Below are 288358 nucleotides of genomic sequence, written 5' to 3'. Positions count from 1 at the left end.
GCACTGGACATCACTGAATGGCCAAGACTGGCAACACTGGACAGACATGGAATGGCCAAGACTGGTGGCACTGGACATAACTAAATGGCCAGGACTGGCGGCACTGGACATCACTGAATGGCCAAGACTGGTGGCACTGGACATAACTGAATGGCCAAGACTGGCGGCACTGGACATCACTGAATGGCCAAGACTGGCGGCACTGGACAACACTGAATGGCCAAGACTGGCGGCACTGGACATAACCGAATGGCCAAGACTGGCGGCACTGGACATCACTGAATGGCCAAGACTGACAACACTGGACAGACACTGAATGGCCAAGACTGGCGGCACTGGACATCACTGAATGGCCAAGACTGACAACACTGGACAGACACTGAATGGCCAAGACTGACAACACTTGACAGACACTGAATGGCCAAGACTGGCAGCACTGGACATCACTGAATGGCCAAGACTGACAACACTGGACTACACTGAATGGCCAAGACTGGCGGCACTGGACATCACTTAATGGCCAAGACTGGCAACACTGGACAGACATGGAATGGCCAAGACTGGTGGCACTGGACATAACTAAATGGCCAGGACTGGCGGCACTGGACATCACTGAATGGCCAAGACTGGTGGCACTGGACATAACTGAATGGCCAAGACTGGCGGCACTGGACATCACTGAATGGCCAAGACTGGCGGCACTGGACAACACTGAATGGCCAAGACTGGCGGCACTGGACATCACTGAATGGCCAAGACTGGCGGCACTGGACAACACTGAATAGCCAAGACTGACAACACTGGACAGACAATGAATGGCCAAGACTGGCGGCACTGGACATAACTGAATGGCCAAGACTGGCGGCACTGGACATCACTGAATGGCCAAGACTGCCGGCACTGGACAACACTGAATAGGCAAGACTGGTGTCACTGGACATCACTGAATGGCCAAGACTGCTGGCACTGGACAACACTGAATGGCCAAGACTGACAGCACTGGACAGACACTGAATGGCCAAAACTAGTGGCACTGGACAACACTGAATAGCCAAGACTGACAACACTGGACAGACAATGAATGGCCAAGACTGGCGGCACTGGACATCTGGACATCACTGAATGGCCAAGACTGGCGGCACTGGACATCTGGACATCACTGAATGGCTAAGACTGGCGGCACTGGACATCACTGAATGGCCAAGACTGGCGGCACTGGACAACACTGAATAGCCAAGACTGACAACACTGGACAGACAATGAATGGCCAAGACTGGCGGCACTGGACATAACTGAATGGCCAAGACTGGCGGCACTGGACATCACTGAATGGCCAAGACTGCCGGCACTGGACAACACTGAATGGCCAAGACTGGCGGCACTGGACATCACTGAATGGCTAAGACTGCTGGCACTGGACAACACTGAATGGCCAAGACTGACAGCACTGGACAGACACTGAATGGCCAAAACTAGTGGCACTGGACAACACTGAATAGCCAAGACTGACAACACTGGACAGACAATGAATGGCCAAGACTGGCGGCACTGGACATCTGGACATCACTGAATGGCCAAGACTGGCGGCACTGGACATCTGGACATCACTGAATGGCTAAGACTGGCGGCACTGGACATCACTGAATGGCCAAGACTGGCGGCACTGGACAACACTGAATAGCCAAGACTGACAACACTGGACAGACAATGAATGGCCAAGACTGGCGGCACTGGACATAACTGAATGGCCAAGACTGGCGGCACTGGACATCACTGAATGGCCAAGACTGCCGGCACTGGACAACACTGAATGGCCAAGACTGGCGGCACTGGACATCACTGAATGGCTAAGACTGGTGTCACTGGACATCACTGAATAGCCAAGACTGGTATCACTGTACAGACACTGAATGACCAAGACTGGTGTCACTGGACATCACGGAATGGCCAAGACTGCTGGCACTGGACAACACTGAATGGCCAAGACTGACAGCACTGGACAGACACAGAATGGTCAAGACTGACAACACTGGACAGACACTGAATGGCCAAGACTAGTGGCACTGGACAACACTGGCCAAGGTTGCCGGAACTGGACAAAACTGAATGGCCAAGACTGCCGGCACTTGACAACACAGAATGGCCAAGACTGGGAGCACTGGACATCACAGAATGGCCAAGACTGGCGGCACTGGACATAACTGAAAGGCCAAGACTGGCGGCACTGGACATCACTGAATGGCCAAGACTGGCGGCACTGGACAGACACTGAATGGCCAAGACTGGCGGCAGTGGACATAACTGAATGACCAAGACTGGTGTCACTGGACATCACTGAATGACCAAGACTGCTGGCACTGGACAACACTGAATGGCCAAGACTGACAGAACTGGACAGACACAGAATGGTCAAGACTGACAAGACTGGACAGACACTGAATGGCTAAGACTAGTGGCACTGGACAACACTGAATGGCCAAGACTGCCGGCACTTGACAACACAGAATGGCCAAGACTGGGAGCACTGGACATCACAGAATGGCCAAGACTGTTGGCACTGGACAACACTGAATGGCCAAGACTGGTGGCACTGGACAACACTGAATGACCAAGACTGGTAGCAATGGGAAGCACTGAATGGCCAATGGCAGCACTGAATGGCGAATGACAGCACTTGACTAGCTTTGGTGAATGCCCAGGACAGATACAGCTATAAACATTTTGAAGATTGGCCAAGATTGGCAGTGTTTTATGACTTTTAGTGAACACTCAAATTGGCAGCTCGTGTTTGGCTGTGGTGGCTGCCTAAGAAAAGAGATATAGTATCAATAAGACAAATGAAGCTAGCCAGAAATTAGAAAATCTATGATTATTATTATTATTATTATTACTGGTATTAATATGGCGCCAGCATATTCAGTAGCGCTTTACAATATTATCAAAGGGGGAGATTTAACAATAAATGAGACAATTACAAAAGCTTACAATAGGTTGAAGAGGACCCTGCTCAAACTAGCTTACAGTCTATAGGAGGTGGGGTGAAAAACACAATAGGACAGAAAGTAGCAATCAAATAAGGTGAGAGTGAAACAGAGCTGGAGGAGAGAGTAAAGTGCTGCCCTTTAGAAGAGAGCAAGAGACAGGTATGTGAGGTAGAGGTTAGTCTGGGAGGCCATAAGCTTGCCTAAAGAGATGGGTTTTGAGGCACTTCCTAAATGATTGAAGATTAGAGGAGAGCTTGATGGTTGTAGGCAGGCTATTCCAAAGGAAAGGAGCTACCAGCGAGAAGTCCTGCAAGCATGAGTTGGCCATATGGGTGCGAGCAGCGGACAGGAGAAGGTCATGGGCAGAGCGGAGAGACCGAGAAAGGGCATACCTGTGGATAAGTGAAGAAATATAGGAGGGGCTAGAATTGGTCAGTGCTTTATAGGTGTGGATTAGTACCTTGAATTGACTCCTATAGGATACAGGAAGCCACTGTAAGGACTGACAGAGGGGTGAGGTGTGAGAGAACCGACTAGAGAGGAAAATTAGTCTGGCAGCAGCATTCATTACAGACTGTAGCAAGGCAATATGACTTGTGGGAAGACCTATTAGGAGAGAGTTACAATAATCCATGCAAGAGATTACTAGAGAATGGACAAGCTCCTTAGTAGCATCTTGCTTAAGAAAGGGGCAGATGCAGGCTATGTTTTTAAGCTGGAATCTACAGGATTTGGTAAAAAAAACTGTACGCAAGGCTCAAATGTGAGACCAGAATCAAGTGTAACGCCAAGACCGCGTGCTTGCAAGGATGGACTGATGTGGGTACCACTAACTTGAAGAGAGAACGAAAGAGGAGGATCAGTATTAAGAGAAGGAAAGACAAGGAATTCAGTTTCAGAGAGATTGAGTTTCAAAAAGTGGGAGGACATCCAATGAGAGATGGAAGAAAGGCAAGCAGTGACACGTTGCAGGACGGCAAGGGAGATCAGCGTACAGGTGGTATTGGAATCCAAATGAGGTAATACGTTTGCCAAGAGAGGCAGTACAAAGAGAAAATAGAAAGGGACCAATTACAGAGCCTTGGGGGACTCCAACAAAGACAGGACGAAGGGAGGAGGTATCATTAGAAAAGGAGACGCTGAATGAGTATTGGGAGAGATAGGAGGAAAACCAAGAGAGAACAGTGTCACAGAGATCGAGTGATTGAAGAGTTTGCAGGAGGAGAACATGGTCAACAGTGTCAAAGGCAGCAGAAAAGTCAAGAAGAATTAGTATGGAGTAGTGACCTTTTGATTTAGCTGTGATTAGGTCGTTGGTGACTTTAATAAGAGCAGTCTCAGTAGAGTGGAGAGGGCGGAAGCCATTCTGAGAAGAGGGTCAAGGAGATAGTTGGAATTGAGGAAACAAGTCAGATGAGTTAAGACAAGTCTTTCTAGAAGCTTTGAGGAAAAAGGGAGCAGGGATGTGGGATGATACTTAGAAGGGGAGGTCGGGTCAAGAGATTTTTTTAAAGATGGGTACTACAGTAGCATGTTTATGGGTGATGCTTAGAATAAGTTATCTCGTAGTTTGTTCTGAAACTATAGTAAAAAAAAAAAAAAGTCTGCTGATTTTTTTTTTTCCTATAAATAATTTGTCAATAATTTGTTCACTACTTGTAGGTCTTGTTGCAAGTTGTGACCAGTTGGCACTGACATTCGTACCTGATTCCCACAAACAGAACGGTGACAGAACGGTGACCTCGACTGACCTAAAGAAACATAATTCCAAACATGCCGATCACAACGGATGACCTATTGTTTCCGTTGCCAATCAGGTGGTCGGTAAGATCGTAATGGAATTAGCAGCTGCCAATCTGCCGTGTTTGTACACTTTCTGGCAAGGCTGTTTGTGCCATTTAATGCTGCCTGACCAATGAAGGAAACACATTTTGGGCTCAAATTACATGGTTTTACAAGAGGTGGAAATACATCAGGCAGAGCGTGCACATCACAGCACGATGCACTCAGCTGTATTTTTTTTTTTTTATTTCATGTGAAATTTGAAATCCACAGCAGTAGCGAGGCACAGGCTGCTCATTGTCTATTGAAGTAACAGATGTCAGCATCTGCGACCCTCATTCCTTGCTCTCAGGACCAACTTGCTTTCACAAAATGTAAACTTTCTGTCATAACGTCACGCCCTTCACATCTGTTCTGTGATAAGGACCCAGGATGCATGAAGCAGTCAAACTAAGAACAGGGTCATCTACCTCTGGGGATCCACAGTTAGGACCAGTGATGGTGCAAAGGAGGAACTACTGCCGGTGCAGACGGTGTGGCTGCACTGGGGCCCGCATGCTGGAGGCCACCCGATGGGAATTATTGTTGAACATGGTCTCGGTCAAATGCCGCGGCCCTTTAAGACTGTGACCAGTCCCCTGTAGTGTTGGCCAGCTTGGAGGAAATGACAGATGGTCATTTCCTCTCATCTTCTATATAGAGAGCAGCAGCAGGGCCCGTTGACTGTCCCTGCCAGGGGCCCTGACAGGTTCACTAATTTCGTCTCTGCCCATACTCCTCCGTGGCAGCACTAGGAGGAAAGTGAAATTAAAAGCTGTCACATCCTGTCACTATTTCCTAGCATTCTATGGAAGCCGCGCAAGAGGGAGCCATGGGAATATGCAGAACCTGGGACCTGTTTCTGCAGAGCAGCCTGTACCATGCTCTATTACCCTCACACCTGTATTAACCCCGTACCATGCTCTATTACCCGCACACCTGTATTAACCCTGTACCATGCACTATTACCCTCACACCTGTATTAACCCTGTACCATGCTGTATTAGGCCCACACCTGTATTAACCCTGTACCATGCACTTTTACCCTCACACCTGTATTAACCCAGTACCATGCTATATTAGACCCACACCTGTATTAACCCTGTACCATGCTCTATTACACTCAGACCTGTGTTAACCCTGTACCATGCACTATTACCCTCACACCTGTATTAACCCAGTACCATGCTATATTAGACCCACACCTGTATTAACCCTGTACCATGCACTATTACCCTCACACCTGTATTAACCCTGTACCATGCTCTATTACACTCACACCTGTTTAACCCTGTACCATGCTCTATTACCCTCACACCTAAATTAACCCTGTACCATGCTTTATTACCCTCACACCTGTATTAACCCTGTACCATGCACTATTACCCTCACACCTGTATTAACCCTGTACCATGTTGTATTAGGCCCACACCTGTATTAACCCTGTACCATGCTGTATTAACCTCATACCTGTATTAACCCTGTACCATGCTGTATTAACCTCACACCTGTATTAACCCCGTACCATGCTCTATTACCCTCACACCTGTATTAACCCTGTACCATGCTCTATTACACTCACACCTGTATTAGCCCTGTACCATGCTCTATTGCCCTCACACCTGAATTAGCCCTGTACCATGCTTTATTACCCTCACACCTGTATTAACTCTGTACCATGCTCTATTACCCTCACACCTGTATTAACCCTGTAACATGCTGTATTACCCTCACACCTCTATTAACCCTGTACCATGCTGTATTACCCGCACACCTGAATTAACCCTGTACCATGCTCTATTACACTCACACCTGTATTAACCCTGTACCATGCTCTATTACCCTCACACCTGAATTAACCCTGTACCATGCTTTATTACCCTCACACCTGTATTAACCCTGTACCATGCTCTATTACCCTAACACCTGTATTAACCCTGTACCATGCTCTATTACCCTCACACCTGTATTAACCCTGTACCATGCTCTATTACCCTCACACCTGTATTAACCCTGTACCATGCTGTATTACCCTCACACCTGTATTAACCCTATACCATGCTGTATTAACCCCACACCTGTATTAACCCTGTACCATGCTGTATTACCCTCACACCTGTATTAACCCTGTACCATGCTGTATTAACCCCACACCTGTATTAACCCTGTAGCATGCTGTATTACCCTCACACCTGTATTAACCCTGTACCATGCTTTATTAACCTCACACCTGTATTAACCCTGTACCATGCTGTATTACCCTCACACCTGTATTAACCCTGTACCATGCTGTATTAACCTCACACCTGTATTAACCCTGTACCATGCTGTATTACCCTCACACCTGTATTAACCCTGTACCATGCTCTATTACCCTCACACCTGTATTAACCCTGTACCATGCTTTATTACCCTCACACCTGTATTAACCGTGAACCATGCTGTATTTACCTCACACCTGTATTAACCCTGTACCATGCTGTATTAGGCCCACACCTGTATTAACCCTGTACCATGCTGTATTAGGCCCACACCTGTATTAACCCTGTACCATGCTGTATTAGGCCCACACCTGTATTAACCTTGTACCATGCTTTATTACCCTCACACCTGTATTAACCCTGTACCATGCTCTATTACCCTCACACCTGTATTAACCCTGTACCATGCTGTATTAACCTCACACCTGTATTAACCCTGTACCATGCTTTATTACCCTCACACCTGTATTAACCCTGTACCATGCTGTATTAACCTCGCACCTGTATTAACCCTGTACCATGCTGTATTAACCTCACACCTGTATTAACCCTGTACCATGCTCTATTACCCTCACACCTGTATTAACCCTGTACCATGCTCTATTACCCTCACACCTGAATTAACCCTGTACCATGCTTTATTACCCTCACACCTCTATTAACCCTGTACCATGCTGTATTACCCTCACACCTGTATTAACCCTGTACCATGCACTATTACCCTAACACCTGTATTAACCCTGTACGATGCTCTATTTCCCTCACACCTGTATTAACCCTGTACCATGCTGTATTAACCTCACACCTGTATTAACCCTGTACCATGCTCTATTACCCTCACACCTGTATTAACCCTGAACCATGCTGTATTAACCTCACACCTGTATTAACCCTGTACCATGCTGTATTACACTCACACCTGTATTAACCCTGTACCATGCTTTATTACCCTAACACCTGTATTAACCCTGTACGATGCTCTATTTCCCTCACACCTGTATTAACCCTGTACCATGCTGTATTAACCTCACATCTGTATTAACCCTGTACCATGCTGTATTAGGCCCACACCTGTATTAACCCTGTACCATGCTTTATTACCCTCACACCTGTATTAACCCTGTACGATGCTCTATTTCCCTCACACCTGTATTAACCCTGTACCATGCTTTATTACCCTCACACCTGTATTAACCCTGTACCATGCTCTATTACCCTCACACCTGTATTAACCATGTGCCATGCTGTATTACCTTCACACCTGTATTAACCCTGTACCATGCTTTATTACCCTCACACCTGTATTAACCCTGCACCATGCTGTATTACCCCCACACCTGTATTAACCCTGTACCATGCACTATTACCCTCACACCTGTATTAACCCCGTACCATGCTCTATTACCCTCACACCTGTATTAACCATGTGCCATGCTGTATTACCTTCACACCTGTATTAACCCTGTACCATGTTTTATTACCCTCACACCTGTATTAACCCTGTACCATGCACTATTACCCTCACACCTGTATTAACCCTGTACCATGCTATATTACCCTCACACCTGTATTAACCCTGAACCATGCTGTATTAACCTCACACCTGTATTAACCCTGTACCATGCTGTATTACACTCACACCTGTATTAACCCTGTACCATGCTTTATTACCCTCACACCTGTATTAACCCTGTACCATGCTGTATTAACCTCACACCTGTATTAACCCTGTACCATGCTGTATTAGGCCCACACCTGTATTAACCCTGTACCATGCTTTAATACCCTCACACCTGTATTAACCCTGTACCATGCTCTATTACCCTCACACCTGTATTAACCCTGTACCATGCTGTATTACCCTCACACCTGTATTAACCCTGTACCATGCTTTATTACCCTCACACCTGTATTAACCCTGTACCATGCTTTATTACCCTCACACCTGTATTAACCCTGAACCATGCTGTATTAACCTCACACCTGTATTAACCCTGTACCATGCTGTATTAACCTCACACCTGTATTAACCCTGTACCATGCTCTATTACCCTCACACCTGTATTAACCCTGTGCCATGCTCTATTACCCTCACACCTGTATTAACCATGTGCCATGCTGTATTACCTTCACACCTGTATTAACCCTGTACCATGCTCTATTACCCTCACACCTGTATTGACCCTGTACCATGCTTTATTACCCTCACACCTGTATTAACCCTGTACCATGCACTATTACCCTCACACCTGTATTAACCCTGTACCATGCTCTATTACCCTCACACCTGTATTAACCCTGAACCATGCTGTATTAACCTCACACCTGTATTAACCCTGTACCATGCTGTATTACACTCACACCTGTATTAACCCTGTACCATGCTTTATTACCCTCACACCTGTATTAACCCTGTACGATGCTCTATTTCCCTCACACCTGTATTAACCCTGTACCATGCTTTATTACCCTCACACCTGTATTAACCCTGTACCATGCTGTATTAACCTCACACCTGTATTAACCCTGTACCATGCTCTATTACCCTCACACCTGTATTAACCGTGTACCATGCTATATTACCCTCACACCTGTATTAACCCTGTACCATGCTGTATTAACCTCACACCTGTATTAACCTCACACCTGTATTAACCCTGTACCATGCTGTATTACCCTCACACCTGTATTAACCCTGTACCATGCTTTATTACCCTCACACCTGTATTAACCCTGTACCATGCTCTATTACACTCACACCTGTATTAACCCTGTACCATGCTCTATTACCCTCACACCTGAATTAACCCTGTACCATGCTGTATTAACCGTACATCTGTATTAACCCTGTACCATGCTGTATTACACTTACATGATGATGTGTTAACCCCACACGTGCTGTATTAATTCCACACCTGCAGAATGAACCCTACATCTGCTGTATTAACCTCACACCATGCTGTATTTACCCCACATCTGCTGTATATCCCTGTACCATGTTGTATCAAGCTCACACTGTGCTTTATAAACCCTATGATAGTCTTTGTCAACCAGTGGCGTACATACTGCAGGTCCAAGGGTTGCAGCTGCGACCTGGCCCGTCACTCCAGGGGGTCCGGCCGCCCTGCGGACCCCTGTGCCTGGGTGCCCACCGCCATGTGTTGCGGCCCTGGCCGTGCAGTATAATTGCTGGGGCCCATCGGGTGGCCCTAACAGCAATGAATATCATCATCATTGTGGGCCCGGTAACAGCGTGACCGGTCCCCCTCTGACAATGTCAGATGCTAGGAGGAAGTGACTGCCCTGGTCACTCCTCCCAGCAACCACCAGGAGCCGCGCGGGAGGAAGGAGAGGGAGTCAGAGTGGGAACTCTGACTCCCATCAACCTGAATCATTGGACCGCAGGGAAGTCAAACTCCTACACCTAAAAGGTAGGTAATAGGAGGGTGACTAAAATATTTTGCATGTGCGTATGTGTGTGTCTGTATGTATGTGCCTGTGTGTGTGTCTGTATGTATGTGTCTATTTATGTGTGTCTGTATGTATGTGTGTCTGTCTGTGTGTGTGTGTGTGTCTATGTATGTATCTGTATGTATGTGTGTCTATTTCTGTGTGTCTATTTATTTGTGTCTGTATGTATTTGTGTCTGTCTGTATGTGTATGTGTGTGTGTCTGTCTGTCTGTATGTGTGTCTGTGTGTGTCTGTCTGTATGTATGTGTGTCTGTGTGTATCTCTGTGTGTGTCTGTGTGTGTATGTTATGAGGGGCCCCATGGATCAGTTTTGCACCAGTGCCCCATGGATTGTGTGTATGACACTGGTGTCAACCCTACAGCAAACATATTCTATTATCCCCATACCTGCTGTATTCACCCACAGCAATCCCCCTACACTGGGGCTTCAGCCCGGGACAGCCTGACCCTTATCAACACCTCTGCGTTTATCTTCTGAGAAATTGTCACAATTTGCCTGCATAAAAATTTTTAAATTTTGTTAATGCAAATAAGCCTGAAATGTCTCCAATTGTTTGGGAGTTTGCTTGTTTTGAGATCACACTAGCATCCAAATGGTTAACAAACCTTAATCCTGTTGGGTAACAGCAGGTAATGGGCCTGGAACTTGACAAAAAAAACCCTCTTTGGAATGCGATTCTTCTGAACATAGCCTTTAATATCACACGCCACCCCAACACTTTAAAGCAATAAAGAATGCTAAAAGAGCTTTCTAGATCTGCGTTTTATGGATGAAATGTGTTTTTTAAACTGTTATTATTAGCATTCCTTCCAGAAAATTGATGAAACATCGTGTGTTCTGAGTTGACGAGATAAATGGTTTTATAAAAGATCCAGGCATTGCCCTCCATTATCAGAGCAGAGTTTGTTCAGGCGAGGACATTGCGTGCCCTAAATTTCTGCCTCTGTGTGTACCCACTACAATGATCATTTTGTGCCTCTTTCTGACACGCTGACACCAATGACATCTCTCGGTCTGACTCTTTAATGTGTATTACCATCTCGAACCGTTACCCGCTGGCAAATTCTTCTTAAACGTTGAAATGAGGTTCTAACCTTATCTTCTACTCCCTGTTACCTATAATCTTGATTTGGACCCACACAAAAGCCTCACAGCTGGAAACCCACTCAAGAAGACTTTCACAGAGAACAATTGAAAAAGGCTTACCTACATGAGAGCTAAAAGGTAGCGTTTTGAGTCAGGGAAAAAAAAGTCTATTAAAATGTAAAGATGCCACTGATGTGACAGATAAGATGTTGGGTTTTTATGTGGCCACACAATGAAGATACACCGTGGAGTTATATTTGTTAAGTTGGAAAGGTAAAATAAAGTCCTTTTATCAGCTCACCAGCTGCAATACAAAATGCCCTGTTCCTCTGTGTTTGGAAATACTAGGGGGGGAGGATAATTCTGTGTTACTTCCATACACTATGTTCTTTGTGTGGAACAATAACTCCCAATGAAGTACAGTCACCTCGAAGCAGAAATGGAACAGAAATATACAGGGGGGGGGGAAATAACCCTTTCCTGCATTCATCATGTCTCGTACATTCATTTTCACTCTACCTATCTGTACCAGTTTACCTCTCTGTCTATTTCCCTTCAAGTCTGTCTCTCTGTCTGAACTCTCTTTTTTCCTCTTGATAGTGTCTCTTTCCCTGTCTATTCTAGTATGCCCCTCTCTTTCCTTCTCTCCCAATCTGTGTCTCTGCCAGTCTATTACTTATGCCTCTCTCTCTTTATTTATCTTCCAATCTCGTTGTCTGTCTATCTCTATCGTTTTATCTGTCTCTGTCTCTCTCTATCCTTTTATCTATCTCTGTAACTCCTTGTATTTCTGTGTCTGTCTCTGTGACTCTGTATTGTTCTGTCTCTCGATCTATGTACACCATTGGAGATCGTTATTTATATCTTTTCTATTTAATAATTATTGATCCATAAAATAATCATTGCTGTTACACGTGTAATAAAAATTAAACCTGTAATGGGAAAAAAAGGTGTGTCAGATACAACGACAATCCAGAATAATCCCTTACAGTTTCAGAGAAAATATTTGCAGTATTTAATGTTTAATTGACCAAAATACATAAAATATAGCGATTCATTTGTATTTCAAGACATATAAAACAAAGCATCGCTTTATTAAATATTTACAGTTCCGATCAAAATGATTCGACTCCCATTGAAAATCAGGTTTATTGGCAACATTTACAGACTTTCCGATGTTTGCAAATAACAAATCTAATAAAAACAATTGAACTAGCTCAACACAAAGAATGCTTTAAGTGAGTTTCCCAAATTCTACAGAAAATGACTTGTCCAGTCTCAAAACTATTCAACCCCGTTATGGCAAGCATCTCTAGTACTTAGTAGAGAACCCTTTTCTGCAAATAAGATGCATAGCCAGACACCAGCTTCAGGCAGCCTTGGTGGAATTTGAGGTATGCTTGGGGTCATTGTCTTGTTGGAAGGGTGAATGACACCCAAGTTTCAGCTTCCTCATAGACAGAATGGTGTTTTCTTCTAGGATTTCCTGATACGTTAATGAATCCATCTTGCCTTCCACAAGCTGCAGGTTTCCAGTGCCACAGGATGCAAAGCATTCTCAGAGCATCATAAAGCCACCATAATGCAACTGTAGGCTTTCCAGCATATGCTTCATTTTTCATTCTCCAGACATACCGCTGATCCATTGGGCCAAAAAGTTTCAGTTTTGTTTCATCACTCCAACGAACAGAATCCAAAAACGTCTGTGGCTTATTTATATGATATTGAGCATATTGGAACCAAATCTTTTTGTGCTTTTGGGTCAATAGTGGTACGTCTTGGAGCTATGGCATGTTTAGTACGTGCCTTAATGTGCTCACCACAGTGTCTTTTGCCACCAAGTAATGCTGCAGGTCTTTTGCAGTTACTCAAGTGTTTTTCACAACCTGCCTTCTCAGAAATCTGGTTGCCGCCATTCGTCGCTTCCTTTTTCTGCCACGTCCAGGTAGTGTGACCACTGTTCCTTCCACTTTTAACATGCGAACTATGCTTCCAACAGTGTCTCTAGGAACATTCAGTACCTTTACTATCTTTTAGTATCCTGTTCCTTGTTTGTGAAGGGTGATGCTCTCTTCTCTTAACTTTGTCGACCATTTTAGACTTAGCCATATTTCTAACATGTAGTCAAATGTGACACTCAACAAACCCATAGCCAGTTTAGGTATTTCAATTGTTCCAGCTCAAAGCACACCTGATGCAACTAATGAAACCCTTAATTAGTTGCATCAGATGTGCTTGAGACAACACCTGTTTTGTATATTGCTGTGCTGTTGTGAGGAACTATTTGCAGGAGGTTGAATAATTTTGAGGCTGGAGAAGTCATTAGCTGCATTTTTAGTTGAATTTGAGGTAACCACTGAAGCATTAATTGTGTTGAGCAATTTCTATTGCTTTTGCTTGATTTGTTCATTGCAAACAGCTGAACGCCTGTAAATTTTGACAATAAACCTGATTTTCAATAGAGGTTGAATCATTGTTATTACAATTGTATAGCTCTCATATAAGTGATCACACAATTCCCTGGTAAGTTAACATATTTAACCTGGACCTGTAGGTGTGCTGATTCCTGTGTGATAGGATTTGTACGTATCAATCACCTAGAGCAGGGGTTCCCAAACCAGTCCTCAAGTACCCTCTACCAGTCCAGGATTTAGGGATTACCCTGTTGTGTTTTAAGTTATTTGTTTCCCCCCCCCCCCCCACCTGCAAGACCCTACCTCTGACATAACGATCCCTCCACCAGCAAGACCTCTACCCTAAACATCCCTTCACCTGCAATCAAGCAATTACTCTACCTTCAAAACCAAACTCTTTCCTAATATCCCTCCACCTGCAAGACCCTACCCCTTCATAATCATCCCATTATCTGCAAGACTCTATCCCTCCCTAACCATCCCTGCACCTGCAACACCCTATGTAACCATCTGTCCAGCTTCAAGACTTAACTCCACCCTAACCATCCCTCCACCTGCAAGACTTTACTCCCCCTAGCCATCTCTCCACCTGCTATAAGTTACCCCTTCCTAACAACACTCCATCTGCAAGATCCTATGATTTCCTAATATCCCTCCACCTGCAAGACACTATGCAGATCAAGCTATCCCTTCACCTTCAAGACCCAACCTTTCCCTAACATGCCTCCACATGCAAGACCCTACTCCTTCCTAGCCATCCCTCCGCCTGCAAAACCTTCCCCTGCTAACCATCCCTCCATCTGCAAGAACTTACCCCTTCATATTCATCAGTCTTCCTGGAAGACTCATCCCTACCCTAACCATGCCTCCACCTGCAAAACCATATCCCTCCCTAACCATCCCTCCACTTGCAAGACTCTTCCCCACCATAACCATCTCTCCACCTACAAAACCCTATCCCTTTATAACAATCCTCCACCTGCAAGACCTTACCTATACACTAACCATCCCTCTAGCTTGAAGACTGTACCCCTTCTTAACCATCCCTCCACCTTCAAGACCCTACCCATCTTAACCATCCCTCCACCTTCAAGACCCTACCCATCTCTAGCCATCCCTCCATCAGCAAGACGCTATACATTCCTAACAATTCCTCCACCTGCAAGACTCAGGCCCACCCTGACCATTCCTCCACCTACAAGACTCAGCCCCACCCTAACCATGCATCCATCTGCATCCTTCTTAACCATCCCTCCACCTGCAAAATGCTACCCCACTCTAACATCCCTCCACCTGCAAGACTTCACCCCACTTTAACCATTCCTCAACCTGCAAGATCGTATCTCTCCCTAACCATTCCTTCCCCTCCAAGACCCTACCACTTCTTAACCATGCCTCCACCTGGGTAGAAAGATGCTACCCAAATCAAGCCATCACTCCATCTGCAAGACCCAACCCCTTCTTAAAATCCCTCTACCTGCAAAACTCAACCCCACCCTAACTATTCCTCCACCTGTAAAACCCATGCTTAACCATCCCTTCCCCTGCAAGACCCTACCCCTTCCTAACATTCCTTCACCTTCAAGACCCTACTGTCAGGGTACCTGTAGTCTCTACCTCTGATAAGAGGAGAGACTTCGACGTTTTCCCGTTCAGAAGGGCTGTTTCCTCCGTTCCTCGCGGTTCCTCCGGTCGGTTACACGCCGGCCGCGAGGGATCCACGCCCTTTTATGACGTGACGCTCAGTAGCCGACGTCATGACGCCAAGCCTGCTCGACCTGTCACTCAAACCCTGAACACGAACCAGGACTCGTCGGGGGTGTGATTACCTCCTAGAACCGGGGTATTTAATAGAGCTTCCCGCATTTGCTCATTGCCCTGTCGTGGTTCTAGCCAGTCTAGTCACTCAGTGCTCTTGTGTCAGGATCGGGACAGGGATCCAACACGCAGAGTACAAACAGTAGCCAGATACGTATACCGGACCTTAGAATGGCCGGACTAACGTAAGTAGTACAGTATAGAATGGTCAAAGACAAGCCGAGGTCGAGGGTAACAGAAGACAGGAAAGCGAGAGACAAGCCGAATCAAGGGTAACAGAGATAAGCAGAGTAAGGTAAACAAGCCGGGTCAAAACCAAAAGGGATAATAGAATACACAAGCACTGAGTGACTAGAACAAGCTAGAACCACGACAGGGCAATGAGCTAATGAAAGAAGCTCAGTTAAATACCCTGTTCAGAGCAGTAACCCCGCCTCCGAGGCGTCCTGATTGGTCCTGCAGCAATTGAGTGACAGGTCGTTCCGGAGGAGTGTCCTGATGACAACTTCCTGCCTAGATGCTGTAAAAGGCAGTCACTCCCTCGCGGCCGGCCTTGCATGACCGGATAGACCGTGGGAAAGGGAGCCATCAGGCCGTCTGGATGGAGGAACAGCTAAGTCTCTACCTCTTTCGGAGGTAGAGACCACAGGTACCCTGACAGTACCCCCCCTCTCAGATACGCCCACTGGGCGGAATACACCAGGGCGAGAAGGAAATCGAGAGTGAAACGCCCTGCGGAGACGGGGAGCATGCACCTCCTCCTGAGGTACCCAACTTCTCTCCTCAGGACCATAACCCTTCCAATCGACCAGATATTGCAGTTTCCCCCGGGAGATTCGAGAATCAACGATGGAATTGACCTCATACTCCTCCTGACCCTCCACCTGAACTGAGCGGGGAGGGGCGATCGTGGAGGAGAACCTGTTACATATTAATGGTTTTAGCAAGGAAACATGAAATGAATTAGGAATGCGTAAGGCATTAGGCAACGCTAAACGATACGCAACTGGGTTGATTTGAGACAGTACCCTGTAAGGTCCAATATATCGAGGAGCAAACTTCATGGACGGCACTTTTAACCGAATGTTTCTAGTACTTAACCATACTCTATCGCCTGGAACAAACACCGGTGCTGCCCTTCTACGTTTGTCAGCGTGTTTTTTAACCAGCGTAGAATTGTGCAGAAGGATTTGTCGAGTTTGATCCCACAACTTTCTTAAATTGGCAACATGAACATCCACCGACGGTATCCCTTGAGAAGAAGACTCCGAAGGAAGGATGGAAGGATGAAAGCCATAATTCAAGAAAAAAGGGCTAGAATGCGTAGAATCACAAATGAGATTGTTATGTGCAAACTCCGCCCAAGGAATCAAACCGACCCAATCGTCCTGGTGTTCTGAAACGAAACAACGTAAATATTGTTCAACTTTTTGGTTAGTGCGTTCAGCAGCTCCATTGGACTGAGGATGATAGGCAGAGGAGAAATTCAATTTGATGCCTAGTTGGGAGCAGAATGATCTCCAAAAACGGGAAACAAATTGGGAGCCTCTGTCAGAGACAATCTGGGAAGGTATCCCATGCAAACGGAAAATCTCCCTGGCGAATATCTCCGCTAATTCGGGCGAAGATGGGAGTTTAGGTAAGGGAATGAAGTGAGCCATTTTAGTAAATCTGTCTACCACAGTGAGGATGACAGTCTGCTTTTTAGAGATAGGCAAATCAACAATGAAGTCCATTGCCAGGCAGGACCAAGGCTTTTCAGGAACCTCTAAAGGGTGCAGAAATCCGCATGGAAGCGAATGGGGTGGCTTGGTCTTGGTACAAACTTCACATGCCCCGATGAATTCTTTAATATCCTTGCGTAAGTCAGGCCACCAAAAATCTTTAGAGACCAGCGCATAAGTCTTGCGGATGCCAGGATGCCCAGCCACCTTGCTGTTATGGAGACAGCGTAGCACCTCCAGTTGGAGAGCGGCAGGAACGAAGTGTCGATCCCCAGGGGTCTGTTTGGGTGCCAAATGCTGAAACTTCATGATCTCAGAAAGCAATGGAGAGTGAATCCTGAGATTCGTGTTCGCGATGATTTTCCCCTTAGGAACTATGGAGGACAGAAGTGGTTCAGTTATAGTGGATGGTTCATATTGACGAGACAATGCATCGGCTTTCGAGTTCTTAGAACCAGGTCTATACGTAAGGACATAATTAAAGTGAGTGAGGAACAAGGCCCAGCGAGCCTGCCTGGCGGACAAGCGCTTCGCCTCCCCAATATAAGACAAGTTCTTATGATCCGTTAGAATAGTAACAGGGTGTAGTGTCCCTTCCAGTAAATGTCTCCACTCCTTTAAAGCCTTAATGACCGCTAACAGTTCCCTCTCCCCGATGTCATATCTGCTCTCAGGCCCAGAAATTTTTTTAGAGAAGAAACCACAAGGGTGTAACGGTTTATCCACCCCTAACCTTTGAGACAGAACAGCCCCAACTCCTGTCTCAGAGGCATCGACCTCGAGCAAGAAAGGCAGAGTCGTATCAGGATGAACTAGAATGGGAGCTGAGGCAAAAAGTTCCTTGAGAGTCTTAAAAGCACCAAGAGCTTCCTCAGACCAGAACTTAGTATCAGCCCCTTGTTTGGTCATATTGGTAATAGGCGCAATGATAGAGGAGTAACCCTTAATGAAGCGCCTATAGTAGTTGGAAAAACCAATAAACCTTTGGATAGCCTTGAGTCCTTTGGGCAAAGGCCAGTCTAAAATAGATTGGAGTTTACCAGGATCCATTTTAAAACCTTCCCCAGAAATCACGTACCCAAGAAAGTATACCTGAGACTGATCAAAACTGCACTTCTCCAATTTGCAGTATAGACCATGTTGCAGAAGTTTGTGTAACACCCTTCTGACCTGTCTATGGTGAGTCTCAATCTCCTTAGAGTGTATTAGTATGTCGTCCAGGTAAACAATAACACAATCATGCTGAAACTCCCTAAGTACCTCATTAATCAAATCTTGAAATACTGCAGGAGCATTGCATAGTCCAAATGGCATAACAGTGTATTCGTAATGGCCATACCGGGTATTGAATGCCGTCATCCACTCGTGACCCTGCTGGATTCTCACCAAATTGTAAGCCCCTCTGAGATCTAACTTGGTGAAGATTTTGGAGCCCTTAAGACGATCAAATAACTCGGTAATCAGTGGGATAGGATAGGCATTTCTGACAGTTATTTTATTCAAGCCTCGGTAATCGATACAAGGTCTCAGCGTGCCATCCTTCTTCTTAATGAAAAAGAACCCCGCACCGGCCGGGGAAGAAGACCTCCTGATAAATCCCTTTTCTAAATTCTCCTGAATATACTCCTCTAGAACCGAGTTTTCCTGAACAGACAAAGGATATACATGGCCCCTCGGAGGCATAGTCCCGGGTAGAAGCTTAATTTTACAGTCAAATGACCTGTGTGGCGGCAAAGAATCGGCATTCTTCTTGTCAAACACTGCCCTTAAGTCTAGGTAAAGGTCTGGTATTTGTCTCTCTGTGGACTGAGTAGGATTCTCCTGTATGTTAATATTAGCTAATGGAGAAACCTTGCACAAACACCGATCCTGGCAGCCCTGGCCCCACAAGAGTATCTCCCCTAACTCCCAATCGATAATAGGGTTATGTTCTTTCAACCATGGGTACCCCAGAACTATGGGAACGGAAGGAGACGAAATGAGCAGAAGAGATAAATTCTCCACGTGTAGGATACCAACATTTAACTCAATGGGTATGGTCTCACGAAAGATAACAGGGTCTAGTAGTGGTCTACCATCTATGGCCTCAACGGCCAAGGGTGTCTCCCTTAGCTGGGATGGGAAATTGTTTTTACTAGCAAAGGCTTGGTCGATAAAATTCTCAGCAGCACCGGAATCTATCAAAGCCATAGCCCTTACTACTTCCCTCCCGCAAGTTAAGGAAACTGGTAGCAGAAGCCTGTGATCTTTATAATTAGGAGTAGAGGACAAAATAGAAACACCCAAGGCCTGTCCTCTAGAGAGACTTAGGTGCGAGCGTTTCCCGGGCGGTTAGAACAGTTCGAGAGTAAATGACCCTTAGCTCCACAATACATACACAAACCCTCTCTTCTCCTGTACTGTCTTTCCTCCTCAGAGAGGCGGGTATACCCTATCTGCATAGGTTCAGGAAGCAAAGATACCGTGGAGTCAGGACTTGGAAAAGCGGGGGCTAACCTAAAAGAAGGTCTCCGGTTCCTCTCCCGAGTGTTCTGTCTCTCTCTTAAACGTTCATCTATACGAGAGATGAACGAAATTAAATCCTCTAAATTTCTTAGGGAGTTCTCTGGTAGCAACTTCATCAAGGATTACTTCAGATAAGCCATTAAAAAATACATCCATTTACGCCTGCTCATTCCACTTGACCTCTGACGCCAGAGACCTGAACTCTAGTGCATAATCCACCAGTGTTTGGTTCTCCTGTTTCAGACGCAACAGTAATCTGGCTGCATTAACCTTTCTACCTGGAGGGTCAAATGTTCTTCTAAAAGCAGTTACAAAGGTGTTATAGTTATAAACTAATGGGTTATCGTTCTCCCATAATGGGTTGGCCCATCTCAGAGCTTTCTCAATAAGTAGGGTGATAATAAATCCTACCTTTGCCCTATCTGTAGGATAAGAGCGAGGTTGCAATTCAAAGTGGATACTAATTTGGTTTAAGAAACCACGACACTTCTCAGGAGCCCCACCATAGCGTACTGGGGGGGTAATGCGAGAAGAAGCACCCACTGTGGCTACCTCTAGACCTGAACCGACAGGAGAAACAGGGGTATTACGTATCTCCTCTGGTGGGTTATTGGCACGAGATAATAGAGCCTGTAGCGCAAGCGCCATCTGATCCATTCTGTGATCCATGGCTTCAAACCTAGAATCAGGAGAAGCCAGCTGACTGTTTGTACTTGCAGGATCCATTGGCCCTGTCGTAATGTCAGGATCGGGACAGGGATCCAACACGCAGAGTACAAACAGTAGCCAGATACGTATACCGGACCTTAGAATGGCCGGACTAACGTAAGTAGTACAGTATAGAATGGTCAAAGACAAGCCGAGGTCGAGGGTAACAGAAGACAGGAAAGCGAGAGACAAGCCGAATCAAGGGTAACAGAGATAAGCAGAGTAAGGTAAACAAGCCGGGTCAAAACCAAAAGGGATAATAGAATACACAAGCACTGAGTGACTAGAACAAGCTAGAACCACGACAGGGCAATGAGCTAATGAAAGAAGCTCAGTTAAATACCCTGTTCAGAGCAGTAACCCCGCCTCCGAGGCGTCCTGATTGGTCCTGCAGCAATTGAGTGACAGGTCGTTCCGGAGGAGTGTCCTGATGACAACTTCCTGCCTAGATGCTGTAAAAGGCAGTCACTCCCTCGCGGCCGGCCTTGCATGACCGGATAGACCGTGGGGAAGGGAGCCATCAGGCCGTCTGGATGGAGGAACAGCTAAGTCTCTACCTCTTTCGGAGGTAGAGACCACAGGTACCCTGACATCTTGTATGTCTATTGTCTCTTTGGTTCTGACCCGGCTTGTTTGTATTACTCTGCTTATCTCTGTTATCCTTTGACCCGGCTTGTCTCTCGCTTACCTGTCTTCTCGTTCCCTCGACCTCGGCTTGTCTCTGACCATTCTCTACTTACTCCTTACGTTAAGTCCGGCCATTCTAAGGTCCGGTATACGTACCTACTACACTTTGTACTCTGCGTGTTGGATCCCTGTCCCGATCCTGACACCTACCCACTTCTAACCAACCCTCCATCTGCAAGATGCTATGCCTTCCTAACCAACCCTCCACCTTAATAAACCGATCTTATCCCACCTTAACCGTCCCATCACCATTTCATAGAGATTTCTCCACCTGCACATATTTACCTGTTTAAGCATTCCTTGCAATATCTTTCTCTAACCATTACCCAGATTGTCTGCAAGCACCGTGAGCCTCTAAACACATGACATACCCTGTAACATGTTGTTTTGAGGAGCTAAACATGCCAAAAAATGAAAAGACACTGGGTGCAAGGTGTCACAGTTTAATGTCACTTTTACTATTTGTGGCACAGAGAGATTTTCAGGTGTTGGACAAGGTGACACAAGGCTACATCCACCCGGACCTGGCATTGCACAGAAACGGTGCACATACTCGGTAGCTAAATCCCATGCATTTTGGTTACTGATCACAGCTTTTATTAGTTCATGTTGTTGCCCTACTTTCTAATGTTTTCTTTATGCAATAAAAAATATTTGATAAAAAGGCTTATTTTACTTTCTACTCAATTACCTGCTAATGGAAAAAGACCTGGACACAGCTATAACGAAGGCGGCATGAGATCACCGATCTTGAGGTTTCGCTTGTCAGAGAATCCTGCAACAAGAAGAACATTTATTGAGTTTTCTATAAGTCTATTCAGGCAGCCCGAGCAGAGCAGCAGGCATCGCAGTAACTTGGAACTTCATTCAGCCTTCCGATGCTCTCCAGGGAACGAGGAAAATTATTATTGGCAAGCATGATCGACTGCAGGACCTGCTTCCCTGACATACCAATTGAGCAGCCAAGCTAAGAATGTGGCGATAACTAAATATCAGAATGACTGATCAGGGTGGACTTGCCAACCTCTGTCCAGAGAAAGAAAAACCCAAACAAACCAATAAAGAACAGGTATTGCCCCCGAGTGAAAGGGTCGGTCTGATTGCTTAGTGTATCAATATTAGTGCACAGACACACATTGTGGTGTAACTGAAACAATTTGCAAAACTCATTACAGCTATAATAGTGACCCCTGATCTACAACATCAAACGCTGCCATCCTTCTTGCCATCCAATGGGTTCATTGAATATGCACACACTGCGAAGACACACACTGCATAAGTCACTACCTGCCCCTGGATCATGGCTCCATGTGCTGTGGTTGCTATGGAAATAAAGGAACCAGTGACGTGATGTCACTCCGTTCCGACGCCGGGAATGCTTTATTCAATGAGGAGGTGCTGATTGGCGCAGCAGGGCAATTGCAGTCAGGCCGGACTGGCCATCGGACATACCGGGCAAATCCCCGGTGGGCCACGATGGCCATGAGCAGAGGCCGACAGGGGATTCAACAAATTTCCCCTGCCAGCTCATGCAGAGCCGGCACTATCCGAGCGCCCTGCTGTGTGCCTTCATGGGCCGGTGGAGAGATCAAAGATCTCCCTCACCGGCCCATAGGCACTGACATGCGGCCGCCGGCTGGGGAGGGAGGACCCGGGGAGCTCTAGCCAGCAGCTCTGCCAGGTTCTTCTCGTGAGGTTGGAGCATTGCCACGAGTTACCATGCCAGGCTAGAGTTCACTCACCACTAGGACCACCAGTGATGGCAGCATGGTCCCCCCCTCCTAGGCATAAGGCAAGAAGGGAGGGGGAGATATAAAGGTTTGTGTGTTTTTTATTAAAAAATAATACATTTATGATATATTTAAATTAATCTGTCTCCCCCACACACACAGATTGTACACACACACACACACTAGATCTCCTATACACACTCTGGGTCCTTCACACCCTAGATCCTCTACAAACACACACTGCACCACCTACACACACTACATTCCTAACATGCAAACTCTGGATCCCCTATGCGCACACTACATTCATTGTATGCAAACACAAACACACATACTCTACAACCCCTACACACACTACATCACCTATATACACACACACTACAGCCCGTATGCACACTATGCCCCCTATACCCACACTCTCTTCAGTCCCTAGCCACACATATTACACCACAAACACGAATAAAATTGACCTATTTACACAATACCACACCGCAATCAGCTCACTCTACACACACGCAATCTCACAAGCAGGCTCCAAACACATGCACCATACGCTTTCCTGACCCTTTTGTCCTCTGGTATCCCACTTATGGAGACACCAGAGACAAGTTAAAAGCAAACACAGCACAAGCATGTTATTAAATCTGCTTGCACTGTGCAGAACCCACTGTGCAGGGCCTTTTTGTCACGCTAGAGCTCTTCAGCGGGGCACCGCGCATTGAACCAACATGCTCACTTTGAGAGGGGGCGTGCTTGTCATTAGTGATGACAAAACACACCCTCTCTGACCCTGCCCCCTGCGCTGTGACTGAAAAATGCCCTGCCAAATGTTTTTCCTCTCTTGCAGAATCTGGCAGTGGAAACCGCTGATTGGCTGAGAGTGGTCAGCTGACTCCCCATTCATAAAACTGGCTTGAAAAGAAACATACCTTTCAAGCCACTTTAAGCTATCACAAAGGTTGGAATATTTCACATGGTTTGCAGTTTGAGCAACAGTGCTCTGATTGGTTGGCTAGTAAACCAACCAATTGGATCGCTCTTACAGCCAAGTCTCAAGACGTGAGACTAGCCACTCAGAGGGGTGGGCAAGATTGTAATTATTTGGAGGGTTGGACAATGGCATGTACACTCCCCATTTTATAAGTAACTATGGACCCTATGGGTGTGAGCTGGTGGGGGCGCTATGTCATCCCCCATGAATATTTACGATAGTAGGCTAGCAAGCACTGGCTAATTGCCACATAATTAATGCCCACTGGCTGCCAGTGGTTGGGATTTTTTTTTTATATCTGGACGGATTTGTTGCCTTTGCGGCGAAATGAAACAATGTTTCTATTTCTCCTCCTCATTTACATTGTGTGCCCTGACTGTGCCTTGTCTGAACTGGATTGTGATGTAATTTGCTTAACCTTTAATATAAATTTAAGGGGAAAAAAAGCATAGCAAGAAAATAAATTGGTGATGTTTAATGAAGTGGTGTAAATTCCTGAGAAGTGACAGTTTCACGTTAAGTACATTTCCTAAGCGATGTTCTCTTGAAATGACAGGTGCTCCTATTAGCATTGTACTATTCGGAGTATTCATTAGGAACAGAAAATAGGAACGCCATATGGAGGTCTTGTTTTTTTTAATTCTTTTGAATACTGAAAGTTAGCAAGATGTGAGTAACATGGGGGGAAGAGGGCGCATTGTGGATTCTGGGACAAGGGGAGAGAAAAAAGTTTTGTAGATCAGAGCAATACTGTCAAACCCAGAGGGAAGAGGAAACACATCATTCCATCTGCTCAGTTCCATCAGAAGTGATGGTTACAAATAGTGTGGGGAATCAAACATCTATCACAGGCACACATCTCCCCGGACACCGAGAGCATTATGGGAAATGTAATCCACAACGGACCTCCTATACTCTGAGTATCTCCACCTAATATTCCCTTTATCTGCAGTAAATAAGCTAGCGTAATTATAGCAAAGATCCCAAACATCAGCAGAGACTTGATGAAGGATAAAGCTTATAACACACACTCCCAACAAAGGGTAATCAAGGCACACAGTGTAATTCCACCCTGGCGCTTTGGTGTCTGGGACATAACTTAATAAATTTCACGGTGTAATACCCCAACACGCAGAGTTTAGGGTATCAAGGGACAAGACTAGGATATAACATATTACCAGGCATTAGAATGGCCGACACGTCAGACAGAGATAAAGCATATTCAGAGACGAGACGAGGTCAGGGTAATGGAAAAACAGCGAAAACGAGAACTAGCCAGAGTTGCGTACTTAGTCAGACAGGCAAACAAGACAGGAAAGGGTTAAAGATAAACTCAGAGTCAGGGAAAAAGCCAAAATCAATACCAAAATAAACACAAAAGATCAAGGAACGCACTAAAGGATACTGAAACAGAAACCACGATAGGGCAAAGTGAATAGGGCTAGGGAAGTTTAAATATCCTTTATCTAACATTTGAATGGCCCAGGTCATGCCTACGCCTAAAAAAAATGTGTGTGTGCCGGAATGACGTGGGCCAATGGGAGCCTGAATCTACTTTTGGCTCCCACTGCCCCTTTACGAGCACGCTCGTGACGCGAGCCACGCTCATTGCGGTTCGTGCATGCGGCCCACTCAGAAGGGAAGATTGAGCCACGCGCGGCTCGTGTGGAAGCAGGACCACTCGAGCCGTGCGGCTGGCCCCCGGATAAGGTAAGTACTGCCAAAATAAACAGCCAGATAATTTAAATTACTTCCAGACAACAGGTTGTTTGCACAAAAATACCCCTCAAACAAGTGTTATACATCCCCAGAGAGTGCTGGTTCCATGGGGCAAACTGTCCAAAAAGCGCCAAAATCAGAGGGGTCTAGCCTAAGCAATCACTGGATGAACAATATGGGGGATAGATACTGTAGCGGAGAGCTGATTTCTCGCAGCTATTCTCCACTTTAGATCCAAGGAAGGCTCAGGAACAAGTCATTAGTAAATCCACAGCAGAGTTTCCAGCAGGTAAAAGGTACAGAAATATCCCCACAGCACTCCCAATAACTGGACGACACACAGTTTCAGGAGTAGAACTGACAATCGTTTATTCCAGGGTTTCTTATAAAGCCTGCTCCCATGCAAGGGAGGGAACTACAGTAATTATGACAGTAACCAATGCAGTGCTTGTTACCTCCCACACATCTCCTCCCCTCAGAGAGCGTCATAATCCCCTTAACTGGTACAGTACTTTACCCCCAACTTGGATGTACCCCTAAACCATCACATATCTTTAATATTAGGGTACCGCTAGGTAGCCCTGATCTGGGTGAATATAATATCCAAAATTCACCCAGATCGGACCAGTGGTTCGGCAGTTACAGGAAGGTGAAGTTTGACCGACCGCACACGAGTTGGTATCCGAAAAGGGTTCCATGAGAATGGGCCCTGCGGTCGGTCTCCGTTCGGCAGTTAAAACAGACATTTATAACTGCCATCCATACTTTAATTCCCCTAGATAGTGATTCCCTCATTCGGTACTTTGTAACTACCGAATGGGGATTCGTTAACTCTCTCCGTTCGGCAGTTACGGAGCTCTGGAGGTCTCAGCGGTGTTTGGTTGTTTGAGTGTCCGATTTGAGTTCCAGACACTCGACGACAAAACACCGCTGAGATTTTCATGCGTAAGATGGCCGCCGCCACGTGTACGCATGCCGAATGGCGGCCACCCAGACACACTGTTAATGAGCCTGTTAACTTGCGGTTTGGAGAGAATGTGAACCTTAATTGCTGGCACACTTCTCTCCGGGGTGGTCTCTCCGTTCGGTAGTTTCCAGAAGTATATAGTACGGATGGAAACTACCGAATAACATACAATTCACATATTACATAGGCGAATAGCAATTTCAACATAGGTAAAAATATAACAATTACAGTCACACAGGCATTTTGCAGGACAGGCTTACTGCGTTCCGCTACACTGCTCCCCCTTGCCCACAAGCCGGCATACACAGTCTGATCCCACACGGATCGGCTTGGGGATGACCGGGGTGCTCACGGATTATTTCTCCAGATCAGTTTGTCGTGACAACCCGTCGGTGTTCCCATTTTGCTTACCCGGGCGGTATTGAATGTTAAAGTCAAAGGGCTGTAGCGCCAAACTCCAGCGCAGCAGCCTGGCATTGTCCCCAGCCACCCGGTTCAGCCAGACCAACGGGTTGTGATCCGTGAGCAAAGAAAAAGCCTGTCCATACAAATAGGGTTGTAATTTCTTCAAGGCCCACACCACAGCCAGGCATTCCTTCTCGATGGCGGCGTAGCTTACTTCCCGAGGTAAAAGTTTGCGACTGATGTAAGCCACGGGGTGTTCTCCGCCATCGGCCCCGACTTGGCTCAGTACTGCCCCCAATCCAAACATAGAAGCGTCTGTGTGAACAAGAAAACGTTTAGTTGGATTGGGAGCGGCCAAGACAGGGGCATTAACAAGTGCATCTTTCAAGTGTTGGAATGCCTGCTCACACTCCGGGGTCCAGGTTACTTGGCGGGGAAGGTTTTTACGGGTCAGGTCAGTGAGGGGTTTTGCCAGGGCACTATAATTGGGCACAAACTTCCGGTAATACCCTGCTGTCCCTAGGAAGGCTAATACCTGGGTTTTAGTTTTCGGGGTAGGCCACTGTGCTACTGCCTCTACTTTGGCTGGTTCCGGCTTTTGTTTACCACAGCCCACTCTGTGGCCCAGGTACTGTACCTCGGCCATCCCAATGCTACATTTCGCTGGTTTTAAGGTCAAGCCAGCCTCCCTGATCCTGTCTAGAACCGCTCCTATATGGGCCAAGTGTTCCTGCCAGGTATCGCTAAATATGGCAATATCATCGAGATACGCGCATGTATAGTCTTGGAACCCATCTAGGAGGCGGTCCACCATCCGTTGGAAGGTAGCCGGCGCGTTTTTCATCCCAAACGGCATGACCTTAAATTGGTACAAGCCGAATGGGGTGACAAAGGCGGACTTAGGGATGGCGTCCGGGGCCAAGGGAATCTGCCAATACCCTTTACACAAATCAATAGTGGTAAGGTATTGACCCCTGGCCATCCGGTCCAGCAACTCATCTATCCTAGGCATCGGGTATGCGTCGGATACGGTTTTCTCATTCAATCTCCTGTAGTCCACGCAAAAGCGGGTCGTGCCGTCCCGCTTTGGTACGAGGACTACTGGAGAGGCCCAGGGGCTATCGGAGGGCTCAATGACTCCTAACTGAATCATCTCTTCAATTTCCTTGCGCATATTCTCCCGTACCGCTTCAGGGATGCGGTACGGAGTCTGGCGCATGGGAAGTTGGCCAGGGGTTTCTACTCGGTGGGTAGCCAGAGGGGTGTATCCAGGTACATTAGAAAAGGTCTCCTGCTTTTCTTGCAGTAGTTGTTGTACCTCGATACGCTCCTGTGGGCTTAACCGATCCCCCAGTACAACTGCTCCTAAATCCCCAGCCATCTGTCCGTCCTCTAACAGATCGGGGAGGGGTAGGCTGTCGCCTTCTTCAGAGGTGGGGGCGCAGATAGCTGTCACCTCCTCTGATCGCTCTTGGTAAGGCTTTAGCATGTTCACATGGATCATGCGTCGCCCCCCATTCCCTGCGCAGTGGCCAATTATATAAGTGGTGTCACACCGTTGCTCTACCACCTTATAAGGGCCTTGCCAGGCGGCCTGTAGCTTATCGTGTCGGACAGGTTTTAAAATTAAAACTTTCTGTCCGACCTGAAAGCTACGGTCCCTGGCGCCTCTATCGTACCAGGTGCGCTGACGCGTCTGAGCTGCCTGTAGGTTTTCCTTTACCGTCTTTGTGAGAGCTTCCAGGCGATCTCGGAGGGCCAACACATATGGTACAATAGGGGTGCCGTCAGCGCTACGGTCTCCCTCCCAGTGTTCTCTAATCAAGTCTAGGGGTCCCCTTACTCTCCTCCCGAATAGCAGTTCAAAGGGAGAAAATCCCGTAGATTCCTGCGGCACCTCCCTGTAAGCAAACAGTAAGTGCGGCAGGAATTTTTCCCAGTCTCGGTGGGTCTCTGCGAAGGTTCGGAGCATCTGTTTTAAGGTGCCATTGAACCGTTCGCAGAGCCCATTAGTCTGGGGGTGGTACGGGGCACTAATGATGGGCTTAATCTTACAGAACTTCCAGAGCTGTTGGGTGACCTCTGCCGTGAACTGAGTGCCCTGATCCGAGATGATCTCCCTGGGTAACCCCATCCGGGAGAAAATCTGCATCAGCGCCTCAGCCACCGTCTCTGCATGGATATTAGTTAAGGCTACCGCCTCGGGGTAGCGAGTGGCGTAGTCCACTACGGTCAAAATGTACCGTTTGCCTGATGGGCTAGGCTTCCGGAAGGGGCCTACAATGTCTACTGCGACCCTATGAAAGGGTTCCTCAATTATGGGCAGGGGGTGCAGCTTTGCCTTACGCTTATCCCCCCTCTTTCCTACCCTCTGGCACGTATCGCAGGTGTTACAATACCTGCGCACCTCCTGGCTAATCCCTGGCCAGAAGAAACTTTGGGTCAGCCGATATCTGGTACGGCTGACCCCCAAATGTCCGGATAGCGGGATATCGTGCGCTATCCGGAGTAATTCGGTTCGGTACCTCTGCGGTACCACGAGCTGTCTTGCGGTTATGGGTTCTGACCCAGCTACCTCTTTACTTGTTTCCCGATATAATAACTGCCTGTCCCATACAAATCTTTCCCCCTCCGCCCCAGGTTGGATAGAGGTGACCTTGTCTCGATATACTTGTAAGGTAGGGTCAGTGATCACCTCGGCTACAAACTCGTCAGGAGGGGCCCACGGCATACAGTCTAGGGAAGGGGAGGAATCTCTTACCTGGACCTCCGGCAGTGCGTTGTTGTTGTGCTGGGTGCGGGCCTGTTGCCTGGTGACTACTGGGTGTGCTTCCTCAGTAGTTTGTGGTTCAAAGGCGGAGGTGAGTTTGCCCAGATCATTCCCTAGAACCACCTCAGCAGGTAATTGCGGCATTAGTCCCACTTCCACATTCCCAAACCCCGCACCCCAATGCAAGTGTACCCGGGCTGTGTCTAGCCGATACACGGCTCCCCCTGCAACCCTGACAGCCACAGTCTTATTCAGTTTGGCTTTGTCCGAAACCAAATGACTTTGCACCAGGGTGATGGTGGCTCCCGAGTCTCTGAGCCCCTGCATAGGCTTCCCTTCGAGATATACGGTCTGCCTATGGTGCTGTCGATTATCCGCCTGTGCTTGTAAGGGATTGGCCTCATGCAGCACTTCCCACTGTTCCACAGTCGTGACTGGAACGGCAGAGCTGTAGGTAAGGGGTATCTCATCTTGGTAGTGATGTGCGGCTGCTCTCGGTGGTGGTGGTGGAGGCCCTGGTCGGATCCAGGTGTTGCGGTCTCTAGACTGTGGACACTCTCGTTGAAAATGTCCCCACTTCTGGCATCGGTGACATTGCACAGAAGCAGGTGTGCGGTATCGCTGCTGTGCTGCTGCTGGTGCTGGTGGAGGGAGTTGTCTTGGTGGGGGTTGAGGGTTAGGAGAGAAGGAATTCACCCCTGGTGGCCGCATGGCAGGTTTGGTACTCACTGCCTTGGTTTGTCTGCGAGCGTCCATAAAATCATCTGCCTTTTTGGCAGCCTCGGTGAGGGTGATGGGGTTACGATCCCTCACCCATTCCTGTAGTTCTGAGGATATCCCCTCATAAAACTGCTCCAACAGCAGCATTTGTAACAAGTCCTCCATGGACCGTGCTTTACTGGACTGCATCCACCCAAGAGCTGCCCTTTCTAGTCGACAAGCCCACTCTGCGTGCGAATCTTTGTCCGCCTTTTTCAATTCCCTGAAGCGCCTCCGGTATGCCTCTGCTGTTATTGCATACCGGGCCAGGATAATTTCTTTTACCCGATTATAGTTCCTAATTTCAATATCAGGCACAGTGCGGTAAGCTTCAGCTGCCCTTCCTGACAGCCGTCCGGCTAATATGGGTACCCACTCTTCCCTTGGTATGTTATGCAGCGTACACAGTCTCTCAAAGTCTTGGAGGAAGGCATCTATATCCTCCTCTGCTTCCACATACGTTTTAAAAGCTTGATAGGGGATTTTGGGCTTACCCTCTTGTGTCACAGCTCCTGCTGCACTTCTTTCTGGTGTTTGTGGTCTCCTGTTTCTCATCACAAACTCCTGTACCTCTGTCATCGTTTTAGAGATGATCTCTGTTGGTGGGTTTTCTCCATAAAAGGCCAGTCTGAATTGTAAGTGCCTTTGGAACTCCTCCTGTTCTGTTTCAGGTCTTTGTTCCGTGGCCTGGACCTCTTCTGCTCTGTACTCTGCCATTACTTCGGTGATAAGCGTTGCTTTGGATTTGCTGCTGGCAGAACCACCTTTCGCTTCCAGAAGGTCTTTCAATGTGGTTCTCTTTAGCGTAGAAAGGTCAATCTCCATTAATCCTTGTTCCTCTGTGAGTCTGGATCCCAGCGCTGCCAACCAATGTAGCGGAGAGCTGATTTCTCGCAGCTATTCTCCACTTTAGATCCAAGGAAGGCTCAGGAACAAGTCATTAGTAAATCCACAGCAGAGTTTCCAGCAGGTAAAAGGTACAGAAATATCCCCACAGCACTCCCAATAACTGGACGACACACAGTTTCAGGAGTAGAACTGACAATCGTTTATTCCAGGGTTTCTTATAAAGCCTGCTCCCATGCAAGGGAGGGAACTACAGTAATTATGACAGTAACCAATGCAGTGCTTGTTACCTCCCACACATCTCCTCCCCTCAGAGAGCGTCATAATCCCCTTAACTGGTACAGTACTTTACCCCCAACTTGGATGTACCCCTAAACCATCACATATCTTTAATATTAGGGTACCGCTAGGTAGCCCTGATCTGGGTGAATATAATATCCAAAATTCACCCAGATCGGACCAGTGGTTCGGCAGTTACAGGAAGGTGAAGTTTGACCGACCGCACACGAGTTGGTATCCGAAAAGGGTTCCATGAGAATGGGCCCTGCGGTCGGTCTCCGTTCGGCAGTTAAAACAGACATTTATAACTGCCATCCATACTTTAATTCCCCTAGATAGTGATTCCCTCATTCGGTACTTTGTAACTACCGAATGGGGATTCGTTAACTCTCTCCGTTCGGCAGTTACGGAGCTCTGGAGGTCTCAGCGGTGTTTGGTTGTTTGAGTGTCCGATTTGAGTTCCAGACACTCGACGACAAAACACCGCTGAGATTTTCATGCGTAAGATGGCCGCCGCCACGTGTACGCATGCCGAATGGCGGCCACCCAGACACACTGTTAATGAGCCTGTTAACTTGCGGTTTGGAGAGAATGTGAACCTTAATTGCTGGCACACTTCTCTCCGGGGTGGTCTCTCCGTTCGGTAGTTTCCAGAAGTATATAGTACGGATGGAAACTACCGAATAACATACAATTCACATATTACATAGGCGAATAGCAATTTCAACATAGGTAAAAATATAACAATTACAGTCACACAGGCATTTTGCAGGACAGGCTTACTGCGTTCCGCTACAGATACAGCGCTGACTCTGGTGGGCAGCAAACACTGAAACTGAAAGAGAAACATGTTGCACCAAATACAGTGAGGGTAGTCCTTGATAATAACTTGCAAAATTAATCACATTTAATACAAATACCAAGAGTCCCAAAGTCTATTGAAGTTGAGCAGCAGGGGTCTTCGTAAGGTAAGTAAATTCAGCTAGTAATCTAATATTTTCACCAACTCAAACCAGATGAAATAAAAAATAGGAAAAACAAGATAGTATAATATTGTATGCGACAAAGGAGAAACTGAAAGATGATTCAAAATACACTCACAAAAATGGAGCTAGCTATTAGTTCTCTGATGTTAGTATTTGACAATACAATCCTTGTCACGGGATATGGAGTGGATGATCAATCACGGCTTTGCAGTACTCAGAGAGTGCACATCTCACATGGAATATATAAATGTGGAGACAAAAAGAGCCAATAGTACAATCCAGTAACAGGATCCCAAAATATATACTAAAATAAAGTAAAATACACTTATAAGTAAAGAGCTTCAAATCCAGCTCTTAGTATAGACATGAAGTTGTATAACCCCCGCTCACGGATGTTTCTTGGGGTGAGTATTCTTATGTATTCAACAATAGGCATATAATAAAAACAGAAACCAAAAATAGTGCTGTCTGTATATAAGAATGTTCTATTTGTAAGTAGGAGGAAATGTACTTACATTTAATGGAGCACACATATGCTCATTAGAAACAGCGTGGGTGGTACAATCCCCACCTGGGATATGTAAGGACAAATAGGAAAGAGTACACCTGTGCCAGTTGGAGAATTACAGACGATAAGTAAAAACAGAACTAAATAATAAAAATGTGAACAGTAAATGTAATTTAAAGTTACCACACACACACACCAAAAAAATAAATAAATAATAATAAAAAATAAACATATATATTTTTATATATACAGTGAGGGAAAAAAGTATTTTATCCCCCTGCTGATTTCTTTTATTGTATAATTCTTTATTTTTGTAGTGCTTTGCAGATTTCACATAAAAACATAGACATTGCAAAAGGTGATAACATCCAGTACAGAGCATCACACGTCTGATTCACAGCACTATTTTTAAAGTAATGTGGTTTCATCAAGGGTTAAACTTCTGTTTCAGTGACAGGTTACGACATATGAGGTACGGATACAGAGAAACATACTGACATTTTTTGTGGGTTATTGGGTCGCAAGCTTAGCCAAGATAGGTATGAAGGCAGGTTACCACCAGGTAGAGTGTAGCATACTGGGCAGACATCAGCAGAAGGCATGAAAAAAAAAAAAGTAACATTTACTTTAACATTAACTGAGGAGATACACACTATCAGTAAATGCAGCCTAAGTGACCTCTGATGTGGCTAACAGTGGTACAATACACGTTGTGTGTCTTGATTCGTATATGTTATCTGAAACGGGTCGCTGCTGGCTCTGGCAATGCGGAAGATAGGAAAAAGCAGCCTGTTCCTAGACATGAGGTGAGTCCCTGTAATGCACCTAAGAGGCCCGCTGAGTCCCAAAGTCCCGCCATAGGCCACAGTGTGTACAGACCGTTGTTGACGGGCTTCCCGGCTGTTGGATGGTTATGGTCGCAGTACTTTCCAAGCCACAGTGTACAGGTGCGTGCTGCAGTATAGTGGAGTTGGTGCATGGGGATGACTTCCCTGAGTGCACTTCCAGTGTTTGTCTCTGGTGTCGGTTTGAGGACCGGTGGTCAGGCACACTCAGTCGGAGTAGGCACTGAGCCAGCGTCTAGGGATTGCCACTGCAGTGTGAGTAGGTGTAATAAATGCAGGCTGTTGTGGTTCTTGCCTGTGGTTCTTGCCTGTCGTGGCTCTCGTCATTTTTTCACTTTGAATGACGAGAGCCATCTGAGAATCCAAACGATGTCAGCTCGGATTGTGAAGTGTACGAGCACTGCTGCAGCGTGCCACAGAGGGTTCATCCTTGGTGGCCAGTGGGATCGCTGCGCCGCCGTCAGCCATTTTAGTGAGGTTGTGTGGGAGCCTTTTGCTTTCGGCGTTGAGCCGCCCAGGTTGGTTGCTGAGGTGGTAGTTTGCCTGGTGGGGACCGGGATAACCCCCGCCGATCCGAAGGGGGGGGGGGGTGAACGGGTCCAGGAGGGCCTCAGGTACGTTGTAGTTTAGTAGCAGCCGGGGCAGAAAGCGAGGCAGCGGCTGTCTGTCCCACTCTCCTCCCGGGTAGGCCTCAGTCCTCAAGCCCCAGAGCATCTCTCCAGGACCCAGAGTCACCCTATATCAGGTGCTCCAGCTGCACCGGGACACTCCAGGACCTTTTACTAAGGGCTTCCAGTGTGTTGCAAGCAGAGTAAGGCAAGTATTTAACCGATATTTGCTGGATTTCTCAGGAGCCACAGTGACTTGCAGCCTGCTAGCATGGCCGCCCGGCCCCGCCCCACCTCCCCCCCCCCCCCCTCTGCTGATTTTAAACGTATGCCAACTGACAAAGAAATGATCAGTCTATAATTTTAATGGTAGGTGTATTTTAACAGTGAGAGACAGAATAACAACAACAAAAAAAACACGTCAAAAAAGTTATAAATTGATTTGCATGTCAATGAGTGAAATAAGTATTTGACCCCTTCAACTTAGTACTTGGTGGCAAAACCCATGTTGGCAATCACAGAGGTCAGATGTTCTTGTAGTTGGCCACTAGGTTTGCACACATCTCAGGAGGAATTTTGTCCCACTCGTCTTTGCAGATCCTCTCCAAGTCATTAAGGTTTTGAGGCTGACATTTGGCAACTCAAACCTTTAGCTCCCTCCACAGATTTGCTATGGGATTAAGGTCTGGAGACGTGCTTCTTCTTAAGTCACTCCTTTGTTGCCTTGGCTAAGTGTTTTGGGTCATTGTCATGCTGGAATACCCATCCACGACCAATTTTCAATGCCTTGGCTGAGGGAAAGAGGTTCTCACCCAAGATTTGAGGGTACATGGCCCTGTCCATTGTCCCTTTGATGTGGTGCAGTTGTCCTGTCCCCTTAGCAGAAATACACCCCCAAAGCATAATGTTTCCACCTCCATGTTTGATCTTTGCTCTTTTTGTTTGTGTTCAGTTCCTGTGTTCCAGTCTCTTACTCCATATTGACCATGGCTTCTGTCTTCGTTTATCCTGATCTCTGGCATCCCTTGACTGCTGTTTGTGTCCTTATCGGTACAGCATTGGAATCACCTTTCCTGCACAGCCCCCATGCACAGGTGGCTTCTTATTTGGTCACCTTGGACTGTGTCTATCTGCAAGGGTGAGCAAACATATCTGCACTACAGACTCCCATCTCAGGTAAGAATCCTGACAGATGCACAGCGGTCCGGGGCTTGAAGCTGCCTCCCCGCCTAGGGACTTGAGTTCACTGGGCGGGGGGGGGCTTGCACCCCCAGGTTGCTCTGGCAAGGTGTAAGACCAGACTGTTTTTTATTAACTGCTTTGAACATGTTCAGCTTCATGTTACTTGCATTATATTGTTTGTGTTTGTTATACGTTGCTATCAGGTGTCCGCAGCGCTAGGGAGATACACAAAACACACATCGGGGGGCCACCTGTAGTCTCCTTTTGCCCACATGCCTTAGTAACCTCAACTGCGGCAGCAGACCATATGGTAGCGTCGGTATATCCCCACGGTAATGGCTCTAAATGTAGTGTCCCTTTATGTTAAAGACCTCAATGCGCCTAATAAACGTCTATTAATTCTGCAAGAATTAAAGAATAAGAAAGCAGATATAGCACTCATCAAAGAAATGCACCTCCCCAAGTCGGCTCCGGTTCGACTGTTGGACAGGACATACACTAGAATATACGAGGCACGCACTATGTGAAAAAGAGCAGGCATAGCAATCCTAATTGATAAGCATTGCCTGATACATGTCACAGGTACGCAGACAGACCCAGAAGGTAGATATGTCTCTATATTAGGCACCTTATACACCAACAAACCACTGTCTATGTGCCAAACGAACCCGACCCACGATATTGGGAAACCCTCACCACCTTGGCCTAAAACGCAGGACGAGGGGTGATCATAGTGGGGGGGACTTCAACGCTGTGCCGTGTCCGGCGGCTGATAGGAGTTCTAAAAGGGGGGTCCCCAGATCCCAGGTCAGAGGGGCGCAAGATAAACAAATGCATTTGTTCTTAACAAACACAGGACTCCTGGATGCATGGCGACTCCAACGCCCAGATACCCAAGATTATACGTTCTACTCCACATCACACGACACATACTCTAGAATAGATGTACTGCCAATGTACTGCCAAATGGACAAGGAATGGCCAAAGTCATAAAGTGGGAAATAAATAGCATAAATAGCATAACATCCGATCACGCAGACATCTCGGTCACCCTCGGCGAACTCAAATACTCAACCAACTGGGCATGGAAACTTAACACTAACCTACTTAACGATAAGGATATTTGCCACAAGACCACCACAGTCCTCAAGGAATACTTCACACACAACAATACACCAGATATGAATCAGACAGCTTTTAGACCGAATTTACATACGGCCCTACGAAGAGCTGAACAACAACACAAAACTGACCCCACACCCACCAAACTCACAGCAATTAAGGCCATTAGACACTCCATAAATTAACTATCGTTGGAGGGAGTGGCTCGCTCCCTACTATGGTCCAGGCGTTTGATCTACGAAAAATCAACCAAAATGGACATCCTCTTAGCTAGAAACCTCTACACTAAAGTGTTAAACACATCACAAAAATCTGCAATGGCAACGGTGAAATGGCCAGCATGCCAGAACACATTAACAATGTTTTCACCAAATTTTACAAAGGGCTATACAACCACTCTCCCCACCTCAACAGTGACAACACTAATTACCTCACGGAATCACAGTCCTATCTCAACAACTTGGCTTTGCCGGGGGTGACAGAGGGAGATCAGGAGTACCTGAAAACACCCATAAATCAAATCGATATACACTCAGCAATCATGGCACTAAGAGGGAACAAAGCTCCAGGACCGGATGGGTATGACGTCAGATACTATAAATTTTTTAGAAAGGAACTTACGCTCCACCTCACTAAACTATTCAACCACTTTATGCAGGGCAGCACATCAGACATGGACATTGCATTGGTCATTCTCATACCAAAGCCAGGGAAAGACGACACACACGCATCTAACTACAGATCCATCTCCCTTATTAACACAGACATGAAGATATTCATCAAGGTCTTGGCTACTAGACTGACACCGCTTCTAACCAGGTTGATACATCCAGACCAGGTGGGATTCATACTAGGCAGACAACTGTATGAGAACGTGGGGGTGCTGTTTTAACTTGGCAGATGTCAGAGTCAGAGAGGCGTACGCTGGAGATCTCTTTAGACGCAGAGAAGGCCTTTGACCGGGACAGTGTCCATATTGATCTGCAGTGCTCCAAACACTGGGCTTCCCAGAACCGTATACCACAGCAATCAGGGCTTTATACACAAGCATACTGGTGAAAACCATCATCACGGGAGCACGCCCGGCTACGTTCCCACAGGGAAATGGCACAAGATAAGGGTGTCCGTTGTTCCCGCTGTTACTCGCCCTCACATTAGAAACCATCCACACATACAGGGAGTAACGATTGCAGACAAACAGTACAAGGTCACAGCATATACGGACGATGTCCTGCTCACACTGACGCAACCCATGCGCTTAATGGAACCCCTTACCACTCTACTAACAAATTACGGCAACCTCTCAGGATATGGGGTTAACTTGCAGAGATCAATGGCCATGCCCTTCCACCTTTCAGCCTTGGATGTGGCACCGCTCCGAAATACCTACCAACTCCAAACATCCGACACAGCTGTTACCTATCTGGGCATACGCCTGACGGTGGATCATGCCTAACTATTCAAACAAAACTACCCCCCACTTATCCGTACACTAATGCATGATATAGACCACTGGATGGACAAGCGCATCTCATGGATGGGAAGGCTCCATTCCATAAAGATGAATGTCCTTCCGAGACTATTTTTCCTGTTCCAGACACTACCGTTAAAGTTCACACAGGCAGACTTGACAGGTCTCCAACACACATTTGACACATTTATCTGGCAAAAGAAATGCCCCAGGATACACACTAACGCACTACATAGACCAAAGAATAGGGGAGGGTTAGGCCTACCACACCTATACAATTTCTATCTGGTGGCACAGCTGGCCCAGATTGCACACCGTCACTCCCCGCTGGACACTATGTGGTGGATATTGAATCACTCCTGACTGGAACAGATTTACCCCAATTCCTGAAGTGGGTCCCCAGGGAACACAGAGACTTTCTGAGGAACAGTTGTCTGGCAATCCTAAACTCCCTCCGGATCTGGGACTTGACAGCCACAAAATACACTCTCCAATGACTGCAATACTCTGAAATAGGGCTTTCCCGCCGGGAATGAGAGCACGGGACTTTAGGGGCATAGATCATGCAGGTGCAGGGCTACCGAGATATATACACTTATACGTAGAAAAAGACATAGTTACCGATGAACACTTAACCCCTTAAGGATAGCGGGCGTACTAGGTACGTCCGACAAAAACGGTCCATAAGGACCGCAGTCCACAAAATAGATTACTTACCCGATCACCGCCGTTCCTCCGCCGGCAATCGGTGTTGCTCGTGGTCTGGGGGGACAGCCTGACAGCCCAGGCAGCACCCCCTCTGCAAATTAGCCCCCTGTGAGCTTAACTTCTGTGGATGGGAAAATATTTGAAGGGTTATTAAGGCATAATATTCAAGAATTCCTTGAGTAGAACATGGATATCAGCAAAAATTAGCATGGTTTTATGAAGCACAGGTCTTGTCAAACTAACTTGATTGCGTTCTACCGAAGAAGTAAGTAGAAGTATAGATAAGGGTGTTGCAGTGGATGTGATCTATTTGGATTTTGCCAAGGCGTTTGGTACAGTTCCACACAAGAGATTAGTGTTCAAACTCAAGGAAATCGGTCTAGATGAAAATGCTTGTTCTTGGGTAGAACATTGGCTTAAAAATAGAGTACAAAAAGTTGTTATTAATGGTAAATTTTCAAGCCGGGCAGAGGTGGCAAGTGGTGTCCCTTGGGGTTCTGTTTTGGGACCCCTTCTATTTAACATAAAGGATCTTGAAAAAAGCACTGAAAGTCATGTTTCAGTGTTTGCAGATGACACAAAACTCTGTAAAATAATACAATGTGGGCAAGATATTACTTTGCTGCAGAGGGATTTAGATAGACTGGAGGACTGGGCACTCAAATGGCAGATGAAATTTAATGTTGAAAATTGCAAAGTTATGCACTTTGGCGTAAAGAATGCACAAGCAACGTATACCCTTAATGGAAGCGAATTAGGGATAACAACACACGAAAAGGACTTGGGAATTGTTATAGACAACTAACTATGCAACAATATGCAATGCCAATCAGCAGTGGCTAAGGCCAGTAAGGTATTGTCATGCATGAAAAAGGGCATTCATTCTAGGAATGAGAATATCATTTTGCCTCTTTATAAATCACTGGTAAGACCACATATTGAATATGCTGTGCAATTTTGGGCACCTGTTCTAAAAAAGGATATTATGGCACTAGAAAAAGTGCAGAGACTGGCCACAAAATGAATAAAAGGAATGGAACATATCAGCTATGAAGAAAGGTTAACAAATTTAAACCTCTTTAGTTTAGAAAAACGTTGCCTGAGAGGGGATATGATAACATTATACAAATATATTTGGGGCCAATACAAACCATTGTTTGGAAATCTATTTACAAACCGGACTTTACATAGGACACGAGGTCAGGCGTTTAGACTGGAAGAAAGAAGATTTAATCTAAGGCAAAGGAAAGGTTTTTTTGCTGTAAGAACAATAAGGATGTGGAATTCTCTGCCTGAAGAAGTGGTTTTATCAGAGTCCATACAGATGTATGCAACAGCTACTAGATGCATACTTGCAAACACAGAATATTCAAGGATATAATCTTTCAATGTAGTGTAATAACTGCTTGATCCAAGGATAAATCTGACTGCCATTCTGGGGTCAAGAAGGAATTTTTTCCTAGCTTGTTGCAAAATTGGAGGTGCTTCAAACTGAGCTTTTTTTTGCATTCTTTTGGATCAACAGCTAAAAACAAATGTGAGGAAGGCTGAACTTGATGGACGCAAGTCTCTTTTCAGCTATGTAACTGTGTTACTATGTAACTATGAAATAAATTAGATTTAAGATTCGTTCAATGAAATAGCGATGTAATTGAATAGCCTTTAAATATGAAAAGATGTCAGTCAGTCCACATCCACTGAAAAAGCCGCCGTAGCTGAGAAACGCGTTTGGAGAGGAGCTGACTCCCATCACCAGCATCCAGTGAACGTAAAGATCCTGATTAATTTAGTGCAGGAGGGACACGCTGCTTACTCGGGACGCCGAGCAACTTTCTTGAGGTCTGCAGTTTAGTTAGTAATATATTAGACAACCAGTACGGATAAACCTATGGATTGTCTATATTTTATGGAAAGTTTTTAATATCAATATTTTTATGAGCATTGTCTCAAATAAAGTAATTATAAAAGTATTTCATCTCTGTCTCCATTAAGTGGAATGATTTTATAATGTACTTTTTTCTTTTTTTATATACCGGGATCTGTACCACCAAATCTGTTGCTGATTGGGACTACGTGAAGAAAGGAATCTTAAGATTGATTATATATCTCTTATCACCTGTGTTTTTACCACAATTTTTGTACTTTATAACATATACCAAACTTGTTTTTTTTTCTTATGATAATATTGAAAGGATACTAAATTTGCAAGGAGTATACCTAGAGAATAAGGGTAAGTGTTTGTGTTTCTATATATATAGATATTGTATACAATAGGTTGCTAGGTTTCCTATTCTTTGAACCCTTTTCTCATTTCTTTGCATACTTTTGAATTTCACTTTTTGTCGCTCCACTAAAACTAAGTATAAATCTAATAGTGCTACCTAAATAGAAGGTAATAGAAAGAGATTACTGAAGTAGAGGTGTAAACAAAATAATGTCAGTGGTAAAAAATAATGATAAACACTGTGCGTTCAAGGGCACTGTGACGAGAGCAATCTCGCCACATTGCATTGGAGAAGCCTGGCTGCCCGCCTGCTGCCTTTGGACTATGGCCCTGGGAGATTGGGCCCTTTAAAAACAGTATGCGGCCATACCAGAGTATATGTCACTCATTCTGGCCCTTTAAATACAGTGGGGTCATTTGGTACTTGCCCTGTGTGAGCTGTGGTAACCCAGATAGCTATGCCATGGAGCCTATTCGTGTGATTAAAGACTTTGGCTCTATGGCGATTAAACTGTATTCGGTTGGTCTGAGTGCCATTCACCTAATAATGTGCACTCAGACCTGAGCTATCTGGGGATATGTGAAATGTCTGTGTGTTATGTGTTAAATGTGACTTTATGTATTTTAAAGTGTTTTATGTCGTTTTGCAACCATGTGGTTAATGGAGTCTGCCTCTAGTCCTGGATAATTGGATTACTTCTCCAATTATCTCCAGGGCAGAAGGGAGGAAACCGGGATGCATTGTGGGGATGTTTTTCTTCTGTTTGAGCCAGATTTTGCCATGCTGCAAGCCAGGGCCCAAAAGATACTTTTACTAACTTTTGAACCCCTGGTCTGATTCATGCAATTTTTGAGTATGTTGTTCCCCCGAATGGATTGATTGTGAATATGTATTTTTATGTGAATGTGATGTATGGTTTTAAAGTTATGAAAGTTGTGTAAAAGTATATTTTGAACTGTATGCATAATGGGATTATGTGTCACACTAAGGGGAGGGGATGTGTGGGATGTAACATCTATGTCATTGGTTATTTTATGCCTCCCCCTGGGTGTGGCCTGTATGTGTACTCATGTAATAAAAACCAGGCTGGGTGCCCCAGCACCTCAGACCACTGCTTGACCCTCAACACGGAGCCTTGTCTCGTTCTTGGGGGGATTCACTGTATGCTGTTGGAGATCGATTGCTAGGAGTGTAAGCTGATGTCTGCTTTTCCTGTTCGTCTGCTAGCAGCTATTCGTGAGGTTCCAGTTTGAAGTGCTATTTTGTATCCAGTTCTGGAGTTTGGTGTTCTGCAGTAGCTGTGCCTGTCTCTCAGAAAGGGGCATATCGCCTAAACGGATTTTAACCCCTTGTCTGCTGAAACGGTCCGTTACAATTGGTGTCAAGCGGCGGGATCGTTCCTACAGCCAGAAGGACAGCTACAGGAAACACCATTTCTTTGGATATAGAAGTGGGGGCAACGCATGTCCAGTACAGCGACTCTAAAAGCAACAGAATGGAACCAGCAGTGTTATACGAGGAGGAGGACCTGGATCGTCGGGATGCATTAAGGAAAAGCATCTGGTACCAGGCCCTGGATGTACAATACCAGCGGGGTGAGAGTCTCCCCAGTGAAGAGCAGCGGTTGCAGAAGCAAGTGGCCCTGCGGATGCCCTTCCTGGGAGAGCAGCCCCTGGAGGAATGGGTGAAGGAATTGGAGCTCCGAGTATGGCAGGAGATTTGGCTGGAAGATGCCTACCAGGCACTCTGGTGGTATATGGCACAGTATATACCCTGGACAGCCGAGCATGACAAGCCAGAGGGAGAGGAGTTTGATGGTCCTGGCTTGTTATGGGAGTCCTTTGCAGAGACGGACTTCGGGAGCCCTGCGCAGACCAGACTTCAGGATATTTTCTACACAAGGGAGGCTAGGCATGACTGGGATGACCCCCATGAGGTAGGGCAAGACCTGCTTCACCTAGCAACCATGGAGTGGGAACTGGAGCAGGACTACCGAGATCTCTTCCACTCCATTGGGAAGGCTCAGCAGGACAGTAAAGTGACAGACCCAGATCCAGACCCATTCCGCTGGGAAGATATTGTGGAGATTTACTGGGAAGAACCCCAGGTGGCCGGTAGAGATGGGACCGAGGTCTCTCCACCGGTCCTGCAGGGAATTGGGAGCCCAGTCTCCATTCCCCAGCGGCAGGCTGAGTTACAGGGGGCAGAGGTAGTTGGTCCTACCCCCCAACAGCAGAGTGATATGCCGGGAAGGCAGTGTGAAGTGCAGGGAGAGGAGAGCAGCGTCCTCCCTCCCCAGCGGCAGGCTGAGTTACAGGGGGCAGAGGTAGTTGGTCCTACCCCCCAGCAGCAGCGTGATTTTTTGGGAATAGAGAGCCCAGTCTCCTTTCCCCAGCGGCAGAGTGTCCAGCAGGGAATAGAGAGCCCAGTCTCCTTTCCCCAGCAGCAGGACACTGTATTGGGAGAAGAGACAGTCGGTCTCCCTCCACAGAGGATGGAAGTATGTATGGGAGAGGAGCTTGCTACCACCTCTCCCCAGCGGCGGATCATTGATGAGCAGGGAATAGAGAGCCCAGTCTCCTTTCCCCAGCAGCCGGACACTGTATTGGGAGGAGAGACAGTCGGTCTCCCTCCACAAAGGCGGAAAGTATGTATGGGAGAGGAGCTTGCTACCACCTCTCCCCAGCGGCGGATCATTGATGTGCAGGGAATAGAGAGCCCAGTCTCCTTTCCCCAGCGGCAGAGTGTCCAGCAGGGAATAGAGAGCCCAGTCTCCTTTCCCCAGCAGCAGGACACTGTATTGGGAGGAGAGACAGTCGGTCTCCCTCCACAAAGGCGGAAAGTATGTATGGGAGAGGAGCTTGCTACCACCTCTCCCTAGCGGCGGATCCGTAATGTGCAGGGAATAGAGAGCCCAGTCTCCTTTCCCCAGCGGCAGAGTGTTCTATTGGGAGAGGAGCCTGTTACCCCCTCTCCCCAGCGGCAGCTTAAGGTACCAGGGGGAGACTGTAAGCCCCCCACCGGTGCAGATGGGACCGTGGTCTCTGCACTTACCACACAGGGGGTAGGGATGGTCGGTCCTGCCCCCCCACGACAGGGCTGTTTAGCCAAAGGGGAGACAGTCGGTCTCCAGCAGCAGAGCTGTGTAACTAAAGGGGAGACAGTCGGTCTCCAGCAGCAGAGCAGTGCAGCTAAAGGGGAGACAGTCGGTCTCCAGCAACCAGGCTTCAACCAGACTACTCCCGTGGTAGTGCTGGCATCAGGGCAGAGTACCGCTGGTCTCTGCCCACTCAGCAACCCACCAAGGCAGCCTACCAGTCCCCCACACAGCCATGGTGAGGCACCTGGACATGGACAAATTTCTCCTCTACCCAGGTGTAGTAACCAGTTATTGTGGGTGGGCTGTACTGCTGTTTCTGTTTTGTGGGTGGGCTGCTGGACTAACAAGGGCACTGACCGGCAGGAGGTCAGATACCCTGTTAGTCTGTTTGGAAAAGGGGAGAGATGTGACAAGAGCAATCTCGCCACATTGCATTGAAGAAGCCTGGCTGCCCGCCTGCTGCCTTTGGACTATGGCCCTGGGAGATTGGGCCCTTTAAAAACAGTATGCGGCCATACCAGAGTGTATGTCACTCATTCTGGCCCTTTAAATACAGTGGGGTCATTTGGTACTTGCCCTGTGTGAGCTGTGGTAACCCAGATAACTATGCCATGGAGCCTATTCGTGTGATTAAAGACTTTGGCTCTATGGCGATTAAACTGTATTCGGTTGGTCTGAGTGCCATTCACCTAATAATGTGCACTCAGACCTGAGCTATCTGGGGATATGTGAAATGTCTGTGTGTTATGTGTAAAATGTGACTTTATGTATTTTAAAGTGTTTTATGTCGTTTTGCAACCATGTGGTTAATGGAGTCTGCCTCTAGTCCTGGATAATTTGATTACTTCTCCAATTATCTCCAGGGCAGAAGGGAGGAAACCGGGATGCATTGTGGGGATGTTTTTCTTCTGTTTGAGCCAGATTTTGCCATGCTGCAAGCCAGGGCCCAAAAGATACTTTTACTAACTTTTGAACCCCTGGTCTGATTCATGCAATTTTTGAGTATGTTGTTCCCCCGAATGGATTGATTGTGAATATGTATTTTTATGTGAATGTGATGTATGGTTTTAAAGTTATGAAAGTTGTGTAAAAGTATATTTTGAACTGTATGCATAATGGGATTATGTGTCACACTAAGGGGAGGGGATGTGTGGGATGTAACATCTATGTCATTGGTTATTTTATGCCTCCCCCTGGGTGTGGCCTGTATGTGTACTCATGTAATAAAAACCAGGCTGGGTGCCCCAGCACCTCAGACCACTGCTTGACCCTCAACACGGAGCCTTGTCTCGTTCTTGGGGGGATTCACTGTATGCTGTTGGAGATCGATTGCTAGGAGTGTAAGCTGATGTCTGCTTTTCCTGTTCGTCTGCTAGCAGCTATTCGTGAGGTTCCAGTTTGAAGTGCTATTTTGTATCCAGTTCTGGAGTTTGGTGTTCTGCAGTAGCTGTGCCTGTCTCTCAGAAAGGGGCATATCGCCTAAACGGATTTTAACCCCTTGTCTGCTGAAACGGTCCGTTACAGGCACCTACCAGTGCAAGTCTAACTTCCTAACGGAAAGACTATTATCAAGTGAAAAAATTATAAATCTGTGCCTTCGAGGGCACCTGTCAAATTTTAGATAACTAGTCTAACTGCCTAAATAATAGAACCTCATGCAGTTGTAGAAGACCATTATAAGTATAATGATCGGTCTCAACCTAATACAGCGTGCAGGAGACCGGTAAACTGAGAATTCTAACAGCCTAATACCATAAAGGTATTTCAGGATAATTTCAGCAACATGAATGGGATATCTGTCAGTGTTAGCTATCAGTGTAAAAGGCTGGAGATATTGGACAGTGAGCCCCGACACGCGTTTCGCCAGAAAGCGGCTCTTCAAAGGGGAAGAGAATCCCTGTTATCACAAGTTTAAATACCGCGCTCTATGCCGTGATCGGCAGGTTAGGAGTGTGGTTATGGCGTCACACAACTTCTAATGAGAGAGAGGATGGTGGCCGAGATGGTACAAAAGTATACAGGTACTAAATGAATCAATTGCTGGACCTGGATAATAAAAAGAAAAACTATCAATGAAGAATATGTTAGTAAATAAAATGGAATTAACAAGCTACCTAAGAAGATAACTGTCCGTACAGGAAATGATTAATCACTGAAATACTGTCACTGGACAGCTTATCGGAGAGAATGATAGCTGAAGTAGTACATGAGTATACCGGTATTGTAAAAATAAAATATTAAACTCTGCGATAATTTGGGAAAACATTTTTATTGTACCAAAACATAATCAGGTAAACAGCTGGAGTATGTGGTAATAGTTTAGGATAAAGTTAACAGACAAGCTGAATAGATAAATCTAAGTAAGGAAAATAATAAATCACTGAAAAGGAATATATTAGTTATGCTTGACCGTGGGAATTGTGTGTCAAATAGTCAAATTGAGATCTTAATATGTGTACGCAGTACAAATAAATAGAAATACTTGAAGCCAATCCTCAAGCTATAAACTGTGACAGAAAAAAAAAGGGGGGGGGGGGGGTTAAGTAATAGGGCAGGAATAACGGAATATAGAGCAAAATAAGTATTGTATATATGTGTAACGAAAAAAATAAATGAATGAAAAAATACAGATTAACTGTAATCATGATTGGAGACAATAATATTCAACTAAGATGTAATCATAAGTAGTCTGAAACGTGTCAATAGAGATTGAATTACTTATTAATGTATAAAATAGGTGTAATTAAACTCCTCGTTTAACCCTTGAGGGGCTAAGGTCTTAAAGGGGCGTAAATCCATTGTGATTCCTTTTATAGTAGTTGTATGTTAAAACTCTATATTTGCTAGAGAGGTGTTTAGGTTGCATGGCATTCCCGTATCTATTGTGTCCAATAGGGGTAGCCAATTTATTTCCAGGTTCTGGAAAGCCTTTTGTTCAGAAATGGGTATTACTCTGTCATTTTCATCCGCATACCACCCCCAGTCTAATGGAGCTGCTGAACGTGCCAATCAATCTCTGGAGCAGTACCTTCGTTGTTTCGTATCCCACCATCAGAACAATTGGTCTGACCTTCTTCCTTGGGCTGAGTTCACGCTACTCATGATTCTTCCGGCAAAAGTCCTTTTTACGTTGTCTATGGCCAGTATCCCGTTGTTCTTCCGGCTGCTTTCTCCTCACAGGGCATGCCAGTCCTGGATGAGCATTTGGCTGGTTTACGTAATACTTGGGAGCAGGTTCATCGTTCTTTGGTGGATTCCGCTGCTCGCCAGAAGGTGCTGGCTGACAAGCATCGCAGGGCGGCTCCTTCTTATGTCGTGGGGGACAGGGTTTTGCTTTCCACGTGGAATATTCGCCTCCGGGTGCCTTCTATGAAATTGGCTCCCCGTTTTATTGGTCCTTATCGTATTTTGCATAAGGTTAATCCTGTTTCGTATGCCTTAGGTCTTCCTAAGAATCTGCGTATTCCTAATGTCTTTCACACCTCGTTGTTGAAGCCTTACATACGCAACCGCTATACCCGGCATACTCCTCCTCCCCCTCCTGTCTCTGTGGAGGGTCATGAGGAGTTTGAAGTTTCTGCTGTTCTTGACTCTCGTTTCCTTAGAGGTCGACTTCAGTACCTGGTGCATTGGAAGGGCTATGGGCCTGAGAAACGCAGTTGGATTTCCGCTGACGCTGTTCACGCTCCTCGCCTTGTGCGTTCTTTCCATTCTCATTTTCCTGCCAGACCTGGCCCTCCCCTCCTCAGGGGGGGTACTGTAGCGGTACTTACCCTTTCCAGGGGCCGGCCGGGGTCCTCTGTTCGAGCGCTCATCCGAAGGCAGGAACAGGAAGGCGGGCAGTGACCGCGAGAAACGGTCACGTGTCCTGCCTGACTCTAAAAGCAGAGCCTAAATTAGAAAATGCCTCCCATTGGTCCCTGTCATGCCACACTCCCCATACACTTACCTTTTGGGGGCGTGGAGATGACAGGAACCAATCAAAATAGATGTTTAGTTATTTATACTCACCTTTTTCCCTTGGTTCCTTGCCCTATCGTGGTTTCTGTTACAGTTCCCTTTAGCGCTTGTTGTGTTCAGTTGTGTTCCTTCGTACCTGACCTTGGCTTTGTTTTCTGACTACGTTATCTCTGTATCCTTATCTGTTCTGTTTGCCGGCTTGCTGTTTACTGTGTACCAGACCCCGGCTAGCCCTAGTTTACACTGACTCTTTGTGCCCTTGACCTCGGATCGTTCCTGACTCTGTACTTCTCCTATATACGTCGGGTCCGGCCACTCTAAGGTCCGGTAGACGTATATCCCCTCTGTGTTGTCTTCTGTTTAGCTGAATCCTGCGTGTTGGGGTATATTCTCGTTACAATATGCCAACAAGCCTTACAATGGCCACATCTATAGGTACCTTTAGTTTGTGACAACCAGTTAAGCTTAGATGTTGTTGGTTCAAGGTGATTGCGTACAAGGAGGTCCTTTAGATGGGTGGGTAGGTAGGAAGTGACTTTTTAAGTATGGGATTATGTAGTAATATAGGCCATTGTTTGATAAAGCTACGGGTCATGATGGTCCAGCCACTGTCAGAGGTGGCTATATACCTTGGAGTCAAAGCATTTTGTTCAGTTCTTGTAGAGTTCAGACTCACAATTCTATCAGTTGAATGGCTCGTTGGAAGGCGTTTTTTAGAACCTTATTGGGATATCCCAATGCCTTGAAGCGTAGTTTTAAGAGTTGGCATTCTTGGTAAAACGTTGAGTCTTCCAAGCAGTTTCGCCTAGCCCGCAGATACTGGCCATAAGGAATGGAAGCTTTAAGTTTATATGGATGATGGCTCTCCCAATGAAGGAGGCTATTAGTGGATGTAGACTTCCTAAAAATGTATTTTTTGAATAGTGCCATCCTCCATTAGGAGAATCCTGAGGTCCACGAAAACAAGTTCGTACTAGTCACTGACATGAGTTAATGTAAGATTTATATCATTGTCATTCAACGTAGTAACAAACTGTTCAAAACATTGGACCAAACCAGTCCATAAGAGGAGAATATCATCAATATATCTGTAACATTTGAGGATGTAACCATGGTACGGATGATATTGAGAAGCTTCCTTGATACATTTCTCCCACCAGCCCAAAAAGATATTTGCATACGTGGGGGCACAAGCCATACCCATGGCTGTGCTGGAGACCTATGCGTATTACTTCCCATTAACTATATTCATTACTTAGTGCATCCTATATATATAGGTCTTTATATGTGATTACTGACTCCAACGTTCTCCTTAAATAACTATATAGATGACTACGCCTCTGTATGCAATAAAAACGTTTTACTTCCATTTTAGCCAATCTAATATTTCCTCAAACATGGAGCAATGCCAATCAGCATCTCGTCATACAGATACATTGCATAAATGCACCTCTAAGGGGAGCGTCTGTTGTGTACATGCAGAGCATCGAGATTTTGAATTCCAGTACTGCAATCATTGCTGGAGCAAACCCAGGAAGCACCTCTAGTGGCTATGTGAGTGACTGACTGATTGTCAGAGTGAATGATTGCCTGAGTTACTACTTGTCTGAGTGATTCATTGTCTGAGTGACTGACTGACTGTCTGATTGTCCGAATGATTGACTGATTGTCTGAGTGATTGATTGTATGAGTGATTGACTGCTAGAGTGATTGATTGTCTGAGTGATTGATTGACTGAGTGAATGAGTGTCCAAATCATTGATTATCTGAGTGATTGATTGCCCAAGTCATTGATTGTCCGAGTGATTGATTGTCCAAGTGCATAATTGTCAGAGTTACTAATTTTCTGATTGTCCTAGTGAATTATTGTCCACGTGATTGACTGTCCGAGTTAATAATTATCCAAGTGATTGACTGTCTCAGTGATTGAATGTCCGAGTGATTGACTCCGGTTAATTGACTGATGTCTGAGGGACTGATTGTCCAACTGATTGCCCAAGTCATTGATTATCCGAGTGAATGATCGTCTGTTACTAATTGTCTGACTGATTGTCCAAGTGACTGACTGTCCGAATGGTTGATTGGCTGAGTGACTGACTGATTTATTGATTGTCAGAGTGATTGAATGACTGATTAAGTGACTAATTGTTGAAGTGATTGATTGGTTGTCTGAGGTATTGATTGTTCGAGTGACTGACTTATTGATTGTCTGAGTGATCGACTGATTGTCCGAATAATTGATTCTGTTGGTGATTGATTGTCCAAGTGATTTAAAGTCTGAGTGAGGACTGATTGTCTGAGTGATTGAATGTCTGAGTGACTGAGTGACTGACTGTCTGAGTGACTGACTGTCTGAGTGACTGACCGTCTGAGTGACTGACCGTCTGAGTGACTGACTCATTGAGTGATTGGTTGTCCAAGTGATTGTCTGAGTTATTTACTTTTTGATTGTCTGAGTGATTGATTATCTGAGTGATTGATTTCTTGATTGTCTGAGTGATTGATTGAATGTCCGAGTGAGTGATTGATTGACTGTGTTTCTAAACAGACCCTGCATAGTTTACTGTGAGTTGCTAATTGTGACATTCATTTTCCTAATCATCAAAAGTTAATGGTGAGGCATCACTCAATACAAGGAAACAAATTAGCAGCAAGGACATGACACTTCAAATGGATAATTAATCAGCTTTTTATTTCATGCCATTACAAGGGACTTTATTAAGCCATTTTGGTGGGGCAGAATAAAAAAACATTACTTGGTGCCAAAATATTAGTGGAAATAACATTTCAGATCTAAATTCTGTTAGCTCAATTATTAGAGGCGGGAAAAAAATATTCTGGTATTTCCAGACCTTCTAGATAAAATACTATAAAGATGGCGTTAATGGGCCTCTATGCACACGCAGCTAGCTGAACACGAGTGATGGGTCACATCCAACAATCGACATTGAGCTCTTGCCCACTGGGATTTGTCTGATATTCCAGATTCACAGGATGTAGTGTACATGGTGGATGGCTTGTCCTGTCTAGTGTACACAAACAGTGAACATTGCCGTACCACCTCGGACTTAAGTTAAACGAAACAACCAGTTTTCACGGTCTCTTAAACCTTGTAGAAGCGCTTTATGTGTGAAGAGTGTGTCTTTTTGTTTTATTTCACAAAAAGTGCAGGTTTCAACAGGAACTGGCCCTGACCTTGCCTCTGCCTTTGGGCAGCTGGGTATCCTTTTAAGAGCGAAAAAAAAGATGAGAAATTAAAAAGCAAATAGAGCCAAAGCCATTGAGTTCCAGCTGGAAAACAAACCTGTTTTAGTTCTTGTCAGTGTTCTGTTAGTGCAAGAAAGAGCGGGACACGTTTCACATACTAAGTTGCTTTTATTAATCCAGAACAGCATGCTACAGGTACTGTACAGCATGAACATGTATCCATTACAAAAAAAATTCTATGGTTTTAAAAACCATTTTGAAATTAAATCGGAATAAGAGCAAAGAACCGAACGGTAACATCACAGCTGTTAGGAAACATTCAAAGTATTCACAAAATGTAATAGTTTTTAAGCATCTTAATAAACCGGAGTAAGCCAGAGACAGATTTACAATTGCTTCATGTCAAATACAATGGGCACTCAATGAACGGATGAAAGGTTTTCAGTTTAATGTCTTTTTTTTTTTATTATTTTTTCTGTAACATCAACATGCCTATTTTTTATTTTTATTTTTTTTTATTAAGTTTGCTACCTACCTATATGTAGCAATCGTACATAAAAGTGGCAGTCTTTTTTTTCTTTATAAGTAATCTAATGTACAGAAATCTGTCCCGCAGGGTATTTGTTTTTTTTCTTTTTTAAACTATCTTTTATTTTCACCTCGGTGTCTTTAATGCTGCCCAGTCAACCTCCTATCAAAAACACCTGAAATAGATGACAATAAAACAACACACATACCTACCTATGTAACATCACGACATGAGGAACAAAAATTACAGCATCAAAAACAAGGGGAGATATTCACTGGAAAATTTGGCACATCAGTTAGTAAAGTGTACAGTCCTATTGCCAGAGGCTGTTCCTTACGTTAATTTACAAAGGTGCTGTATTCATACAGCCAGAGTTCTGTTTCCCTTGTTAATTTCAAGTCTTCTTTTAATGGCTTTTAAAGCAATTGTGTGTTTTGTTTGTACAATATTGATCCTTAAATGCAGCTACAATTGTCCATTTTGGCGGCTATTACAGCAAAACAAAAAAGAAAAGAAAAACACAAACAAACAAAACAAAAAACAAAAAAACTAAAAACACAAAACGAAACAAAAAAAATATATAAATTTATATATAAACTTAAAAACCTTGTACAAATGATATATATATTTATATATATATATATATATATATATATATAAGATGCTTACACAAACAAATAAAATCAACAAAAAAAATAATCTTTTTACAATGGTTCAGGAAATGGGAAACAGACGTTTGTTTTGAAAACGGGGACGACATTCAGAAAGGAAATACGAGCAAATTCTAAGCAATAAATACTACTGGTCCAAAGGCTGTGAGATTCAACCCCCACCCATACGCCCACCCCAAATTTTCCATGTAGCATCCCCTTTGACCCAAAAATGACCACCACCATGGAACAAGGCATATTAACACATTTGTTCAGTTTAACCCTTTTGTGTTCTGTACAATAACAAGAAACATCGCACTAAAAGCTGTTTCACAAACTGCGGCACTGCATTCATTGTGCCCTGAAGGTTAAAAATTGGATGTAAAATGATTGGTTCGCAAGCTCGTATTTAATACAAATAATAAAGAACCAACTCCTATAACAAGGGCGGCTTCAAAACTGCTTGTTGTTTTTATTCCTTTTTTCTTTTGTAATTTTTTATTCTTTAAATCAGTCTTTGTCAAAGTAACCTAGCAGATCTAAATAACAGTTATGTCATTTTTTTATTTTATCTTTTTTTTATTTTTTTATTATTATTATATATATATATATAATTTTCCCACATCTCCCGATGCTAAAAAGATATTACAGCCGATGATAAAAAATTTGGCAGAACCGCGAGGCTCGTTGAGGTCTGCGCACTCAAATCGGTAAACGTGGAGATCAAAGACGGGTCAAATATTGACCAATGAACTTCATAAAACATCTACTAACGTAGCCACTTGGCACAAATCAAAAAAACACAAACTTCATGGGAAATTAAAAAAAAAAATTAAAAAAAAATCAACAATAATTAAACATGATGAGAAGCCTGTGTTTGGCTCATATTATTCTAAAGACTTGGTTACAAGTGAAAGTGGCTGGAGCTGTTGGGGCCCGGACAAGGGCCGCGGAGAAGAAAGGAAGGACGTTGAAGGTTGTGCTAGTGAAAGGGAGTAGGGGACAGACTGTAATGGGTTTGACTGGTGATTGTGATCTACCCCATTCTGGCAAATGGTAGCTGGCAGGTTGCTTGACTTGCGGGATGGACTCTCCGTCAGAGGTGACTGCGGCATACATAGCCGTGCCAGAGGGTCGGGTTTCAAAGTTAGAGAGAGAGGTTGTGTTTGTTCAGTTTGTGGTTTGGAGTCTCTTGGTGGGGAGTCTAGCATGGTGGGAGACGAGGGGGAGGAGTCTAATAGGCTTCCGTCTGTAGAGGGCGGACTGACACAGCTGCCTTCACCTTGTATGTAGCGAATGCACTTTTTTTTTCTCCTAGAAACAGGGAAGAGAGTTATCTGTAAATAAAGGGCAAAAACACTGATGGAGATTGTTACCCGAACTAATGCAAAACAATAAAATAACGATACATTTAAAGATAGTAATCATACAATCACAATAAATCAGAAAAGGATCGCAATGAGCAGTTTGTGGCATATTGTGGATCACCATGAAATACTAGTTACTGACAGGGTAAACGTGTCATTTCTGGACACATGTATCGCCACTTTAAGAGTATGTGACTGTCTAGTGAAATCACAGAGCTCCGGGCTCATTACTGGTCTATAAATAAGGGACGTGACTGTATAAAATATTAGTAGTGTTTATTGTGGACACTTGGCAGATGGAATTGGAGATTTTAGGCCGAAGTAGACCAAAGGAAATTGTTATCCAAACTTCACTCAGCTTAGTGAATATAACCAATGCGAATCCTTCTATAGAGATAAACTCCCGGTCTGTAACAGGGTGAAATGGGGCATTTTCCGGAGACAAGCAATATTTCCAAATGAAATAGCTGTATAAAGAAAGAGACGTCATACTTTCTGTTAAGAAAGATGACAAGATTTGGGAAAATAAAACTCTAAATATAATTGAATATGCTACATGGCTTGTGGGGTATGGGTGACGAGCTGGGTTTAAACTTGTTTTTATCGTCTGCCGTGTAGCTAGAATTCTGAACAGCGTTTTGCGCTTACCAGATCTGAACACACAGACATGTGTAATAAAATGGTTTAAACATGTACTAAGACATAAAAGGCCTGCTGAGCAGCCTAGGAGTTGCAGTCCCCCAGCAGCCAGCTGTGTTCGGGGTGAGAGCATGTATTAAGTGGGTTTAAACTGGAGGATTGACTACAGTAGGTTTAACTAGTAGCGCTCACACAACTCTTGGCATGGTTAAGACCTGTTGTCCAGGCAATATACTGTTTAAACCCCAGCTAGGGACATCACAGGCTGTATGTTACCACCTCCCTTATGGTCGGTCCATTTAATAACAAAAAAACGACTTCACAGGTTTCAGGATATCCAGATTCCGGTCTCAGCTAATTCCCCATCCAAACTAACAGGCGCTAGTGCTACTAACATATTATAAATGGTAGCCACGGCAGCTGTGTTAATTAGAAGTGAGCAGCCAGGGGTGTTGGTCCACATATGGAAAGTCTCTACGTTAAAATTGGTTACCGGAGTACAATATTTCAGTAAACATTTCCCAGACTCTGAGAAACGCTAGTAATCAGATAGTGTTCTCCGCTGTGTGAAGCAAAGCTGTACGGAGGGGATGGCTGTAATTTAAATCTTCCAAAACAGGATACCTGGGATTAACTCGTGTTCCTGCACATTACAAGTCACTTGGACTTCAGGCTAGTTTGAATATTTGATCACTAATCGTAGCAGGAACAGTCATTACTCATTTTGTAATGACTGCTCCTGGTACGATTAGTGATCAAATATTGAAGTACTTTGTGAAATTTGGTATTTCAGTGTATAAGAAATGAACTTATCGATTCCAGGAGCTGTGTGGCAGGTGATGCTACTCAGAAGGGTCTGAAACCCACTAAATAAAGTCTTCAAACATGTGGGATTGTTTGCAGCATTTTACAGGGACCGTGCTGAGCAAATTACATAAACACCACAATTAATATGGAGGGCAAATATCCGAAAATGGGTTTCTATGTGTTTGTGACTTTTAGATCCCTTTAATTTATTTCATATAAATATGTTTACATTTTGTCTTCTATGGTTCTGGAAGAGGAAAATTACCCCAACCCAAACACACAGAACACCCAATGAAGTAACAAACTGATACAAAATGACACTTTGCACATTGATTACAATGAATTCTGGTCTACATTCTAGGAACATGAATTGGTGGGGTACCACCGGATGATTAATATGGAAAATACACACGAAAGGGGGATAAGCAAATACCTACCATTGCTAGAATCCATATTCAAAGACTGCTTGCATCAGAATAGAGAAATAACAGATTTAACCAAAGGGAGCAATCAAAAGAAAAGATAATAAGAAGAACCAGTATTTGACCCTTCACCAAGATACTCTGTCTGAAATGCTTCATTTTATAATTACACCTTTAACCCCCTGTGGCTCGGATGTACAGACTGCATTCTGTCTGATTTTATAGTCTGACTATTCCTGCATTTATGGGCTAGGTATATTAACTTAAATATTAACTCAACTCATTACGCTTGTGGTTTGGGTGTATTATAATAGGCAAGAATATAGAAATCGGCAAAATAAATAATAATTAGTAAAGTCTGTAAATGCATTCTGTTAATTCCTCATGTAGTTTGGCTGTTCTTGCTCGTAGCTGAACTCTCTAACTTAATACTGGCTTCAACGCATCTTATCCCTCTAAGAAGAGAGAATTTATAGTGTGTGTCGTGGTCAATTTAATGCATTTCTGTAACCATCGTGATATACGTGATCTCTGGGCCCATACCATGTACAGGACAGTATACACTTCAAAAGTAAATATCATCAGCTCTCCTTATTAAATGGCTAAGGGAATGGGAGCCATACGGTTACACAGTGTCTATAGAAAGTCTTTCTACCCATTGATAACTTTGAACATTCTCTCTATAGACGTGACCATTAGCAGTACAGTACAAATACCCAACACGTTCCTTTATGAAAGGGTATAACACATAAAACCATCACAAATCTCCCATTCGGGTCCTTACTCTAAATGTAGATAGTTGTCTTTCATAATTTGCACTATATTTCCAAATAAAAGCTGTAATCTTGTCATCCTGCTTTAGATGTAAACACACATTGACTCATTGTAGATCCATCAGAACTTGTACACACCAAAAGGATTTATAGTATGGAAACCAACCACCGTGATGTCCAATTAAGACAGAAAGAGAGGGGGAGTCATTGGATAGAGTGGTTTGAATCACAGAGAGACTCTAAGAAAGATAGATGGGATTCTATTATTTCCCATGGGGCCTTGCTGTAAATATACCTGCATGGTTTGCACCATAAATTCTGTTGGTCAAGTCCGAACAATGCCCGACACTTCTTGGGAGCATTTGCATCTGTTAGCACAATGTAAACACACACAAAAATACAACACAATGGTCGATACTGCTCACATAGATTAACTATCTTAACCGAGTTTACTTCATCCAGAACATGGTTTTATTTGGTCATTTCTGGTCCGTGGCACTGCTAATCACACAAAGACCGTGGAATCACCAGGGGGAACAAAATGTAGGTCGGTGGTTAATAGAGACCTTACGGAAAGTGCCAACACAGTGTCCAATACCAGTGACATGAACCGATCTTCTCTACAAACTCTGCATGGTCTCAACCGACAAAGTCAGACCGCCGGCCTCGACCACATACACCATAACATGCCGAATGCTAAAAATGTCAGTGGCATTGTACGAATTGTAACAATGGTCTGTGTTGTCATGTCATTACAGTAAAGCCATTTCCCTAAAAGGATCCAAATTAGAGCTGCTATATAACCTATACTAACCCTTTTAGTGCCAGAAGGGCATGTGTAACTCAAGTTGCCTCCAATATTCTGATATTACTGTACATAGACGGAAAATAACTATGTGCTGATCTGATTAACCCTTCAGGTGACAGTGATATAAAAGGTTCCCCTGTCTGATGTTTGAAGAACATGAAAAGGGAATCTATTGCCATTTAGAGGCACTGCGTTATTTTCCTTCCCTGTAAATAGGAGCTTTTCCGTGTTTTAGGCTAACACTTCAGCCACGGATGCACACAGGAACCTTGAAGATGCAGGATGGGGTTCAGGGGTTTAAAGATGAGCACACAACGGGGCACAGATTCACTTGCTTGGTTGTGGGGTATCTCCAACACAGACTAGTCACGTGACCATTTATCACGGTAACTAGCACAACTGAAAGAAATCCTGTCCCAGCTTGCTGAGAGCCACCATCTCCCCAGCTGTGTGCCACGTTGGTGCATGTATATATACGGGATTTTACTCAGGTTTTATTGAATAAAGACATATGGATTCACTGACACTGGTATCTGACACTGTCCCAAAAACTCTCCGTGGCCGCTTACTTATGATACTTATGGTACCATAATACCAAAAAATACGATGACTCCACAGAAATTATAATAAATAGGAGGACAAGCAGCAGCAAAGGGGTAGGAAATGACCAAATAAAACAGTTGAAACCAGCCAGAGCGATTTAGGGTAAACCATACACACCTGCAGGGGCCGCACCAGTTACTCTGCTGATCAAGGCCAAAGCGCGCTCGACATTTCTTAGGAGCGCTGAGGTCTGAATGAGGTCAATACAGAAGCGAGCAGAAAAGAAAAAAAGGGGGAAAAAAAAAAGAGAAAAAAAATAAAATAAAAAAAGAATAGAAAAATAAAAATCAATGAACTGGTTACAAATTGCAAAGAGCGCAGAACTTCAATTTTTAAAGAATCACAGAGTTAAATTTAAGATAAGGTCAATGAAAAGTAAACTGATTTAAGGCTTAATTTGCATTTTGCTAGCCGTTACGATGAAAGCTGCAGGATCTCCTGTGAGCAAAATCCACAAAACGTGACCATAGTTTATTTTATAACAGAGGAAGAGATTAAGGTTCTAGTGCTTGAATATTAACGTGTTCACCATAGATATGTTACACGCCTAAATAAGTGTCATCTACAATGTTATGGGAGTATTCAATAAAGTGTAATTATTGGGAAGTCATAGAAAATTTCCCATTTTAGGACAGAATTTGTGAAACCTGAAAATCCCTTTTAATTCATTTTCCATCCCTGTCAATTCACACATAGGAATTAACAGGCATAAGGGCGTGTAATATTGTGTATGATTTTTTTCTTTTCGATATATAAAATGTTACTGCTGTTCTAATTACTTAGTATACCTGCGGCACTGAGCACCTTATGGCAACATAGACTACGTTGGCCTGGGATTGGCTGATTAGTGGATTCCCCCTCCCATAGTTTGGTCCCGCTGCACTCTTTAGAGTCTAGACTATTCCAAGCGGTCAGACAGCATATGTTTAAACTGATTATCTAGTCATACTGCTTCCTCCCATCCAATTAATGCCCGGAGATATTGCAGCTTTGCTAAATGATCACCGTTCACTGTAAATTGCTAGGGGGAGGGGAAGACGTTACAAATTGCAAAAAAAAAAAAAAAATAACAAAGCAAAAAAAACGAAGAATGGAAAAGAGCGAAGCAGGAAGTGAGATGGATCAGTAGGACGGAGAGGCATGCTACTGGAGGACTATGCAAGCGTGGTTTCAAAAAGCAACATAAAAACAAAAAGAATGCATGCTACACACTTTGTGGGAGTGACAACAATATTAGATTAAGGAGGTTTTTTTGTATAATATATATATATATATAAAGTCTTCACTTTTTTGCATAAAAAATGAATACTGCATATTTCACTGGTATAGTTAGTTAGTGTCTCGCAATAATGTTTGGGAAGAGCTTTGAAAACAGACTGTTAGGAGGGAACACATTACCTTAAAACATACAGACAAATAATTAGGATGCATAATAAAACGTGCTAAGAAGCTGGGATGGAGCTCAAAGAATGTTTGAAAGATGATAGGAAACAAAAAGGGTAAAAAAAAAGACTCAGTCTCAACGGACCACAATGTACCCACATCGGGGAGGTGGTTTATGGCACAATTCTACCATAATGAGCTAGGACCACCAATAACGTCACGGGTATTTCCCCTCAGTAATGCTCTGGCTTTTGGCTTGTTTGGAATCTGCATTCCTTATTAGAGACCCAATGGGGCAAATGACATCTTCAAAGAGACTCTAAAAACCTTAATATTCAGTAAGCTCAGCAGGTACTGGGCCGCAGAACAAGGTATGTCTGCCTGAGCGGCTCTAAATTCATCCATTTATTTCACAAATTTGGTCGTGGGGCCAATCTACTACACAAATAAAATATATTCTGCAGGGAATGATCAACTTAGAACAAACGCTGCTGAATTCTGCCAGGAATGATCAGCTTAGAACAAATGCTGCTGAATTCTGCACGGAATGTCAGCTTAGAACAAACGGTGCTGAATTCTGCACGGAATGATCAGCTTAGAACAAACGGTGCTGAATTCTGCAGGGAATGATCAGCTTAGAACAAACGCTGCTGAATTCTGCCGGGAATGATAAGCTTAGAACAAACGCTGCTGAATTCTGCAGGGAATGATCAGCTTAGAACAGACGGTGCTGAACTCTGCAGGGAATGATCAGCTTAGAACAAACAGTGCTGGATTCTGCAGGGAATGATCAGCTTAGAACAAGCGGTTATGAATTCTGCCGGGAATGATCAGCTTAGAATAAACAGTGCTGGATTCTGCCGGGAATGATCAGCTTAGAACAAACGCTGCTGAATTCTGCCGGGGATGATCAGCTTAGAACAAACGGTGCTGAATTCTGCAGGCAATGATCAGCTTAAAACAAACGCTGCTGAATTCTGCCGGGAATGATCAGCTTAGAATAAACAGTGCTGGATTCTGCCGGGAATGATCAGCTTAGAACAAACGCTGCTGAATTCTGCCGGGGATGATCAGCTTAGAACAAACGGTGCTGAATTCTGCAGGCAATGATCAGCTTAGAACAAACGCTGCTGAATTCTGCCGGGGATGACCAGCTTAGAACAAACAGTGCTGAATTCTGCAGGGAATGATCAGCTTAGAACAAACAGTGCTGGATTCTGCAGGGAATGATAAGCTTAGAACAAACACTGCTGAATTCTGCAGGGAATGATCAGCTTAGAACAAACGGTGCTGAATTCTGCAGGGAATGATCAGCTTAGAACAAACGGTGCTGAATTCTGCCGGGAATGATCAGCTTAGAACAAACGGTGCTGAATTCTGCCGGGAATGACCAGCTTAGAACAAACAGTGCTGAATTCTGCAGGGAATGATCAGCTTAGAACAAACGGTGCTGAATTCTGCAGGGAATGATCAGCTTAGAACAAACGGTGCTGAATTCTGCCGGGAATGATCAGCTTAGAACAAACGGTGCTGAATTCTGCCGGGAATGACCAGCTTAGAACAAACAGTGCTGAATTCTGCAGGGAATGATCAGCTTAGAACAAACAGTGCTGGATTCTGCAGGGAATGATAAGCTTAGAACAAACACTGCTGAATTCTGCAGGGAATGATCAGCTTAGAACAAACGGTGCTGAATTCTGCAGGGAATGATCAGCTTAGAACAAACGGTGCTGAATTCTGCCGGGGATGATCAGCTTAGAACAAACGGTGCTGAATTCTGCCGGGAATGATCAGCTTAGAACAAACAGTGCTGGATTCTGCAGGGAATGATAAGCTTAGAACAAACACTGCTGAATTCTGCAGGGAATGATAAGCTTAGAACAAACACTGCTGAATTCTGCCGGGAATGATCAGCTTAGAACAAATGGTGCTGAATTCTGCCGGGAATGATCAGCTTAGAACAAATGGTGCTGAATTCTGCCGGGAATGATCAGCTTAGAACAAACGCTGCTGAATTCTGCTGGGAAACGGGGATATTTATATACATGGCATGGCTCCTCTAGCTGCCAAAATGTCAGATTTTAAACTTTCATTATTACAATAGGGACATGCTCAGCGTCTGGACAGAATATAATTTATTATATAAATCTCAAGTCATTACACAGAAATTACAAAAAACAAAAACCTATTCATTATTTTACAAGCAAGATTATATAAGCCATGTATGTACATCTCATTATAACTTAAAGAACGATCCAACTCGATGTACATATATGGTTAGTTATGTTGTATTATTTTTATATAGCAAGTTATAGTATGTTTATATAATAAGTAATATTTTATAGTATATTTACATAGTAAATTATGTTACAGTATGTTTATATAGTAAGTTCTATGTTGTAGCATGTTTATATAATACATTATGTTATATTATGTTATATAATAAGTTATGTTAGTTTGTTTATATAATAAGTAAAAATGTATAGTATGTTTAAATAAGAAGTTAATGTTACAGTATGTTTACATAATACATTATAGTACGTTTATATAATCAGTTATGTTAGTTTGCTTATAACATAATTTACAGGTCATAGTATGTTTACATAGTAAGTTATATATTACAGTGTGTTTATATAATAAGCTATTTGTTACAGTATGTTTATATAGTAAGCTATATGTTATAGTATGTTTATATAATGAGTTATATGTTACAGTATGTTTATATAGTAAGCTATATGTTATAGTATGTTTATATAATAAGTTATATGTTACAGTATGTTTATATAATAAGTTATGTTATAGTATGTTTATATAATAAGTTATATGTTACAGTATGTTTATATAATAAGTTATATATTACAGTATGTTTATATAATAAGTTATATGTTACAGTATGTTTACATTGTAAGTTATATGTTATAGTATGTTTATATAGTAAGCTATTTGTTATAGTATGTTTATATAATAAGTTATATGTTACAGTATGTTTATATAGTAAGTTATATGTTATAGTATGTTTATATAATAAGTTATATGTTATAGTATGTTTATATAATAAGTTATGTTATAGTATGTTTATATAATAAGTTATATGTTACAGTATATTTATATAGTAAGCTATATGTTACAGTATATTTATATAGTAAGCTATATGGAACAATATGTTTATATAATATGTTACAACACTACAGGAAGCTGATAGTGAACTATACACGTTAAACAATACCAATATTGAACTACACACAGGGCTACAAGATGCCAATAGTAAGCCAGACACAGGACTATAGGATGCTGATAGTGAACTACCTGTTTATACACTGCAATAGGATGCTCATAGTGACCTATACACTTTACAAAATACCAATAGTGAACTACACCCAGGGCTACAATAGTAAGCCAGACACAGGGCTATAGGATGCTGATAAGTGAACTATACACATTACACAATACCAATAGTGAACTATACATGTTACAGGTTACCAGTAGTAAACTACACACATGGCTACAGAATGCTTATAGTGAAATAACTGTCAATACACGTGATATGATTCTGATAGTAAGCTATACAAGTAGAAAGGGTGCTATACAAGCGAACAGGATACTGATAGTGAACTAGCTGTCTATGCGTGGCTATAGGATGCTGATAGTGAACTATACAAGCGGACAGGATGCTGATAGTGAACTAGCTGTCTATGCAGGGCTATAGGATGCTGATAGTGAACTATACAAGCGGACAAGATGCTGATAGTGAACTATACAAGTGGACAGGGTGCTGATGGTGAACTAGCGGTCTTTACACAGCTACACAATGCTGATGGTGAACTCTACACATGAACAGGACGCTGATGGGGAACTGTTTATACACGGCTGCACAATGCTAATAGTGAACTAACTGTCTACACACGGCTGCACAATGCTAATAGTGAACTAACTGTCTATACACGGCTAAAGGATGCGGATAGTGAACTAACTGTCTATACACGGCTGCAGGATGCAAATAGTGAACTGTCTATACACGGCTACAGGATGCCGATAGTGAACTGTCTATACACGGCTACAGGATGCCGATAGTGAACTGTCTATACACGGCTAAAGGATGCCGATAGTGAACTAACTGTCTATACACGGCTACAGGATGCCGATAGTGAACGGTCTATACACGGCTAGAGGATGCTGATAGTGAACTGTCTATACACGGCTACAGGATGCCGATAGTGAACTGTCAATACACGGCTACAGGATGCCGATAGTGAGCTGTCAATACACGGCTACAGGATGCCGATAGTGAACTGTCTATACACGGCTACAGGATGCCGATAGTGAACTGTCTATACACGGCTACAGGATGCCGATAGTGAACTGTCTATACACGGCTAAAGGATGCGGATAGTGAACTCACTGTCTATACACGGCTGCAGGATGCAAATAGTGAACTAACTGTCTATACACGGCTACAGGATGCCGATAGTGAGCGGTCTATACATGGCTAGAGGATGCTGATAGTGAACTGTCTATACACGGCTACAGGATGCCGATAGTGAACTGTCAATACACGGCTACAGGATGCCGATAGTGAACTGTCAATACACGGCTACAGGATGCCGATAGTGAACTGTCTATACACGGCTACAGGATGCCGATAGTGAACTGTCTATACACGGCTACAGGATGCCGATAGTGAACTGTCTATACACGGCTATAGGATGCCGATAGTGAACTGTCTATACATGGCTACAGGATGCCGATAGTGAACTGTCTATACACGGCTACAGGATGCCGATAGTGAACTGTCTATACACGGCTACAGGATGCCGATAGTGAACTGTCTATACACGGCTACAGGATGCCGATAGTGAACTAACTGTCTATACACGGCTACAGGATGCCGATAGTGAACGGTCTATACACGGCTAGAGGATGCTGATAGTGTACTGTCTATACACGGCTACAGGATGCCCATAGTGAACTGTCAATACACGGCTACAGGATGCCGATAGTGAACTGTCTATACAAGGCTACAGGATGGCGATAGTGAACTGTCTATACAAGGCTACAGGATGCCGATAGTGAACTGTCTATACACGGCTACAGGATGCCGATAGTGAACTGTCTATACACGGCTACAGGATGCCGATAGTGAACTGTCTATACATGGCTACAGGATGCCGATAGTGAACTGTCTATACACGGCTACTGGATGCTGATAGTGAACTGTGATAAAAACTCATCATAACCATCTTTTGCATTAATTCATGGTCTGAGTAGAAAGAAAACTAATAGAAAAAAAAAGACTCTTTACTTTAAAAATAAAGCATGGATTTGACCTGAAATTCTGATATAAAATGATTAGTTATGATACAAAGATAATATGTTTGCCCTGATTTGATCACTGTACTCAGAGCGATTAACCCTTGGAAAGCAGCACAGTATTATTGTATTGGCAATGAAATGATATTTTGCTGATGGAAAGAAGAGAAGGTATTAATCTGCTCTAAGCATCAATCCGTGGTTAAATACATCCAGGTGCCAGCCAGCCATGCCAGGATTTAATTATACCCCCCAACTAGCCACGCCGCCTGCCTCCCTGTGACAGACCTAGAGGGAATGCAAACTCCACCCACTGCGCTAAAAGCCAGAGCACCTCTGTCACAATGTTTTCAATCAACAAGTATTGTATTTTCCTATCCTCTCTCGCAAGAAGAGGTTTATGTTAATAAAATTATAATGGCAATATAAAGCATATTCAGGGGAATATAATAATAGTGATAAAAAAATAATAAGAAGTCCAAAAAAAATGACTTTAGCACCTGTAATCGGAGGAAGTGAAAGGCAAGGATTTAGGTAACATTCGTTGTGTTCTGAAAAAAAAGAACAAATTACACAAAGTCTGGACACTGTGAAGAGTAAAGCACGTCTATGCAGTATTTGTAATGCCATCGAGCTACAAACCTCCTTAATTAACGACGTGGGGGGGCAGGGAATTATCACTGCAAAGCATGCAACAGAGTATCCTAGCACAGACCTCACTCGTCTCTCACACTTACTCACACGCTCACACATGGATTGGACATCACACAATTCATTAATTAAACAAACTAAAGGCTGGTTGTAAATAACTAACAGGTAAAATCTAACATATCTAAAATATATATTCATAAAACAGTAAGTATTTAAATATATTTCTATCTAGAAAGGCATGCAAAATGTACAATTAATAACAATTAAACTAGGAATGGGATACGTAAAACTAGCTGGGGGCTTTAGAAATGATGGGAGAGGTTTAGCAGATCCCAGTTTTGAGGACATGTAGTTAACTCCCCCCCACCCCAGCGACAGGGGCATATGGGCTACATCTCTCGGTTAAAGTGGTGCCTTGTCCTAAACTAGGGGAGGGAGAGAACTTACCATTGCTCTCGCCTGGCTGCTTATCTCTTTTCCTCTTCTTCTTTTTACCCTAAGAGAGGAGAGAGAGAACAGAAAGAGAGGATAGGGGACAGGAGAGAGAGAACAGAAAGAGAGGATAGAGATAGGGGACAGGGAGAGAGAGGACAGAGAGAGAGGATAGAGATAGGGGTCAGGGAGAGAACAGAAAGAGAGGATAGGGGACAGGGAGAGAGGGGACAGAGAGAGAGGATAGAGATAGGGGACAGGGAGAGAGGGGACAGAGAGAGAGGATAGAGATAGGGGACAAAGAGAGAAGGGACAGAGAGAGAACAGAAAGAGAGGATAGAGATAGGGGACAAGGAGAGAAGGGACAGAGAGAGAACAGAAAGAGAGGATAGGGAACAGGGAGAGAGGGAGAGAGGGGACAGAGAGAGAGGATAGAGATAGGGGACAGGGAGAGAGGGGACAGAGAGAGAGGATAGAGATGGGGACAGGGAGAGAGGGGACAGAGAGAGAGGATAGAGATGGGGACAGGGAGACAGGGGACAGAAAGAGAGGATAGAGATGGGGGACAGGGAGACGGGACAGAGAGAGAGGATAGAGATGGGGACAGGGAGAGAGGGGACAGAGAGAGAGGATAGAGATGGGGACAGGGAGACAGGGGACAGAAAGAGAGGATAGAGATGGGGGACAGGGAGACGGGACAGAGAGAGAGAGGATAGAGATAGGAGACAGGGAGAGAAGGGACAGAGAGAGAACAGAAAGAGAGGATAGGGGGCAGGGAGAGAGGGGACAGAGAGAGAGGATAGAGATAGGGGACAGAGAGAGAGGATAGAGATAGGGGACAGAGAGAGAGGATAGAGATAGGGGACAGGGAGAGAGGGGACAGAGAGAGAGGATAGAGATGGGGGACAGGGAGACAGGGGACAGAGAGAGAGGATAGAGATGGGAGAGAGGGAGAGAGGGGACAGAGAGAGAGGATAGAGATAGGGGACATAAAGAGAGGGGACAGAGAGAGAGGATAGCGATAGGGGTCAGGGAGGGAACAGAAAGAGGATAGGGGACAGGAAGAGAGGGGACAGAGAGAGAGGATAGAGATGGGGGACAGAGAGAGATGATAGAGATAGGGGACAGGGAGACAGGGGACAGAGAAAGAGGATAGAGATAGGGAACAGGGAGACAGGGGACAGAGAGAGAGGATAGAGATAGGGGACAGGGAGAGAGGGGACAGAGATAGAACATAAAGAGAGGATAGGGGACAGGGAGAGAGGAATAGAGGGTACAGAGAGAGAGGATAGAGATAGGGCACATGGAGAGAGAGGACCGAGAGAGAGGATAGAGATAGGGGACATGGAGAGAGGATAGGGGACAGGGATAGAGGGGACAGAGAGAGAGGATAGAGATAGGGGACAGGGAGAGAACAGAAAGAGAGGATAGGGGACAGGGAGAGAAAGGATAGAGATAGGGGACAGTGAGATGGGGGACAGAGAGAGAGGGGACAGAGAGAGAACAGAAAGAGAGGATAGGGGACAGTGTGAGAGGGGACAGAGAGAGAGAGAGAGAACAGAAAGAGAGGATAGGGGACAGGGAGAGAGGGGAGAGAGAGAGAGGATAGAGATAGGGGACAGGGAGAGAGGATAGGGGACAGGGAGAGAGGATAGAGATAGGGGACAGGGAGAGAGAGGATAGAGATAGGGGACAGGGAGAGGGGGGGCAGAGAGAGAGAGAGGGAGAGAGAGAGAGAGAACAGAAAGAGAGGATAGGGGATAGGGGACAGGGAGAGAGGGGACAAGGAGAGAGAACAGAAAGAGAGAGAGAGAGAACGGATAGGGACAGAGAGAGTGAGGACAGAAAGAGAGAGAGGGAACAGAAAGAGAAATAGGGGACAGAGAAAGAGAGAGAGGAGAGAGAGAGGACACAGAGAGAGAGAGGTCAGAAAGAGAGGACCGGGGACAGGAAGAAATAGGACAGAGAGAAGACAGAGAGAGAGGACAACAGCTTATTAGATAAAGGAATGCATGAATCATACACAAACTTAAATACTGTAACAGAGTGACAGGAGCTCACTACAGTCAAAATAAAATGACTCAGGCAGCGATAAGTAGTATAAGGATTCCCAAACCATAATCAATAGGCAAAATACAAAAAGAAACAAGACATACCACACCCAGTGTTATAGTGTAAATTTATACATACATTAGTCGTTGGGTTATTCCGACATTATTGACCTTAAAACAAAATACAGTATGTGATTTGTATGTACTATTTGCTCTAGTATAACCAGAATGGGTGGTATAATCCCCACCTAGGATGTAGTGGTATCAGTTAACTTTTTATTAAATATGTTAACTTTTTATGAAATATATCTAATATAAAAAACAATAAAAAAGTAAAAGATATACTATAATGGACCCCACTTTAGGTGTTTCGCCTCTTAAAGGCTTCATCAAGACACTTCTGATGAAGCCTTGAAGAGGCGAAATGCGCATAACAATGCTGGTTATACTAGAGCAAGTCCTGCTCTAGGAAATGTAAGTACATTTCTTCAATTCCACCTGATTTACAAATAGTACTTACTTCACCACTGGAGTTTCTTCTTCCTTCTATCTCCATATATATTTTGCATATTACGCTGTACTTGGAGAATCATTGTTGTTCCTGCACCCAACGACCAGTGTATGTATAAAATTACACTATAACACTGGGCGTGGTATATCTTGTTTCTTTTTGTACAATCTTAAATATTCAAAAATGAAAAAAAAAAAAATTGCTTCCAAGGACAGCCTCCGTACTACTTATTGTGCGATGAGTCTCCGTGCTACTTATCATGTGATCGGCCCCCGTATTACTTATCAGGTAATCGGTCCCCCTACCATTTATCGTTTGATCGGTCCCTGTACCATTTATTGCGTGATCGGTCCCCCTATTACTTATCGTGGGAGCGGTCCCAGTACTATTTATCATGTGATCGTCTCCGTAATAGTTATCTGGTGATCTGTCCCCGTACTACTTATCATGCGATCGGTCCCAGTACTATTTATTGTGTGATCGGTCTCTGTACTAGTTATCGTGTGATCTATCCCCGTACTACTTATCGTGCGATCAGTCCCCGTACTACTTATCGTGCAATCGTTTCCCGTACTATTTATTGTGTAATCGGTCCCCATATTACTTATCAAGTGATCTGTCCCCATACTACTTATCGTGCGATCGGTCCCTGTACTATTTATCGTTTGATTAATCCCCGTACTATTTATCATGTGATCTGTCCCTGTACTACATATCGTGGGATCGGTACCCGTACTACTTATCATGCGATCGGCCCCCGTATTAGTGTTATCCGTCCCCGTACTACGTATCATGTGATCGTTCCCCGTACTACTTATCATGTGATCTGTCCCCGTACTACTTATCATGTGATCTGTCCCCGTGCTACTTATCATGTGATTGGTCCTCGTACTACTTATTGTGTGATCAGTCCCCGTACTACTTATCATGCGATCAGTCCCCGTACTACTTATCATGTGATCCGTCCCCGTACTACTTATCATGTGATCCGTCCCCGTATTAGTGTGATCCGTCCCCGTACTACTTATCATGTGATCAGTCCCCGTACTATTTATCATGTGATCAGTCCCCATACTACTTATCATGTGATCTGTCCCCGTACTACTTATCATGTGATTGGTCCTTGTACTACTTATCATGTGATCCATCCCCGTACTATTTATCATGTGATCGGTCCCCGTATTAGTGTGATCCGTCCCCGTACTACTTATCATGTGATCAGTCCCCATACTACTTATCATGTGATCAGTCCCCGTACTACTTATCATGTGATCAGTCCCCGTACTACTTATGTGATCAGTCCCCATACTACTTATCATGTGATCTGTCCCCGTACTACTTATCATGTGATTGGTCCTTGTACTACTTATCATGTGATCCGTCCCCGTACTACTTATCATAAGATCAGTCCCTGTACTACGTATCATGTGATCCATCCCCGTACTACTTATCATGTGATCTGTCCCCGTGCGACTTATCATGTGATTGATCCTCGTACTACTTATTGTGTGATCAGTCCCCGTACTACTTATCATGTGATCCGTCCCCGTACTACTTATCATGTGATCATTCCCCGTACTACTTATCATGTGATCAGTCCCCGTACTACTTATCATGTGATCAGTCCCCGTACTACTTATCATGTGATCAGTCCCCGTACTACTTATCATGTGATCAGTCCCCATACTACTTATCATGTGATCTGTCTCCGTACTACTTATCATGTGATTGGTCCTTGTACTACTTATCATGTGATCCGTCCCCGTACTACTTATCATAAGATCAGTCCCTGTACTACGTATCATGTGATCCATCCCCGTACTACTTATCATGTGATCTGTCCCCGTGCGACTTATCATGTGATTGATCCTCGTACTACTTATTGTGTGATCAGTCCCCGTACTACTTATCATGTGATCCGTCCCCGTACTACTTATCATGTGATCATTCCCCGTACTACTTATCATGTGATCCGTTCCCCGTACTACTTATCATGTGATCCGTTCCCCGTACTACTTATCATGTGATCCGTTCCCCGTACTACTTATCATGTGATCCGTTCCCCGTACTACTTACCATGTGATCGGTCCCCGTACTACTTATCATGTGATCCATTCCCCGTACTACTTATAATGTGATCGGGATCATAATATAATAAAACACTAATCACACAGATATGGGAACTAGTTCTTTTTTTTTTTTTAAATCAGGCTAACTTTTGTTTTCAACAAAAACAGAGAATATGACAACTTTTGTTTTCACAAGTAAAAAAAAATCATTTTTTCTTTTCAAATCACATTGTTTAAAACAATAGGCTGACAATGAAACCTGTGCTTGCTCATGCCAAGACAAATCCTTGTTTTTCTCTAGAAAGGATACAAAAGATCTTATAATTTTGGGAATTGCAGTGTACCTCTGCCAATGTTCTGAATAACCTAATGTGCAACATACATAGATATGTATAGACTAGGCTGTGTTTTATGGGTCATTTGGCTAATAACGGTATACATTGTTTACATTAATTTTAATCTGGGTGAGAAAATGTTTCTTCCACTGATACTAGTCACAACCATAGTATTTCAATGTTGCTTTCAATTTTGAATGATCAGTAGGTTCGGTAGTGCCAGCAAAGCTTTATTTAAATTGTAGGTTTAAAAGTCCAATCTAGTGGCAGTGTGCCAACTAGTCTCATTTCACAGACCCAATGTCTGCGGGAAATTTTGCAGATAAATCATTTGGAAAGTTTTAAATCATTTGATTCGGTATTGAATCATTTGAAAAGCTTATTAAATTAAGGTTTGTGTATTTTAAATAATTGTCAGAACATAAAAAAAGGCTACAAAAATAATCTGAATATATTTTAGAATAAAACCATTATCCTTTCAGTCCTCTGGGAAAACTGGAACAGGAAATAAGTTTGGATCGTTGGTTTTATAGCTACAAATCATCGGCGATTCACGCTTCTTATCAAAATAGCTGTTATTTTATTAACACGACCAAATGAAATAAAATGTTAATCCGTTACAAAAGTAACACAAAACAAGTTCACTGTAATTTCTTTAAATGTAATCTGTCGCATTGGCAACGATTAATTAGTGAAACACAAAAAAACACAAAAAAAGATTTGTTAACCATGAATATATTAAAATTAAGTTTACGAATTGATTAGTAGAAAGCAGTGGAAGGTGGAATAATTTAATTGGTTTTTATTTGCACTCAGGTAGCCTCTTATCGGAAAACGCACCATTACCCCACATTGCACTGCGCACATAAATATATATAAGACACGTCTGGTAGCATTAGGCAGGTGGGATGGTAGGCAGTTTCAACCAGATAAATATGTAGGAAGGAGGAGAGAGATCCATGCCTGGAGGATATTTTTACCATTTACTGCCATTCTTGAAAGTGCATTTGTATTTCCTGAGTAAAATGGTTGATTTGTACAGTTTTACACGTTTTGGCGAGTTTTAATCATGATAATTGCCAGGAAGATAAAAATTAAAAAGAAATGTGATTGAGGCTGAAATATTACAGAGAACCCAGTGAATTTTTTCCACTTTCAGGGTCACCAAAGATATTGCCAGGGTTTTGTTGTTTGTTTTTTCGTGCCTGCTACATTTCAAACAAAGATCCGTGTCTAAATACATACCATGTAGCGTTATATGATCTTCACAGGCAATCAGCAATACATTCTACAAGTCTACTAAGGGGGAATAAATATCACCTACATAGCCACCTACATAGTTATCCCGTGCGGACCAGCCTGGGTATAGTTGCATGTGTAGCTGTCGCTCCTTCCGTGCAAGCTCGTAGTATTTTGCTTGTTCTTCTCTGGACAATGCATGCCACTGTATGGAAGACACAAAATACCGCAGGTTATTGGGACTGAAGATAATGCTCGCACAAATATACTGTAACAGTGCATGCAGGACACACAAATATTATACTGTAACAGTCTGTACCTGACACACAAATATTATACTCTAAGAGTCCGTACAGGACACACAAATAATATACTGTAACAGTCCATACAGGACACACAAATATTATACAGTAACAGTCTGTACCTGACACACAAATATTATACTCTAAGAGTCCATACAGGACACAAATAATAATATACTGTAACAGTCCATACAGGACACACAAATATTATACAGTAACAGTCTGTACCTGACACACAAATATTATACTCTAACAGTCCGTACAGGACACAAATAATAATATACTGTAACAGTCCGTACAGGACACACAAATATTATACTGTAACAGTCCGTACCTAACACACACATAATATTATACTGTAACTGTCCGTACCTAACACACACATAATATTATACTGTAACTGTCCGTGCCTGGCCCATATAGTCTGCCCAATTTTCTAAATACTTTCATTAGTCCCTGACTTCATCTTATAGTTAGGATAGCCTTATGCCTATCCCACGCATGCTTAAACTCCTTTACTGTGTTAACCTCTACCACTTCAGCTGGAAGGCTATTCCATGCATCCACTACCCTCTCAGTAAAGTAATACTTCCTGATATTATTTTTTTAAACCTTTGCCCATCTAATTTAAGACTATGTCCTCTTGTTGTGGTAGCTTTTCTTCTTTAAAATATAGTCCGTACCTGTCACACAAATAATATACTGTAACCGTCCGTACCTGGCACATAGATGATATACTGTAACAGTCCATACCTATCACACAAATAATATTAAGCAATAAAGAAAATAGTCTATTACCCCCTGGGTGAGAATATCACAACAGGGGTGGTCAGTACGAGTGGCACCCAGTCACTCTGGGCATGAACCCTGGAAACATTAATATAAAATAAATCCTTATCAAGGAAATTCCTCTTGGGTACTGGTGTATGAGAGGCTGAAGTAAATAAGTGCAATAGTTAAAACATAACGAGGAAAGTATGTATCATGTATATCAAGGCACAGAATGTCATTAACGAATAGACTTTATTATAATTGCCACACATTATCCCACACTGGGCCAATGAGTAGGAACATTGCATTACTTTACATGCTGATTGCTACACTTTTACAACTTTTCTTGAGTTTTGTACTTTAGAATTTTACCCTTTACAATCCAGTATTTTTCTCTTTAATGAATTGACACAAAGCGTTTTTTGGATATACACTCATAGGTGAGCCGAGTGGTACTCACCCTTCGGCCGAGGATTTGATTGATGGCTGCGCTTTCTTTTAACGTACACTCCGCTACCACCTTGGCCCTCATTTCCTTCATATACAACATAAACGCGTTTAGAGGTTTTTTTATGTGGGGTTTTTTCTTTTCTTCTTCTTTTTTAGAATCCTGATGTTTTCTGTAAAAGGCAGAATTCTGAAATAAACTAAAGCATGGAGAGATCGACAAGCGCAAATTACCAACCATTAAATTAGAACGTTGTACGCATAAATTCAAGACGTACTTATACTGCATTGTACGACGATGATAACCAGAAAATAAAGGACTAAAAAGACCAAAATTTCTCAAAATCAGCCAAATTGCAAACTTAGTGGCTTAAAATTGCAAGGCAAATTTACTGCATAAAGCCTGACTAGCATTTGCTGTGCATCATGGGAAATGTAGGCCACAAACAATGAGAGAGCCAAGATTAGCCATAGCTGCCTTTACTAGTAACAGTAACAAATACACAGTATAAATGGGCTAAATGCAGAGCTTTTTTTGGAAAATTGCTCAAATCTGTACTCACGAGCTGTGCAGAGATCCCACGTCACTCTGGGAAGATTCCTGTTTGACTTGTGGCGTCACTATGGCTGGGTGGGGGATTCCAGTTGTGTGTAAACTATGATGAGGCGGCACCATGTGAGGAGGGAATCTGGAGGAGAGAAAGCTGTGTAAATTGTCAGAATAAAAATGAATGAAAGGGGAGGGTGGCAATGAAATAACAGTTACACTAATTGCATGAGAAATTAAAAAAAAACAACAACAAATGAGGCGATATGATGTGATCTACAAAAAATGGTTGACCACAAATACAACTTTAAAATAGCACATAGCAATACGGAAAGTGGGACAAACATTGACACGGGCTGGCTCTTAAAAACGTGAGTATCGTCAAAAATTTAAATGTTGTCACATTTTCATACAACAAGCTGCACAGTTTTTCCTTTGTAATTGTATTTTCATTGGGCTACAGCACTTAACACAATCAATATATTACTTTCACTATAATCGCTCAATTCACTCTCAAAAACAAAAAGTTAATGTCCTCACATAGTTTATATTTTGAGCCGGTCCTGTTTTTGTTTTTTTTCAATATTCGTCAGAGCGTTATAGTCACTGATATATTGACCCCTTTAAGAAAAGACAAACTGAGCCGAACTCTTTGCAGTGTAAATATAGAAATAAATCGAAAATGTTCACAGATAAAGGTTTGGCGATCCGCGTGAGATGCATGTAACTTGGTGTTTATAAAACTGTCAATATTCCACAGAATTGTTATAAACCGGGTAAAACCGAAACATTTTTTTATCAGCTCATTAGAAGCCCCTGTCTGCTTTCATGGCTCCGAGCCAGAATATAATGAGGAGCCTAAACTTGTTTAAGGACAACTAATTTTTTTGTTCTTGTCTGTCTCTGGGGCTTCTGTCTTCCTCATTCTTCCTGCGTGTCGCATGTTGACACGGTTCTGTTAAGTGTGTGTCATCTGCCTGCCTTGATTTTTTGATTTTATGCACAAACAGTAGATGTGCAGATTTTTTTTCCAGCAGCCCTGCTTTAAGATGCATCACATTTGTCATTATCCGCTCCCCAACCACCCCCTCGCCTTTGTAAATCTCATGTATTTCTGCCTGGGATTTTTTTTCTCCCAGCCACAGTGCACCCACATTATGGTTTATACATGATTTGCTTTCCTTTGAAGCCAGACGATTTCAGAGCTGGCCTCGTCAGGAGAGCTAGCTTTCAGCAATTTAGCATGCAGAGGGCCCCTGAGCTCCCACATCTCAATCGAAAGGGGGTCACAGGGTGGCACAAGCAAGTGTCAGCAAGTGCTGTTTAATTGCCAATCTGGGCTTCTCCACAGTGTTTAAACTGTAATGACCCATCACTTAATTCTGAGACGCTCTGGCCTGCCGCGGAATCCAATGAATATCAAAGGCTAAGCTGGAACAGGGCTGCAGAGCCGACATTTCTGTAACTGTCACAAGTATAATGGACCTGTCCGTATACCTGCCCATTATCTCAATAATCTATTTAATTTGCTCTATATGCTCTTCAACTAGATACCTTTCATACAGACGGCCTAAAAAAATACCCAACTGCAGAAAATCATTAGTAACAGGCGACTGTCAGCGTTCCGTCTCTTAGCGTAACACATCCTATTGTCTTAACCCTTTCTGTGCCAGCACACTGTAGTATGAGCTGCAGCTATTCAAAGTAAAGTTAAAATATGAGTATCTGTTATAGATGAGTTATTGTAAATACACAAAAAAATAGCAGGAAGCTGCATCATTTATATGGAAATCAATGAATGGGATCTATATAAGGCCGGCTCGCTAAACCAACAAACAGTACCTGGACTTTTTATGGCTGTGGTAATATGTTTAATTGGGGTAATAGTCCATAACAATGTAACAGTATATAATATACCGACTTTAAGTAACTATCAGTAATGTAAAGAAATTTCTAAACAAAACAGTTCCTAGTACAATTTTAAAATATATATTTTTACCCATTTCTGTGTACATAAGATATTAAACACAATTCGCCATTATTTCAGATCTCAAAAGGTCGATCTCAAGATGGTTTAAAACTACAACTCCCATGATGCTTTGTGATTCTAAAGGCATGCAAAGCATCATGGGAGGTGCAGTCCTATGACATTTGGGGATCTACCTTTTCGGCACCCCTGACCTAGACCTATCTTTGGGTTTTTGAAGCAGAAATAACATTTATTTTGCCCGGCCGCTGCAGAACAAATCACTATAATAATGTCAATGTAGAGTTGGTTTTATTTAACATTTTTGAGATTTTGTAGAATCTGTCTTTATTCTCTGAAAAGTAGCCCATACAGTGCGGGAATCGGTCAGATACAGAAAGGTTACACAATGCGGGCACTGGCCACATCCAATCTTTCTGCTGCCTGTCCACCTAGAACACGGGCCATGGGACCTCGAGATGTGACCGGCACCCAGTTCTTGGGTCACAGAAATACCCATGTGAGCTACACCCAACCCATGGGTCAAAGATAAGCTTCACCCCGAGAGTATGGGTCAGGGAGCAAAATCGGAGAACAATATAAGAATTTTTTATTTTTAAACGGATGAAATTCTTTTGAAAACAGTGGCTTTTTCTTTCTGTTTGTTTTCCATCCTTGCGCATGGGATATCCAGATATAGAAAAAAAAACTAATTGCACCTCCCCGGAATATAATCAACGGGGGTTAAATGGGGTTAAATAAATAATAGCCACTATAATAATAAAAACTAAACTCCAGGGCAAAGATCTAAAAATTGAACAATCAGTAGGAACATTCCATTGGTTTCCATAGCAACTGATCCTCTTTTATAATGTTACCCAAGAATTGTTTTGTACATATCCTCCCTCCCCCTGACCCCCCGTGCCTTTCCCACTAAATGGTTGTGTTTAGTTTTTGAAGCTTCTTTCTGACTTCTAAAACAATTTCCACCATAACCCCAGATCTTTGGCCTCCATTGGGTCACCATAACACCAGTGTAACATAATTAGCTGACATCATTGAAACCCATCAGTAAATGCTAAACCTGCAACGATTTCATTAACTATCCTGAAAATCAGATGAACAGAAAATGTAACCATCATTAAGAGCAATTAGCTACAGCTTAAACACTGTGCAAGCGAGCAGCCTGGAATGAACACTAGCAGTCAGAAGACAGTTAGACAGAGTTATCTAAATCTTGGAGAAAGACAAGGAAATACCCTCAAAACACCGTTTTAAACTAACCAAGGGTTTTATGAGAACCTTCCTTCCAATGGACAAAGCATACCCTATTCTCATTTCTATAACATGGGGAAAAAAACGAATATATATTAAACCGGCGTGATAACTCAGAAGTTAGGACTCCAACTGCAGGTCTGATTCATGGCCAAGTGAACATAGCCCATCATACTTCGGAGGTCAATAGAAGCTGTGGTTGAATTACAATAATATCTAAAGACCATTTAATACCGCAAACATAATATGCCCAGGATAAATAATTTAATAATATTATATATATCTACATTTCATAATTGGATTACGCCATTGTTGTCACACAATAGTGGAGATGATCCAACCTAGAATTATTTTGCCTTTATGGTAATAAATGTGCCTTCCGATAAATGGTAGTCTTTGAGTTTTTTTTTTTTTTATTCTTTATTTATTACAAGGTCAAACACCATATTCAACAGAAACAGTAACATAGCAAGCCAAAATGAACAGAATCATACACCAACATATATAGGAAGTACATAAAATTGTACGTCAAAAATCCTTTGTCAGCCACGTAGATGACGATTGCACGTTGGCCATGAAAGTCCATATAAAATTATGGTGCCCCACCTAATTTTAAGATATATGTAAAACTAAGAAATATGACTGACTGTAGCACACGAGTCATTCTGACAAAAAATGTAAATTCACGGAGTAGCATAACTCACGTACCACTTGGTTACATCACCCATCTCCAGCCCTGCGGACGAGTTTGCCTATATGGATGGTTTGTCGAATCTAAGATAATCTCTAGGCGCTCGTAACTCACTACAATTAGGGCGAAGATGTTGCTGTTAGATTAGTAAAGAAGAAGGAGAAGCCAGTCAGAGTTAAAAGAGACGATACGAAGAGAAAGTAGAAGTGATAGAGGAAGGCAGAAGCGGAAAAAATTAAAAGGACGGGACCAGAGGGGGATTGGAGGGGGGGTAAATGGGAGGGGATTCTGCAGGGATGTTCCCACAAATATGATATTTAGTGTACGTGATCGAAAAGTGGCATAGTTGCTTATGGCAACGAGTATTATGTCACCTATGGGGCCGGCTGTGCCCTGTAAGCCTCCCAGCGGGATCCTTAAAGTCCCACTAAAGGAGATTAGATTGAGTGAGTTAGTCGGTTCCAGAAAATTATTATAGAGACAGGGGTATGGGGGAATGAGTCCACCCCCCATCTCCTAATCGCCCACTCCGCTATCTATCCATGGTGCCCAGACCTTGTAAGGAATGAATCTTTAATCTTTTGTGTCACAATATGAAGTGGGGGGGTCACACTTTGTAGCCACACTTGAGCTAGGGCCCTCCTACCTGCCAAATTCACCTTATGTACCAACTTCTGTTCTGCTCTGGACCAGTCCTCCAGAGGCCTGGCCAGGAGGAACACCCATGGGTCCAGCTTAACCTCTCTACGAAAGATATCCCTCAGTAACTCCGCCACCTGTTTCCAGAAATTTTGAGCCTCTGGACATTCCCACCACATGTGTAAATAGGTACCTTTGTGTCCACAACCTCTCCAACACAAATCTGTAGACATTTTATGCATTCTACAAAGTTTCACCGGGGTGGCATACCACCTGAACATGGTCTTATAAGCTTGTTCCTGCATGGAGACACATATAGACAAAGTAGCCACAGCATCCCAGATCTCCTGCCAATCCACCCCCTCTAGTTCCTCACCAAGATCAGCTTCCCATTGGGATATATAAGTGAGCTCCCCCCATTCTGACATGGACGTACTTAAATGTGCATAGATAGCCGTAATGAGGCCTTTTGGGAATTGTTCTTTAAGGCACATGTTTTCGAAAAAAGTAGGTGGTGTCAACGCGCTAATTTTAACCGCCGGAGTCTGGGCATAATCCCTAAGCTGAAGGTACCTAAAGAAATCAGAAGGGCGTAGATTAGCCCTGGTTTTTAAATCCTCAAACTGAAGAAGCGAGCCGCCTTCGTATAGATGGCATAAACGTTGGACACCTGTGCTTTCTATACCCTTAAAATCTCTAGCATCCAATCCCGGGGCGAAAGCCGTGTTTCTCAAAGAGCTTACGGGGATAATTGTGGGGACAACCCATACTTAATTGATGTGGCATCCCAAATTTTCAAGGAGTTCGCTATAGCTGGGCAGTCGATGTGCGTTGACGGTCTATGGTCCCTAGGGATCCACATGAAGAACTGGGGGATGTCAGGCCCCATGAGAGATGACTCTAAGTCTACCCACCTCCTCTATTCCGGAGGAGAGTGCCATAATGCTATTTGCGTTAGCTGGGCCGCTAGATAATAAAAATAAAGATTTGGCAAACCTAGGCCACCCCTCGGTTTTGCTCTGTATAGAATGTTGCGTGAAACTCTATGTTTCTTGTTTTGCCAAATAAATTTTCCCATAGCTGGAGCGCGCCCAGGTCAGACTTAGTCAGTCTAACCGGGAGAGCCTGAAACAGGAATAAAATCGTGTGGAGAACGTTCATTTTTACCGAGTGGGTCCTACCGATCCAAGAGATCGGCTTATCCTGCCATTTTTCCATATCTGAAATTAAAGTGCGGATCAAGGGAACATAATTTTGCTGGTAAAGTTGGGCAGGATCCGCCATCAGTCGAACCCCCAGGTACTTTATATGGTCTCTTGCAATACGAATTTTGTAATTTTTCCCTACGTGGGCTATATCTGATTCACACATACAAATAGGGAGCGCGCTTGATTTGGGTAGGTTCACCTTATATCCGGCCAGCCCACTATAAGCTTCTAACACAGTCGTCAGTGCTTCCATCAACTTCATCGGGTCCGTCATGGTCAGCAAGATGTCGTCAGCAAATCCTGATACAACATATCGCTGTCATCTGATCGAAATCCCCTGAATCTCCGGGGTGTTTCGCACCTTTTGCAAAAGGGGTTCCAACGATAAAGCAAATAGCAGAGGTGACAAAGGACAGCCCTGCCTGGTTCCATTCCCCAAGCTAAAGGGTATCGTTTTCGATCCTGCAATCCGGACCCGTGCCTGAACATCTGTGTACATCGCCTTAATCGTGGTTACAAAAGTATCCTGGAGGCCAAAGCGTCTAAGAACCTCGAATAGATAGGGCCATTTAACTCTATCAAAGGCCTTTTCCGCATCGAGTGACAAGATCAATGTCGGGATCCCCTTAGCTGCCTGCCTCCATATGAGGTCGATGTTACGTCTAGTATTCTCGAATAATTGCCTGCCAGGTATAAATCCCACCTGGTCTGGATGTATTAAATGCGTTAATAGAGGGTTCAGTCGGCTAGCTAGAATATTTGCCAAAATTTTAGAGTCATGATTTATTAATGAAATCGGACGAAAGTTTTCCGGAACTGAATCGTCTTTGCCAGGTTTCGGCAAAAGCACCACATCGGCTAGAGACATATCTCTGTCCGGCTTGCCCCCCTCCATGAGATCATTGAACAAAGTTTCCATATGTGGTGTAAGCTCTTCGCGGAAGATTTTATAATAGCTACTCTCAAAGCCATCTGGGCCCGGAGCTTTATTGCCTTTCAATGTCGATATCGCAGCGTCAATCTCTTCAGCCGTAATTCGCGTCCCGAGGGCAGCAGAATCTTCCCCCCTCAATGTCGGCAGAGACAGATGGGATAGAAAAGTTCTCGTGTCATCGGTTTCGTGCTTTTGGTCGATGTCGTCTCCCCTGGAATGATTGTATAATTTGGAGTAGTAATCTGTAAAAACCTTGGCTATTTCGGTAGGATCCGTACAATACTTGCCCGCAATATCTTTAATTCTCGTAATGTGCGAATGTCCCTGTCTCGGGCGGAGAGATCTGGCTAACAGTGTATCCATTTTATTGGATTTTTCATAATAAGTCCTCTTAGACCATACTATAGCTCTAGCTGTATCATCAATGAGCGCCTCGCGAACCGACGCCCGCAGATTCTGTACGTCCGCCAATGTGTCGGGCGACGAGGCAGCTTTATGTTTCTCTTCAGCTTTTCCCAAAGCTTCCAGGAGAGACGACAATAATTGTGTTTTGCGTTTCTTCTTCAGGGTGGCTTTGCGAATCAATATACCTCGTATAACCGCTTTATGTGCGGCCCATACCGTAGCCGGGCGGAGATCAGACTCCGTATTCCTGGTGAAATACTCGGACAATTCCTTCCGAACTGTCTCCACCATGGCCGGATCTTGCAACAAAGAGATATTTAGTTTCCAGGACCACGGAGACGCTGTACATAAATTATCCAAAGTCAGTGTGACCTCAGCGTGGTGCGACCAAGTAATAGATCCGATCGCAGATTCTGAAACTTTTGATGCAGAATGTGAGTTTACCAAGAATAGATCGATTCTGGAGTAAGTATTATGGGGTGCAGAATAGAAAGTATAGTCACGGTCAACTGGATGATGTGCCCTCCAGATGTCCAATAGGCCCGTACGAAGTATAAATGAATGGAGCAGTTTATCCTGGCCAACTCTCCTGTGTGACCTCGGCAGTCCGCCGCTTTGGCTCCGGTCCACCGCTGGACACGGAGCAGCATTGAGGTCCCCTCCCACAATTATCATGCCATGCGGTAAATCATTCACTGTTTGGGCCATTTTGTCCCAAAATTCAGCAGAGGGGTCATTGGGGGCATATATATTAAGAAAGTGAATTGTATGGGAATACAAACTCCCCGACACCAGTATGAAGCGTCCAGTCGGGTCCGCTATCACATCTCCTACTCTGAATGGGCATCTATGGTGTATAAGCCCAGCTACTCCATTTCTTTTGTTCAAAGCCCTAGCCTCGTGTACGGTTCTGAACGTATGGTCCTTCAGAACAAATTTAGCTGGCGCTGGTACATGTGTCTCCTGCAGGAACGCTATATCTGGGTTCAAGCGTTTAAGTTCCCTGAACATGAGGCGACGTTTATTTGGAGCATTAAGGCCCTTAACATTCAGGGATAATAACTTTAAAGGCATTGTAGTTGACATAGAATCAAGCTTATCCTACCAATCTGACCCGCCAGGGGTCGGCGTAAACGTTGCAGTGTAGTGTGCGAAGGCACAGAACAGTTGCCCAATCTCAGCTGACCAGAGCAGTGTTTTGTGCCGCATCCAAACACAGCTACGACCCCTGCCAAAGGGTATTGTACAGGGATGAGGGGAAAGGGGAAATAGGGAAGAGAAGAAATAGAAAAAAGAAATAGAGTAGCAAGAAAGAAGTAGAACAACATAGAGAACTTTCGCCTGGTCTTACCTATAGCCAGGACAATATGGGGTATATGTTGAAGCTTCTCCAGAGCACTAAAAAAAGCTCCAGAGTAGCATGAACATAGACCAACTCAGTTAAGCACCCCCAAGGTGCCAAACTAAATCATAATTTAGACAAAAACGTATAGCAGAACGGCCGGACTTTACCTAGCTCGCCCCCTTTCGCATTCCCTTTCCGCTGCTGTAGCCCAAAGTAATGCCTCTGTACATCCACGCGTTCGTCGCCACTCCCACACACGTTGGGCCCGGGTATGCACCACCCCGGAAGGAAGGAAAACCCCACCCTCCCTTAAGGAATCCCCTTCTGAGGACCAAACACGGGCGTTAGGGGGAGGACATCAGTCGCGTCACCCGTCACCTCAAACTCTTGGTGATGCTTAGCGGGTATAGAAAGGTACAGAAGAAAGGTACACCTCCCCTGTGTTTAGACTCCCCACATTGTACAATATCGAACTCCGGGGCCGCCCATTGGGACGTTGGCAGCTATTCTCTGACTCCTCAAACCAAGAGCAGGCAGGGGAGAGCCCGAGTGATAGAACAAACAGTATGCGATGGCATGAAATAAACCCGGAACCTCTTTTTTATACATGACAATACCTTACTGGATTTAGCAACTGCCGAATGACATTGCATATTGTTGCCTAGTGTATTGAGTATAATAATTCCCAAATCCTTCATTTGTTGTTATCTCTAATTCACTACCAGTTAGGTGTGCATTCTTTACCCCGAAGTACATAACCTTGCACTTTTCCACATTAAATTTAATCTGCCATTCACACAATAATCAGATTTCTGATTCAAGTGAGAACTTAAACAACCACACATTAAAGAGGCATACATGTAGCAGTCAAACTGTTCATTATTTGTATCAAGTATCTACGTAGCCAGAAGTCATTACATCAAGATTTGACACAAAGTACAAGTCAGCATCATTGCGTCATGCTCTAATGATATCCAATACTATGTGACCTGAGGCCTTCAAACCTAACTAAGAACCTTCAGAGCCCTGTCCATCATCCATCAGGTGGACACGATCGCAGGCATTCCCACAAAAACCAAAGAAACATACTGATAAAAGCTGGGGAGATAGCCCACCTTTACACCTCGTCTGTGCCGTAACAGGTAAAAGGTAGAATCTTGCCCCATTTTCTGGCCTCATCACTAAGTGATTACGTGGTAGTAATTAATCCAATGCCTGTACGACCATTAAAAAACTATTTCTCATCTTGCGTGGTGCATGAATAGTTATAAAAATTCCAATTTGATTAGCATTCCTAAACGTGGTCTGATCTCTATTCGTGGTAGATAGGTTTGTACTATATTTCCTGTACGTTAGGCACCAATTTGTTCAACATTTCACTTCTAGTTAATATATTCCTGGATTAAGACTGCACAGCGGTTATAATAATCTTCCCAATCAATATTTAATAAATCTCTGCTTAATTTGCAGCAAAATAAGAATGTCACACTGTAAAAGGTCTATAGCGGGCAGTGTATCAGCAATCACCATGGTAACTGACAGAATATTCATTGCTACAGAGTGGCTGCCGTGACTCCTGTTAAATGTGGCTCTATGTGTTTTAGCCCAAACATGCTCCTTAATGAAGGGCCAGGCAAAGAATGTCCACAAAATGTGAATCATTACAAATGTATAGATAGCTGTTTTACGTTCAATTGCATGTACGCTATTTGTATTTATGTAATTTCTGCTTAAAGATAAACATTAATAAAGTCTTGGTGAGATCATACTAATTAAAGTATACTTTCAAATATACCGCTGTGCAGCGTCTAGAGATCACAAAGAAAATTCCACGTGGCACAGCACATTTTGCAAGGCATTCTGGGAGCGTTGTGAAATCTTCCACAGCTGCTGTGTCTGCGTTACGTTATTCAAATGTGTCTTATGATATGTAGATTCAGCACAGCGGCATGTTTAAAAATAAATAAATCATTTAACAACTTACATTAATGAAGTGGAAGATCTCACCACAACTTTATTAATGGTTAGCTTATTGCTGTCACAAGGAGCTTTCAATCATTTTAGCGAAGCTGACGCAGATCATTCGGTCGCTTTGTCAACTGTGAATTGGCATTTAAAGTTTTTCACCATAGCAAGACTTAGTTTGTGCTGAATATCAGTATGATGACAGATGGATAGATGGAGGGATGGACAAACAGATAAAATCTGATTATTTATATTCAAAGAGCTTTCTCTTTAGACAATAATAGGCAAGCTGTGACTGACATTTACATTGAATTCGTTTAAATCACCACATTTTGCTTAAATTTCTGCAATTATTACAAAAAACACTTGTTGTTTAGTGAATCGACCCCACATTGATTATCAGTTGCAGTTGTGATGCTTCATCCTACCCTTTAAGGAAAAGGGGAAACAATCTAACAACATTGCTAGAATATTTCATTTAAGCAATTTTATTAATTAATGATATGTTTGATGTGCATTTGTTTCACCTTTCCCTTAAGGATAAAGTATCCTCATTTTACATGAAACAGTTTCTATAGACACATAATGACAACTTTCTGATGCTCTCATTGGGTAGTTTTGCTAAAATAGATCAGAAAATCATAATCGTATCGTATGTCGTAATAACAAAAATATTTTAAGCATAAAGAAAGCCAACATGTCTGCACATATAATCATATAACAGCAAAACCGTAACCGAACAGTTAATATAAAGACAGAGAAAGGCTCACCTTGACATGGAAGCATTGACAGTGAGGGCTGTAGGATAGGGGTGTCTGAATCCGCCTGTTGTGATTGGATAAACCGGCTGACCCTGCCTGAAGAGGACAAGAGAAAAATAAATATGGGTGAAAAAAAAAATCCTCTGCATTCTAACCAGATCAGGATAAAAATCTTGGGGATTGTGCTGCACAGATCAAAGGAAGGAAACACTGAGCAATTTGAATGCCATAAATTTTCTGGGGATGGCTAATTAAATTTTATAACCTCAGTTTATGTCAATATAGGCCCTTTCCCCAAGCTGGAGTTAGGTGTTTTGTTTTGCTAATTAAAGGAGAAGTCTCGTCTGCTTTAATGGAGCCATCACGCTAATTGAGGGTTACGCATGCAAAGGGAAACAATAATGAATGGAAATTTATACCAAAATAAAGTACAGAGAATCAAAGGACTTCAGCTGTGCTCTGGGTCCCTTTTGCTATTTAGATCTCGGTGAGAAAACATTAAATTAACAGAGCTTAATTTGTAGCCTTTTGTCAGATTAATGAGAGTTGACAAGATTTACCGGCCGAAAGTCCCCAAATAGGATTGTGGGAAACCAATAGACAGTCACAGCTCGTTACAATAATTAATAATTACACAACTTGCACTGTGAGGACAGTGTTAGACACCTAAGAATTTGCCGTGGTGACATTTCGGAGCAAAAAAAGACCCGATGTGGTACATTTAATGGGGTACAAATGATCACTTTTTGGGGGGTTTGTCATGATGAAATCATGGCCTGGATTATCACTGGACAAAATAATATTTCAATTGAAACAACCAAACGGTGAGTTGAAGTATTGCTACTTATCCAGTGTCAAGGAATCGATCTGCCATTCTTATTGTTCCACTTTAAGATATTTCTTGCTTTGTTTTTATTTCAAAATGTGTCCCATTTTAAAATTCCTCAAACACAATTCTTTAATCCATTCCTGAGCAATCATATGACTTTAATAAGACAAAAAAACCTCTCCACTGATCTAGCTGTGGATTGAATTTCTTATCCAGTGCTCTAGTCAGTCCCTCTGTCTCATAGAGAGAGAATCATATTTTGTCATCTCTCCTGTACAGATGCCTGAAAGGCTAAGTACTACAGTGTAATGCCACGGCAGGATCGGGATAGGGCACACTCTGAAATAACGTATATCCGAGAAATTTTAGTTTTAAACTTCATTTTAAAACACATAGTCAACTTATCCACAGGTCAGTGCTAGTTTCGATAGAATTTTGTACGGTGCTCTGGAGTCAAACAGCGTTTGAAAGTCGAAGGCGCGGCAATGTCGACTCCCGAACGCCGTTCTCCTAGCTGGTCGGTGAAGTCGAATGGGCAGGGGTACAATTTTAGCGGGGTTTGCGGGCTTGCCTTGCCGACTTAGAGATCCATGCGGCCAACGATCATGTACCACTGTCTGCGTTCGGGAGACAATGCGTGCGTTCATACATATATATATACAAATGGCAGCCACCCAGGGGTGGTCGTGATTACGAGGTGTCAACAAGGGGGGCCACACAGAGTCTGTTCTGTAACCGAACAGAAGCCGAACAATTCCATCGAATAATGTACCCTCGACTTATCCACGAGTCATAGCATATTTCACAATTGTTGGTCAAAAAACTGCACTTGACTTATACACGAGTTTATACGGTACTACAGTCTGCTTTTATCCATTCTATTTACTGAATGTGACTGAACACAAAGTGATTTTATTTCTCCTGCTAGCATTAAGAATCTGCAATCCCAAACATCAGTGAGGTTATCTGAGCATTTATTATTTGATACTTGTATTGGCCCATCTACATCTGATATTTGTCCTTCTATGCAAAATATTTTTAAAACGGCAAAGCAATGGACACCATGTATTCCGCAATTCTCAATAATCTCAGCCAAAGTTTATGCAAAGGGACAAAGCAAGAAGTTACTCATTTGTTTATATACCCAGACTCAGCGATTCATGTACAAATCCACTGTTTCAGCCTCCTTTAAGGCACTAGAGGCACTCTATGAGGAGCATGGGATTGGACCATCATGGAGGAGGACATGCCTCCTCCATGATGTCATGGGAGGCGGAGAGGTAAGCAGGGTCAAGAGAGACTCTGCACTGAAAAAGGTTATTGTGACGAGAGCAATCTCGCCACATTGCATTGGAGAAGCCTGGCTGCCCGCCTGCTGCCTTTGGACTATGGCCCTGGGAGATTGGGCCCTTTAAAAACAGTATTCGGCCCTAACATAATGCATGTCACTCATTCTGGCCCTTTAAACACAGTGGGGCCATTGGGTACTTGCCCTGTGTGAGTGGTGATACCCCCAGATAGCTATGCCATGGAGCCTATTCATATAATGAAAGACTATGGGAAAGACTTTAGCTCCATGGCAATTGAACTGTGTGAATAGGATCTGAGCGCTATTCGGTAGTTTTGTGCGTTCAGATCCCAGCTATCTGGGGATATGTGAAATGTCTGTGTGTTATGTGTAAAAGGTGACTTTATGTATTTTAAAGTGTTTTATGTCTTTTTGCAACCATGTGCTCAATGGAGTCTGCCTCTAGCCCTAGATAATTGGATTACTTTCCCCTTTGTCTCCAGGATAGAGGCCCCTGTAAAACCTGTTTTAGCCAGATTGATATGCTGCCAGCCAGGGGAACAAAAGATACTTTTACTAACTTTTGAACCCCTGGTCTGATTCATGCCATTTTTTAATATGTTGTTCCCCTGAATGGATTGATTGTGAATATGATGTATGGTTTTAGAGTTATGAATGTTAGATAAAAGTATGTTAAACTGTAAATGTTCTGGCCAGCAGATAATTGAGCTATGTATATTGCTAAAACTCAATTATCTAGCCTGGCCCAGAGGAGGAGTTTTGTGTTGCATAAATTGTGAGTTCTGTGTGCCAGTAAATCAGTCTTGTTCCAGCATTAAGCCTTGGCTCATGTGTGGATTATTTGGCGAGACCAGCAATTTATTACTCTGTGGATTACTTGCTGATTTTATTTTATGGGAAGAAGGGAATGCTTGACGGAGTAACGGATTGTACCGTCACAGTTATGTTTTATTTTTTTATTTGAAGGGGTAGCCCTGTGTAGAGCAAGGGACAGGCTCAATACGTATAGGGTTGTGTGCTATAGTGTCCCTTCAACATTATCGCTACAACTTTAAAAAGAAAGGCCAGATAAAATGATAAACAGGGTTATTTACTTAACTGAGAATTGTCCCATATTCAAAACAAATTTCAAATTAAGATCATAATAGCCAAATTGTAAAAATTCTCCAATTCAGCTATGCTTCCAGATCGCCTGCTCTGGCCTTAAATTTTAAACTTCCTTTGAATTCCCAACAGATCTCAGTTTACTAAATAACGCTATAAGTCTCCAAAATACATATAAATAAATCATTAATGAGAAACATTAGTCTGCACCGGCTGCAGTGCTCTCCACCACCACCAACATGTTACTGGAACCGTAGTCTGCACCGGCTGCAGTGCTCTCCACCACCACCAACATGTTACTGGAACCGTAGTCTGCACCGGCTGCAGTGCTCTCCACCACCACCACCAACATGTTACTGGAACCGTAGTCTGCACCGGCTGCAGTGCTCTCCACCACCACCACCAACATGTTACTGGAACCGTAGTCTGCACCGGCTGCAGTGCTCTCCACCACCATCAACATGTTACTGGAACCGTAGTCTGCACCGGCTGCAGTGCTCTCCACCACCACCACCAACATGTTACTGGAACCGTAGTCTGCACCGGCTGCAGTGCTCTCCACCACCACCAACATGTTACTGGAACCGTAGTCTGCACCGGCTGCAGTGCTCTCCACCACCACCAACATGTTAGTTTTACACAGGAAAACACACTGCAATATATAGGGGAAAAAATAGTGGAACTGCTTACTGTGGTACTAACCATCCTAGCGGATGGGGGATCTGTCCTACGGTGCCCGGTGACAGCGGATAATAGGGTGAAATGTCTGGAGGGTGCGGGGGCCGTGGAATTCCTGCAAAAAAAACGAGAGATGTCAGGCATTGGGCTAAATACAGACAGAACACGTCATACTCTCACACTATCTGCAGTGACGCTCACACTCTCCGCAGTGACGCTCACGCTCTCCGCAGTCACTCTCAAGCTCTACGCAGTCACTCTCACACTCTACGCAGTGACTCTCACGCTCTATCTAGTGACTCTCACATTTTGACCTTAAATTTGAAATTCCCTTCAATTCACTTTGAATTCTCACTTTAGTGAATAATTCCATTTGCTCCACAAACTAGTAAATCCAGCATTGTGATTCTACCTGTGATCGTACTAGTCATTATTTCTTACCAAACGCTGCAATTCACTCATACTGAGCCCAAAACTAACAATAATACAGAGCGCTGTATCAAGCAGACATGGAGAGATTTCTTGTAAATAAAATGATTGAAGTAGAATATTAATATGATGCAGGCACCCCATGACCCCCCCATGTTTTCTGTGTTTATGATGAGATGCTTTCAGGGTTTACACTCACAGGAAAACCTTTAAGAGAAAATGAGAGAAGGCCTGAACAAAACATGAAAAGCCAGGTAGGTGGCAGCCATCTTGGAGGTGGCACAGGCGAACTGCAGGTAAGTATATATTTTATACATTTGCCTGGGATTTCACCAACACAAAGTATCGATTAAATAGTACATCTCAGCACTTTTCTGGAGCACATCATGATATCAGCACATTTAATTAGTAGCAGATCATTTAATACAGAGATCGCTTGTTATAAAAAGGAGCAGAACATTCGCCCTAATGACCCCATTTTACTGACCCTGCGGCCATATCAGTTTGCCATCACATGTAACACAGCGGCATTCTCCCACTGGGATAGAAGGGAGAGGAAGATACCTGTTTTGGGGTCCACGTCTGCCTGTAAGTGTGGTGGAGGGTTTCCGGGTGTAAAGTGCTCGTTGCTATAGGTGATGAGAGGCGTGAGTGGGTGGACATGGTGTGGGTGCTGAACAACCGGAACCTTGTTAGACTGTGAGAATAAAATGGAGAAAAAACAAAAAACTCAATTAGGTCAAGAGGAAAATCAGAAATATTAAAACAATAAACGTTCACTCTGAAAATATTGAGAAAGGAACCAATGGAATCATTTTCAAGTAACAGCTTTATGTAACAGCAGTGACATCACCTTCCATGACGATTTAAGGACGCACCGCGATTATTTTTATTCCATTGTACGCTGCATAGCGGGAAATAACTTCCTTAAACAAAATGGCACTTCTCCAACTATACTCCAACTGCCCGTTCAATTCTGATTATCATCTTAAAATAATGGCCTCGATTTAATTTTGTTCAATACGTTTTTTGAATATTTTTTTTTGGGGGGGGGGGATAAACTTTTACAATGATTTTTTTTTTAAATATTCAAATATCAAAAATATATAATGTATAAAACTACAAATAAAAAAAAATATATATATATTTAAAAAACGTTTATAAGAAAAAAAATGACAATTAAAAAGCTTACCCAACAATGTTAAATTGAGGCCTACGTTAGAAATGGATAATCATAATGACTCCCATCACCCTATCCAAACTCCCTGTGTGTTTAGGGATGCATCTCAGATGGCCTTGAGTCTTGCACCAGTTACTAAACAAAATGAACAGCCAGTTATAAACCCAGCAGCCCGTACCATTAAGATACCACAACTTTAAGAATTAATAATTTTTTCTAAAGCAGCAGAATTAAATGGCAAAAGGGGGTGCGCTTTGTTTTCACCAGTGAGTAAATCGGCAGTCCCCTTTCTTACAGAGTCATGTACTGCTGGGACACCATTATGACACCGCATGCTGAGTCTATGTAAGACCCCCTGACAGCATGCAATTCAGAGCCTTTGTGATGATGTGAGCCAGCACTGCAGGGGGTCTCGAATAAATGCCTTCACTAACAAGCTTAGCCCCCCACAGCCTCAGAGTTTGTTAATCTGCAATTTATCTTCTCTCTTGGAAATGGGAAGGAAAAATACTAAGTGTAAAAGTTTCATGATTATAATTAAATTATGGACTAAGAAAATATTCCATTATATCATTGTATTTATAAAACATGTCTTAGATCTTTAGAGCGTGGCTGTCTTCACCTCTTATGTCTGTCTGTTACTGGCTGCGATATATGTTGGCGATATAGAAATGCTCATAATGATCCACCAGGTGCTCCATTTAAATCTTGTGATATAATGTATCACAAGCGCTACGGAATCTGTTGGCGCTATATAAATGGCAATAATAATAATAATTAATTTATACAGCGTCAATATTTGGCACGAGGGTTGATACAGCAGTTAAAGTGTATTATAAACACAATCTGACAGAGTGGCCAACTGAAACACCACAGGAAGAACCTTTTATTGCCATTAAATCAGCAGCAGAGGTTCCTGGTGGCTGCCATCTTGTATGGTTAGAAATCTGGCGTTAAACTAGTGCGAGATATAACGGAGACAACGCAGGTTGTCAAATAATGTTTATAGACACACATACAGTTCGTTCTATTCCACATTTGCTCCTCATGTTAAAATGAATATTAAACATAAAGTTGATATTATTTGTTCAGATACATAAAAGTCTCACATCATAATTTTTTTAAACCTGTTTTCATTATTTTTATAACAGATGTAAGTAAACTGAAAATGTATGCTGCGACTGTGTACTTGTGTTGGTGTGAATACACACTGGTGTTATTGTGAATATATGCTGGTGTTATTGTGAATACATGTTGGTGTTATTGTAAATATATGCTGGTGTTATTGTGAATACATGTTGGTGTTATTGTAAATATATGCTGGTGTTATTGTGAATACATGTTGGTGTTATTGTGAATACATGTTGGTGTTATTGTAAATATATGCTGGTGTTATTGTGAATACATGTTGGTGCTGCTGTCAATATATGCTGGTGTTATTGTGAATACATGTTGGTGTTATTGTAAATATATGTTGGTGTTATTGTGAATACATGTTGGTGTTATTGTAAATGTATGCTGGTGTAATTGTGAATACATGTTGGTGTTATTGTAAATATATGCTGGTGTTATTGTGAATACATGTTGGTGTTATTGTAAATATATGCTGGTGTTATTGTGAATACATGTTGGTGTTATTGTAAATGTATGCTGGTGTAATTGTGAATACATGTTGGTGTTATTGTAAATATATGCTGGTGTTATTGTGAATACATGTTGGTGTTATTGTAAATATATGCTGGTGTTATTGTGAATACATGTTGGTGTTATTGTAAATGTATGCTGGTGTAATTGTGAATACATGTTGGTGTTATTGTAAATATATGCTGGTGTTATTGTGAATACATGTTGGTGTTATTGTAAATATATGCTGGTGTAATTGTGAATACATGTTGGTGTTATTGTGAATATATGCTGGTGTTATTGTGAATATATGCTGGTGTTATTGTGAAAATATGTTGGTGTTGTTGTGAATATATGTTGGTGTTATTGTGAATACACACTGGTGTTACTGTGAATATATGTTGGTGTTATTGTCAATATATGCTGGTGTTATTGTGAATATATGTTGGTGTTATTGTGGATACATGTTGGTGTGATTGTCAATATATGCTGGTGTTATTGTGAATACATGTTGGTGTTATTGTAAATGTATGCTGGTGTAATTGTGAATACATGTTGGTGTTATTGTAAATATATGCTGGTGTTATTGTGAATACATGTTGGTGTTATTGTAAATATATGCTGGTGTTATTGTGAATACATGTTGGTGTTATTGTAAATATATGCTGGTGTAATTGTGAATACATGTTGGTGTTATTGTGAATATATGCTGGTGTTATTGTGAATACATGTTGGTGTTATTGTAAATATATGCTGGTGTTATTGTGAATACATGTTGGTGTTATTGTAAATGTATGCTGGTGTAATTGTGAATACATGTTGGTGTTATTGTAAATATATGCTGGTGTTATTGTGAATACATGTTGGTGTTATTGTGAATACATGTTGGTGTTATTGTAAATATATGCTGGTGTTATTGTGAATACATGTTGGTGTTATTGTGAATACATGTTGGTGTTATTGTAAATATATGCTGGTGTTATTGTGAATACATGTTGGTGCTGCTGTCAATATATGCTGGTGTTATTGTGAATACATGTTGGTGTTATTGTAAATATATGTTGGTGTTATTGTGAATACATGTTGGTGTTATTGTAAATGTATGCTGGTGTAATTGTGAATACATGTTGGTGTTATTGTAAATATATGCTGGTGTTATTGTGAATACATGTTGGTGTTATTGTAAATATATGCTGGTGTTATTGTGAATACATGTTGGTGTTATTGTAAATGTATGCTGGTGTAATTGTGAATACATGTTGGTGTTATTGTAAATATATGCTGGTGTTATTGTGAATACATGTTGGTGTTATTGTAAATATATGCTGGTGTTATTGTGAATACATGTTGGTGTTATTGTAAATGTATGCTGGTGTAATTGTGAATACATGTTGGTGTTATTGTAAATATATGCTGGTGTTATTGTGAATACATGTTGGTGTTATTGTAAATATATGCTGGTGTAATTGTGAATACATGTTGGTGTTATTGTGAATATATGCTGGTGTTATTGTGAATATATGCTGGTGTTATTGTGAAAATATGTTGGTGTTGTTGTGAATATATGTTGGTGTTATTGTGAATACACACTGGTGTTACTGTGAATATATGTTGGTGTTATTGTCAATATATGCTGGTGTTATTGTGAATATATGTTGGTGTTATTGTGGATACATGTTGGTGTGATTGTCAATATATGCTGGTGTTATTGTGAATACATGTTGGTGTTATTGTAAATGTATGCTGGTGTAATTGTGAATACATGTTGGTGTTATTGTAAATATATGCTGGTGTTATTGTGAATACATGTTGGTGTTATTGTAAATATATGCTGGTGTTATTGTGAATACATGTTGGTGTTATTGTAAATATATGCTGGTGTAATTGTGAATACATGTTGGTGTTATTGTGAATATATGCTGGTGTTATTGTGAATATATGCTGGTGTTATTGTGAAAATATGTTGGTGTTGTTGTGAATATATGTTGGTGTTATTGTGAATACACACTGGTGTTACTGTGAATATATGTTGGTGTTATTGTCAATATATGCTGGTGTTATTGTGAATATATGTTGGTGTTATTGTGAATACATGTTTGTGTTATTGTCAATATATGCTGGTGTTATTGTGAATACATGTTGGTGTTATTGTGAATACATGTTGGTGTTATTGTGAATACATGTTGGTGTTATTATGAATATATGTTGGTGTTATTGTAAATATATGCTGGTGTTATTGTGGATACATGTTGGTGTTATTGTGAATACATGTTGGTGTTATTGTAAATGTATGCTGGTGTAATTGTGAATACATGTTGGTGTTATTGTGAATATATGTTGGTGTTATTGTGAATACATGTTGGTGTTATTGTAAATATATGCTGGTGTTATTGTAAATATATGCTGGTGTTATTGTGAATATATGCTGGTGTTATTGTGAATACATGTTGGTGTTATTGTAAATATATGCTGGTGTTATTGTGAATACATGTTGGTGTTATTGTGAATATATGCTGGTGTTATTGTGAATACATGTTGGTGTTATTGGAAATATATGCTGGTGTTATTGTAAATATATGCTGGTGTTATTGTGAATACATGTTGGTGTTATTGTAAATATATGCTGGTGTTATTGTGAAGACATGTTGGTGTTATTGTGAATGTATGCTGGTGTTATTGTAAATATATGCTGGTGTTATAGGAAACAGAAGCTGCTGTTACTGTGAATACATTATACACAATATATGTTAATGTGAAACATGCATTCACACCAACAGTTATCCACAATAATACCAGCGTATTGTTGTGAATATATGTTGGTGTGAATGCATGTCTCTCTGTGTGTAATGTCAGTCTGAGTGCAGGCCTCTAACCTGTACTGATGTAAAAGGGACAGTTTGGATTTCATGCTCCTGTTCCCTGGTGATCCTAGCCAGCACAGCATGAATGCACCATTATATACGCTTGTGTCGTGATGAGGGCACCAGGACCTTGCAGAGACAGACCGGATGGCAGTCAGTACATTAATCACTGGCTCACCCCATCTCTGTCCCGACAGCATTCCTCCCAACTAGTTGGGAAGGGTATGTTACTGCTTGTGTGTGTATCAGTATCCAATTGTGTTCATTCCTTCCTTATTATTATTATAATTGTATTCTTTAGATAGTGCCAGCAAATTCCATGGTGCTGTACAATGGGTGTTATACAGATGAGCGCTGTTTAACATCATTAAATGCGTGAAGATCCCACATGTATGTGAGAAAGTGAATGCTCTCTGCAGATCTTGCCCCTGCAGCAGAGACAGGAGTTATATGGTCCCCACTGAGGGCAGCTTATAAAGGGTGGATACAGGAATCCCTGGGGGGGGGGGGGGGGTGTACTGCCCCTGAAACCACCTGTGAGGGGGAGGCTACTCCATGTTCCCAGAATCCTTTCCTTTAAAAAGTATATCCTTACATTATTCCCGATTTTACTGACCACAATTTATTTTACATCGGAAAACCTCTTCCTTTTTATTTTCGTCAATCCCTTGAGATATTTTAAGCTGGTATCATGTTTCCCCCGTCCCTGTTTGCCTTTCAGCCTCGCCAGTTTACAATGCAAAGACCATTAAGCCATCTGAATGCATTCAGATAACAATTCAGCCTTCAGTTCCCAGAGGAGGAGTTGAACTACAATGTTACAAGAGGAACATTTAACAATATTAGGAGACGGAGCAGATGATGAGAGGATTATAGTTATAGATAGTCCTTCATTTCCATAAGCAGCTTGCGTTACATCGCCCAGGCCAAGGAACACACAACAATAACACTTCACTTCTAGGAAATTATTCTGGATCCTGAAAACACCAGCAAATATATCACATGCGCTAAAAATAATCCCAGACACCAGCACTACCTCTGCTAAATCTGGGGCAAACACTACGCACACGTTTTACAGAAATCTGATAGAAACAGATAACGGGTCTTAACAGGAAACAACTTTATCAGCTCGTAAACCATGGATATCCCAAGAGTTCTAGTAAATGAAATCAATATCCTATCAATAGTAATAATAATAACAAAGTATTTAACCAGGAAGGGTACATTCAGATTACTCTGGTTTCCAAGTACGTCCTGGGGATGTTACCTTAGCCCAACATCCAGGGGTTGTTACTATGGATAATAAATATTCATTAATGTGTGCTACATCTCTATAGATACACAGTTTCCTCTCTTCTGAGACATTTTATTTGACAGATGATGCTCTAGGACTGAAGTAGTCTCTGGTGAATATGTAATCCTCTGTGATATAATACCCACACAGTGATATTACACGGGACGTGGTAAGTAATAGTGATATTACGTATATTACATGGGCTGTGATATTTAATGTAGATATAACATAGATAACTGTGATATCTAAAGTCACATCACTTAATGAAGCAGTTTGGGTGCAGAGATCATGCCCCTGCAGAATCAATGGCTCAATTCTCTGCCATTTAAGAGTTAAATCACTTTGTTTCTGTTTATGCAGCCGTAGACACACCTCCCCTGGCTGTGATTCACAGTCTGCATGAAAAAAGAAATGGTTTCATTTTCAATCAGATGTAACTTACATTAGAAGTTTTAAACTCCTGATCTGTAAATTGAGCTACGGAATCTGTTAATAATAATAATAATAATAATAATAATAATGCAGGGAGGTGTGACTAGGGCTGTGTAAACAAAGGGATTTAACTCCTAAATGGCAGAGGATTGAGCAGTGAGGCTGCAGGGGCATGTTCTATACACCAACACTGCTTCATTAAGCTGAATTTGTTTTGGTGACTATAGTGTCCCTTTAACCCCTTAAGGACACATGACATGTGTGACATGTCATGATTCCCTTTTATTCCAGAAGTTTGGTCCTTAAGGGGTTAATGGACATATTACATATATTAATGGGTTGTGGTCAGGTATCCTACAGAAGTTCTAAAAGTGGTACAATCGTCATAGAAACCGACAGAATGTTATGGTTGATTCCTGGTACCCAGTGGGAACTTGATGATGTTATTTGCTATCAGATGTTATTATTATACATGACTTCAAACCCGCGGCGTGTGGCTAATCCTCTTCGGAACACGCCTTGCCCTTATGGTGCTCCTTACTCTAATAAAGCAGCACATATCTCTAGATGTCACAGAAACCATTACAGGATTTATTTGTTGTAACAGAGGCACCACTTTGCAATGTGATACTCCCTTTCAGTCACCAAACTTTCCCTTTTAAATTTAAAATACTAAAATATTTAACAAAATGCCAACTAGCCCTGCCCAATAAATGCCCTCCAACAATACTACGGTCATCGCAAGGAGTGATTCACTAAGCTCTATTACTCTTTCACTGCCAACATAAAGATTTCCAGGAAGTGCCGAGCCGATGGGTGTCTCTGGGTGCACAGGCAGAGCGCCATGGCGCAGCCATTGACCTTTCAATAACACTTGGGATTGGTGTTGTTCTGAGCTCTGCTGCTTTCCCACCTTCTAATTTGGAAAGTGGCAAATGAGAGACTGAGGATGGATCCTGCGTGCTCTGGCTCTGCCCTCCGGGATTGGAAGCTTTGGTAGATGAGAGAAAGGCAGCAATTCACACAGAATGTCATTAACCAATGGGCAGAGCCATACATGCCAGCCCTCCCCAAGGCTGTCTGTGTGTCCAGCTTCCTCAATGCCCCCCCTACTGCGTCCTTTCTACTACACATGTTGGAGTGTGTCAGTACAATAATATGAGAGTGGCAGAGAGGAGGATTCACCCGGCTCGGTGGATTTTAATGGTCTAGTAATCCCTCCTGATGGGGCACTATGTATTCCAGCCAATGGAGGTCTAATTCCTTCCAACAGTATATATTAAAATAGCTGACCATCTCTCACCCTCCTAACTGCATAGACGGCGGCCTGGAGTAGTGCGCTGCTATCAGTGGCGAATTAGCGTATACTATATATCCTTTAATTAGGGCTACTGACAGACATTCAATAGAATAGCAGCGATGATGTTAATAAGCATTTTTTTTACATTTACCACAAGTTTGGCTAACCATAGTTTATACAGTAAATACCACCCTGTACAAACCCCCTCCCAAAACACCTACCTACCTAACACTTATAGACAGCATTTCCAATCACATCTTGGGTGAATCGATTTTCTACATTAAAATCATTTGAAGAATATCTCAACGTTAACCTAGAGTGAGCAATATTTAGATTGTAAGCACCTTTAGTCACAGGTCGGCGGTTCTTGTTTATGTTTACCCACTGTACAATGCCGCTGAATATGTTGAAGCTATGTTAAAACACAATTATTTGTATTTTTGCTGTTGGCATACCGACACAATTTTTCCAAGTTGATTTTCTTTTTCCTACAAATACCTTTAGTAAATAGCAATGACCTGTATAGATTCATTTGTAAGTAAAGTAATTTAGTGATGTAAATGAAGTGGTCACCTAGGGGACAGAATGTCGGGTTAGAAGGACTTGTATAGTGGGGTAACCCAAAACCCAAAACTCAAATACAATTAATAACAAAATCCCACCTTGCTGAATATAGGAATAAACTAGCCCCTACACAATAGCGAAAAATGAAAAAGAAACTACTTTACTTGTAGTTTATTAAACTTGGACTTGATAGGTCAGTAAGTAAAATGAAAAATAAAAAACGTTTAAAATGCAGGACGGGTGACGCAATTATATCCCTTGTAGGTATCGCCTGGGTGTAACCAACCTGGACTCCTTTTAATTGTTTCCGTCATAAATCAACATTAGAATTCCATCTAATATATAAACGAGCAAACCTGGCAATAAGTCTGACATTAAACATTATCCACTCTCTAGCAGATCCATCAAATATAGCAAACAGACGTTGCATCCACGCTATACGTTCTAAATAGGAGAACGCTACAATGAGGAGGATGGCGCAGGTATTCAGGTATTATTAGACAGGAAATGGGTGTAAGATGGCATGCAGTCACAGAATTTAAAAGACTTCATTAAATGAAGGAATGTGAGTCGTACAAGAAGGTTCATCTTCAATGAAAGAGAGTTTTTATAAAAATTGGTTTCAAATTAAACATTTAATAATAAAAGGTTACATAAAGTTTGGTGAATACGTGGCCACACCCAGCATATGTAAAAAAAAAAAATGATATCAGCTTAACCCCTTAAGGACCAAACTTCTGGAATAAAAGGGAATCATGACGTGTCAAACATGTCATGTGTCCTTAAAGGGTTAAGGCGCCAGATCTAGGACAAATTTGTCTTGGGAGTGGGCTAGTAGGTGTATAGGTCAGTGTATCAGTAGGTGTATAGGTCAGTGTATCAGTAGGTGTATAGGTCAGTGTATCAGTAGGTGTATAGGTCAGTGTATCAGTAGGTGTATAGGTCAGTGTATCAGTAGGTGTATAGGTCAGTGTATCAGTAGGTGTATAGGTCAGTGTATCAGTAGGTGTATAGGTCAGTGTATCAGTAGGTGTATAGGTCAGTGTATCAGTAGGTGTATAGGTCAGTGTATCAGTAGGTGTATAGGTCAGTGTATCAGTAGGTGTATAGGTCAGTGTATCAGTAGGTGTATAGGTCAGTGTATCAGTAGGTGTATAGGTCAGTGTATCAGTAGGTGTATAGGTCAGTGTATCAGTAGGTGTATAGGTCAGTGTATCAGTAGGTGTATAGGTCAGTGTATCAGTAGGTGTATAGGTCAGTGTATCAGTAGGTGTATAGGTCAGTGTATCAGTAGGTGTATAGGTCAGTGTATCAGTAGGTGTATAGGTCAGTGTATCAGTAGGTGTATAGGTCAGTGTATCAGTAGGTGTATAGGTCAGTGTATCAGTAGGTGTATAGGTCAGTGTATCAGTAGGTGTATAGGTCAGTGTATCAGTAGGTGTATAGGTCAGTGTATCAGTAGGTGTATAGGTCAGTGTATCAGTAGGTGTATAGGTCAGTGTATCAGTAGGTGTATAGGTCAGTGTATCAGTAGGTGTATAGGTCAGTGTATCAGTAGGTGTATAGGTCAGTGTATCAGTAGGTGTATAGGTCAGTGTATCAGTAGGTGTATAGGTCAGTGTATCAGTAGGTGTATAGGTCAGTGTATCAGTAGGTGTATAGGTCAGTGTATCAGTAGGTGTATAGGTCAGTGTATCAGTAGGTGTATAGGTCAGTGTATCAGTAGGTGTATAGGTCAGTGTATCAGTAGGTGTATAGGTCAGTGTATCAGTAGGTGTATAGGTCAGTGTATCAGTAGGTGTATAGGTCAGTGTATCAGTAGGTGTATAGGTCAGTGTATCAGTAGGTGTATAGGTCAGTGTATCAGTAGGTGTATAGGTCAGTGTATCAGTAGGTGTATAGGTCAGTGTATCAGTAGGTGTATAGGTCAGTGTATCTGCAGATGTATAGGTCAGTGTATCTGCAGGTTTGTAGGTCAGTGTATCGGCAGGTGTATAGCTCACTGAATCGGCAGGTGTATAGGACAGCATATCTGTAGGAGTATAGGTCAGTGTATCTGCAGATGTATAGGTCAGAGAAGCGTCAGGTGTATAGGTCAGTGTATCTGCAGGTGTATAGGTCAGTGTATCTGCAAGTGTATATAACAGTGTATCTACAGGTGTATAGGTCAGTGTATCTGCAGGTGTATAGGTCAGTATCTGCAGGTGTATAGGTCAGTGTATCTGCAGGTCTGTAGGTCAGTGTATCTGCAGGTGTATAGGTCACTGAATCGGCAGGTGTATAGGTCAGTGTATCTGCAGGTGAATAGGTCACTGAATTGGCAGGTATATGGGTTAATGTATCTGCCATGTATAGGTCAGTGTATCGGCAGGTGTATAGATGTATCTGCAGGTGTATAGGTAAATGCATTGGCAAGTGTAAAGGTCAACGTATCGACAGGTGTATAGGTGAATGTACAGTATAGGTCAGTGTGTCGGCAGGTGTATAAACCGGTGTATAGGACAGTGTATCTGCCGGTGAATAGGTAGGTCAGTGTATCGGCTGGTGTATAGGTCAGTGTATCAGCAGGTGTATAGGTCAGTGTATCGGCCGGTGTATAGGTCAGTGTATCGGCCGGTGTATAGGTCAGTGTATCGGCAGGTGTATCGGCAGGTGTATAGGTCATTGTATCGGCCGGTATATAGGTCATTGTATCAGCAGGTGAATAGGTCAGTGTATCGGCAGGTGTATAGGTCATTGTATCGGCAGGTATATGGGTCAGTGTATCGGCAGGTGTATAGGTCAGTGTATCGGCAGGTGTATAGGTCAGTGTATCGGCAGGTGTATAGGTCATTGTATCGGCCGGTATATAGGTCAGTGTATCGGCCGGTATATAGGTCAGTGTATCGGCCGGTATATAGGTCAGTGTATCGGCAGGTGTATAGGTCATTGTATCGGCCGGTATATAGGTCAGTGTATCGGCAGATATATAGGTCAGTGTATCGGCCGGTATATAGGTCAGTGTATCGGCCGGTATATAGGTCAGTGTATCGGCAGGTGTATAGGTCATTGTATCGGCCGGTATATAGGTCAGTGTATCGGCAGGTGTATAGGTCATTGCATCGGCAGGTATATAGGTCAGTGTGTCGGCCGGTGTATAGGTCATTGTATCGGCCGGTATATAGGTCAGTGTATCGGCTGGTATATAGGTCATTGTATCGGCAGGTATATAGGTCATTGTATCGGCAGGTATATAGGTCAGTGTATCGGCAGGTGTATAGGTCATTGTATCGGCAGATGAATAGGTCAGTGTATCGGCAGGTGTATAGGTCATTGTATCGGCCGGTATATAGGTCAGTGTATCGGCAGGTGAATAGGTCAGTGTATCGGCCGGTATATAGGTCAGTGTATCGGCCGGTATATAGGTCAGTGTATCGGCTGGTATATAGGTCATTGTATCGGCAGGTATATAGGTCATTGTATCGGCAGGTATATAGGTCATTGTATCGGCAGGTGTATAGGTCAGTGTATCGGCTGGTATATAGGTCATTGTATCGGCAGATGTATAGGTCAGTGTATCGGCCGGTATTTAGGTCATTGTATCGGTCGGTATATAGGTCATTGTATCGGCAGGTATATAGGTCAGTGTATCGGCAGGTGTATAGGTCAGTGTATCGGCAGGTGTATAGGTCAGTGTATCGGCAGGTGTATAGGTCAGTGTATCGGCCGGTATTTAGGTCAGTGTATCGGCAGGTGTATAGGTCAGTGTATCGGCAGGTGTATAGGTCAGTGTATCGGCAGGTGTATAGGTCAGTGTATCGGCCGGTATATAGGTCAGTGTATCGGCAGGTGTATAGGTCATTGTATCGGCAGGTGTATAGGTCAGTGTATCGGCCGGTATATAGGTCAGTGTATCGGCAGGTGTATAGGTCAGTGTATCGGCAGGTGTATAGGTCAGTGTATCGGCAGGTGTATAGGTCAGTGTATCGGGAAGGTGTATAGGTCAGTGTATCGGCAGGTGTATAAGTCAGTGTATCGGGAAGGTGCGTAGGTCATTATATGTGTCAATGTGCTGCTATTAAATATCCGAGTTTAATCACACTGTGTCTAAAATTTGTAACAGAAATACAGAAACGTACAATCCCAACACACAACGTCTATATTCAGCAACACACAAAAGTGATTTTTACTTCTTATTTTCTACACACAACCGAACAGCTGTAACAAAGCGATTTCTGTCATTTCACAGAAACACATTTTACCAACGACGAATTCAGGAAACCAGAACAGGTCTCCAGGTTATTTAATAAATGGTTAGAGAACACAATATATTACAGAGTCACTGTTTGCCTGAGTTTGCAGACTTAGGCCATAGGAGTGAGACTGCAGCATGGCTGTTTGGGAGAAAGGGGTCTAAGGCCTAAATGTTATCAGATTCGTGTTATCAGTTCATTACAACTGGATGTTTAGTAAATAAACCCCTTGGATTCTGGGCGACCAAAAAATATCCCACCTAACCACATAATGTCCAATTTCTTCCAATAAAACCCAACACTGCGCTCATTACAAATTAAATCAGGCACAGACCCAATATATATATATATATATATATATATATATATATATATATATATATATATATATATATCAAAATACAAATCTTATATGCAAGACATAATCACTATAATAATAAATATAATAATGTTCAACTTTCTATCTCCCTGGAAACACATCAAACTGTTTAGAGTGATCTTTTTAACCCCTTAAGGACACATGACGTGTGACATGTCCTGATTCCCTTTTATTCCAGAAGTTTGGTCCTTAAGGGGTTAAAGAGACATTTTTTTTTAATGGCTGAAGAGGAAAGGGTTAATATTGAGTGGCAGCAATTTCCTGAATCCCTGTGTACAAGTCCTGCTATCAAGGAAATCATATTGACATACGGATGCTGCTCCCAATACATTTTTCCTTGTGGCTATGAGTTGTGCCGAGATTTGCGATTCATACTGAGCGTCCTATTGGAGAAGCAGCTCCCACCCAGCAGGTCAAGGGCAAGTGGGTTATTTAACCCTATAACTGCCATGGAGATACCATGTAAGAGGAAATACAGCAATCAGAAATAAAGGGGGGAAAAAGAAATTCGATATTTTTTGTTTTAGCGTCCCGATTTCATTTTGCAGATATTAATTTCCATGGGATATTCACAGGAAGGACTATTCACAAAACTCCAACTTGTAATGCATTAATATCCAAATTTAAGGCAAAAAACTGTGACCACAGGTGAGTTGGATACTTTCTCCAGATTAGCTAATTTTGCCTTTGGAACTTTAATTTTAGTAACTAAACCTCTTTATGTTATAGTTTTAAGGCAGCACACGTCCCTGTGTCCAATTCTAAAGGCCCGCAGCATTTAAGGTGTTAAATTATTTAGCAGAACGGCAAAGCTTGGGGCGGGGGTGGAGATTCAAGTATGTTCACCTCTTTCCAAATAACCGAGGAACCCATAGCACAAGTTACATGAAATAGTGAGGTTAAAAGCCGCTATCTAGACAGCAAAGGACATTTCCCAAATGTACTTACCCAACAGTTTAAATTGACGTGCCAGTTGCCAAACTCTTGAAGTAGAGACAATCCGCAGGGTGGCATGGGCTTCCTGTCACTGATCACATCCATCCCGACCAAAGCAGCATCCCCCATGTACATCGGAGATCCCCTCGCTCCTCACCAAACTAATATTCAGATGTACTGCGCTCCGATGAGCTTTAATACTTTGATCCTAATTCCCTGTTCATACTCCTGTTAAAATCTCTGTCAAAAACTTTTACCTGATCACCGACTAATCACTTAATTGTAACACCGAAGAGGCACTCTGCTCTGTTTTGGCCTTACACAGGATAGAGGTTCACAGTCCATTGTTATAACATGTAACTCCTCAGTAAAAATATTTAAAACAAATCCTGGGCATCAAATTATAAACCAGCTTCAGTACCGACCCCCATCTCTGCTCTCCTGTATAATCGCCAATCTGGACTATTATCCTTTAAAGCGTGGTCTACAAAGCAATTAGCATTGGTATTCGCAGAGACTTCCGTCAGGGTAGAAAACAGACAAGTGGACGGTACGGGATCCTGCTCTGCAATGTGCTACAGACTATCTGCTCGAACTTATAATGCCTGAGAACACCATTAGTCGATGGAAGGCAGCGAGTTCCGTTGTCACTGTCATGAAGTGACACTATGTGTGGCCTTCACATTCAGATCTGCTCTCTCCAGCCTTCCGTCCTACCCTTCAGCCAGCATTAAGTATCAATCTGGGATAAAGTGACTAATAAACAACACAATGGCAGTGAAGGCTTTTGTTAAACGGGACTCCCAGTGAATACACTACAGCTCAAAACCTTATCCTTCACACCAACAACTCTGCACCGTAATTGTTTACAAATGCAGATCTGAATGGGTGAAAGCTTTCTCTCTTTCGAGAAGTGACTGGGGTTTTAGTAATCCAAGTGAAACATTGCCTCTTGCTTTGATAAGGCCAACATTCTGCCAGCTTTACAGAGAACTCACTATTAAAAAGACGAATCTGCTGAGTCGAGGAATCCCCGGACAAATAGCTAACATGCGGAGTGTCAAGGCCTGTTTTGGTACATGGGATCAGGGAATCACACGGCCAGGGAAAGTTACGTTGCTCAGCTCAAACCCCTTCTTAAACACCAGCCCCCAACTGAGGCAGACACCAAGACTTTCACAAGTACCCCAAATTCACAAAAACAAAACAACATTGTCAAAAGAGTTTGTAATTCAACGGTGAACAATACAGGCTATGAAAATACACAATATATTACTGAAACAAATTGAAACAAGTCATTTCACAATTCATGCATTTACACCATCTTCCACCAAATCATAATTTTTACAAGGAACCTACCTAAATAAAAGCAATACAAAGCACACAGCAATTCCGGATTACTCCCAGTTATCCACCAGAAATCTTTTTAAAGACCCCTAACACCAAAACAAAACACACTGATTTCTCTTTATAAGGCGCTGACAAAAGCAATGAATCTTCGTTTGACAAGTAAAAAGCCCCAACAACAGAGCAGCTAATTGCCTTTCCATCCTCCTATTCAGAAGGACAACCACACTCCACTGACTGCGTTTGTAACACGTGCAATTTCCTAAGTAAAATGAAGGTCTACTGGCTAGTGATGGACAGTTCCCAATTGAGTAGTCACAATAACTAACAGAGTACAGCACATGGGACAGGCATTCCCAGCTGAGAATTCTTTTAGTTCTGTCGTTCCCAAACCAAGGGTTCGTAAAGAGGCAGGAAAACCATAAAAAAAGCGAGCAATCCAGGGAAGGATCACAAAAAAAGATTCCTGAAGACCTTGGAACTAAATGTGATTCTTTGTGAAGTGATAGCAAGACAAAAAATGTACAAGACAGAACTGAAGACAAGCCCCGATCTCAGGAGGACGCTTAAACATCCCAGGGACACACAAAGACAAAAATAAATCAACGGAATAAAAAACACAAGATGTGAACGTGCAGCAATGAATCAAAGCAATCTCCCTGAAATAGTTATAACTGCAACATAATTCTAAAAATCATAACAAAATCCAGGGGGAAAAAAGTGCAATCTTTAGAACAACAAAAAAAACACATTGAATACACGTAGTAAATAATACTTTTACTTACAATGCAAACATCAAAAACTCTAGAAAAAAACGAAAAAAATAATCATAAGAAATATCAGATTCAGTACTGTGTGTGGGAACGTAGAGCTATTTTTAGAAGGAACACGCGATGCTGCAATTTTAGTTTCTCGGTTACATTTCTTTTATGATCTCTAAATATACATTTATGTTAAATTATAAATATATATGTGAAATCTAAAATTATTTTTAAATGGAAATAAAAAAATTAACATTGAAAGAAGCGTAAATATTTCAAAGACAGAGCGGTTTAGAAGCTGCAAAGCAAAGGGTGAGCTAGCCTTACCATTTACAAGTTTAATTTTGAGTGCTTCACTGTGCCTGGCTGGGATCATGCTGCCGATCACAGAATTCCACACACGGACATGGCCACTTAGTGGAGGAAGGATTTCGTAGCTTATTCCACTGGAGGGCAGCACCCTACCCTAAACCAAAGCTGACAGCTAGCGCACAGATGATACAGCGAACGCAGGCTCCCACAACAGGTCTTCGTTCAGCTGAGATCCTCAAGTTCAGGCATTCAGAGACTTATCTCGGGTGGTAAAGAATAGTATAATTACTGCGATCTCCTCAATTCAGTGATGGCACGTCTAATAAGAGAATCATTTTTTGGGGTTATTTCCCCCCCACCTCCCATCCTCCTCCCCACCTATCCTTTTCTCCCCCCCCCCCCTCCACCCCCAAACCTTCACTTCTGCAAAAGGAAACAAAAGCAGATATTTTGTCTCCTGAATTGGAAAATACAAAAAAGGCAAATCACTGGCTTTCCAAAGTTTCTATCCTAACATTCCGAAAATGAGTCAGTGAAAAAGGGCAAAGAGTAAACTTTGTATCGCGCCAATAACACACATAGTTATAAACATGATATTTTTTTGAAAATAGGAAAAATAACGAAAAGTGATGTACTAAATTTAAAAAAAAGATATAATAAAAAAAAACTTAAATTCTGCCTAAAATAAAATATAGGTTTGTCAAGTGTAATACCGCGCAGAATAGATTCTCCTGCAGGTAATGTCGTTGGAAGAGCAAGCTGGCGTGGAAAGACACTTATCCCGAGCAAATTCTGTTCCTGGATGAGAATGACAAAAATAGGGGACACAACACAGAACAACTTGAGGTTGTCTTCTCCTAAAAGCGATGGGTATCCTCGTACATATTAAACCGCCACTGCGCCTCCAAGCAGAGGGAGGAAAGAAATGACTATTGATCTTCAAATAGCGATAATTGAAAAGATCAAAAAGATTAAACAAAATCAAAAAATGTGCTGACTTACCATGCTATGCTTTTTTGTTGCAACTTTGTAGAAATTTCGCTCAAAGAAGCTGCATCGGATGTGTCAAATTTTTTCGCGGGCTGTGATCGTATTATTTCCGCAGCCCTGCTTTCCAATGCTTCAGAACTTTTCCCCCTTTCTCTTTTTTGTTTGTGGTACCTAGCTTTTTTTGCGAACGACTTTAAAAGCCTTCAGCTCAGCAAACCAGCACAAATTATCTTGCCACCTTGCGCAGCTCTGAAGCTTTTGGCCGCTAACTTTGCAAGGCCCTTTACTACTGCATCAAAATTAGCATTGTCAAAGTACTTAATGAATATTAATATTGTATTTGTCATTGGAGCTGGTCCGATGCTGAACTCCGAGTCATCCATCTGGGACAAGATTAAGAACACAATTATTTCTGACTGACAGGGACCAAATCTGCTAGATTTTTTTTTTTTTTTTAACAATTTGAGGGGGGGGGGGGGGGGGGTGGTGGGAGAATACAATATCATCATCTTAAAGGTGTCTCCCAGGGGACATAGAAACAGATTAATACACTTTTAATGAAGAAGAGATCATTATATGTGAAGTACTAAGGAATAAACTTAACTATTTCGTCATAGGGGCTTTTGATGGATTTTTTTGTTTTGTTTTGTTTTTTTAAACAAATATATCTTATGATGCCCAGGAATTGTATTCATGCTGTTAGGAAGAAACATCTTTTTGTGAAATCTTTCCAATGCAGAAAAAAAAATTGAAAGAAAACAGTGCGAAGACAGAGAAATGTCCCATCAGGGTTAAATTTTTGGTGTCCTGACTTTTCTCTTGCTCCACTAGATAACACAGCCCAGTAAATCATTTCTACACAAATTTGACAAGAAACACCTTCATCTGCTAAAATTGTTTGCAGCCTTTTCCTGCTGTTCCCAAGTGGAATACAGCTTACTTTCTTCTACACGAACGCTACATTTACAGAATGTTTTTTAAATCAGTTCTCCTTCTTCCCATTGCCATCTTCTCCTAATAATAAATGTGTATTTTTGTAGGGGTTGGGGATATCGAACTTTAAAAAAAAAAAAAAAAAAAAAAAGATTGTTTATGAACTCGTGTTATTTGAGGTTTATCCAGTAAACAAATAGGAAGGATAGGTGGGAAATAAAAAAAATAAAAAAAAACACACACAAAGCTGTTGTGCTGGTTGACATAATGGAGGGTATGGAATTTTTGCGTCTTATTGCTCTGAATTCAGGAAATTTGTGGAGCAGTTAAATAAAATGCTCTTATTTTTAAGCTGATTTTTTATAATTGTAAAAGGTAACAGAACACAGATTGTCACAATCATCCACAAAACAATTATTTTTGTATGCGTTACGCACTTCGACACCGTGTAACTTTCACAATTATTTTCATTTAAAACAACACTGCGTTGCCGTTTCTTTTTATCTTGTATTTGTGTTTTGTTAAAGTGAAGAATGAACTTAAGATGCGAAATGACAGATGTGTCGGATAATCTGCCAATGAATTGGCTAGGTAATGCTTCTCCCGTAATCTGCATCTCCTACTGTCCACCCAAATAGTAAGTAATGCCATTAAGAACCCTTAGATGAACATACTAAATTGGTTGTTTCTTCCAAAAGGGTGTGAATTTGACCCCTGGTGCAAAGAAAAAAAAAACACAACCCGTTGAATGCCGTACATACAGATGGTTTTAAGAAGGTAGATACAAAAAACTAAAAAACAGAATTAAGAGTTTTTTTCCCCCTATTTATCTCTTTCTCACAGCATTGTCTGTCGGCGCAATTCTTTCTCCGTACTTATTGACCAAAATAAAAAAAGAACGAAAAATAAATCTATGTTGAAAGAAAGACTCTTTTGGGGATTATTTGCAGGCGCGTTCAGAATATAGAACCTTTTGCAATTGTGCAAAGAAACGCAAAGTCAAAATGAACGCTCTGTATTGTTAATTTAAAAAACAAAACAAAAACGTATTTGTTTTAATTTGGTAAATAAAGTTAACCTTCTGCCATTTGATCAGATTAGCAATACATCGGGAATTATATCAATACAGAAAAGCGCAGTTGTTGAACGCCATTGCAATATGGAATGCTGTTTAAACACGGACTGACATTTCTCTTAATTTCTAGAATGTTAGTAAACAGCACTAGGTTTAACAAAAATACTCCGTCTTTAGCACCGTGATGGTTTTGAATTCATTTACCCTGATAAACTGAGATTTCAGACATAGTCTATAAATAGCCTGGTTTATTGTGAAAATCCAGGAAAATTTTGTCTATTTTTCTCTTGTCTTGTCACAATTCAAATTACTATCTAATTGAAATATTTATATTTCTTTTATTTAACTAATAATAAAAATGGAAATTCTTGGCACTGTATATATTTAAGAATTTTGCGACTGCTTGAAAATTGGGGAAATTTATTTATTTTTCGGTCATTGTAAGGCAGAAGTCATTAGAAGATGCAAAGCGTGCAGATCAGCGCACCCGCACACGTTTAGCTTTAAGGAGACGAAACCTTTCGTCTTGTTTCATTTTAATATTACAAAGTCCTTAATCCTGCAATGAGTGAACAGGTTGGAAAGTCTAATGTCTCAAATCTGATTTCACAAATTACAATAACAGCCATTAAGTACACATCACACTCGGCGTTTTTAATAGTCTGCTTTCTCCCCTTCTCTCTTTCCCTGCTTCCCCAGCACGAACGCACCAGCACTAGTTTCAAATTAACTCTCTGACTTTGAAACTTATTGATCTGCTATTAAGACACTAGCGAACTTGATGAAATAAATGCTGTAGGTGCAGTCAAGACTTCAAAGTCTCACACAGCCATATAAAACAAGTGCCTTTGATCCTAACTCCGATCTGCAGAGGGTTTAAAGCCCATTTCTCCCTAAGCTGCCCTTCACACTGGCTGTGTCTGATGTCTCACCAATCTGAGTCTTGATACTCTTAATAAAGCAAATTTTAGCAAATGATTTTTACAATGGCAAAAATTAATTATATAAAATGTGTCCCTCTTTGTAATTTGATTTCTGACCTAACCACAAGAAGGAGGGAAAAAACTTAATTGTAGCAATTATCCTTTTCTATAAAAGCCACGTGTCCAAAAAACTTTTTAATAATATATATCATTAATTATTCCATCAACAGATTCCTTTGTAATTTATTGGCTGGTAGAAATTATGGTTAAAATTAAATAATTTGATATCATATATTTATTTTGTACATTAAGCTCTAGGCCAATGACATGTTGGTATTTGCAAAGTATTTTGCAGCAGCTGCTTCACATTAGTACACAATGTTATTATAATCGTAAAATATGAGTTTGTTAAATTAAACAGCATCCAGTTTGAGCAATTGAAAAAGGAGATGATTTTTTTTTTTTTCCGTCGTTCGGCTTTGTAGGGGAAACATTCAGGATTTGTGTGAGCTGAAACCCTAGCTGTTGGAGAAAGGAATATCACGGTGCAAAATTAATTTGCAGATCATTAACGCAGAATTTAAAATTAATTTCAATAATAAACTCTGCTACCGTGAGATTTTTAATACACAGATCTACAGCTAGTTAAACACATTTATTCTAATAAAACGTCATTCTGCATGAACAGATTTTTGGAAAATTTTAGCAAATGAGGGAGGAAAAATAGGTTGCATTTTTAAAAAAATGTATTTAATGTATTTCTTAAATGTTTTATTTATTTATTTTCTTAATAACAAGGAAAGCACGTGTTAAATCATGTTTCATTTATTGTGAATAAACACGTGTTCTCGACGAAGAAAACATGAAATTATTTGATTTATTTTTTAATTTAAGGCAAAATGTCTATAACAGACAGACCATCACGTAGAACCTACCTTTGATTATTTTTCACAATTTTATAAGAGAAAAACCACAACCCCCCCCCCCACACACACACACACACACACACACACACACAATAAGGTTAAAACAATGACTTTTTAATTTACAAAATAAAAAAAAGATGTTAAAAAGAAAAAGTAAAAATATAATTTGTTTGCGATCGTTCAATCAGTGTGTTATCCCAAACCAAGTTTATAAAGCAATATCTTTTTGTTTTAATGTTGTTACTTAACCTACTTGCAATTCCAAAGAAGTCAACACTCGATTGTGACAATGTTCAAAAGGCTTTCTCATGCCACAAGCACAGTAAAAACTTTCCCCAATTAGTGAAGAAAAAAAGGAGGGAAGAGGCAGAGCAATGGGTTCTCAAAGACCCAGGCCTCGCGGCAAAGCTGTCACGTACAGAGGATTGATCAACAGGACTGCAATTTCTAATGGCATGTTGTCATGATAACAGAGCCACGGGGAGTCACCTGCCTGCCTCTTCACAGACAGCTCAAGAATAAGGAAGTAACAATACTGGGAACTAGCTTTGCATGTCCCTTCTCCGAGCAGGTTTGGTAGGGTATCGAGGCTTTCCATGAGACGTGTCAAACCTAACAGAACCCTCCAACCTTCTACATTACAGAGGATTGAAGATGAATGCCCCCCTCCTCGTGATTTATCTTATTCCACACTTACATGGTCTTAAAAAAATACTTTTAGAGAACAAACCGCGTTTAAAAAAAATTATATATATATCCAACATCTCTAAACCCACCCAGATTGTCCATCTCGCCAGTCTGCAGAGATATTTGGGAGTTTATGGCAAAGAATAAGGAGTACTGCGTTAAGGGATAAATAGATTTCATACGACCGGACAGAGCTGTACATTTCCTAATCGATTTCCCTGTAAAACGGAAAAGCTCTTATAAAGATGGAGACTCTATGAATTTGTATTTATTTATTTATTGGTTGCTATTTAGAATGCTCTACAGAAAGTTGTAAAATACATTTTGCTATTAAAATATAACCTAACATTAATACATGCATCAAATATATGGTAGAAAGTAAGATATGTAGAAAAACACATAATAATTATAAACATATGCATACACAAGTATTGATGTACACACACACGCACACAAGTGTCATGATATAATGCTATTCTATACTATTTTAATCTTCTTTCAATTTAATTTTTTTTTTAAATGTAAGAAAAAAAAGAAAGAAAAAAAAACATATGTATAACCTATATATTATACATTGCATTGAAATGAATGAATAAATAAATAAATACAAGCACAGCGTTATACATTTTTCAGCTGTTTAAAACATTGGCCAAATCGGCCAACATTTACCTACCTATCTACCTTCCAACCTACCTATCTACGTAGATAGGCAGATAGATAGATATATAGATAATGGATAAATCGATAGATAATGTATAGAAAATTGATAAATAGGTAGATAGATAGATAGATATACACATGTGTGTATACCTACAATAGTATGTTTGAGTTTTCTATACATACATTAATTATTGTGTGTTGCCTAGCACTATACCTTAATATCTTTGTACATAGATATAAAGTCCATGAGCTAGTATGTACAAACGTTACGCGTGCATGTCCCTGAACCTTTATTTGCAGCCATTTTTATTATTCATAAAAAATGCTACTTTAGTGGCGCCATGCTGTTTAAAGCTATATTCTGTATGCTAACACTAGATGGATCCTATACGTAAAAAAAGTCAAATAAAAGTTAAAGTTATTACATTCATAAATCCGAAGCACGGTTCTCATGCAAATCACGTACTATAACCTTTTATCAGCTCAAGCCCCTGGACTCATCACTCGATAAAATTCTTAGCCCGCGGCATCGGCTTAACCGAGGGACGCAGACCAATGAAAAAAAAACAAAAAAAATTCATTGTGTTTGCATTTCAAATGGCGAGAACTGGAAAAAGGAGCGCTAACTGATCACTGCCCGTGGAATTAATTGGATATTCTGAGAATAATGTCTGCCTGATGATCCTTGGAGGCTTGGCGCTAGTCACGAACGCATTTTGAGTTGCGGCTTCAAACACAGACCGCTTGGGGGTAGTGGACATATCAGGGTTTTAGCGGTTCTCCCTGAAGGCCCTGAAAATAATCAGATGCAATGAACCAAACACAGCTAATCTATTCCATAATTATACAGCCTGCAAATCCAATAAAGTTCCCCCAAATTAGGGGAGAATTAAGCAACAACAGTATGGACGCATTCTCTAAAGTTTATCTTTTCTTGTTGGTAAAAAGAGAATACCCAGAGATTTTCTCACTTTTTTTATTGAAATTATAACCAAAAAATATCAATGTTAGCATTCTTTTGTTCTTCATAAAAGATTCTGTTAGGAACCCGCGCCGTTTTCTTTCGCTTTGTCTTAGGGATTTGCCGCTCAGCCTAAGCGTATGAAATAACCCTGACCGGTATTAGTATATCTTTCCTTGAGACACCTCCTAATCTAACCTTTTTAAGACTCTTTTGCTTTCAAACTCAAAAGAGCATAAAAAATTAGCATTGTCGGTGGGCATTGGGAGATTGAACTAAGACTTTGGCTCAGTCCAGAACGAAAAACCCTCTGGATATAAACAGATGCTCGCGCCACCAAATAGGCTCTAAAGACCAAAGTTGGAGGGGGAAAAAGAAGACGAGATTAGGATCCTTCCCCAAATGTTCCATCTTTCTATCGACCGCCGGCCTAGCGTGAGGTGTCAATTTTGACTCCAAAGAGAGCACACAAATTCGCAGCGGTCCCATTATGCAGTCTCCTCACTCATTGTAGATTCTGTCAACGAAGTCAATCTTATTAACTTCCGCACTGGTTCACACATGACATTTTCCTCAATTTTCTTGCTGACATCAAAAACATCAATTAGCAGCTTGAAAATAGGAGAGAACGAATGACAGAGCCCGATAACGTCAACTATTTGAAGCCAAGGGTAAATCTATTCTCCGGTTCTGAATGCGTTCATTACAATTGCATTTTCAAAGCAGACCTCCAAATAGCAAAGAAAATTAAATTTATCATCTAGAAATGCCTAGAAATTGTTTTTTTAATCCTATGTCTATCTCTCCATCCCAGAGTGTAATACAAAGTATCGCAATTCAGTTTCATGATAACATGCCTCAAATTTAATAGAAGTTTATAACATAATGTCTGAATTTTCTCTGGGAGAACAGGAAAAGTTTGAGGAGATATTTGTATGGGGGACACGGCAGTGGCTCTGTGTAAATGTAATTTTTTTAATATCCGCGTTGCGCTAGATGGTGAAGGTGAATAGTGATGAAGTACAAGACAAAGACAAAAATAAACGCAATAAAAAACAATCATGATATAAAACCAGGTACACCCAATTACGAGTATTTGCAAAGGTAATCGAAGAATCAGATCATCATCCAAACATGTCATTTTTATGATTGAATTCTAAATGAAATTTTAAAGTTTGTAAAAAAAATAAATAAAAAAAAATCTTTTGTTGGTTGTTTTAGACTAAAAATTCAAAAATGGAACTAAAATGCATCAATTCTAAAAAGCAGGTACAATTAAAAAGAATTGCTCTATAAAATCTTAAAAATGGATGCACAGTAAAATGTGGTACTTGTGAGATTTGAGATGCAGAGACTGGGCTTTTGTGCATCTCCCAGGGAGAGAATTAAAAGAAGTTTAGTGGTCACCAAAAAGCGCTCACTCTGACCTAATGCAAACACAATGAGTAGCCACAGCCTTCGCAAGCAGATTACTTTACACTAACTCATTGATCTGGTGGTCTTGATGGTTTCCCGTTCACTGCCCTGTTTTTTCCTCCATCTCACTGAAGACAAAAAATGTCTAAACAAGAGATGACAAAGATATCCATCATCTGTCAAAGAGGTGACTTCCCGACACTGGCTATGTAGGAGAGGACACAGTGCGATCGGTAAGAGGAACAGCCGAATGGCTCCCCCAAACACTGCAATCCATCAGACTCTGAAGGACAGGAGTACGCTTGGATCAATATCATTGCCAGAATTATAAAAGCACAGTCAAACTTTTAGACAAAACTATCATTTTATTGTTTACTTGTATCATACAAACGTGTTCAATTTTAAACTTTTCTCAATAGGAAAAAAAAAATGAATAAAAAAAAGAAAAGACATTTCTCAAAATGACTCAAGAATTGAAAAATAAAACTACAGAAAATTTTGTCAACTTAAGGTTGTGTTATCGTCATTTCTGGTATTTAATTATTCATGATATAAAATGTATCTTGGAAAAATTAGAGGAAATATAAATAATGACTTTTACACACAGTATATTACAGGAATACGTTGTTTCCTTTCCTTTCACATGAAATAATCTGTCCTTTATTGGAGTATTAAAGAAATTTATATATATATATATATAATATCAATCTATATAAAGATATATATGTTTAGTGTTTTTGCAGTTTATAATTTTAAGGGTGAGATGTTTTGTGTTTTTGCAGTTTATAATTTGAAGGGTGAGATGTTTTGTGTTTTTGTAGTTTATAATTTGAAGGGTGAGATGTTTAGTGTTTTTGCAGTTTATAATTTGAAGGGTGAGATGTTTTGTGTTTTTGCAGTTTATAATTTGAAGGGTGAGATGTTTTGTGTTTTTGCAGTTTATAATTTGAAGGGTGAGATGTTTTGTGTTTTTGCAGTTTACAATTTGAAGGGTGAGATGTTTTGTGTTTTTGCAGTTTATAATTTGAAGGGTGAGATGTTTAGTGTTTTTGTAGTTTATAATTTGAAGGGTGAGATGTTTTGTGTTTTTGCAGTTTTTAATTTGAAGGGTGAGATGTTTTGTGTTTTTGTAGTTTATAATTTGAAGGGTGAGATGTTTAGTGTTTTTGCAGTTTATAATTTTAAGGGTGAGATGTTTTGTGTTTTTGTATTTTATAATTTGAAGGGTGAGATGTTTAGTGTTTTTGCAGTTTATAATTTGAAGGGTGAGATGTTTTGTGTTTTTGCAGTTTATAACGTGAAGGGTGAGATGTTTAGTGTTTTTGCAGTTTATAATTTGAAGGGTGAGATGTTTTGTGTTTTTGCAGTTTATAATTTGAAGGGTGAGATGTTTTGTGTTTTTGCAGTTTATAATTTGAAGGGTGAGATGTTTTTGCCGTTTACAGTTGGAGTTACAGGATGAGAACTGATGGATATTTTTAGTTCGAAATTTTATTTCACCCCCAGGTGAGAAGGCAAAATCCTGGAATAAAATAAAGCCAAGCAGCCTTTTTCTGATCATACGTTTGTATTTTTAGCTGAAGAAAGTGCTCTATTACACACATCTATGAGAATCATAAATAAAAATATCTACAAGGGATCCCAAAGGCAATTTATTTATTTGTTGTGTCTTGCTGCTTTTTATATTTATTGTTTACTATTTATTTTTTCACTGCTTTGAAAACTGGGAAAAAGAAAAACATCTTTAATGTATTTTTTTTTTTTACCCCCAACAATTGTAGGAAATATAAAAAAAAAAAAAAAATGAAATAAGATAAAATTCTGAACGAACCTACTTGTCTTCAAAAATATGTATAAATATAAAAGCAAGGTGCAGCCTAAATACTAACACGTAGAATAAAAATAAATTATCAGAGAACATTTAAATATTTTAAAATGGGCAGAATATATTCTAAAACATTCTGCTAATTAGATTATCCAATCCTCAGTATAGCGTATAACAATGATAGTGTATAAAATAGGATTTTCCTATAATCTGTGCACCTTTAGCCAATATGGACCATGCATTGTTTGGGGTGCGTGGGGGGACTGTGCATGTTTCTAACAGTCAATATGGACCATGGACCATTATTTGGATGTATTGTTTGGGGGGTGGCGGGAGGACTGTGCATGTTTCTAACAGATACACCTTTTAATCTCCAAAGGTACATTAATATTGACTGTGACAAAATTGCTAAATTATTTACCATTTCAACAGCAGGAGGGTGTCAGCACTCAATGCTGTAAGTAGCCCTGAAATGCTTTCACTTGGTGTTCTAGGAATGGTGTATAATAAAGTGGAGGCATGGAGAATTGAAATGATGTATAATAAATGAGATCTTTATTTTGGATATAACATACCGTATATAAAAATGTAATTACTGACAATAAAGTCCAGCTCTCCATATATGTGAGTAGTGCAGTGTGCGTAGCTATTTACATAAATATACTCACATACATACACACGTGTATACTTTTTTATTTTATATGTGTGTTAATTTGTTTTAAAGCAAATGGTTCTGTTACAAAGATGCACATTATTTGAATAATGATAATAATTACAGAGTATTACCCTATATCAGCGTTGCATTTTACTGCCTATAACTCGCCATTGTCAATAGTGACAAAAAAACAAACAAACAAAAAACACAAATCAAGGATCCCCCAGCTGTGTGTGTGTGAGGGGGGGGAGAGAGGGAGGGGGTGTTCTATTGTTAAATACTGGAGTCTTAAGGTGTCACGGGGTGAACTTTGCACAAAAACTAAGAAGTCGAGCGCTACGAGCTGCAGAACGAGCTGTCCTAGTTCATTTACAACCATAGCCACCGAACATCAGAAAGGTTGGATTCTGCCAGAAAACCACCTTAGTAAATAAAATAAAAATAGGGATTTCCTTAAACTTTTTGCACTTTGTTTGCTTCTGTACGGGGAATGAATGACGGCTTATTGCTGGCCCCCTGTTGGTGAGATATTTTAACGTCCTGTGTACATCATGTGGAATCTGCATCAATATAACACAATCACAGATAGTTTAACTCACTAGAACATAACATCTCATCTAGTTATTTGTTAGACATATTTTGAGTGCAAACTTGGTAATAAAAATGAAATACGAGAAAGCCTGGTCGGTGACACAGTGACACAGGATTTAAATAATGTGACGTTTCGACTGTGAATTAAGAAATGGTGACAGAGTAATTACATCAAACAGTCATTAAACGCGAGTTTTCCTTAGTTTAATTTATCTTCATTTAAAGCAATGCAGGCTGATGGATGGCCGCCATTACAAGTGACAGAGTGGAGTGCCGAGCGCAGGACAATGCATTATTACGGACAGAGCACAAGCAATGGGGTAATGTGGTCTGACTGAACCATGTTCCTAGCACACACACATCATTGCCCCCATGAAAGTTAGCTCGCTGTCATCACGGAGACATCTTCATTGTTCGGGGCCTTAGGGGGCCGTGGCTATTGAATGTGCTGCAAATTAAACCAATTGATGCATTTCCTATCCCCACAGAAACTAATGGCACGTGAACACAAGAGAAGAAAAGGCTGGAAAAGTCTCACAAATCAATGACTTTACTGAGCACTCCTCCAAGGAATAAAATAGCATTTACATTAATTGACTGGACTGTATCCCCGGCACAACAAGCCAGACGTTCTCAACTACAACTCCCATCATTCTTGGGAAAGTGTAGTCCACCAGCATTTAGCGGACAACTGATACCTTTTTAAGCAGTTAGGATACTTTTCAACATTAAGCAGTAAAGGGTTAACATATAAGAAATACTGAATTTGCTAAAAATCTTTAAAATATTTATATATTTCAAATAGTAATAATAAAACATGCTGTATTAACATATGACTCCTAGGACACTCAGCCATCAAAATAGTAGAGGCTGCGTACCTATGGCCACTAACCATGCTCTTAAAATGGCAGAGACCTAATGGCAAACATTGCCGGGGGTTTATCCACTAAAGGCTGCGTTAGGGCAGGACACAAAACGTGGAGTAGTTTCTTGTGCAGAAATCTTCGTTGCCACTTATGGGAAACGGATGTAGCACTGCGTCTCTCATTGACTTATCCAGCCATTACAGAGAGGATACGTTTTGCTTTAATGGAAGTCTTCTGCCGTAGGGAATACAATGAGGCGGGCACTGGATGCCAGCTGGATTCGTTTTGGACAAAACATAATAATACAAATTTAAGGGACGGCAGAGACCACACAGAACTGGTCACTACAGAGCGGATGGCAAAGAATGGGCGAATGCAGAACTTTCTGCATGGGGTCGTTATGGGCTACGTACATTAACCTGATGTGTTCTAGCGGTTACTGGGCACTTAATCTAGATTCGTCATTATCTTATTAAGCCGACACTGTCACCGCTAACGACACTTTTGCAAGACCCACGGTACACATGTGGTTAATTTAGTTTATAATTATCACTATGTAATTATATAGAAATGGTCACTGGCTGGCCAAGTAGGTAGGGTGTCCATCGTAGAGAGAGGCTTTACCATGATGGACCATTACCAAGGATTTTTTAAAAATAGCTCAGAGGACAGAGGACCACCGTGACATTAGGACATTATTTTACAGGAGCCAGAGTCTTCATTCACAGGGCTTTAAAGGATCATTCAACTGCATCCAAATAAACTCACAAAATACAACTGGTATCGCACAAATTTATTCTTTTTCCTGAAATAAAAAGCTTTATGCAAGTGAGAATCATTCTAACCACAATCTAAAAATGAAAGAACGCCCTCTCTCTGTACATACAGAAATATAAAACATAGTTTCTGACTGCATCCATAAAATATCCAAGTTTGACTATTTCCATCCCGCTGCAGCCGAGAACGACCTATATTAGTGGAATAGAAATGACTCCCCGTGTTTACGTGGACAGCTGTTTTGGGATGATTCGTCCCCTCGCTCTCCCAGAGCCAGCTTTACCAGGTGGTAGCTACGTTCGCTCGTCTGTAACCACTCTTAGAAGTAGCAAACGACCATGACACGGCTAATTCCCAAGGGAATCCCCGTCCACCTGTCTGTAGCCACTCATTCAATGGGCCACCCGCACCTACATCCCTACTACTCCATTGGAGTCCAGGACAAAGCCATCCATATTCTTTCTTCCTGTGTCTCTCATCATTCCTTTTGTGTTTTCAAGGATGTGAGCCCTTTGTATTGTTGGTGAATCTCAAGACTTACACTTGTTGGACTTTCCCCAGGCCCCGTAACTGCCCTCTGACTCGCTGACTCTTTTTAATTTACTTCATTCAAAGAACCAACTTATAACTAGAGAGCAGACTCCAGTCCCCGTGTCTTCTGGAAGCGCCTTGGGGATGTGAGATCCAGACACAACGTGTCACAGCATTAACGCCATCACTAAACAGAGCCATCTTCTGTTAATGGCAGCAATATCACTCCCATATCACTGAAACACAAACTGCTCTAATTCCAAAGTGTACAGATTGTAATTATACACTAAACATTATTTTATGCATTATATCTTTGGAAATGGTATGGACTATAGTTACCATGATGCAAAGCCAGCCAGATACTTAGACACTAGTTGTGTGTTCCCATGACTTTCCTCAGCTGGGATTCTAGATCAATATTTGGTGGCCTGATTTCACCATTAATATAAATTCTAGAAAATTATCTGTTTTATTGACTCTTAAAGTGCCAGAGCCTTGTACATGATAATGCACTGCTCTGGGTCTGTGGCATTTTAAAAGAACAATAATCACCTTTATGATGTTTCATCCACAGATTACAGGGTACACTCTACACAGACAACGTCAAGTCTATCAGGAGCTAAAGACCATCACTATCACAAGATCCCACAATAAGGTGTTAGGGGCCAGGAGACCACAATACATCACTAGTTACTTTGCAAGAAAGGTGGCCAGAACACTAGCGCCCCCTATCCAGTGTAGGAGAACTTGTTTAGGCTACTTTGCAATGAGAAACACAAACAATATTATAACATCAGTTTGGTAACATCACAAATCAATGGGAGCGCGGAGAACTAACAAGGTGATAGACAGCACATTTTAGGGCAAAATAGCTACATTTTCCAGTTTGGCGATTTTAAATAATAATTAATTTTTGCTAATCGATTGCCAGTTCCCGCACGAATCCCAGTTTAGCGAATGATGCCCACTCGCGTCATGTTCTGAAATGCTGTTACTGTTTGAAGATATTTTTACAGCTGTAAAAAACACACTCCTATATATAAACTAACCACAGCAGGTTCTCCCCTTTATTTGAACTACATCTCCCATAATCCTTTGATTAGAATTCTGAGAATTATAGTCCTGGCAGATCAAAAGCCATAAAACAATTATCTGGAGGAAACAGTATTTTTGAAGTCTTTCTTCACTAAACTGGGAATTGTGGAGAAGGATAAAGAAGGAACTTGATGTAACAACAAATAAAGGCTACCTAGAGCTTAAACATAGCATGGAAAAGGAATAAAAAGTTGTGTTTTTCTGTGATTTAAGGAAGATGCAGCGGCATAAATGACGTATCAGGTATAAGCTGTGGCTGTTAGCTAGAACAATGTTTTAGAGCTTGCGGAGAGAGCTTGAGTGATGGTGTCTCTCGTCTTATTCCGAGAGCACTCAGACATAAGAGGCCCGGCGCTATAGCAAATGTTCTGGATGCAGCAGACACTTTTCAATTGAAGCGTCAGTGTTCTCAAAAAGAAAAGAAAAAAATCAGGCTTCAGCTAAAAATAATAAGAAACAAGGTGAAAGACAAATTAAAATGAATTCGCTGGGGACGCCTGCTGGAAACCGCATTATTCACTGATATGGACTGCGCACTGAGAGTTTAGCTAACGGCGACTCTGCTGTAAAAATGAAATAAATAAAAAGATTACGATCACGCCAAGATGCGGCTCACACTCCGGAGGTGTATCGGAGAAATCAATCCACTCTGCTTTTCACTGCTCAGGGCAGCTGGATTTAGCATGTGTATTATAATATGACATTTATCACAGCGCCGGCATGTATTAAAATGATATCAGTTATTTGTGTCACAGATACATTGTAATGCCGACCATCAGCAATACTGCTTCTTATCTGAGGGTATTTCCCAGAATTCTCAGCTACCCAGGTGCTCACAATCAGAAGATACTAGCCTTAGTTCTGCATGACCAGTGTGATCTCACAGGGCTGGAGAGGGCGTTCTGCCTCACAGTCAGTGCCAGATCACCAGGAGTGCGACAGAGGAACAGTCCTACTGTCACCGTGTGACGGCAAATACAATCCCAATGGGTGAGGAAGACGTAATGAGGGCATAAAGGGAGAATAGAGAGGGGCACACATAACAAGGGCATGGAGAGGGGCCCACACAATGAGAGCATGGAGATCAGTACACAATGAGAGCATGGAGATCAGTACACAATGAGGGCATGGAGAGGGGCACACACAAAGAGCATGGAGATCAGTACACAATGAGAGCATGGATATCAATACACAACAAGGGCATGGAGAGGGGCACACACAATGAGAGAGCATGGAGATCAGTACACAATGAGGGCATGGAGATCAGTACACAATGAGGGCATGGAGAGGGGCACACACAATGAGGGCATGGAGATCAGTACACAATGAGGGCATGGAGAGGGGCACACACAATGAGAGCATGGAGATCAGTACACAATGAGGGCATGGAGAGGGGCACACACAATGAGGGCATGGAGATCAGTACACAATGAGGGCATGGAGAGGGGCACACACAATGAGAGCATTGAAAACACTACACAATGAGGGCATGGAGATCAGTACACAATGAGGGCATGGAGAGGGGCACACAATGATAGCATGGAGATCAGTACACAATGAGGGCATGGAGAGGGGCACACACAAAGAGAGCATTGAAAACACTACACAATGAGGGCATGGAGATCAGTACACAATGAGGGCATGGAGAGGGGCACACAATGATAGCATGGAGATCAGTACACAATGAGGGCATGGAGAGGGGCACACACAATGAGAGCATTGAAAACACTACACAATGAGGGCATGGAGAGGGGCACACACAATGAGGGCATGGAGATTGGTACACAATAAGGACATGTAGAGGGGCACACACAATGATAGCATGGAGATCAGAACATAATGAGGGCATGGAGAGGGGCACACACAATGAGAGCATGGAGATCACTACACAATGAGGACATGTAGAGGGCACACACAATGAGAGCATGGGAAACAGTACACAATGAGGGCATGGAGAGGGGCACACACAATGAGAGCATGGAGATCAGTACACAATGAGGGCATGGAGAGGGGCACACACAATGAGGGCATGGAGATCAGTACACAATGAGGGCATGGAGAGGGGCACACACAATGAGAGCATTGAAAACACTACACAATGAGGGCATGGAGATCAGTACACAATGAGGGCATGGAGAGGGGCACACAATGATAGCATGGAGAGGGGTACATACAATGAGGGCATGGAGAGGGGAACAACAATGAGGGCATGGAGATCGGTACACAATGAGGGCATGGAGATCGGTACACAATGAGAGCATGGAGATCGGTACACAATGATAGCATGGAGAGGGACATGGAGAGGAAGAAAGATGCACAAGACAGTATGGAGCAGGAGACACAAGAGACGTAGAGGAACATCCATGTGGATAAATAAATGAATACAAAATAGGTTTGGCTAGAATAATGGCGCTTTGTGGTATTAGGTGAAATGATTTGGTTTAGCTGCTACATGCACTCAGTGGGTACTCCAAGAAACCACTACAATTGTCAAACCAGAGAGAAAACAGATTGCCAAGTAGTGAGTCAGTATACAGAAAACTCTCACACTACTTGATAGAAGTGCAGCGCTAAGTGTAGTGTTATAATGCAGCGCTAAGTGTAGTGTTATAATAGTGCAAATTGTTATAATTGTACAATTTGCACTATTATAACACTACACTTAGCGCTGCACTGCTATCAAGTAGTGTGAGAGTTTTCTGTATACTGACTCACTACTTGGTAATCTGATTTCTCTCTGGTTGAACATCCATGTGGGCACGCTGTAGTGTCTGTCAGCTTGCTCAGAAGATTTTCTCATTGGAGCAAAGAGCTGAACTAAAGATTTCAAACCCTCACTGGCCAACACAGGTCTGGTCACTCTCAATCAACGAGTATCAGCTGGGTTTAGACTATATAAACATCCAGCAGAAGACGACCAGATAAGGCGTGAGTACCCAGGGACCCGAGAAAGGTGTCAAACCATACTAAAATGGCTTTACTACCATGGGACACAGCCTGGGAACTCCTGGCACCATATTCACTACTTTACTACCATGGGACACAGCCGGGTAACTCCTGGCACCATATTCCCTACTTTACTACCATGGGACACAGCCGGGGAACTCCTAGCACCATATTCCCTACTTTACTACCATGGGACACAGCCGGGGAACTCCTGGCACCACATTCACTACTTTACTACCATGGGACACAGCCGGGGAACTCCTAGCACCATATTCCCTACTTTACTACCATGGGACACAGCCGGGGAACTCCTGGCACCATATTCCCTACTTTACTACCATGGGACACAGCCGGGGAACTCCTGGCACCATATCCCCTACTTTACTACCATGGGACACAGCCGGGGAACTCCTGGCACCATATTCACTACTTTACTACCATGGGACACAGCCGGGGAACTCCTAGCACCATATTCCCTACTTTACTACCATGGGACACAGCCGGGGAACTCCTGGCACCATATTCCCTACTTTACTACCATGGGACACAGCCGGGTAACTCCTGGCACCATATTCCCTACTTTACTACCATGGGACACAGCCGGGGAACTCCTAGCACCATATTCCCTACTTTACTACCATGGGACACAGCCGGGGAACTCCTGGCACCATATTCACTACTTTACTACCATGGGACACAGCCGGGGAACTCCTAGCACCATATTCCCTACTTTACTACCATGGGACACAGCCGGGGAATTCCTGGCACCATATTCCCTACTTTACTACCATGGGACACAGCCGGGGAACTCCTGGCACCATATTCCCTACTTTACTACCATGGGACACAGCCGGGGAACTCCTGGCACCATATTCCCTACTTTACTACCATGGGACACAGCCGGGGAACTCCTGGCACCATATTCCCTACTTTACTACCATGGGACACAACCGGGGAACTCCTGGCACCATATTCCCTATTTTACTACCATGGGACACAGCCGGGGAACTCCTAGCACCATATTCCCTACTTTACTACCATGGGACACAGCCGGGGAATTCCTGGCACCATATCCCCTACTTTACTACCATGGGACACAGCCGGGGAACTCCTGGCACCATATTCACTACTTTACTACCATGGGACACAGCCGGGGAACTCCTAGCACCATATTCCCTACTTTACTACCATGGGACACAGCCGGGGAATTCCTGGCACCATATTCCCTACTTTACTACCATGGGACACAGCCGGGGAACTCCTAGCACCATATTCCCTACTTTACTACCATGGGACACAGCCGGGGAACTCCTAGCACCATATTCACTACTTTACTACCATGGGACACAGCCGGGGAACTCCTGGCACCATATTCACTACTTTACTACCATGGGACACAGCCGGGGAACTCCTGGCACCATATTCCCTACTTTACTACCATGGGACACAGCCGGGGAACTCCTGGCACCATATTCCCTACTTTACTACCATGGGACACAGCCGGGGTACTCCTAGCACCATATTCCCTACTTTACTACCATGGGACACAGCCGGGGAACTCCTGGCACCATATTCCCTATTTTACTACCATGGGACACAGCCGGGGAAGTCTTGGCACCATATTCCCTACTTTACTACCATGGGACACAGCCGGGGTACTCCTAGCACCATATTCCCTACTTTACTACCATGGGACACAGCCGGGGAACTCCTGGCACCATATTCCCTATTTTACTACCATGGGACACAGCCGGGGAAGTCTTGGCACCATAGTCACTACAGCAGGTTTGTTATAAATGCTGTTTATACAAATTAATGTATTCTCTAGCAAAACCCTTGGGAAATAATATGAAGTAATATGAATAATATGGAGTTTGATGTGCATAAAAAGACTGAAAGTTCACGATTAAACAATTTTAAACTTAAAAAGTAGGAATTATATTTTTTTAAATTAAGTCCCAATTTAGGGGATTATATTCTCATAGAAAGTACCTATGTTTCTCTTATTTAATCACCAATGTGAAGCATGGCCACTAGTAGGTGTTAATGGGAGTTACTGGCTACTTTAATTTTTGATTAATTAATATTTAGATTTTTCCCAAAAAGACGCGATGCAACTGCCCTAAATCCATCTGAGGCCCAAGTCTTCCTATCGTTATAGAAACAGAGATTCCAAGGGAAGCTGCCTGTTCATACAGGTAATAGCTGTGCATTTTCAAAACACACTACTCTATAGCGTGAGCACCTGTGCAGACTGGTACAGATAATAAGGATATATTCACAATGTTCCCTTTCTTGTACGGATGTAGAGCCCATTCTACGACTCAGCTCAAAAAAAGTTAACATGCGCGGTACAGGTGGAATTGCTTGAAGGGTTACTAAGGGATCTGTAGACATTCTCAATGTTCAATTCGTGGCTACACAAACAGAAACCATGTCTGATCAATGTTACCACTAGTGTGTGCAGCTCAGAAAGCAAACAGCTAAAGGACACGTGAACAATCTGCATTTCTTAATCAGATTTGTTTCATAGAAGCCAATACAAAATACTGTTGCAATCCACCTTGCCATGTCTTTCAGGAGCACTTTGTGAAGACCTGGTAGGATTTGGCAGATATAGTCCGTCCTTCGTCCAGGCTGAATTCATCGGCCTTTGTGTGATATTGACAAATGATGGAGCTGCGCGTAAGTTAATGGGGTAAGTGTTGCCCCCCCCCCTTACACTCTAATAAAAGGTTATGAATGGGATTTCTGCAAGGCGAGCAGCACAAAGCGGATGAATGAAACATTTGCCGAGATCCTTTGACAGCTGAGAGGGCGAAGGGTTTGGCGTACTCACGAAAAGCTGAGCCAATTGGAGGGTCCTGTGCGTGAGGCACCTGTTAGGGAGAAATCTAAAGGCGTACAAGTTCTGCAGAAAGGAGCATTGTGGCTGCTAAATGTCGCTGCTGTGATTTACAATGTGTGTCTACTGCCACAGACCAACAAGAAGAGCAAACGTGGGACTCACCCTGTGGTAGAGAATATTTAACGGACTCCAAGCGGGTAAAACAAGGAAATCTAACTACAAAGGCAAAGCTAAGGTAATAATATAGGTTTAATGAGAAGAAGCAATATGGAGGTTTGACAAGGCAGCACAATCGACAGCCCTGAAAGATGTACTGCCATTTCTTTAGGAACAAAATCCTGCAGCAGGTATTCACCAAAGTCCAAAAGTGCTTTAGAACTAGAAAATGTTATAAAGACCCACAAATAGGACTCAGAATCAGTTAACATGCTAAGTAAATGTAAATAAAGAAACACGAGTGTCAGGAACACAATGTGCATTTCTGACACTATAGTGTTAAACCAACATTTTAGCTTCCAGTCCCCCATCAGCGCAATAAAAAGGTGAAAATTTCCCACGCCATGTTGGTCTCGCTGCCGCTGGCCCACCTTTACATAGGAAAGCATTGAGAGTCTATTGCCCATGCGCGGCAAAACACTGCGCTGCACGTCAAAACATTGCGCTGCACGTCATGTTGAGCCGCTGGCCCACCTTCACATAGGAAAGCATTGGGAGTCTATTGCCCTTGCGCGGCAAAACACAGCGCTGCATGCCATGTTTGTCTCACTGCCGCTGGCCACCTTCACATAGGAAAGCATTGGGAGTCTATTGCCCATGCGCGGCAAAACACTGCACTGCACGTCATGTTGGTCTCGCCGCCGCTGGCCCACCTTCACATAGGAAAGCATTGGGAGTCTATTGCCCATGCGCGGCAAAACACTGCGCTGCATGTCATGTTGGTCTCGCCGCCGCTGGCCCACCTTCACATAGGAAAGCATTGGGAGTCTATTGCCCATGCGCGGCAAAACACTGCACTGCACGTCATGTTGGTCTCGCTGCCGCTGGCCCACCTTCACATAGGAAAGCAATGGGAGTCTATTGCCCATGTGCGGCAAAACACTGCGCTGCACGTCATGTTGGTCTCGCTGCTGCTGGCCCACCTTCAGATAGGAGAGCAATTGGAGTTTATTGCCCATGCGCAGCAAAACACTGCGCTGCACGCCATGTTTGTCTAACCGCCGCTGGTCAATCTTCACATAGGAAAGCATTGGGAGTCTATTGCCCATGTGCGGCAAAACACTGCGCTGCACGCCATGTTTGTCTCACCGCCGCTGGTCAATCTTCACATAGGAAAGCATTGGGAGTCTATTGCCCATGTGCGGCAAAACACTGCACTACACCAATCAGTATCTCCACAAAGAGATGCATTGAATCAATGTATATCTATGGGAAAAGTTCAGCGTCTGCATGCAGAGCTTGGGAACGCTGTATATAGGTGCTGCACATTCTGCAGCACTGACCCAGAAAGCACTTTAGTAGCCGTCTGAGTGACTGCCACAGGAGGCATTACTCACCAAAACAACTACAATAAGTTGTATACTTTTTCTGTTGACTATACTGCCCCTTTAAGTTATATATAACAGTTCTGTGTTATTCCAAGAAAGGACCTATACAGCATTGCAGTTTAATTCAGTTCTCTTATAGCACACATCTGTCAGCGAGCACTGGATTCACACACAGTTAGCCAGCCATAACTAGCAGGGAGACAAGGTTTTTCCGTTGCCTAAAAGATGATAGCTAGGTTGGGAGGAGGAGGGGGGCATTACTCTTTTGACTTTTCTCGCTTGTGACCTTGCTATGCTCAACATTCATATCTTGCTCATTACCATGGGTATTAAATGATCTGTGTGTCTTGGGTATGGCTCAATTACCTCTCTTCGCAATGAGCGCCCAAATCAGATGCACTAATTTGTCTTTGTTTATTAAACTGCACATTCAATCTAATGAAAGAACTAAATATTATAATTATAGATACAAATGAGAATAAAAACACATACCACATTTTTAATCACTTATAGATATACCTTACCTATATACCTCAACGATACTGATATATCCCACCTATATCGACATACTTCAACTATATCTAACCCAAATTAATATACCTCACCTATATCGATATAGCTCACCTATCTAGATATACAAACGAGATATAAATAAACTAGGAACAATTCCTTCTTGACCTCAGAATGGCAGTCAAGATATCTCTTTGGATCAAGAAGTTATTACATCACTAATTAAAAATTATATAATGGGGGCGGAGCCTGGCCATAGAGCCGTGCAGACGCATCTGACATGGGCTCCTGCCGAGCGGGCACGATCCGGGGGATAAAACAGCGACTACTTCACCCGCAGCCACCCCGGGGCCCGTAGAGGCCAGAAACACAGAGACACAAATGCGGCCTACTGAGGCTGAAGCCGGGGAGAGGCGGACGCTCTCCTCGACAAAAAAGCCACTAAGCGACTTCTCTTCAACATCCCCCCCCCCCTTTGGACCAGTGGGGGATATCCCGGTCCCCACTGGACACAACGGCAAGCAGGCGATCCAGACACAAGACAAACTGGGGCAACTGACCCACAGGGCAAATCTGTAATGGCTGCCCAGCATCAACACAGAAAGCAGAACACCGGCACCCAGCTACCCATGTCCCCTATGGAGACATTTGACCACCTCGTCACAAGCTTCAGGGATGCCCTGCAGAGGAGGGGAGCTACCTACCGTCAAGCTGAGATAATGGTGACCTCGTGAATGAGGCCTGCAGCACGACGGAGCTACTATAGCCAGATGCCACGAGCCTCCAAAATGGCCGCCCGGCAACACAGATACCAGCGGGCCCAGAGATGGAAAATGGCGGCGGGCAAATCGAGCGCACTCCCTTGCTCGCACAATAAATCATCCGGAATTACAAAACAACCGTTACAAAGCAACTCACCCGATCAAAATTCCAGCATCCAGCGCAACTTAAACCGACTCCACGCACAGAATGAAATAACACAAGCGACTGTGCGGCAGCAGACTTCGCGGGGCACCGCCGGAGCCGACTCCCGAAGCAGCATCAGCAAGACAAGGGGCGACAAGGGAGAGGCAAAAAGGGAAAAAGCCTGGCTCTTACCAGCAATAGGGATCGGCTGAAGCACCTGATATGCCGCCCTCCACAGGTACTCTTAGCCTGGACAGGTCCGAACTCCCATAATAGCGAAGCACCCGGACTTAGATGCCTCATGCATAAACGATGCAGACTACAATCCCATACCAGCACTAACCTATGATCCGCAAGACATTTGCGACTAAACTTGTTCCCCGTTGGTTTATACCAAGTAATGCTTTGTTATACTTCAGGTCACCCATGTTTGGAGTGAAAAGAGATGTTATTATGCAATATTGGCAAGTGTTAGCAATGTTATCTATTATACAATGCCTCATAGCCTAAACACTCACAGCATGTCGTATCTTAGCACTAATTTGTACTTAGCATTATAGTGGAACCAACTACTGCTATCCCACACAACGAGCTACCACACCATGCCTACACTAATATAGATGACATAGCAGTATTAAGCAACCAGCATCACTATATTGTTTCATTTTATGTTACTTAACCTTACTCTCACGAAATAACTGTTCAGTTAAGCTTACAAAATATAAAACATTGTGCGACTTATAATGCCACTGTCTGACTACTGTGAAAGCTTGTAATACGCTATTGTGGCGTCTGTCGATACCATGTACCACCTGCACAACAAAAATAAAGAATTAAAAAAAAAAATTAAAAAATTATATAATGATATACCTAAACTATATTTCACCTTTATCAATATACTTCACCTATATCTAAACATCTTACCTATATTGATATACCTCACCTATCAATATACCTCACTTATATCTAAATATCTCACCTATCTATCAATATACCTCACCAATCTGTCAATATACATTACCTACAGATAAATACCTCACCTATCTATCAATATACCTCACCTATAGCTAAATATCTCACCTATATCAAAATACCTCACTTATCTATCACTATATCTCACCTATAGCTAAATATCTTGAAATATAAATATACCTCACCTATATCAAAATACCTTACCTGTATCCCACCTATATATCAATCTCCTACCCTATATCAATATACCTCACCTATAAAATAACGAAATAACACACCTACATTGGTGTGAATGAATAACAATAAAATAAAATAAAAGAAGAAACAAACAATTTGATAGAATACACTGGGGTTATGTGAGGGAGGTGATGGCCAGAATTAACTGGCCTTGTCCTTTTATTAATACAATTTTTGCACTGTACTGCAAACCAACAGGTGAAGTCTAAACCTCAGATTATGTCTCTGACACTTTTGATTTGTCAAATGATACCAGGCAGGGTGTCCGTTGTCAGCACTACTGTTTATTTATGACCATAAGAAAAACACAAGAAATTCAAGGGATCACGATAAGAAATAGCATTCATAAAGTGAGCCTATATGCCGACAATGTAATTTTATCTCTTAAGAATCCAAATTTGTTTATAGGCCTACTGAATAAAATTTTACAACATTCTAGCATCCTATTACAAAATAAATTCACACAAATATATTCCTTCAATCTAGCTAAATTGTGGCTTTGAACTTAAACGAACACTATAGCGTCAGAAATAAAAACATGTATTCCTGCCACTATAGTTGTAATTACACGATTTAGGTCACAGGCCCCCCTCTCCAGTGATTTTACTTACCTTTATTCCAACGCCGCTCCTGTCTCATTGCAGATGGCTCTGCCCAACCCTGCCTCCATAGCTGAGGTCAACAAACTTTATGAACTCAGTCAATCCAATGTTTTCCTATAGGATAGTATTGCGAGGCTACTGCGTATGCACGGCAAAACACTGCGCTGCACCAATCAGAATCTCCTCATAGAGATGCATTGAATCAACGCATCTCTACGGGGTGTGTTCAGCATCTCCAAGCAAAGTGCACCGAAAATACATTAAGCTGTAATTATTCTGGTGACTATCGTGACCCTTTGAGAATGAAAAAACTAAACCAAAATGTTTAGATAAAGAAACTGATAACTCGTATCCACATCTAATTATTATTAATATTATGTATAAAGTGCCAACAAATTCCGCAGCACTGTACAATGGGTGGACCTACAGACACATATTTGTAACCAGACGAGTTCGACGCACAGGAACAGGAGAGATTGAGGACCCCGCTCAATGAGCTTTTTGGAAAGGTGTCTCACATATGGTGTTAAAAAAGTTTGGAAAAATGTTCAAGAAAAATAATTTAAAAAGAATCCCTAAAGAATATGGAAATAGGTGCTTTATTTAAAAAAACGTCTGAAGCTAAAAAGTATCCGGAGCAAAACAATTCGCAAACAACAAAAATAAGAAAATGAAAAAACGAATAAAAAATACGAAATTATGAAAAGACATGTATATGCTAATGAGTTTTGGTGCGCTGTTCTCACGATAGATAAATACCATTCCTCATTTATTCCGACAGCACCATGCAAAAGCAGTCAAAGCAGAAGTCAAGCTGTTCGTGTCAGCATGGAGGCATGCGGTGATACAAGAGCTAATTGTCAAGTCAGAATTACACTTCAAATTCACCTGTGTTAACTTGCTCCACCCATGAGGAATCCTGAAAAGACACGCCCACAATGTATAACATGACCCACCCATGAGGAATCCTGGCAGAACACACCCACAAGGTCCCATACAAAGTCTGCTTTTTTTGTTAAATTAACATATATATTAGTGAATTTCATTAGCTTTTCAGCCTCAATGATTACTTTTTTTAAAGCTTGATTGGGCAGGGCCACTTCACTTACTGTTCCAATACGCCAAACATGTTTTGTTAGAATTACTTGTTTGTCTTGTTTTACATAATTTACAGCACTGCAGAATATGTTGGTGCAATATCCGTAATGGTCATGAAGAATGGCCCAGCTTATGATTTTGCAAAACTTGATTATTTGCCAGTGTTTGTGCCTCTTACCCTGAGCCCTGCATTATCAATCTTATGGCACAGAGGGACGGGTCTCAGACTAGCCTTCGGTGAATGGCAGATGGAACGGAAGATGGAAGGAATTTATCGGAAAGGAGAAGTGCAGAATGTGCTGGTGGTGTGCTTTGCATTGCTGGTAAACACACAAATTACTCAAAACAGTCACTGAACTTAATATTGAAGAACAGAGTTTAACGCACGAGTTGGCCATTTATTATGTAAGAAAGAGATACATCTTTGCGAAAGTAACTATTTCTGTGCCAGGGACTTTTAAAATGCTCTGATAACAAGAGGTTTTTTTTTGCAAAACGACTTCGATCCAGAGGACCAGAAAAACAACAAAACAAAACATAAAGGTGGGTATTTTACAATAAAAAAGTGAAAAATACATACAGTGCCAAAAGCAATGATCCTTTTATCTGATGGAGATGCACTACATACATGACAGGGGAAAATGTGTTTTGTTTCTCTCTAGTTTTAAGAATAAAAAAGGAACACTTATTAAAAATGTATAAATGTAGACGCTCAATGCAAACAAAACATTTTTAGAGAGTGAGTGTGGGAAGTTTAAGAAATGCGCTTTATAAAACCAACAATGTCTCCTGGAGTAAGGAACGAGCAGAGCATCGGACAGCAGCCGCCACAATCCGAACAATCCGAACATGACTAAGAGACAGACATAAACATATAGTGAGGACAATGCTGTCATCCTAACCACAGCATGGACCTGGTGCAGCCATGTTCCCCTCCTAGCAATGCTGTGGATATGAGGGCAGACATATTTCCCTCCTAGTAATGCTGTGTACCTGGGGGCAGCCATGTTCCCCTCCTAACATTGCTGTGGACCTGGGGCCAGACATGTTCCCCTCCTAGCAATGCTGTGGATATGAGGGCAGCCATATTTCCCTCCTAGTAATGCTGTGTACCTGGGGGCAGCCATGTTCCCCTCCTAACATTGCTGTGGACCTGGGGGCAGACATGTTCCCCTCCTAGCAATGCTGTGGATATGGGGGCAGCCATGTCCCCCTCCTAGTAATGCTGTGGAAATTGGGGCAGCCATATTTCCCTCCTAGCAATGCTGTGGATATTGGGGCAGCCATGTTTCCCTCCTAGCAATGCTGTGGATTTGGGGGCAGCCATGTTCCACTCCTAGCACTGCTGTGGAAATGGGGGCAGCCATGCCCCCCTCCTAGTAATGCTGTGGATATGGGGGCAGCCATATTTCCCTCCTAGCAATGCTGTGGATTTGGGGGCAGCCATGTTCCACTCCTAGCACTGCTGTGGATTTGGGGGCAGCCATGTTCCACTCCTAGCACTGCTGTGGAAATGGGGGCAGCCATGCCCCCCTCCTAGTAATGCTGTGGATATGGGGGCAGCCACGTTTCCCTCTTAGAAATGCTGTGGATATGGGGGCAGCCATATTTTCCTCCAACAATGTTGTGGAAATTGGGGAAGCCATTGCTTTGTGAAGTGTTGTGCAGTGTGTGTCAAACATTCAAGGCATGCAGAGTATTCAGGTCAGTAACCTATGGGCCACATTTGATGGATTTGATCAAATAATCTATACAGAATTTGCATTCATTCATTCATCCAGATTCTACATCCATACCTCCAGACTGTATCACTAACCAATTCATACTGCACATTCATTTATCCATACTGCACATTCATTTATCCATACTGCACATTCAATCATCCATTCAGACTGTACATTCATCCATCCATACTGCACATTCATTCATCCTGTATCACTGATCCAATCATACTATGCATTCATTCATCCATACTGCACATTCATTCATCCAGACTATATCACTGATCCATCTGTACTGCACATCCAGTACGGATGGATCAGTGATACATTCATTCCTGCAGTTTGGACACGCTGCACCTGATCCTAGGATAGGAGTGAGCTGCAATGTGTTATTATATATGAGATAATAGTCTATAGCAGGAATAGTCCTCTCCAGCTGCTGGCAAACCAAGCAAACAGGAAACAAGAAACAGCTGGAGGGTCAGAGGTTAACCTGGAGAAGTAACCCAGTTATGACAAGTATGGAAATACACACAATTTAGAATATTTTCATTTTAATTTTCTTTTCTTTTTTTTTTTTTTTAAAGGCCTGAATGCTTTTTTTTTTTTTTTATCTGAATATTCATGGCCGTAATTACTATGTAATAACTGCTGTAAATGTGCCGTTTCTGCAGAGAGCAGGAAGTGGCTGATAATTCTCATCCAATCGTCTAATCACGGCTCCAATCTTTTCATTGGAGCTATGGAGGTCAGATTATTATTTGAGGAGTTTGTTTAGGAGAATCTTCCCAAAACAAGACAAGGAGAACCGTCGTTTGCTTTCCCCTGTTTGTTTATGTACCTTGTGGTATAAACCTTTTCTTTCGGATTTGGAGCGCTTGGCTTTTCCTGGCAATCATTTGTTGTTTTTTCTTTGCACCGAGGAGGAGTACAGGGTGAGAGCTGAGTCACCAGATAATCTCTGTGTGCAAACACGCAAACAGATCTGGTAGCCATAAATGAAATCTCCCTTTCTGCTGACTAACTTATCGGGACATTATATCAGAGTAATGAAGGTTTCGTGTTATCTGGGCTGCAAGCCAGTCACTTGTTCAAGCAATATTACTGTAAACCGATCCGCCTTACCATATAACCCAGCTGATAAGAGGCCATGTCAACAGCACGCTACCCCTGCTGGGGACAGCGGAAACAGGCTCTTATCATTCCCCAGAACTTTATGGACTTGGGAGTGTACTTTCAACCAGAAAATAAAAATGGCAAGTAAATAAGTCAATGTGTAATCTGGAATCCGAAAACGACAAGGTACTCCAGTTTCTGGAGAATAGCATAGTCCAGGAAGATCCATCTAAGCCATCCTGTAAAATTGATCTTTACCACAACTGGATCTATTCAACATTCCAGCGTTTTATGAGAAGTCAAGGACTGAAACAGTTACAAAACGCATTTGCAGGTCTGTTTGTTCTCTGCAATCTGCAGGGTGTGGTTGTTCTAGAGATTGTTTTCTTAACGTTTGTGGTACTAGAACACACAGTGAAAGTACCAAACACTGGCTGTAATTTGTGGGTGCTCTAGAGAGGTCATGACGAATTGACCCCGGGCTTAATAAAATCCGGTGGCCCCTGATGTAAAGACTTTACAGGATAATTTCCCTTTAAACGGTTTCACCATCCTCCTCGACTGACCGCTGTGGTGCGCATTGGCATGTAAAATAAAGGCTGCATGGTGGAGGCTGCATCAAGGCAATAAAGGATTAATGAACTATTATTATTAATGATTACGAATAATTTTAGGTCAAATTTAAGCACTGATTTTGAATTCCGTTTGTCCAGTTTAGTGACTAAACCCAAAAGTAATGTTCATTCTATGTCTCCAATAATATGATATTTGTTAAATTTAACTTTTTTCCCCAATTAAATTAATTATGTGTCTGGTTTTTTTTCCGGTGGATTTGGTGGATAGATCACGCTGTCCACAATGCAGTACACAATGCTTTCCCCTGTTGGTCTCCTATAGTGTAAAGTGCAGTGCACACTACTGTTATTTTCACACCTGAAAACTTAGATACCTGACAGTCCTGAGACGGGTCATTACCGAAAGATAAGAACAAATTACTCAGCGTATATTCTTTTAGTATTTGGGCTCAAAACCTCCCCCCCCCCCCGAAGTGTATACAATGGCTTGCAGTGGCAAGTAACTTTAAAGTGACACATACATAAGGGTGTTATGGTGCCAAGAGAACCCTGGATGCACTCTTGCCTCAATGGGTTAAATTGTTCTCGAACAGTTCAACTGCAAAGTTGCCTCCAGCACCGATCTCAACTCCCCCCAGGCAGCATCCGTCTTCTGGATTTTCAGATTCAGCCAATCAGTGAGTCCCCATTCACATAACTGGATTGAAGAGAAACTTACCTTTTCCATTTTCTGGCACTCAAACATAGCAAGTGTACATTTAATAACGTGTAACATGTATCAATGTAAATGTATCAATAATAAAATGCACTTCAATCTAAAGGAAGCATCTTTGAGCAGTTTACATTTTCAAAAGCAAAATGTAAATTTCATTAATCTGAAATAAAGGTTCAATTTCTATATAAAGACAAAAGCAATTAGCTGCATCACTGTGCAGCGCCCCCTAGAGGTAGGGTTTATATCTGCTGTAATGGCAACATGTGACCACTAGAGGGCAACGTGCACAAACTGCGTATACAATGCATGTTGGCTGGAAGCAACTTCGTCTACATGTATAGAAGTTATTCATTGTTATTATTAGCAATGCTTCTTAGAAAGGCACCAACATTGTCCACAGCGCTGTGGTTTTTTTTTTGTGTTGTTTTGTTGGTTTTGGTTGAAAGGTTCAGAAAGCTGAGTATTTAAATTATGGGTAAGATCACAGACATTGTTCTTGTAACCTGATCTAAGTTAGGTTTTACAGTGTCTGACAATATTTCTGTACCCAGTAAATAAATGATAATTGCACATTACTAACATACTAGACTCATTACGAAATAGCTGGAAATGAGATGTAATGCACTCAGACCCTCCATCAGAAGTCACTTCATTATATTTATATATATATTTATATATGACACCCATACTTGCTCAGAGACCATATTAATAAATATTATTATTTGAGCCAAGCTAACGGACAGACACGCGGAAGGTTGCAGCTAATATATTAGGCACAAAGACATGATCCAAAGGTTTAGCTGTTTTTAGAATAGAGAAATATTGACAATATGTGATTCAAACATCACAGAAAATGCTGATCTCCGGGGATTTTCAGGTCACTCACAACTGTGCTAAACGCACTAAAAACTATCAAAACAGAAATGTTAGTTTGTCGTTAATATTGAACTTTTCAATTAAAATTCACTTAGAAATGACAATAATGAGTCAGCAACAGAGGATAATGCAATATGGAGCTCTTGGAAAAGAGGGAATTGGGCCCAAAATAGGCACTGTCCCTCCTAAACAGGAACACTTGGGAGGTATGTGTCCCTCCTAAACAGGAACACTTGGGAGGTATGTGTCCCTCCTAAACAGGAACACTTGGGAGGTATGTGTCCCTCCTAAACAGGAACACTTGGGAGGTATGTGTCCCTCCTAAACAGGAACACTTGGGAGGTATGTGTCCCTCCTAAACAGGAACACTTGGGAGGTATGTGTCCCTCCTAAACAGGAACACTTGGGAGGTAGGTGTCCCTCCTAAACAGGAACACTTGGGAGGTATGTGTCCCTCCTAAACAGGAACACGTGGGAGGTATGTGTCCCTCCTAAAAAGGAACACTTGGGAGGTATGTGTCCCTCCTAAACAGGAACACTTGGGAGGTATGTGTCCCTCCTAAACAGGAACACTTGGGAGGTATGTGTCCCTCCTAAACAGGAACACTTGGGAGGTATGTGTCCCTCCTAAACAGGAACACTTGGGAGGTATGTGTCCCTCCTAAACAGGAACACTTGGGAGGTAGGTGTCCCTCCTAAACAGGAACACTTGGGAGGTATGTGTCCCTCCTAAACAGGAACACGTGGGAGGTATGTGTCCCTCCTAAAAAGGAACACTTGGGAGGTATGTGTCCCTCCTAAACAGGAACACTTGGGAGGTATGTGTCCCTTTCTGCTCGAGAGAATAGACAAAAAACACTGTTTTCTGAATATCTGAAACACGCCTGTGAGGGTCAATGTTTCCTACTTTGCTTTTTATAAAAGCTTGCCTGCACTAGTTTGCAAGATCAGTTCAGAAACGCTGTCCCTTCCCCGGTCCGAAGGAACCTGGTATTATATATGCAGTTCAACCTATAACGTTACGTAGGAAACAATGTCTAATTTTAACATATTTTTAAATCGCCAGCCTTGCTATGACACAATAGTATTAATAATAATAATAATAATAATAACAAAGTATTTAAACAGGATATGGACATTCAGATTACTCTGGTTTTCAAGTACGTCCTGGGGATGGGATATGAAAAGAAAGGGTTAACACAATTAAAAGGAAAGCCTCATTAAGCAAACAGTTTGGCGAATATTGTGTATATTGGAACTTCGCAGTGACGACGGCTATTTACACAATGTGAAGGGAAAGAGAATGAGCAAGTTCTTCGTTGGACTGAGAATGATGCCAGCTGTAGTCCATAAATTATATCCCAACCCGTTCTCCTAAAAACTCATGCGATGAACCTTAATGTCATTAACCGCTTAAGTTAACCTTGGTGAAAAAGCATGAATGCAACAACTTGTTTAAGCTTTATTTATGATTTACATGAATGAGACTACTCATAAATGGGGCCTTGCCAATGGACATTGCTGCTGTAAATTTATAGGATTACACAAATCAGTTGGGATAATTTTCTGCCCTGCGCTCTGGCAGTCCATCTCTAAATGGTTAGACTCGCCGGATGCAAAGTGTTCTAAGGCTCAGACAAATGAATCACAAAATAAACGTTGGTTGGTGGACGTGTGAACGCATTCCTGTTTAACATGGCCTTGAACCGACTTGTGAGGTTTTATTTTATTTAACAGCCTGTACTTAACCCTTCACGTGCCGGAGAGAACGGCAAAGACGGCGTCCATTCAGTTCAAGTTCCCCAGCAATGCATCACTAATTAACCCCTAATGATCAATGATATCACTGCCGAGATTAATTTGGGGGTTGAATAACATCTGTTGGCAGAAAGCGGTTTGAATTCATTGGTTATACAATTAACCCTTTTATAACAAATATAGGATTCAGAGAATCTCCAATCAATCTGTCACTCTGAGATAGTTAGACTTAAGGTCCCATAATTCTCTGCCAGACAATGGGATTGTGCATAAACATTTCATATTTTTATAGACTTCAATTCACATCATTCTTAGACAATTTAGGCCCATGTTGGCCACATTTGGCACTGAAGAAGAATTCCATTTCCCATGAGGCTCTTTGATTATGGCCATACTGCGCCAGAGCGTATATTATTATACACATGGGATGCAGAGTACAGCGATATATCAACAGGCAGAACACCAGGGGAGCTGGGATCACATTAACCATTATCAACACATCAACAACAATAAAACCACTTCTATCAGCGCGCTGATTAAACCCAAACTTCTGGAATAAAAGGGAATCATGACATGTCACACATGTCATCCGTCCTTAAGGGGTTAATAGAAATGTAAACCGTTACCCTATAATAAGAAGGGCCCTTTGTTCCTGCATTGTCTCCATATTGTTATTGGGTGGTGTTAGTGAGGAGAGTATGCGATTAATAAATAAAGGCCGAGCCACGCGTGGTTATTCTGGTGTGCGTTACACAGTGGTTTTATTCGGAGGACAGGAGGAATTCTTTCTGTAACATTGAATATTCATCGCATTGTGTTATACGCCGTACACAAAGTAAATGTGCATCATCCCGAGAGCGAACCAGCGTTCTCAACAACTGCAATCAGTTCAAGGCCCCAGACCAAAGCCTGCGCAGCGCCGATTCACGTATCCTATTTACAGACGCCAGACAATACAATTGTATTTATTGAAAAGCATTGTACGCAGAACACACAATACTTTCATGTTTTATCACACAAGCATTAATGCTGAAAAACATGTGAACAAAAGGGGCATTTACTAAACACCCAGTGTAGGTAAAAAAAAAAGACAAAATGAATGGAAATGAAAACTTAGTTGGCTGTTTAAAAAAGTACCTGTGGGGTAAAACATGTCTGCTGAAATCATATGAATTACTATGAAAATGAGCACATGATGATTGTTTTCCAACTGACAGATTGGCCCCCAGATTGCTTAAAGGACCACTATAGGCACCCAAACCACTTCAGCTCAATGAAGTGGTCTGGGTGCCAGGTCTAGTTTTAACCCTGCAGCTGAAAACAGAGCAGTTTCAGAGAAACTGCTGTGTCTACACTGAGGGTTAATCCAGCCTCTATTTGCTTTCTCCCTGACAGCCACTAGAGGCACTTCTGCATTTTACACAGAGTAAATCATACTTATTTGACGCTGGACGTCCTCATGGTCCAGCGTCAAAGAAGATCCCCATAGGAAAGCATTGAGTAATGCTTTTCTATGGGCGGGTTTGAATGTGCGCACGCCTCTAGCCGTGCATGTGCCTTCGGCTCCACTCGGGAGCTGACTTCGGCGGGGGAGGAGAGGTCACCAGCACTGAGGGAGCCCAGCACTGGATTAAGGTAAGTGGCTGAAGGGGTTTAAACCCTTTCAGTGCCGAGGGATAGGGGCACTCCAAGAGCCTATAGTGCCAGAAAAACAGGTTTGTTTTCCTGGCACTATAGGATCCCTTTGAATCTCTCAGACTGTGTTCTGGGCAGACTCATGCAATCCGTCATTTGCTGGTATTTTCTGGCGAACACGTCCAGTGATTAGAGGAAGACCAGACAAGTAGAGCGTGACGGTGAACGGAGGATGCAAAACTTGCCTCCTACATCACAGCTTGGGACGGCGGCCAGGAAAGTTTGCTATGTCATCAAATCACACACAGAAAGCTAAACATGTGTGCGAGGCCTGCGCTATATTGCACAGCACAGCGTGAGGCTCCGAGGCAATAATCACTGGATATCTCTCATACCCAGTCCTTCCTCTGTATGACAGCATGGCCCATCAGCCTCACTGCCAGTAAAATGGTTGGAAACTCAGTACCCGGAGTGTCATGTTTCAATAAATTACAGGAAATGGCAGCAAGAACCATGCACACCCGAGCCTATACTGATGGTCTTTATTAATGCTGACGTGGTTTTGTCCAACCAGCGTTGCATACTCCTAACTATATAACTTGTTTCTTAGGTAGCAAGCTCATGCAACAGTTTATTCTTCTTACTTGTCATTGTTTAATCCTTAAAAATGTGCAGCGTCTCTTGACACGTTGTGCTTTGAATATAAGCCTGTACCCATTTGATGTGCTTCCCCCCACGTGTGAGCTTGTTAGAGCAGCGTCCTCTTCAACCTATCGTTCCTGTTTTTTTCTTGTAATTGTCCTATTTATAGTTAAATCCCCCCTCTTATAATATTGTAAAGCGCTATGGAACATGTTGGCGCTATATAAATGCAATAATAATAATGTGTCACTGTCAATCTAAGTCTGTTTTAACCCCAGTTGAGACAGCAGTGGGTTCGTGCCCCCGTCTTTAGGGGACTGGAGGTCTGTGCCCCAATTTAGAAAGCAGAGGGTCTGTGCCCCCAGGTTTAGCGAGCAGGAGGTATGTACCCCCAGTTTAGAGGGCAATAGGTATGTGACATTGTGAGTGCAGGCTATACCTCACTCATTGCAATGTGAACTAATAGAACAAAACAGAAAGTGTTACTAAACTGTAACTAAAAGTTAAACTTCCCACAATGTTTTTACTAGCCAAGGCTGGACATCCCCGGTATAACAGATAAAAGGGCAAAAATTCAGAAGATTGGCACTGAAACAGTAAAAGACCTTTTAAGAGAAGGACAAAGATAAAAATGTGTCCGCCAATAACAAGTAATAGAATGTGCCATTAATCCACGTCTTCCTGGAATGTACCACCTATCAGCGTCTTCCTGGAATGTACCACCTATCAGCGTCTTCCTGGAATGTACCACCTATCCAAGGCTTCCAATAATGTGCCACTAATCCACGTCTCCCCATAATGTGACCCTAATCCAAGGTTCCCCCTAATGTGCCACTAATCCAAGGTTCCCCATAATGTGACCCTAATCCAAGGTTCCCCCTAATGTGCCACTAATCCAAGGCTTCCCATAATGTGACCCTAATCCACGTCTCCCCATTATGTGACCCTAATCCAAGGTTCCCCCTAATGTGCCACTAATCCAAGGTTCCCCCTTATGTGACCCTAATCCAAGGTTCCCCCTAATGTGCCACTAATCCAAGGTTCCCCCTAATGTGCCACTAATCCACGTCTCCCCATAATGTGACCCTAATCCAAGGTTCCCCCTAATGTGCCACTAATCCAAGGTTCCCCCTAATGTGACCCTAATCCAAGGTTCCCCCTAATGTGCCACTAATCCAAGGTTCCCCCTAATGTGCCACTAATCCACGTCTCCCCATAATGTGACCCTAATCCAAGGTTCCCCCTAATGTGCCACTAATCCAAGATCGCCCCTAATGTGCCACTCCCCATAATGTGCCACTAATTCAATGCTTCCAATAATGTGCCACTAATCCACGTCTCCCCCTAATGTGACACTAATCGAAGATCCCCTCTAATGTGCCACTAATCCACGTCTCCCCCTAATGTGCCACTAATCCAAGATCCCCCCTAATGTGCCACTAATCCACACATCCCCATACTGTGCCACTAATCCAAGGTTCCCCATACCGTGCCACTAATCCAAGGTTCCCCAAAATGTGCCACATATCCAGGACTCCCCATACTGTGCCACTAATCCAAGGCTCCCCATAATGTGCCACATATCCAGGACTCCCCATACTGTGCCACTAATCCACAGATCCCCAGCATGTTCCACCAATCTACGGCCAGGATTGCAGGAGACATAGACTATAAAATAAAACTGATACCAATACGTGCAAAAGACATACTGACGCACGTCCAAAGCCTACATTAACCACAGCCTTACACAGAACTGACTGCGCATAAAGCAGTCAGACACGGCGAACATTCATTAACTGTAAGCTTTTCAGCACCCGTCAGTAAGCATTGCTTCATGAAGACATGATCTTACTATCTTGTTACTGCTTTACCACAGTGAAAATAACCGTAATGTTGTGTGTGCGGTGTGTGTCAGCGCACTTCAAGTTAAACGTAGAATTTATTGCTCTTGGTCAGGATTTCAGTAAAGCTTCATTCTATCCTCTGCCAAAATCTAATGGCAGCAGAAAAGGTGCCATCTGATTTATACATTTTGCTTCGAGGCCAAAAGAGTAGTGTATGTTGTAGAATTCGGAGTAGAGCGGGTTTTTATTGGTAGGGATTCAAGCAATGAAATATGGAGAAGCTGTCCGTATGCAGCCATGTTAAACCACAGATCGGGTAAAACCTAAACTTCAGGAAATGTCAGAAGTAAAATTATTATTCATCCAAATTTTACCAATTGATACGGAATTTGATCGAACTGGCGATTTTCCCTGTATTTATCTGCAACGGACACAATGTAGCAAACGTGACCTAACACGAACAATTTACTAACAATCGTCAAGATTCCGATAAATTATGCCTACATTCTGAGATTAAAAGAAACACGAATCGTAAGAGGGAAATATGATAGCGAATCATGCAAGAAAAAAATTCTAAAATTAAACAATGGAATTTACAGGAACATTTTCCATAACCCCCGCTGCAAGGGACAAACGTTAGACATGGAGCTGGGCTATAACACCACACGCATGCCACCTCTGGGCCTTTAACAACTGCACTAAAACATCGGCTCCATAATAAAATACACAGAAAACAGAAAAAGGTTTAAAAAAAGATTGCAGCCAATGCCAACATTTACACACAGAGTTTCTGTTTTTATATAGCATATTCTACCACTGGTTTACAGACGGCAGTTAGGATCCCGATATTAAATCATTTCATGTAACGTTCCATGGTGAATTGTGCAGCCAAAGTAAAAAAAAAAATTATGTATGTCCAGTGGTCTATCATCACATGGCACTTAGACATTCCTTCCAGAGTGCTATAACGCACACGGCACAGTGGGGGTTAAACTCATTGACATAGTATGCCCTGAGTTCTGTAAACATCACAGATGTGACTAACACCAGTAATAGCTGTCACTGGGAATTCACCATTGTTTTACGAGGCTCGTATTCACACACTGATGATGCAATAAAATAGTGATGTCATCAAAGTGACAGCACAGAAAACTGCCACGTTCGCGCAGTTTCACAGTCCGGAATGTTATTAAAATAATGTTCCAATCAAAGGTCTTATATTTTACAGCCTTTAAACACATTTTACATACAAGTCTGGAGCCAGTACATACATTGACCAGACAGGCAGACGCTTTATGATTAACCCTTTAAGGTTTGTAGAGTTTTAGCAATCTACAATGCGCTCTGCAAGGATCATGCGTAATAGAATATCGCTCATGCATGGTAGGTGTAAAGGTATTTGTGTGTACATGGACAGACAGACAGACAGATTTTGGCATGTTTGGACATGTAACACATATTGAGTTAAATGGAAGAACATTGTATAATGCAGTGTTTGTTTAATATTTATGTATAATGTTTTTTTTTCCATTTAAAAGCAATACGTAATAATACAATGCAATGCAATGTTCCACGTTGCTAGTCAGACTTTAAAAGTTACTAGCCACTGCGACCCTGACAAGTCTATGGCACTTTCATCGGGGAGAATTTCTACTTGAACTAGTGGTAATAGACATGTATATATTCTTTAGTTAAAGGGGTTTATTGTGTTGGCTGGGCAGCAACGTGTCTTTGGGTACCGACCACTGGTGATAGTGTAATAATTATCTGTCTTGTGAGGGCAAAATGTATACCAACTCTACTGTCATACTTAAAAAGCCATCACTTGTCCTGTATTCCCTTTCCAACTATCGCCCCTTATCCATGCTCCCTTTTCCTCAAAGCTTCTGGAAAGACTTGTCTTTACCAACCTGGCTTGCTTCATCAATTCCGACTCTTTCCTTGACCTTCTTCAGTCTGGCTTCCACTCCCTCCACTCTACTGAGACCGCTCCGGTTAGAAAAATGAAAGTATCCAAATGCAATCGCAGCTAAATCCAAAGGCCACCACTCCATACCAATTCTACTTGACCTCTCTGCTGCCTTTGACATTGTTGATCATGTTTTCCTCTTTCAAACTCTGCAATCCCTCTGCCTACACTGTCCTCTTGTGGTTCTCTTCCTAGCTCTCCTAACTTTTTTTCAGTGTCTCGTTTTCTAATGATACTTCCTCCCTTCGGAGTCCCCCAAGGCTCTGTTATTGATCCCCTTTTGTTTTCTCTTCATACGGCCTCTTTTACCAAGCTTATTAATACTTTTGGATTCCGCTACCTCCTGTATGCTGATGACACCCAGATATATCTCTCCCGCTCTGTCCTAGAATGTGTCACCGCTTTCTTCCATCGTTGATTGGATGTCCTCCCGCTTTCTGAAACTCAATCTATTTTTCTTCCTCATAATACTGATCCTCCACTTTCTCTCAGCAAATTAATGGTACCCACATCAGCCCGTTCTTGCAAGCTCGCTGGCTTGGTGTTCTTTCATTCTGACTTTGCCTGTTGCCACATTCTGCCAATTACACCTTAATAACTGCCTGTGTACGCCCATTTCTTACGCTAAGGAGCTTGTTCATGCTATAGTAACTTCTTGCATCGATTACTGCAAATCTCTCCTAATTGGTGTTCTCAGAAACTGTATTGCTGCCGCCAGGCTGATTTCTCCTACCAATCACTCCTCTCACACCTCGCCCCTCTGTCGATCCTTACATTGGCTTCCTATATCCTATAAGTGTCAATTAAAAATACTAACCCTTATCTATGATTCACTGAACAATGCTAGCCCCACTGATTCGTAGGTACGCACCCCTTTCAGCCTCTCTGCTCTGCCTGTAACCTTCTATCAGCTGCTAGTACCCATACGGCCAACTCATTCTTGCAGGACTTCTCGCGGGCGGCTCCTTTCCTTTAAAACAGCCTACCCCTATCAGACTCTCCCCTAGTCTTTAATCATCTAAAAAGTCCCCCAAAATCCTTCTCGTCAGTAAAGTTTATGGCCTCCCAGAGTAACTTCTACTTCACAAACCTGCCTCTTGCTCTCTCCTAAAGGGCCACACTCCACTCTCACCTCCAGTTCTGCTATTTTCCCACAATGGTTGTTTGTGGCCTCCCTTGATGCCCTCCCTGTTGTGTTTTTATAGCCTACCTCCTCTAGACTGTAAGCTCATTTGAGCTGGATCCTCATGAGTCTATTGTTCCTGTTACATTTTGTAATTGTCTCCTTTATCGTTAAATTTTCCCCTTTTATACTATTGACAATAGTAATAATAATAAAAACCAAAGTGCTTTTAGGCTGATATAACGGATACACACTTTACTTTCTACAATTACTTTCCTGACTTTCCTTCTCCAAAAGATACCAGAAATGAATCTGTTTCATGCAACGTATGCTGGATGTGTGCCCAAAGTTTCCCATAAAGAATCACTGGCTTGGTAGATACACAGTTCACCTCTCTGATTGGCCACTGTCCAGCATGAACGAGGACCGGCTGGGCAGATAAGGAGGTCTGTCAGTAAAGTTGTAGAAACCAGGTACACAGCTATGAGAAGGTGAGTATGTAGGGTCGCAGGACAGGCTTTACATGCATTTCATTTTATTGATGCTTATTTCATGTAGAAAAAGTTGAAATTCATCATCAAACTCCAAACTCCAAACTTTAAACTTTAAAAAAAACGTTGAATATTCTGGTGCAGACCTCATGCCCTGTGCCGTCTAATAAGATTTATTTCTCTGAGATTATCTGCAGTTCACTTTTTTATATTATTATTCTTCCTTCTAGCTAAGGGCATGTCAGTAATTATGGTGCCCTATTGCAAACACTGGCGATGGACAGCTGAAATGCTGGCTAAGCCCGGGAACCATAACATAAACCATCAAAAGAAGATGTCCTCGGGGTGAACAGGTTCTGCTTTCTGCAGAGCGACGTGAGTGAAAATGACTGGTTTTAGGCATAATTTTAATGATCGTAGTCTCCTCGGTCCGCAGCCCTGAAGCTGGTCATTAATAGCCAGGAAATGCCCTCCTCGATAGTCATTACCACTTAATTATGGATTTAGTTTCCCGTGAAGACGGTCGTCTTTATGGGAAAGGTTTCTAACAAGGGAGAGATTGTGCTTTTTTTAGGTTCCGCATCCGATCACCTGCTGTGGAGATATTTGGCTGGGAGCAGATTTGCATCATAATAGGGTAATTCTTTTTCCTTTGCTTTTTATTAAGCACTTGGCACCCTGAAGGACCCTGCACTAGGTAACATCTCCAGAGGAACAGAGCACTGTGGGCTCATTGAAGAACAAAAGAGGTCACATCTAAACAAAAACAAATAAAAGGAGTGCTGTGCAGCCCCATGTCATGGCAGCAAGATTACTCCGAGATTAGCTGACACACAAACCACAAACAAGAAAATAAAATGATTAAAAAACAAAACAGAAAACTGCCAAAAACCTAAAAGATAAAAGTACGGTAAGCCTTTAATAGAAAAATCTATGAAATTATTATTTTTAATAAATATTATTTTCATGGAACAATATGAGGTTGAGAACTTTATAGTCCAGAGAACTTGGCTTTTTTATGGTGTTCCCAAACTAGAATATCTGGGATGTACAGAGAACCAACATGATAAAAGATTAAATAGGTTCCCTTTCCGGACTGGTTGGACACCGGGAGGTAGGTACTCGAGCCAGGTTAATCTGGCAAAATCACGGCCCCTTCTATGTAACATGATCTGCTGTCACAATACTTTACATTTATCAAGACCCCAAAAGGGTATGGTCACCTCAACAACAGTACTAAAAACATATCGTAAATATTCTTTAAGAGACACTCCCTTTAATTAGTCGATTTATTTCATGTTCCCATTGCCATTTTAGCTTTCTTTAGACCAGTGGTTTCCAACCTATATTGACAGAGATCCAAATTATGTACACAGCATTTCCTTGGTGACTCATTCTTCAGTTTGAACATTTGCACCGTGAACCGACCCATAATTTAGAACATAAACACAATACGCTGTACAATAAAAATAATCTCTGCAGAACACCTTCACTCAGACTCTAGTCCAAGGGATCTAGAAAAGTTACAGTAACCCAGATAATGTAGAAAAGTACCAAAATTTGGCTCCAGAAATAAACACAATTTTAGGCCACGCTGCCAACTTAGGCCTTGATTTAATATTGTGGATAAACTTTTGGATTAACTTTTTAATTGATTTGATATTATGAGACATTATTATATTTTGTAATTTTTTTTTAAATAAATTAATATATATTTTTACATATATTTTTTTTATTTTAATATGTCACAAAAAATATTTGAAAAGTTTATCCAAAAATATTAAATTATTAAATTGAGGCCCTAATGTCTACAGATGTTTTCAAGTGCCTTAATTAAGTTTTCGTCTCCAAACCCTTTAAGCGAGAGTCCCAGGGTCACATAGTTACAATATGTTACATAGCGATGTTAAAATATACTGTTACACAGTAGCCTAGAGGAGCCATTCTCACATGGGATGGGTTCTACGAGACAATGGGAGTCCTTGAAATTAGATATAAGGTATTTAGAATATAATGTTTATGACGCGAGACTTTTCAGGTTGAAATTTCAACTATTTATCATTCCGTACTATGATATTTAGTATACAGAACCACCAGTGACCTACAAATCCCAAGTATCTACCAAATGTAGCACACAGTAAGAAAACATCTGAACTATAGGAATGCAAGAAAACATTCTAGATTTAACAATGTAGGAGAAAATAAAACAAAGTATGTATACAAATCTGTACGGATGTAGCTTTAAATAGCGCAATCAAAGGCCAGAGATTAAAAATCTAGCAATCCTATGGCACATCTAAAAACTAATTATTTTCTCAAATGATTGTGTTAGGGTTAGGCAGGAGAGTTGAGGGGTTAGAGTTAAGGTACAGTTAGGGGGTTAGAATTAGGGTTACGGTTAGGGGGTTAGAGTTAAGGTACAGTTAGGGGGTTAGAATTAGGGTACAGTTAGGGGTTAGAATTAGGGTTACGGTTAGGGGGTTAGAGTTAAGGTACGGTTAGGGGGTTAGAGTTAAGGTACGGTTAGGGGGTTAGAGTTAGGGTACAGTTAGGAAGTTAGTTAGGGATACGGTTAGGAGGTTTAAATTAGTATACAGTTAGGCTGTTAGAGTTAGAGGGTTAGAGTTAGGGTACAGTTAGGTTGTTAGAGTTAGAGGGTTAGAGTTAGGGTACAGTTAGGTTGTTAGAGTTAGTGTACAGTTAGGGGGTTAGAGTTAGGGATCCAGTTAGGGGGCTAGAGTGAGGGTTACAATTATGGGGTGAGAGTTAGGGTACGGTTAGTGTGTTAGAATTAGGGGGTTAAAGTTAGGGTGCAGTTAGGGGGTTAGAGTTAGGGTGCAGTTAGGGGGTTAGAGTTAGAGTGCAGTTGAGTTAGAGATACGGTTAGAGGGTTAGAGTTAGGGTGCAGTTAGGGGGTTAGGGTTAATGATAAGGGGTTAGGTTTAGGAGCAGGGTTACAGTTAGGTGGTTAGAGTTAGAGGTGGAGTGTGTGTACAGCTTTGGGTAGACCATCTTAGCCATGGGTACCCTTGATAGGTGACCTTCTCACATTAAGATACACTGTTTTATTAACAGGAATGCCTGGATTGCCATATACACTTCTGACCAGAATGTTGATACAGAAGAGTGAAAGCTTTATCAACAATGAGTTAGAAATTCCAGTCACAGGTGTATAGTTATCACTTTAATCTGATTGTGTATAATCATTCACCTGGCTGAGCTCTACACTGAGATAACAAAGTTATTTTTAATATTTAAACAATCTTGTTTGATCCATTAGGTGGTGATTCAACTCTCCATCAATTTATGAAAGCATCAAATTATTTGCATCAATATGTTTAATTATTAGCTTGTTGGCAGAGTGGATTACTGACATATTTAAGGCAAGGTAATGTTTTCATAGATTGCTAGAATAATAAAACTCTTGTCCCTCCCAGCTTGCTATACAGATATACCCCCACCAAGCTTAGTCACCCCAAAGTGACCTGGATACCAACGCATGAAATGGCAGTAATATCATGACGTAAAGAAAGGGCCTCAACCTGCTTCTAAATCCCGGAAATGCTAAGCAATTGTCACGGATCATTGTACCCGCTCTTTCAAACACAAACATTTTCACATAATTCTACAGTTACAAATACACTTTAAATTGTGGTAGATACATCACAGCAACTACACCAGTTAAGCTGGGACTATGACTGTAATTTTCAGAACATGTCTTCATCCTGGGACAATATAGAGAAGGGGAATATATGAACTTTATGGTGCCTGCCGGCGTGAGAAAGCAAGATGAAAGAAAATCTCCAGCTAGATAATTAAATTACTGTTACTCTGGGTGAGAGGGACACAAAATGGATCGGATGAGCCACCATTACATTGTACTGGGGTAATCAGACTAGAATAATGTTCTTGAGCATTTTAGTGTTATAAATGTGCCTCCAACCCTTTACTGAGAATCTGACCTGAACTGTTTCCAAATTCCGTCCTGAAATGCAGCAAAATAAATGTGTCCACAAGGTGATGCTGGCAGACCACAGGCAATCGACTGAATATGGGGGGGGTACCTCAGTGATTCCCCGCCCCAACACAACCCTAGAGACAAACACTTATGGATGTATAAAAGTGTACTTACTACAATGTGTCCGGGCGATGGAGACCGAGCATCCTTCATGGCTTGTCTGCTTTGCAAACTTCCTGCCTGAACGTCTAACAGCGGCCATTTCATCTGCAGGTACTGAATGGAGAGAGGGAGGGGAAGAAGGGAAAAAATTAGTTTATAAGGAAAACAAAAAAGCAAAAAAACAAGCACAAAACCATTTCTTTAATATCCAGCATAAATAAACATGACATCATTAACCCTATGGGAAAGGCAAATATGTCAAGCCCCCAGGCAGTGTTCTCTGTTCTAACACACAAAGGGTTAACATGCTCATGAAAAGGTGATCAAATTAAACACATGCGATAGGGGTATGAGGATGCAAAAACAAAAAAAGAATTAAATGGCAACGTCTACATATTTACAATCACAAGTGAAGAGTATTTTATATGTTTGAAATATCATCAGCAAGGTTCCTGGCCCGATGGGTTTATCAGTAATTACTATAGAGTGTTTAGTGAACAACTAATTAGTCGCCTAACCAATCTCTTAAATGCGACCAAGAAGGGAGAACCTCTTACACCACAAATGACCTAAGCGAATATCATATTATTGCCAAAGGCAGGTAGAGTACCCACTAATGTTGGTAATTAAAGACTGTGGCGGCCATCCCAAGAGAAGAGGGGTTTCCGCCGCCAGAGATGTCCTTTCCCCCTTAGTATGAGGAATGCTGTAGTATTCCCAAGTAGTAATCCAAGAGGTAACAAAGCAGGTATAGCTGGTATAGCTGTTCCCTATAATCACGAGACGAGGCTCTGTGTTGAGGCTGAAGATGAACTTTTTTAATGGAAGCCACAACTGGCCTTGTATGCAAGTTCCATGCAAGGGGTTTCTGATTACATATTCCAGGGGCATTCCCCACTGGACCTGAGAAGAGACTTCAGTAAAAGCACACAAATAATTACATTAACTCTCAGGTCCAGGACATACCTAACAAAAACACCCCAAAATACACACTTAACAAGTAGGTCCCCCTCAAGTCCTTTAGCCCCGGGCAGCCTGGAACTGAGTGCACCAGCATTTCCAGAATGCACTCAGATCCCACGAACGCAGCCAAAACACCACCGGGGGAAAAGTTTAGACCGACCACACACGAGGCGCCTGCCCAAAAGAGTTCCATAGATTCAGGCTGAGCGGCCGGTCTCTTTTGGGAGTACAGAACACAATAAAATAACAAAAGTAACTGTTCGTATAGGAGTTGGTCGTGTGCCCCTCATTCGGGAGTTTGTTTATACCGAATGCCACTAGAGTTAGTCAAAAATACAGTGAGTGAAAGTCCCAGCGGTGTTCGTGCCGTTGAGTGCCCAATTTTAGTTCACTCGTCCATACAAACGACGGCCACCCAGCATGTTGGTGATTGCGGTTTGCGATAGTGTGAAAGAGGTCAGGCAGGTTAATGAGCGGCACACGACTGTTCTGGGTGGTCTATCCATTTGGTACATTGTTCGTTATACGAACCAAATTGTCCAATCTGTTCGGTGGTGTTCGTATACCGGACCAGTCAAAGTCAGGGGATCTGTCACAAAGACCAATCTCCCTAATCAATTCTGACATTGAAATATTAGCAACAGTCTTGGCTAATATATTGAACTCCAGGTTGGGGACTCCATCCTATATTCCATCCTATATTCTAAATACCTTATATCTAATCCATCCTGATCATGTGGGTTTCATCCCAACCAACAACTGTATTAAATCACTACGAGTGACGGACTTGGTGTGGAGGGCAAAGAGTGGATGCATGTCTTCTCTGTTCCTTTAACTGGATGCAGTTAAGGTGTTCGACAGAGTAGAACTCTTAGACTATTGAAACACTGGGGGTCTTTCTTGATGTATACCACAGAGACAGAGAGGCCTTATACACAGATTTTCACACATAACTGGTGCTGGGCTCTCTGCTTTCCATGTATTAAATGGATCTAGACAGGGATGCCCCCTCCCACCCTTACTATTCACCTATCATTAGAACCTCTGCTACATTTAGAGAGGAAGAACCCTCAAATTTCAGGAGTTATTGTGGGACAGGACTACTTTAAAATGCCAGATATGCGGACAACATAATATTATCTATAACAGAGCCTCCCCTTTTTTGAGTTACTAAATTCATTTAGCAGTCTCTCGGGATATAACCATGTGGTTGTGCCCTTCTGAAAAGAGGTGGGGGACCTACTAGCAGTGGTATTTCACAGACCATTTGCACTGGAGAACTGGCTGAATCTACTATCACAACCTATAGAGGCCTTCCTGAAAAGAGCTCTTCAATAAGATAACATTAACTGCATGGAGAGTCCTGGCGGCTGCCTGGCTGAGAATAGCAGTTCTATCTATAGAGGAAGTGAGAACTAAGATTTAAGAAAATCGCTTAATAGACCACTTAACTGCATTATTGTATAACACTGTCTATTATTTTAAAAAGTTTCGATACCACAGAAAGAATTTACCATATCCTCTGGATAGGGCGCACTTTCTTACCACTATGTCATCACCACAATGGGTACTCTCTTTTCTTACCACTAGGCCATCACTGCAATGAGTTTCTCCTTTTCCTCTTCACCCCTTATTTTCTTATCAGTTTAAAATGATGCGAGTGGTAGATAACGTTAGATCATTATATACAGAGATACCACATTCTCTACCAAATGTAACCAAGCAGGAATGTAAGATTAGATATTTGCCTTTATCGTTTTGATATTGGAACACCTAATGGTGCACATATTGTCTCACAATGTTCACAAGCTGTGATTATAAGAATGTATTGTTTTCTAGGGCTCATATAAAAAAAATAAAGATTTCAAAAACTATGTATATATAGCACTAGTGTATAATCCAAATGAATGCACATAAAATCAAACTTCAGCTTTGCCATATTTAAGTAGAAATGCTGTGTGGACGGTCCAGAGCTAGAGCTGTATTTTCACACATTTGGTAAAAGTCTCTCTTTATTAATATTCATTTTCTACTATTTTTAGAAAGGTGCATGCAACTTATAATTGCAAAATGTACTCATTGACAATTCTACAAGAACCTCTGTCACCTGGAAAAAACGTTACTAAACAAACAGCAATAAAAACCAAAGAAACAATCCTTCCGTACATTGTGACGACAATATTCTTTAAACTTTCCGAAGGTTTTCCCTGTGTGCTTTAAATGCACGTCCCATTCCTGATGGGCTAATTCTTTGTCTTATTCTATATGTCTTCGATTTGTTCTATAACTGATGCAAGACTCCGGACAGATATTGGTTTGGCCAAGAATCCAAATTCACCTTAAACAAAGGGATCTTTCCTAGCCATGAAGAATAGATGCGATCGGTGTGATGTTTATCAACGGGATAAAATCATTTTTTTTTTATTCAGGAGGAGGGTATATTTTAGGGAATTGGAAGGCCACGCTCCATGAAACCCATCAACTATATCGCTATACCGGGAAGATTTATTTTCAATGATAAGATAACATCTGACATTTAATATTTATTAGAAGAAATCTATATAGGTGCGCTGTGTCTTTAAGAAACAACCTGTTTTAAAGGGCAGCAAGTGTTGTAATGTGCAGAAGTGCAATTTGCATTATAGTGCATAAAACTCCATGTCACTTATATAATGTGAAAATATGTGCAAAAATGTGATAAAAACACACAAAACACTCACTTTCAAATTCAAATGTTGTTCATCTCAATGTAACACAACATGTAAAAAAAGGGAAATAAAATGCAGATACTGTAGTGTAAATCTATATAACTATACACAAGATATAATGGATATTGACATGTCGCCTGTACATGATACGTAAAGTCTCTTATCTATATGTTGTGATGGGACACAATGGCAACAAAGCTTTCTAGCCTTGTACACTTATATTAAGCTAAGTGCAGTTTAAGCAATCCCCCACTACGGAGCTCTACAGTTATGTCTAACTGGTGTGAGTATGCGTGCATAGGGTTCATCACTATAACGCAGGGACAGCCTCTCGTTACTTTACTATAAATGTTCAACTTGATTTGCTGCAAGTTTATAATGCCAATGACATGATTGACCCCTTACTTAAATAGCAACTACAAGCGCATTAAATGTGTCCACACATTATAACTGCTTGCTATCAGCTAGTATTACAACACGCAGTTTAAGTACAGTTAGCATGATGCCTGGATTACCTATATACGCCTTACCACTAGCAAATGCATACCAGCTGACTCATAGTTTAACCTACACTGTATTTTACTGTTGGTACATTAAGAATAGTTAATGCACTGTTAATTTAGCGTGTTACATACCGGATCTTATGATGCATAGCTTGTATTTTCATACTACAGTTTAAACTTTAAAAAATGAGACATCGTTATTCTGGAAAGGAAACGTACTCTTGCTGAATGATGTATCAACCATGTATTGTAAACCACCCGTACATTTCCCCCGCTTTCTCTTATGTACCCCATCTTATATGCCTTCAATAATAACAGATTGACAAAAACAAAATTATATATATATATTGTATATATTGCACACTCACAAAAGTAGAGCAGAATGAGCCTGCTCCAACTGTGACAGCTGCAAGTAACACTCCCTCTTTGGGCAGTGAAACACAGAGGCAGCCGATCCACTCTAGCAGATTTTTTGCACATAAAACATACAGCAGCTTCGTCCAAACTCCATGCGTTCGTGCGTGGTCGAGCGTGATGACGCGTTTCGCTGTAGTCACGTCTACTTCAGAACTGCCCACAGTTTTTTTATACAAGCCTTAGTGGGCTTGTTTTTCTTCCTTCAATACAATCTCGTAATTGGGATTATTTATAATCTCTCCAAAAGGGCAAATTGGCTAATTTCAGCTTTATTTTATTGGTTTTTAATTGGTTGGCATTTTAGGTCAGGCACAGTTTTATTTTTTTATATTAATAATAACAAGCAAGGGTCAGGTCTGTCTAGCTAATATACAAGTTAAAGGCTAAGTGTAACCATATATAAGTGAGTTGTATAGCCAGAAGACATGCTAGGTGAAGTAGTATAGGGGTAAACATGCTGAAACTGTGAATAGATAGTCTTGACATGGTGTGATTTGTTCAAAAATGATAACATATGCTAGGTTCACCTGTCTTGGCTATAAATATAGGTTAAGCTAGTAGACACACGTAGCTATAAACGTAGTAGCATAATAGCAGTGTTAAACCAAATAAAGAGACGTTTGTCACTTGTGTGCCACTGGGTTTGTTGTAGCCTAGGTTAGAGTCTCTGTCAGACACCTTAGTTGGCAGCCAGCTCATGTATTTAGAGAGTCAGCCGATGCCTTGGCTAGTCGCCCATCTTCCATATGTGTACTGTCCACAGTCGTGAGCCATGCTGCGTTTCAGAAGTGAGGCATTCCCCAAACTCCAGGCTTGCTCCAGGGCCTGCACCATGTTGCCACAAACTTGGAGTCTCCCTGAGACCCATCCAGGAATTCGCAGGGGACTTTGCTATTTTGGGGTAAGTGTCTGCGTGTCGGTCCTCTCTGCTTGTGTGGTCGGTGTGTTGAGGGTATACGGTTGGCCATAGACCCAGTAAGGTGCAAGGTATTACGTCTTGCTGACCCTGAGGGTGGTTTGCCTTAGTGATTTTGCAGAGGGTGCCCGCTTCATCCGGTCCGTTAAGACTGCCCAAAAGCAGCTGAAGGCTGCTTCCAGATGCTCTTCAGTTTCACAGGCGCAGGTGCATCCACCATTTCATGTGGAACCGCTCGGCTCTCCATTTGTCGTAGCGGCATCTCACAGCATGTCAGCGTGTGGCCCAGCGGGGACCGGGATAACCCCCCCCCCGGCCCAGAAGAGGTGAAAGCAGGACCTAAGCTGTCTGCAGGTCGTATAGTGGACGGGGGACTGGCCGCATCCCCCGCCCTATAGCAAGTTACAGGCCGCAGAAAGCCCTCATCTCCAGGATTACGCTCTTCCCTCGGATTTTCACCACAAGAGGTTGCCCACACACCTCCCTGTCGTGGTATGCCCATGTCAGAAAGAATTAGGAGGTATATTGTCCTTTTTTTTGCTTAAAAAACATTTAGGCTGAGGAGCTCCTTCAACCTGCGTCCTGCTCAGTTGGTGGCCAGGCCCCGCCCCCTAATTTCAGCTTTATTAAACAAACATATATATATATATACACATACATTACAATTATAAATAAATATGAAGCATATTACACAATTTTATTCCTTAAAAAAACTAAATAATTATAAAATATACATAAAAAATATACAAAAATATACATAAAAAATATTCAAAAGATTATTTATAAAGAAATCTTTAAGATAGCCTACTATAAGGAGAGAAAGAGAAAAATGTAAATGCTCAACATACTCAAAAGTCTAGTATCAATAAAATACTTAATAAGAAACCTCTTAAAAGTACATTAAAAAAATTAAAATAAATCAAATTATATATTTAATCCTTTTGGTTCTAAAGTTTTTAGCCTATATACCCATTTCATCTCTTCCTTACCAATATCTATTATTATTTTTATAAATAATCTTTTGAATATTTTTTTGAATATTTTTTTTGTATATTTTATAATTATGTAGTTTTTTTAAAAGTAATAAAATTGTGTAATATGCGTCATATTTTTTATAATTGTAATGTATGTGTCGAAGGGGGAGTTTGGACGAAGCTGCTGTATGTTTTTGTGAGTGTGCAATATATCCATTATATCTTGTGTATAGTTATACAGATTTACACTACAGTATCTGCATTTTATTCCCCTTTTTTTTTTGATAAACCTGAGTTTATTTTGTACAAAAAAAAAAAATGAATTTATTATTAATACCTGTATATTTGCATAAAATATTTTGTTAAAAAATACATGGATTTTTTTTATGAATGCAAAACATGGTCATTTAGTATGTAGAACATACTGAGTAACGTAGTCAACAGGAAAATTAACATATCAGAATTTAAACAGTTTGAGAGAGACAGACAAACAAATGGTTCTTGCTCATGGGTTTTTTTCACTTTGGGTGAAGAAACAATCATACCTTGAACCATCCATTCATGGCCTTCATACTTAGAACACCTAACATTAATTTGCATTTTTCGTACACGGTCATTAAATGTGTGTCCTTTCTTTTGTGACCACTGGAAGGTGTTCATTGCATCTGTGAAAGTGAGGTTGTTGTATTTTTTGGGACTCTTGATAATAAAAGGCCAAGACGTCACTGGTGTATATATCTCTTTCACACCAATAAAATGAAGCTGTTCTGCAATTTCTGGTATGCTTTCACATCTGGCAAGATTAATTCTTGGATAATACATTAAGTAGGACAGACACATTTCATCTCTGGTGCTCAGTCCACCCCATGTCATTGTAGATCGTCCTTTGGTGGTATACTGACATTCAGTAATTAAATTGTCTCCAGGTAAAATTGTCCTTTCTTCCTCCAAATACTGGAACTCCTGAAAGTTAAAGTCAAATTCATTGTCATAGGCCAGCAATCGCTGTTCTTCTCCTTTCCTGAAGTGACGTGCTTTAATACCCCTTCCCGCCAGGTGCGCATGTAGCAAAACAGCAAATACATGGATGCCACTTGGCTTCTCGTTATTCAATGCCTCTTCCAGGCATTCCATAGTGCAGTGTCCTTCAGAGCTGAATTCTGGCATACCTGGTGGAATCATGTGATAGAGGCTGACCCAAATGCCCATCTCTAAAACGCCAGCATCATATTTTCTTACATGTGGAGTATAATACAAACGTATTCCTGAATTATCTGTTAGACCTTCTTGATGTGATGGGTTATCATAATGAATTTCCATAAGAACATATTTAGGGTCTGTTGACAATACAATTGATAAACCAACATGAGGTGGATATAAGAATCCCTCTCCACCAATGGCCCATGCATAAAGAACAGTTTCACATGTAAGAAAGATGTCGGGCATGTTAGCATGGTAGCATTCATGTCCAGAATCCAGGACTGCATCACTGGCATTTCTGTCACATTCATATAGTAAAATATGATGCACAAGATTCTCGTGGCCCTTTTGTATCAGTGGTTCAACCTTAACAATGTGATGTTTTTTACTGAGTGTTGGCATCTTGAACATTTGGCACCAATATGTTGTGTCTTTATCTGGAATAGGAACGTCTACATTTGTGAAATTGAAATAAGGAGTTTCCAACGGTAGTGCACTGTCTTTCTCTGGGTTCAGTAATCGTAAGCTTTTCCGTCCTCGATATGATCCATGGTATATGAGACCAGTGGCTCCCATATCATCTGCATGGTAAGCCCAAATTACTCTCACTGTGCTTTCGGTTATAGTTCTGTCATTTGAATCACATGTGTGAAGAGCTCTGCTAAATTTAAGAAGTGTGTGTGTGCCATTCTCCTTTGCATATTTCAGTGTATAATCCTGCTGTGAATCTCGATAGAGAACCCTGTTTTCATCTGTATAATAGTCCATATAGTAGGCCATTGCAGCACAGTATTATCCCCTGAGGGCCTCTAGGATGAAGTCAGTCTCTGGGCATGTTGGAGGGACGTGTTAAGCACTCCAGCCTTACGAACTTGGGGGCTCTTCCCAACTGTGGTACTCTGAGGTGTAGCGACTGCAGGTAAACTCAAGCTTGGGAACCGCCGCATTAGGTGCAGTCCAGGCAAGTGGCAGAATGACAGTTCTCTTATGTTGTACTTGTGGTTTGGTACAATGTCTGCCTCGGGTGGGAGTGAGATCCCTGTCGTAATTTTCTCGGTGGCTTGGGCTATCAGTAAGTGTCTGCTTCCTCACAGTGCTCCGAGAGGATCAGTGTCCAGGGGTTCGTCGTGGGTGCCATGTCTCTCACTTGCTGTTGTGCACACTGACCTCCTAGGGGGCATCCAGCCTCCCCTCAAGCACTGCGGTCACTCTGCTCCGTCGTGCAGTCTGTGCGGCGGCCATCTTAGCTTGTGCCATGCGGTCCCAGACTGGTCTCGCCGCTGTCTAGCTCCCTGGAGTGTGCACTGCTTCCCCGGTTGGGGGGGCCGGGATAACCCACACCGGCCCACAGGGGGGGGAACGGGGCCTGTGATGGGCCCGAGGGAGGCCCCGCCGGACCAAGCACGGGAGATCGGCCGTTTCTCCCGCCAAGGCCTCACGGCAGGCCCAAACTCAGCGGCCCATACCGTGTCGGCGGCGGTCGGACAGGAGCTGACTTTGTAGATGCAGATGTCGCTTGGGTCCCCCTGTCAGTTGGCATCTGTTTGGTGTGGTTTTCAGAGGGACCTGGGCATATTTAGCCATTTTAGCACGGGTTTGTGGAGGAGCTGATGTGCTCCATGTCCTTCCAGCTCGGCGGCCAGGCCCCGCCCCTTATTCCCCTTTTTTTTTTACATGTTGTGATACATTGAGATGAACAACATTTGAATTTTAAAGTGAGTGTTTTTACCACATTTTTGCACATATTTTCACATTATATAAGTGACATGGAGTTTTATGCCTTATAATGCAAATTGCACTTCTGTACATTACAACACTTGCTGCACTTTAAAACAGGTTGTGTCTTAAAGACACAGCGCACCTATATAGATTTCTTCTAATAAATATTATATGTCAGATGTTATCTTATCATTGAAAATAAATCTTCCCGGTATAGTTGATGGGTTTCATGGAGCGTGGCCTTCCAATTCCCTAAAATATACCCTCCTCCTGAATAAAAAAAAAAAATGATTTTATCCCGTTGATAAACATCACACCGATCGCATCTATTCTTCATGGCTAGGAAAGATCCCTTTGTTTAAGGTGAATTTGGATTCTTGGCCAAACCAATATCTGTCCGGAGTCTTGCATCAGTTAAAGAACAAATCGAAGACATATAGAATAAGACAAAGAATTAGCCCATCAGGAACACTTGCTGCACTTTAAAACAGGTTGTGTCTTAAAGAAACAGCGCACCTATATAGATTTCTTGTATTTATTGTGTGTTTTATGAGCTGTTACACTGATTAGGGTGCTGTATATTTTCCACAATGTATTATCACTTCTTTAAGATTCAACCAGATGATTGTTATAAGAGCCTTTGTATTCATATGGTTTTTTTTTTGTTTTTGTTTTTTTGTATTTATATAATATTTATTATTATAGAACTGAACAGCTATACAAAAGAGTTATACTATAAATTAATTATGAATAAACTGCAGATTGACTGGCTGAGTGCCATAGGTATTTTAAAACATATAATTGTTAACTTTTTATACCCTCCAGCACCAAAACAGTTAATGCCCATCATCCCCTTTCAGGTCCATTAGGCAGAGGGTGTTTAGGAGGAGACGTCTAGGCCAGAGCGGCCAGTGCCCATGATATAATATACACGCTGTACTTTATAATTCTTACTTAACATAAAAGCTGCATTGTCTGCCAAATCCAATCTCCACAGGCTACCTGAACCACATATTTTTACGAGTCTACATTTCAACGCTGAGAGCCTACAACGTGCATAATTTTCAATTACATTAAGACAGAACAGGATCGCTGCCTATATAAGATTACTGGTTGGCGGAAATGAGACTTAGGCCTACTGCCGTGAGAGCTAACTGAATCCAGATGCCACGGAGAAGCTTATGGTGATGAATGCAAGCACATACTTCCAAATGTCAAGCCCTCTCCTTTGCTGAGCTGTAACTTGACAAATCTCGGCTGTGTAATTGCAGGAGAAAGGAAGCACCGCGTGAAACCACAACGTGAGACAGGAGAAGCTGCAACTATGTCTGTACTTATCCCACAGATACCACACCTGAGTTCTAGACTCTGAAGAAAGCCCATTGAGGTTCTGTTTCAATGGACTGAGATCAAGTTCTTACAAGATGTATTCTTACCCAGTCAATAATCAAAAAATAGATCAGATCTACCCAATTCTCCTGTGTAGAGTTTCTCTCTGGTTGGAGATATTTACCATTAAGATTTAAGCTATGAGCATGATGATTATAACTATACCTGGGTTGCTCTCATATCTTCCAGACAGAAATCAAGAGGTCCCTGATTGCCCCCACTTCACCTTCAACCATCCCACATAATCCACTCTTCTTGTCCCTCTAACCACTTAATTCTCACGTACAACCTGGACCCCACAGAATTCTGTACTATATTATCCTACCTGGATCTTACAGAATACTGCACTATATTATCCTACCTGGATTTTACAGAATACTGCACTATATTATCCTACCTGGACCTTACAGAATACTGCACTATATTATCTTTCCTAGACCCCACAGATTACTGCACTATACTATCCTACCTGGATCTTACAGAATACTGCACTATATTATCCTACCTGGATCCCACAGAATTCTGCACTATATTATCCTACCTGGATCTTACAGAATACTGCACTATATTATCCTACCTGGATCTTACAGAATACTGCACTATATTATCCTACCTGGATCTTACAGAATACTGCACTATATTATCCTACCTGGATCCCACAGAATACTGGACTATATTATCCTACCTGGATCCCACAGAATTCTTCACTATATTATCCTACTTGGATCCCACAGAATTTTGCACTATATTATCCTACCTGGATCTTACAGAATACTGCACTATATTATCCTACCTGGATCCCACAGAATACTGCACTATATCATCTTACCTGGATTTCACCGAATACTGCACTATATTATCCTACCTGGATCCCACAGAATTCTGCACTATATTATCCTACCTGGATCTTACAGAATACTGCACTATATTATCCTACCTGGATCTTACAGAATACTGCACTATATTATCCTACCTGGATCCCACAGAATACTGCACTATATTATCCTACCTGGATCCCACAGAATTCTTCACTATAGTATCCTACTTGGATCCCACAGAATTTTGCACTATATTATCCTACCTGGATCTTACAGAATACTGCACTATATTATCCTACCTGGATCCCACAGAATACTGCACTATATCATCTTACCTGGATTTCACCGAATACTGCACTATACTATCCTACCTGGATCTCACAGAATATTGCACTATACTATACTACCTGGATCTCACAGAATTCTGCACTATATTATCTTACCTGGATCCCACAGATTACTGCACTATATTATCTTACCTGGATCCCACAGAATACTGCACTATATTATCTTACCTGGATCCCACAGAATACTGCACTATATTATCCTACCTGGGTCCCACATAATCCAGCATTATCTTACCTGGATCACACAGAATCCTGCATTATATTATCTTATTTTGATCACACATTCATATTAGTTGTAGTGGGAAGAGTTTCTATAAACTCAGTCAGTCAGTGCAGTAGGGTTTAGTGTTATGGTATAGTGGAGTGGAGTATTATGGTGTATTGTAGTAGAGTGTAGCATTATGGTGTAGCAGAGTGAAGTGTTATGATGTACTGTAGAAGTGTAATGTAGTGCAGTGTAGTGTTACAATGTAATGTATTGTTGCGTTTTAGTGGAATGACATTTTGTTTTAAGGTGTATTATAGCATAGTGGAATGTTATGAAGTGTATTGTATGTAGTGGTATGTAGTGTAACACAGTGTCGCATTACAGTGTGCTGTAGTGTAATAGTGGAGTGGGGTGGAGTGTTGTGTTATGATATATAATAGTGTAGTGTAGTGTTATGAGCTAGTGTTACAGTGTATTGCAGTGTAAAATAGTGTTTAATAGTGGAATATAGTGTAGTGTTATGGTGTGTTATAATGAGGTGCTGTGTTATGATCTAGTGTAATTCAGTGTAGCATTACAGTGTACTGTAATAGTGTAGTGTAACAGTGTAGTGGGTTGTTGTGTTATGATATGTTCTAGTGTAGTGTAGTGTTATGATCTAGTGTAATGCAATGTAGTGTTACATTGTTCTGTAGTGTTACAGTGTAGTGTAGTGTTATGATGTAGTGTAATGCAGTGTAGTGTAGTGTTATAGTGTAGTGTTGTGTTATGGTGTATTAGAGTGCAGTGTAGTGCTGTGTAGTGTTAAGTAGTGCAATGCAGTGTAGTGTCACATTGTTATGTAGTGTAATGTCACAGTGCTGTGTGGTGTTATATTGTAGTGTTACAGTGCAGTGTAGTGTAATGAAGTGTGACTTTACAGTGTAGTGTTTTAGTGTAGTGTTACAGTGTAGTCTTATAGTGTAGTGTTGTGTTATGGTTTATTAGAGTGCAGTGTAGTGCTATGAAGTATAGTGTTACAGTGTATTGTAGTGTAATATAATGTTACTGGGTAATGTAGTAGTGTAGTGTAACGTAGTGTTATAGTGTAGTGTAACATAGTGTTATAGTGTAGTGTAACATAGCGTTATAGTGTAGTAGTGTAACAGTGTTATAGTGTAGCGCAATAGTGTAGTGTAGCATAATATCATAGTGTAGCATAGTAGTGTAGTGTAACATAGTGGTGTAGTGTAGTAGTGTATTGCAACATAGTGTTATAGTGTAGCGCAGTAGTATAGTGTAACATAGTGTTATAGTGTAGTGTAGTAGTGTAGTGTAACATTGTGTTATAGTGTAGTGTAGAATAATGATATAGTGTAGTATAATGTTATAGTGTAGTGTAACATAGTGTTATAGTGTAGTGCAGTAGTGTAGTGTAACATAGTGTTATAGTGTAGTGTTTCAGAGTAGTGTTGTGTTTTGGTGTATTAGAGTGAAGTGTAGTGTTATGTAATGTAACGCAATGTAGTGTTACAGTGTACTGTAGTGTAATAGTGTTGTTGAGTGTTCCGGTGGGATAAAGATTTGGGAATCTGGCACAGGGAAATCTGTGATTTGGAAGAAGAAAAAATAAACCAGCTTTGGTATTTGCCAGTGCATATAAATTACTGCGATTAGTAAAATATTATCAGGTAATGCAAACAATTTGAAATAAATAAAATAGGCCGTCCTGTCTGTAAGGTGAGGGAACCAGCGTTGATTAATGGATCTTTGCTGCAAGTTAAACAGCTATAGGTCCTGGAGAGCGATCCAAGGCTCACAGCGAAACATTAACCAACAGGTTTTTTTCTTATTTATTTTTTATTTATTTAAGGCTGAGAATGCGGTTGTGAAATGGAAAGGCCGCATGCAGTTGGTGGGGGGGGGAGAGAAACAGAGAGCCTCTTGTTATTAAATACGACTCATCAAGGTAGCTTATTATTTGTGGTTTCCAAGCAACCAGGAATATCGCTGTGGAGTACACATAAAAGTATCCAGATCAAGGCTGATACCCAGGCCAGATTAATAACCATATAATCACTCCCGTTAACCCCTCCAGCACTCAGAGGGTCCTCTTCCAACTCCCATCATTTATTGGTTTATTTCTTGTTTATCAAATAATTTAATTAAATCACAGCTGGGGCAGACACCCTTGTTAATGCATGATGGAGACAATTAGATAATAACCAACACACTCCACTCTAAAAAATGCAATGTTTGCTGCAAATCTGCAGCTTCTGCAGGGAGCAGGAAGTGGCTGAAACTCCTCAGCCAGTCTCTGTCTTCCCACTGAATTACATATCGACTTACAAAGGATTCTGGGATATGTAGTGTATCTCTTACAAATAGTGTTATTCAGGCAGTGCTTGTCCAGAATGGGTTTATTTTCATTAACAAATTGAAGATAACATAAAAGTGAAATGCATCTTTAGCCATGATTTGATCACACTGATAAAGGGACAGGGATCCCAAAACATCTGTACTTTGAAGAAATTTGGGGTGCACTAGTGGGCCCCTATAACAAAGCTGCCCTTTGTGGATGAATACCTTGGATTGTTATATTCTGCTTGCTGTTGGGGTTACAGCAGCTTATACACAATAACTGAACTTGGTTAAACGATTTTGCCTTTTGGTATTGTGTTATACCACACTTCTAGATCATATTTCAGCTTTAGCCGTCTTTTAATTCTTATCCATATTAAAAATACAGCTTTAAAAATTATTACATATATTATATAGTAAGGGTAGGAGATAACTGGAATTGCCTTCCAGTGGGAGCAGTAACAGTGATATAGAAAGGGTAGTAGATATCTGGAATAGCCTTCCAGTGGGAGCAGTAACAGTGATATGGAAAGGGTAGTAGATACCTGGAATAGCCTTCCAGTGGGAGCAGTAACAGTGATATAGAAAGGGTAGTAGATACCTGGAATAGCCTTCCAGTGGGAGCAGTAACCGTGATATAGAAATGGTAATAGATACCTGGAATCGCCTTCCAGTGGAAGTAGTAACAGTGATATAGAAAGGGTAGTAGATACCTGGAATAGCCTTCCAGTGGGAGCAGTAACAGTGATATAGAAAGGGTAGTAGAAAGCTGGAATAGCCTTCCAGTGGGAGCAGTAACAGTGATATAGAAAGGGTAGTAGATACCTGGAATAGCCTTCCAGTGGGAGCAGTAACAGTGATATAGAAAGGGTAGTAGATACCTGGAATGGCCTTCCAGTGGGAGCAGTAACAGTGATATAGAAAGGGTAGTAGATACCTGGAATGGCCTTCCAGTGGGAGCAGTAACAGTGATATAGAAAGGGTAGTAGATACCTGGAATAGCCTTCCAGTGGAAGCAGTAAAGGCTAACAGTGATACAGAGAGGGTAGTAGATTCATGGAATAGTGTACCAACAGCCGATGACTTTCTCAGAGAGAAACCGCGCCAGGAGGAGAAGCAAGGACAGCAGTGGGAGGAAGAGAAGCAGAATGAGCTGCTGCAGGGTCCATACACATCATCCTCAGCCAGCAGTACCACACGCAAGCCACCCTCCTGTAGATAAAATGTAATCTTACGAGACAGTGACTGCAAATATAAAAATGATGACATGTATCTGTGTGTATATAAGTTGGTGTACATGTATCTCTGTGTGAAGCTGTGTGTATCAGTGTGTATGTGCACTTACATGTATGTTGGTGTGTGTCTCTTTGTATCTGTATGTGTATCAGTGTGTATGTGTGTGTGTATCAGTGTGTATATATGTGTGTTGCAGTGTATACACTACAACACACATGCACGCCTGCATTTAAATGCCAACATTCACACACACATACTCCATACAAAAACATGCCTTCAAACACCCAAACCCTGCATGGATTGGCACATGGTAGATCCACAGTTGTACGACAGGTGGGGATCTACATTTTGTGCTAGTGCCAGCACTGCCCTTGCAGGACCCCGGCAGCAAGTATAGTGATGAGGGGGCCAAGCAGACGCAATCGTCCGAGTGTACGGCATGCACACTAGGCTCAAGAGATTTGGAGAGATAAGCTTCCGAAAGCTAAATATCGTGTTGGGTGGGCCCCCTCGTCACTATACAGCACCTGGCAGACGACACAATGCCCCCGGACAATAAGGGGATGTAATGTCCCCCGCCATGGCCACATACAAAAGGTATGGAAGGGGATATAATTAATAAATTCATGATAAAAATGTAAACAAAAAACATTTTCCCACAGAATGTAGCCCCTATCCTACCCCACATATACTCACAAACTCTGCATCCACTACACACATTGACCACCACACACACTCTGCATTCACTACACACATTGACCACCACACACACTCTGCATTCACTACACACATTGACCACCACACACACTCTGCATTCACTACACACATTGACCACCACACACACTCTGCATTCGCTACACACATTGACCACCACACACTCTGCATTCACTACACACATTGACCACCACACACACTCTGCATTCACTACACACATTGACCACCACACACACTCTGCATTCACTACACACATTGACCACCACACACACTCTGCATCCACTACATACATTGACCACCACACACACTCTGCATTCACTTTACAAACTGCATCCTCGACACAAACATATCCACTGCATCCACTACATACACACACACATACACACTCTCATTCACTCTACACAAACACACACTGCATCCTTGGGGGTGGGCCAGACCATGGGCTGTGTAAGGGGCTCCAAAGTTTCTGACGACACCTTTGGGTAGGAGCAAAGGCAAACAAAAAGGAAATTGAACCATCCAACAATCCAAACCCACTATATTTGATCAACTTGAACACTGCGGACATGTTGGTTTCTGATGATTTTGCAGGTTAGTCAGTCAGTTACTAATGGACAATCGTTCATTCAATCAGCAGATATACAGTAAACCTACATTTCTAAAGCAGTTGTATACAGATCTCTTTCTTGCTGATCAAAGAGAAAACTTTATCAATCAGACAGATTGCTCTGTATTAACTCCGAGCTGCTATAGAGCGCAGGTCAGAATACACCTTCCAGCAGCGATTATCAGTGGATTAAAAGATGCAGCAATTCTCTCCCTAGCCAAGCACATCGTACTGCATTCAGACCGTTCTCATATTTAACTGTGACGTTTCCATCACATCACATTCCATCCACCACATAAAGATTCATGGACGGGCTTGTGATCCTAACAAATACTTTGGGATTCATTCACTAAACAGTAAATGGGAAAGTAATCTCTAAATTCGGCTTTAATTTGAAATCTCCAATCCAGTTATTTATACCTAAATTATTCAACTTGATTATCAACTTAGTGAGCAGACCTCCTGTCCTATCTATCCGCAAAAGGGTTAAAGAGGGTTTAAAAAAAGCGGGCATGAAACCGTATCGACAGCTAAACTAGCCCGAGGCACTTTGCAAGCAGGGAAGTAAAACTTGGGATACAGGCAGGCCTGAGGTCTCAGAGCCCGAGGGCAAATCTATCGTATTTACTGAGCTCTCAAACCAAGCCGTGCAGAATGTGGCAACTATCAGCGTGTGGAGTGCCCATCATGAGCTGCCAGGCTCCTCGTACCAGCTTTATTTTTCCAAAAATAACCAAAGTCACCAGTAAATAATAGCCGGCAAAGATAATTTTCTAATAAATGGGTAGTAAACAAAGAGAAAGAGAGAGAGAGAGAGAGCTGTGGGCTCCTAGCCCGATCCCTAGAGGTTAAGTATAGAGCGGTGTTCATTATTCATGTTTGCTCGTTTGATGTTTCTACGGAAAGCAAGTTTATTCCAAAGTGGGGCTTGGGGGTAATGGGGGAGCAAATATCCATATTACGAATTCTGGCCTGGACTTAGGATCTGAAACGGCCAACGTGCTGTTTGACAGATATTCAAGAAGTCGTATAATTACAAATTACTGTATTACACGAAAATTGATCTTCCGTTCAGTAACACTTTTCTGAACATGAGAAGTTATGGCGTGTTCATATATTCAGACTTTGGCAGCTTCTGATCTTCTGCTTCAATCTGGTATCATAGAAGAAAAAAAAACAGGTTTCAAAAGCTTGATTTTCACGTATTGTGAGAAAAAAGTTTTTTTTTTAATTTCCCGGTGAGATAGATGTGAGAAAAATGCCGCATTCATTTCAGCTAGGACTCCATTAGGAACTTGCAAAAGCTGCTGATAATATTTTCTATAATGTAATTGTAACGGACCGTTTCAGCAGACAAGGGGTTAAATCCGTTTAGGCGATAATCCCCTTTTCTAGAGACAGGCACAGCTACTGCAGAACATCAAACTCCTGATCTGGATACGAAATACCACTCCGAACTGGAACAGCTGAACAAGAAAAGCATACAATCCGCTTACACTCTTGGCAGTCAGCTTACAATCCAATTCCCCCCAAGAACGAGACGACACTTCATTTTGAGGGTAAAACAGGAACTCTGGACTGGGACACCCAGTCTGGCTTTTATTACAATAATCCACATACAGGCCACACCCAGGGGGAGGCATAAAATAACCAATCCGAGATATGGTACAACCCACACATCCCCTCCCCTTAGCCTGAGAGATAATCCACTTATTATACAGTTTAAAACATAACTTTTACACAATATCTGTAACTTCAAAACCATACATCCTATTCGCATAAAAATACATATTCACAATCAATCCATTCGGGGGAACAACATACTCAAAAATTGCATGAATCAGACCAGGGGTTCAAGAGTTAGTAAAAGTATCTTTTGGGCCCTGGCTTGCAGCATGGCACAATCTGGCTCAAACAGAAGTAAAACATCCCCCACAATGCATCCCGGCTTCCTCCCTTCTGCCCTGGAGATAATTGGAGAAGTAATCCAATTATCTAGGACTAGAGTCAGACTCCATTAACCACATGGTTACAAAAAGACAGTAAAAGACATAAAATTACATACTGATACATTTAACACATAAAACACACATTTCTACATATCCCCAGTTTAACTGAACACATAAATACCTACATAATATTTAAGACAGTATTACTGTGATATGTTACAAAGTCTTAAAGGGACATAAGTCCCAATATGTCCATCGCTGATTTTAAAGGGCCAGTAGCAGCAATATAACTTATTACATGCCCAAATATAGTGTTTATAGAGCAATATGTCCAGGGGCCGTAGTCGCAGGGCAGGAGGCTAGCAACCAGGCTTCTCCAGTTCACAGTGGCGAAGTTGGTTTCGCCACAATTCGTGGTGGCAAGCGGCGGGATCGTTCCTACAACCAGAGGGACAGCTACAGACAACACCATTCCTGGATTACAAAGTGAGGGCAACGCCAGTACCCGTACAGCGCCCCTATCTACAAGGAACCAACTTCAGCAGAGCAAGCATGGCACCCAGCTACACGCAGGAGGAGTTTGACAAAGAGCTGAGATCACGACTGATTTTCTTCGGACCCAACCCCCCGGAGAAATGCGTGCGGCTTGTGAGTGGACATGTAGATGAGTACCTGCGGTTCATGGCAGATCCAGCCAAGGGTATCGGTCGCCCTATCCGGCGGCAGAGTGCGTTTCGGGGACTCAAAGGTGTACCCCAGGGAGATGATGGTGTCGTCCATCCTCCCCAGCAGCCGTGTGTGCCCCAGGGAGCCGAAGGTGCAGTCCTTCCTCCCCAGCGGCAGGCTGAGTTACAGGGGGCAGAGGTTGTTGTTCCTGCCCCCCAGCAGCAAAGTGATATGCCAAGAAGGCAGTGTGAAGTGAAGGGAGAGGAGAGCAGCGTCCTCCCTCCCCAGCGGCCGTGTGTGCCCCAGGGAGCTGATGGTGTCGTCCATCCTCCCCAGCAGCCGTGTGTGTCCCAGGGAGCCGAAGGTGCAGTCCTTCCTCCCCAGCGGCAGGCTGAGTTACAGGGGGCAGAGGTTGTTGTTCCTGCCCCCCAGCAGCAAAGTGATATGCCAAGAAGGCAGTGTGAAGCGAAGGGAGAGGAGAGCAGCGTCCTCCCTCCCCAGCGGCAGTGTGTGCCCCAGGGAGCTGATGGTGTCGTCCATCCTCCCCAGCAGCCGTGTGTGTCCCAGGGAGCCGAAGGTGCAGTCCTTCCTCCCCAGCGGCAGGCTGAGTTACAGGGGGCAGAGGTTGTTGTTCCTGCCCCCCAGCAGCAAAGTGATATGCCAAGAAGGCAGTGTGAAGCGAAGGGAGAGGAGAGCAGCGTCCTCCCTCCCCAGCGGCAGTGTGTGCCCCAGGGAGCTGATGGTGTCGTCCATCCTCCCCAGCGGCAGTGTCTGTCCCAGGGAGCAGAAGGTGCAGTCCTTCCCCCCCAGCGGCAGTGTGTGTCCCAGGGAGCAGAAGGTGTCGCCCTTCCTCCCCAGCGGCAGTGTGTACCCCAGGGAGCTGATGGTGTCGTCCATCCTCCCCAGCGGCAGTGTGTCCTGCCGGGAGCAGAGACAGTCAGTCTCGCACCCCAGCAGCCGGACAAGAGAATGAAAGGGGAGACAGCTGGTCCCCCTTTCCACCAGCAGAGAGAGTGGCAGGGAGAGGAGCCTGCTACCCCATTTCCCCAGCGGCAGTTTACCGTCCAGAGAGAGGAGCTTGTTACACCCTCTCTCCAGCGGCAGCCTAACCCACCAAGGGGAGATGTTAAGCCCCACGACTGTGCAGATGGGACCGTAGTCTCTGTACTTACAGCCCAAGGGGTAGGGACGGTCGGTCCTGTCCCCCAGCCACAGAGCGGTGTATCCAAAGGGGAGACAGTCAGTCTCCAGCAACCAGGCTCCAACCAGACTACTTCCGTGGTAGTGCTGGCACCAGGACAGAATACCGCTGGTTTCTGCCCCCTCAGCAACCCACCAAGGCAGCCTAACTGTTCCCCACACAGTCATGGTGAGACACCTGGACCTGGACAAGTTTGTAATTTTTTCAGGTGTAGTACCCAGTTATTGTGGGGGGGCTGTACTAATAGTTGTGTTTTGTGGGTGGGTTGCTGGACTAACCAGGGCACTGACCGGCAGGAGGTCAGGTACCCTGTTAGTCTAGTTGGTAAAGGGGAGAAGTGTGGCGAAACCAACCTCGCCACTATGAGCTGGAGAAGCCTGGTTGCTCGCCTGCTTCCTTTGGACTATGGACCAGACTTTAAAAAGCTTTATTTTACCGGCAGAAAGGCATATTCGTGCCTTTCAGCCGGGGTGTTCGGTAGATTCCAGCTACCGAACAAACTACCGTATGAGGGACCACCTAGGAGATGGAGTGTGCCGTCAATTAACCGCCCAGAAGCTGCGGTTAACCGCAGCTTAATTGATGAACGCTGGGTGGCCTTTGTTCGTTTGCCGACCACGAGGTAGCGGCCATTTTAATCGTGCGAAAGACCAGCGGTGTTCGGCGAGGATTCTATGGAACTATAAACGGACACTTAATTGCACGAACACCGCTGAGCCGTCTGTCGCCTGGGTCCTAATCGTACAAGGTTAACCGAACACTGGAATTCGGTATTTCTATGGGAATTGTAGTAACCCAGATAGCTATAACATGGAGCCTATTTGTGTGATTAAAGACTTTGGCTCCATGGCGATTAAACTGTATTCGTGTAGTCTGGGTGCCATTCACCTAATAATGTGCACCCAGACCTGAGCTATCTGGGGATATGTAACATGTCTGTGTTGGGAGGAATAAAAGTGACTTTATATATTTTAAAGCATAATACTGTATTTAGATCCCCACATGTGTAATGGAGTCTTGTCTTTGTCCTGTGAGATAAGTGGATTACCTCTACAATTATCTCCAGGGCAGAAGGGAGGAAACCAGGATGCATTGTGGGAATGTTTACTGCTGTGTGTCTGTAATTGGTTTATGTCTGTCCTTTGTTACAGTCTTCCATCTGGTCCCCTAGGGGAGTGTCCACCAGGTGGGAGACCTGCATAAATACTGGGCAGGTAGCCCTGAGTAAATGAGTGCCTGCTTAACCCTGAAGCTGGAGTGTGTCTCTTTCTTGGGGGGAAGGGGACTGTATGCCGACTGCCAGGAGTGTAAGCTGTTTGGATTGCTTTTCCTGTTCGGCTGCTTCCAGGGTTCGTGTGTCTGCTGTTCGAGAGTTGGTGAATTCGTGCAGTTTGGGAGTTCGGGAAGTTGGTGCTTATGGTAGCTGCTGGTCTATCTAAAGGGGATTATCGCCTAAACGGATTTTTCCCCTTTTATGCTGAAACGGTCCGTTACAGTAATGAATCATGGGAAATGCTCATTTGCATGACATGCCTTGCCTGTGCCTTCAGTAGAGAGCTGTAATAAAAACTGTGGCAGAGGTAAACAATATAAAACAAACACAGGCAGCGGCTACTGTTACGTGTTGGATTAAGAATAATCAAGCTTTTCAATGTCAAAAGTCTCTTGAAATCTCAGTATTATGGAAAAATATATAATTTTCTTTTTCCTTTCAATCTTCTTTTTCACCTTACATATTTATTAAGCCTGTTTATATATTTGGCGTTCCTCACCAACAGGGGAAATGTTCAAAAAAATGATTTTCACCAAACATGGCATTTTGAAAAAAAAAATTTCCAACTCAACAATTTGGGCCCCAAAAAATGAAAATGAAAGGAAATTCTAGATTGATTATATAGTATTCATACATTGAGGAAACTATGTATCAATGAAAAGGCAGAGATGTATTCAACAGCTTCTTGAATGATAAATAACCAAATTCACAAATGCTTGGAAAGGACAATAAATGCAGGGAATGAATCAGGGTCATGCTACGAGCATTGTTTCATTTTACCTCTAATGGAATGAATTGAATCGCTATATACACGGCGAGCTCCGAGTGACACAATACAAAGTGCACAGAATAGTGGACAGTCAGATCATCGTACGGAGTTACAATTAAAAGACTCCGGGGTGAAAGGTAATCTGCTCGTTTACTGGCTAATTAGCATGGGAGAAACTCGGAAATCGTAATGGCACTTATTATATTGAACTTATAAGGCAAGAAGACAAGGAGATCAAAACATTATAAAAGATATAGGGTTGAGCATTTGTTGGGCGTTCTCCCTGCCTTACACCTGGCACAGGCATGTTTTGGAGTTTGCCTTGTCTGTTACATAGAAAGGTTTGTAAGCTTGCTTGACTAGGGCCCTGTTCGCCTCTTGTATTTCTCAACTTTATTTTAGTCTACGTGTATTATACAGAATGTCCTATTTGGGGACAGTCTACGTGTATTATACAGAATGTCCTATTTGGGGACAGTCTACGTGTATTATACAGAATGTCAGATTTAGGGACAGTCTACGTGTATTATACAGAATGTCCTATTTGGGGACCGTCTATGTGTATTATACAGAATGTCAGATTTAGGGACAGTCTACGTGTATTATACCGAATGTCCTATTTGGGGACAGTCTACGTGTATTATACAGAATGTCAGATTTAGGGACTGTCTACGTGTATTATACAGAATGTCAGATTTAGGGACGGTCTATGTGTATTATACCGAATGTCCTATTTGGGGACTGTCTACATGTATTATACAGAATGTCAGATTTAGGGACGGTCTATGTGTATTATACCGAATGTCCTATTTGGGGACCGTCTATGTGTATTATACCGAATGTCAGATTTAGGGACGGTCTATGTCTATTATACGGAATGTTGGCATTAGGGACAGTCAACGTTTATTACATGGAATGTCAGATTTAAGGACCATCTATCATACGGAATGTCGGAATTTGGGACCATCTATGTGTTGTATATAGAATGTCCAATTTATGGACCGTCTACGTGTATTATATGGAATGTTACGTCTACGTGTATTATACAGAATGTCCTATTTGGGGACTGCCTATGTGTATTATACAGAATGTCCTATTTGGGGACCGTCTATGTGTATTATACAGAATGTCCTATTTGGGGACCGTCTATGTGTATTATACAGAATGTCAGATTTAGGGACGGTCTATGGGTATTATACCGAATGTCCTATTTGGGGACCGTCTATGTGTATTATACCGAATGTCAGATTTAGGGACGGTCTATGTCTATTATACGGAATGTTGGCATTAGGGACCGTCAACGTTTATTACATGGAATGTCAGATTTAAGGACCATCTATCATACGGAATGTCGGAATTTGGGACCATCTATGTGTTGTATATAGAATGTCCAATTTATGGACCGTCTACGTGTATTATATGGAATGTTACGTCTACGTGTATTATACAGAATGTCCTATTTGGGGACCGTCTATGTGTATTATACAGAATGTCCTATTTGGGGACCGTCTACGTGTATTATACAGAATGTCCTATTTGGGGACCGTCTATGTGTATTATACAGAATGTCCTATTTGGGGACCGTCTATGTGTATTATACAGAATGTCCTATTTGGGGACCGTCTATGTGTATTATACAGAATGTCCTATTTGGGGACCGTCTATGTGTATTATACCGAATGTCCTATTTGGGGACCGTCTATGTGTATTATACCGAATGTCCTATTTGGGGACCGTCTATGTGTATTATACAGAATGTCCTATTTGGGGACCGTCTATGTGTATTATACCGAATGTCCTATTTGGGGACTGTCTATGTGTATTATACAGAATGTCCTATTTGGGGACCGTCTATGTGTATTATACCGAATGTCCTATTTGGGGACCGTCTATGTGTATTATACAGAATGTCCTATTTGGGGACCGTCTATGTGTATTATACCGAATGTCCTATTTGGGGACCGTCTATGTGTATTATACAGAATGTCCTATTTGGGGACCGTCTATGTGTATTATACAGAATGTCCTATTTGGGGACCGTCTATGTGTATTATACCGAATGTCCTATTTGGGGACCGTCTATGTGTATTATACAGAATGTCCTATTTGGGGACCGTCTATGTGTATTATACAGAATGTCCTATTTGGGGACCGTCTATGTGTATTATACCGAATGTCCTATTTGGGGACCGTCTATGTGTATTATATGGAATGTCTTATTTGGGGACCGTCTATGTGTATTATACCGAATGTCCTATTTGGGGACCGTCTATGTGTATTATACAGAATGTCCTATTTGGGGACCGTCTATGTGTATTATACAGAATGTCCTATTTGGGGACCGTCTATGTGTATTATACCGAATGTCCTATTTGGGGACCGTCTATGTGTATTATACAGAATGTCCTATTTGGGGACCGTCTATGTGTATTATACAGAATGTCCTATTTGGGGACCGTCTATGTGTATTATACAGAATGTCCTATTTGGGGACCGTCTATGTGTATTATACCGAATGTCCTATTTGGGGACCGTCTATGTGTATTATACAGAATGTCCTATTTGGGGACCGTCTATGTGTATTATACAGAATGTCCTATTTGGGGACCGTCTATGTGTATTATACAGAATGTCCTATTTGGGGACCGTCTATGTGTATTATACAGAATGTCCTATTTGGGGACCGTCTATGTGTATTATACCGAATGTCCTATTTGGGGATCGTCTATGTGTATTATACAGAATGTCCTATTTGGGGACCGTCTATGTGTATTATACCGAATGTCCTATTTGGGGACTGTCTATGTGTATTATACCGAATGTCCTATTTGGGGACCGTCTATGTGTATTATACAGAATGTCCTATTTGGGGACCGTCTATGTGTATTATACAGAATGTCCTATTTGGGGACCGTCTATGTGTATTATACAGAATGTCCTATTTGGGGACCGTCTATGTGTATTATACCGAATGTCCTATTTGGGGACTGTCTATGTGTATTATACAGAATGTCCTATTTGGGGACCGTCTATGTGTATTATACAGAATGTCCTATTTGGGGACCGTCTATGTGTATTATACAGAATGTCCTATTTGGGGACTGTCTATGTGTATTATACCGAATGTCCTATTTGGGGACCGTCTGTGTATTATACAGAATGTCCTATTTGGGGACCGTCTATGTGTATTATACCGAATGTCCTATTTGGGGACCGTCTATGTGTATTATACAGAATGTCCTATTTGGGGACCGTCTGTGTATTATACAGAATGTCCTATTTGGGGACCGTCTATGTGTATTATACCGAATGTCCTATTTGGGGACCGTCTATGTGTATTATACAGAATGTCCTATTTGGGGACCGTCTATGTGTATTATACCGAATGTCCTATTTGGGGACCGTCTATGTGTATTATACAGAATGTCCTATTTGGGGACCGTCTATGTGTATTATACAGAATGTCCTATTTGGGGACCGTCTATGTGTATTATACAGAATGTCCTATTTGGGGACCGTCTGTGTATTATACAGAATGTCCTATTTGGGGACTGTCTATGTGTATTATACCGAATGTCCTATTTGGGGACCGTCTATGTGTATTATACAGAATGTCCTATTTGGGGACCGTCTGTGTATTATACAGAATGTCCTATTTGGGGACCGTCTATGTGTATTATACAGAATGTCCTATTTGGGGACTGTCTATGTGTATTATACAGAATGTCCTATTTGGGGACCGTCTATGTGTATTATACCGAATGTTGGATGTAGATGTATAATACGAAATGTCCGATTTGAGGAAAGTGTACGTGTATTATACGGAATGTCCGATTTACAGACCGTCTACGTGTATTATACAGGATGTCTGATGTTAGACTGTGCTCATAACATATCACAATAATTGCACACTCACCATCTATTTTATAGCTATCCATTATCCATCAACCCACTATCCATCCACTCACTATCTATTCTCCATCCATCCACTCACTATCTAACCACTATCCATCCACTCACTATCTATCTATCCACTATTCATCCACCCACTATCTATCTATCCACTATTCATCCACCCACTATCTATCCATCCACTATTCATCCACCCACTATCTATCTATCCACTATTCATCCACCCACTATCTATCTATCCACTATTCATCCACCCACTATCTATCTATCCACTATTCATCCACCCACTATCTATCTATCCACTATTCATCCACCCACTATCTATCTATCCACTATTCATCCACCCACTATCTATCCATCCACTATTCATCCACCCACTATCTATCCATCCACTATTCATCCACCCACTATCTATCTATCCACTATTCATCCACCCACTATCTATCTATCCATCCACCCACTATCTATCCATCCACCCACTATTTATGCACTATCCATCCACCCACTATCTATCCATCCATCCACTATCCTCTATCCATCCACCCACTATCTATCCACTATCCATCCACCCACTAACTATCCACTATTCATCCACCCACTATCTATCCACTATCCATCCACCCACTATCTATCTATCCACTATCCATCCACACAGTTTCTTTCCATACACTATCTATCCATCCACACACTTTCTTTCCATACACTATCTATCTTTCCATACAGTATCTATCCTCTATCCATACACCCACTATCTATCTATCCACTATCCATCCACACACTTTCTTTCCATACACTATCTATACTCTATCCATCCACCCACTATCTATCTATCTACCCACTATTCATCCACACACTTTCTTTCCATACACTATCTATACTCTATCCATCCACCCACTATATATCCTCTATCCATCCACCCACTATCTATCTATCTATCCACTATCCATCCACACACTGTCCATACACTATCTATCTATAAGAAGTCTCCTCTATTCCCATGAGTCTGGCTGTCAGACACAAGCCAAAGGCTCTCATATCGTCTGGCCCATTTTTTTTTACTAGTCACAGACCACGGGACTAGTGGAAATCTCCATCCTTGTATGTATTTATAGAGAAAGAGTAATTAAATGTATGAAGGGTATAAGCTCTGAAGGAATCTGAAGGAATATTTAATGTGGGCATTGCAAATAAAAAGCGAGAGAAAGACAGAATTCGGCAATAGTGCATTTTGCTAGAAATTAAATGACTGTTTATTGCAGTTTCAGCAATGAAGCCTCGGCACAGGCAGGCTATTAAGTGCAGCACACAACTTCATAGCGCTGGCTGTCTCTCCCCGCCGTCCGTTTGATGTTACCTCCACAGCCAGACATCAAAGACTTGGAGTGCGGTGAGAGAAAGTCCCAGGCTCTGAGCCTTGATACATGTGAAAACCCCGGCCCAAAGCGGAGGAAAACGTACTTCCAGAGGTAAATGTTAAACAATTCACAGCATCACAAGCAATCTCAAATAACAAGCCAAGTGTGGCTGACATACACAGGTGCGCAGATTTGTTATTGCATGCTACGTAATGCACAGACTGAAAATTTAAAGGTACATTCATGTTAATTGAATTTTTAACACCTTTACGTGCATTGCGACTCCCCTGGCACGGAAAGGGTTAACATTCCATTAACTGCTGCACTTACTGCATTCCACACACAGACATGATTCAGTCAAAAAAAATTTAATTAAAAAAAGCCAGGGATTGCTTTCTCTGTGAGCAGGAGGCTGCTGTAAGACACAGCAGGCAACATTGCATCCGAGGCTGCAAGGTGTCCACGGCAGACCGCATTTGGACCATGTATTTGATTTGTCGGCTGAGATGGAATGTCTGTGTCTTCATCCCATGTCAATATACTGACCATGCCGCTACTGCAGCAGGCTGACAGCACGTGGATTGCACACGCAGAACATGTCACAGGAAGTGTGATGAATGACGCACTCCAGATGTGAGTTGGAAGATGGATGCTCGTGATGGGGGAACAGGGGCTCCATATTTGAGGTCACATTGCAGCTGACATGCGCAATAGTCACCAGCCATGCTTGCACACTAACAAGAGCTGTGCAGATTGTAAAATAGGTAACTATTGGCACAAATCATTTTATTTTGTTACAGGTTGTATTACCTTCTGGGTTCACATAATAAAATCAGCCACATTTATTGGAGCAGCAGACTGGAAGCCAAGCCTAACAATAACCTGTTCATAGTGTGCGTATTACAAGTTCCCCTTCTTTTCATAACCTTACATAACGCCTAGGACTGCAATCTGATGGATATCTGCTCCGCTTAGAATCCCGCAATGTCTGCTTATACCGATGGCCTCGTATCATAGGCGGTGCTAGGTGGGGCTTTAGGGTCTGAAGCCACTGCATAAGGGACCCTTCAGCCCTGGATTGGAGATGGAGGAGTATAATAATGGGTTTAATTATTTATTAACATTTATTTTAGTTCAATCAGCTACAAAAAGAAGGGTCAAAGATACAAATTATACTCTGCAAGGTGACACCCTTCTACTAGTAAGGGGGCGTGGCGGGATTGCAGTGAATACCGACACTGCTCAGTGTGAGCTCGTTTCATTAAAATGCTGGATAGAATTAACAGCAGCTCTTCATGGGTAAACAGGAGGGGACCTGACAAGACATTCCCACCTCTCTGTTATAATCAGCTCAAACCCCAACTTAGCAACACCCCGGGCTGGCATGCATACCCACTACAGCCACTACCTACATTGGCATTTATTTAGAACCACCATATACCGCAATGTGGGGATATAACAGAAGGAAGGGGTTAACGAAGGCCAGCTCGATGAACTTTACAATAAACCTGTTATTTATTCCAGCGCTCTGAGCACAAACCATAAAGCATTATTATCATGCACACATTGGCAAACGTTGATTAAATATCCTGCCCTCTAATGTGTCCCGTGTCACATAATATTTAGACGCATGGGCTCTGACCCTGGTGCACGCCAGCCGTCACGTCTCTACATGTTCTGCAAAGCGACAATAAATACACACAGCGCATGCTTCCTGGCAGTAAAATAGTTAAACACCCAGAGCATAAACGCAGTTTGTCAGGAGGAACGCCCTATGACAAACCATGTCACTCCATTTGGCTTCATGGAGCGAGATTACAGCGCACAAACTTCCTGCATTCTTTAAACATGCTGAGTACACAGCCAGCGTATAACCCCTTCACTGCCGGATCTTCACTGAGCTGCAATTGCTCGGCACAAGGCCTGCCACAGGAATGTGTTTATGGAACATTTCATCAGCTCCTCCGGACTACTTCGCTTGGGTGCTGACTGAAGAGTCACATTATGCATTCTAAAGAGAGGTGCAAGGCCACAGCAACTGGCCTCCAGGGAGACGTTAACTGACATGAAAACACTATTTCTTCTCTTACCGTTCACTGCCTGTCTAGACTGCTTTCTACAGACTAATATTATTATTATCATGTATATAGTGCCAACATATTCCGCAGCGCTGAACAATTATAGAATGGGGATATTTTACAAGTCATTGACAGAAAAAATAAATAATACGGAGAGAAAGAAGAGGTGAAGAAGGCCCTGTTCAGATGAGCTTACCATCTATGAGATGCTGAGATAATCATTTAGTTTATGGAGGGATATCTCAGAAGGCACCAACCATAACAATCTTGGCAGATCTACCTACCAGTGGAATAAGCACCTGCGGTAAAGAATATCATGAAAATCTTAATGAAGTATTATGAGGACAGATCCTGTATGTACCAATCTGTTACTGGACCTGCGACATGTGGTTATCGAATACTCCCTAGACTTGTGCATAAATGCGCTTCAGCTGGGACGAACGGATCAAACACCTTTTATTCTGCGACTGAACGAATCGATCCGTCCGGGATTTACTTTATTCATTGAATGAAACTCCAACAGGCAAATCCCGGACAGTCAATTTGTTCAGTTATTGGTCCACATAGATCTTTCAGCGCCAGTAATTTAGTGGCTCATAATTGAATGAGATACCAAATGAATGGGGTATTTACAGATGAGATTTTAGAATCGGTTTCTGTTTATGGGCCAGTGTAGACAGGCTATGGCTAACAATTAGCCCACAGCTGGTGTGCCACTATCAGTGGATGGTACCTGCGTGGAAGGCTCTTGTGTTTTTATATTGAATGAAAACAGAGAGAGTCTAAACTGAGGTCAATAAGGGAAGTTTTCCAATAATGGCATTAATGACCGGTCCTCACTGGACCCCACGAAGGTCAGAGAGTCTGTGGGAAGAGACATTTCCTTTAAATAAACTATTTATCTGTGTCTCAACCATCAATACACGTTATGTGAGCATCTGTTTTAGAGAGGGATTCCGATGTCACCTTCGCTAATGAAAACTCTCATTACGATGGTTTCAAGGAGCGCACACATTTGAAAGCTAATTGTTCCCTGGATAATTTGCTGTGATATTTACATGGGATTCCCATAGTCCCACATTCAGAGCTTTTAGCCAGACACACATGACAGGGGCCACAGGCAAGCTAAAGACTCTTTCATGGAGGATCGCTGGCTGCGAGTGCAGTGTCATTTTCAATCCATACAAGACATAATGACATTTGGAATATTTGGAAAAAAACAGTAAAATATGGGTAAATGTAACAACGTTTTCATAAGGTTATTGCAATCTCAGATTTGCTGATAAATATTTATTTAAGAAGAAAATCACAAAACATTTATAACCAGCTGGCTTAATGCCGTAAAAGAGTACATGACATTTTATTATCCTTAACCATATGTATTAACCAGCAATCAAACCCCTAATAAATATATTCTGTAATGTGAATTGTCAACTAGGCACAGCGTTACATTAAACAATACCTTCACGTCATCAGATTTCATTTTTAAAGTAAACCATACTTTTTTATTCAATGGTTTTATTACTTCTTTTTTTTTTTTTTAAATTGTTTATCCAAAGTTCATTCGAATCATTTTGCGGTAATTTAAACAGGCAGCAGGGCACAGCAAGAGGAAAGCTTTGCATATCACATAGAGCCATATAGGTTTTGAGATTATTTAGGCATTTTGTCACAATGAGGCACCATAACCACCTCAGCCTGTGGTAATGGTTGTGGTGCAAGCAGGCTACTGCCACCGTCCACCTGCACATACTTGGATTGGACTGACTGATAATACGTTTCAGGTGACATTGTCAGCCAAGGAATGCAGTACAAATCTGGACAAAATTGCTATTGTTAATGCAGAACTGTGAATTCCACGTTAGCAATACAGCGAGCGAGGGGGCAGTCCGCAGGACTGTCTGCAGGCACTATAATCACTACAACAGGCTTAGAGTGTAATAACAGCAAGATAATATTTAACCAGCAAGGATACATTTAGCTTAGATTAGATTTTAATTGCATCCTGACATACGGAAGCTTGCAACCCAACTCAATGAAACTCAGTTTAGTGACTTGTGAGGATGAGGTGATGCTGCTGGGATCAGAATCTGAGACGCTGACATTGGGGTGACATTGGGGTGACATCCTGGGCATCGGGAAGGACTTTTATATATAAGATCTATCTTGCTGTACACCCATTGTGCACAATGAATGCCTGTCTCATTATTCCAGCTGGTTACATTTCAGGATTGTTCTCATAGTACTTTCCTTGAAAGTTTCTCGCAAGAGCCGTGAAATTCTAAATAACTTGGTAAATGATTTGTCATGCAGAAAGGAGGTAGTTTGATTCTTGGAATGGTCAAAAATTGGGTCCCCAACTCATTTGGGTGGGCACTCACTGGCTGGATTATATACTAGGTGGCTGCCAGTTATATTACAAATGAGAGCACACTGAGGGAAAGCGGGCACGCTGTCAGATGGGAGCACAGACAGGAAGGCAGATTTTGGTAAATATTCCAACCTGTGTAATTTGTGGGAAATGTCACTCTTACATACAAAGAGATTATATTTTGCAGTTCAGCGGGAGAATATACTTAACCAAACTTGTCAACACAGTTTGTAGATTAATTTACAAGTGAGTGAATCATTTTTTAAATGTTAATACAACGGGCAAAGTATTTTTATTGCTTAAAGCTAATTAGTTTTCAGGTAACAGTAACAGAAGAGCAACAATAATATAAAAAGTTTGGCCTTCCGGTGAAATTAGTTTAAGACATGCTGTTTCCAGCGCTGTGCAGAGCCTGTGCAGAGCCTGGTAACACTGACTGCAGAGCTTGAACTGCTCTGAACGGCATCCTGAAATCTGACTCTCTGAGTGCCGAATTGGGACGGGGATTTCTGCATTCATTTCTCAGATCCCGCAGGCAGATTCCTGGTTCCTTATGGCGATTCCTGACGGTTCTGTGACAAAAGTCCAAGGAATGAAATCGTGGAATGACACATTCAAACCATCCTGTTTCGTTGCGCAGCGTATCGCCTGTCGTTCTCTTGGGTAACTTGCGCTGCGCAGCACATGGCTGCAGAGCCAGGACAAAGTGGTGAGTGCGTGAACTTGCAGCTAAATCCCACCTTGGCTACAAATAGGAGTCATAGTAACAAGTTGAGCTCCGACATCCTGTGCTTGGAATTTGTCACTGCCCAGAGGTCCCGGTCATATTATCTGGCACTGCATAGTAACACAGCTCTGTCCCTAATCCGGAGATATGACAGAGACATTTATAGCATTTATAGCAAGCTCCCGAGGCAGGCCTGAAATGCCACTTATAGAACTGGCGGAGCAAAGAGGGTTTATAGACGATGTAAATCTCTACCAGAAACATGTACATAACACGATTTAACAACAACACATTGTATCAAACTCCCAGACATTTCACAGAGGGACACAGCTGAGGCACAGTCGGTGACGCTGCTAGCAAGCACACGGTGTTTGTCCCCAATGTGTAAAGGTCACTAGGTGACAGTAAAGAGATAAAGCGTTAGACTGCATCAGAACAAGCATTTTGCAAGATTTAATAAACATTTATTTTTGTGTGATGGTAGACACGTTTTCTTTGCTCAAAGTGCATAAAACAAGAGCAAATATAATTCAGAGAGAGAGACTGGGAGCCATGTACGCACTTCTCTCACAAACCATAGGTTCAGCGTAGGTAAAGGTTAAATAAAAAGACAGAAGTGAACACCCCGCAGCTTCCATTTACTCACTAAGTGGAGTTCATTCATATTGTTTAATAAATATCACCCGGAAGTCAGTGTGCGTGTGTGCACAGATTTGGACAGCATCATGTGCCTTTCCTCTGGCTTGCTAGGATTTCTTCCATTGCTGGGTAATACTGGAGCCGGGCTACTATGGTAATACCGGTCAGACTGCTATGGACACGTTAGGCCACGTGGCACAGAAAGGGTTAAACATGACGTGAAATCAGAGCAACTCATTACTCTTAATACAAGGTCAGTGCTGGGATAACAGGCCCATTACGAGCACAGAAGTGGATGAGTGGATTTCATCACTCACATTAATGGGATGAAGAGCTCACACTTTCTCTTACTTCCTTGTAAGCCCATTTGCACTGCCTCGTCAGCACGGGTGATCAGTTGGCTGGCTGTCTGCTGGAGTGTGGCAGGAAACCTAATGGGATCTAGTAGGGTCTAGCACAAATCACCGGGACACTGACAGTAATTCTTTATACAGCTCCAAACATCCATCACAGGCTTGGGATGTATTTACTAAACAGTGAGCTGCCAATGCGGACAGTTAAACTCATCTCATCTTTACAAGTCGCATAAGGGGCCTACGCTGCGTCCACATTAACCTCTAAAATTGGATTGATATACCTGCTATAATTAAATGTATGTACAAACCTTCAAATGGCCATTTGAATAATCAATCTGGTCGTCAGATGAGTGAAAATAAAAACATATGCAGCAGATGTATTGAGATAGCGCAGTTTGACCACCTGGAAATCTTTAACCCAAGGGCGCCACGAGCAGAGGTGTAAAATGTAATCTATATTGGCAACAATTTCATCTGGAAATATTAGAGCGCTCTAGTAAAACGCGAGAGCGGGTCTGTATACAATTTTCACATTAAATACTTTTTAACGTGTTGGATAAAGAGCTGCAACGGTATATAACTGCTGGGGGATACCGAAAATTGTTCAAAACAGTAGATTCGTGGTTTTCAGGAGATTAACCCAAATCTGGCTTTCACTATGTGAGTGTCACACGAGTGAGACATGCTAAACCTCTCAATACTCACGGGGTTAATAGGTGAAACAGATGTATTAAAGGGACAATATAGTCACCAGAACAACTACAGCTTATTGAATTTGTTCTGGTGAGTAGAATCCTTACCTTCAGGATTTTTGCTGTAAACACTGTCTTTTTAGAGAAAATGCAGTGTTTACATTACAGCCTAGTGATAACGTCACTGGCCACTCCTCAGATGGCTGTTAGAGATCCTTCCTGGGTCACGGCTGCCTAAAATGCATCCAAACATTCAGTATCTCCTCCCTCTGCATGCAGACACTGAACTTTCCTCATAGAGATTCATTGATTCAATTCATTGATTCAGACTGCTTGTTTTTCTAACAGCATGCAATGGCTTGAATACAGTAAGGTTTTTACTATATTTATGGAGGCATGAGGGGCACAGGGGGGCTAGATGGTGGTTTTAACCCTATAGGGTCAGGAATACATGTTTGTGTTCCTGATCCTATAGCGATCCTTTAAAGGAACACTATAGTCTCCTAAATTACTTTCGCTAAATAAAGCAGGTTTAGTGTACAGATCATTCCCCTGCAATTTCACTGCTCAATTCACTGTCATTTAGGAGTTAAATCACTTTGTTTCTGTTTATGCAGCCCTAGCCACACCTCCCCTGGCTATGATTGACAGAGCCTGCATGAAAAAAAAACTGGTTTCACTTTCAAACAGATGTAATTTACCTTAAATAATTGTATCTCAATCTCTAAATTGAACTTTAATCACATACAGGAGGCTCTTGCAGGGTCTAGCAAGCTATTAACATAGCAGGGGATAAGAAAATCTTAATTAAACAGAACTTGCAATAAAGAAAGCCTAAATAGGGCTCTCTTTACAGGAAGTGTTTATGGAAGGCTGTGCAAGTCACATGCAGGGAGGTGTGACTAGGGTCATAAACAAAGGGATTTAACTCCTAAATGGCAGAGGATTGAGCAGTAAGGCTGCAGGGGCATGTTCTATACACCAAAACTGCTTCATTAAGCTAAAGTTGTTCAGGTGACTATAGTGTCCCTTTAACTATAAGGAGATATTATCGGTCAAAAAGTTCCAATAATGGAGTAATTAGCGGGAACATTGAGTTGGTTTCCATGGTAACTGCGCCACTTAAAAAAATTAATTTATCCAAGAATCCTTTTTGTCAGACATACAGCCCCTGTCAATCGCTGATTGATTAATCACTGTCACATTTCCAAATACAAGAATGCAGGAAGTCCAGCATCAGATACCAGACCAAAGGATTCAAGAAGCGCCCCCATTGGCTGTCTAGTAGACAGCCCCTGGAGGCAGAGTTAGTGCTGCAATGTAAACATTACAGCGCTAAGTACAATAGGGACACTGTACCTAGAACACTTCAATTAGCTGAAGTGGTCTGGGTGCCTATAGTGCCCGTTTAATAAAAGGCAACAAGATGGCAAAACTACTTTATATAAACCAGAGTACAAAGACTGTGATGTTCTAAACCACTTCAGTAGGTTTAAAAAACATCATTATCCAGGCTGAAATGGAGGCACATTTTAATGTATTTTGGAGTTAATGTTTTAAAGATATCTAAAAAAACATAACTGTAGATACCAGGAACCAATTGAGATTTTGCCACCAATCACGGCACTCAGCAGTGTGTCGATCCCATAAAACTAGAGGGTGAGCCAACAGCTGGGCTGGCATACACAAAGCTATTTATGTGGCCCCAGCGTAGTCCAGTGTAAAGCGATATGCAACACTTTGAGAGACCTTCCTCTGTGTTAATCTGACAGTTTCACTAAAGCAAGAAACTTGTACAATTTGTAAATTTCCCATTTTCAGCTGAACTGGAAGCGTGGCTCACTGCTTGGCCTTAAAGGACCACTCTAGGCACCCAGACCACTTCAGCTTAATGAGGTGGTCTGGGTGCCAGGTCCCTCTAGGATTAACCCTTTTTTTTTTATAAACATAGCAGTTTCAGAGAAACTGCTATGTTTATACTGAGGGTTAAGCCAGCCTCCAAAACCTCTAGAGGCTGTCTCATTGACAGCCGCTAGAGGCGCTTGCGTGCTTCTCACTGTGAAAATCACAGTGAGAGCACGCAAGCGTCCATAGGAAAGCATTGTAAATGCTTTCCTATGCGACCGGCTGAATGCGAGCGCGGCTCCTGCCGCGCATGCGCATTCAGCCGATGACGTCGCAAGGAAGAAGGAGAGGAGGAGGATCGCAAGGAAGAAGGAGAGGAGGAGGAAAGCTCCCCGCCCGGCGCTGGAGAAAGAGGTAAGTTTAACCCCTTCCTCCCCCCAGAGCCCGGCGGGAGTGGGTCCCTGAGGGTGGGGGCACCCTCAGGGCACTCTAGTGCCAGGAAAACGAGTATGCTTTCCTGGCACTAGAGTGGTCCTTTAAGTTTGAAATTCACTTTGAATGCCGAGCCATTCTCACTGTCAGGGTTAGTGATTACTGTTAATATGTTTCAGGTGAGAAAGGTAAATTCATTATGAGGGGTATAAAGGAAATATTTACTGTTTCCTTTCATTTTAACCCCAGCAGAGATAGTGATGGTGCTAACCATGTGCAGAGCTCTCCATTATTAATGTATCTGAGATACATTGGCTGGGTCAGAAATGCGCCCCACTCACATAACAAGATACGCAATCACTATGTAGCAAAATTAAACCGTGTGTCAAAATATATCTAGAAACCAACAATGATTCCCTGTAGTCCGGGTATGTCTACTAGCAGAGATATTCCTGCCTACTCTGACAGTTGTGCTGTGATAGACATTTATCGACACGTCACTACCTGGTGCAATGGTGCCAAGTTTGTCATGATGGTTGGATGATGGACCACATTGCGGAACATGACACTTTGATAAATATCTCCCACTCACTTCAGCAGTTTGTGCAGCTGCACTTTGATTGGTGTACACTGTACAGAATGCAGTGAATAAGATGCTTTCAGTGTTTGAGACAGGGGTTTCCTTCTGGTTGGCCATGCATCATGGGAAATGTAGTTCAGTGTTCTGAAGCTGCAAATGAGACATGACTTGAGACAATGATCTCCTGACACGAAGCACGCTGTACTTCGCTGCGAGACCTTTAATAAAAGATTGCTATTTGTTGTGTTTTATTTCCCGGTTGTTCTTGTTAAATAAACTCAGAGACCAGCCCAGGCTTGTGTCCTGCGTCCTGCGAGTCTATACGGCATGCGCATGGCTTACGAGGGTCACTGTTTGTATGGTTACAGAAGGCTGCTCACTTTTCAGTAAAAAGAAGAAGCTGCAACGGAAACCACAACTATTTCTAATATTTAGGTGACTTTCAGCGACAGACACACAATGCCGACAGGACATGTGCAAACAAACCTTCTGGAGGCCAATTCCTGAACCGTCTAGATTGTGGTTAATAGATTCTGCTTTTTTTTTTATTTATTTTTTTGACAAAATGATATGGGTTATTTACTAAAGTGATAAGTCAAAGTGAATTCCAAATTTTGCCAAAATGGCACAGTTCTCAAGGCAGATTTGCTTTCAGTGCGGACACTCTGGTCTTTATCGCTCATTCTATTGAATAATCCTGTGTGTGTCAACAATCATACAGTCCGTCTCTAGATCCAGGGTGTTTAAATTTGGCATTTGCCTCAAACCTTCAATGATGGCTTCATATCTAAAGCACAGGTTATCCACCATGGTTCTCAAGCTACCAACAAGCTGTCAGGGACCCGTGGGAAAGGCAGTCCAGGTTTAGATATCTGGAATCTAGAACGTACAAAGATGCTGATGATGTACTCTTCACTAGACTTGTGCGTTCAGTTTCTCCGAAATCAAGATACGTCCGAATTTTGGGTGAACGGGGGTTTGTCTGAAATCCTGAACTCTGAAACGCTACATAAACAAATCACGAAACAAATGAAACAGACAATGTACAAAACCATTTTGTTTAATTTGTGAATCAGAGATCTGTCCACGGCATCCACTAAAAATAGATTTTATTGATAGATCAAGTGAGAAGTGACCCAACAGAGGAATTAAGGAGCAGAAAAACTATAATATATTTTATATGTGCTTTTAGTCCCCAATGCTCCTCCTTAGAAGCACTGGATTGGACCGCTAGATGGGTCAGCGTGATGACACGGGAGGCAGGACTTGTTCTCATCGCTGAAAAAATAGGTCAGAAATACTAACTTTTTTCTCTAATTCATATTTAGAGTTAGAGGAGAACGTACAGATTTGCATTCCTAACTCTATGGTGTTCCTTTAAGGCTAACAAATACACTGAGTTAGCAAATAGCAAGACATATCCCTCCCAGATATACAGGGTTAGTAAAGAGCTGTATCCCAGATATACAGGGTTAGTAAAGAGCTATATCCCAGATATACAGGGTTAGTAAATAGCTATATCCCAGATATACAGGGTCAGTAAATAGCTGTATCCCAGATATACAGGGTTAGTAAATAGCTGTATCCCAGATATACAGGGTTAGTAAAGAGCTATATCCCAGATATACAGGGTTAATAACTAGCTGTATCCCAGATATACAGGGTTAGTAAATAGCTGTATCCCAGATATACAGGGTTAGTAAATAGCTATATCCCAGATATACAGGGTTAGTAAATAGCTATATCCCAGATATACAGGGTTAATAACTAGCTGTATCCCAGATATACAGGGTTAGTAAATAGCTGTATCCCAGATATACAGGGTTAGTAAATAGCTATATCCCAGATATACAGGGTTAGTAAAGAGCGGTATCCCAGATATACAAGGTTAGTAAAGAGCTGTATCCCAGATATACAGGGTTAGTAAAGAGCTATATCCCAGATATACAGGGTTAGTAAAGAGTCGAGCTGTATCCCAGATATACAGGGTTAGTAAAGATCTATATCCCAGATATGCAGGGTTAGTAAATAGCTATATCCCAGATATACAGGGTTAGTAAATAGCTATATCCCAGATATACAGGGTTAGTAAATAGCTATATCCCAGATATACAGGGTTAGTAAATAGCTATATCCCAGATATACAGGGTTAGTAAAGAGCTGTATCCCAGATATACAGGGTTAGTAAAGAGCTGTATCCCAGATATACAGGGTTAGTAAAGAGCTATATCCCAGATATACAGGGTTAGAAAATAGCTATATCCCAGATATACAGGGTTAGTAAAGAGCTGTATCCCAGATATACAGGGTTAGTAAAGAGCTGTATCCCAGATATACAGGGTTAGTAAATAGCTATATCCCAGATATACAGGGTTAGTAAATAGCTATATCCCAGATATACAGGGTTAGTAAATAGCTATATCCCAGATATACAGGGTTAGTAAATAGCTATATCCCAGATATACAGGGTTAGTAAATAGCTTTATCCCAGACATACAGGGTTAGAAAATAGCTATATCCCAGATATACAGGGTTAGTAAATAGCTGTATCCCAGATATACAGGGTTAGTAAATAGCTATATCCCAGATATACAGGGTTAGTAAATAGCTATATCCCAGATATACAGGGTTAGTAAATAGCTATATCCCAGATATACAGGGTTAGTAAATAGCTATATCCCAGTTATACAGGGTTAGTAAATAGCTATATCCCAGATATACAGGGTTAGTAAATAGCTATATCCCAGATATACAGGGTTAGTAAATAGCTATATCCCAGATATACAGGGTTAGTAAATAGCTGTATCCCAGATATACAGGGTTAGTAAATAGCTATATCCCAGATATACAGGGTTAGTAAATGGCTATATCCCAGATATACAGGGTTAGTAAATAGCTGTATCCCAGATATACAGGGTTAGTAAATGGCTATATCCCAGATATACAGGGTTAGTAAATAGCTATATCCCAGATATACAGGGTTAGTAAATAGCTATATCCCAGATATACAGGGTTAGTAAAAAGCTATATCCCAGATATACAGGGTTAGTAAATAGCTGTATCCCAGATATACAGGGTTAGTAAAGAGCTGTATCCCAGATATACAGGGTTAGTAAATAGCTATATCCCAGATATACAGGGTTAGTAAATAGCTATATCCCAGATATACAGTGTTAGTAAATAGCTATATCCCAGATATACAGGGTTAGTAAATAGTTATATCCCAGATATACAGGGTTAGTAAAGTGCTGTATCCCAGATATACAGGGTTAGTAAAGAGCTGTATCCCAGATATACAGGGTTAGTAAATAGCTTTATCCCAGGTATACAGGGTTAGTAAAGAGCTATATCCCAGATATACTGGGTTAGTAAAGAGTTGTATCCCAGATATACAGGGTTAGTAAATAGCTATATCCCAGGTATACAGGGTTAGTAAAGAACTATATCCCAGGTATACAGGGTTAGTAAAGAGCTGTATCCCAGATATACATGGTTAGTAAATAGCTATATCCCAGATATACAGGGTTAGTAAATAGCTATATCCCAGATATACAGGGTTAGTAAATAGTTATATCCCAGATATACAGGGTTAGTAAAGTGCTGTATCCCAGATATACAGGGTTAGTAAATAGCTATATCCCAGATATACAGGGTTAGTAAATAGCTATATCCCAGATATACAGGGTTAGTAAATAGCTATATCCCAGATATACAGGGTTAGTAAATAGTTATATCCCAGATATACAGGGTTAGTAAAGTGCTGTATCCCAGATATACAGGGTTAGTAAAGAGCTGTATCCCAGATATACAGGGTTAGTAAATAGCTTTATCCCAGGTATACAGGGTTAGTAAAGAGCTATATCCCAGATATACAGGGTTAGTAAATAGCTATATCCCAGGTATACAGGGTTAGTAAAGAGCAGTATCCCAGGTATACAGGGTTAGTAAATAGCTATATCCCAGGTATACAGGGTTAGTAAATAGCTATATCCCAGATATACATGGTTAGTAAAGAGCTATATCCCAGGTATACAGGGTTAGTAAAGAGCAGTATCCCAGGTATACAGGGTTAGTAAAGAGCTGTATCCCAGGTATACAGGGTTAGTAAAGAGCTGTATCCCAGGTATACAGGGTTAGTAAATAGCTATATCCCAGATATACATGGTTAGTAAAGAGCTATATCCCAGGTATACAGGGTTAGTAAAGAGCAGTATCCCAGGTATACAGGGTTAGTAAAGAGCTGTATCCCAGGTATACAGGGTTAGTAAATAGCTATATCCCAGATATACAGGGTTAGTAAAGAGCAGTATCCCAGGTATACAGGGTTAGTAAAGAGCAGTATCCCAGGTATACAGGGTTAGTAAAGAGCTGTATCCCAGGTATACAGGGTTAGTAAAGAGCTGTATCCCAGATATACAGGGTTAGTAAATAGCTATATCCCAGATATACAGGGTTAGTAAAGAGCTGTATCCCAGGTATACAGGGTTAGTAAAGAGCTGTATCCCAGGTATACAGGGCTAGTAAAGAGCTGTATCCCAGGTATACAGGATTAGTAAAGAGCTGTATCCCAGATATACAGGGTTAGTAAAGAGCTATATCCCAGATATACAGGGTTAGTAAATAGCTATACAGGGTTAGTAAATAGCTATATCCCAGGTATACAGGGTTAGTAAATAGCTATATCCCAGGTATACAGGGTTAGTAAAGAGCTGTATCCCAGATATACAGGGTTAGTAAATAGCTATACAGGGTTAGTAAATAGCTATATGCCAGATATACAGGGTTAGTAAATAGCTATATCCCAGATAAACAGGGTTAGTAAAGATCTATATCCCTGATATACAGGGTTAGTAAATAGCTATATCCCAGATATACAGGGTTAGTACAGAGCTGTATCCCAGATATACAGGGTTAGTAAATAGCTATATCCCAGATATACAGGGTTAGTAAATAGCTATATCCCAGATATACAGGGTTAGTAAAGAGCTGTATCCCAGATATACAGGGTTAGTAAAGAGCTGTATCCCAGATATACAGGGTTAGTAAAGAGCTATATCCCAGATATACAGGGTTATTAAATAGCTATATCCCAGTTATACAGGGTTAGTAAATAGCTATATCCCAGATATACAGGGTTAGTAAATAGCTATATCCCAGATATACAGGGTCAGTAAAGAGCTATAGCCAGATGTACAGGGTTAGTAAAGAGTTATATCCCAGATATACATGGTTAGTAAATAGCTGTATACCAGATATACATGGTTAGTAAATAGCTATATCCCAGATATACAGGGTTATTAAATAGCTATATCCCAGTTATACAGGGTTAGTAAATAGCTATATCCCAGATATACAGGGTTAGTAAATAGCTATATCCCAGATATACAGGGTTAGTAAATAGCTGTATCCCAGATATACAGGGTTAGTAAATAGCTATATCCCAGTTATACAGGGTTAGTAAATAGCTATATCCCAGATATACAGGGTTAGTAAATAGCTATATCCCAGATATACAGGGTTAGTAAATAGCTGTATACCAGATATACATGGTTAGTAAATAGCTATATCCCAGATATACAGGGTTAGTACACAGCTGTATCCCAGATATACAGGGTTAGTAAATAGCTATATCCGATATACAGGGTTAGTAAATAGGTATATCCCAGATATACAGGGTTAGTAAAGAGGTATATCCCAGATATACAGGGTTAGTAAAGAGATATATCCCAGATATACAGGGTTAGTAAAGAGCTATATCCGATATACAGGGTTATTAAATAGCTATATCCCAGATATACAGGGTTAGTAAATAGCTATATCCCAGATATACAGGGTTAGTAAATAGCTATATCCCAGATATACAGGGTTAGTAAATAGCTTTATCCCAGACATACAGGGTTAGTAAAGAGCTATATCCCAGATATACAGGGTTAGTAAAGAGTTATATCCCAGATATACAGGGTTAGTAAATAGCTGTATCCCAGATATACAGGGTTAGTAAATAGCTATATCCCAGATATACAGGGTTAGTAAAGAGCTATATCCCAGATATACAGGGTTAGTAAATAGCTGTATCCCAGATATAGAGGGTTAGTAAATAGCTATATCCAGATATACAGGGTTAGTAAATAGCTGTATCCCAGATATACAGGGTTAGTAAATGGCTATATCCCAGATATACAGGGTTAGTAAAGAGCTGTATCCCAGATATACAAGGCTAGTAAAGAGCTATATCCCAGATATACAGGGTTAGTAAATAGCTGTATCCCAGATATACAGGGTTAGTAAATAGCTGTATCCCAGATATACAGGGTTAGTAAATAGCTATATCCCAGATATACAGGGTTAGTAAATAGCTATATCCCAGATATACAGGGTTAGTAAATAGCTATATCCCAGATATACAGGGTTAGTAAATAGTTATATCCCAGATATACAGGGTTAGTAAAGTGCTGTATCCCAGATATACAGGGTTAGTAAATAGCTATATCCCAGATATACAGGGTTAGTAAATAGCTATATCCCAGATATACAGGGTTAGTAAATAGTTATATCCCAGATATACAGGGCTAGTAAAGAGCTGTATCCCAGATATACAGGGTTAGTAAAGTGCTGTATCCCAGATATACAGGGTTAGTAAATAGCTAATTCCCAGATATACAGGGTTAGTAAAGTGCTGTATCCCAGATATACAGGGTTAGTAAAGATCTATATCCCAGATATACAGGGTTAGTAAAGAGCTATATCCCAGATATACAGGGTTAGTAAATAGCTGTATCCCAGATATACAGGGTTAGTAAATAGCTATATCCAGATATACAGGGTTAGTAAAGATCTATATCCCAGATATACAGGGTTAGTAAAGAGCTATATCCCAGATATACAGGGTTAGTAAATAGCTGTATCCCAGATATACAGGGTTAGTAAAGATCTATATCCCAGATATACAGGGTTAGTAAAGATCTATATCCCAGATATACAGGGTTAGTAAATAGCTGAGCTGTATCCCAGATATACAGAATAGCATAGTAAAAATGTGTGGATGGAATGTCCCTTTATGGAAAGAAATACAACTGCTCTATTAATTTATTTACTTCGTCACATCTACTATCACAGTATTTTCAAGAAAACGAAACGCACAAGGAGACTGTTCTGGGGAAATGCAAAAAGCATAATGAGCAGCAATCTATTACATCACGTGATTCAGGAGAAGGAGTCTAAACTGACAGCGGAGCAGGAACTTACAAACAAACAAACACGGAACTCACTCCATACACTCACAGGAACATGCTTTAATGGCTTTACTTAAAAAATAAGATTATTGTAGATTATTGAAGCATTACACTGTGTAATAGCTGATCCAGGTTATTGCAAGCTTCTTTGTGCAGGGCATTCTTAACCTCTAAATATCCTCTTTCTATGATTGTACAGCGCTGCGGAACATGTTGGCGCTATATAAATACTAATCGTACTAATGTATATTGGGTCTTATAGGTGAATTCAAGCATTACAAATGAGGTATGTGGTCTCATTCTGTATACATTGAATCATATAATTCCCACTTGGAAACCAGAGTAATCTGAAAGCACCTTTCCTGGTTAAACACTTTGTTATTATTATATTATTATTTTATTATGGCCGTTTTAATAAATAAAAGTAAAGCGGGGAGGAGAGGGTATGACTGGGGGAGGGAGGAGAAATCCCATAATACCATCAGCGGAATTATTGGGGTTAGAAGCGAAACGCATTACAGATAGTGTGATCGCAGTCCGTTAGTTGCCCCATCTTGGAGAGCCATGAATTGGGGACTACAATATAAGGCCACCGGCTATGTACAATGCTGGCATCACACTGCTGAGGGAATTCTTGTAAACGGAGCTAGGTGTGGCATATTGTTGGCTAATCCATTTTTATGAAGCATTTTCACTTTCTTTATCACGTCTTACATGACAATAATTAGCTGCACACACCCCGGCTTCTCTCTCTGAATGGCTGCTCGTTCTGCATCCGTTTACATTAGATCGAGAAGGATATGATCCGTAAATGACCCCCTGCATATCTATTTACTAAAAATACCTGCTGAACTGTATTAAGCATGACACACGCAGGCCATTTACTAAACCACAAATTATCAGCAATTGACAAGGGGATTGTGGACAGAAACAGCTTAGCTGGAAACAAATTGTAAGGCTCTGAAAGCCCTAATTTATTGAATATACACATTAGCCTTTAATTATATGATGGAAGTAATTCTATAAACGTTGAATATTAAATATTACTTCTATAGCCTGCGCAGAACAGTATCGACACAGAACACACACGGACATGCAAACCGATGTCCTAAGTGGGAAAGCAATATCGGGCCAACCTCCAAGGAACAGATAACAACTCAATATAATAAGCTAACCCGCGTATCTTCAAACAATGTTCGGACATCTTCAATCACAATTCGTATCGGCATAAACCACAGATTATCTAATTATTTAAATATGTTTTGGCAATTTCATACAGTCACATACTGTATATTCAGAACAAGCAGTACTGATAATCTCTCTGCATATCGATACATTTAATCAACCATTACATTTTCTTTTATCTGGTTGCAACATTATAAGTTGTTGTTTTTTTAACCATATTTCTAACATATGTTCCTAACGCACCCTCACATAGCAGTAACTTTACCTCTCCCTCCAATATTCAGACTTTTTAGAGCAATGGTAGGAGGAAGATACGTGCCTTTAATACACAGAAACACAAACTATACAAACTAATCTAAACTATATCTAGTATTTCATATATACCATCTATAAGATTTATAAAATCTTCCTACAACATGTTTAAATTTCTCCATAGTATGAATGCGTTCGTAACCTGCAAACTAAGTTAATGAGAGAGGGAAGTCATCACATAGATTAGAAAACAAAGTATAAATTCACGCAGTGTAGCACATTCCTACTCATTAGGCCATCCTGCCTGGGCTCGGAAATATGGAGTTTCTAATAATAAAAGCCAATCCACAGCTAGAGGCTCGGCCGTTTCCCACGCAGGTGGACATTTAAGAGTGCAGCTGCTTGAACAATAGGAAACACTGAGATTTGGACGCTTTCCAAATGGATGAAAAAATAGAAACACTCTAATTCCCAACAAAAAACACAAAAATAAGCAGAACCACCCCAAAACTAGAGGAAAACATAGTGAAAGCCCAGCCCGTGAGCAGATCCGCAGTGTGCGCTGTTATTTTATAACCAACCTGGGGGAGGGGGTGCTTTGCATTTCATTTTTCGCCATTTTCCAAACTTTTTTCAAAATGTTTTTGATTTCACATAATTATTGACAGGTCATCAGGTTTCTACTGCAGTGTTTGTTAACTGACGACTGAGGGTAGCCTGGGGTCCGTCAACGCTCACATTACATGGAATTATTGTGAGACAAAGGAGGATGTTTTTAATTTCATTATATTGCCAAATATTACCGTATAAGCCTTACTCCCTGGGGGCTGAGTGCGCTCTACACTAACTTTAAATGTCACATCCAGAGTGTGAAAATACTGAACGTTCAGCTGCCACCAAACTACAACTCCCATGAATCATTGCTAGACATCTGCAGTGCTTCTGGTTAGAACACAGCTGACAGAATTAAAATATTCAAGCTATGGAAAGCAGTTGGAGACAAATTAATTGCTGGAGTGCTTTTTGTGTGAAGAGTGTGTGTCCCTTTTTCTTCATTTGACAAGTAGTGCAGATTTAATAGAAAGAGTTTTTTTAAATTACATTTTTTTAAACCTCTCTGGCAATCAGTCGAACATCATGTCACTTCCTGGAATGTTTAGTTCAGTATAAACTCAGCAGCAATTGCCCAGAGCACCTGCCTTGCAAATGCTTCTCATTGAGCTGCATTGGGAAGTCTGTGATTGGACAGCCACAGAAAGTCTGGGCGGCGGTTAAGAAGGGGAGGGCATACAAAGGCTGCAGACAAGAAATCTGCAGCTTTTACAAACTGTTAGATGTGGCCAGAATTAATGAAATGCTTATTTAAATGCATGCACAGTTTATTTGGGGATATATCTACTAAATAGTGATTTTTATTTTGTTTGTCTTTGTTCAATGGGGTGTCCCTTTGATGTTGGGAAGACATACTATATAGACAGATCTGCTGTGATGCTGGTAGGGTATGATCAATGAGACATAAATCCAAAAACACACACAGCAATGAACAGTTTCATATGAAAAATGTAAGCACAGCTTGTCAGTAATTCATTAATTCATGCACAATAATTGCCCAACATCTACATAGATCGAAATATCTGCTAACACCATGCTTGCTGCAGACTTGGCACATGGGGTAATAAACTATGTTCTAAACAGAAGGGACATTATATCTAACACAGTCTGACAGCAATGATATTGATGATCAATTTAACATTGCACCCATTTGGGCCAACTCTAAAAATGTTATTCAATAAATGGCTGAATTAAAAAAAAATACAATTATATTATATTGCGTAGTTGTCTACAGTAATAATTAATAAACAGGTAATTAAATACAATGCAAAAACAATTTAGAGGCTCTCGCCTCGCCCTCTCTGCTTCATATTATTTATTATAGTGTATATATATATATATTTATTATTTAAAATTTGTTCTTCGTCATGTTTTTAATGCAACGTCCAAAGGGGAGAAAGAGGTTACCCACATAACACACAAGCAGCTCTTATTATTCACCATAGTAACAGTCCTATTTATAAGAGTCCTACCTGCATCAAAGGGCTGCAACATGAAGCTAAATGAAGATCTAGCGGAACATTCACGCACTACAGATGAAGAAGAAACTTATATAAGTATGTCTGTAAAGCTTCCAATTACATTACATGCACAATTACACACTGAAGGCTTCATTTACTAAACAGTGAACGGCTAGGACCGAATGGAAAACTGAACTGCAAAATGCAGGCTAAAGTAGCTGAGCAGGGACTTCCAAATCACCTATTATAGCCATAAGTTTCAAATTCATTTTTCCATTCACTATTTAATGAATAGCTCCTTCAATTTCTACTTCACGTTAGGATAAAGTGTTAAACCGGAAAAGAAAACAGAATGAAATTAAAATAAAACAATTCAAACAATTGGCTGAGGATAATGGGAGTTGTTGTTGAACACATGCTGCCCCACTCCATGGGTACAAGTGACCGGTGAGTGGGGCTTTGGCTGGGGTAAGAAGGCAGTACCTTGTATTTCATACTCAAGTTCAAAGTAAAGACAAAATGAAATTAAGTTGAGAAAAAATAAAATAAAATTAAAATAAATAAAACGATTTAGTGATTCCAGGTTATCTGTACAATATCGACTGATCATCCGGTGTTTGTTACCGGTAACTGCCATCTGCATCATACCTCCTGATAGCAAGTAAAAAAAAAAAAAAACACTGAAATAAAATACATAAATAGAATGAAAATGATTGAACTTTTATTTTACAATACCATAATGACACCAATTCGCTCTGTGCCCAGCTCACAATCGAGAATCGGAGTAATAAATGGGACAGTGGGATCATTATCGTTACATTTAATTATACAGCTGACATTTCACTTGGACAGAGAAAGAGACACTTTCATTTTGGATGTAAGTGGGGGCTGTGGCCAGCGGCACGTCTGTTTGCAGATATTTTAGGTGACTTTCTAATAATTTATGGAACTAAAAGGTAATTTAGATCAAGAACAATGTATCTAATTTACACAGAGCGATCTCTAAACACATTTATTGGAGTTTAAATACACATTACTGGGAGTATTATTGCTGTGGAGCTCTGTTATACACTCAGACACATTACTGGGAGTATTATTGCTGTGGAGCTCTGTTATACACTCAGACACATTACTGGGAGTATTATTGCTGTGGAGCTCTGTTACACACTCAGACACATTACTGGGAGTATTATTACTGTGGAGCTCTGTTATACACTCAGACACATTACTGGGAGTATTATTGCTGTGGAGCTCTGTTATACACTCAGACACATTACTGGGAGTATTATTACTGTGGAGCTCTGTTATACACCCAGACACATTACTGGGAGTATTATTGCTGTGGAGCTCTGTTATACACTCAGACACATTACTGGGAGTATTATTGCTGGGGAGCCCTGTTATACACTCAGACACATTACTGGGAGTATTATTACTGTGGAGCTCTGTTATACACTCAGACACATTACTGGGAGTATTATTGCCGTGGAGCTCTGTTATACAATCAGACACATTACTGGGAGTATTATTGCTGTGGATCTCTGTTATACACAGACACATTACTGGGAGTATTATTGCTGGGGAGCTCTGTTATACACTCAGGCACGTTACTGGGAGTTTTATTGCTGTGGAGCTCTGTTATACACTCAGGCACGTTACTGGGAGTATTATTACTGTGGAGCTCTGTTATACACACAGACACATTACTGGGAGTATTATTACTGTGGAGCTCTGTTATACACTCAGGCACTTGACTGGGAGTATTATTGCTGTGGAGCTCTGTTATCCATTCAGGCACGATACTGGGAGTATTATTGCTGTGGAGCTCTGTTATACACACAGACACATTACTGGGAGTATTATTGTTGTGTATCTCTGTTATACACTCAGACACATTACTGGGAGTATTATTGCTGTGGAGCTCTGTTATACACTCAGACACATTACTGGGAGTATTATTGTTGTGTATCTCTGTTATACACTCAGACACATTACTAGGAGTATTATTGCTGTGGAGCTCTGTTATACACTCAGACACATTACTGGGAGTATTATTGCTGTGGAGCTCTGTTATACACTCAGACACATTACTGGGAGTATTATTGCTGTGGAGCTCTGTTATACACTCAGACACATTACTGGGAGTATTATTGCTGTGGAGCTCTGTTATACACTCAGACACATTACTGGGAGTATTATTGCTGTGGAGCTCTGTTATACACTCAGACACATTACTGGGAGTATTATTGTTGTGTATCTCTGTTATACACTCAGACACATTACTGGGAGTATTATTACTGTGGAGCTCTGTTATACACTCAGACACATTACTGGGAGTATTATTGCTGTGGAGCTCTGTTATACACTCAGACACATTACTGGGAGTATTATTGCTGTGGAGCTCTGTTATACACTGAGACACACCAACAATATGAAGCTCCTAGAAAATAGGGTCATTAGGATAAAAAAGAGGGACAGATGGATTTGGGTCCCCAATAGAGACTGTCCCTCCTAAACAGGGACATTTGGGAGGTTCGGTTAATCAGAATATTAATTTAAAAAATATATCAAACTTTAAAATCCCCACTAAGAGAGCCAAGTTGTGACTGTGCTGGACAACGAATCCAACCCAGCTATCCAGGAGTAAGGTGTACAATCTAATTGCCAGGAATTCAGTGGGAAAATAGCTAAACTTAAGATACTTAAACACACAGTTTGATTAATCTTCACTTAATAAAGGCTGGGGTCAGCCATTACAGATTTGGACTCAAATGTTGAAGTCAGCTATTACTGAGTTGGACTCACAGGCATTGGTCAGCCATTACTGATTTGGACTCACAGGCATTGGTCAGCCATTATTGAGTTGGAGTTAAAGGTTGAGGTCAGCCTTTACTGAGTTGTGCTCACCATTGAGGTCAGCCATTAGTGAGTTGGACTCACCATTGAGGTCAGCCATTAGTGAGTTGGACTCACAGGCTGGGGTCAGACATTACTAAGGTTGACACACTGGTTCAGGTCAAGCTATTACGGAGTTCGACGCACAGCCATTACTTAGTTGGGCTCAAAGAAGTCAGCCATGATCTGAGTAATACGGCCAGCCACAAACACTTCATGCATTAAGGCAGGTATCGGAAACCCTGCCCGCCCAGATGTTGCTGAATTACAGCTCCCATGAGTCTCTGTCCCTCTATTGCATTCAAAGAATTCTGGGAGTTGTAGGCCATCAATATATGGGGGGCACAGTCCGAGATCGTTGCTTTGAAGACTGAACGTAACAGACTTCTTGAATCTGTTTTTTAAACAATCTGGGCACAGAGAACAGTACAGGAAAAATTCTGCCTTGGAGTATGGGGAATTCTAACACTGCAGGTAGATTTCACATTCCTAATGAAAAATTGTGCAGTGTATGAATTCTACATACAACAGGTAACACTTTTCATGTGCTGCCTCTCAACAGAAATAAGTGATTAGTTAGAATCAAGGTGGAAACCACAGGTGCCACAGAGAAACAGACCGCGCATGCTATTTGTCTGCAGTCTGACAACATGGCGGTTATTAAATAAACAGCGAGCTTTGATAACTTAATAACTAATGTGTCAAATTAAGGCCAAATCGGGACAAATCAGTCAAGCTGGAAGCACTCTGTGTCTGTGCCGAGCTGGGTAGTTTGTTATTAACGTGTCAAAATAACTGACAATTCAGCAGTTTAGTGAATACATTCCATGGGTTTCTATACTGATATAAACCTAGAACGATGGAGCCAGAACAAAGTTTTGTGGGTGTTTTTTTTGCCTCTTTTTCTCTGTATTCCGCTGCAGAATAAAATATAAGACTGGCATCTGAAGACACTGAACGATTACAGATTTACGTTCAAAAGAAGTAAGATTGATTCTTCTTGATAGACCTGAAATAAATTAAACTAGACTGACTCACCAGAGAGTGGGTCTTAATCCTGTAGTCAGATCCTGGAGAATTCGGACCAAACCAGCTGTTAATTTAGCCTTTATAACACAAAGCCTGAAAAATCCAAACTGATGTACCCCAGAGCGGTAAGCTTAAGTCATATCTGAGCCCAATCAAGGCACAACTTATCTATGGCGCTAATCAGACTGCGGGATCGGGACTGTGAGACGTGGACGCAGTAAGGCTACGAAAAGTGTAACATTCATGGATTATTTAAAAAAATCGAATTCATTATACAGGTGTGTGACCTCATGTCACTCTGTCACCAAAGTATGTGCAAAACTACAGACCGGATCATACAAAGTCTAACAGGGCGTTCACAGGACGTTCGTACAGGCAGTACGTCCAATAAATAATATCTGACATGGTCATAATGTAAATTAACGCCTACTAGAAATATATGCAATATTGGACTATGTCAAATCAAACTCGGGATACAGAAAGGGAGAGCCCGATTAGACAGGACTCAGACTCGGTATATTTCCAGGTCGGCGGTTTGGCTTGCAATTTGCGATTTCCTTACAATTAATGGTTCAGTGAATATGTCACCCGTGACACGCAGCATTTCTGGAGCAATGACACAAAAAATGGTAAAACCACTGATCAAACACCATAAACACTGATCCAATGTTAATTTTGGCGGCAAATTTCAATTTAGTTTTAGTCATTAGTTTTTTGACTAAAAAGCCATTTTAGTTTTAGTCGTGTTTTAGTAGTTTGAATTGTTTTAGTTTTATTCGACTAAATCTCCACTAGGTTTTAATCAACACGACTAAAATGTAATGGGTTTAGTTAAAGCCTCTGTCTCTTTTGCCCGTTCCCAGCCCCTCTGTGTCTCTTTGTGTCCTCCCAGCCTCTCTATGTGTCTCTCCCAAGCCCTGGTCTGTCTCTCTTGCCCCTGCCCCAGCCCCTCTCTGTCTCTTTGTGTCCTCCCAGCCCCTCTAGGTGTGTCTCTCTCCAAGCCCTGGTCTGTCTCTCTTGCCCCTGCCCCAGCCCCTCTGTGTCTCTTTGTGTCCTCCCAGCCCCTCTAGGTGTGTCTCTCTCCCAAGCCCTGGTCTGTCTCTCTTGCCCTTGCCCCAGCCCCTCTCTGTCTCTTTGTGTCCACCCAGCCTCTCTATGTGTCTCTCTCCCAAGCCCTGGTCTGTCTCTTTTGCCCCTGCCCCAGCCCCTCTGTGTCTCTTTGTGTCCTCCCAGCCCCTCTAGGTGTGTCTCTCTCCCAAGCCCTGGTCTGTCTCTCTTGCCCTTGCCCCAGCCCCTCTCTGTCTCTTTGTGTCCACCCAGCCTCTCTATGGGTCTCTCTCCCAAGCCCTGGTCTGTCTCTCTTGCCCCTGCCCCAGCCCCTCTCTGTCTCTTTGTGTCCACCCAGCCTCTCTATGTGTCTCTCTCCCAAGCCCTGGTCTGTCTCTTTTGCCCCTGCCCCAGCCCCTCTCTGTCTCTGTGTGTCCACCCAGCCTCTCTATGTGTCTCTCTCCCAAGCCCTGGTCTGTCTCTCTTGCCCCAGCCCCTCCCTGTCTCTGTGTGTCCACCCAGCCTCTCTATGTGTCTCTCTCCAAGCCCTGGTCTGTCTCTTTTTCCCCTGCCCCAGACCCTCTGTGTCTCTTTGTTTCCTTCCAGCCTCTCTATGTGTCTCTCTCCCAAGCCCTGGTCTGTCTCTCTTGCCCCTGCCCCTGCCCCAGCCCCAGCCCCAGCCCCTCCCTGTCTCTGTGTGTCCACCCAGCCTCTCTATGTGTCTCTCTCCCAAGCCCTGGTCTGTCTCTCTTGCCCCTGCCCCAGCCCCTCTCTGTCTCTGTGTGTCCACCCAGCCTCTCTATGTGTCTCTCTCCCAAGCCCTGGTCTGTCTCTTTTGCCCAGACCCAGTGCAGTGTTAATTTTGGCGGCAAATTTCAATTTAGTTTTAGTCATAGTCTTTCGACTGAAAAGCCATTTTAGTTTTAGTCGTATTTTAGTTAATCTGAATTGTTTTAGTTTTAAGTGACTAAATCTAAAAAATGTTTGTCAACTAAAATATGACTAAACTTGTTAGTCGACAAAATGAACACTGCGTTGATCGGACACCATAGTGAATGCTCACTAGTTTTATTAGTTTTTTCCTTAAATTAATTCTGTTTCACAGACACCCCCCCCATCTCACAGTTTTCCTTTTTGTCCCCTAAGTCCTGCTGCACATGATGTCATGGCTTAGGTTTCTGGGAGTTGTAGTTCATCTCTCAGCATGCCTCAGCAGAAAGTTTCCAAGTGGACTATAACTCCCAGAATCCCCTGCAGCACCCATGAAGCACTGCTCATAGGATATTGCAGGATGGCTGGACAGGTGAGCTCACTGCAGGTCCTGCACAGCCTGCGGACAGGAGTAATGTGAGTGATTTATATCAGCGTGGTCCTGTAACAGTTTATTATTGTCTCATTTATTGTTAAATTTACCCCTTTATAAGATTGTACAGGGCTGTGGTATGCCAATAATAATAATAATAATATATATTTATTGGGTGAGCTTTCTTTCTGTTTGTACTTGTAACAGAGCAGGAGAGACCCTGATGGGGGGGGATGTATAAGAGGCGTCACCCATATATATACATATATATATATATGTATGTATGTATGTATGCTTGGCACTCTCCTTTATAGAATTTTCTATATATTTTCCCGGGTGCTATCCACGTCCAATATATAAACATAATATATTTACTCACAGAACTTAGAGTGAAAAAATTTGACTTAATGTAATATAATTACATTCAGCAATATTATCAACGTTTCGACCCTAGCGGGTCTTTTTCAAGATATCAGTAAGTAATTCTAAAGTATTTCTTTGTTTGTTTGTTTTTTAGTAGCCTTCCGCAGGGTCCATTGAGTGAGCACTCAGGAGGCCACGCCAATCTCCCCAAACGGCAGAATCAAACTGTAAGTAGTATTTTAGTGATTTATAAAATTTCCTTAAATGTATTTTTCTTTACTCTTGTGTCATTCCTTGTGATGTCATGCCTATATAATGAATTATACAAATTAGCATAGCCAGTATTTTATTTTCCCAAGAGAGGTGGCAGCCCTATAATGCTGCCCTGTAACATGGATATTTTTTATATATGTATATATATATATAAACTTCCCTGATAAAATCCATTCCCTGCCCTGGAGCAAGCTCCAGGAGAACTGGTTCAGCTAGAAATGGCTCGTCATAATTAACTAATCCACATTCAGTACATTTCTGAGGTTTCATTGAAGGGTTAATCTTTCAGGCGTCTCTGACCTCAGTTATAAAGTTACCAGATTTTAAAAGATCTATAAAAAAATAAAAGGGAAAAATCTTTAGAAAAATAAAATGTATAAATCTAATCAGTACTCGTTAACTCCTTAATATTCAATAAACGCCCAAATTGTAGTGACTTGAAAACCAAAAATGCTTAATTTAGGCAGAAGATCCGATTTGGAAGATTTCTGCAGTTCATTTAACGTGAACTCGATTTAGTTTACATTTCATGATGATTCTGTGTTTGGGAATAAACGGAACCCGGCTCAGAGCCGCTAGAAATCCATCATTTGCAGATCATTGCGATATTGTTATAGGAGAGCAGCCAAAACAGACCATCCTGTTACCCTGTGAGAACACCGGCCACTCTGAGCAAAGGCTCGTCCCACTAAAATATTTGGCACCATTACTATTAATAAAAATGACTTCTGCCAGTCCGTTCCTTTTCCATAGTTACATCAGCGAATTTCATTGAGCTTTTCCAAGTACACGTAGGTTAATGTAACTAACGTCTGTCGTGCTAGTGGAGATACCTGCTTTAGAAGGAAGATGTCTGATCCCTGTTGTCACCTTTAGATAAAGTGTGCCCTCAAATCCTACCAATTAATAGTTCATTAACAGCAATGCCTCCTTAATATTTTATGTTGTGAAATGTATACATTATATATTAACATAATCTAAATCTATACCTCAAAACTAATTTCTTTGTTATATAAAAATAATAGATTTAAATGATAAGCTGTTAGATTCCTATCCTCAACTTTACACCCAGTAGAGAGAGTGTAGAATAATCTGCCTTGTATGGGTCTCCTGTCACAACACAGAGATTAGCGTATTAGACGTGCTGCGCTAAACCTGCGCCTGAAACGTTATAATTTGGTAAATCCCCATTCAAGATTACAGACGCGCGCAGGAACCGGCAATGACTGCTAGCTGTACTTGCGTTATACTCCGTGCCAACATCATTACGATTAGATTATTTTCCCGTTTATTATTTTGTATTTCGATTAGCATTCGCCTGCGCGACTGTAAATCCTATTTTCAGAACCCTTTAAGGACGATACAATAATCCATGACATATCCAGGCAGGAGTAACACAGGGCAGAGACCAAATGTGGCCACCAGTTTGGCTACTGTGGCCTCAAATTTGAAATTCCGTATGGGTTTATTTACTTAACAGTGAAATGTAGAAAATCAAAAATGGAATTACCAAACTAGCCAAACTGTGACTGTAGCAAAATTGGCACATTTTTTAAAATCAGATATTTTGGCACAAATAACACATTTTGGTTTTCCATTTGCAATAATTCACTAATTAGTGAACAATGCCTTAAATGATCAATTGTGGACAATTAATAACACTGGGTTGGGAGATTTTATTCTTTATTTTTACTTTTTTTTTAATTTATCTTTTCCTAAAATGTGTGATTTCCGAGCCAATTCTTCCCAATTTCCGTTTTTGTGAATTAACTCCAGAGTTTGCCAAAGCCGCAGCATATTCTGCAGGGAGGACATGGCGAGATCTGAACAGAAATTAAATTTGAGGAATTAGGGGCCCTGCGTCCCTTTCTGACGAAACACAGACGTTTTTTTTTTCTGGAGTTAACCCAGCAGAAACTGATTTTCATTGTTCTATAAAAGCAGTGTACGTGAAACATGAATTCAAACTTGATTATCTGGTGTTGGAATTGTACTTGGTCTGTTCCAGAAAGAGCGTGTAATATTTGAAATTAAGAACACATGGCCTCTTTTCTTACAAACTGAGATCCTTTTATTTCACTAGGAAAAACAGGCCTTTAAAACTTATTAAAGCACACCTACTACCCAGGAACCAACATCTTGATGCTCTCCAGCGCTATGTGCTGCAACCATGTCTAGGCCGAAGTCCGCATCATGGCAGAGCATCATGGGAGCTATCCCCAGGTATCAGTTTTCCTTCACCTCGCCAACCTGTTGCAATAACCAGGGATTTGCTTAATGTTGGTTCTTAATAGGTGAAACTGCTTTAACCCCTTGATTCCCAGTGGGTGATTGATGCAAAGCAATGAGAGGGTTGTGATCTGAGCACACGCGGGTTTTCCAGAGTATTAAGTCTGAGCAACCGTTCAGAAGGTCCTAATTAACACACTTAATGTTTTATTAATATTTCTAGTTCACTTGCCAAGTGTAAATTAAATAAAAAAAAAAAAAAAAGCAAACGCTGGATGTAGAAACCTGTATGTTACCAGTTGTATGGTTCGATGTATTTATACCATATACACTGCTCTATACACAATAATACCCATACACTACTTTATACACCACAATACCCATATACACACACACAACAATACACTTATACGCTACACATACAGTAATACCATACACTACTTTATACACCACAATACTCATATACACACACAACAATACCCGTATACGCTACACATACAGTAATACCATACACTACTTTATACACCACAATACCCTTATACGCTACACATACAGTAATACCCATAACTACTTTATACACCACAATACCCATATACACACACAACAATACCCTTATACGCTACACATACAGTAATACCCATAACTACTTTATACACCACAATACCCACATACACACACACAACAATACCCTTTTACGCTACACATACAGTAATGCCATAACTACTTTATACACCACAATACCCACATACACACACAACAATACTCTTATACGCTACTCTACACACACAATAATACCCATATACACTACTCTATACACAATAATACCCATACACTACTCTATGCACAACAATACCCATACACTACTTTATACACCACAATACCCATATACACACAATACCCGTATACACTACTCTATACACACAACAATACCCTTGTACACTACGCTACACACAATACCCTTGTACACTACGCTACACACAATACCCTTGTACACTACGCTACACACACAACAATACCCTTGTACACTACGCTACACACACAACAATACCCTTGTATACTACGCTACACACACAACAATACCCTTGTACACTACGCTACACACACAATACCCTTATACACTACTCTACACACACAGTACCCTTATACACTACTCTACACACACAATACCCATATACACTACTCTATACACAATAATACCCATATAAACTACTATAAACACACAATACATATATATATATATATATATATATATATATGTACACACACAAACACAATAATAACCTTATACACTACTCTATACACACAATAATACCCTTATACAGAGCCATACAACAATACTCATACACACTACTCTATAGACAATAATACCTGTACACACTCCGCTATACACACAATAATACCCATACACACAATAACACCCACATGTACTACTATACACACACATTAATACCATTATAGTGTCATACAATACCCATATAAACTACCTTTAACTATATTAAAAACTATACACCTGTACCTTATAAACAATAATTCCTATATACACTACCTTTAACATAATAAAACATGTAATAACTACCTTTATACAAAAAAAAATTATGTTTTGCAAAATTCTGCACCCTAAGCCAGCCTCCTTAGCCATGCCCCCTCATTCCAGGAAAATACTTCCTTATCAATGTATGCACACAGCTCAGTCACTTACAGTATTGAATGATCTGAAAAGGGAGACATATAATTAGGACATAACTAACTGCTTATTTATAGTGTCTCTAAATGTCTGCAGCCAGGCTGTGAATTAAAAGCAGCTCACTCCTGCTGTTGGGGCTGAGCCAGTGTTTATACATTTGATAAGGAAGTCTTTTTCTGGAGTGAGGGGGCGTGGCTAAGATGGTCGGCTAATGGTGCAACATTCTACAAAAAATTAATAATGTATTAATGAAGTTAAAATCTAGAAAATGCTTTACTTTGTATTGGTGCCTGCAGTGTCCCTTTACATTTAGTTTATCCCCTATATTTCATTAACTTGTATCTGTGAGTTGTAAAAATGATACTGCCTTATCCTGCAGCTTGGCATCTCCATCATGGCTGCCTGACCATTAATGTATAAGGTCTGTCCATTTTACCAGCAGACAAAAAAAAAAGAGAGATTTTTCTATTTCTCATCCTCATTTGCATTGTGTGCCCTTGCTGTGCCAGGACCCAACTGGATTATAATGTCACTTGTAAAAATTATTACACATAAAAAAAGATAAAACACAAGTTATAGAAGATTTTTAACATTTTATTTAACGCTAATTACAGAAAAGTGATGGCTCCGTCTTCAAGGAGACCTGTCACGCCTCAATTAACTTGTACTCATAAGATTGATCATAAGATTCTATCAATACATTGTGATAGCAGTTTTGATTAGGAGAAAAATAAACTAAATTGAAATTGTATTTTCTCAGCTGTTAGTCAAAGCCTTGGCGTGCCAAGGTGCTGACTGACCAGGGAGAGCAGGAAAGCGCTCCCACGGGAGGCCCCTCTGCTCTTTCCTCCGGAAACTCCCTAGTTGGCACTCCGGCTAGGGAATACAGGATTAGAGTGATTTTACTTCACGCCGACGCAAGCGTGCCAACGTCACTGACACGATTTGCCCTGCCTGGGGATGCACCCAAAGAAGATTTCAGGAGCAGCGCAGGACGTGACGGAGGTGAGTGTTACACAAAAAGTAAGAACCACAAAGAAAGAAGACGGCGGCCCTGGATTGGAGGAAAAGGGAGTAAATCTCTCTATTTTACATTGAAGACACAGTGTATCTTTGTGACATTTTGTGTGTTCAATGTACATGAGAGCTTTTTTCAGGAAAGTTGTTTTGTTTTTATTAACAGGTTAACTTTAAACCAATCTTCTAAATTTAGCAATACTTGTCTTTTTTTGTGTTGGGTCTCTGTGTAATCCACTGGTTAGATAACCTGGCTCCCCCATCGCTGACCTGATACATTTCTATTTAATGCTGCTGCCTTTACTTCCACAGAGACCTATTTATGTTACGAAGTCTTTACCATTCTGTGTTCCAGGTATAAACACAGAATAAATCTCTGTGTAAAATATAAATGGAAAAGCTTCTCTCAGATGTTTAATAAATTCAGATTTTTTCCGTGTCATGCAGAGCACGTACTGCACACATACATATTCCAGATTTTTGGAATATACAGATTTTGCACACAGGACGGGGTGATGCCAGGCATAACTTGTGTCTCCCAAAGCACTGAGTCTACCAGGACTGCCATCATGTATTCACCTGGTGGGAGGCGCATTATAAACCTCTGAAACGATCCCAAATGCCTTCTCAGGCAATTAACTCCCCTCGTGTAGCATATTAATTCTATGTACTGCAGGGCAACACTTTTCAAGAAGAAGTAACATCCAGTAAACAAGAACCTTGCAAACTCTGCGGAAACCACTCAACATTACTTTGTTTTACACCGTCTTTACTCCAACGCTTTACGCCATCATTTATTCTTAATGAAAGGCATAACCATACAACGAACAAAGAACATCTTGGACAAAATCCCCCAAATTGTTACTTTGGTTACTGGGTAAAATGTAATCCATACTGGGTGTCCTAAATGTACAGGTCTGGCCAACGACCTGAAACCCTGGAAGAAGTGCGAGGAGCTGATACAATAACAATGTATTAAAAACGGAATAATACAATGACATGTAAGGTCTGCCCAGTGAATAAACACATCCTACGGAATATTTTAATTGATAAGCTCAGAAATGAAATGATTAACTTAGTTATACCAAGCAAAGAGTTCATTAAAGATATGGAAACATTTATAGCGGACACACGGACCAAAGCTGATGGTCTCGGGCAATATGTGCCACCAGGTTCCCAAGATGCTCTCCTCTCTGGGTATCATTTACATGATGATATTTTTTGTCAAAGAATGTTTGTGAGTTGAGAGAAAGGAATCATGGGACAATTTGATTTTGCATCCTATGCCAGCCTGGCCTACAATGTAATTTCAACAAAAATGTTTTAAACATAACACATAAACATACCAGTACCAGTAACAAAACAAATTCAGACCCGCATGGGTGTCACCATAATCAGCGACCTCACTTGTCGGAGGAGCCAGAATGCTTCACACTGCGCAGAGAACAATTAACAGCTCATGTTGTTTAGAAACAGTGGGAGTCACAATCTTTGTGACCTGTGTTACTGTTAAACATATACGGTGTAACAAAAGATATAAGAGCAAGGATGACACTGCCCAACCTTTCTTACGATGGTTCCAGCTGTATCAATGTACCTTTACTGCGCCAACTTCAATATGGCTGCAGTATGCTGCAAAAATACTATCGACACACGGTGAATCGTCTGAAAAGTCTAACCTGCCCGAGTGCACAGATTATTTCAACAAGAAATAATTTTTTAAAAATGTAAAAATAAAACGAAAGAAAGACATAACTTCTTTAAAAGCTCTAAATAAAATGCCACCCACGTTACAGTGCCCACAATTCACGCGTTTGAATTTGTTAGAAAACAAACTGCGTCTTTAAACAGCTCTGTTTGAGTCATCAATAAATGCTGGTGCAGTAGAGCTCCCTCTGTTTCCGAATCGTGTGTTTTTGTTATTGGGTCATTTGCGCAGAGAGCCTCAAACAATACAGTTAGTCCATCTTTTTGTCAGTCTAACTATGTACGTCCATTAGTAAGAGTGACTGTAACGGTCAGTTTTGCTGTCTGCTCTCAGTTAGACGGGAGGGGGGAGCCTCCTCCTAGACTAATGTCTATTGGCACTCATACATCATCTACAAATTGGTCCAAATGAATTAAACACAGCTCTGCTTAACATTACAAGATTTAAATAGATTTCCTCTCTACAGGTCTGCCCTATAATTGTGTTTATCCATCTTGCTGTACACTGCTCACGCCTGCTAAGATCACACAATTCAAGATGCATTTTCTGCTTCACTGGCGGATTTGCCATCGGATCATAACAGGTAATTCAAACAACAATTAGTCTGGTGACAGACTGTATGTCAATGTCTACCCCGGTCAGCGCAAAGCACACCCTGTGGCCCCCAGCTCCCCAAGATAAATTGCTCTTGCAAACCTTCAATTTCAATCATCAGCTTCAGTAGGAGGGGGACCACGCTGGAGATACATTGACACTAACGGTCCAGAACGGGGTTTTCATGGATGGCTTTCCAGACAAAGTTATTTTAAAGGGACTTAAAGCCTGTCCGAGTCAACAACAAACAAGGTGGGAAGAACAGATCGGTTATTGGAATAAAACTGCACATGTGAACCTCCAAGCAGAGCTTCCCTTCACGTGTCACTATTACAGATCGGTTCTGTGAAACGCCAGCGCAATATATCTATGATGGAGGGAGAGCGATGGCGCGGGGAGAACCAGTTTGTACTGGCTTGTGTGTTCCACAGAGCTTATAATCTAATTTTTATTTAAACCTAATTCCATACTACTCAAACCTATGTAACCAATGAAACGTCAGCCTTTACAATCACTTAACTGTTTGGCACACGTTTTTACTGAATTCTCCAAGGTTTGAGCGACTATGCTTGAATGGAATAATCGGTATACATTTTATTTCCTTAATTATTACTTTTATTCAGGAAGCATTATTCCTCCCAATTGTGAGTTCTGTGCATATGGTGACAATAAATGTGTAAACATTTTCATTTTTGTGAAATCTGAACTACCTTACTTTTCAAGGGATGAAGGAAATATTCAAAAAGACGCAAAACAAAGCCACTAAGGGATTTATATGCTTCTCCAGAAATTAAGGGGCAAATTTAAGGTTAAAATAGCTGAATTGGAAAAATTTTCTATTTTCACGGCTCAGCGACTTTGTACAATTCTCCAAAGTTCCCAGTTTAGTGAATACGTCCTAAAGTCCTGGTTTATAGTGCTTGCTGCATTCCCCGTGGCCTGAAAGGTGTCAGGTTAGTGACTCCAAATCCCAAACAGCCAAGGTGAAGATGACGACTACCACCACCCCTGACCCAGCCACATCCGATTATTTGTAAGCTGTACCTGAACTCCTGATGGACCCGCCCCAGGCAGCATGACTCATAGCTGTGTAATGCAGATATGGGTCAGATATGCACACTCACTCCTCCCAATACTTCTGCTGAGCAGGCAGAGCGAGGGGAAAGTCCTTCCCTCAGCACATTGTGCTCCCTGTGAGCAGAGATCAGTCCAGCTGCCACGGACATTAGCCACGGTTGAGTATTGTTTGGCCGCCTTAGATACATGACTTTAATAAAGAAAGTCTCCGCATTCTTGGCATCGTATGGTCATGTTTCTCCTTTTACCAAACCATGTCCGTCTCACTGGGTATAGCCAAATTATACGGCATCACTTTTCATGCACATTCCCACACACTTCCAATAACCGTATCTTAGAGTACAGTCTATTATACAACCGCAATCAATATAGCCGAAAATCATCGGGTTACCAACTAGTCTTCAAAATATATGCCCATCACCTATAAGAAAAAATAATAATAAAAAAATCAGGCCTGTTAGTTCTATAAATAGCTGTCAACAGTTAACTGAGGGCCATTTGGTAGAGACATACGAATACTTATTTGCGGCCATAGATTGGTTCGTTTATTTCATCCAGTCAGATTTGAGCAAAAGCCTATTTTGCAAACCCTCCTTTTTCTAGTTTTTGGTGCCAGTAGTGTTTGTTTAGGTATTTAGTAGAATATTTATTACATTTTTAGCAGTGTGATATAAAGAAAAGCCAATCTGTTAAAGAGACTGTGTGTATCATTCTATGAAAGCACCGCACAGAATTACTGTGAAGACCTAACAGAACAACGTTTAGAATGTGGACACCAATTTATTAGATCAGGGGTAGGCAACCTTTTAGCAGCACTGTGCCGATACAGGATTGTGATGTCCTGTAGCGTGCCGGTCCTATTTTTTTTTTTTTAATCCAGGGGTGTATGCTGCCGTATTCTGCTTCTGTTATTTTTACTGTAATTGCTTTGTATCGTTGCATTTGTGCGTATAAGCAGGGCCGTCTTTAATAGTGACTGGACCCTGGGCAAAGCATTTGCTTGGGGCCCCCTGGACCCTGTCCCCCCTCCTCAGGCATGCAATCACGTCCTCCATCTCAACACAGTGGTGTACCAAAAGTAGAGAGGTGCAAGAATTTTTGGGGGTCTCCCTGTTGCACGGGTGATTAAAAGGTAGATCCCCATCTGTCGTGCAACTCCAGAAATGCATTGACAGCTGGGGCTCTACCATTTACCCATGTTTGCAGGTCTGTATTTAGCACTAAGCAGTTTTTGTGTGTTTGAATGTAAACAGGTTTTTTATGGAATATGTTTGTATGTGGTGTTGGCGTGATTGCAAGCATGTATTTGTGTAGTGTTGGTTTTTGAATGCAGGGGTGTATTTACATATAATTTTGGTGTGTAACACAGACATGTGTTTGTACGTAGTGTTGAAATTTGAATGCAGGGGTGTATTTGTGTGTAGTGTTAGTGTGTGAATGCTGAGATGTATGCACATATACACACACACACACACACACACACACAGATCTATACACACTGAAATGCGCACACAGACATACTGACACACACTCACAGACATGCTGACATACAAACATACTGAAACACACACACACAGATATACTGACACACACAGACATACTGACACATACTGACACACACACAGATATACTGACACACAAAGACACACACACACTGACAGACATACTGACACAGACATACACTTTAAAACCCACCCTCCAGTATCCTACCTTTCCTGATGGTGGCTGAAGGTGTTGGGAGTTGGAGTCTAGAGCTCTCAGCCAGCCCCCCTCCAATCAGCCTACTCTTCTTTCCCGCGCGCTCCTCTCTTTGTGGGAGGAAATAGTGCATTTCTGTGTATATCTAGCAGTGTGGGTGGCTTCCAGTGGGGACTAGGCCGACCACGGGAATGTTAAGGATAGGAGCTGCAACAGCAACTGTGAGCTGCTCTACTACAGTGTGGATTCCTATTCAGAAGTGCTGGGAGGAAGTGATCTGAGATTACTTCCTCTACATGCTGCAATGCATAAATTGAGGATTGTCCTTCACTACCTTTTCGGATTAGCAGATATCTGAAATTTTACTGGGACTCCTGATAGGCCAGAGCCTGTTTGGCTCTAGCAGCCTTGAGTGCCGTGCAAAGACACCTCGAGTGCCGTGCATGGCACTAGTGCCGTAGGTTGCCTACCCCTGTATTAGATAATAAAACGTTATTTTACTGCGGCGCTGATCCATCGTCTCAGTTCCGTGTCTAAAAATGGTTTTATATTATTAGCCGTATGAAATGTTTATATTTTATTTGGTTTTTGTAATTGTTCTCTTGATCAAGCTTTTTATGTTTAAACCCAGGGCTTTTTATTGTCTCCCATGGCCGTGATAATAAAAGTCAGGGTCTGAGAATTAAGGAAAGCAAGAAAGGGAAAAAAAAAGCTGCTTTTTAAATGAGTTGTTTTCCTGCAGCGTCGGAGCTGTACGTCGAGTGGTTTTATAAAAACGCAGAACAATATGTTGGCTGCAGACCGATGTTTTCCATTTCTGGAGAAAGCAGAGAATAGGCATTGGCTGTACTCGCTCTTCTCACTACTCAGGGCTTGTGTAACTAATGCAGGATTGTGGGATTTGTTCTCAGCTCGACTACTCTGGCCTAAATGATGAAATTCACTTTAAATTGATGACAAGTCACACTTAAGTGAATAACTGTCAGTTTGGGAGAAAATCCCACTAATAAAAAATAATTGCAGCTTACAAAAGGGTTCCTGATTTTAGGTAAATACAAATCCTGTCGATATATGTTACATTCTCTGAATAACTGGATAAAGAAATGAACGTATAACTTTATGGATGGACAGGGCAGGTATTATGAAGGGGGTATATAGCGACCGCAATGATCCAATGATGTCAGAAGTTATTTTCAGATCTCAGAGCAGCACCCCGGGGTGAGTGGGCAGATAAGGTTCCAGCGTTCGCACTTAACCTCTCCACTTCCTGCGTTACCTTGTGCGTTCTCCGAACTGGATGATTAAAACGCAAAGCCGCCTCTCACTAAGATATGAACCCCCTTTAACCCTTCGAGTACTGGACAGCGTTTCCCAACTAACTGCCAGTCGGACGCGTTGAACGCTTCTCTGCAAGACGACTTCTGCGGCTAAAACCTTGCTGTTTAGTCAGTGGGCGACACTGTATTCGAATTCAGACCCACAATATTTTGCTATCAGACTAGTATCAGATAAATGTCCTGCACTCTGTTTACTTTTTGGTTTTAAAAAAACATCAAAGGTGCCACCGATGGCGGCTTACACAGTTTATCTCCAGAAACATGGTTATCCAATCCCCCAAGCAACATGGCAAACCAGGATGTGTAAAAATGGTTTACTGTCCCTTTAAATGTTATTTTAAACTATTGCACATATTAACAATATCCAGGTGTCTAACCGTCAAGGTCTGTTTATATTTTGTCATGTTACAAACCCTGTCAGTGTGAGGTATAATTATAGTGTAATATATTTGTAATATTAATAGTGGACTTTTTTTTTACACGTCATTCTAAGTGAGGTTAAATGTCAATGTGGGATCTTGGATTTATTTGTTTCTTTAGGCTTTTAGCCCAGAGTCTATTTCCTCCCAGCTCATAGTCCAGGACTCTCGCAGATTTCAAACCAAAAATGGTGTCCGTAAAGTAGTTTTTATTTATTTGTCGTTTTGTTTCTTTTTGGTTAACGTGGAGAAATAAGAGTTAAAGCAAAAATAAATAAATAAAAACATTGAAGAAAAAAAAAAAGGATGTGCTAGCGAAAGCAAGCCTACAGGCAAACATAGATTTTATTTACAGCCTGGTGTAAATACTGGAATGATAAAAGCAGGTGATTGCCGGATGACATTTGGCTTTCTATCGCGCAGTACAACCCATCAGCTCACTCAAAGGGGATCAATACAGAGAGATATTCTTATTCTGCAGATCAAAGAGAGTACCTCTGTTCAGCCACTTGGGCATCAGGCTTTGCAAACAGAATCAGGGAATAACAGTCCCAGTTTATCAAGAAAAGGGGGAAAAAAGGCAAAAAAACAACAAAGAAAATGCCTTTTTCTGTTTGTTTCTTACCTGTATGCCAGGTTCAAGGAAATTATAGGAACTTTAGTCTGAGGAGTGTAGAACGCTATATGTGGCCCCTGGCTGCATTTTTTTTTAACTCTGTGGTCAAGATGTATTCAGGGAAGACTGGCGATGCAATGAGGGTCAGCTTGTTATACAGGTTCTAGGATCTCAAAGCTTTAACAGCCGTCCACTAGAAATAAACTGCCACAACGTGGCACGTGGGCAACACTGAGTCTGGCAACTTTGTGGCTGCTGCCTGTCTTCTAGCTCTATGCCAGGAGGGCACATTGTTCTTATTATTGTCCTATCGTGTTAATACGGGGAGAAGAAGTGCCTCAATGGAGGCAGTCAGAGATTGTATTCCCATAATCCTGGCACATGTGTGTCCCAGTGATGTCATGCCCTGCACAGTGCCTGATACATCGTGTGTGTCCCAGTGATGCCATGCACAGTGTCTGACATGCCACGCGTGTCCCGGTGATGTCATGCCCTGCACAGTGCCTGATACATCACGTGTGTCCCAGTGATGCCATGCACAGTGTCTGACATGCCACGCGTGTCCCGGTGATGTCATGCCCTGCACAGTGCCTGACACATCACGTGTGTCCCAGTGATGCCATGCACAGTGTCTGACATGCCACGCGTGTCCCGGTGATGTCATGCCATGCACAGTGTCTGTCACATCATGTGTGTCCCGGTGATGTCATGCCATGCACAGTGTCTGTCACATCACGCGTGTCCCGGTGATGTGATGTTATGCTCTGCACAGTGTTTGTCACGTGTGTCCCAGTGATGTCATGCCCTGCACACGGTCTGACACATCACGCATGTCCCAGTGATGTCATGCCCTGCACAGTGTCTGTCACGTCACGCATGGAATGTTTTATTTAATGTTGAACAGTAATAACATGTTGCACTTTATTACAGTATTATGCATGGAACTGTTGTGCACTCAAATCTAGATTGTAAGCTTCAGGGCAAATGATTTAAGGTGTAATAAAATGCATTTATTTTTTTATACACAGATATCGAAGGGCACTAACAGTTCACCTTGGCACTGAATATTTTCTGAAGTAGTTTCCCTTGAATATCTGCATAGCTTTTGTACTTCACTAACATCTAATATGTCATCACTGCCCAAGGATCTATGCCCTGCAGTGTCCGGTTATAGGTCAGGCAGCTGTAGAGATGCACGTATGCGTATTCAGGAAATAACTTAATATAGCCCTTTACATTTTAATTTTTGCCACCAGTGGAGTTTAGAGGGTGTTTAGTTTTAGATTAACTTTTTATGAAGTTTTAGAAGAGACTGAAGAAGGGCGTCTCACACTTTACTCTCAGTTTCTTAGAGACAAATGTAATCCTCAGTGTGTATAAAGCCAAGTGCATCTTGCGCTGCAACGCGAGGCGTCGAGACACAGAACAATACACACAAAGAACCTGCTTCTCTTGCGGAACTAGTCTGAGATGCAGACAAAGGCTCTGGGGTCAAAGGGCACATTGTTTTGGAAATGAGTGTTTAGGGACACGGGAGACAGAGCTCTGAGTGAAAGTTTCAGAGCCGGAATTTAGGCTACAAGTGGCAAAAACACATGGGCTTTCTGCAATGAAACTCTGAGCCTGCCCTGTGTATTCTTATTAATATAGCAACAACCTACGCCACAGCGCTGTATACCTAGAGACTAAAAGAACCATAACGTGAGAGGGGCGTTCAAACTTTCATTTTTACTTTGTTTTAGAACCAAACAGGTTGATTTTACATTTACTAAGGACAGAAATAAAAATTCAATGAATGTTTGAATGAAGCAGGACATCTCTGTTAATACATCTAGACATGAGTGAAGAGCTGCCTCATCTCCCATCATTAAATAACTCCTCCGCTTTTAATCTTTTTACATTTCAATCTGATGGGCCCGAGTCTGACCAATTTACTAAGAGCTAAAAACATTATAGATCTGGGTCTTCAAAGGGTGAGAATTTAATCCTGTCGTGATCACGTCATCCTCGTCCTATATCTGGTGAAATAACCTCTTAAACAAGCTCATTCACTAAAGTGTGGATTGTTGGGAAAAATGAATTTCACATTTTAGGGCTAAATCGCTGAATATAAAATTCCCCAATTTATCTTTTTTTTTTTTTTTTTATTGATTTTTTTTTTTTGGATGGAAGTTGGTCTGTCTTGCAAAGTTCCCTCTGTTATTTGGAATCCAGTAAGCTGATGGCCAAGTGTAAAACGTAAAACGCTCAGCCAGGACGATTTGTATTGTTCCCCCCACTTTATATCAAACCGCCCTTCTAACGAGCAGCAGAGAACACTGTTTATTTAATCGTCACCCTGCTATTCAAATTCACACCCTCTAAAGAGATTCATATCCTCTCAGCCATCTGTTTCATATAAAATGTAATATACAGATTAGGATTTATTTACAGAAAGCTATGCGACCAGAACCCCTTCGCACTACTCCAGCTCTCTGAGGGGGTCTGAATAAATAACACTCCAACTTACATACCGTAGCTCTTCTGGATAATCGAGACAGAGTTTGTGGAAAAAAAAAATGGGACTCATATCTAGCAGTGGTTGATCCCACGTTGTCTAGTTTATTTCATAAACTGTCCAATTGTATTTTAAAACCTAGCAAAAACCCAAATAAAGATTCACATGGGGCCATTTACAGCACATATACCAAACGCACTTAAAGCAGAAAGACTGAAGTCCACAGTTTAGGCAGTTCCTCGTGGAAAGAGCTTGCACTCTAAGTATAAAACATTTCTGAGAGTAATGTAACTACATAAGCTGTGCAGCAGAAGTCCTCTGTAAGTGTTAATAATTTGATTTATAATTATCGCATGGTACCACAAATCTACCCTTTTATATTACACACACATCCACTGTAACAATAGGTGCAAACCTCCCTGAAAGACACGTCACAGTCCTGAACACTGATTCCTGCAGCACACGATTAATATCGTTTAATTTTCTACCTGGGCAGGAGACTCTGGGTTTGGTTTAGTGGGGGAGGAGGGAATTAAAGCCAAAATAGCTGAAATGTAAATAACCTGGCCGTCATCTTGTTGGGGGTTTACAAGGCAGGAGGACTCCGATCACGCTACTAGTGAACGGGACTAGCCCAGACACGGTTTACAAATCGGCCACCAATTCAGCAATAAATAAAGGAGATTATCCCAAATCATTTTCTTTTACACATTTTCATAACCATTATAAAGTGGAAAGTTACTCTTGCATAGCAAATCTCTTGCTCATCTTAACTCGTTCTGCGATTATTTTTTTTTTTTTTTTTTTTAAAGCTTACGGCACCTGAGGTTCCTAGTTGGTCTCCCATACAAGTACTAACCAGGCCCGAGTCTGGATGGCTTCCGAGATCTGACGAGATCAGGCATTTTCAGACTGGTATGGCCGTAAGTGCGATTATTTTTTTTTTTTTAATATGGTAATTGTACAGTGCTACAGCATGCGTAAGTGCTATTGGATAGTAAAGGGAATGGTTACTGCAATGTTTACTTGTCAAGGAGTTCTACAATAATGTTGGCTTGATGACTGAAATGACACCAGCCCCGGGGGGGTAAACATAACCCATCATGTGGGCTGGCATGGTCGCTTTCGTTTTTTTATTTTTTATATATATATATATATATACATACAGTTGCAAGAAAAAGTATGTGAACCCTTTGGAATGATATGGATTTCTGCACAAATTGGTCATAAAATGTGAGCTGATCATCATCTAAGTCACAACAATAGACAATCACAGTCTGCTTAAATTAATAACACACAAAGAATGAAATGATGCCATGTTTTTATTGAACACACCATGTAAACATTCACAGTGCAGGTGGAAAAAGTATGTGAACCCCTAGACTAATGACATCTCCAAGAGCTAATTGGAGTGAGATGTCAGCCAACTGGAGTCCAATCAATGAGATGAGATTGGAGGTGTTGGTTACAGCTGCCCTGCCCTATAAAAAAACAAAAACACACACCAGTTCTGGGTTTGCTTTTCACAAGAAGCATTGCCTGATGTGAATGATGCCTCGCACAAAAGAGCTCTCAGAAGACCTATGAGTAAGAATTGTTGACTTGCATAAAGCTGGAAAGGGTTATAAAAGTATCTCCAAAAGCCTTGCTGTTCATCAGTCCATGGTAAGACAAATTGTGGTTCAGCACTGCTGCCACTCTCCCTAGGAGTGGCCGTCCTGTAAAGATGACTGCAAGAACACAGCGCAGACTGCTCAATGAGGTGAAGAAGAATCCTAGAGTGTCAGCTAAAGACTTACAAAAGTCACTGGCAAATGCTAACATCCCTGTTAGCGAATCTACAACACGTAAAACACTAAACCAGAATGGATTTCATGGGAGGATACCACAGAGGATGCCACTGCTGTCTAAACAAAACATTGCTGCATGTTTACAGTTTGCACAAGAGCACATGTCATTCTTTGTGTGTTATTAGTTTAAGCAGACTGTGATTGTCTATTGTTGTGACTTAGATGATGATCAGATCACATTGTATGACCAATTTCTGCAGAAATCCATATCATTCCAAAGGGTTCACATACTTTTTCTTGCAACTGTATATTCTGTAATCAGCCGACAATGTCTCAATCATGTAACATTGAGCACACCCTGTGGTTACGCATCCAAACCACAGAGACAGTCATTCAGTAGAGTTCCCTAAATCGAGGCCCCAGCAACATTGTCACAGATATGCTGTACTTCACATCAGATGGGATGAATCTCTGCTGAGGGAGTGGGGGCCATTGCTTCTCCTCAAGGTGCTAATCTCTAAAAAAGAGGCCAAATATTATTGAACGCTCTTATTTGCGTTAAGTGTATATGGCGCTTGTTTACAGGCGATATTCAGTACACATCAAATCCAGCTTTATTTGTAACAGTCAGCAGCATTTCATATGCAGAAAGACCCCAAGAACTGGGCTCCCCAGTCTTAAGGAAGCTGCTTATATGTCAAGACGTCTGATTCTAAAACCAGGAATGAAAAGGTTAACGCTCTGCAATAATGGGTCGGAGCACGATAATGAAAGCAAGATGTGCTGCTTGGGGGCTCTGGAGCAATAGCTTCAAGAGTTTATGAATAGCTGGAATAACAACGTATCTGGATTATATTACAACCTTGGCATTCTACTCAGCGCTATATATTTTTTATTTGTTGCTATGGATAAAGCTGGATAACTAAGCCAAATGGACGAGAGAGAAAAAGTTACTCAATGAGCAAAAAAACTAAAAAAAAAACCTATGTAAAACATTTGGGTTGGTTCATTAGACTGGGGATTTTGGAGAATTTCACCTTGTATAGAAATACTGGATTTACCGCCAAGTTGCAGAATTTCTCCAGTTCATCCACGTTGGACTTGAAATTTAATCTCATTTCAAATCTCCAGTCCCATTTTCGTGAATACAATGAGTGTGTTTGTGGAGAGTGGCCAGACCCATACCAAGTGACTGATCGTACTACCGAATTTCTGTATTCACATGGGGATCTGACATGGTCCCGGTTTGCAGTGTGGTCCCCAAGGCAAAGAACTTCATATTAACAGAAACTATGGTTCTGGACCTGGGGCTCTTCGTGTGGATGTTATTAAGAAAGTTCTTATTTCAGAGCTGGTGAGCAGTCTGTGTCTCCTGACGTGGGCACTGTCCGTGGTACAGTGTACAGAAGGTGATCTCTCCCACAATCCAGCTCCGTGTGTTCTAATTAGTGACGGTTGCTTGATTTCCAATGGCAGAGTGCTAATGACTGACAGTTGGAGTGCTTTATTGCTGTTGTTACATTGTTACAAAAACACTGGAAGGGAAAAACAAGACTCAAAGGTTTACAATTCACACGGCAGGTGATGTCAGAGGTTAAAGGTCAAACAAGCATTTCCTTTTTCCTCCTGAAGACTGATAAGCAAAGCTAATTACTGCGCTATGGTCCAAATGTCACATTGTTCAATATTATAGCCTTGTAGGCGTTGAGCTCCACCGTCTGTACGGACGCTGGAGGCCTTCCAGTTATCTTTATACCAACCACAACTTTAACTATTCTTACTGCGCAGCTTGCGAGAATCCTTACTTGTGCTGGATTTCCATTAAAGATGAACGAGTCTGTTCAGGAATGATTCCCAGCTCTATTACCGTTAGTTATACAATCTTCAGAATGTCCGAACGCAGAGTTTTTAGTCTTTAACGGTAGCATGCGTCACAGAGAGAAAACGTCTGACTCGGGGACAGTTTTGCTCAATGCTCTCTTAAACATACAACTTGTTACAGGCTGCAACAAATACTGGGAATACAATATTGCGTACAGGGTTTCCCAAACTTGAGATGCAGCTCTCTAACTGTGTGTCATAACTATACATTTTGAAATTCACTGTATATCATGTCATCAAAAGAAAATTTCAAATATCTACCCCATACACTTCCCAGCCAGCTCCTGCCCAGCCACAAGCCCCCCAATTTGTGGAAGGTGGACACCGATTTAGGAATGTGATTGGTAAAACGTCTTATTACCAAGTAAATAACAAGATAATGCTTTAAAAAGGACTCTCCTTCCTGCACATTTTTACACCGCGCACAAACTTTCACATAATCTGCTGGACGAGCTGGAGAAGGTCTGATTGTCCATAGAGGGGGAGATTCACCCCAAAATGTTAATGGGGATAAATGTTGTAAATTTCCAATATAACAGGCACTCCATAAGGTATTCTCCCGTGGCTTGGAGAGAGCGGCACAGTAAATTTAAACCCTGTGTTCTGCCTATTGAACCAATGACGCAGGCTGGTTAATTACTAAAAACGCCATTTAAGGAAAGGCTGCCACATTCCTGAGTGACTCCTGTCATATTATAATAGCCCTCCACACTTAATCATCCGACTCACCCTTCTTTCACCTGCCCATTCATCCACAACCACTTTTACTAGTTTAATTTGATCCATCAATCCCTCCTGACATGCTGCTCTCCCTCCTTTATCCCCTCCTCATAGAGTGCAAGCTCATCTGAACATTTCTTTTCTCTCTGTATTACTGTGTCTGTCAATTATTGTTCTACAACTGTACTGTACTGCGCTGTGGAATGTGATGGTGCTATTTAAATGCTAATAATAACTAGAAGACCATTTACTGGGTGTGCAGAGCTTTCAATGGGGACTTTTCTGATGAACTCAGATCCTTACAGATCCTGCAGCACTCAGTATCTCACAGTGAAACAATTATTAACTCATTTCAAACTCTACATGATCCCACTGATGATCTCAATCAGACCAATGGTGACACGGCTAATTAACTCAATCATTGTCCAGTGACCGCTGCTGTCTGGGTGCTTCTGGCATTAAACTGGTTATATGAATTAAAGTCAATGGCTCCATTGCAAGGCTGGGAGTATATGTTTATGGTATTAAAAGGAACATCTCTGTTTAAGAAGAAATGATGGCGTTGGAAGTCCCATTTCCGTCCCGGGATAGTGACCAGTAACCTCCACAAGCTGGCCAGCCAGTCTTTATCATGGGAAATAGAGACCACAAGAACTGAAGAGCTAAGGTTTGTCCATCATTACAAACATACAAACCAATCGCAGATTAGCCACCCGCTGGTAAAGCACTGTGCAAGCTGTCACCATAACAACCAAACCTTGCTGGTTATAGCCACCCGCTGGTAAAGCACTGTGCAACCTGTCACCATAACAACCAAACCTTGCTGGTTATAGCCACTCGCTGGTAAAGCACTGTGCAAGCTGTCACCATAACAACCAAACCTTGCTGGTTATAGCCACCCGCTGGTAAAGCACTGTGCAACCTGTCACCATAACAACCAAACCTTGCTGGTTATAGCCACTCGCTGGTAACGCACTGTGCAAGCTGTCACCATAACAACCAAACCTTGCTGGTTATAGCCACCCGCTGGTAAAGCACTGTGCAACCTGTCACCATAACAACCAAACCTTGCTGGTTATAGCCACTCGCTGGTAAAGCACTGTGCAAGCTGTCACCATAACAACCAAACCTTGCTGGTTATAGCCACCCGCTGGTAAAGCACTGTGCAAGCTGTCACCATAACAACCAAACCTTGCTGGTTATAGCCACTCGCTGGTAAAGCACTGTACAACCTGTCACCATAACAACAAAACCTTGCTGGTTATAGCCACCCGCTGGTAAAGCACTGTGCAAGCTGTCACCATAACAACCAAACCTTGCTGGTTATAGCCACTCGCTGGTAAAGCACTGTGCAACCTGTCACCATAACAACCAAACCTTGCTGGTTATAGCCACTCGCTGGTAACGCACTGTGCAAGCTGTCACCATAACAACCAAACCTTGCTGGTTATAGCCACCCGCTGGTAAAGCACTGTGCAACCTGTCACCATAACAACCAAACCTTGCTGGTTATAGCCACTCGCTGGTAAAGCACTGTGCAAGCTGTCACCATAACAACCAAACCTTGCTGGTTATAGCCACCCGCTGGTAAAGCACTGTGCAACCTGTCACCATAACAACCAAACCTTGCTGGTTATAGCCACTCGCTGGTAAAGCACTGTACAACCTGTCACCATAACAACAAAACCTTGCTGGTTATAGCCACCCGCTGGTAAAGCACTGTGCAAGCTGTCACCATAACAACCAAACCTTGCTGGTTATAGCCACTCGCTGGTAAAGCACTGTGCAACCTGTCACCATAACAACCAAACCTTGCTGGTTATAGCCACCCGCTGGTAAAGCACTGTGCAACCTGTCACCATAACAACCAAACCTTGCTGGTTATAGCCACTCGCTGGTAAAGCACTGTGCAACCTGTCACCATAACAACCAAACCTTGCTGGTTATAGCCACTCGCTGGTAAAGCACTGTGCAAGCTGTCACCATAACAACCAAACCTTGCTGGTTATAGCCACCCGCTGGTAAAGCACTGTGCAACCTGTCACCATAACAACCAAACCTTGCTGGTTATAGCCACCCGCTGGTAAATCACTGTGCAACCTGTCACCATAACAACCAAACCTTGCTGGTTATAAAGTCTCACCCTGAACATGCGCTCTGCACCCTGTGAGATAGCGACACTGTATACAATGTATTAAATTGGGAGTTTGACACATACAGATCTATGGAACTTCTGAGAACCATCTCTGCTTTGTGAATGACACACTATACTTGCATAAATATGAATGTTTTAGAAGATGTCCCTGGCCTTTTATTTGTATTGCTCTTTGGTATAGTTTCAGTGTAATCCATATAGGTGTATTTATCTCATAGGGTGTACTGAATTAGCTGCTTTGCCCCCTAGTCCATAGGTTAGTGTTAAGTTGTGGGTTAGAGTTGTCCGTTAAAACCGTAGTGATAGGATTGGAAAACATTTACTAAGTAGCGGTTAGTGGCTCACACAGAGAATAATGGAAGTCAATAGCCGCTACTTGGTGACTGGCTATAAGTAGCGGCAACCTGTAACTCTTTGTCACTACTGGATAAATGTTGTAGTCTGTAAGGAGCCGCTAACCATAGTGACAAGCAAACATGTAGAGGCTTGTGGATACAAAGAAAAGACTCACTGGAAACATGTCTTTTGCTAGATAGATACTCTTGGCAGCCATGTTACTGTAGGTACAGAGTATCTACCTGCCTTTGTATGTCCCATTTCTATGAACCAGACCACATCCTACGCTGCCGGGTATAGCTACATTTATTTCTTATCTTAACAGATCTGAACACCCAACACCCAGTAACACCACATCTCATCTGTAATGGGGGAAACGCAGGGAAAGTATCGACTACACGGTAATAGTGCATATAAAGACAGCGGGTAAATGTGAACAGCTGTATGGCAATCTGCAGGAACATTCTGATGGTTTCCATGGTAACTGCTCCACTTCTAGAACAGAGCCGCAATCGATCTTTATACATAACATCGCCTCTCTAACTGCAGCTATAATATCACCTTTACATTTCTAAAACGATAAAAACAAATTATACACTCACTTAGAACACTTATGGTATTACTTCTTGTAAAGAGAAATACACATATAATCTAAACATATATAATTATTTTATTTAATTTTTGCATCTGTATTGACACATCTTACAATAGTCACGAATGCGCGTTTTGTTTTTTGTTTTCTATTTGTCTATGTCGTGTCCTGTATTTCATTCTCTGGCAGCTCTCCAAAATTTAGCCTGAAATGGCCAATTTTTTTCTCAGACCAGTGATATGATGTCCAACTGTCCACCTGCTTTTAGCCAGGTGTCAGAGTTCACTGGGAGTATGCTCTAGCTGTGGTTTCTCACAAGACCCAGAATAGGCGTCTGCGAGGCATCGCATGTCCACAATTAAAATCTCAATGGGCACCTGTTGTGTTCCATGATCCTCGACAAACACATTCAGGTTAACAATACAAAAAGTGTCATGGATAATTAAACGAGGATTTCATGCCTGGAATGGCAACATCCCCCATTGATATCTCACTCTCTGTTAAATAAATACTTTATTTCAGATGTCAGGGAACACTGACTGTTTAAATAAGTGAAGAAAAAGGTGAAATATACTTTAATATGTTCTTTCTGATTCGCGTCCTGATACACTGGGGCATGAGATGGACAGGAACCCTTTACCTTTGCTGACAAAGGCTCTCTGTAGTCTGAACACCCTGTTAAAGTACTGCGTTTTATAGAAAAATACCCAGTCACAATTGGCACCAGAGGAATGTACACAACTGAGTTAGACCACAGGACAATGTACACAATGTACACAAGGGAGCTAGACCACAGGACAAGGTACACAAGGGAGCTAGACCACAGGACAAGGTACACAAGGGAGCTAGACCACAGGACAAGGTACACAAGGGAGCTAGACCACAGGACAAGGTACACAAGGGAGCTAGACCACAGGACAAGGTACACAAGGGAGCTAGACCACAGGACAAGGTACACAAGGGAGCTAGACCACAGGACAAGGTACACAAGGGAGCTAGACCACAGGACAAGGTACACAAGGGAGCTAGACCACAGGACAAGGTACACAAGGGAGCTAGACCATTGGACAAGGTACACAAGGGAGCTAGACCACAGGACAAGGTACACAAGGGAGCGAGACCACAGGACAACGTACACAAGGGAGCTAGACCACAGGACAACGTACACAAGGGAGCTAGACCACAGGACAACGTACACAAGGGAGCTAGACCACAGGACAACGTACACAAGGGAGCTAGACCACAGGACAACGTACACAAGGGAGCTAGACCACAGGACAACGTACACAAGGGAGCTAGACCACAGGACAACGTACACAAGGGAGCTAGACCACAGGACAACGTACACAAGGGAGCTAGACCACAGGACAACGTACACAAGGGAGCTAGACCACAGGACAACGTACACAAGGGAGCTAGACCACAGGACAATGTACACAAGGGAGCTAGACCACAGGACAACGTACACAAGGGAGCTAATTCACATGACCATGTACACAAGGGAGCTAGACCACAGGACAATGCACACGAGGGACCAAGATCACAGGACAATGCACACTGGGGACCTAGACCACAGGACAATGCACACTGGGGACCTAGACCACAGGACAATGCACACTGGGGACCTAGACCACAGGACAATGCACACTGGGGACCTAGACCACAGGACAATGCACACTGGGGACCTAGACCACAGGACAATGCACACTGGGGACCTAGACCACAGAACAATGCACACTGGGGACCTAGACCACAGGACAATGCACACTGGGGACCTAGACCACAGGACAATGCACACTGGGGACCTAGACCACAGGACAATGCACACTGGGGACCTAGACCACAGGACAATGCACACTGGGGACCTAGACCACAGGACAATGCACACTGGGGACCTAGACCACAGGACAATGCACACTGGGGACCTAGACCACAGGACAATGCACACTGGGGACCTAGACCACAGGACAATGCACACTGGGGACCTAGACCACAGGACAATGCACACTGGGGACCTAGACCACAGGACAATGCACACTGGGGACCTAGACCACAGGACAATGCACACTGGGGACCTAGACCACAGGACAATGCACACTGGGGACCTAGACCACAGGACAATGCACACTGGGGACCTAGACCACAGGACAATGCACACTGGGGACCTAGACCACAGGACAATGCACACTGGGGACCTAGACCACAGGACAATGCACACTGGGGACCTAGACCACAGGACAATGCACACTGGGGACCTAGACCACAGGACAATGCACACTGGGGACCTAGACCACAGGACAATGCACACTGGGGACCTAGACCACAGGACAATGGACACTGGGGACCTAGACCACAGGACAATGGACACAAGAGCTTGCTATGAAGAGAATGCACTCATAGTAGGTAGTCCAAAGGGCAATGCACATGTTAGAGAATAATGGTTGGCCATGACACAAATCCTTTGGCTCCAGAACGACTGGTAGGGAACTGCACAGAGACTAGTGGGGAAATGCACAAAAACCAGAGTGGAATGTACACAAGGGAGCGAGACCACAGGACCGTGTAAACAAGGGATCGAGACCACAGGACAATGTACACAAGGGATCGAGACCACAGGACAATGTACACAAGGGATCCAGACCACAGGACAATGTACACGAGGGAGCTAGATCACAGGACCATGAACACGAGGGAGCTAGATCACAGGACCATGAACACGAGGGAGCTAGATCACAGGACCATGAACACGAGGGAGCTAGATCACAGGACCATGAACACGAGGGAGCTAGATCACAGGACCATGAACACGAGGGAGCTAGATCACAAGACCATGAACACGAGGGAGCTAGATCACAGGACCATGAACACGAGGGAGCTAGATCACAGGACCATGAACACGAGGGAGCTAGATCACAGGACCATGAACACGAGGGAGCTAGATCACAGGACCATGAACACGAGGGAGCTAGATCACAGGACCATGAACACGAGGGAGCTAGATCACAGGACCATGAACACGAGGGAGCGAGATCACAGGACCATGAACACGAGGGAGCGAGATCACAGGACCATGAACACGAGGGAGCTAGATCACAGGACCATGAACACGAGGGAGCTAGATCACAGGACCATGAACACGAGGGAGCTAGATCACAGGACCATGAACACGAGGGAGCTAGATCACAGGACCATGAACGCGAGGGAGCTAGATCACAGGACCATGAACGCGAGGGAGCTAGATCACAGGACCATGAACACGAGGGAGCTAGATCACAGGACCATGAACACGAGGGAGCTAGATCACAGGACCATGAACACGAGGGAGCTAGATCACAGGACCATGAACACGAGGGAGCTAGATCACAGGACCATGAACACGAGGGAGCTAGATCACAGGACCATGAACACGAGGGAGCTAGATCACAGGACCATGCACACTGGGGAGCTAGATCACAGGACCATGCACACTGGGGAGCTAGATCACAGGACAATGCACACTGGGGAGCTAGACCACAGGACAATGCACACTGGGGAGCTAGACCACAGGACAACGTACACAAGAGCTTGCTATGAAGAGAATGCACTCATAGAATGTAGTCCAAAGGGCAATGCACATGTTAGCGAATAATGGTTGGCCATGACACAAACTATCCTTTGGCTCCAGAACGACTGGTAGGGAACTGCACAGAGACTAGTGGGGACACACACAAAGACCAGAGTGGAATGTACACAAGGGAGCGAGAGCACAGGGGAATGTACACAACACAACACTTTCCCACAATGCATCATGACTGACCCAGCAACACAACACTTACCCACAATGCATCATGACTGACCCAGCAACACAACACTTACCCACAATGCATCATGTCTGACCCAGCAACAAAACACTTACCCACCACACTGCGTATCAACATGAGCAGTGTTTCTACACACATTTTAAGCTACGAGAGCTTTCTAGGCTACCGGTTTATAAACATTTTATTACAGGAGTTATATGGCCTCCCAGTGTCAGAGGGGTTTCCATTACATTGGGGTTGGTACTGAAACCATTTATTGTGGGCAGTTTCCTAGGACTTGGTGAATATTTTGTGCTTGTTTCAGCCAATGAGAATCCAGTGTTTATAGCATCTGAGATCCCAACTTAGGATTTTATAAATAACTATCATAAAGATATTTGGTGGAGGGCCGCACAGAGACCTGTGGGAACCCCACGGAGGCTTCCTCTTGTCACGCCATGAAGAAAACAATGTAAAGAACGACCGTACAGATAGATGCCGTCCGTGAATATTATCGGCCAAGTCTACGGGTCTGAGACACAGGGAACATGCTGTGAAACGTGTCCACAATACAGACAGGAACGTGTTCCCAAAATACGCACAATCCGCCATATTATTTAATCTTGTCTTTCACCGTTCCCACAATACTTTACTGCTGGGATTTGGAAAAATATGGAGGAAGTTGTAAACCAGGTTTTCATTTAGAGGCAGCATATATATTGGTGTGACTACAATTTCCACTATCCAAGGCTATGAATAAACTGCACACTGTGACGAATTATCAGCAAGATTAAGTAAATGAGTGGAATCCACCCAACACATTTCACTCAACAGAATTTAATCATAAGCAATATGCTGTTACATATGGTGAGCGGAATCTCTGTATAACAAACAATTTTGGATGTAATACACAGGCAAAAACTCTACATTGTTACAGGAAGGGAGAGGCCAGAAAGATCACGGAAAAACTGAACAGTGTTAACCAAACTGCATCGAGGAATAGAACCAGTGCTCCATCTCTGTCTATGCTCGGACTCGTTTTGTACCTTAATTTCACAAGATGTCTGATAAACATACATAGTAACTGTACGAGATAATGAATGCGGTAAAATGTGCAGGGCATTGAGAAATACCAGCATACTGCCAGGTGGGTAAACAAATGGTGGCGCAGCGCGGGGTGAGATCCTTAAACAACAAGCACATAACCCAGTGTCACCTGCGGAAAATTATCTGCAACAACTTATGATACAACGTGGGTTAACGTTCATTATCGGGGACAGCAAAGAGAGCAGACCGTGATCATGGACAAGGTAAACCCAACAGTCCATGGCATCCTATACATTGTATCCCACAAAATAATATCAACGATACGAACAAGAATTAAAAAGGAAACAACTATGAGTCAGCGCTAATAAATCCAAATACAAATAAAGAGAATGAAGGTAGCAACCCTAAACAAAGGCTCCCTCAAAAGCCCTTGAAGGTGATTAGAGAAAAACAAAAGGCAAAGTTAGGCTACGTCACAATGTAAGGATAAAAGATAGTCTTATCTCAGTATTGTCTCAATGAGAACAGAGTCCAGATATATAGAACTGAAATCCAATGTAGTTGGTGCCAGGTCGTTGTAAAAAGGTTACTCCACTGAAAAAGCCTGTAGGCAAAACGCATTTGGATGTATTTTATTTTAATACATTTTTGTCAATTTACTTTTACTTGTACCTACATCTTTTATTATCTGACCTTTTTACATCGACCTGGCACCAACTAAATGTTTTCTCCACACTCCAAAGAATCCCAGGTGGGTCCCTGATACTTCCATCAACAAAGGACACTCACCATATATACCATAAGCTGGGATTATATCGCTGTATGCTATACACACCAGAGCTGGCTTAAGCTCTATTTAATGTGAGTGAAACGTTATTACTTTATTATCATATCCACACCCTGGTGAACATTCTGCACCATTATTTTTCTCATCTCTTATCGCCTCTTTGTAAATACACACACACCTGGAAAAGTGCCAGGATCACTATCCCCTGGATTCAGAGATCTACATTGGACTTCAGTTCTATATATCTGGACTCTTATTCTTATTGAGACAATACTGAGATAAGACTATATTTTATCCTTACATTGTGGGGCAGCCCAACGTTGCATTTTGTTTTTCTCTATACGTACAAGACGAACATCAACCTGTTTTGACATATTTCATTATTTGTATCTTTATGAAACTATACCAATTGCCGGGTACCATATATCTTTTAAACAATCAGGGGAAACGTTCCAGTCACACTGAAGCCATCGATGAGGCAAGAAGTTATCTCTAAGCATTTTCTTCTCTCCGTCAAATATAGAGAATTAAAGGGACACTATAGTCACCAAAACAGCTTTAGCTTAAGGAAACCGTTTTAGTGTATAGATCATGATCCTGCAGTCTCACTGCTCAAAACTCTACAATTGAGTTAAATCCCTTTTTGTTTCTGTCCATGCAGCTCTAGTCACACCTTACCTGGCTGTGACTCACACACCATGCTTTTAAAAAAAAAAAAAAAAAAAAAAAAAAAAAAAAAAAAAGGTTTCACTTTCAATTAGATGTAACATTCTAATTGCCTGCTCTCTAAGGTGAACTTAGTGCAGGGGATAATACATTTTAAATTAAATAGAATTTGCAATGAAGGAAGTATAAACATTAGCTGTGCAAGTCATGTGCAGGGAGGTGTGACTAGGGTTCATAAACAAAGGGATTTAACTCCTAAAGGGCAGAAATTTGAGCAGTGACCCTGCAGGGAAATGATCGATACACCAAAGCTGCTTCAATAAGCTAAAGTTGTTTTGGTGACCATAGTGTCCCTTTAACACCGACATGTTTACTATGAAAGACTAACAGATTTTAGGTAAACGGTGAAATTGTCAGAGTGTCGCTGCTCATACGTAAACTATCATTTACTTTGTTTGGCATATGGTAAGGATTACCAAAACTAGAAGACTACCCACCTCATATTCAGTGTTTCTATTCGAGGCAGACACCCCAACCAAACACAGGTAGTAACCCCCATATTGGCTCCAAACCAGTACAGGTGGGTCTCATCCACCCAGCAGATTTTCAGCTGTTCAGACCAGATGTTGGTTTTACGAGCTAGTAAATGGACTGAATTAAACATATTTGGCAAAAACCTTTTTTCCTCCTCGTTACAATGTCCATTATATATGAAGTACACTGCTGTTATCACAAAATCCAATAAATCAAACCTCAGTCAAGGCGAAATTCCACGTTTTATTAACGACCTTTAGAAACTCACTACTCTCCTCCCCACCGTGCAAATTACCAGGTGTACATAATACACAAAAACACACTCATTCCCCTCCTCCCCCCCCCCCAAAAAAAAAGAAATTGAAAGGAAATAAAAACCCAGAAATGTTCTAATATTCATAAACTTCTTGTGCACCACCAGAGCGTTTTTTATTGAGTTGTAAGACCTTGTTACTTGGCTTAGAAGGCCGTACTGTACAAGACAAGTGGTGGGGGATTGGGCAAGCTTTTAGCAGATTATAATTTAATGGCAAAGGATTATGGGAAATACTAAGCAACAACAGTCTCGCACAGACTGCCCAGATTATTTAGTATTTCACCCAATGGATGGTGACTCCATTCGGTTAATCTAACGTAAAATTTAAAATTCACTTTGAATTCCCAACAGTTGACATTTTAGTGAATATCCTTATTGTCGGATTTGTGAGACCCAAAGTGTTATATAGCGAGCTGACACTGAATACGCTTCCTGTGAGCTAAACAGTGCTAATATGATACTGGATACTGCGTCAAAATGGCTACACTGAAATCTCATTTAAAGCCGCCGTAAACATTAATTTATCTGGTGTCCACAGTACAATCATACATCATTAATGAGTGCAGTGATGTGGTGGAATCGACAGTAATTCCACTGCGCATGCCCCTTTATTTAAAACACCATGGGCACAACTCTCACACTGCACATTCCAATATAACTTACAACTTAGGGACGCAAAAAATGTACAAACTGAAGATGTAATAATTGGCTCAGCGGGTGGAAATCTTGATATCCTCTTAGTAAATATTTATGATGATTTATTTTGTTTGTTTTTTTTATATAAATTTATATTTTTTTAAATTTTAACCAATATAAATCGCTCACATATTCTCTGCGTTAAATGCATCTGCAACTCATTGGCGATACCATTTACCACATGTTGCGATGGGAGAGGTCTAGGATCCAATTGAATCACAGCACAAATATGCAAGTGATTTATCGTTTGCAATCTGAAAGCTGCAAAAGGAAACACGAAGGGCTACTTGATTTGTGTTTGTTTGTTGAGCTTTGTGGACATTCCTAGTTATAGTCAAGGAATATTGTAGAGAATTTACAACATGCTTATCAAGCTCATTTCGTAGGGGAGATTGGCAGGGACAACTATTAAAGGGATACACACTGTGTAGGTTAGGTTACAGTTAGTTATACCGGGTGGGTTTATATTATTAAAGGGACACTCCAGGCTCCCACACACGTTAGATGCACTGTGTAGGTTAGGTTACAGTTAGTTATACTGGGTGGGTTTATATTATTAAAGGGACACTCCAGGCTCCCACACACGTTACATGCACTGTGTAGGTTAGGTTACAGTTATACTGGGTGGGTTTATATTATTAATGGGACACTCCAGGCTCCCACACACGTTAGGTGCACTGTGTAGGTTAGGTTACAGTTAGTTATACTGGGTGGGTTTATATTATTAAAGGGACACTCCAGGCTCCCACACACGTTAGATGCACTGTGTAGGTTAGGTTACAGTTAGTTATACTGGGTGGGTTTATATTATTAAAGGGACACTCCAGGCTCTCACACACGTTAGATGCACTGTGTAGGTTGGTTACAGTTAGTTATACTGGGTGGGTTTATATTATTAAAGGGACACTCCAGGCTCTCACACACGTTAGATGCACTGTGTAGGTTAGGTTACAGTTAGTTATACTGGGTGGGTTTATATTATTAAAGGGACACTCCAGGCTCCCACACACGTTAGATGCACTGTGTAGGTTAGGTTACAGTTAGTTACACTGGGTGGGTTTATATTATTAAAGGGACACTCCAGGCTCCCACACACGTTAGATGCACTGTGTAGGTTAGGTTACAGTTATACTGGGAGGGTTTATATTATTAAAGGGACACTCCAGGCTCCCACACACGTTAGATGCACTGTGTAGGTTAGGTTACAGTTAGTTATACTGGGTGGGTTTATATTATTAAAGGGACACTCCAGGCTCCCACACACGTTAGGTGCACTGTGTAGGTTAGGCTACAGTTAGTTATACTGGGTGGGTTTATATTATTAAAGGGACACTCCAGGCTCCCACACACGTTAGATGCACTGTGTAGGTTAGGTTACAGTTAGTTATACTGGGTGGGTTTATATTATTAAAGGGACACTCCAGGCTCCCACACACGTTAGGTGCACTGTGTAGGTTAGGCTACAGTTAGTTATACTGGGTGGGTTTATATTATTAAAGGGACACTCCAGACTCCCACACACGTTAGATGCACTGTGTAGGTTAGGTTACAGTTATACTGGGTGGGTTTATATTATTAAAGGGACACTCTAGGCTCCCACACACGTTAGATGCACTGTGTAGGTTGGTTACAGTTAGTTATACTGGGTGGGTTTATATTATTAAAGGGACACTTGGTTATATAGAGTAATTATTTTTTTTTTATTACATTTTTTTAATTTTCTTCCAAAAGAGAACCCTTCATGTCTCCTTTTCCTTACCAATCCCTTTCTTTTTTTTGTTGTAAAAATACAGCATTATTATGTAATAATTGTATGTTTTTTTTGTGTGTTCAGGCCCCATCCATATTTTCCAGTGTTTCCCATTTTTATTCCAAATTCCCTGCTGTACATGGAATACATTCATAGCTCCCAACTGTACTTATTTCGGAGAGTCAGTCCCTTTTTTGGTCTCAAATCCCTCTGTCCCTCTTTTCTATCCCTGAGTCCCTCTTTTCTTGGAGCTCCATATTGTTTGTGTGTATAATAAAGCACCACAGCAATGATACTCCCAGAAATGTGTCTGGAAACTACAATAAATGGTTTAAGAGATCAGTCTGTGTAAATAAGATACATTGTTCTTCTTTAAATTACATTTTAATTCTATAAAATGTTGTTATTATTAAGATACCTAACATTTCTCAGAACAGCCCACCCCTGGACACAACCCCACTCACACTTAGCACAACCCGCCCCTGGACACACCATCACTCACACTTAGCACACCCTGCCCCTGAACACAACCCCAATCACAATTAGCACAACCCGCCCCTGGACACAACCCCACTCACACTTAGCACACCCCGCCCCTGGACACAACCCCACTCACACTTAGCACACCCCGCCCCTGGACACAACCCCACTCACACTTAGCACAACCCGCCCCTGGACACAACCCCACTCACACTTAGCACACCCTGCCCCTGAACACAACCCCACTCACACTTAGCACACCCCGCCCCTGGACACAACCCCACTCACACTTAGCACACCCCGCCCCTGGACACAACCCCACTCACACTTAGCACAACCCGCCCCTGGACACAACCCCACTCACACTTAGCACACCCTGCCCCTGAACACAACCCCACTCACACTTAGCACACCCCGCCCCTGGACACAACCCCACTCACACTTAGCACACCCTGCCCCTGGACACAACCCCACTCACACTTAGCACACCCCGCCCCTGGACACAACCCCACTCACACTTGGCACACCCCACCCCTGGACACAACCCCACTCACACTTAGCACACCCCACCCCTGGACACAACCCCACTCACACTTAGCACACCCTGCCCCTGAACACAACCCCACTCACACTTAGCACACCCTGCCCCTGAACACAACCCCACTCACACTTAGCACACCCTGCCCCTGGACACAACCCCACTCACACTTAGCACACCCCACCCCTGGACACAACCCCACTCACACTTAGCACAACCCGCCCCTGGACACAACCCCACTCACACTTAGCACACCCTGCCCCTGAACACAACCCCACTCACACTTAGCACACCCCGCCCCTGGACACAACCCCACTCACACTTAGCACACCCCGCCCCTGGACACAACCCCACTCACACTTAGCACACCCAGTCCCTGGACACCACCCCACTCACACTTAGCACACCCTGCCCCTGAACACAACCCCAATCACAATTAGCACACCCCGCCCCTGGACACAACCCCACTCACACTTAGCACACCCCGTCCCTGGACACACCATCACTCACACTTAGCACACCCCTTCCCTGGACACACCATCACTCACACTTAGCACACCCCGTCCCTGGACACAACCCCACTCACACTTGGCACACCCCGTCCCTGGACACACCATCACTCACGCTTAGCACACCCCGTCCCTGGACACAACCCCACTCGCACTTAGCACACCCTGCCCCTGAACACAACCCCAATCACAATTAGCACACCCCGTCCCTGGACACACCATCACTCACACTTAGCACACCCCTTCCCTGGACACACCATCACTCACACTTAGCACACCCCGTCCCTGGACACAACCCCACTCACACTTGGCACACCCCGTCCCTGGACACACCATCACTCACGCTTAGCACACCCTGCCCCTGAACACAACCCCAATCACAATTAGCACACCCCGCCCCTGGACACAACCCCACTCACACTTAGCACACCCCGTCCCTGGACACACCATCACTCACACTTAGCACCCTCCGCCTCTGGACACACCATCACTCACAGCTTTGAAATGAGCGTCCTTTGTTGAAATATGAAAGTGTAAGAACTGTGGGGTTAGTGAGAGCTCACTGCAGAACCTTCAAATCGTGGAACTTTGAGTGTCTCTTTCTTTATTTTTCAATATTTTCAATTTACTTTTTTTTTTTTTTTTTTTTTTTTTTTATATTTAGTTTTTATTGAAGGTTTTCAAAATTTTGATTCCAGTACATAGTTGGGTTACATAACAACATAAACAAGTATATAAAATGTACGGTTTGGGTAATACAGTGGTTATCAACGTAACATAATGTTCATGTCTATTTTTGGTTATACTCGAGCATTCCATTAACTTGCACTGTGGTTTACAGTTTTTCCTTCGATAAGATAACTGGTAAAATAAAAAGTTAACTCAACAAATGTATGTACACAAACAAATTTTCAGACTATCACGGATTTTCTTCCTTAACGTTGTTACACATGTCGCTTCCAGTTGTGGCATAAACGACCCTTCCCTGCACCAGGCCCTCATTCGGTACCTCTTATGTCCCTCGGGACGTCTTGCACTTGTACCACCTATTCCAAACCTCCCATACCTCTCTAAATTCTTCTGTTGCTTTAGCTGACTCAGTGGACATTTTTTCATAGATATAGAATTGTTGGACCTTATCTATTAGTTGTTGTTTATTTGGGCACTTGTGTGATTTCCAATTAAAGGCTATTAGGTGTCTGGCGGCCATGAGGATTATGCCCACTAGTTGGATACGATTCCGGCCGAGGCTATCAGGGAATCGCAGTAGCAGACATGATGCCATGTCTATAGGGAAGTTAGTAATTGCTAGTTCAGTCAGTAGGTTTTGGACGTCCCCCCAGAGCGGTTGTATCCCCCACATTCCCACCATATGTGTGATAGGGACCCATCGGCTATGCCACATCTCCAGCATGTGGCTGGGACTTCTGGATATATTTTATGTAACCTATCGGGGGTCATGTACCACCTATAAAGTAATTTGCGGTGTGCTTCAATATGCGAGTAACACCTGGTCCATTTTTTGATCCCATTAAGGGCTAGAAGCCATTCCTCTTCAGGTAACTTGCTTCCCACCTCTGATTCCCAATGTTGTTTGCATGACAGTGGTTTCTGTGGGACTAGTTCCAGCAGTGCTTTATAGCAAAGTGAGAGGGCTTTGGGTTTCGTGGGGGCAGTCCAACACCTGTGAGGTATTAATTGGGCTGCAATCGTAGTGGCAATTGGAGTGGGTGTTATAGTTTGAACGTGTGCTGTGATAGTATGTTTCAATTGTAAGTAGGGGAAGATATCCTTTTCTGGGATTCCCCATTTTGTTTGTATATCGGGGAAGTCCATTATTTGGTGACCTTTACATATTTTATGAATTTGGGATATGCCTAGCCGTGTCCATCTAGCTAAGGGGATTGTGGGGTTCACCGCCTGAAGTGCGGTTAGGGGGGCTTCTGGATGGAAGAGCTTCTTCCAGCCTAGAGAGGACATATATAGATCCCATATTCTGATCGATGCTTTTGTAGTAGGGTAGAGATCTGCTTTAGGGCTTCTTAGGGAGCGTGGTGTCCACATGTAACTGGTGAGAGAAGTGTGTCGGATTTGGTCTTGTTCCATGTCTACCCATTGTGTTGTTCCTCTTTGAGCATGAAGGTGGATGTTCGTAGCAAGTATAGAGGCTTTGTAATAGAGTGCAATATTAGGCAGTCCTACTCCTCCCCTACTTGTTGTTTGTTGTAAAAGGCTCAGGGGTAATCTGGATCTCTTGCCTCCCCAAATGAAGGAACTACAAGTGGTCTGCAGTGTTTTAAAGAGTATTGTCGGGACATCTATTGTGAGCATGCGGAAGATATACAATAACCTCGGTAGGAGCATCATCTTATAGGCATTTACACGGCCTAGCCATGACAGTTTTGCGTTCTTCCATTTATGCAATTCTGTGTTACACATATGTATGAGGGGTTTGTAGTTGAGTTTTATGATATTGCTAATGGAGGTGGCGATTTTAACACCTAAATACGTTATGGAGGACGACCTCCAGTCAAGGTCAAATGACCTTTTAAGCGCAGTGACGACCAGACTTGATAGGTTAATTGGTAAGGCTTGTGTTTTGTCTTTGTTTAGGCGGTAATAGGAGACTGTGCCGAAGTCATTCAGTAGTGTTAGCAGTTGGGGAAGTGATTGTTCAGGGTGTGAGATAGTAACAAAGATGTCATCTGCGAACATCGCTAGACAGCATTCCTTGTCACTTAGTCTGATGCCGGATATGGAGTGGTGATGTCTTATTTTCCAAGCTAATGGTTCTAGGGAAAGTATGTACAGTAGAGGGGATAATGGGCATCCTTGACGTGTCCCATTTGTTATGTGGAATATTCGCGATAGGAAGCCTCCATGAGAGACCCTAGCGCTGGGTTTCGCGTATAGTGCCATTATCCCTTTGATAACCCCCTCTGGGAACTTATATAAGCGTAGTACCTCCGTCATGTATTGCCAGTTTAGCCTGTCGAAGGCCTTTTCGGCGTCCAACGCCAGAAAGAGACCTCCGAGTTGTCCCTTTTCCATTCCCGCTATGATGTTTAGTACTTTCCTTGAATTGTCGGAGCCCTGTCTACCCCTTACGAATCCCGATTGATCATTGTGCACTAATTTTTGTAGGAGCGGTGCCAGTCGTTCGCTAAACAGTTTAGCGTATATTTTGGCGTCACTATTAAGCAATGAAATAGGCCTAAAGTTTTTACATTGGTCTTTGCTTTTGCCTGGTTTAGGAAGTGTGGATACATGTGCTATCGTCACCTCTGCAGGCAATGTCCCCTCTTCTCTGCAGTGATTGAATATCGCCTGGAGAGGTTGAATTAACGTGGGTAGGAAAGTACGATAATATATATTAGATAGGCCATCCGGGCCTGGGGACTTATGTGGCGGGAGTGTGGAGACCACCGAAGTGATCTCTTCTAATGTGAAGGGTTTATCAAGCTGTTCTGCGTCTGTGATAGATAGAGTTGGGAGGTCTATGTCTGATAAGAAGGAGTCAATGTCTGCCTTGGAGGGGTGGATGGTCTGTTGGTCATCTTTCAGGTTGTAAAGTTTTTCATAATAGTGTGCAAATTCGTCTACTATTCCTTGTGGGTTTAGAATGGTGGCACCTTTGGTGTTTTTTATGGATGCGATCTTAGAGCTAGCGGCCCTTTGTTTTAATTGAGCGGCCAGTTTGGCCCCAGCTTTATTGCCTGCTGCGAAAAAGCTATGTTTGTGCCTGCGCGTGAGAAAGGTTGTTCTTGCTAGTTCCAGATCTCGTAATTGTGATTGTAATGATAATAATTTAGCATGGGTAGTTGCTGTGGGAGAGTGTTTGTTGGAGTGTGTTAGTGTGGTTAGTTCGGAAAGTACGGCCGTGTATGCTGCCAGCCTCTTTTTTTTTGCAAAGCTAGCATGTTTTATTAAACAGCCTCTTATGAAGGCTTTGTGTGCCATCCAGATTTGGGGGAGAGGAGAGTCAGGAGTCTTGTTTTCTTGGAAGTAAAACTGTAAGTCCTGATCTATTTGTTTGACAACTTCAGGATCAGTTAGTAGTCGCTCATTTAGTCTCCAGCTAGCTTTTCCCGTGATTGGGAATTGTTCTCTGAAATGTAACGAAATTGGGGCGTGATCAGACCAAGTGACTATTCCTATATCGGTGTGTTCTACTTTCATAAGGGAAGAGGAATGTATAAGGAATCTGTCAATTCTTGAGTAGCTATTATGGGCTGCGGTGTGGCACGTATAGTCTCTTTCCGTGGGATGATTAATTCGCCACGGATCTACGAGGTTGTGTGCATTCAGTTTGTTGCGGATGAGCGCGGTCAGTTTGGCCCTGCTCTTTAGTGTTTGTGCGGTCAGGTTCATGCCTCCCGAGGAGTCCAATTCGCTATCTAACAAAAAGTTCGTGTCACCCCCTATGATCACTTCCCCTAGCGAATGAGCAGACATCAATCCCATCAAAACATCAACAAAATCACCTTGATTGACATTAGGACCATATACATTAATAATAGTGTACACATTATTATTCAGGGAGCATTGTAGGATAAGGTAGCGGCCCTGTTTATCCCCTATTTTGCGTATTAAGGAGAAGGCCACCTCTTTACTGATTAGTATAGATACTCCTCTCTTTTTCGCAGAGTAGCAGGAGTGGAAGTCTATGGGGTATTGCGGGGAATTAAATTTTGGTCTTTTACTCCATAGAAAATGGGTTTCTTGGTACAGCATTACATGGGCACCTAGTGACTTGGCTTCGCGCAAGGCTAAGCGGCGTTTATGAGGGGAATTCAACCCTTTGGCATTTAGGGAGCAGATTTTGAGTGCCATCTATGTGGCGGGTTTGGTTGTGGTTAGATCTGGTAGCTGGTGCGACTTTTTTAGACGCTCAAACCCCAACTTATGAGGCCAGCTGGTAGTAGCGGTATGGAAGTTATTATCCGTGGGTCTGTATATGAAAGAAATAATATACAAAGGGGAAAAGAAATCAATAAAACATTTAGACCTTAGGTCAACTATGTACATTTTTCCGTTCACTGCACCCTGGGAGCGCAGTGTCAGTTATAACGGGTTCTCTAGTGGCTCTGAGTTGCAGCCACTTGGGGGTGGTTAGAGAAAATTAGATATCAGGTTTTAACAACAACAAAGATAAAGACGGTTGTTAAGTGTCGTAGGTTGACTCTCGACAGGTGCGAGTAATCTAAAAGTCCGGCAAGATATAAGAAGGAAAGGATACGTATAAGTACAGTGTATGTATACGACCTGTCCATTATATATGTAGTACAGTCCGTGGGCATTTAGGTGTCTTGGGTCCTCTTGTGGTATCTGTGTGAGCTCGTGGAGCGTGGCCTTTTCTGCCACTCGTTGTGGAGTTTGTTTGTAGATCCGGTGTCTGTGGATCGGAGGTGGACCTCGGGGATAGGGATGTTCCAGTCGTGCAGCTGTTTTGTGCCCGAGTCCGGGTCGAGGATCTGGTTTTCAATGCCATTGCGTTTGACCAATAGTTTCGTCGGGAAGCCCCATTTGTATTGCACCTCTGCTGCCCTTAGGGCCGCTGTAATGTGCGCAAAGGAGCGCCTTTTGATCATGGTAGCAGAGGATAGATCAATGAACAGTTTTATTTGGGAGAATTGCTCCGGAGGTTGTGTCTGGCGTCTGGATGCCTGCATTATGCGCTCTTTTGTGGTAAAATAGTGGATGCGCGTGATAACATCTCTCGGTACCGTTGTTGGTATGTGTTTCGGCTTGGGGAGACGGTGTGTTCTGTCCAAGATCAGGTCACCGTCAGTTAGAGTAGGGACATAAGCCTTAAAGAGATCCTGCACATATTGGGACAGTTCCTGAGAGTTGACAGATTCTGGTATTCCCCGAATCCGAATATTGTTACGACGGTCTCTATCTTCGTGGTCTGCAATTTTAGCCTCTAGGCGTTGAACCTTGTCACAGAGTGCCGTGTGGGCTTCAGAGAGACCATTATGTGCGTCAATTATGTCGTCTGCCTGTTCCTCCAGGCGAGCTGTCCTTTCGCCCAGTGCATGTATGTCTGCTCTGATTTCTGCTGCAACTTGTTGTAAGTCTGTTTTAATGGAGCATTGAAATCCTGAAAGCATGTCATGAATGGAGGCATTGGTGACCGGAGTGTGCATATTGTCTGTGGTGTGATCTGACTCACCCATTGCTGCACACGTGGTTGGTGTCTGGTGCCGGCCGGCGCCATTTTGGTCCTCTGCTCCGGTCTTCGGCGATGTTGCTGCTTGTAATTGAAGCGTTTTCTGCCGGAATTTCTTGGTAATTTTGGTGGACATGATGTAGTGGAGGTGTACCCTCTTTTTGTGCTCGGTTGCCGGTATCAACACGCTGTATTTCCTTGCTGTTGCACCCGTCGGCGGGAGAGCTCCGTGCTCAGGCGACTGCTCTCATGCGCCGCCAAGCCACGCCCCCTCTCAATTTACTTTTTTAAATATCAATATATACAACATATAAACTGTATTTTAAAACCATATAATGAAAATTGGCAATGTGAAATATTTAAATGTCCTCAAACAAAAAGCAGGAACTAGCAATTAAACCAATTAATAGCGAATATCCCTCCTGCGCTCATGAGTTCGTTAGGAGCATATTTCTTTGAATCCATCTTTGTGTTTTACATGATTATTTTTACCTTTTAGACAATGAATCGATAATCTTCTCGTGTGAATCTAGACATTTTGTACACTGCTTATATTACATTGTCAGTACATTGTTTTTATTTTGTTTGTTTTTAATTTAATGTTAATAAAGTAGGTCTTATAATTGCAGACTCCATTTCCCATGATGCCCAGCCTGCTGAATGGCCACCCCTGGTCTAACTCACGATCATCAGTCAAGGGTTGCAAAGAGGCCTCTCCGGCAAAAACAAAAAAAAGTCTCTCATAAGAGACCTAGTGAAACGGAGAACTGTTTAACCCATGCAATGCTGACCAATCACTATGCCTTCTGTCAGAAGATGCCGTGAACTTGGAACCATTTTCCACTAATGAAATATCATTGAATTAGTGAAATATTGAGTTTTACCCCAACAGATGGAATGTGCAAAGTTTGCAACATCCTAAATGTGGGTTTTTAATTATTATTCTTGTTAATACATTGATTATATTACAAAGCAGTTGCCCCCTTGCCTTTAAGAGAAGTGGACACTGGTTTTCTTTCGATCGTTATATTTCAGAGGCCCATCAGGAAAGGGACAAATGGACGTGTGTCATTCCATTTATTTTGATATATTTTGTATTGCAGTTTGAGAATGGCTCACTGAACCAATTGTGCATGGCTTGCCAAATTACTGTCCAAAAGGTCAGCTCTGCGTTATTCAATAAAATGTTTCCACAAAGCCCCTCCATCCCCTCCAAGGCAGAGACTGAAATTTGGGAGATGCTCCACCTTATTTATGTCACCATTACCACATTATTTACTATAACAAGGCTACCATTGTTTCCTATAGATTACTACTGAAACATTTGTATTTGCAGTTCCATGTAGTTAATATTTTCGCTGATAGTATTCGGTTAATAATTGTTTGTATACAATAACTGTCTGCATTGCACTAACATCCCCACTGCTTGCTCGTCATCGCTGTAAATTCCTTCAAATAACTGCTTATCTCTATTCCTTAGGCCCAATTCTACACACTGAAACTGAAACACAGCCACTTCATTTTAACCTCTAGTTTATTATATAGCGGCCTACACGGTACATTGGGGATTATTTTACATTGCTCTGGGACCATTGGGGTTAAAGAAAAAGGTCTGATTTTTTTCACAGCATTTTAAATATTCCGATTTCTTACTTTTTATTAATATACGCGGAACAAAAGCTGCTGATTCCACTCCGATATTTCACTTTAAATGACGGTTTGGCACACGGCTGTTAAATATGTGAATATTCTTAGCTTGACATTTTTTCACAAACTGCTCATGATTAGTAAAAGGAGCGGGAAGCCCCTCACACAGTGCAGGGGGCTCTATGGCGTCAAATATCTTCACATGCATATGCGTTATAGGCTGTAAATAAACCCACGCGGATTTATGACCTCCACCAGTGCCCCTGGCATTTTTTAGGAGGCCTATTAAGTCACAAGCTGTAAAATTAACCATATCTTCACAAATCGGCCTGAATAGATATTTGACTTTTACAACAAAACCTCGCCAACAATAAACTTTTACAGCAATTACAAATATTCTAAAAGCTGGCTAAATAAACCGCTCACAGATATCTAGAATTGCTTCTAAATCTAACTGAATAAACTATGAACTTTGCTGGAGGGACGGATAGACAATGCACATAGACAGACAGATACAGAAAGGGATACAGAGCGACAGACAGACACAGAAAGGGATACAGAGCGACAGACAGACACAGAAAGGGATACAGAGCGACAGACCGACACAGAAAGGGATACAGAGCGACAGACAGACACAGAAAGGGATACAGAGCGACAGACAGACACAGAAAGGGATACAGAGCGACAGACAGACACAGAAAGGGATACAGAGCGACAGACAGACACAGAAAGGGATACAGAGCGACAGACAGACACAGAAAGGGATACAGAGCGACAGACACACAGAAAGGGATACAGAGCGACAGACAGACACAGAAAGGGATACAGAGCGACAGACACAGAAAGGGAAACAGAGCGACAGACACAGAAAGGGATACAGAGCGACCGACAGACACAGAAAGGGATACAGAGCGACCGACAGACACAGAAAGGGATACAGAGCGACCGACAGACACAGAAAGGGATACAGAGCGACCGACAGACACAGAAAGGGATACAGAGCGACCGACAGACACAGAAAGGGATACAGAGCGACCGACAGACACAGAAAGGGATACAGAGCGACCGACAGACACAGAAAGAGATACAGAGCGACCGACAGACACAGAAAGAGATACAGAGCGACCGACAGACACAGAAAGAGATACAGAGCGACCGACAGACACAGACAGAGATACAGAGCGACCGACAGACACAGACAGAGATACAGAGCGACCGACCGACAGACAGAGATACAGAGCGACCGACCGACAGACAGAGATACAGACCGACAGACAGACAGAAAGAGATACAGAGCGACCGACAAACACAGAAAGGGATACACAGTGACAGACAGACACAGAAAGGGATACACAGTGACAGACAGACACAGAAAGAGATACAGAGCAACAGACACAGAAAGAGAGAGAGTGATTGACCGAGAGAGACGAATGACTGATAGAGACATAGCGACTGACAGACAGGAAGGCTGATAGTGACTGATAGAAATAGATTGGTGGTCCCTCAGTGAAAAAGACAGAGTGACTAACCGAGACAGACAGAACGAATGACAGACATACAGAGTGACTGTCTCTCAATGACAGACAGATACAGAGTAACTGGCAAAGAGAGAGAGATTCAAAGTGGCCGACTCTCGGTCATGGATAAAGAGACGGATACAGCAAAAGACTGACAGACCCTTAAAGCTGCTGCGATAACAAGGTATAAGATTGTATTGCACTAAAATCTCTTTCAGATACAAAGGTGAAATCTAAAACTACATTTAATAATTTAAGCACCAAATTAGAACATTGTAGACATTAATAAAGATATAAAACGTGTAACACAAAACAATGTGATTGCATCAGTCTGGCTCTGAAGAGGTTAAATGCCAATGTTTATGGTTTGTGTAATTCCCCCGTGGCCTGCCCATTCTCGCCTCCCAAATAATATCTCAAACTTCCTGTGTAAGAAAGTATTTTGCTAAATCCAGGTTGTCTCGTACTTAACGGCCAATAATCCAACTTCCACACAACTCCCAGACAGCTGGGAAAGGGCCCTCTATGTTTTAGTCATGGCTCTCGTATAAATCCACAGCTGTCACAAGCCCGCGCTAGCTCTTCCCTAATCTGACTGCGAGGCCGCTGCTGAAACGCTGGGACACATTTTAAACTAACTCTTTCACAATGCTCTCAAACGTTCCATTTTGGGGGGGGGCACACGTCTGCACGCTGCGCTCACCCGAAGCCCCCTCCCCCTTCAGATCATCAGTGCGAGTTCACTATTTTATTTCAATCATAAACTAGTTTAGGCATGAATGCATTTACAATGTAAGGAAAAAAAGCCCCTCTGAATGTAATCTTAGACGCACGGCCCTGCCATTAGAATGACTATTAAAATATTACATTTCCACAAAATATACTATTTTTTTATGAAGTGCAATTCTACTGCTGCATGCCTGCGTTTTGCCAACAGACGGATACTGTATTGTTTTGCAACTTCGCTGTAACTTAAAACTTAGTGTAACTATTTATCCTGAATACTCACAAGGCCAAATTTTGATCAGAAACCACTGTTTGTTTCAAATGAAATTTATTATAGTAAAAGCCATGGGCCTGGTACTACAACAACACAAATAAATAACCTAACTAAAAAATGCCAGAATTTAGCATTTTACCACCACACATACTGATGCATCACAGACACAGGCAGAAAGAGGTCAGAATCTTTGAGTTGTAAAAACCATAAAACAGAAATTTCATAACACGACACCCACAGAATTCTGGGAAATGTATTCCAAGGACACTACATGCAAAGATATCCGGCCTCCGAGAGGCTACATATCGTCACTTAGCTGATATGTGAAATTTTATTCTCTCTGCATAAGCCTTCACACATCCTCAAATTTATTTTTATTTATTTATAAAATATTTTACCAGGAAGGATACATTGAGATTTCTCTCGTTATATGATATATTCTCAGACAAACACACAATCAGACATCAGAAAAAAATATATTCACATACGTGAAGTTGTCCAACGGTCTGGATAGCTGTCTGCAGGATTTAGCAGCCAGAAACCCAGATTTAGAAGCCAATCTGCTTTCTCTTACAAGTCACAAAAGAGAGACCTCAATATAGCTCAAATATTGTTAAACCATCAGGCATTCGGCAGTAATATTTCTGGGAAAAGGAAGCTTGGGTTTCTTTCTAGAAGTCTGTCTCTTATGTGAATTTAATTTTATAATCATATAACTAATGTGTTTATTGTTCGGTCCTGCCCAATGCTAAACACAGGATCGAACATTCCTTGAAAGCTGCGGTCCTGGGCTGTATAATGAACAGGTAATGTACAAATGTGTGTTTATAGAAACACATAGAGACACGTAAAACACTTTATATAGATCCACATAAAAGCATTTAAAGTAAATAACTGCACACCCAAAAGACACTGCAAAGAGAATTGACTATTACAGGCAATCTATCAAACATTAAGCTACACTTGTCAACAGAGATCTGCAATCATCTCAAGCAAAATTATCAAAATTCAAGTAAATGTAAAATTGTAAACCAGGTTTAAATCAGGAAATGTATTTAAACGGGGATGTATACACCCCCCCCCCCCACCCCCCTCCTTAATGTGTATCCCAGCACATTCTGTTGCAGTGCAGACCCCATGAGAAGAGAGCGGCTTGTAACATGTTACAAGTTCAAATGGAGCGTGGAAAGGCGTCACGCCAAAAAAACACTTCGTGCTTATAGTTCTTAGTGTTAAAGTTTGTTAGTTTTAAGTATTTAATGCCTCGCACAATCCGGAATTCAGCCGAGTGCAATGAAAAAAGGAATAATGTTACGTATAGAAATTGGCACCGTTCTTTATTTAAGGGAAAACTTGACAATCGTCCACAGTCTCTCACAGTGGGACAGGAGATGCTATTAAAACACCCAAAAGAATAAAAAAAAAAAAAACATCTCTTGACAATTTGTGGCAAAAAGAAAAGTGGATAGAAAGAATCTTCCCCCCGGGCTATTGCCAGGCATTGATAAGTGTATGACAATAGGCCCCCTCCCGACTGAGGGGTCTACAATCCAGTACGGATTGTCACATGACACGGTCACTGGCCGAAAAAAGCTTAAAAATAAGGAGTTTTTGTTTTGTTTTAGCCAGGGCATCCGTGTATTTAATTAACAAGAAAAGTAACGCTTTCTGATGATAAAACAAAACCTTTTCATTGCTTGGTGTTCCAGCAACATACTGCTGACCCCTGTGGCACTGCGAGAGTTAAAAACGCAGGCCTTGCCAGCCAGATCTATCACGAAAGGCAGCACGGAACCCGTCAGGGTGCAGTTTTATTTGTGGTTGACGAGCATGAGGTCACAGGACACCTGTTAGACTCCGATAAACGTGAAATTGTCCTCTATTTAAAATGTAATGATCTGTGTAATTACAGAGACATTACATTAGGCTGGAGGGGGGGTTTGGGTATTTCACATGTACATTTACAAGTGTTTCAAAAAACTCTTTTGTGAGAAAGGGCCGAGGCTAATGGGTTAAAGTAGCCTTTTCCAGGGAGGTCTTAACCCATAATGTGCTGGGCTGGCAACACAAGAAATAGCAGAGTTTAAGAGCGTTATATTATTTAAAAAAAAAAAAATTAAAAATGTTTTGGAAGCTGTTCTTTAATGAAAACAAAAACAAAAACTCAGATAGGTGTGAAAATATCTGACAGATGACAAATCAAAGCAAAATTCCGAAAACGATTCACAATACTATTCATTTCTCCAAGACGTCCCTCATTAATATATCACCCAGACGCTCTGCTCAGTGCGGGATGCAGAGAATTCAATATAGAAAGACCAAGAATTGGACACATTTAGACAAAACCAGCTTAATTCAACACAAAAGAGACCCAAAAAACTTACACCCTCCCCCCCCCCCAAGTTTCCAATATGTACGGTATATTTACAGAAAAAACGACACAGCTAATCTGAGGACCACACATATTTCTTGATTTTCATGTAAATATTTGTGGCCCCAGATATAATTCAGATCTCAAGGCAATTTATATTGAAATCAATATTAACCCCAATTCCCACAGAAAATCTGACCATATAACATTAAATCTCTAAGGCTTTATAAGTCGCTTGCAATTTAAACTAGTATACTTAGATAATATATTATTCATCATAAGCGATCTCAACGCCATGACTATAAATCTCCGCTTTCCTAACAAAAGACGAAAGGGGAAGAATCAATGTTTCTGGGCATGCCGTTTCCAAAATGCAAAGAATACCGTAATTATAGTGAATACATTTAAGAAATGTTACAATGATGCATTCTTTATCTACCGGGAAGAAATACCTGCATCAATTATACCTAGAGAAGAAATGATTAGTTGCCATGTTAATAGAACCATAATCATAAACCCAAATAGGTGGAAATAGACGGTCCCCCGCACTGCACACGACTTGCTATTCTGAAACCGCAGCTGGGTTTTCCCACATCAGATTAGAAAAGGCTTATTATGGCACAATATAAAGGATCGTACAATCAGGATCATTTAACTGAACGCCACCAAAAAAAAATACCACAAACATTAAAAAAAAAAACAGAATATCACCTGCTAGCTAGCACTCTCCCTCTGCAAGAAATTAGTTTCTAAAATAAGATTGTGTTTTATATTTTAAATCTTAAAACCCAATACATCTTCAGCTTAAACGGTGTTAAATAACTCCTAGAGTTCCCAGAAGTAAATATAAAATATCCGTGTTTGCATAGCTAGTGAGTCTTTTTATGTCAATGTCTTTGGAAATGAAAGAAGGCTTACATGACAATTCTTTTTGGGGATTTTATTTTTAACGTGAACCAGTTAATACCACGGTGTGATTAATAATAATCTTGCAGATCTGGTTAAAAACCCTAACAGACAGACAGGCTGAAGCTATGAATACAGACACAGGTCAATGTCAGGAAGTTATACCTAGCAGGGCACCACATTCCACAGTGACCAGCAACACCATCCAGCAATCAGCTGTTTAACAAAACCTCACAAATCCCAGAAAACCAACATTAAAAAAGATAAACAACAACAATCAACTATTCGTGAAAAACAATCTACAGAAAATTCCCCAAAACATGTTATAGCCCTGAGAAATAAAACTCACAAATATTCTGATTGATTTCAAATGTATCCGGCACTTGACACTGTTATAAGGATTATACAAGTAGAAAAAAACAATCTCTCGAATTTTACTTTGAACCAGAGTATGTGTTTTCTTGGCAGAATTTGGAATTTTAGAAATGATCAGATTATAGATTATAAATACAGCCAGCAAAGAATGTTCAGACTTTAAAAAAAAAACAAAAAAATGTTTTCCTCCCAGACCCTCGAATGAATTAAAATATATATTTACATAAAGAAAGTAAAAAAAAGGCCACACAGGGGAAAAACACAAAATAAAGTGACAGTCCTAGAAGGAAGGAAGAGAAATGAATAGAAAAAAGAGTCACTTTGCCGCCACAAAACCACTGACAAAATTAAATAGTTTCCTTAATCATAAAATGTTTTTTGTTTTTTTTCTTAAAAGCAAAATCCGTCCCAAACTCCAGCTAACTCCCTGAGTGAAGCTGCTATGTTTACAGGCCTTGAAGACCTGAGTTGTTTTATTTAAAATCCAGATATAAAGATACAAATCAGGCCTAATAAAATCTACAGACGGAAATAGACTGGCACATATCATCCACTAAACCCTCTCCGTTTACCTTAAACACTGGAGAAAACAAAACGTAATCTGCACGTTTCTATATATTGACCTAACATTCTATTCTGGAGAGCACACAGATTATGTGTGAGTGTTTCTATATCTCTATATATGTACACACACATTGTTCTGTATAATATGAATGAGTGTACACATATAGAAATATACACACACGTCTATGCCACACAAGATTATATAAACATAAATCCCCATATATAAGTTTATAAAGGAGTCAATGAGGAAGAAGGATAGTAAACAAGGAGAGATGAATTCAGGAGATCATGGCACAAGTTGGCAGAAAGTTTCCTCAGGAAAGCAGGGGTAACAAGGGGTTGGCACTTACTGTCCGTGCGGTTGGTGAAAGGGATCCGTTTGGTAGGTATGGGCTGGTGAGGTCAGGGATCATGATGAAGGGGTATCCAGGATAAGCTGGGTTCTTAAATAGGCCTCCTTCTTGCCTCTTCGCAGCTAACATTGCAGGTCGGAGAGAAGAAGAGGAAACTTTTTTTAATTCCAAGTAAAAGTGGGTTCCCCCAAAGGTTAGCACCTCCTGATTGACTGGCTTGACCCCCCACCCCTGAGGTCAATGAATGAGGGCAGGACTGACATTGGCACTCAACTGGTTAAGTTAACAGAAAAGTAATTGTCAAAATTTTTACTGTTGTTTATGTGTGTTTAATCGACATTCAGTAATCTAAGGAGTTACACCAGCCCCCACTGTTTCCCACCCCCCCTCCCCCCCAGGTTCACTGCTCCCTGCTTTGTCCCTCTTTGGCTCTCACCTTCTTCCAAGCTGTCTCGGCTCTTGTCACGAAAGGTGTCTGGTCGTGGTGGAGGCCGTCGCTCCGCCTGGCACAGCCGGAGAGAGGGACAGGTTATATTGGGGTACAGACAGACATAATATACAGTAATATTGCCCTCAAAACGAGCACTTTAAATCGCGTGGGGTTATAACATGTGGCATTAAATTTCTGTGATTGCAATACAGATTGCATATTAATGGCAAGCTCATGCAGGGATAATAACCCATGACATATATCTATATGTGTGCACCAATGTTAAAATCCCACTTCTACCTGAGGACAGTGACTACAAGACCTCAATACAAACAGAGGAGTGTAAATAAGACAATCTGTCCCTAAACTGTACCCTGAAACCTATGCTCTAAAATGCACCCTGAAACCACATCCTTAAGGTGTACCCTGAAACCCCATCCCTAAACTGTACCCTGAACCCCCATCACCAGTGATATACAAATAATTTTTGATATGGTGGGCCGCACACTGAACCTGAAGTCACTTTGTTCCCAAACTGTAACTTGATTTTGTAACTCAGATCTTCTGCTAAACCCTGTGCCATCTTGTACTGGCTCTAAGCATCTTACTCCAGCCTATGCCCTCTCAATGCAATCCTTACTACATCAACATGCACCCCAAGTTCCTATAATGCCCCTAATAGCCACTGCTAACTCAACCTGGGCTGATCCCTGTAACCCTTTACTCAGTACAGACTATCCGACGAGTCCTACGCCAACTCAAGGCAGCAGCCTGCGCCTTCCTCACAGCACAGGCAGCATTTGTGCCCACTTAACCCAGCATTCTGCCCACTATGCCCTGTACCACTGTACCGGCACTCTCTGCCCACTGAACCCAGCACCCTGTGCCCGCTCTATAATCACAGTCTGCCTCCTCCATATCTCCCTTATTCTGCCCACCCTGTGCCCCTCATTCTGCCTTATCCTGTGCCCCTTACAATGCCCACCTTGTGCACCCTCACAATGTCCACCCTGTGTCCCCATTCTACATACCCTGTGCCCCCACACTATGCCCACCATGTGCCCTTTCAACATGTCCACCAAGTGCCCCCAATTCTGCCCCTCAGTATGCCCACCATGTGCCCCCAATTCTGCCCCTCAGTATGCCCACCCTGTGCCCCCAAATTCTGCCCCATCAGAATGCCCACCCTGTGCCCCCAAATTCTGCACCCATACTGCCCATCAGTAAGCCCACCCTTTGCCTCCATTCTGCCCACCCTGTGCCCCCATTCTGCCCACCCTGTGCCCCTGCTGACCTCAGAGTCTGACGAGCTGTTCTGCTGGGTCTCTGACTCGTTGACCAGGGAGGATTTGACCTCTGCCAGGTCCCTTTCGGCTGCCGAGTTCTCTGAGATTTTCTCCTCCTGCTCCCCCTCATCCTTGAAGGAGATCATCTCATCATTGGCCCCCAGATCGTCCCCCCCACCGCCATTCAGCTGCGGCATGGTCCCCCCACCAAGCAACAGTTTGCAGAATCCAGAAAAACCCACAAAACTGCAGCAAATCCCCCCAAAAAACTTTTATTCCTTCCTTCTCTGAGAGCTCCCGGCAGCTGCACCCCAACACCTGGCCGGGGGGAGCCCAAATCTGGGGGGGGGGGGGGGGCTGGAGGGGGTCAGTGGGGTCCCCTTTGTGGTGGGTGAAGGGGGGTGGAGTGTTCCTCCTAGAGTCCAGTCTGCGATGCCCCCCTCCCCCCTGAAGTCTCCTCTTCTCCCCCAGTCATAAAACAAACCAAAGTCCAGGAGTAACCCCCAAAAAGGCAGCCCCCCAAGCCAGCAGTCAGATGAAGACAGACCCTCTATACAGCTCCGCTCGCCCCAGTTGAGTCAGTTGAAGTTAGACTGGAAGGTTTCCAGTTCAAAGGCGGCTGTGATTGACAGCTGGAAAGAGGGGGGAGGAGGGATGAGGGGCAGGCAGAGAGGGAGTGCTGGGGGGGGAGTCTGGATTCTGGATTATTGACAAGGAAAGAAACACACTCACAGGGGGAGAGGGGAGGGGGGGAGAAAAAGTTTAATTCTATGCACAGGGGAGGAACCAGCCTGCTGACGTTAAACTCAATAAAAGCAACAAGACACAGAGAAGGAATCTATCTGCCAGCATGCAGTGCTAGTGGGGGCCCGGGGGGGGGGCTCTAACATGCAGTGAAAGTGGGGGGCCAGGGAGAACCTGCCAATATACACTGATGGGGGGGGGGGGGGGGGCTGTAACCTGCAGCTATAGTGGGGGGCTTCGGGGCAAGCAGGACCTATAACATCCATTGAGGGTGAGGGGCTAGGGGGGCCATGCTGGACTAGCCATCTATAGCAAGCATGGCTGGAAGGGGGGGCTGCTGGCAAACAAATATTAATACAAAGAAAACAAAGAATTGCACTTTAGAAAGTGGTGGAGGAAGGGGAGGAGAGAGGCTGTCCCATAATGTAGGCAGAAGGGGCAGGGAGAAGGAGGGGATCCTGGTTTTTGGGGTGGGAACAGAAAAGCAGGAAGACTCATGATCATGGGAAAACACAGATTGCCAGAGACTCTCTGGGTCTGGACTCCTCTGCAGCCACTTCATTTTACTTGACATTTTAGGTTCACATTCTGTTTCTTAAAAGGAATTGGAGACAAAACAATAATATTTTCTTTTACAGAAATGTTTAATAATTCCTAAAGTGGCAACAATGTAACTTGTAAACTTTCCTTTAACTGTTAAACTCTGTGTGACAGAGAGACTGTGTGTGTGAGAGAGAGAGTGTGTGACAATCAGAGAGAGTTTCTGCGAGATACACAGGAGAGAGAGTGTGTGTGTGACAGTCAGAGTTTCTGCGAGATACACTAGAGAGAGAGAGAGAGTGTGTGTGTGTGTGTGTGTGTGTGTGTGTGTGTGTGTGTGTTTTCTCTCCTTAGTTTTCAGTTGTGCAAGTGATGATAAAGAGAACAATAGATTTCTGCAGGTGAAAGAGAACTTACATCACATTCCCTCCATACTCATATCATTTCTCTACTTGAAGGTGGAAGGACTATAGAGTGATAGGAGTGAGGGCAGTAATGAAAGGATATAAACTTCTGCTTTTCATTGGGAATATAAAACGGGGACCTTGGACTACTTAAGTGGTTTTAAAACAATCAGTGTTCTGTGAGAAACAGAGGGGAGAGAGAATAGCACCTGATTTATTCTATAGAAACAGAGAAGGCGCTTTGAAACAAGTGTAAGAATACCTGTCAAATGGGGGGAAAATAAGGATTGTGTGTGTATGTCACAATGCAGACAAATCCTTTCACTAAGGCAAAGAGCACACCGCGTGCCTTATTATGGCAGATTGCAAGCTCTTCAGAACAGTTCCTTTTCTTCTGCTCGGCCAAGGCAAAAGTGAATTACTTAACCTTGTGTGTTATGAATACAAATGACAGAACCTCTTTATCCCATTTTACAAACAGCCAGCCTTGTATATCAATAAATAGAATCTATATTTTTATGTGTGATATTTTTCTATTTATATGGATAGAAGTATCATTTTTATGTAAATGCATCCATATTTTTCATTATATATCTATTTTTAAAATTTAAAGCGTGAAAATTTATTTTTAGAAAGCAAATTAATAAAACATGCAAAATAATTTAACGATATGACATGTAAAAAAATAAAATAATTAATGGAATGCAAACCCCAAGTCGGTTCTGCTTGCGTTATATTAAACCTGAATTGCTGAAATTAACTGAAATGACGATAACAATACAAAGCTGGGTAGTATATTAGTGTTTGCAAATTAACATGCGTTGTATCTTACGAACACAGATAAATCAATTGAAATCATTGACAAACTGCCCTCGCACCACGCTTTGTTGATATAATATCCTAGGGAGACTATCAGATATTTTTAAATTAATTGTTACAGAATCACCCAGCAAAAAAACTGTTAAAGAAACTAAAAAAAAATAAAGGATAGAAATAAAACCACAATCAATAATTATGCCACTCTCTTAAAATATTTAAGTTGTGCATAAACATCTTGGAGCCACATTCAGGAGCAGTGGGGGTGACAGCGGGGGTGACAGCGGGGGGAGATGTATATAATGCACTACTTGCATGAAGTTATCCCAGTGATTTGCATACTAAAGGCAGAGATGTAGACAAATAGAAATTTGAAACAAAATCACTGTAAATGAAAACGTACAGCTTCAATATTAATCAGCAGAGCAGAAATTGTGTGAAAGGAGCATTAAAAGAAGTAAAATAAACGTGTACATTTAATCAGACAGGATTGCGCAGGACGAAACGAACAAGGCTAATTAATCTCAGCAGGTAGGTGCTAACCTTCAGACTTCATAAATAAATAAGTCTAAGAACAATGTCTGGCATGAGTGCACGTAGGGGCTGGATTATTCCTGAAACTATTGTTGGTGGACCCCGATGAAACCGAGCAAACTGCCGCTGTGTGTGTATATAGCAGTAATGTGTATAACTATGGTGTTTATTTGCTAAATGTTGCTCTGTGTGTTCTGAATGCACAATAAACTCACCGGCAGCTAAACTTGTCCAGTTCTGGTTTTATTTTAAGAAATTCTCCACAAGCGTAAAGCAGTTAATCTTTCTGAAATGCTTTGTGTGACGAGTGTGTCCCATTATTTTAATTAAACAAAAAAGGCAGAATTCAATAGAAATTATCACTTTAATAAATTAACCTGGTCACACCCCCCTGTCTGTCAATCAGACACCCGGTCCTTACTTCCTGGTTTGGTTAACTCAGTGGAGATAAACTCAAAAGGCAGCAATTGCTCAGAGCACCTGCCCTGTAAAGACTTCTCATTGAGCTGCATTGGAAAGTCTGTGATTGGATAGACACAGAAATTCTGGGTGAAGTTAGAAGGGGAGGGTTTCCATAGGCTGCAGACAAGAGATCAGCAGCTTTTGCAAGCTGTTTTTAATATATACCCAATATAAAAATGTTAATTAAATGGAGATATGTTTTCTTTGAAGTTTTAGCTACTAATGTTTTGGGTTTTATTTTTTTTTAGTGGTGTCCCTTTAAAGTTTACCGTTTAATGATATTTAAGGAGGTTAAAGGCACAGTTTCGCTTTCTTTACTCTGAAAGGAACTTTTTGTAAAACCAAAATGCTGGATACAGGAAAGTAAAGAATTGTAGGTTAATTTACTGATTGAGGTAATCGTGCAATTTTACCCAATTTTTTTATATCTTATCAGCAACAAAGAGAGGGCTTTTTGGTTTTGGTGCATTAAAACGGTTAATTGCTATGTTTCTTTAGGAAATGGTGTGATGTGAGAATTGGTCCTAAAACCACTTTATCATGACCTCATTCAATCAGTTTGTTACATCATTACAGTTTCACTCTGCACACATCAGGCATTTCTTCCACAGAGCCTTGTGCGCTCATACAGCACTGGCGGTGCCAGGATACCATGGCTGTGCCAGGACAGGCAGACATAGGCTGTAAATTAGCATTAATACAAATCTGAAAAAGCATCTGTTTTAGTATTTAAGCTCATAACTAGCTTTTATTTAACTATTGGGTTTAAAAAAAAAAAAGAAATTAAGAAAAAATTCCTGTACATGTGGCATTTGAACCCAAACACTTATGTTTCTCGATAGACCACTAGACGAGCACCAACGGACCGGTAGTTTAAGACGTAGCACATTAGGATGATCTCATTGTCCTAGTAGCTTTCTATAAACAATGTGTGTTCCTGCAAATTAAATAATTACTGGATTGTGCTTAAACCAATGGAATGGTCAATTCATAGAAATTTGGCCTAGAAACATTCTCTGTATACTCATGACCCATACGGTATACAGGGAGCAGAACATGTGAACATTGAACATGGTATAATTTTTAATGAAACTTCAAAGTGCTTCCCAGGGAGTGATTGGGTAAAAAAAAATACTACAGTCATATAATGTTTCTAATGGTGAGATCTTCAATATCACATTCTACAATCAACGGTTCTCTTAGTGGACATGTTACCCAACTATTTTATTTCTTTTCTTCATATTTTTTGGGGGGAGGGGATGGGGGTGCTTAACATTTGAATATGTTGAAATTCATAGCATAGGAAGGAATTAAGCGGAGAAGTGGAAGATGTGGACTTTCCTTTGTCTTTATTCAATCTAATAAAGAATCAGTTACATTGTATCCACTGCAGGAACCTCCAATGCATGGACTCCTCAACCTGCATCTTCAGGCACAAGGGACCTCCTGCTTCTTCTAGTCTCTATCCTGCATGAAGGAAACTCCACCAGCCTTCAGTATGTCACTTTTAAAAGATATTGGCCTCACTAACCATTTCTTGGGAATCATAAAGTAGGATTAATCTAAACCCCCAGAAAAAGGAGCTGCTTATATCATCAGACTCCTGACTTCCTGTTTTGTAACCAGGTAATGGCAATGCAGTGTTTGATAAACCGGGTGATGGTGAGTGGCCACTATGCCGATTATTATACTAGAGAAGATTTCAGTGACACGCTTTTTAAAAAATATATATATATTTATGCTATGGGCAGTTTTTTCATTTTTATATTCTCAACAAATAGGATTTCTGCTTATAGAGACATTTTAAATGATGTATTGTAATCACATGTCCATGTTTGCTCTCAGGGTATCCATCCTTTTTTTGTTTGTTTTTGGTCTGATCTGATTAAATAACTTTATTTGACAGTGACGACCACATAGTAATCGCCTCCTCTGAAAAAAAGATTCACTTTAATGTCTTATCACCTTAAACACTGTATCAGTGTCTGATTTTCTTCATGACATTCCCTAAATTTCCAGCCCCGTGACAGAGGCCTGTGGATTCTTTGGACCCCTCACCCACTTCCTTGTTTGTTATTGAGGCACTCGAACAATGCACAGCTCCCAATGTTACGTGATAGCGGAGAGGGCGGCTATTTTAAGGCTTAGAGACATTTAAGTTTCTGCAACAACAGATGAGTTGTGAAGTATCCAGTGAGGTTCTTTGTGTGTCCCTCATCTGCCTTCACTCAGAAATGTAACTGCATAATAACATGGGGAGGTTATTAAAACACGATATTAATCTTTCTATCAGGAGAAGCAGACCGCCAAGAATCTCTTAAAGAAGGATGGAGCTCGGACTTTACTCTTCGAGGTCACAATGACGTTACGTTAACGGACTGTCCTAAAGCTCCTACTTAATGTTCAATGTGCTACAGAGCAATGATTGACTTCCATGTGCACTATTAGAAGAAAAACACCAGAGCTCCAATAAAGCGGTGAAAGGGAGCTCAACTAACAAACCTTATTCTCAAGTGTACCCTTTAAAGGGACACGGTAATACCTGTACCCCAAGCCTCTCATTATAGGTCTTTGAGCAAAGTTCTCCCAATTTATGGCAAACCATTTTCATGCTGCACCTACAGACTGGCCTCTTGCTGCAGCCTGGCTAATGAAAACGTAGACATGGCAGTGGAAGTGGTTTAAAGAGTCGATTCGTGGTGCTCATTGTGACACAGATTTGTCTCATGGTGCATTATATGGCTTCAGTCTACATGTGTGATAGTGCCACGGTATGACGCTCTCCAGCCACAAAGTAATGGAAAGAGGCATGCATTTAGCTCACTTACTGTCACTGAACATTCAATACATGGATTGTAGAAGAGTTTGCCCCATGAGGCATGCAGGCTTCATTAATGCCTGGCGCGACTCCCCCGTTACTGCCTGAATTCCCCCCCCCCACCCGTTACTGCCTGAATCCCACCCATTAATGCATGAATCCCACCCGTTACTGCCTGAATTCCCCCCCCCCCACCCATTAATGCATGAATCCCACCCGTTACTGCCTGAATCCCACCCGTTACTGCCTGAATCCCACCCGTTACTGCCTGAATCCCACCCGTTACTGCCTGAATCACACCTGTTACTGCCTGAATCCCACCCGTTACTGCCTGAATCCCACCCGTTACTGCCTGAATCCCACCCGTTACTGCCTGAATCCCACCCGTTACTGCCTGAATCCCACCCGTTACTGCCTGAATCCCACCCGTTACTGCCTGAATCCCACCCGTTACTGCCTGAATCCCACCCGTTACTGCCTGAATCCCCCCCCACACGTTACTGCCTGAATCCCACCCATTAATGCATGAATCCCACCCGTTACTGCCTGAATCACACCCGTTACTGCCTGAATCACACCCGTTACTGCCTGAATCCCCCCCCACCCGTTACTGCCTGAATCCCCCCCCCACCCATTAATGCATGAATCCCACCCGTTACTGCCTGAATCACACCCGTTACTGCCTGAATCACACCCGTTACTGCCTGAATCACACCCGTTACTGCCTGAATCCCACCCGTTACTGCCTGAATCCCACCCGTTACTGCCTGAATCCCACCCGTTACTGCCTGAATCCCACCCGTTACTGCCTGAATCCCACCCGTTACTGCCTGAATCCCACCCGTTACTGCCTGAATCCCACCCATTACTCCCACCCATTACTGTCTGAATCCCACCCATTACTGTCTGAATCCCACCTGTTACTGCATGAATCCCACCTCTGTTCCCTCCATGTGTTCCCTGATATTAATCTTTATTCCAGTATCAATGTGAACAGTTAAAGTATTTCACATAAATTGTCAGCTAAGTGAAAGAGAGCAGCACACTCTGTATGACGGTGCACGTTTTGGGGGATTTCATTGCCTGTAAAACATTTTGCTTTCATAACTAAAAACATATGGAGGGGCGGAGCCGAGCCATCAAGCTGAGCAGACGTGTGGACCCTAAGCTCCCGCAAAACAAGCTGATTTCTGGGGTTTAACCCCAGATACCTAAAGCCCAGAATTACTGAAAGGCACTACTAACCTCAGGGGGCAGCGGCAAAACAACCTGGCAACTTTCTGAAGTCTGACACCAACGGAGACTGGAGATCCACTGCTACGGCCTACTGCAACAGAGCTGGGGAGAGGCGGCCGATCTCTGCACTCATCCACAACTGAATAGTTCCTACTCGCTCTTACCCCCCCCCTTTGGACCGGCGGGGGTGATCTTGGTCCCCACTGGACGGACGAGCCTTCCCGCACTGCACCTACCATTGCACCCGAACCGGGTTCTAGCCACAAGACTTGGACACAGCAGACTGTCACAAAATGGCGGGGACAGCGTACCCTCAAGAGGAAACGCACATAGCCACTGCAGCAAACCCTCAAAGCCCCGTGGACCAACTCCTACGAAGGCTCGACGAGCACTTTAAGCATTTCTGGGATGCCCTAGAGCACCGCCAAGCACAATTGTCACCCCAACCATGGGTGATTGTTAAGGGAGGTGAGAGCCGGAAAGCGTGGAAGACTCCCTTGGGCCTAGCTGCCGCACAACTGCCCAAATCCTTCGCTACTGGCCTACCTGGGCCGAGGGCCACCAAGGGCTGGACCCGAAGGCATCGCCCACACAGAAGGAGGGCCCACCGCCGAAGACGGCGGCAAACCATTGGGACCCCACCACTACTCCTACCCCAGGAGGGATTCGGCCCTTAAGGGTTACCGGGTCCGTGGACCAAAGATGCCGGCCTCTCTACCGGCCCGGGGCTGGAGGGTGAACCTACCTCGCTCCCCACGTGCCGCCACCTATGACCGCCGCCCTGCTCTATGGATCACAAGCTCAGACAGGCGCCGAGAGTGTAAGGGAAATCCCCACGGGGGCTGCTACGGGGCCCAGCCTGGTGGATCTCACGGCAACCTCCGAGCTGTGCCCAGTCAAGGCATTGGGTGAAGTAACCACGAAAGGAGAACTATCTGATACCAAACTGCCGAAGCATAATATATACGGTGTACCTCACCTGACTATTCTTTAGGCTCTCTGATTCAACTCTGTTACCTATCTATGTATAAGCTATTGTTTTCTCTCCTTTTACAATGCTTGCCTTACTCACCTCTGCCTGGCAGAGCAGTGGATTGGTAAACTCCTCTAAGTTTGCCTACCTTGCCTTCAGGTAACTATTGCCAGACAAACATGTCATGTAGTGATCGTTTAGAAAGAAATGCTAAACCTGTGTATATTGCTGAAGGGGAAAACTATTATCAATTGTACAGCCGTGTTTATATGGTGATTGTACATGTCATGTTCCCCCTTTTTGCCACTTCTCTGAATACTCTTTTGATGCAAATGCCTATAGTGAACCCTACGCAGGACTATGCTTGACATATCTGAACAAGTAGTTTAAAATCGTTCCTCTCACTTAGACACAACCTTTCCAGTTCTAGCTTGATATTAACATAAAAGATTGTGCATGAACCTTCGATCACCCCTTTGTACTACATATTGATTTGCCTGAGGAATGCCGTTGGGGTACCTCAAGCTTGCTGTAACTTCTATATGCACTACAAAAATAAAAAAAAATATAAAAATAAAACACATGGATTTCCTCCCTTACAGAAACTTTTCTTTTGCACCAGTTATCTGTTTTTAACCTCTACATTCCATGGGGATTTTTTGTGCATTCGAGAAAAAATCCCAACTGATTGGAAAAGGAACTTGTGGCAAATTGTAAGACATGAACTGAAAGATTTCCTCCAAATAAGACGTTGGAAATGGAAGTGATACCAGATGGGGCGTTCCCATAAACGCCCTTCATCTTCCATTGAAAATGAACGGCCACTTCATTTCAGTGAAGGGGTCTGGGTGCTGGCGTCCTGTCTTACTAAACCTACAATGTGAAACATTGATGTTTTTTTTAGAAGCTGCAATGTTTACTTCGCAAGGTTAAACATACCTCTAGTGACTCGGTATGAAGCCAATAGAAACGCTTTTTGCGTCACTGACTAAACAACAATTACACGTGACACAGAAGACGCCATTGGAAAGCATTGATTCACTGCTTTCCAATGGGGAAACTTGGATTGTAAGTAACTTTAATTTTTATTCTACGTGGGGGTTCTATACAGCTATGGACAGGGTCACTAAAGCCTTGTTTCCACTAAGTGGAATGGTTTTGAGTCGGTACAGTTTGGAAGGGTTAGAATGGTCCATCCTATTCAGGTTAGCGTTTCCACTGCAAGTTGGACCGCCCGGGGGATGGCGGGGTTTAGACCAAATGACTAGCGTGGCATCAAAATAGTGCGACAATAAAGAACAACAATGGAGGTCACCCAGCAGCTCGTCTTTGCTCTGCTTGGCTTTTGGATTTTTGTAGTTGCAATACATGCCGCACTGTATGAGAGAAGGCTGCAAGCAGCGAAGACAAACACAGCCGAAAAGAGAAGAAAACTACTGGCTTGGGTCTTGAGCCGGGAGGAGAAGCACAGACGAAGACGGAAGCGCTATAGGGTAAGCAACTTTATGCCATGCATTATCATATTTGTCATGTAGTTCTACTCATTTGTTAACTAACTTAAATATTAATAAATAAAAAGAATACAGCATAAGAAAAATCTAAAATAAGATGGGAAGGATATACATGATGTATTTAACAACATACATGTTGCCCATGTATGTTAAATTGCATGTTTCAAGTATTACACCGGACATAAAAACTCCTTATTTATGTTGCTCGCTTTTATACATGATGCTGTCTGTCTGTGTAACGTATATTATGTTGTACTATATTTGACTTCATAGTGATATGGTGTATTAAATTAAGTTATCTCTACCATCTGTAGATGCTTCTCCTTTTGTCAAAGCAGTGCCGCCGACCAGTCATTTGGGCTCTCCGCCGCGCCAATGAGTGGTGGGATGTGACCGTCCCGGGATTCACACACACACAGTGGGTGCACAATTTCCGAATGTCGGAGGAAACATGTTCATACCTTTTGTGCAAGGCTACGTCCAGCGATGGAGAAGCAAACCACCAACTTCCGAGCCAGTTTGCCTGTGAGTTGCCATTGTACTGTGGAAGCTGGCTACCAACAGTGAATACAGAAGTATCGGTCACCTTTTTGGTGTCAGTAAATCATCAGTGTGCCGGTGTGTGCAGGACTTCAGTAAGGCTGTCTGCACATTGTTAGATCATGAAATTATTAATTTTCCAGACCTGGAAAAGCTTAAAGACATGGCTGAGTACTTTGAGAACAGGTGGGGCCTTCCACAGTGTGTTGGTGCTATTGATGGGTCACACATACCAATAATAGCATCACAAGAATACCACACTGACTACTTTAACAGAAAAAGGATGGCATTCCATCATCCTCCAGGGAGTAGTGGATGGAAAAGGACTATTCTGGAGTGTGAATGTAGGAAAGCCTGGGAGTTTGCACGATGCTCGGGTTCTGCGATTGTCCACATTTTAAGAATTGGTTGGGCAGGGAGGCCTGTACCCTGTTTGCACTAAGAACATGGGGGAGGGGAGGGGGTGAATGTTGGCTATTATGTGCTGGGGAACTCTGTCTACAATTTGCAGAACTGCCTCCTGAAGCCATTTCCTGACAATGGCCGCCTGACACCAGAACAACAAACCTACAACAAGAAAACATCCAGGGCACGGGTCATAGTTGGAAATGCATTTGGGAGACTTAAGTAGTAGTGTCTTATGAAGAGGAATGACCGTGACATTGAACTTGTCAAATCCATGGTGCTTACTTGCTGTGCACCTCACAATCTTTGAGGAATGGGATACGTCTGCAGAAGAGTCAGTACGGGTAATAGCACGGGATAGCGAAGAAGAGTGCAGTGAAGTACGTCAGGCTCTGATGCGGCACCTCAACATTTCATTTTATACCATGATTTTTGAAAAGTTTTACATTTAATCAGACACACCCACAGTCTCTCCAGATTTTTATAGTAAAATTGAAAATAAAAATGTGAATTTTTTTTTTTTTTTTTTTTACAAATAAACAACAAAAACTAAATTAAAAAAAAAAGTGTACAGGTCCTGTGCTGGCTGAAAGGCACTACTGCCTGGGCGGTGGCATGGGATCATGACTGCCTCCCAGCACTTGAACATGCAGCCCAAGGACACTGAGGAAGGCCTGGTTGAAGGTAGCCAACTGCTCCATCTGCTGCCGGGCGATTTCTGCCTCCTGGCACCTTGCTTCCTGGGCATCCTGACGCAGTGCATGAAACCGTCGCTCAGAAAGGTTCTCCATTCTTTCCTGCTGCCTTTCATCTGCTGCCCGCATCTCCTCCATGACTGTGCGCACATCCAGCTGCAACCATCTCCTATCACCTGGAATATACAAAAGACTAGTGTTTTTGTAGCAATGGTACAACAACTAGGTGGAGATATATTAGCTAACAGATATAACACACAAGAACCTTGTAAACACAAATTAAAATAAACACAATATATACAAGAGAAGCTCAAAACTCAATGAAGAAAATTAAATAGCAGGATATACAGACAATGTACAATTCTGATGATGGATTTGATCATGCAAACATAAACTACACCGAGGAATGTTGAGTGAGTTCACAGTTTAATGTGAATTTAAAGTTAGGAAAATGCACAATTACAACTTTCACTCTAATTATCATGTCTTCCCAGTGTGTTGATGGCGGGGTGCATTGGGCGTAATCTGTGGTTAGGTCGGTGTTGACGCCATCGTACTGGCGCTACTGAACGACGTGAACGGACCATCGTCGGAAAAGGTTGAGGCATCATTGGAGAGTCCCTCAACTGTATCTGAAAATGCACAGATCACGAGTTTGATACACAAACAACGAGAACAACACACAATGTTAACGGTTAACTATCGTAAATGGCAGTTAACATCAGGTAGTAAACAATGGGATGCTGAGCTAACTAACCTACCATTACCTTTCATTCCACTGTACAAATAAGATGTGTTTTTGTGCAAAGAGTGAATGGTTTTGTGAAGTGATTTTTATAAATGGTTAGCAGAGCTAAAGCCAATGTCAAGTGAAAAAAATACCAACGGGCTCCATAATGGATTTTAAAAGTACAGACGCCAAGTCCAGACCTCCCTCCCTGCATAGGTTTGCCGGCCTGAGACCGTAAATGGCGTCCATGGCGTCGTTCTACCTCTAAGTACTTCGACTGTTTCCACTACGGCTGTGGCGTCCTTCATTTTTTTATATTGGCCTTTTAGCTTCTTGAGCTTTACCTACACTGAACAGACGTCCGTTCAAATCCCTCGGCTGCCATCCACAGAGAAATATCTTTATGCACCTTTTCATTTCTCACTGATCCATTAAGCTCACTCTGAACGCTATCACCAATTTCAGTTAGGGAAGTGGATAGTTCCTGAGCCGACCAGACCTTCTCCTAGTATCTGGACTGAACGGCGATGTGGTGTTTGTTTCACACTTGCCTTTGACGTGAGCAGTGATGTTTTTTCTGTCCGCCAATCAATGGAATGTATAGTGTGACGCCAGTAGCTCCGCCCTAACTGTACCGTACTATTTCCTATGGATCTACAACTGAAGGGGGTCCAGCAATGGTGCGGCTTGGTTCGGTTGTATGGGCGACTTTTATAATGGAAACACTCAAAATAGCGTACCAAACCGTATCGACCCGAACCGTTCTGCTCAGTGGAAACGAGGCATAAAGCGTTGGGAGGACAGGTTTGTACAGATTTGTATTCCGAACGCTTTAGTTATCCTTTAATAGAATGTAGTTGATGGTATCGCAGGCAGCCATAATAATACACTGTTTTTAGAACATATTTATTTTACAGATATATTGCCAATAGTTCATCATTTCTTATAAATTAACTACCGTAATTGTCATTTTAATCCAAACGTTTGATTGTTTATTTAAATAGTGTATAAAACATACAAATACTCCCATTTTAACAATCACTGCCACTGGCTAAAATTCAGGAAATGATCAGTGATTTCAAAAGTGACCGTTTTTAGATCATGAAACTCTCTGTAATCATTTCTGAGATAATTAGATAACTACAAGACAAGTAAACAGTTACAGATTTTTTACATTAATTTACCAACGATGGATGACCTGAGTGCTGGATTCTGTGATTGGAGGTAAGGGCTGTAAGTTTCTCTGTATGAAGATATACACCCAGCTCTCAGGGAGAATGCATGTACACACATTTATGCACACACATACTGACACACTCATACACACACATACTCACTGACAAACACACATGGACGCATGTTCCAACTCATACACACACACTGATACACAGACATGTACACTGATACAACACACATACTGATACAACACATACGCACTTACATACATGTTCACACTCATACACACACACTGACCCACATGTACACTGATACACAGACATGTACACTGATACAACACACTTATACTGATACAACACATGCGCACTTACATACATGTTCACACTCCTACACACATGCACACTTACCGAGTTGGTTGTTTGTTTGCAAATGTTAAGTTGTTTGTAATGCGTTGTTCATTTATTTGTTTACTGAGCCTCGATGGATGGCAGCAGAAACTCCCACACCTGCCTTGGATTGTGGTGGAATCTCGGTAAAAATAAATTTAATAGGCTGAGATTACCACGTGGCATGTGTACGTGCATATGCTGACGTATCGATCAGTTGGTTGCACGATGCAAGATACGATCAGTAGTGTACGGAGCATGTGCAAGAATACAGGATGTAGTATTCCCCTCCTCCATTGTGCTGGACAGGCCATGCGGTCAAGCAGGAAGTTAATTCTTATTTGTATTGATTGGTCAAGAGAATGTGCGGGTGGAGCTTAATATGGGAGGAGTTATGTGCCTATATAAGGAGCCTGCGCTATTGTCCGGGGCTCAGAACTTGCTGTATTTTGGTGACATTAGTCCCTCTGAGTCCCGATCGGTGATCCAATAAAGAATCTCTTCCTTCCTGAAGAAACCTGTGTCCATCTCTCTGTGCTTGGCTTCCGTCAGTTTCTCCGGTATCATTTGGTGCATTGGCCGGGAAGCTCATCGTTCAACGGTAGCTGAGAGGCAGAGGCGTGAGACGGTCTATCTTTGCCCACGTTCTCTACGGCTGCACCCCTGAAATTCTGCGTGGACCTCCCTTCGTCTCGGCGCCACTGGTCTGTTGTCCAGGAGATCATCGGCCTCTACGTAAGAAGTGCTGGGGTGTCCCCGTCGATGAGTGTGAACTCAGGTTCAGGAACGAGGAGGTAAGACAACTGCTGTTTTAGACGGCAGACCCACTAGGGGTATACCGATTGTGCGGTAGGCCCATAAAGGGTTTGAATTGTGTATGGAATCTGCCCCCTCTGTCGGAGGGAAGGAGCGAAGGCACACCGCTCAATCGAACGCTCTTTAGTCAAACCGTTTGATTTGGTTAGTCAGGCGGGGTTCTGGTGTAAATAGCCCTAGCCGGACACCGGTGTCTTGTCTAGACTAGCGTTCTAGGGTGTATATTACGTTCGCTAGGTCGGAGGGACCGGGAGACTAAGCGGCGCCTGTGTAAATTCGGTTCGCTAGCTCTCAACCTATCTTGGCTAAGTGGGAAGGCGTGTAAATTTGGAACCCACTAGATTTTTGATAGTAATCGACTAAGAGGCGCCTGTGTAAATTCGGTCCTCTAGCTCGCTATATGTGGTGCTTGGGCAGTGTGGCTAACCAAAACGGGTGTACATAGTTTTAGGTAGTCCATTCAAGGTACTGGCCAATAGTTTAGTTGGGAATTGTAAATGTGTTAAAGATTGTTTAGTAAAGTGTATATCTTGTTAGATAGCGCGAGCTCAGCCGTCTAGCGAGAGTGTTAATAGTGTGTTGCTGTATCATAGTGCACGGTACCATAACCCTGTATATTTACTGACACTGTATATAAGTACTAATCACTGTCGTCCATTGCATGTTTAACACCATAACCACTAATAATTGTATTGTGACCTTAAATTGTGCTTTGACCTATGCTAACCGTACTGTAACCGCTATTTGTAAAAGACGATGTTACTGGGGTGTGTTATAGACGGGTAATTCATATATAGAGAATTATAGCGTGGGTGACTGTATAGTTTCGCCAAAGGGCATAATATTGATTATCTAGTGACTGGTGTAACAGCTGTGTGTGTACGGGAATTCCCTGAGTGTTTATTGTGTTATTGTGTACGTTTCACTTGGTAACCGTACCACGTGGTGCTGTTGCCAGAGGAAACGGGTGTGACTGTTGAATAGTACGCGTGCATAGTATTCGTTGTCAACGACGTTCCATTGATAAGTATGGGCGCGTCGGAGTCAACAATTCCAGATCCCTTAGGTTGTATGGTGAAGAATTTTAAAAAGGGATTCAAAACATGTGATTTTGGGGTTAAAATGTCTCCTGTACGTTTGGTTACTTTGTGCACTAGGGAGTGGCCTACTTTGGTTGCGGCATGGCCGCCACGTGGTAGTTTGGATCCAAACCTGATACAGCGTGTACACGTGGCTGTGTCAGGTAGGCCTGAACTTTACGGGCAGTTTCCTTATATTGATTGTTGGAGACAGGCCGTAAATGACTCGCCAAAATGGATTCAGACATGCCACGAGGAGCAATGTCGCCTCATGGTGGCTAGGACTTGTTTGTCCACTAGGACTGGTGTTAGGCCCATTTTGGACACGCCCCCTGAGTCCGAGATCCCTTTGCCGCCCCCTTACTTTCCTTTAAGAGGAAGTGACGCGAATGCAGGAAGTCCTGCACCCCTTCCCCCATTGCCCCCATCCACTTCCGCTTCCTCCTCCAGTACAGAATCCACCCCCTCTCGTACTAAATCTCCCCTTCCGGAACCAGAACCAACCCCCATTAGATCTGAATATCCTGATTTGGCGCCACTTCAGACTTCCGGTCAAGCTTCTTCTAGCTCGGCTCGAAGTGTTCTATTTACTAACTTTTCCCAAAACCAAGCTCCCACATCCTCATGCTTTATTACCCCCCAACCGGAACCTCTAACTGACGCCCCTCCACGTAGCCCCAAACTAACCCGACAACTGACCGGTACCCAACAATTAAAACATTATCAGATGCCTCTTCGTCTGAATCCCGGGTCAGCCTATATCGATGCCGCAGATCAAATGGCACATGCTGGGGGCGTGGCCTGAGGTCCGAGCAGCATGGCCGCCTGAATCCTGAGCTCCTCGCCACCGCGCTCCTAAAAGCCACTTACCGCACGTCAGCCGACTCTGATGGGGCGCACAAAACGGGCGGAACACCCGCAGACCCCCAGGACTGCACCCCAGGCACCTTCCGCGGGCCCGATGGACGGGTTCCTTCAAACCCCGCTGGGGTCTAGCCGGGCCGCGCACGGCTCCAAAATGGCGCCGGTCTCCCCTGCCTCTTCAAACTCCGATCAGGAGCAGCCCACGCTGGCCGATATAAATGCAGAGATCAGGCGCCTGGCCAGTAATATGGTCACAAAGGCTGACCTGCAATCTCTCACCTCCACCCTTCAAGCCTCCCTTACCTCAGCAGTGACTGCACTGAGGGCTGACATGGACGCACAGGACGGCCGGATACAGGCTCTGGAGGCGCAGGCCCAGACCACGCGACGCCAAACATCAGCAGCTGATACAGCACTCGCAAGACAGGGCAACATGCTACTGACCCTGCGCCGCCAGATGGAGGACCTGTACAACAGGAGCCGCCGCTCCAATATCCGGGTAAGAGGGGTACCTGAGCGGGATGGCGCAGAAAATGCGGAGGTCCTACTGACCGGGCTATTCCGGCACATATTAGGGGGCGACGCTCCAGCGGATATACGCTTTGAAAGAGCACACAGGGCCCTGAGACCCCGAATCCGTGAGGGGGACCCCCGAGATCTCATTTGCTGCCTTCACTCCTTCCCACTAAAGGAACGCATAATGCGCACCGCCAGAACGCGACCTACATGGCAGTACCAGGGTGCTGATGTCTCTCTATACCAAGACCTCTCCCCAGCCACGTTGGAAGCGCGACGAGCCCTCAGACCCATAACAGCTGCCCTCAGGGAACGCAATATACCGTACAAATGGGGCTTCCCCTTCAGCATACAGGTGCGCCACCGCAATGAGTGGGTATCCGCACGCTGGCCAGATGAAGTCCCACACTTCCTGCAACGTCTGGATCTACCGCCTATAGCTGTGCCGGACTGGATCCTGGAACCGCTGGATAGAGAACCCAGACCCCAGAGGCCACCCCGGCAACCGCGGAGGGATTCCAGGGAGAACCGACCAGGCGTTCTGCCCGCCCACCCGACTAATCCAGAAGAATAAATACCTGCGACCGGGCAGAGGCCCACCTGTGACCTGCTGGCTCAGTAGGCCTACACAACATGGAAATCCAGTGAAAGGTTGCCCATAAGCTTCGCCTTAGCCGTGGCTGGCTGGCCGACCGGCGCGGGTGGGCACCTGGCCCGCCACCTGAAAATGGTTTTCTCCTTCTTTTATTGTTTATTCTCTTTTGTCTCTTTGGGTGGGGGATGGGAGTGGGTCTCCAGCTATTGCCGCCATGGACCGGACGGAGGGCCCCCTCATTCCACTGCAGAGGCCGGGTTACGAGCCTAACACCGCCATATGCCTCCCCTAATGTAACTTAGCCTTCAATTGCCCCCATGTTGTTTTTTTGTTCTTTTTCTTCTCCCTCCTGGAACTGGCCGGGCTGTTTTGGGAGGGGAAACTGGGTCGGGCATCACTGACTTGGAGGGGTCCTGCCGTCCGCAGGGGTTGGCTGAATCCGGCACAAGACCTGGGACGTCTACCTTTAGCGCTCCACCTGAGACCCCCCCAAGCTATCGGATACACCTGGCCTGCTCGCATCTGGTTGAAAGCTGGAATGCAGAACGCTCCGCTACAGGTCTCTGTGGGTGTGGGGGGAGTGGGAGGGGGGCATTGTGAGGCTTGACGTGCAAGGGAATAGGGGAGGGGGAAGACATACAGGAATCACTATGCTCTAATATAGTTTTGCAAGGGAGGGGAGGGGGGTGAGAGGGGAAGGAAGGGGGGAGGAAAGGAATGATAAAAAGAGGGGGGGTAGGGGGGGAGAAAAAGAGAAAAAGCAAAGAAAAAAAAAAAAAAAAAAAAACACAAAAAACAACACACAAAAAAAAAAAAAAAAAAACGAAAGGGGGGGGAGGGGGGAACAAGGGAAATGTCTCAATTCTAGGATTACATGCTACGGGGGGGATGTATTGTGTTTTATGCATTTAACCATGTACATGTATACCGGCATTTCTATACCTGGCTGTCTCATGTTTAGGCATCAATGTGATAAATGATATGTCTTATCTGTTACACCTTTTTCCCATGTGATACACCTGGGCCTTCCCCATCCCGAGTACGCAGCTGCTGTTAGTCCAGCCAGCTCCCTAGACCACTAACACCCCTTGTCACACTGGTGATGCTACACGAGCCACGGCTGTTGGTGGTGACTCAGCCTCTTCCCAGCGCCCCCCAAGCTACACTGGACCTTATGACGACCGTTGGGCGTGCTCAACTTGACCGGCCGACACCCCTGTTCCTGGACATTAGTCCCCCAGCCCGCAATTACGCTGTACTTCCACCCCATCCCACGCCCCAGCGATACACGATGACCTACTCTGACTTGCCCCCGCCAGGACCCCGCTGTACTTCCCAAGAAGGCGACTTAGGACCCTCTTCACCCAGGTCCCCTTGGGCCACTGACACAACTTGCTACCTAAACTACCCCATGTAAGTGACTGACATATGACTAACGACGAGGAGGAATCTTGACTGCCATGGGGAAAGGCAAAAAGGGGAACAATTAACAGATAACAGGGGTGTGGGGGGGGGGGGGGGTTGGCAGAAGTGGAGGGACAACCCTGGTAACTATGTAATACCTGGAGGCTATTATTTAACCTATTGTCTCAACTCTCGGCCTGCATGCTATATGGGGCGGGGGGGGGGAATTTATTGTGTTTTCTGCATTTAACCATGTACATGTATATCTGCATTCTATACCCGGTCGTCCCATGTTTAGGCATCAATGTGAAAAATGACATGTCTTACCTGCTATGCCTTTTTCCCTCGTGATACACCTACGCCTTCCCCATCCCGGGTACGCATCTGATGCTAGTTCAGACAGTCTTCTAGTCCACTAACACCCCCTGTCACACAGGTGACGCTGCACGAGCTACTGCTGGTAGTGGTGGCCTGACCCCTTCCCGACACCCCCCAGGCTAAGCTGGACCTACTGATGGACGTTGAGCAAGCTCAACTAGACCGGCCGATACCCCTGTTCCTGGACATTAGCCCCCCATCCCGCAAACATGCTGTACTCTCACCCCATCCCACACCCCGGCGATACCCGACGATCTACTCTGACTCCTACCGCCCTCACAGAAGACCGTGATATAGGGGAGGCTCGCCCCCTGCCTGGTCCCCACTTTACTCCCCCACCTTAAACAAAAAACGACGTAAGACCCCCTTCACCCAGGCCCCCTGGGACCGCTGACACAACTTGCTAACTGCACTATTCCATATAAGTGACATTTGACTACTGACGAGGTGGCGGAGCACCCGTAGGCTGCCCACGACCCTAATCTACCTCTTCATACGGGAGAGGTATCACCCCAGGTGGTGATGCTTACCGGACACACCCACTAACCCCGAACATATTCGTGTGAACAAACCCTTCCCGCGGGGAATCGGTAGTTGGACGCTGCTGGACTTGCTCTGGCAGACCCGACTGTCGCTTGCCGCCGTGGTCACACGAAAACACCCTTCTAAGAGGGTTCCTCTGCACCTACCTCTAGGTGCAGTTGCCGTCTCTCATCTGAGGCGCGCACTTTAACCCCCGTTTACTACTCTCAACTCTAACTGAGGTAACGTCACCTGGGAGGGGAAAGGGAGTTAAAGTGTGACTGACGCCCCCTCCATTCTCTCACGCTCTTCCCTAACTCCTTCTTCTCATTCCCCCCCCCCCCATAAGTTTATTTATTTTTCTCTTTACCCCGCCCTTTACCCTCTCCCCGCTCCCCCCCCTGCCCGTGCGGACCACGATGCCGCGGGGGACGGCCGCGGCCTCTGGCCCCCTCGCGACCTACGAGCCCGACCCATACCGAGTTTTATCTTTGAACTGCCACGGTCTCAACATCCCGGAACGTCGGACGCAGCTCCTACGGGACCTCTACGCTAGGCGTATATCTGTAGCCTTCTTACAGGAGACGCACTTCAAGGAGGGCGCAGCCCCAATGCTAAAAAGCAAGCACTACCCCAACGCCGCCTGTAGTAACCACCCCACGGCCCGCAGGGCTGGGGTGGCTGTCCTCCTGGAGGCGAAGCTTCAATTCCGCGAAGCGGACCGTCTATCGGATGCAAATGGCAGATACCTCTTCCTTAAGGGAGATATTCACGATAGACGATACACTTTCGCTACAATCTACGTCCCGAACAACAATCAAGCTCAATACATACGCAAAACCCTCCTTAAGCTCTCTTCCTTCACGGAAGGAACCCTGATTCTAGGCGGCGACTTCAACGTACCGCTATACCCCCTTGCTGACTCGTCTACAGGACACAGCTGCATCACCCAAGGTGCCCTCCGCAACATACTGAAATCCTTACGGAACCTTCGGCTTGTGGATTGCTGGCGCGCACTGCATCCCGATGACAGGGAATACACACACTATTCTACGATCCACAAACGCTACTCGAGAATAGACTATATATTCATGCAACAAGAACGGCTGTCGACAATTCAAACAGCGGAGATAGGGGCTGCACAGTGGTCAGACCATGGCCCCGTCACTCTGACGATAGATTCCCCAAGGATGCGCCCGACCTCATGGACATGGAGGCTCCAAGATTCGCTACTACTAGACCCGACAATCAGGGAACAGGTGTCCGAGGAACTCAATACATATTTTACGCTCAACACAACGGAGGACCAACTCGCGACCACGATCTGGGAGGCGCATAAAAGCGTTATCCGAGGCACACTAATGCACATCGCTTCCAAAAAGAGGAGGGAATCACAGCGACACATGACCGACCTTGTGGACCGTATATCCACACTCGAGGCACAACATAAGAGATCACAACTCGAGTCGACATACGCGGAATTACTGGAAGCCCGGAGACAGCTACAGACGCACATGACGACCTGTCATTATCGTTCATTGCAACGCTCGAAGGCCTTCTTTTACCAGCATGCTAACAAAGGAGGGAGGCTACTGGCCAGGATGCTTAAAGGTCCACAGGGACTAGCCCAGGTCAACAGAATACGGCAAGCTGATGGTACTACTACACAATTCCCGGATAAGATCGCCTTGGAATTTCGGACGTTCTACTCCTCACTGTATAACATTCCGCAACCGACGCAGCCACAGGAGATAGCGGATAGAAACGAAAAAATGCGGCACTATATCGAAACCTATATGGGGCCGAGATTGCAACGAGGGGAATCGGAGGACTTGGAGATACCGATCACAGAGGCGGAGGTAGCAGGAGCGATCAAATCAGCTAAAACAGGGCGCGCGCCAGGCCCGGACGGCTTCACCTTAGACTATTATAAGAAATTCCAGCACATCTTAATCCCAAAACTCGCTAATGCATTCAACGCTCTCATCGGAGACGCTCAATTCCATCAGGAATCACTGGCTGCTACCATCACGGTTCTCCCGAAGCCGGGGAAGGATCCCGAACTCTGCAGCAGCTATAGACCTATCTCCCTACTCAATGTAGATATAAAACTGCTGACCAAGATACTGTCCATCAGGATCGGAGGTCTTTTGCCGACATTAGTCCACCCAGACCAGACAGGCTTCATACCCGGGCGTGAGGCCAGAGATAGCACTCTCAGAGTCCAATCCATCCAACATCTGGCGAGACGGTCAAATGATAACCTCCTATTGCTCTCCACGGATGCTGAGAAAGCATTCGACCGGGTAAACTGGTCATTCCTTACGGCTACACTGCGGGAGATGGGCTTTGGGGAGAACATAATGAAGTGGATAGGTGCGCTGTATCATTGCCCAAGCGCCAAAGTAAGAGTGAACGGTGCACTCACCGAACCCTTTCAGATCCGGAACGGAACGCGGCAGGGATGCCCGCTCTCCCCCATGCTCTTCGCCCTCACCCTTGAACCGTTCCTGGAAGCTGTGCGCAGATCGGATGAGATCCTCGGATTTCCCAACAAGGACGTCACCCACAAAGTGGCGGCGTATGCGGACGATCTTTTATTCATCATCAATAAGCCAGAGACCACCCTACCTCACTTGATGTCGGCATTTGAGTCCTACGGGGAGATATCGGGATTTAAACTGAATATACCTAAATGTGAGGTACTTAACATTTCGGCCTCTCCGGCGCAGGTCGACGCACTGAAGCGCCAATTCCCGTTCAGATGGTGCCCGAACCACATGCAATACCTGGGCATCGCCCTTAATAGGGATCTAGGAGACATGTACCGGACAAACTTCCTACCCTTGCTACAAAGAATAAGCCGGGACTTACAGGCGTGGTCGTACCCATATATCTCATGGTTCGGCCGCATAGCCATCCTGAAAATGAATATATTGCCCCGGATCCTATACCTCTTCCAAACGATACCTCTAGCCCTACCGACGGCGTATTTTCAATCGCTCCGGACCGCTATGATACGATTTGTGTGGAGCGGAAGACAGGCGAGACTCAGACAGGAGATCCTATGCCTGCCACGAGCGTGGGGTGGAACTGCACTCCCGGACCTTCGCAAATACCATCATGCTACAGTGCTACAACGGGTTTTGGAATGGCATACTCATCCAGCACACAAACAATGGATTGAACTAGATAAGAGCCACATGGGGTCGTCTCTTCTCACTACGGTATGGAACTCGAAGAGACCTCCGATGTCGCCCCATGACTGCCCCTCCACAGTGGCACAAACACTAAAAACATGGGACACCATCAGAAGACTACCGCAACTGTCTCCAACGCCGAGCCCGCTGATACAGCTGTCATATAACCCACACATAGGAGGTGGACTACCACCAGCATCCTGGAGTATCCTGGGAGGGGAAGAATCCCTCTCCATCCATAGATTGCTGAATAACACAGGCGTAATACCATTACGGGAATTGATAGACAACGACCAACCGTCCGCAATGCAAATCTTCCGCTACACACAAATTACACATTTTTACCAAACCCTACCACACAGAGAATCTCTACATAGAGACCTGACGTGGTTTGAGACACTCTGTGACCGACGGACCAACCTAGCCAAATCCACGTCCCTCATTTACCAGCATCTCCTTACAGGCCATCTGGAGAACGCGGACACCTTTCGCCGACGCTGGGAACGCATCCTGGGTATATCATTCACCGCGACTCAATGGGAAAAAATCCTGGTCCTGCACCACAAATGCTCCTCTAGCTCCGGCTATCAGGAAACTAATTATAAGCTCCTGTCGTTCTGGTACAGAACGCCCGACAGCCTACACAGGATCTTTCCGGCGGTACCTGACACTTGCTGGAGATGTGGGGAGGGACGTGGAACGATCCTGCATATCTGGTGGGAATGCCCACGCATCACGCCATTCTGGGACGAGATCAAACGGCGAACGGAGGAAATACTGGGGTCGGACGGTGGATTCGATAGAGAGGTGGCTCTACTACACTCTACACCAGACACCATCGGGGTGTATAGAAGATCTATACTCCGACACCTGTTGAACGCCGCCAAGGCTCTGATCCCATTACACTGGAAGCAAGATGTAACCCCGACGATCGGTCTCTGGATGGAAAAAGTGGAGGAGATATATAGGGCGGAATCGATCCACGCTTCATTGATAGGTATGGAGGAGAAGCATGTCGAGAGGTGGCGGCCGTGGCTGTCTTACGTTGCGGGGCGGGGTGGGGGGGATGGGCGGGGGCGTGGCCCGTGAAGGGTGCCCCTTTACACCCCCCCCTCATCCACCTGCGCCCCTGGACGAGTGGCACCTCATTACGCGGAACACCTCGGTCCCGAATTCCCTCCCCCCACCCCCTCCCCCCTTTCTTTTTTTTTTTTTTTCTCTCTCTCCTTATTCTCTCTCTCTCTTCCCTCCTCTCTCTCTTCCATATCCCCCTCTGTTACTGTGCTCTCTTTTCTACACCACTGGCTCTCTTTCCCTGACCCCACGCAATAAATTGTCCCCATTGCCCGTGCACACTAGTTTCAACAACAGTCTATTAGTAGGGTAAGATGGACTGGGGCCTCAGGTGCTATGCGGATGCTCCGCTAAATCGTTGCTGCCCCCCACTATAGACTGAACCTACAGATTTCACCGCCCGCACGACAAAATAGGGCCCACGCGAGGCAATGGGACCTAATAGAAACCCATTATCCCTCAATAATTTATAGGACGACGAGTCTCCTCTCTGACTTATTTCTTCAGGTCAACCTTACCACAGATGTTATAATAGCCCCTATCCGCTTCAAAGATACTCCTCGGCTGTATACGGCCATTATGATGACTGGCGTATCTTGTCCATACACTACACAGTCACTATGTGGCTCACACAGAATTGATAAACCTACCCTTTTGCAACCGATTATAGGATACAGATGTTTGCATATTTACTACATGTACCATAACGAAGCTAACAATGTTGCTACTGTACTACCTTCTACTTGTTAATATTGTTTTGGTGTTCATCACTTTATATTTATATGGCTGCTCCCACTGTTGCGAGACCTGCGTGTCTCCTATTATACTATCTTATCGCATTATTATACATATCCGATGACACGAATAAAAGCCGTTTAAAATCAAATGGCACATGCTGACCCAGTCTTCGTATATGTCCCGTTCACGACTACCGATCTCTTGAATTGGAAGACCCACAATTCCTCGTACACTGAGAAACCACAAGCTATGACCGATCTGTTCACCTCGATAGTTCAGACACATAACCCGACATGGGCTGATTGCCAGCAGTTATTAATGACTTTGTTCAATAATGAGGAAAGGACAAGGATTAATCAAGCGGCCATTAAAGCGCTAGAGGATAGAGCCCGTGCTTTGAATCAAGCCAATCCAGCAGCATGGGCCGCAACACCGATCCCGACTGGAATGTAAATGGTGCAGATATGGTTCAACTCAGAGCCTATAGAGACGCTATAATTGCTGGCATGAAAGCCGGAGGAAAGAAAGCTATTAACATGTCGAAGACAGTTGAGGTGATTCAGAAAAGTGATGAAGCGCCCAGTGTCTTTTATGACCGATTATTGGAGGCATACCGCTTGTATACCCCCTTTAATCCGGAAGACGCAGATAATTCCCGAATGGTGAACTCCGCCTTTGTCAGCCAAGCTTACGGAGATATTAAGTGCAAGCTACAGAAGTTAGAAGGGTTTGCAGGTATGTCTATCACCCAACTAATGGAGGTAGCGAATAAAGTGTATATGAATAGGGAAACAGAAAGTAAGAAAGAGGAAGAGCGCAAGATGCGTAAAAAGGCTGATATGCTAGCGGTAGCGATCGCAGGCGTAGATAGACGGGGCCCAGATAGAGGCGATAGTAGATGGAATAGGGAGCCTTTGAGTAGGAATCAGTGCGCGTACTGCAAGGAAGAAGGGCATTGGAGGAACGAGTGTCCGCAAAGAGAGCAGTACGAGAGAGACCAACCCAGGGCAGGTTACGGAAACTTTAGAGGCAGAGCGAGAGGTAGAGGAGGCCCCGGAGGGAGCAATGGTAATAGAGGGAGCAATGGGAACAGAGGAAGTGTTAGGGAAGATAGGTATTTTCCAGCAGCGCAAAGGTCCCGCGATAGAGAAGGTAGGGACTTTGTAGGATTGGCTGACACGGTCATGGAGGACTATTGATACCGACCGGGCTCCATCCCCCTTGGTCGAGCGGAGCCTTTGGTCGATGTATCAATAGGGGGAAAAAGGAGTGCGTTCATGATCGACACTGGTGCTGAACATTCGGTGGTGACTGACCTAGTTGCTCCTCCATCTGGAAGAACTATTACTGTAATAGGAGCAACTGGAAGAAGTGCTGAAAAACCGGTTCTTAAAAGTCGACTCTGTACATTGGGAGGCCACGTAGTAAAACATCAATTCCTTTATATGCCTGAATGTCCAGTCCAATTGCTGGGACGTGATATGCTATCTAAGTTACAAGCGCAGATTATGTTCCTACCAAATGGAACAACATCCTTAAAGTTTAATGGACCTTCAGGTATTATGACATTATCCGTACCAAAGGAAGAAGAGTGGCGACTTTATACAGCGTTGACTAGCCAAAACCCTAGGAGTGATGAGACATTGTTTAACATACCAGGAGTTTGGGCAGAGAACAACCCACCAGGACTGGCCCGCAATATTCCACCTATTAAAATCGAACTAAAACTTGGGGTTTATCCAGTAAGCCTAAGACAATATCACATCCCGCAGAAGGCTAAGAAGAACATCCAATCTTATCTGGATAAGTTCATACGGTATGGTATCCTAAAATTCTGTACTTCCCCCTGGAACACCCCATTGCTGCCTGTTCAAAAGCCCGGTACAGATGAGTATCGACCTGTGCAGGACTTGAGAGCAGTCAATGATGCGGTTGTTAGTATACATCCAGTTGTGCCCAATCCATATAACCTGCTTGCTTTAATTCCGGGCGGGGCTACTTACTTTACAGTCTTAGATCTCAAAGATGCCTTCTTTTGCCTCCGAATTGCCGCAGAAAGCCAATGTATCTTCGCTTTCCAATGGGAAAACGCTGTAACGGGCTCAAAACGCCAAATGACCTGGACAAGACTGCCCCAAGGGTTCAAAAATTCACCTACCCTATTTGGTTCAGCTCTAAGTCAAGATTTATTGGATTTCGAGTCCATCCCAGGAGAGTGTGTATTGTTACAATATGTAGATGACTTGTTGATAGCAGCAGTTACAAAGGAAATATGTCAGCAAGCGACGCACGATCTACTACATATTCTCTGGAAGGCAGGATACAAGGTGTCTAGAAAGAAGGCTCAGTTGTGTTTGCCAACTGTCAAATATCTGGGATTCCATATCTCTGAAGGTCAAAGAATTATGGGGCCAGAGAGAAAAGAAGCTTTGTGCCAAATACCGATACCCAAGAATAGAAGACAAGTGCGAGAATTCTTGGGGGCAGCAGGCTTCTGTAGGATATGGATTCCCAGCTACGCGATACTGGCAAAACCTCTGTATGCAGCTATCAAAGGTACAGAGCACGACCCCTTCTTATGGACTCAAGAACAGCAAACGGCATTTGAAGATGTGAAGAAGGCTTTGATGAGTGCCCCAGCATTAGGTCTACCTGATCACACACGACCATTCTACCTGTATGTACATGAGCAAAGAAGAATGGCTGTGGGAGTATTGACACAGTACTTGGGATCATGGCAAAGACCTGTTGCCTACATGTCTAAGCAACTGGATGCAGTGGCCAGCGGACTTCCACCTTGTCTAAGAGCAGTAGCTGCAGCCGCCCTGCTAGTAGCTGAAGCCGATAAACTCACTCTGGGTCAAGAACTTTATGTACGAGTCCCACATGCAGTACAGACGTTGTTGGATTACAAAGGAAATCATTGGTTTAGTAATAGCCGTATGACCAAGTATCAAGCAATGTTGTGTGAAAACCCAAGAGTGCATTTAGAGACTGTAAACACCTTAAATCCAGCTACCCTTTTGCCACAACCTACTGAAAGTCAACATGATTGTTTGGAAGTAATGGATGAAGTATTTTCAAGTAGACCCGATCTTCGTGATTTTCCCATCCAGAACCCCGATGTTCAATATTACACCGACGGCAGTAGTTATGTGAAAGAAGGGATCCGCTATGCAGGATATGCAGTAACAACAATAGACAAGGTGATAGAAGCTCGGCCACTGGCAAAAGGAACATCAGCACAAAAGGCAGAATTGATAGCACTGACACGAGCGTTACAATTGGCTGAAGGTTTAAGAGTGAACATCTACACGGACTCCAAGTATGCGTTTTTAACCACTCATGCCCACGGAGCTTTGTATAAAGAAAGAGGACTATTGAATTCAGAAGGCAAAGAAATCAAGTATGCAGCTGAAATCCTACAACTATTGGAAGCAGTGTGGGAGCCGAAAGAAGTCGGTATCATACATTGTCGAGCGCATCTGAGAGGAGATGGTGATGTAACCAAAGGAAATCGGATGGCAGATAGTGCAGCTAAGCGTGCCGCTGAATCGGGAAGACAGGAGTATGTGGGGCACATAGCTGCTCTTATACCAACTCCACTGTCTCAATGGACTCCAGTTTATACAGCTCAAGAAGAGGAGTGGTTAAAGACTGAACCTGGAAAGTATTTGGAGAACAAATGGTATCAGTTAGAAGATGGAAGAATAGTCATTCCAGCATCACTAGCGGTAGAAATTGTCCAAAACTATCACAACGGGACACATTCTGGGAGAGACAGCACAGAAGAATCTCTCAGAAAACATTTCTACATACCAAGATTGTCCAACTTGACTCAGGCCATTGTACGAAGATGTGTAACGTGTGCTAAAAATAATGCAAGGCAAGGACCAGTAAAGCCACCAGGAGTCCTGTTTATGGGGGGACTCCCCATGTCCGATTTACAAATTGACTATACAGTGATGCCTAAATCGGGTGGACATCGTTACCTGCTGGTAATTGTGTGCACCTATTCAGGCTGGGTAGAAGCATGTCCTACTCGTACAGAGAAAGCAGGAGAAGTTGTGAGATTCCTGTTACGAGAAATAATACCCCGATATGGACTACCCTGCTCTATAGGATCGGACAATGGTCCAGCTTTTGTTCATCAGTGCCTAGAACAACTGACTCATATGCTTGGTATAAAGTGGAGGCTTCATACGGCATATAGACCCCAGAGTTCTGGTAAGGTAGAGAGAATGAATAGAACTATTAAGAATCAGTTGGCTAAAATGTGTCAGGAAACCCAACTTAAATGGAACGGTTTCTTACCCATAGCTCTATTGCGAATCCGCAGTACACCTACCAGAAGGATGGGCCTCTCTCCTTTTGAAATCATGTATGGGCGACCACCTCCCGTACTTGGTAACTTAAGGGGGGATTTGAGTCAGTTGGGAGAAGGAATTACCCGGCAGCAGGTTGTAGAGTTGGGTAAGACTATGGAGGAGGTACAGAAATGGGTACAAGATAGATTACCTGTGAATATTTATCCCCCAGTTCATAGTTACCACCCAGGAGACCAAGCGTGGATTAAAGAGTGGAATAATGTACCGTTAGGGCCCAAGTGGAGAGGTCCTTATGTTGTTCTTTTGTCTACCCCTACAGCGATAAAAGTAGCCGAAGTGACTCCGTGGATACATCACTCCAGGGTTAAACCAGCAGCAGTCGATTCTTGGCAAGTTACAGCAGATCCAGAGAATCCCTGAGATCCGGTTAAAACGCACGACTCAGTCGGAGTGACGAGGAACCTTGTGGATTACAAATTTTATTGTTTCAGAGATTTGGTAAGTGAGTGAGAGGGCCATAATAAAGCCTGTCCGCTCACCGACGTATAGTATATAAGCCAGGAAAAGTCTCGAAGGGACCCCTGTGAAGACGAGCAGAACTCCATTCCCTGCAGCCCTTACATCCTGGAAGCTGAGGTGCCTTCGCACGGACGAAGACTGAGGATGACGATGAAAGATGTGTTCTTAATAATGTTTATTTATGTGTATTTTTATATTCAGGAAGGTAGAGGTACCGACACTCCTAGCTGTGAGGTATGCATTAAGACTACAAGAACAGGTAACCATATTTCCCAAACCCTAATTTGGCATTCACAA

At 42.6% G+C, this 288358-nt stretch overlaps 2 protein-coding genes and 1 pseudogene across 41 annotated transcripts; all 3 read right to left on the bottom strand.

Annotated features, from left to right (window-relative positions):
• Positions 1-53646: 53646 nt before the first annotated feature.
• On the bottom strand, positions 53647-258739 carry TCF7L2 (transcription factor 7 like 2). Of its 40 annotated transcripts, none has more exons than XM_063434020.1 (16): positions 258067-258739; positions 256779-256845; positions 256340-256464; positions 201088-201144; positions 152443-152544; positions 90615-90747; positions 89634-89736; positions 85711-85797; positions 74529-74669; positions 73979-74138; positions 72531-72650; positions 66256-66304; positions 65658-65708; positions 58585-58657; positions 57352-57424; positions 54275-54362 (listed from the first exon to the last, which is right to left on the bottom strand). In XM_063434020.1, the coding sequence occupies exons 1-15, from the start codon at positions 258253-258255 to the stop codon at positions 57382-57384; spliced, it is 1500 nt and encodes a 499-aa protein (XP_063290090.1). In that variant the 5' UTR covers positions 258256-258739; the 3' UTR covers positions 54275-54362; positions 57352-57381. The 40 variants fall into 40 exon arrangements, with proteins under 40 accessions (XP_063290075.1, XP_063290073.1, XP_063290078.1 ...); XM_063434022.1 differs by lacking the exon at positions 57352-57424 and adding an exon at positions 56299-56323 and having other exon boundaries at positions 54307-54362; positions 258067-258738; XM_063434005.1 differs by lacking the exon at positions 57352-57424 and having other exon boundaries at positions 53647-54362; positions 89646-89736; positions 258067-258732.
• Positions 159278-160891, bottom strand: LOC134575491 (DBH-like monooxygenase protein 1). The gene has a single exon (XM_063434803.1). The coding sequence runs from the start codon at positions 160889-160891 to the stop codon at positions 159296-159298; it is 1596 nt and encodes a 531-aa protein (XP_063290873.1). The 3' UTR covers positions 159278-159295.
• On the bottom strand, positions 223672-223790 carry LOC134575936 (5S ribosomal RNA; annotated as a pseudogene).
• Positions 258740-288358: the final 29619 nt, after the last annotated feature.

Source organism: Pelobates fuscus, chromosome 10 (assembly GCF_036172605.1).
Source record: "Pelobates fuscus isolate aPelFus1 chromosome 10, aPelFus1.pri, whole genome shotgun sequence".
Taxonomy (NCBI): Eukaryota; Metazoa; Chordata; class Amphibia; order Anura; family Pelobatidae; genus Pelobates; species Pelobates fuscus.
The sequence above is the reverse complement of the archived record's forward strand: the minus strand, read 5'-3'. Positions and strand labels throughout refer to the sequence as shown.

Excerpts from the sequence above, each read along its gene's own strand:
- TCF7L2 (XM_063434003.1), bottom strand. The coding sequence starts at position 258,255 with ATGCCGCAGCTGAATGGCGGTGGGGGGGACGATCTGGGGGCCAATGAT. Across the intron at positions 89,737-90,614 it reads AGACGTGGACCCCAAAACAG|GAATTCCACGGCCCCCGCAC; the intron begins GTATCTTCCTCT and ends TTTTTTTTGCAG. Across the intron at positions 85,798-89,633 it reads CTAGGATGGTTAGTACCACA|GCAGGGTCAGCCGGTTTATC; the intron begins GTAAGCAGTTCC and ends TGTCCTCTTCAG.
- LOC134575491 (XM_063434803.1), bottom strand. The coding sequence starts at position 160,891 with ATGGCCTACTATATGGACTATTATACAGATGAAAACAGGGTTCTCTAT.